General features: G+C 51.1%; 4 protein-coding genes and 3 long non-coding RNA genes across 8 annotated transcripts; 3 read left to right on the top strand and 4 right to left on the bottom strand.

Annotated features, from left to right (window-relative positions):
* Positions 1-2,748: 2,748 nt before the first annotated feature.
* On the top strand, positions 2,749-24,942 carry CR1 (complement C3b/C4b receptor 1 (Knops blood group); the record flags this gene model as incomplete). Its single annotated transcript, XM_084275828.1, has 44 exons — positions 2,749-2,815; positions 3,842-4,024; positions 4,699-4,881; positions 5,045-5,224; positions 5,398-5,580; positions 6,215-6,397; positions 6,561-6,740; positions 6,915-7,097; positions 7,352-7,576; positions 7,873-8,064; positions 8,319-8,418; positions 8,747-8,832; positions 9,707-9,901; positions 10,287-10,469; positions 10,572-10,766; positions 10,932-11,031; positions 11,206-11,291; positions 11,822-12,016; positions 12,256-12,438; positions 12,783-12,962; positions 13,483-13,665; positions 13,813-13,995; positions 14,183-14,365; positions 14,955-15,146; positions 15,294-15,393; positions 16,098-16,189; positions 16,420-16,614; positions 16,994-17,173; positions 17,339-17,521; positions 17,669-17,851; positions 18,038-18,220; positions 18,474-18,656; positions 18,868-19,059; positions 19,311-19,410; positions 19,975-20,060; positions 20,416-20,595; positions 21,020-21,067; positions 21,224-21,406; positions 21,706-21,888; positions 23,491-23,670; positions 23,778-23,807; positions 23,960-24,035; positions 24,299-24,377; positions 24,660-24,942. 43 exons carry the CDS (start codon positions 2,749-2,751, stop codon positions 24,372-24,374), a joined length of 6,636 nt encoding a protein of 2,211 aa, XP_084131954.1. The 3' UTR covers positions 24,375-24,377; positions 24,660-24,942.
* A 627-nt stretch (positions 24,943-25,569) lies between these two features.
* On the top strand, positions 25,570-38,288 carry LOC311201484 (membrane cofactor protein-like; the record flags this gene model as incomplete). 2 transcript variants are annotated; one of them, XM_084275875.1, is made up of 12 exons in its annotated part: positions 25,570-25,747; positions 26,818-27,009; positions 27,238-27,334; positions 28,030-28,115; positions 28,817-29,023; positions 29,792-29,974; positions 30,776-30,964; positions 31,548-31,742; positions 32,042-32,068; positions 32,757-32,826; positions 34,542-34,646; positions 36,442-38,288. In XM_084275875.1, 11 exons carry the CDS (start codon positions 25,570-25,572, stop codon positions 34,630-34,632), a joined length of 1,515 nt encoding a protein of 504 aa, XP_084132001.1. In that variant the 3' UTR covers positions 34,633-34,646; positions 36,442-38,288. The 2 variants fall into 2 exon arrangements, with proteins under 2 accessions (XP_084132001.1, XP_084132002.1); XM_084275876.1 differs by lacking the exon at positions 34,542-34,646.
* A 10,370-nt stretch (positions 38,289-48,658) lies between these two features.
* LOC311201495 lies at positions 48,659-51,328 on the bottom strand. Its single transcript, XR_014617866.1, has 3 exons — positions 50,961-51,328; positions 49,330-49,435; positions 48,659-48,793 (listed from the first exon to the last, which is right to left on the bottom strand). It is a non-coding gene; the product is annotated as an uncharacterized lncRNA (long non-coding RNA).
* Positions 51,329-53,602: 2,274 nt separating this feature from the next.
* LOC311201494 lies at positions 53,603-58,217 on the top strand. Its single transcript, XR_014617865.1, has 3 exons — positions 53,603-54,207; positions 55,375-55,578; positions 57,710-58,217. It is a non-coding gene; the product is annotated as an uncharacterized lncRNA (long non-coding RNA).
* Positions 58,218-61,536: 3,319 nt separating this feature from the next.
* On the bottom strand, positions 61,537-64,425 carry LOC311201674. The gene is made up of 2 exons (XR_014617877.1): positions 64,359-64,425; positions 61,537-63,053 (listed from the first exon to the last, which is right to left on the bottom strand). It is a non-coding gene; the product is annotated as an uncharacterized lncRNA (long non-coding RNA).
* A 7,900-nt stretch (positions 64,426-72,325) lies between these two features.
* Positions 72,326-110,449, bottom strand: CD34 (CD34 molecule; the record flags this gene model as incomplete). Its single annotated transcript, XM_084275827.1, has 9 exons — positions 72,326-74,050; positions 75,655-75,819; positions 76,591-76,631; positions 76,919-77,066; positions 79,422-79,499; positions 79,599-79,882; positions 80,589-80,750; positions 91,407-91,467; positions 110,270-110,449. 9 exons carry the CDS (start codon positions 110,447-110,449, stop codon positions 73,859-73,861), a joined length of 1,311 nt encoding a protein of 436 aa, XP_084131953.1. The 3' UTR covers positions 72,326-73,858.
* A 3,981-nt stretch (positions 110,450-114,430) lies between these two features.
* PLXNA2 (plexin A2) lies at positions 114,431-271,452 on the bottom strand (the record flags this gene model as incomplete). Its single annotated transcript, XM_084275874.1, has 32 exons — positions 271,381-271,452; positions 251,600-252,854; positions 250,752-250,934; positions 205,457-205,591; positions 176,464-176,564; positions 171,709-171,832; positions 170,963-171,116; positions 169,722-169,818; positions 167,578-167,692; positions 159,049-159,249; positions 157,122-157,218; positions 156,632-156,825; positions 150,535-150,686; positions 147,312-147,429; positions 143,766-143,902; positions 141,053-141,220; positions 139,641-139,734; positions 137,564-137,803; positions 137,253-137,396; positions 135,886-136,120; positions 134,303-134,445; positions 132,682-132,950; positions 128,092-128,158; positions 127,315-127,461; positions 126,734-126,893; positions 126,079-126,182; positions 121,289-121,388; positions 119,360-119,550; positions 118,184-118,353; positions 116,048-116,260; positions 115,578-115,728; positions 114,431-114,526 (listed from the first exon to the last, which is right to left on the bottom strand). The coding sequence occupies exons 2-32, from the start codon at positions 252,785-252,787 to the stop codon at positions 114,431-114,433; spliced, it is 5,688 nt and encodes a 1,895-aa protein (XP_084132000.1). The 5' UTR covers positions 252,788-252,854; positions 271,381-271,452.
* Between the last annotated feature and the right edge of the window lie 10,980 nt (positions 271,453-282,432).

The following is a 282,432-nucleotide window of genomic DNA, read 5'->3' as shown; positions in this document are numbered from 1 at the left end:
GTAGGGTAGGCTGGAGAAAATCATGCGCTTTGGGTACCTCCACGTGTTTGGGCTTTCAGCCCTGCTCAGGGTGTGTTGTGCCTGGTACTGCTCAGGACTCTGGGGTGTCTGAAGTGCTGCTGTGGTGAATGTCTTCGGGTGAGTGATGGATGCTTGGAAAACCTAATTTGGCTGTGAAAAGGGTGTGCAAATCAGCTACTGAAAGCACTGAAAATGTTTGTATAAAAGCACGCCTGTAGCTTTTACTTCAAGGCAAGTCTGTGCCGCTGTGCAAACAGCAATCCTTATAGAGGAGGGATTGCACCAGAGAGAAAAAATGTGAATGCCTTATTACACAGAACTGCTACTCTGGCTCTTCCTCGTGGGTACTAAAATGAGTTTTAAAATTCAGCCCAAGGTCTCTGCCCTGTCACACAGAGGCTTTTCCACCGGTGCGTTGCTGAAACATCCTTCCTGCCTCAGCAGTGACTCAACACTTCTCTCGAAGTGCCCAAGCTGAAAGCCCCAGGAGGAATCAGATGGGTGGGTGCTGGGGGGCAGCGGAGCTTATCTGCTGGCAGGTGGTGTCCGGGCCCATGGCAGAACTTGCAGGTGTCTTGGCAGATGTTGCCAAGCATCAGAAAGTGGCAGCGTGTGAACCTCCTATGCTTTCTCAAACGCTGCCAGGCAGCTCCGTGCAGGGAATTGCTGCTTGAATTTGCACTTAAAAAGGCTTTTTCTGGTGGTGCTGTGCCACCCTGGGATGCCTCGGGGATGCTGTGATGCTGGGGGAGGAAAAGCAGGTTCTTGGCCTCTTGCCCCACTCGTGGGGGGGGGAGGGGGGCAGTTTACTCCTCTGTGAGGAACAGGATGTGAACCCCACATGAAGCACTTTGTGTACACCCTGTCTAACCTGACCTCAGTCGTTGTTGTGGTGTGGAGGGCAGGTTTGTGAGGGTGGGTGGAGGCGAGTCAGAGGGGAGCGAGATGAGTCGGGCTTTGTGGTAGCAGAGGACAGCTATGGGGCTGGGACCTCGCTCACCAAAGCTGCAGGCATGAGGCCCCATGCTCTGTTTGGCTGATAGAAAGCCCATGGCGTGGGGCTCACTGTCCTTCCCTGGTTTTACTGGGCCTCACTAACTGATCATTGATAAGCTAGAGGGGTTAGTAGCATCTTGTAAAATGAAGAACATATCTGATGGCTTCGTGGGAATCTTATTTTATTTATAGGGGGAACAAAACACTGCCAGGCTTTAAACTCGTGTTCAGCTACTGCCTGAATCCAGCTGAGGCAGCAGGACTCTCAGCTGCTGGTAAAGCCGCTCTGGGGGGGGTCGTTGGAGACAGAGGCAAACGACCTATCCGTGAGCTTCTCGTGGTGTGCCCTGGGGAACGAGAAGTATGTGAAATATGTCCACCACCTACTTTTTGTTTCTGCATTTTTTGCCAGTGCTTCCCTGTTAACAGGAACGTGCATCTCACTAGCAAAACACAGCCAGCCCTTTCCTCCCACCCCTCGATCTTGTTCCCAATACACCCAGGAGGTTCTCCCTTCCTAGCACAGCTCAGCTGGCACTGTGGCACCGGGACGCTCTTTTTCGGAAGCCAATCTTGCAGAACAAGCACTCACAGGCTGTTCTGACGTGTCTCTTACCACAGGCACGTCAGTGGCCCGATGGGGAAAGAACACGAATGGAAAGCCTGGTAGCTGAGCCTTGTGTTCTGTCCTTTGAACCCCGGCACAGGTATTCCCACTGAATGCAGAGGGGTTTTCCTAAGTGATTTAACACCTGGTTTTAGGGATGAATCCCACCCCTGGCAACCAAATGATAAGAAAATGCTGTGGTGTAGCTTATGGCTGTGGCAAGCTTGCTGCTGCAGCCAGTCTCTCTCAGTTATTGAGCCGTAACTGACTTTAGAACTTGATTGTAATAGGCCAAGTGAAATTCTGCAGTCTGCATGCTGGATGTGTAAACACTGCAAACTCTCTGTCAATAAAAGGGATAAAAAGACTTAGTAACATGTGTCTTGCTGTTTACTTTAGGCTCAGAAAGCATCCTCTGCTGTGGGAGGAGGGAAGCGGAGGTCGCTGTGGCTGCTTCTACATCCAGGTGTTTCTATTCTTCCAGCCAGCAGCGAGGGTTCATGCTGGGGTGGATGAGTCCTAGAGCAGCCAGGGTTGGGGCAGGAGGATTTGGGGCCACATGTGGGACCGAGCTGTGTGCTGGGCCTCTCGGCTGAGCACCCACGGCCCAAAGGGACTGATGTGTCCCCAGCTGCAGCTGGTCCCATGGGTGCCCGAGGGGGGAATGCCCCGTTCTACCCTGCCCTTAGCAGGGCAGGTGACCCACATCCCGTCAGCTGGTTCCTTGGAAGGGCTGTTATTAGCCCCCCCCGGGGACTCGGGGCAGAGCCCAGGCCACTTCCCCTGTGAGGATGCCAAGGGTAGGTCTCAGCTAGTGGTGCATCTCTGCCTGCACCCACCCTTCTATCAGCGGTGCCCGTGGGACATGCAGTGGGTCTCAGGGTTACACGCTCCCCTGCCAAAAACAGCAGCGGAAGCAGCATGAAGGACCTGCAGCCACCCCGGGGGTGGTGGCTGCGCCTGCCCCATTCTGGGGAGCCCACGGGTTCCTGTCCTTGGGCACCGGGAAGCCCCACAGCTGTGCCTCCTTCCACATGGGGGGATGGCAGGGGGAACTGGGGTACCCATATCTTCCTGCAGCCCCTGGGAGCTGCAGTCTGTGCCAGACACCTCTGGTCCGGACCATGGTGCTCGCCTTCACCCTCTGTCTCCTGTGCAGCTCCACTTTGTTCCTGGCCACTGTGGCTCAAGGTAAGGGAGACTGGGGGTCGGTGCCTCGGGGCCATTCCTCTCATGGCCCTCCTCTTCCTCATCGCTGCTCCTCTCCTCACTGACCCTCTTGCTTTTCTCTGTGGGGGTGGAGAGATTCCTGTGCTGGTCCCAGGTGGACCTTGACACACCAGACCCACAGAACCCCCAAGTCGCTCTGCTTGTGACAAAGACTCTCTGGGATGGCACCGGGGCCACCCCGTGCCTGGGAGAAAGGGAATTAACCTCCCATAGTGAGGTTATTTCCAGAGCCTTTCACAACCTGCCCTGCTTCTCATAACAAGAGGCTTGACCTATGTCTCTACTCTGCCAGAGTAAAGCCGCTTATGGACGCGGCGTCTGACGGCAGCGAGCCCAGGGGTCTGTTCCAGTAATAGACTGGGTTTGAGCTCCCTTAAATTGAACCCTGCTGTCCCTGCTGCCTGAGCTGCCCAGAGTGGCTGGGAGGCCAGCTATACTTTTATAAAAAAACCCCAAAATTATCACTAAGTTAATACTTTGTGATTGAAAACGTTAAATTGTGTTTCCTTCTGCTGTACGAACAGTCAGTTTGCCAGCCTGGCAGAGGTTCAGTGTTGTGGCTCACTCCAAGCTGTCATTCTCCTGCAAAACCAAACTCCGAGCTGCACATAGGGCTTGGAGGGATGGAGCTGGGGCCCTTTGCCCCATAACCCAAAGGACGTTTGGAGCCAGAGAGGTTTCTTTGACCTTTTTAGATATTCCCACATCTAGTGCTTATCTTCTTGCCTAGTAAACACAAAGCTGCTTCTCTGCAGTTTTGGGTCTGAATATCTGTCTGCCTGCTCGGCTCTCTGCATGCCTGCATCTCTGTCTGCCTTTCTCTCCCTCTCTCCCAGGGGTTCCATGCAAACAGCCCCCCAGTTTCCCCTGGAAGCACACCAGCAAGTCCCCCCACAGTGCCCTTGTAAGGTCACGGTGACCATCACAGGCAGGGACAGCTCCAGAGCTTTGTAGATAAACAAAGTTTTATTTCTCTCCCTCTTCCAGTTACCCAATGCCCGTTCCCACAGATCCAGCATGGGAAGAGGGTGTCAGCTTCTCGTCGGTTCTACAGGACCGGGGACACCGTAAGCTTCACGTGCAACGTGGGGTACACCTTTCAGGGGTCCCACACAAGCACGTGCCAAGCTAACTTCAGGTGGAAACCACCTCTGCCAGCATGCAAAAAGGGCAAGTGTCCCAGCATGGTGACAGCCAGGGGGGAGGCTCCCCTAAATTCGGTGGGGAAGAAAGGATTAGGATGCATCCGTCCTTGTGTCTCAAACCAAAGCGCTGCCAGCTCTGCTCTCAGAGAGATGGAAACAGCTCCGAAGAAAGGAGCTGGGGTGGGATGCGGGGCCGGCTGCAGCCTCGCTCTGTCTTGAGTTCGGGAGGGCAAGGGGAAAAATTAACCCTGGGGCTGAGGTGGTGTGGGCACGAGGCTGTGCCCTCCCCGGGATTCTCCGAGCTGCAGGCTCTCTCTGCTACCCAAAGGGGAATTTCTGTGACTCTCCTGGTCAGATGTGGGATGTTTTCATCTTCCTCCTGCAGTGGGAAGTAACCACAGCTTCTTGCTGCTCTTGCTGCTTTCATGTTCGTGTGCTTCTTCTGCTGAATCCCCCGACATGCCTGGGAGTTCTCCTCTCAGCACTGTCATTATTAGTAGTTTCCTCCAGCCACAATGTGACTGTCATCGTGGTGCTGCCATACCTCCTGTAACGGAACACTTGAGGTCATCAAAAGGAACAGAGACTGAGCAGAATTTGGGATTTTACCCTGCTGCTGCCAAAACCGTCTTTGTAGCACACAAAACCACCAATGTAACACACAAAACCTACTGAGCAATCCCTCTTCCTCTCCTTCAGAGGTGACGTGCCCTCGGCCACCAAACATCGCCAACGGGCTGCACAACGGGCAGGCCAGGGACAAGTTTCCCCAGGGGGTGACTGTGTCCTACAGCTGCAAGGATGGCTACGCACTGTTTGGGAACATGTCCATCAGCTGCACAGAAACCGGGCTGTGGAGCAGGTCCCTGCCCCGCTGCGAAGGTGGGTGGATGTCTCACTGCAAGGTGTGGGGTGGGCAGAAAGGCTGCTGGATGTAGGGACACTGCAGGCAGGCTTCTGGCAGTCATGAGAAGGGAGGGGGCTGTGTGTGCAGGATCTGGCCCATGCACTGAAGTTTAAATGATGCTGTCCATGTGCCCCGCAGCAATTGGCTGCATGATACCCGAGGTGCAGAATGGGAAGGTCCATGGGCAGCAGAACTCCTACAAAGCAGGAGAGATTCTTCACTTTGACTGCAACGCTGGTTATGCTGCAGAGGATGTCTACGAGACTCAGTGCCAGCCAGGGGGGGCCTGGGACCCACCAGCGCTCATCTGCAAGAGGAGTGAGTATGGGTGTCCGCAGCTTCCAGAGGGCAGCCCTGCCTGGCAGGTGCTCCTTGCAGGCAGGAGCAGCCTGTGCAGGCAGCTTTAATCCATCATCCCAGCATCCCACTGACTCCCTTCCCCTTGCACGCTGTGCTCCATCTGAGCTGGCCTTTCTGTGTCCCTCCTGCAGTCCGGCCGTGTCCCATGCCTCCAGCAGTCCGCAACGCGAATCACAACGGCCAGGACAAAGGTGTTTTTACCATGGGAATGTCTGTAACATACACCTGTGATCCTGGTTACTACCTTGTTGGAAATGCCAATGTGTTTTGTAGAGTGTCAGGGAGCTGGAGCCAGCCTGGTCCTCACTGTGAAGGTGCGTCCAACGTCTGTCCCTCAGGGGGAGAGGCTCTTTGTGGTGTTCTGAGCACAGGGCAGACCCTGACCCTTGTCACTGAGTCCTTCACTGAGGGGTTAATTTCTCCTATAATGAAGTACAGAGTTTTAATTTGCATAAAGAACGAGCTCGTGTCCGTTTGATCTGCAGGTGGGTACTCCTGTCACTGGGGTGTGTGTGCTTCATGTCGTGTGCTGGGTCTGGGTGCTGGTGACTCCACAGTGTATGTCCAGGACTGGCACATCACTTCACAAGGGCCCAAACACAAAGGGGTCTCCAGAGCCAGCACCCTCCTCCCGCTGCTCTGGCAGCAAACCAGCTGCAGCACATCCCTGGAGTGGCAGCCAGTGATGGTGCTGGTGACAAGGCACAGGGCACAACACGGCCTTTGGGGCAAGATGGTTGGATTCTTATGAATCAATTCAGCCTTTTTTGTCCAGAGACAGGGCACCCAGAGGCTGGCTGTCAGAACGGACCCAGCAGCACCTGGGGCGTGAGCCCTTTACCCTCCCTCTTCACCTTTCCCCGGTCTGATGCGCAGGAGGGTTGAGCTGAGCTGTCCCTCAGGCATTGCCTCTCCCAGATGCTCTCATTGGCTTTTCCTCTCCTTCAGAGGTGACGTGTCCTCGGCCACCAAACATCGCCAACGGGCTGCACAACGGGCAGGCCAGGGACAAGTTTTCCCGGGGGGTGACTGTGTCCTACAGCTGCAAGGATGGCTATGCACTGGTCGGGAACACGTCCATCAGCTGCACAGAAACCGGGCTGTGGAGCAGGTCCCTGCCCCGCTGCGAAGGTGGGTGGATGTCTCACTGCAAGGTGTGGGGTGGGCAGAAAGGCTGCTGGATGTAGGGACACTGCAGGCAGGCTTCTGGCAGTCATGAGAAGGGAGGGGGCTGTGTGTGCAGGATCTGGCCCACACACTGAAGTTTAAATGATGCTGTTCATGTGCCCCGCAGCAATTGGCTGCACGGTACCCGAGGTGCAGAATGGGAAGGTCCATGGGCCGCAGAGCTCCTACAAAGCAGGAGAGATTCTTCACTTTTACTGCAACGCTGGTTATGCTGCAGAGGATGTCTACGAGACTCAGTGCCAGCCAGGGGGGGCCTGGGACCCACCAGCGCTCATCTGCAAGAGGAGTGAGTATGGGTGTCTGCAGCTTCCCAGTGGATGCTCCTTGCAGGCAGGAGCAGCCTGTACAGGCAGAGCTGTTCCCACAACGGCTTTAACTCATCATTGCAGCATCCTGCCATGTCCCTTCCCCTTGCACGCTGTGCTCCATCTGAGCTGGCCTTTCTGTGTCCCTCCTGCAGTCCGGCCGTGTCCCATGCCTCCAGCAGTCCACAATGGAAATCACAATGGCCAGGACAAAGCATTTTTTACTGCGGGAATGTCCGTAATGTACACCTGTGATCCCGGCTACTACCTGGTTGGAAAAGCCAATGTGTTTTGTAGAGCATCTGGAAACTGGAGCCAGCCTGGTCCTCGCTGTGAAGGTGTGTCCGTGATCTGTCCCTGGGGGGAGAAGCTCCTAGTGATGCTTTGAGCATAGGGCAGACCTTGACCCTTGCAGCCAGGTTCCTCTGAGAAGATGAATCCCCTATAAAGTGTTGCATGGTACAAGTGAACGTAGGTGGGACCGGGGAGTGGGTGTCACGTAGGTTTTGTTGTTGCACTATTAACAGCTTGTCTGGCTTTTGTTTTGTTCTGACTCCTTTTGCGCATCGCTTTGGCCCATCATCATTTCCAGTGACTGTCTGCATAAACCCACACATAGAGAATGGGTGGCACGTTGGTGGTCAAGACCTTATCTCTGCACCTGGGCAAGCAGTGACATTTGAGTGTGCTAAGGGCTTCAGCCTGCAAGGCAGTGCCAAAGTCTTCTGCCAAGAGGATGGCAGCTGGCTCCCTCCCGTTCCCAGCTGCACCAGGCAGCACCATCAGCAGAATGTCTCAAAGAGGTCTGAACGTCCAGGTAAATCGTGACATAGCTGCCTTTGGCTACGCTGCTATTCTGCGTCCTCAACCCTGTTAGAACAGGTGGTTAAACCCTTTCAGTGGAAGATTTAAGTATGTCCTGGGAAAAAAGAATGTGATTTTCTGAAACCCTTTAGGAAAATACATCATGTTTATTTAAAAATGGCTGCATTAATCCAAATAAATGTTTTCGCAAGGCAAACCAAACACCTTTCCTTGTACCAGTGCCTTTCTGTGCTTGCACCCAGCATGCCTGTCCTGCCTGATCCTCATGTCTCTTTTCTTTCTCAATAGGTGTTTGTGGTGCTCCTACAAGGTTACACTTTGCTGAGCTAAATGAGGAGCATAAAAACGAGATCGATTTTTCTGTTGGGAAGACTGTGCAATACACTTGCCGACCTGGATATGCTAAAGACCCAGGAATGTCACCTACTATTACATGCCTTGAGAGCGGAGTGTGGTCAGAAGCGCTAGAGTTCTGTAAAAGTGAATAGCTCCTTGATTTGGTGTCCGTTGTTCCAGAAGGAATAGGCCCTGGGTTCTGTCCATGCTGAAAAAAACATTAACCTTATTCTGGTGTTCAAATATATGTGACTAGTAAAGCCATGTAATGTAATGCTATTTGAAACCCGGTTTGGGGGTAACTGGAAACGTGGACAGATTACTGGAGTAGTAGCTGCATCTGTCTTGCCGTGGTATAGATAGAGAGAAGCCTAAATTGAGGTTTTCTTGTCCCTCAGCGAAAAAATGCAGCCATCCTGGTGAACCTGTGAATGGGAAGATCCTCTCTCTCACGGATCTCAAGTTTGGGTCGACAGTGGTGTACAGCTGCGAGGAAGGGTAAGTCCTGGATCTGGCTGCCACTCGAGCCAGCAGGGAGAGATGTATTGGGTAAGTCTCCCATTTTCCACCCTATTCTTTCATTCCCAACCAATAGATTAGATAAAGAATCTGCTCTCTGGAGTTCTGGATCTATCTGAACACATAAGGTGCTCCCCATCTTATGTACACATGTAAATACTGTGAAATTGGTAAGGTGGTGCTGAGTGAGGAGGGGACCTTCTGCAGCATCACAGCTCTGCTGTCAGTGGGGCTGATCCCAGCATCCAGGAGGTAACAACTCACATGGAAACGACTGGGAATGAATGTTCAATCCTTTTCTCACCAGGTACAGGTTAATTGGACCATCCAGCCGGCGATGTGAGATTTCTGGTGGACGTGTTGCATGGAGCGGTGAAATTCCCACTTGTCAGCGTAAGTGGGGGTGTAGCTTGGACCTGGCAAATATTTTCCAGCAGAGAATCTTTCCAGCCAAATCTTTCATGGGGAATTTCTCTGCTCTGCGGGCATGAAAACTATCAGGAGTTTTTGATGTCATAAGAAAATATTCTGGGGAAAAGGCATAAGATCTCAAAGCTTAATGGGTCATAAAAAGCAGTGTCTCAGCTGGAGATTTCACAGCAGCACTCAGGTATCTAGTCTCCATTGTAGGAGAGGAAGGAAAAATATTATCTTTAGCTTGAGGGTTGTTGATGTTAGACACGGAGCAACCAGGCAGAGTGGTGTGGGAGGGCCAGAAGCAGAGTCCCAGTGCCCCAAACCTCAGGCTCATTGTCTCACCACAAGCACGGACACGTGATGTGTACCTGAGGAGCTGCTGTGCTGCACCACAACAATCACACCCAGGTGTTTCTCTGCTGATTAGGGGACGGTTTCATATAGATAAGAAACTTTTACTGGTACATTCTGGGATTTTAAAGCATTTTACAGATTCTCTAGGTACATACTAACCTAAGGCGACATACAACTCTCTGCCCGTGTGCCTCTGCACTGTGTGCAGCTGAAAAAGCATCGTTTTACACAGGCAATGCAAACCAAATATTTGCTCTTTTATTTCTTAAGCAGTAGAAAAAACAAAGCATGTAGGTATTTCCTCCATAGAGGTTTGTCTTACTGGTCTGCTTTCTGTCATGGTAATATCTGGCTAGGGAGATGGAATCCAGTCGCACCGGTCACTTCACTGCGGTTACTCCATCTCTAGGATGAGTGTTTATGCCCACAGACTGATGGATTTAAAGTACTTTGGTGCTGCTGTTGAATTTAGAAGCCTTGTTTTGCTCCTCTGCAGGTATCCCTTGTGAGCCGCCCCCAGACATTCCCCATGGGAAGCACACTGGCAGGCTGCTGAATGAGTATCACTTCGGCATCTCTGTAACTTACACCTGCGACCCCGGGTACCCGCTCCATGGAGAGCCCTCCATCCACTGCACCACGCAGGATGGGAAGAACGGTGTGTGGAGCAGCCCCCTCCCATACTGTGGAGGTAGGTTGTGTGCTCACGTGTAAATACTCAGGTGCAATCCTCAACCCTCCCAGCGCCTGTTGCTTCTTATCTGGAAAGACTGGGATACCTCTGGAGAACTGCACTTCTCACCAGAGTGCCTGCCAGGGCAGGGATTGCAGGGGCTGGTTTGAAGAGGGGAGGAAGTTGGAGAACCACCCTGCTGCCTCTGGCACTCCCAGCCTCACCTCTCAGCTTGGATCTCTCCCTCAGTGCTCCACAGGGCTGGATGCTGGCAGTTCCTCATCCATAGGAAAATTACTTTGATCTTTGTGTCTTCAAAGGGACCGCAGCCCCAGGTGGCTTTGCAGCTGCATGGCTCTGTGCTGCCCGAGTGCCTCTTTTGAGACTTGCAATTCTTTTCCAGAGGCAAGATGTGCTGTCCCACAGGTCCGGAATGGGAGAATAGTGTCTCCTCCTAAGACAGCCTACACACACAAGGACACTGTTACCTTTGAATGTGAGCCAGGCTATGTTATACGTGGCCACAGAGTGCTACAATGCCAGCTAGATAACACTTGGGAGCCACCTGTGCCAGCCTGCGAGCAGGGCAAGTGTTCCAGCAGTGCTCCCAACGTTAACCTTCCCCCACTCCCCCAGATATCCTTTTTCTTGACTCCTCTGATAACTGGGCTGGCTTTATCTTTCTCAGTAGCAGGCTGCAATGCACCTACCAGCCTGGCGTTCGCTGAGCTGAAGGAGCCATATGGCAGCCAGACCGTCTTTCCTGTGGGGCAGACAGTGGAATACGTGTGCCGGGCAGGGTACAGCCAGCACCTGGGGATGCCGATGGCCATCACATGTCTTGGGAATCAGACATGGTCTGCAGCACTGGAATTCTGTAAAAGTATGTCCTCATAGTGCTGAGAAATGGGAAGTGTTGAGCTTAGCTGGATTTTCACATTTTTCTGGCTTGCTGGGATTCCTTACGCAGCCCAGTCTCTGCGTTAGCATCCCAGGGTGGGCTGGGAGTCAGCAGCTGTGGGGTGATGATGGCTGACCTCCCTTCCAGGGAAACGATGTGCTAACCCAGAGGATCCGAAGAATGGCAGAGCTGTTGTTCTGACAGACCTCCTCTTTGAGTCCAAAGTGAATTACACGTGTGACAAAGGGTGAGTCTCACAACTGGCTGAATTCAGCTGCCCAGTGGGAGTGAAGCAGATCTTTCAGCTGCATGTGAAGGAACCTAGTTCCCAAGCCAGAAGCCTTGACTGTCACTTACAAGGGCTGTAAAGAAATCTCAAGTCTCTTGATGTCAATTAGTAACTCCTCCTGTGTGACTCCAGGTATAAGTTGGTTGGAGGATCTCAGAGAATGTGCGAGGTCTCTGGCACACACGTCTCGTGGAGTGGAGATGCCCCCATCTGCCAGGGTAAGTAGGCCACAGCAGAGGTCCTTGGAGATGGTTTGCAAAAAAAAGCAGCACATCTTTCAAGACACAGATGTTAGTGCAAAATGTTCCTCATGTGTATGTGTAAATTCTTTAATTTCTTTCTCTTGTTTTGGATGTTTCTGAAAATGTTTCCAAAGTTTTTTTTTTCTTTATTCTGGCCCAAACTGGGAAAACAATTAATATGTTAAATTCCCTGTTACTGGGTTAAGAATTTCCCACTGGTCACATGTAGTAATGGTGTGGTCAGTCTCTCCTGCATGTGTCACCAATAGTAATGGAAAGGGAGGTAAGAATTGTCCCACGCACTTCAGACATGGGCAGCAAGGAAGGTTTTTCCTTCCCACGTGTGGCTCTTCCCATACAAGGTTTGTCTCAGGATAATTTGGGTCATCATACCCCGAGAGCATGACTGCTGAGATGCCTTCCCTCCCTGGGAAGCATGTGTGTCCTGCAGGCCCGGGGCACTGCCACAGGGCTGATGCTAAAAGCCACAATCCATGTGCCCACAGCTATTGTCTGTGATCCACCACCAAACATCCCCCACGGGACACACAGCGGGCGCTTGATGGACACCTTCTCCTACGCGGCCGTGGTCACCTACACCTGCGAGCCCGGCCACCTCCTGTCTGGAGAGCCCTCCATCTTCTGCACCACAGCGGACGGGGAGCACGGCGTGTGGAGCGGGCCGCCGCCGCGGTGCGGAGGTAGGGCTCTGAGGGGTGTGGGTGCCCGTCCCTGCCAGCGACAGAGGGTTGTGAGTGGTGGAAAAAATGATGGTGGCTGCACAGGGTGATGAGACAGCAGCAAACATGACACACATTTATTCAGAGGAGTTACTGGGATTGGTTGTCTTCCCCCTTTGGGTTTTGAAGGATGGATTTTTACAATGTTTTCTTCTTGCCTGTGTCTGTATTTCTTACCTGCCTTTCCTTCTCCTTTGCAGAGGTGAAGTGTCCACCTCCTCCAGGCATTGCCAATGGGCAGCACAGCAGCCAGCCCTTGGACAGCCACCTTCCAGGCTCGGCTGTGCACTATACCTGCAGGGACGGCTACTCCCTCATCGGCAATGCCTCCATCCGATGTACCGCTGAGGGAACGTGGAGCCGGCCCCGGCCCCGATGTGAAGGTGTGTTTGTGTTGCCTTCTTTTACCTTTCCCTGGGTCCTTTCTTCCTTGTAGGCTCTTGGACTAATCACTGCAGATCATACCTCCATTTGGGGCAGTGGCCAAAGGTCCCACAGTCTCCCAGGCCTCTGGATTTCCCTTTCTCTCCCCACCTAACAACTAGGGGAGAGAACAACTTGGAAGCAGTTGAATAATGGTATTTTGTGTAAGAATAACAGTCAATAATGTTGACATGCCCATGACAGTGATGGCAAGGTTCTGCAGCAGGTATTGGCTCTGGTCAGTGTCCCTCTGTGCCCAGGATGAGCTCTACGTCCCAAACATGCCTCTGCTCTTCATTTCCAGCAATCGGCTGCAAAAGACCAGAGATTGAGAATGGAAGAGCGACTGGGCTGGAGACCACGTACAAACTCACAGATGTTGTTGTCTTTGAATGTGACTTTGGTTATGCCTTGAAAGGCTCTCAAGAGTCTCAGTGCCAGTTTGGGGGCAAGTGGGACCCTCCTGTCCCCATCTGTGAAAAGAGTAAGTCTCAGTGTGGCAGTGGGTGGTAGTTGGTTTCTTCTGAACCACTGTGTGGGTGCACCTGGCAGAGGACAACCACCTCGCATTGGAGGTAAAGGGGCTACTCTCCAGGTCTGGAAAGGGAAAACATGCAAGTACCTGTCTCCCATCTTCATAACCCCCATTCAGACCCTTGTTAGGTAGGGCTTTCACCTCCCTAAATGAATCCACAAAGCAGGGAACACCCAGCTGGTGTCTGGTGTTCGCAACCACAGGAATGCCAGAGAAAACTGATAGGGATGCAGATGGAACCTTTAGATAATAAATGCCTAAGTAGCGAGAAATGATCATTCTTGATGGCCACAAGCCTAAAAAACAGGAAGATTTGATGAATGAGTGTGGGAGCATACTTGAAACAGTGACAGCCTTAGCTATTTGGGAATATTCAATGGGGAAGAAAGATGTTCAAAGGCTGCCTTGCCCTAGAGTGGGGGTTTATGGTACCAGCCCTTCACCAGCCATGATTTTCCCCACCTTGTAGTGCTACTGTGTCCTTCTCCTCCAAATATCAAAAATGGCCACTATGAGAGCAAGGATGTGAAAGCGTTCATCCCTGGAACATCAGTGAAGTACTACTGCGACCCGGGGTATGTCCTCACTGGGAAAACAACAGTTTCTTGTCTGATATCTGGAACCTGGAGCATCCCTTACCCATGGTGTGAAGGTGAGCTGCTAACATTGTACCTACAGAGAAAAGGGAGACTATCATGGTCACAGCTTCCCTGAATCTTACATGGACAAAACCCGTGGGAGAACATCCAGCTCTGGCAGCCGCTCCCCCAGCCCCTGCTCTGCTGCTTTTCACTTCCAGTGATGACCTGTATGAGCCCCAGCATCCAGAATGGAGAAGTGGCTGAAGGACAGAGCACTGTGTACCATCCCGGAGACAACGTCACCTTCCAGTGCCAGCCGGGCTATGTGCTGTGGGGCAGCCGTGAAGCCCAGTGCCAGCCCAACGGCCGCTGGGCACCCGCTCTCCCCACCTGTGAGCCAGGTGAGTGTGGGCACAGGGGGGTTTGAAGGAGGATGCTCAGGGCCCTCCTCCTATGGGATGGGCCCCGGGGTCATGCTCTCTGCCTCACTTAAGGTCACTTCAGGAGTGAGGGTCTCTCTCCGAGGTACATGTGCTCCTCCCTTGGGCACCATCACTAAATGCTGCTCTCTGCTCTTGCCCCTGGCAGCGCTGCCGTGCCCTCCACCCCCCGTCATCGCCCACGCCACGCACAGCGCGGAGCTCGGTGCAAACTTCACCAGTGGCATGTCCGTGAGCTACAGCTGCCAGCCCGGCTTCTCCCTCCTCGGAGAGTCCTCTGTCTTGTGCACGGCCTCGGGGAACTGGAGCCTCCCGTACCCACGCTGTGCAGGTGGGGGCGGCAGCCACCACAGCTCCCCATGGCTGGCTGAGTGTCTGTCTGTCTTGTGCTCATCTGAGTGTCTGTCTGTCCTGTGCCCGACTGAGCCTGCAGCAGGGAAACCTGTGTGGAGGTGAGAAATGTACATCCAGTGACACCCACGGGTCTCAGCATGCTTCCAGCACACCCAGTAGCTGTGTTCAATCTGGTGGCAATGGGAATAACCTGGTGGCATTACCAATGCTCGTGGTCCCCCAGAAGGAGAGTCGTGGCTGTTCTCCTTTCTGGCATCACAGAATCCTGCACTCTCCAGCCCAAAGGTGCTGCAGTGCAGGATGTGTGGAGTGTGGGAATGCCAAACTAGGAAAACTGGGTCTTCTGGGGGTTGCTTTCATTTGGGTTTTTTAAAGAGCATATAAATCAGGTGCATGTGTCCTTACATGGCAAGTAAGTGTTAATTTATGTAGATAAATGTCAGAATACGTAGAAGAGATATTAATTGCTTCAGAGGTTTGTGGCGTTGCCCACCAATGCCCCTGTTCCCTTCAGCTGCATTTCACAGCCAGCCTGTATTCCTCATGTTCATTTGGTTTCTCAACAGCTGGCTGTGGGACACCAACAACGTTACTGTTTGCTGAGCTAAACAAGGAATATCAAAAACAGACTGAGTTTCCCGTTGGGAAGACTGTGAAGTACACTTGTCGACCTGGATTCATGAGACATCCTCAAATATCACCAACTATTACGTGTCTTGAGAACCACACGTGGTCCACAGCCCCACAGTTCTGCAAACGTAGGTTTTGCAGACGCTTCCAGTGTGTTTAAGCCTTGTAATTTCTCGCTTTCAGTGCCCTCCTCTGGAGGGTTTGGTCACTATTCATGTCTCTTTTCCTATGGCGTTGAGTTAAATAAGCTTAAAACTGGTTCTTCTTCTGCCCAGGGAGAAAGTGTGATCATCCAGGAGAACCAGAGAATGGCAGAGTTATTGTTATAGAAGATATCTTCTTTGGGTCAACAGTGAATTACACCTGCAATGAAGGGTGAGTCCCATCTGAGCTCCTTTGCCTCCCTTCCATGAAGTCTGCAAGGCTTCTGCTCTTCCTGCAACTCGTAGGCACCACGTGTCTTCCCACAAGAGACCAATGCTTGTGTCTCCGAGCTCAGAGCACCCCTGGGTTGCCTGTGCAAGGTGATGCTGGAGGAGACACTGGAGCTCTGAGGTGCTGGGAGAGAGCAGAAATCATCCATAAGGTCAGGGAACACCTCAGAATCCTCTGGAGGAGGTTAAATCCGTTTCTGTGCTACAGCAATTCCAGCCTTCGTGACAGTCTATTTCTAGTCTAATTTCTGGTCCAAGTGACAACAGAAATCAGGGAAAGGGATTTATTTATAAATTTTAAGTGCCAATGAAAAGGCATAACTGCCTAAGTCTGGCTGTGTGGGGCATATGAGTGCGAAAGGGGGGTTTATTTTGCTAGCTTTGACTTAAACCAGAAGTTGTTAAAGTGGACTTTTCCAGGGGACTGAAGGAAGAAGAGAGGGCACGGCAGCTCCCCGAGCCCCTGGGGATGTTCTGCCTCTGCTGACTGAGGGACCTGGGAGGAGGTCCCCCCATGAGCCAAGGTTCCTTATAGCTTTTAAATGCCAGGGTTGGATGGCAACTAAGGCAATACATGGGTGCTGGAGGAGATGTGACCTCCAAGGACAGTCCTGTAGTGACATGAGTGACTTTGTTTGACCTCAGGTACAGGCTGGTTGGAGCATCCCAGCGGCACTGTGTGCTTTCAAGGTCTGGGACACGAGTGTCATGGAGCAGCGATGTTCCTGTCTGTCAGAGTAAGTACACTGTGGCAGGAGCTGAGCAGAGACTGAGGAGAAACCAAGCACAGCACAAGATTCAGATTGCTGCTTTCCTTGGGAGAGATCTGCCAAGGCAAAGACAAAGAGCATCGCTGCTGGGTCGGGTCCATTCCCACCAGTTCCCTCCCTGGGAAGCGTGTGCATCCTGCAGGCCCTGGGCATTGCCACAGCATTGATGCTAAAAGCCACCATCCGTGTGCCCTCAGGTATCATCTGTGATCCACCACCAAACATCCCCCATGGGACACACAGTGGGGACTTGATGAGCACCTTCTCCTATGCAGACGTGGTCACTTACACCTGCGAGCTCGGCCACCCGCTGTCTGGAGAGCCCTCCATCTTCTGCACCACCGAGGATGGGGAGCACGGCGTGTGGAGCGGGCCGCCGCCGCAGTGCGGAGGTAGGGCTCTGCGGGGGACATGGGCATCTGTCCCCACCAGTGAGGCTGCAGGCAGGGCTCAGCACATACAGGGATGTCCTGTGGAGCTCTTCCCAAGACAGAATGGGTGGGAAGATGCAGGGTCAGGGTGTGTAATTGCTGTACATCCCCCGCTGCAGGAGCATTTTGGCCTCCCCTGGGAGGAGCACATAGAAATAACATGCTAAGGAGTCCAGAGGGCTGAAGCATCAGGATAGACTTTGACAATGAGTCGAGACACCCATCCAAGGCATCCCCATTCTCTTACAGGCTGACAGCTCAGCTGCAGCGATCCTGTACACAACTCACTTCTTCCTTATTCTCACTACTGATGTGAGTGTGGTTTTGTCATCTTCCCCAGTGTCACAGTGCTCGCCCCCCCCAGCCATTGCCAACGGAAGGCACAGTGGCCAGGACATGGTGGTTTTCTCCAGTGGCACATCCGTGAGCTACACTTGCAATCCTGGCTATGTTCTCATTGGAGAAGCACAGCTCGATTGTATTTCTGGAGCCTGGAGCACCCCTGCCCCTCGGTGTGAAGGTGCATTCACCTGCCTTTTTTACTTGTAGATATGCCAGGGATACAAAGGGATTATGGGAGGAAAGGGGAGAAAAGGGAATAGCCACATACTTGTACTCACAAAGACTCAGTTCTCTAGAACTAAATGGGAAATCCTATTCTCAGTGAAGATTTCCTTCCCTCTAGGGCGCATGTGTCCTTCCCTGCCAGTGATTGACCATGGCCAGCATGATGGTGGGGCTGTGAATGTGTTCCTCCCTGGAAAGGCTGTAAATTACAGGTGCAACCCTGGCTACTCCCTCATTGGTGAAGCAACTCTGTACTGTACAGTCAATGGAACCTGGAGCTTCCCTTACCCATGGTGCAAAGGTGAGCTGCTAACATTGTACCTACAGAGAAAAAGGAGACCATCGTGGTCACAGTTTACCTGAACCTTCACCAGACAAAAACCATAGGGGAACACCCCGCTCTGGTAGCTGCTCCCCCAGCCCCTGCTCTGCTGCTTTTCACTTCCAGCAATCACCTGTATGAGCCCCAGCATCCAGAATGGAGAAGTGGCTGAAGGACAGAGCACTGTGTACCATCCCGGAGACAACGTCACCTTCCAGTGCCAGCCGGGCTACGTGCTGTGGGGCAGCCGTGAAGCCCAGTGCCAGCCCAACGGCCGCTGGGCACCCGCTCTCCCCACCTGTGAGCCAGGTGAGTGTGGGCACAGGGGGGCTCGAATGAGGATGCTCAGGGCCCTCCTACTGTGGGAGGGTCCCTGGGCTGTGCTCTCTGCCTCACTTAAGGTCACTTCAGGTGTGAGGGTCTCTCTCCGAGGTACACGTGCTCCTCCCTTGGGCACCATCACTAAATGCTGCTCTCTGCTCTTGCCCCCGGCAGCGCTGCCGTGCCCTCCACCCCCCGTCATCGCCCACGCCACGCACAGCGCGGAGCTCGGGGCAAACTTCACCAGTGGCATGTCCGTGAGCTACAGCTGCCAGCCCGGCTTCTCCCTCCTCGGAGACCCCTCTGTCTTGTGCACGGCCTCGGGGAACTGGAGCCTCCCGTACCCACGCTGTGCAGGTGGGGGCGGCAGCCACCACACCTCCCCATGGCTGGCTGAGTGTCTGTCTGTCCTGTGCTCAGCTAAGCCTGGAGCAGGGAAACCTTGGGGGGGGGGGGGGGGGGGCGGGGAGAGAAATGCACATGCAGTGACAACCACAAGTCTCAGCGTGCTTCCAGCACACCCAGGAGCTTTGATGTCTCTGCCTGCATCCTGCCCCCATGTTACCCTGCCGTTGCCCTTTTCTCATGTTGTTTTGTCCTCCCTCTTTAGTGGTGCAGTGTCCTTCACCTCCCAGTATTGACAGAGGAAATCACAGCAGCCAGGACGTGGAAGTTTTCACGACTGGGATGGTTGTAAATTACAGCTGTGACCCTGGCTACATCCTCCTGGGAGAGGCTTCCATTTACTGCACCGACTCTGGAAACTGGAGCTTCCCTCCTCCTCAGTGTGCAGGTACACAGTGGTTCTGAGATGGGAGCTGTGGAAAGTCTGGGAATTTCTGCCATTAAAAGCCTGTAGGACTCATATTTTCCCTTACTCTGCAAAATTTGGAACCCTTCAGTCCTTCCCCTTTTGCTTGTAAACTATCCATACTCAACAAACACTTTAAACCGATATTCTGTAGTTGATATCCCTGTTTCCCCTGTGTTTCCTTTCCTGCCAGGTGGCTGTGGTGCCCCTCCAAACTTAACCTTTGCCGAGCTGACTGAGAAATACAGAAATCTGATGGAGTTTCCTGTCGGGGACACCGTGCGTTACCGCTGCCAGCTGGGATACACCCGACACCCCGGAATACCCCCAACCCTGACATGCCTACCAAACCACACGTGGTCTGAAGCGCTAGCGTTCTGTGAAAGTGAATAGCTCAATCAGTTTGGTGTTGGTTGTTGAAACTTGTCTAAGCTACGTTTGTGGGTTTCTTATAGCAGTTCTTTATACTATGATTCATACATGGCTTCACTAGTCACATATTTTGGGTAGCTATTGGCCTTTTAAAAATCACATCGTTATTGGTGTCTCCATGTGGACAGATCCTTAAGATACCTTCTTGTAGGGCGTTGCAAAACTCCAACAGAGGAGTTTAAACTCAGCGTTGTTCTTTCCCAGGGAAGCAATGTAAATACCCAGAAACACCACAGAATGGCAGAGTTGTTGTTCTGACAGATCTCCTTTTTGGGTCAACCGTGAGCCACTCGTGTGAAGAAGGGTGAGTCCCACGCTGCCTTTGCTGACTCCGTTTCCTGAGCTCGGTGCCAGGCACCTTACCATAACGACTGAGAGCCCACTCCTCTGCACCAGCCGTTCTCCCACAACAAGCCAGAATTCATAGTGTGGTTCCACTTGCGCCGTAGTCGCCTGCTCAGGAAAGGGAGGACAGTCTCTCATCTTACCCTGCCTGTGCTCAATATATTCCCTTGCAAACTTTGGTTTCAGTCTGCCTCCTCAGATGGCCACCCAGCAGGAGCCAAGAGGGCAAGCATGTGCTGCAAGCAGACTCCAGCAGTTTGGAAATCGCTTGGGTCTGAGCCCTGATTTAGCAGCTGACCAATCCAACCCCAAGTAACTGGGGATCACTGCTGCTCCTCCTGGATCTGGGAAGAAGGAACTCATTGTCCTTCATTCCCACATGTCTAAGGAACAGAAACATCTCTGTGACCAGCCGGAATCAGGAGGCTGTAGAAGGAAACCTCTGGGGTAGCATCAGCGTGGGGGGCAAAGTCCAAACTGTATGACTTGGTATTGACTGACATGTCTCTCTGTGTAACTCCAGGCACCGACTGGTTGGACAGTCTCATAGGCGATGTGAGATTTTTGGAGCAGATGTTGCATGGAGTGGTGTCCTCCCCATTTGTCAGAGTAAGTCGGTGGTGACTAGATCTGGCCCAGAATTGCCAAATTAAGTCCTTAAAATTAAGAAGTAGCATTTCCTTAAAATAATTAGAACCTTGAGGAATAAGACCTTTTAAGCACAGTGCTCCTCTAGGTTTGCTTTGTTTTCCTTGCTTGGGTGGTTTCTTCTAAAATTCTTCCAGATGCTTACTTTTCATTTTTCAGAGTTATGTAGAATGAAGAGCTGTGAGATGCCACAGGGACTGGTCCCTTTCACTGAAACTCCTCTGAGCTGCGGCATGTTAAGGACAGGCTTGATACACACATTGTTTACAACACACATATGGCTCCCTCTTTGAGATATTACATTTCTTTTTTTCAGAGGTGGTGTGTCCAGTCCCACAGATCCAGAACGGGAGAGTATCTGTTCCTAAATACCCCTACACATACAAAGATACCATTATCTTTAAGTGCAAGAAGGGTTTCACCTTGCGAGGCCATCGCACATCCCAGTGCCAAGCTGATAGAACGTGGGATCCACCCATACCAGTCTGTGAGCAGGGTAAGTGGCAGCACTCCGACTTGTTAGCGTCACAGATTCCTCCCTGACTGCTCCTGCCCACTTGCTGAAGCTAAGGATGGTTTATTTTTCCTGTTTGCTCCAACTACTTTAAGGAAAAACCAGAAATTGTTCCTTGTATTTATGCCTCTCTTCTCACATAGGAGATAAGCCAGGTTTGGGGTAATGCTTTAAGTAGGAGCATGGTTTGTGCTTTTCTCACCCTGCTTGCTGCATTCCATAATCCTTGCTCTCTTTGTTTCCTGGGAGTGAGGCATTTGTAGCTTCATGGCAGGACACTGACTATCAGAAAGGAGTGACATTTTTGCTGGAAACATAAAGGCAGGATAATGGAAAATGAAGGTAAATTTGTGCATTGTATTTGCTCAACCAAATGTGTACTTTAAACTCTTAATGGTGTATCTAGATGGAGAGGCAGAGCGCTATCATCACCCTAATGCCACAGCAAAGCCAGGTAGGTCTATAAGAAGAGGCAAGATTTGCCAAACACTAGCTCCTCCTCCCAACCTTTCCTGCTTTTTGCAGTGAAGGGGGTTAATTGCACTTTTTTACTCTCTTGTTACTACTTTTTTGAACAATCTAACATCACCCACTCCCTCTCTTCTTTCAGCAGTGAAGTGTCTGCCTCCTCCGAGCATTGCTAATGGGAAACACAGCAGTAATTTCTCAGACACTTTTGGTGTAGGAGCACTTGTGTACTACCGCTGCAACCGTGGCTTCTCCCTCATTGGGACAGCATCCGTTTATTGTACAGAGTCTGGAGCCTGGAGCCATCCTTCTCCAGTCTGTCAAGGTGTGTTTTTGTTGCAAAGAGCTAAGAAGAAAGGACATTTAACATGATTTGCCCTAGGGAAAGGTTTGTATAAGGACCAAACCCGAGCCCTCTACTATAGAAAGAGAGATAAGAACCAAGATCAAGGCTTTTCCAAAGCGTGATGGAGTTACAGGGTTACAAATTCAGTTGTTGAGCCTAGGTGACGAAGTAAAGAGGGAACAATCAAGGCTGCAAAGGTACAGTGTCTCAGCTGCTCCCTGGCAGTCCATGAGGATCCTCATGTCAACACTGTCATTTGTCTCTCCCTGACTTTCCAGCCATGAAGTGTCTCCATCCTCCGAACATCGCCAACGGGAATCTCAAAGGCAACATTTCTGACACCTTTTCCTATGGAACATCTGTATCCTACAGCTGTAATCCTGGTTATTCACTCATTGGGAATGCTTTCATCAACTGCACAGCATCAGGAACCTGGAGCCAGCCACCTCCTCAGTGCAAAGGTGCATTTGTGCTTGGTTTGCTGACGTTTGGAATTCAGGGTGGCAAACATCTCCCAGAAATGGGATGAGGAGACACAGAGCCATGCTGATATACAAGTTTTACTTTGGGGAAAAATTAAATCTCCAGGGATGGGCCAAATTCTAAGCAGTAAAATTTTCTGCGGGCAACACTGAATTCCTTTTTTGCTTGGGAGCAAACCCCTTCCATGTCACAGCTAGGCAGTGCTGGTCTGGTAACTGCAACTTTATCTGCTCCCAGTTACTCCTTGGAAGAGTATGTTAATGCTGTAACGTAGCAGGATGAGAATCTCATGCCAGTAGCCAGAAGGTACAATAGAGACAAGCCTGGAAAGCAAGTTTAATTCTTGCCTGCTTTCCATCTCTGCTCTCGTTGCTATGAACAAGTTACATAGTAACTTCCCTCCGTTAAAAGCTTTTGACTTTTAGTAGTAGAATAGAAGCTTTGTCCCTTCCTCCTTCCCCTTTTTTGTCTTTCACCCCCCACTTACTACTAACAGGAAATTAAGGCAGTGAGTAGATCAGAATTTTCTCTGAGGAACATGTGACCCTGACTACTCCCTTCTCGGAATATGTCTGTGTGTCTGTGACTTGGCACTTCCTTGTAGCTCACTGTGAAGGTCAGTCACTAGGCAAGCCTGACTAAAGGTAACCTCACGAAGATCACCAACTCCCTAGCATGGGCGTTCTTGCACAGGAAACTGGACCTCATGCTGAATAAATTCACTGCCCACGCAAGGTGCTTCCTTGGCACAGCTGTGCCCACCTCAGTGACTCAAGACTTGAAATGCACTTGGAGGACAATGAAAGGAAATAACGTACCAAGTGCTGATGTAAGTCAGAGGCTCTCTAAAGGAAGCAGCCTAACAGAAAAATTCTCCCTGTCTTTCCACATTCCAGTGGTTTTGAAGTAACCTTAGTAACTATTACGTAAGAAAGTAAAAATATTTTTAAAATCCCAAAACAAACCCATGAAAGATTAATAGTCACACCCCTTTGGTCTCCACTGAAAACTTCCTCTTCCAGAGTTCTTGGGCTTGAACTCTCAGAAGTAATCAGACACTTGAATTGAAGCAACTAATTCACTCCATTGACATCAGTGGTATAAATAGCTTAGATGTCTGGACTAACTAATAAATTAATTATTGTTAAAAATATGGCTGGCGATGTCTTTTAAGCACAAGGGACTTCTACACACTGGAAGTGGGTTGTAGGCAGTTGATTCTAAATGTCCTGCAGAATTTCTCCCTGGTAAACCTTTCTTCTCCAGATGTTTTGGTAGTCCAGTATCAGGAAAAAATCTTTCTCTGGCAGGCTTGTCCCAAGGTACCCCTCTGACACACAACTTTCCACACGCAGCATCAGTGTGGGGTAGCTGATCTGTACAAATATTCACATGTGGGAGTCAGACACCCACCCTCTTCTGCAGCCACAACAAAAGGAATTACCCCGTGGAATAACAATTAATTCCTGGTTATGTTCTGTGTGAATTCAAGAACAATGTCTTGAACAATCCACAGTTGTATTTCTAATGCTTTATGTTCCTTCTCATTAAATCCACTTTTCTTGTTACTTCTCATTCAGAGATCAGATGCATATTTCCAGAAGTTCAAGGTGTTAAGAAAGGCATAAAAGGAAATACTTATCGCTTTGGGACTAACATCACCCTTGAATGTGATGACGGTTACACACTGGAAGGCATCAGTCAGATTCAGTGCCAAGAGGACTTCAGCTGGGACCCTCCTGTACCAGCCTGTAAACTGAGTGAGTGAAATGTGGAGGAAGCAAAGATCAAACAGAAATACACTGTAGGCATGCAAATATCTTTTGTTGGAATAGTTTGCTGATTTTTCTTTGTCTCTACCCCTCAGCATCACGGAAGTCTGGTTCAGTAGGCCTAGGTAAGCAGCTTAGCAACACTTTGTGGCCACAACTTAGTGGCCTCAGTGGCATCATCTCCCTCTGCTTCTGTTCAAGATATGCCATGTTATGTCCTCTGTGCTGATATGCTTTAAAACATACAGTGAGAATTATACATGCTTTTCTCTCTCAGGAGTTGCAGCTGCAGGAGTCCTGCTTCTCCTGGGAGCAAGCATTGTCTGGAAAATTAATTCTAAGCAGAAGGAAGGGTAAGGTGGTCTTCTGGATGTTTATTCACGTCCTTCATTGCTAAGTCCAGGTTTTATATGCTTTATACACTTGAAATATTTGGAAGAAAGTGCCTGGGCCTTGTAATTTTGTATCTTCAGCTCACGCTTCCAAAGGGCACGGCAATGCAGAATTGATGGTGTGGTTGTGTTTGGTTTAGGTCAAGACTTTTCCTAGAGGAAACCAACCAGAGTGCTCTTTTATAAACCAATGCAGTTCCCTGTTTTCTTTTTTTTTCACTTAGCTATTATCGTACATATGAGAACTACCAAAGCGCCCTGAACCAGATCCCTGAACAGAAGTGCTCATGTCTTCCATAGGAGGTATGGGCTTATTTATATATCAGCTTTCTATGCTGAATCAATTGCAGGTAACAATGAATTTTCACTGCTAGCAGCACTCCAGGCATAATCAGCCTTGACTACAAAATGGCACCTATAAACACTAGCTCTTTTTATTTTTTAAGCTGGGATTTAGATAATTCTTCATTTGTAACAATGCATTTCCCAGAAATTTTCCCTCCCTGAGCTACAAGATAATTTCTGGATGTCCGGTGAAAACAGAGAAAGTCTAATTTTAACACCAGCATGTCATCTTTTTCCTAGGCTGGGCCGCCGCGCTGCTGGCAACCAGGCAATGGTCTCGATCCACCACACTGAGGTGGGCCGCAGGTTGCGTGGAAGCGTTGCTCACACCAAAATTCTGCGGCCTAAAATGCCTTTTACTGCAGAATCAGGGCCAGTACTCCAACCAAGGTTTAAGGAAATGCCAACGGGACTTGGGCACAGGGCTGCCAGCTCTCAAAGGTTTCCTTTCTGGGTTTGCAGACACTGTGGTAAGGCCCTGCAGAGCGTTCCCCAGTGTGTGCGGAAGTCACAGTTTAACCCCAGATCCTCTTATCAGCAGCTCCCTGCCTGCCTGCAGCGTCACCAACGCTTCTTTGCAGTGTTCCTCTTTGAGTGCTTCACCTAATAAAAGCTGAACATGGCACAGTAGCAGCTTTAGGTTTCGTCTCTCCTTTTGCAGCCAGCTTTTATCTTTAATTATATTCAATATAAAAAAAACCAAACCCCGAATACTGCTCTGTTTGGCAGCACACACGGGTTGTGTTTTAAAGGGGCAGCAGCCCTGCGCAGGGCTCTTCTGCTGGCACTGGCACACAAGCACCCTTATTTTTCCACACAAGCACCCTTATTTTTCCACACAAGTACCTTTATTTTTCCACACAAACACCTTTATTTTTTTATCAGCCTTTGTTGGCGCTGGAGCTCCCTAATTAAAACGTGCTTCAAAGCTTTTTCCTCTGTGCCCGGAGTCGTGGGCGGCTCTCTGAGGACTCTGCCCTGGCAAACGTCCGGTCTCCTCAGGCCGGAGCGAGGGCAAGCCCCGCCAGCGGCGCTGACGCCATATAAGAACCCCCGCCCGCCTCTGCCCCCTCTCCTTGTTTGAAGAGCGAAAGGGCCTTGCCATGGCAGCCGTCACTGTTATCGTAAGAGGCGGGGCCGTGTAGCGCGCATGCGCTTCAGCCCCGCGCTGCGTCTGCGTTGCCGCCGTAGCGAGGGACAGGGAGCGGGTGCTCCCACTGGGGCCGCCGGGGACATGAGGCAGTCGAGCCGCCCGCCCTCCTGCGGCCCGGGCCCAGGCCTCATCCTGGCGTTCGTGCTGTCGTGGCTTGGTGAAACACGGGCTCAGGGTGAGTAACCGGGGTTCGCTCGCTTCTCCGCGGCGGGGCGGGGGATAGAAGGAGGGCACGCCGAGTTCCCGCGGCCTTCCGGCGCGGAGAACAACAGGGAGGAAGGGAGAGAGTTGGGCCGCCGCTCCCCTGGCTCTGAGGGTGCCGCTGGGCTGCCGGCGGCCTTCCCGAGGCCGCTCGGGAAGGCGGAGGAAATGGCTTTAGGCGGTGGCGGAAGGGGTAGCGCAGCGGCCTGGGTGAGGATTGAGGTGGGGGTGGGGGTGCGAGAAGGGTCGGGTTGTGCTACGGAGCGGGGTGGCGCTGGCTGTGGTGGGTGGGGGTGCTGGCTGTGGTGGGCCTGCCCTGAGCTTGGGGCTGGCTTGTCTTTTAACGTCCTGGCAGATCTGTAAGCAGCGATATAAATAGATTGGGAAGGAAATTAACAGGCATTGTTTGAGCGGTCGCGGTCCGCGTTGCGCGCGAGTCTTGCAAAAGCGGATCTGGCGTTTGCGTCGGGGTTACAAGGTCCTGAATGTGGTTTTCTGGGTCCTCCAGCACGGAGTTTTACCATCTCGAGCAGTAACGGTGCCTCGGAACATCCCTGGGCCCGCGTGTCTCTGTTGGGCGGTGCAGGTGGTTTTAAACTCCCCTCTCTGATCTGCCTGGCCTTGTGCCTCAGGAAGAGGAACCACCTGTGCGAGCAGAGCTGGCTGGCTTGTCCTGCAGCGTGAGGAACAGGCTTTTTCCTGCAGATGGGCACACAGTGGGTTAAACCACCTATTTACCTCCAGGAACAAAGCAAACATACGAGAGCTGTGCACTGGAAGGAGATGCTTTGTCTGGGTGGAAACAGCTAAAGAACTTGAGAAAACAAATGAACTTGTAGTAGTGCAGGGTTGGATGTAATTAAAATATAAATGAAAGAATTGAAACCTAGCTAACTATGCAGAAAGCTCTGGCTTTTAAGAATGGCACCCCTTTCATTCACCAATGAGTCCTTAAAACCTACTGAGCTAGTCTGCTCTCTGTGTCCTTATGCCTCTTGTTGACAAGGTTGTGTATTGCTTTTTTCCTTCCTCTTACTCTGACAGGCACGTGTTTGCCACCGGATAGGCTGCAGTATGCAGAGCTCGAGGACACGTTCAGTGCAACAGGGAGCTTTCCTATTGGAACCCAGGTGACATACATTTGCCGACCAGGGTATACCTTAATCCCTGGGAAACCCAGAGCTCGTACGTGTGAGGAAGACTTGCAGTGGTCACCTGTAGAGCCATTCTGTAGAGGTAACTTATGTGTGAGCTCTTTTGCTTTTTCCCTTGTGGTGTTTAACAGTTATAGTTGATTTTCATGCAAGAACTAGTGTTCTGTATGAATTTCTTTTATAAAGCTTGAAAAATGCTAATGACACTAAGACCCGAAGACTTGGTCACAGACTACAGACTATATAAATAGTCTTCGTATATAACTACAAATATGTAGATTTATATTATTTTCTTTCCTCTTCCTCCTAGAAAGAAAATGTAGGCATCCAGGAGACTTAGAAAACGGATTTGTTAATGTGCCAAGTCTTACATTTGGTTCAACAGTTACTTTTTCTTGTGAAGAAGGGTAAGTGTTTTTGTGAAGTTGATGAATTCTTTTCCACTTCTCTCTGTTTAGACCAGTTTTGAATCAACTCCAAATTTTCTTCCCCGGGTTCCATTCGAGTTCTAACTTGAAACGTCTCCAGAATTCTACCTGGAGCAAAATAAATTACAGCTAAACTTGGTTTGATTCCAGGTTTTACTTGCTGTTTGCATCAACCAAGGGTTAAGCTTCATAGTGAGATTCTGTAGAGTGACAACTACAGTGTTTTCTGATGCCTTCTTTTAATGCTCCTATGGCTGAGGGAGTAAATACACATATTCATCACACGTTGTTATTATACTGAATAATGACCCACCTGTCTGTGTATAGTGAATTAAGTCAAGAACACTAACCTCTCTCAAGGGTTTTTCCTCCTTTTCCTATTAACAGCTTATTTCTTTAGTATTAGTAACTCCAGAGTGTTAATATTCAAAGGTACACGTCTTAAACCAGTGAGACTTCCATCAGTTCCTTCAGTCTCATTGAATTCTCTCTTGTTTTCAAAGTTGAGACTGTTAGCAAAATAAGATTAAGATTCCACTCTCATTATAACAAAAACTTGGTGTGTCATGTCTCTATAATCAAAGAACAGAATTATGTAAATGTTTCTCTCTGTTTGTGGGAAAATGAGAGATTTCTTAAGTTTTACCTCTTTAAAAATTTTTGCCTGTCTGTAGATTCAGATTGCGTGGAACTCGTGAAATTTCCTGTGTAATTAAGGATAAAGGCGTTGACTGGAATAGAGATCTTCCTCTCTGTGAAAGTAAGTAAAATATTACTGTGGTTTAATTTTATATTCAGGTGGTTTTAACTCATTTAGAGACAGCTGTGCTGTGAACCTTCTAGTAATAGACATGGTGGTAATGTCAATGGCAGGACAAGGGGGAATGGATTAAAACTGAAGGAAGGAAGGAAGATTTAGATTAGATATTAGGGGGAAGTTTTTTACAGAGAGAGTGGTAAGGGGCTGGAACAGGCTGCCTAGAGAAAGGGTGGGTGCCCCATCCCTGAGGGTGTTCAAGGCCAGGTTGGATGGGGCCCTGGGCAACCTTGTGTAGCTCCAGGCCTGGAGGTTGGTGTCCCTGCCTGTGGCAGGGGGGTTGGAGCTCTATGGTCCTTGGGGTCCCTTCCAACCCAGACCAGTCTGTGATAGTATGATAATGTAGGACTAATTTTTCTTTTTCTTTTTGGAACTACCCACGATGTGCCTGAAGAGTGACCACTGATAATTAGCAGTTATTTTGGTAATTAGCTCATCTCAGTTAAAGGCAATCTCTTACTGAAATTGTGTCTCTCTGTAATAAATTACCGTCGGTAACTCTCTGTTACAACTGTAGCTTGTCTTAGAAATATTTATCTGTCATATTTTAAATGAAATTACTTGAAAAATCCAGGCTAGCTATTTCTTAGATGAACAAAGTAACAGAAAAATTCTGTCAACTAATTGATGTGATTTATTTCTAGGTATTCCTTGTGAGCCACCCCCGAGCATAGCCAACGGGCACTACACTGAAGCAGATAGCTATGTGTATCAGTCATCAGTAACCTACACGTGTAACAGTGTACCAAAGGGCCAGGATCCTTTCTCACTAATTGGCACACATACTATTTTCTGCCTGTCTGATGCAGACTCAAATGGAGCTTGGAGTGGACCACCTCCACAGTGTAAAGGTTGTTGGGATTTTTAATGTATCGTTTTATCATAGCTTGTGTGACCCCAAAACTTCACTATCTGTCCCTTTTTTGGAAGGGGGAGTGGACTTAGATCCTCTTGTACTGAATTTTGTACAGTTCCACTGGAGATCATAGCGACTGCATTATGGATATTGATTGATTATGGCATAGAATGGGACTAAAATTCAAGTTAAAACTTGAAAAATATATGTATGAGCATGCTGTTGCTAGAAGCAACAAGGACAAAGTGAAGGAACTAAGACAATATTAAGTCTGGATTGCTGAAGACAAGTTGTTTAGAGACCAAGAGTGTGGAAGCTAGATTATGAACAGTAAAAAGGTGAGGAAGAACTCTTTTTCTAAACACAGTTGCTGTGCAAGTGGAGAAATTAATGCAAAGTAAGTACAAAATTGTGCTTTGCAGGCATAGGGAGAAATACCAGGTGCTTGCATGTTGTCATTTGAACCCTAATCAGTAGCATTTTGTTTCCTCAAAGTCTGCCACTGTACAGAAGAGTGTCTTCTGGAAGTGGGAATGTGGTTATATCAACTACTATGGTTTCTTATGAGTGTGTAACGTTACAACTCAGTAGCTTTAACCAAGGATCTTCTCCACTTTCAAGAGAGTAACCTTCTTACTAGACCCCTCCAAAAGAGTTTGAGCAATCAGATGAGGAACCTTATGAGCAGTAGAAGGATGCTGTGGCTGTTGCAAATATACTGGTAACAAATGTTTCAGAGCTGTTTTTCTTTTACCTGTTTCAGTGGTCAAATGTGATAACCCGACAGTTGAAAATGGGAGGAAAAGAGTTGGATTTGGACCTTCCTACAGATATAGGGACTCAGTCGTGTTTGAATGTGATCCAGGCTATATGCTGATCGGATCAGAGATGATCACCTGTGGAGAAAATAGCACCTGGTTTCCTGCAAAACCAACTTGTGAGAAAAGTAAGCCTTTAAATAAGAATCCAGATTCTCTTCTGTCTTGAGAATATTGCAAATCTGTCTTATTGTTATGATCTTAAATTTTAGCTGAGTGACTCCTGAGAGTTTTTGGGTGACAGTGAGTTGGGTTACAGATGTGCATATAGAACTTGTGGTGTGGGCATGCTGTGTTGCTACTGCAGCATAATAGTACTGTGTTTGCTCTAGTGAATTCATGTGTAAACACAGAGAAAAGAGGTGTTTCCGATAGAATTAGGAGTATCCAAAATCATTATGTGTCTGTGTTCTCTCATGCATGATGTATGGTGTGTAGTATGTTGTTAGCTTTGTTCAGGCAATATTAAGTGGGGGCTGGGACATAGCAGTGGTCTTTCAGTAACCTTTCTTCTTCCTCTGTGTGCTGGAGGGAGAGGGAACATTGTTGTAGGCTACAGTGAGGGATGTATTTACACAAATGCTCTACTAATAAGCTCCCAAGAATGAGAACCACTTCTGCAAAGAGTATGTTTGGGTGTTCTGTAATGAATGAGTCTGATGAGGCACCTGGAAATGATTCTAGAGTTTACAAAAATAATTAACAAGCAAATATGAATTGCGTAGCTACCACATCATAAAATCATAAAACCTTAATGAATGCCTAGTGATGTTTCTTTTAGTCTTCTGAAGGTAAGATTTGTACAGAAAACTGTGGTAAATATAAAGTATTCAGATATGCTGATCTCTTTTTCTCATACAAAGCCAGTGTATATTTATGGAGTGAGTTAATGAAATATGAAATGTTTATTATCGCTAAACTTTTTAAAGGTACCGAAGATAATTGTGGTCACCCACATGTCACCCATGGAGTGGTGATTCCAGAGAAATCTGTGTATGACAGAGGAGAATCTGTTGAGATAAAGTGTGATTTGCACTGTGCTTTTCCTGATGGCACTGGTGAGATGACAGTAACTTGTGCAGGACTGAATACATGGACCTCTCTAGAACAATGTGAATGTGAGTAAAACTCGTCATTGGTAAGATAAAGGGCAGAGTGCACGTTACTGCATCAGATGTTGAACTTGCCATTCTCTGAAAGCCAGGGGTCTGTCCTGGGGACACATGGGCTGTGTTAGTGAGTGTCATGGGGTGGAGTTTCAGCAACTGAGGAAGGTTTTTTGGCAGAGTTGGGGTTCTTGTTGAGCCTTTGCTTTGTTTATGGAAATTGGTAAAGCTCAAAGGCCAGTGTTGTGGGAGTTGTTTCCTGAAAGGTGTTCTTTTGATGATGGCAGGCTTGTTCTCATTTTGCACCATGTGATTTTGTTACAACATAAACAGAATTTGTCATAACTGGATGCAGCTGCTTGTCCTAATGAAGCTGAGATGTGCATTTCTATTAATGTCCTAATTGATATCGGCAGAAGTATCTGCAGCCTCTAGGAAGCAGGAAGCCTTTGGATGTAAAATGTCTTAAGGATGGACTGAGCTTCTGATAGTTAGACAAATGTAGGGAATTCTTGTTGGCAGCTTCTTGAATGTTTCATATACCAGCTCTGTTCTTGGACTTTTATCTCCTTTTTTTCCCCGTCCCTCTTTCCAGGTGAGTCTAAACCAACTTCTGGTGTCACTCCACACATAAGTCATGGTCAAGTAGTTGATGGACAAAAACCTTCATATTCTGTCGGGGATTTTATTAGGATTGAATGTCACACAGGCTACAAATTACATGGTGAAGCTCGGATTCAGTATGTGGGAGAAAACCAGTGGAATCCTGGAGTGCCAACGTGCCAGTTAAGTAAGTATGAGCCTCAAGAATTTCCACTTGAATGACAGTACATGTAACAGAAGCTTTTCTTCTTGGGGATATTCTTTTGTGTTCAGGAGAAATCATTTAATGCAAACTTCCTTTTTTTTATTTGGACACAAGAAAAACAGGGTTTGGTAAGATCCACATAAAAATAGGAATATTTGAAATAACGTATGATATAAACTATTGTGCTGGATTTATTTCAAATAACTTTGTGAATATTTTTATAATAATGTCAGATAAGCACATGTGTTCCTCATGTGATACTAATTTACTCTTATTTTTAGGTGATTCTGCCATCGCTGCCATCAGTGGTAAGTATCATACAAAACATGACCAAGATATGATGTGGATTCTGGCTTTTATGTGGATTGGTACTGGTCACCACTGGTCGTCACCTATGACTGCAGTAATATAATGTGATTTTGGAGTCTTGGTTATTTTGAAAATTCTTATCTACTCCTAAATCTGCACAGTTCAAGAAAAGTTCAGGTTACTTAGCACTGATAGATGAATTTAATGTAAAATGTGTATTTTTTTCATGTCTGAGGTATCAAATTTCAAAGGCAGACTTCCACAACTAAGTCACTTTCATAAACTCTTCAGAGTTTGCTGGAAGTGTGAATAAAAAACTGTGCCAGTGATCAGCCTGCCCTTGCATTTGTTACCCACGTTTGTAAGCCTATCTCTTTCTTACAAACTTGTTGTAAAAAACAATGTTAGGATGTTAACATACCTGTTAATACTAAGCCAGGACTTTGCCATCTTAGTTCAGCTCAAGAACAGTGATCACTGTCTTAAAGAGCCTCGAGTAAAACACTGGAGACACATTTGTGAAATAAGCCATGAAAATGTTAAGGTTTGGGGCTTTTTGGAGGGCGGGGGTTGCATAGGACTGGGGGTGAAGACAGTGCTATTTCTGCTAAAAGTTTTGAGGCTTTTTTTGAGAGTGAGAGCTGATCTTTTATCACTCTAAGTGTTTGTTCTTCGTTCTTCTTCAAGGGGTACCGGTAGCTGTAATTCTGGGCATCCTTGGATTCTTCGTCTACAAGAAATACTTTTCACAAAATGGGTGAGTAAGCCTACTTATTATTACTGCACATTCGTAAGTGACTGAGCAAAAGCAGTGCTAACACCCCTGTGTGTTCCTGGAGCTTCATCTGCCCTTTCTTTTTCAAATGCCTGATGTGTGAGCTTATCGCAGCAACTCATGAGAAGCTAAAGTGCCTAACAATATATTTGACTACATTTTGGTATCTGCTAATCTGTGTTCTTAAGCTTGTGTGTAGCATGGCTTTATTTGCCAAGGAAAGTACTTCTCACACCTGCTCTAAAACATGTCAGTTTACCTTTTAAAACCAGTGGCAGTATTGGTTTGCGTGGGCTTGTGTTATTTTATTGCTTGGGTTCCCTCTGGCATTGCTAGGTCTCAGATTTTAAGAGCCAGAGTGGATTATATGAACTTGGAATCCTTGGTGGTGAACCAAGGAGCTGCTGCATTTCTACACGAGGTGTACTAATTTTAGTGGGGGAAACTGGGCAACCAATTTGTGTTTTGGACCAGAAGCACCTTGAATAAAATACTACAGGCTTAGTTACAAGGAAAACATGCAACTAAATCCTTGGCCTAAACTGGTGCTAGCTAGCTTTGTTCCTAGAGTGTTTAATGTGTGAGTCCATGTAATTTTTTATCTTCCTGTGGCAGTGATGATGGAGGTCCCTGTGTTAAAGACTTGCAAAATCAACTGTAAAGTATTAGCTGCCTTAGTAGTAGGGTTCCTCTGTGCTTAATGAGACACATACAGCCTTTTGAACTTTATCTTCAAAACAACTGATTGTTGTGTATGCTTTTTCACAGAGGGGTGGCAGGAGATTTAAATGCCTCTGTGCATTGCTTCTTGCAGTGATGTGTTATTTTATCATCTTGAAAAAAATCCTGTTTTGTTAGAGAAATAGTTTGTAGCATGCAAAGTGCTGAAAATTCAGAGCAGGTGAGGTGGTGCATGTAGAATGTTATGATCAGCATCTTGTCAAAAACGAGTTATCCTTCATCAAAATCTGTTGGAATTTACCTGTGGTGTGTGCAGCAAAGGAGGGGATGGTATAAATAAAGCAAACCAGAGGAAATATTCCCGTGGCTTGCATTTGCAAGGAAGCACACACTACTACTTGAGAGAACCCTTCCAGCAGCAAAGTTTTAGCCCTAGTATCTTCTGTGTAGGCCGTACAGAATTGGTAAAAGGGCCAGACCGGCCCTGTGAGCAGGGTGTCTGTGTAGCTCTGTGCTGCTAAGTGATTTAGTGCTCTGGAGTAATTGTGTTTCATCCATGACTTGGATAATCTGCAGTCTGGATGGTCCACGTAAGAGTACAGGGGAGCTCATAGTATTAGGGCAGCTCTTTCTGTCTTCATCTGTGGAGGGACTTCTCAGGGTGTAGAAAGCATCTAAAAAATTAGAGGATGTTATATATAGTACAACATGGAAAGTCTCCCTGTGCCCAATGCTTTCCTTAAGCTTCCTTGCTGTCAGCATCTATTAAACCTCTTCCTTGTCTGAAAACCCTGCTTTAATCTCCGTTTATTAGGCCTAGATCTTCCTATTTAGTTTTCTGGATTCCTGATGTAGCTGAGCCTTTGTGAACTGTTGTGTTTCCAGTGCCTCATACTTGCTGGGTTGTAGTCTTCAAACTACAGCAAAGATCTTTTCTTGTCCTCTCTCTCTTGTGTGATTAATCTCCCAGTTTTATAGGACATTCAATTAGACCTTTTTCCCCTTCTGCTGTTCAGCTCGTATACAGTTGATGAGAGTTGCAAGGAAACATGTATTTTAAAAACTAATGTACCAGCTGAGATGGAAGAAACTACACAAATGAATTAATTGATCTCTAAAAGGTATACACTTTCCACTTAATTTGGACTTTTGCAATGAAGCTAAAGTGTCTCTTTTTACGGTGCTTTACTTGGAGTTTTAGAAGTGTAGGATCTATCTGGCTGTGAACATCTGTTTCCTTAAGGAAAGACTATAATAAGCATTGATTAATTTGGGGAAAGTAGGGTATGTTTCTTAAGCAGTCATTCATTGTTGGAAATAGTAGCTTCCAGTGGTTCCATGTCACACATCCTAGCTTTGGGTTGTCTCTCCATGTGTACTCAGCAGAATGTTTGCACCTGTTTCAGGGATGGGAAGTGAGTTCCAGTGGTGTTTCACTCTTGTTAGCTAATAGTACAATTCTCTATAACTAGAAAACTTTGGGAGCTGAAAATCACCTTTGCATGGACACTGGAGTTACAAAAGTAGTGTGCATCTGTTCAGAGAAAACCAGAATACAGGTGGCTCAGAATTACAGATTTCTCTGTGTTTTCAGCTTTCTAGAAGAAAAGTAAATAAGGTGCAAACAAGGTTGTCTTTTCAAACTCTTTTTTAAATGAAAAGGTGATTTATTTTTCAAATTCAAAGTTCTGTAGCCTTAAAAAGGGTCAAAATAGAGTTGCTTGTTTGGAACTGATTTTCTCTCTTACATTTCAAACAGTAGTCATGCATTTGACGATTGGCTCTGCCCTGCTGTGGGGTCAAATCAGCTCTTTCAAAACCCTAATTCTTCCAACCTTGTTACAACAGGACCCATTTAAGACTGGGCAGCTTAATTTGACTATTCCTTGTCAGCATTTTGCCATTACTAGAGCTTGCACATCAAATCCTTTTGTAAACTAGTAGCTTCTTTTGTGCGGCCTTTCTCCACTGCACAAGTTCTGAGAAGGTAACAGTTGAAATGTCATAGCTTTCACTCTAATGTAAAGATCTTTTCAAATGCAGTCTTGATCTTACTGTTAGAGGACAAGGGACTTTTCAGTAGTTTTTACAAGTTTGTGATGGGATACGTGAAAACTAAGCTTGGAGATTCTTTCAAAATAATGTGTGAATTAAGGAATATCATTGTTTCTAAGTGAGATGGGATTAGTTTGCCTTATTGTTGGAGAAAAGGAAAAAAAAAAGAGTCAAAAGTTCTTATTTCCATCTTACCTTTTACATCTGACAGTGATAAGAAAAATAATTGTCTGGTGTGTACATACTAGTAACCCTTGAGTTTTACTTATGGTATCTAGAGCTCCTTAGAGACCTAGAGTAATAGTCCAGAAGTTTGGTATGGCTTTTTGTTTGTTGCTTTTGTTGGGGTTTTTTTGCAAAGCAAAACAGGAGTTTTTCAAGAACTTGAAAATATATATATATATATATTTTCAGATGTAGTTAGAATTTTAATCCTCATGTGCTTAAGTGTTGTATATCTACTCTTAGACTACAAAATCAAAACTATCACAACCTAATATTCAGCTTCTGGTTACAAAATACGTACTAAACATCTATGCAGGATATTTCCTGATATAGGCTCTAAATTGTTCTGTTTTCAGTGTTTTGATAATACTGGGGCATGGCCCATCCATCACTTGAAATGATCCCTTTGGATCAAACTCTCTTCTATTCTGGGGTCATTTGTAGCAGTCTAGTGGATGAAAGGAAGCCAAAATCTCCTCAGTCTAGCAGTTGCTTAGTGGGAAGAGGACAAGTAATGATTTAGCTTCATGGCTTTACCTGTTGACTTAATGACAAAAACTAAGGATGTGCTTTCAGAATAAATGTAAAAACTATTTAAATGTAAAAATCTGATTTGACTTGTTTTTTTGTTTGTAGGAAACGTGACAGCACTCCAGGTACTGCCGAATATAAGATGTGTAAAGCATGAATGACCTTTTCAGGAGGGTGGGAGGGACTTAGCAGCTGAAAATAACTATCAGAGATGGAAAACGATTGCACTTGCACTCAGTCTTTATAGATGAGTATCTTGTATTGTGTCTTATACTGCTGAACTGTGGTAGGAGATCATTAGTAGGGTAAAAATGATATATACCTGCTTTTCTTCATGGGCCCCTCACTTTGTTCTGTGTATGTGAAATGGTCTTGAAAGCAAATACCTGTAGCATGCAAGAGTGTCTGTGTTGGTGGGAGTACTGGTCTGTCACTGTCACAGTACCAGCTGCTGCTGCCTGCAGTGCTCCCTCTTTTCTTGCAGAGGACTATCCACTGTTGGTTCTACTCACTGAAATCCAAATGTGCTTCTTGTTCATTTCTCACAGTTGAGGCAGTATAATATTGTCTCTTTGTATCTGAAATGTTGTGTTATTAATTTCCTTAAGAGATTGGTGCCATTTAAGGCTATGTCTTTCTGAAGCAATCGCAGCTTGACCTTATATACGCTACCTCTTTGTTTGCCAAAGTTGGTTTCTGTGTATCTAACTAATTAAAATGTGCCTTTAAATCAGAGTTTTATAGCTTTTTCTATTGTCTTGAAGAAGGAAAAAATTTTAAAAAACATATATTTCTCACTCTTTGATGTAGTCCCAGAAAGACTGTTGACTTCTTGATAGAAGGGCCCTAATTAAAGGGACTGCTGAGGACTTAGTGGTGGTCTCTCCCATCAGCACAGTGTAAGTTCCTTAGGGTGCTTGATTTTTCTGTAGCCTTGATGCCAGTTTCTAAGGTAACTTTTGTGCTTTTCAGCATAGACAGGGCACTGTCTGGATCTAGCTTCCTGGCTTTTTTTTTCCACTTGAAGTCACGTATTCCACATATAGCATTTGAAATCTCTCTACAGACTGTGGTGCTAAATCCAGCTCTGCAATACTGCATTTAGCATCAGATAGCTGTTGAGAAACAGAAGCGTTTCCCTGTCTGACTCTTTTCATGTTAAAGGAAGACCAAAGCAGCTCAGTTGCAGGAGTGAAGGAATGGGTGTGCTGGCAGCAGCAGTAGCTGTGGTCTCTCTTTAGGTAGCTGTTTGTTTCATGAAGTGTTTTATTTAAGACTGACTCCAGGAGCTCCCATCACAGTGTTTGCCATGAATCGAGACTCAGTCATGCATTGATAGCAAGTATGCATTTAAAGTAAGAGCTATTTCTAATTCCTTATTAAAACCAAAAGCCTAATTAGGACAGGTTTTGGTTTTGTGAATCTCTTGAGTTTGCTGTCAACATGCAGGCAGCTTACAAGAGCCAATTCTCCCAGAAAAAACCAAATTGCCTCACTTCGATGGCCGAGGCAGCTTTTAAACTCCTCTTGCTTTGTTACAGGGGTAGGTTGGCACTGCTCTCCATGGCTGTGAACAGGCTATTTGAATAACATTGAACTGTTTCAGGCTTTATAGGGCTTTGTGGGAAAATCCCAGCAGTTGTATTGTCAGAGTTCATAATAGTCTCTGGTTATTAAAAAGGAGTTTGGACTACACAGAATGATTTGCTATTCAATGCCTAGCTGATACCTAGTTTGATAATTGTTTGTAAACACTATGATAATATACTGGGAATTGAGTGTGTTGTTGCTAGTTAGCTTGATTATGTATGGCACCTTCAATGTTTTAAAATATGCTGAAATGCACTTAATACTGAAGTTAAATACCTGTACAAAATGGACTTATTTACAGCCTTTTTTCCAGATGTAAAGTCTAGAGATTACTTGTAATATTCTAAATAAAAATGTTAAATTATTTAGCTGTGTTTATCTTTCCTTCATCCTGTGGCAAGCAGCTGTTTTCCCATTATTCTCAAGGTGATTTTTCATGTACCAAACTTGCATTAGGTGGTGAGTGTTGAGATGGAAGTTTGTGCACAGAATTACTTCATTGTAGTGTAGAGAATGAGTTTTAATTTTGCTGAGCAGTCTCAATAGCCTTTTGGTTTTCTTTTTGGAAGTGCAGCCAATTTCCCAGAACCTCCTTAGTGTGTCTCTTCCTGAAACCCTTGGTAAAAACTGGATGGAAAAGAGGCAGGATTATCATGTGGTTGCTGTCATGTAACACCAAGAGCAAAGCCCAGAGTATACCACATGTAATCCTTAGGGAATACAGCCTAGGCAAGTAAAAAGTGAGTGGTTTTAATTGTATGAGGTTCACTCTCAGAATTTACTCTGAAGCCTTTCAGAGGGTGAGATAGAAAGGTAACTACTGTGTCTTTTTGGATGTTTCCTAAAGTTTGTAGTTGTGATGATCAAAGTCGGTTGGTGAGGACCACAAGGGATGACAATACAAAGACCACACAGCTTTGTGACCTATGAAGTTTTGGGACTGCAGTGAGCATTGATGGGACAGGCAGCTGCTAGGCAACTTGATTTAAATGCTACAAATTAATTTGTCCTAACTGCCACAAATTCTGCACCATCTTTCTAAAGCTCAGTCCCATGTGAATTATCTCACTTCAGAATCTGGAATGGATGAGAGTCACAAACCTGTGAACTTTGTGCTGAGAGGGTGTGTGTAATACAGTGGTGCTGGCTGGCTGCTGGATAAACAAGTGCTGTTCTTGCAGTGGGATAACAGCATTGCTGTGTATAAAGTGTGTGGAGTGCCAGTGGTTGGTAGGCTTTGTGGTGTTTTACACTTGAAATCAGTGTAAATGCTGGCATCTGAGTGTGGGGAGGGAGGGAGGAGGTTGTGTGTGTGAAAATGAAGCTGATTGATTACTGAAATGAAGAGACTTGCAGCAACTGGGTGTTGTCTGGCAGGGAAACGTGTAACCTGTCTACCTGAGACAGAGCCCGATACCAAGTAGCACACAATTTTATTTAAAAGGAAAAAAAATCATCTGAGTAAATAACAGGTTAAGGCAAACACATAGCACATGGAAATAGCTGGTCAGAAGGTTGGGTGGCTGCTGTGCGCTCACACCTGGGCCCTGGCTGGTGTGAGTTGAAGAATCTTAGTTAGGTGTTGGAGCAGATGCTTGTCTTTCTCTTTAAGCACCCCTCCTAGTTGAACGTGCTGCTGACTGTCCTCCTTTAGTGCAGGGTGTTCGGCCTGTAGCTGTGGCTTCAGGTCAGCAGAGCGTAGGGTACCCCATGTGTTTGTGAAGCAAGAGCCTGCTTCTGATGGGGTTGGTTTGTAAGGACTTTGAGGGGCGGGGGAATGAAGTTTTCCATTACTGTTGCTTTTCCCCCTACATCATAACCGATTTCAAATGGTGCTAGACAAAAACTGAGACTCTGAACACCAAGAGAAATCGGTCAGCCTGTGTAAGAGACATTTTCCTGGCTCAGAAGAATCCTCTTGCAGGTGACAGCTACATGTTCTTTAGAGACGACTACTCAGTGGTCTGAGCAAGTGCTTCACCCGCACAGCGAGCATCTTTCTGTGTGTAGGAACGGGTCTGACAATAGTGAGGTCAAGGAAGAGTAGTTTACCTTCAGGTTAGTGCTTTGGAGGGAAGGGTGAGAAGTCTGGTGAAAACGGTACTAGAAGTTCCCAGCAAGAAACTTAAAACAGAATGCTAGAAAAGGGAGCAGGTTCTGTGTGCACCAGTGTGACATCATCATGATTGCTGAAGGCACTTCTGTGTTCAGCTGCTGAGATCAAATTGTTGGAGGGAATTTCTGTGTTTGCAAAGCAAGTCTCTGGGAGCTACGGAATGGTAATTCTGTGGCTTAGAGTCCCCAAGCACAGAGTGGAAATAGATTTACTCCAAGTTAGTAAATTAAACCTTCCTAGTGATTGCATAATAAAGTAAAGGTACTCTGCCTGTCAGGATACACTAAGTACTACGTTGGTTTTCATGCAACTTTCGTATCACTTTACTCTGGACAACTTTAACTCAGTATCCATTGTTTATTAAGTAGCAGTACATTGGAAGGAAGCTGTTCTGTGGCCGCCCTAGCTTGAGAGGGTGTATACAGTGGTTGTATAAGTGTCTAGAATCAGATGATGTTACAAAGTGGATGGCTGGCAAAAAAAAAAAAAAAAACACTGGAAAAAAGTGCTGGTTTAAGGAGTAGAGGCCATTGGTCAAGTTAGCAGCTGCTTGATCTCTTCCCACGCTGTAATTCTTGCTCCTAGAACACTGATTTCAAATGGTGCTAGATACAAAGTGGGAAAATCTAAGCCACCATGTGAAACCAGCTTCCAGAGGAAGACACATCTCGTGCACGGCTGCAGGCTGTGAGAGAAAATCCTTCCATCTCCACCATACCTAGAGAAAAATTAGTTTATTTAATTGTATTAGAAAGCAATACAGTGAACTTCAGGGCAGTTATGTTACTAACACTTTGTTTTGTTTTGGCATTTCCTGAATAGTTGAGGCTGATACAGGAGGAATGAAACAATGTGATGGACAAACCCACTGCTCTGGCAGTGACTGTAATTTCTTTTCATAGCCAGGTGGAATATATTGAAGCTTTTACCAGCGAGTAGTGGAAAAGGTCTGACTTCTCTGGGGTGCAGAGTATGGTACTGGTAGGGGGGAGTTTGGGTTGTATAGGAACGCTTTATTTCATGCCACTGGAGATAGAACTATAAAATTCATTCTGTCCGAGGTAGAGAGGGTTCTGCCTTGCTATTTTTTACTGGTTTCAGCATTATCTGAGAGGGCAGGATGGGTCTGGTCCTTGTTGTGGGTGGGAAAAGAATTGTCATGGCATCATGATGGCCCTTCCTGTGCCTCCTGCATCACACAGCCTGGGGACAGCATGCCCTTAGCCAGGCTGTGCAGGGTTTTGAGAGGAGAGCTTTAAATTCTACAGTGAAAAAACATTGCATGGAGCCACTCTGAGTGTGGGTCAGAGCAAAACCTTTTGAAAAGGGGCATTTGCAAATCTGAGAGGCTCAAGGAAAGTTGCTGAGGGAGTTGGAGTGCATGAAAATGAGTGGTTGACGGTTACTGGAGGTGGAATAGGTCTGAGCTGTGCTGTGGTGCAGCACAGCTGTGGTAGTTAACCCACAGTGACTTGTCTCAGTACAGCAGGAATAGATGGAAGTCTGTGAATGACTATGTACATGCATAATTCAGGCACTGTCAAACCCGGGCCCCCGTGTCTAACCTGTGCTGATGTAAAATGGAATGTAGCACAGCAGAAGTGCAGTTGGGAGTTTCATTGATCCATGACATGGCTTTTTGGCAATTCTTTTCCTTAGTTTTGTAACCAGATCCAAGATCTGCTTTGGTGCCTACATCCTAATGCACACCACTGACAGGAGAGGAAAAGTGTGGAGAAAAGGAGCAAGAAAGTGGGGGTGGAGGAAGAGGAAAGAGCTGTACTAGATTACAGTGTCTAGATATTTACTGTCGTTTCTAAATCCATTAACTGGGGCAACAGGGTGAAAGACAAGTGGAAAGCAGGTTCCCTCCCCAGTGTCAGTCTTGCTGGCACAGTTATGTATGAGGCACCCTGTATTATCAGCGTGAAGATTTACTACTGGAAAAAGCTGGGCTGATAGTTCCTGCTGACAAGGGGTCAGTTGTGGCACAGAAAGTACCGCAGCAGCAGCTTCCAGAAACAGGCTCAGAGCAGGAGTTGCTTTGGTTTTCTCTTGTCTCACTATTAGGTGTGTGCCTGAACAGTGAAAAGAAATCTTTATTAACAAGAATAGTTGGAGGAAATGTAGCTTGTGGGGAGCTTCTCTAAAGGTATGAGATGGCCAGAGTCTGAGCTGGGTCTGAATTGCATGCCTCCCCTCTCAAAGGAGACTGACCCTCCCAGAACCACCACACAGCAGGTGAAGACCAACAGCTCCTTCATTATTTATAGTCTGATAAAAACCAGGTTTCACCTCAGCATAATGAAGATGCTGCTGCCCTTCCTCCAGGCTAGCTGAAGAGTGCCCTATGCCTTAGCAAGCTCCCCATCCGTCCCAGCAGCCAGAAGGGGTCAGTCCTTCCTCCCAAACTGCAGGTACACCGTTTACAAAGGACCCACCTGTGAGAACGTGTGCTCTTCTGTCCAGACCTAACAGCGTGCTTGGGCAGGCTGTGGGGAGAGGTGTGGTGGAGTAAAAGAGCAGCTCAGGGGCTGGGATACACAGAAACCAACCCAGTGCTTGTCTCCAGTGTTTGCTGGGCCTGTGTTAAGCATGTACATACAGACACGTGTGTGTGTGTGTGTGTGGACAAGCGACTACTATCAGCTGTAGTTGGCTTTGCCAAAGTGTTTGATAAATAATAGTGGGGGGAAAAAAGTACAATATTATCATTCAGGGGTTTTCCTGCTTTTTCAGACACGTTTTAGTAACTGAACTGTCCTGTAGCTCCTATCAGAGGAAAATGTCAAGCTTTTCATGGACTTCACACTGCTTTCTACCTTCTGTGTGAGACAAAGGTAAAAAGGGAAGAAATCCCTGCCTCCCCCATGAAAGGGAACTTCCTCCCTAGCCCAAGACCTTTAATCTAGTCTGCAGGAGCAAGGCAAGCCTGGATGGCACAGACCTGATTTTCACAGCCTACAACTTACGAACGAAGGCACTTCTGGGGCTTCCACTGTAAGCAAAGCAGATCTCTGCCTGACCCCGTGTGCATCGTAGCATTTTTCCCCTCCATTTTCAAATCACAGAGTGAAACTCATGGTTCATCAGACTCTGGCCTCCCCTGGAGAAAAGATTCCTGTTTTACATGCAGAAAATGTGAGCTTGATGCATCATCCTCACAGTGCAGGAATGAGTCAGACCAGGGCCAGGTGCGGGACAGAGGGGTGTGACAGTGCAAGTGGTGACCTGTAAGGGGAATTGAAATGAGTGAACTTCTAAGGTTTCAAAAAAAGCGTCCTCAGGCTGGAGGGGGTGTGTGTAACTGCATCTGTTTGTTGTGCAGTTCTGTTACTGTGTGGGGTTGTGTAGGTCAGGTATGGACAAATGTGCCCTAACTTGCAGCCTGAGCCAGGCGTTGGTGTGTGACGCGTTCTGTGTCAGCAGCAGTGCTGACCTAGGCTGAGTAAAGGGAGGATAGATGCTGCCTTGCTTGCTGGAGTCGGTGCTGGGGACTAGGGGATGGCTTAGAGATCCCGTTGCTGTTACATGCAGCAAAACATGTGCTTCCCTGGGAGTTTAAAGCATAGTTGAGATGTTTTTTTTCTTGATTAGGACTAGAACGAAATCTCCAGATTGGGTGTCTGAGTGAACACTGACTATTCCTTTAGTCCTGCTCTTGTAGCCTTTATAGTAAAAGTAAAAAAGCACTCCAGGTCTGCAACCCCTGTGCTATGTGTGTGTGTCCCAAAAAACCCCAAGGCAGGCTAAACAGCAGGCTGTACCATGCTGTGGGTTGAAGCCCATAGAGCCTTTTGTCCCAGGGAGCTAAATTTGAGTAATGGGGCAGTTTGGCCTGCTCACCATCTGAGTCACTGATTTCGATTCCTATTAAGGGTGATCTGTCAGAGCGCTCCCCTCCTCTGGTCTGGCTGTGCTGAACTGTCAAGGCGCTGCCTGTCATTCTAACCCACTTCTTAAAATGGTTCAGGGGTGAGGGGGAAGCCAGCTTTCTGTTTGCTTATTCGCTTAATGTAGGGAGAAGCAGCTTTTCCAGATAATTTAGGGCAGGCCAGGGGATTGGTGGTGTCTGTGATGGCTGAAATCTGCCTTGTGATGAGGTCCCAGAGCTGCATCTGGGCTCTTTCTCTTAGCGTGGTGGCAGTGAAGGCACGGTACTGAGGGGGTAACGCTTGCTGCGTTGGGCCAGTTTGATAAGGCTCATTCCCAGCATGGGTTTGGTGCCAACCAGGATTCTCCTAAACAAGGCTGAGCCACACTCTGGCAGTCAGCACCAGCAAATGGATGTTAGTGCTTCAGGACCCTCATTTTGAGGGTGAGGTAGTTCAGCATTAGCCTTCACCCAGGCACAGCGATGCGATGGGCCATACCACCCTTCAGTTCATGGTTCTGCTGTATTGATCCACGATCACTACAGTGTTTGGGTCTAACAAAGTGGGCTAAAAAATCTGCAGGAGGCTTTAATTTGCCACTTTACAGATATTTTGGTTTTTTAGAAACTTGCAGATAGTTTGTAACAGTCCAACATCACTGAAGTCAGGAGGATTTATTCAGAAAGCCTGTGGGGTGGTTTAAATCTCACAATCTCACAACTTTTTTTTGGGAATGGTTAAGCTTAATCTAACAGTTATTTGCTGTTGCCTGCCCCAGAGCTATTCTGAACCAAAGGGAGTGGTTTTAGCACGGTGACCATTCCAGGAGTGCTAGATACCAGGGTCCCTTGTGCTCATCTGAAATTGCTTTCACTTGCCTGGAGTCAAGGCAGTTTCGTTCCACCTTTGCTTTCTTGAGAGTTCCTAGGCAGAACCACGGCCTGTTTGGAGGGCACAGGAACTACTGAACTGCTGAATCCTACTGAGGATTTCAGATTTCACGAGGAACAATGAGGTGAAACTGGGCAAACCTACGCAGGGGAAGAGAAGCATCACACTTAACATGACCCAGATCATGGAAGAGTGGTAGGAAAGCGCAGCACTGAAAACTCATCCCATTTAGCCATGCACAGCTCTGCTGCACAGCACACTGCCAAACTAGCTACACTTTTAAAAAATAATAATAAATTACCCACCACTAAAACCAGAAAAGTAATTTTCTGTACCTAAGCATCACCTTAGAATATGAAGTATTGATTGCAGGTCTGGAAAGCAGTCACAGGGCGGTTATTGTTGTGATTTGTGTAGTCGGCTCAGGAACATGTATTCCCCCAGCGCTGCTGTTCCCACTAGGTAATGTCAAGGGAAGTTGTGTTTTTATTTGTGGTGTTCAAGAGACAAAAGAATGTCCTGTGCCAGTGAAGAGCATAAGGAAGCAAATACTGCCAGATGTTCGCTGAAGTATAACCTGCCCTTAAACCAGACATGGGGAGACATGCCTTAGGTACCTGCTGTCTCTCACCACGATGGGCTGTAGTACAAGGACCTGGCAAAAAAGCTGGGGAACAGTATTGTCCAAACTCCTGACTGAGTCCCCTGAGCACCTGAGTGGTTTGCTTTGTACCTGATCCCAGGATTTCCATCTCCCCATCTATCACTGAAACGTCACTGTATGTTTGAGACCTGTGGTCAGTGAGAAGCATTTGAGCTGTATATGCAGGCACAAAGCTGGTGGCTGCTGAGGGCCACCATTTCCACTGGATAGAGAGTGTTTGTGTGGGGAGCTGAAGTGATGTGCTTAACTCAGAAATAGCTCTCTTCCTTGGAAAGCTTAAGGTCTGAATCACACTGTGTTGGCTCAGTTTTTAGCAGACAAGCTATCACATATGCCTCCCTGTAGGCGAAGAGTCGTCACTGGCATCAGGATTAGCAGCCAGGTTCTTTCCCTTTGAAAACTAGGGAATAATGGCACTGAAGGCTAAGGCTGGCTCTGAGCTTGGCCAGGGCAGACACTGCCCAGGGCTGGAGGCTTGGGGAGGTAGATTAGCAAGCCAGGTAGGCAGGCTGGTAGGACAGACCTGCTCATGTCCGTGCTTGGCCTATGCTGGCTCCTGTGAGCCTCTGTGCTCGGAGCCAGGTAACACACCCCCAGATTGAACTTTGTTATGGCAAAGGTGGGGGCAAAAGAAGTTATCTTGCTCGGGATCCTCGGGGCATTAACCACCACACGTCTCTATGATACCGAGAAGCCTAGAACCAACCTTAACGTACCCTAAGCCAACTGAAAATGCCAGTGGTGTGGACAAATGGGACCACCAGAGAAAAATGTGGACACCTGGGAGGTGACAAGCTATTGAGCAGAGGTCCCTGAAACCGAAAGCTCATGAGAGAGAGACACCACCAGCCTGACAGACACTGCGGGACTCGGCGCAGCCTGCGGAATCCAGCCGCTCGAGATTACAACAGAAATGCAAATATATGCAGACACTTGGAGATTTTTTTTGCCTCTGGATCCCAGTGTAAGTTGATGCCTTGTCCTTAAATACTTGCAACTCCTGATTCCCTGCAGTCCAGAGGAACTCCTGGGGGAAAAGAGGGTGAGAGAGCTAGCACAACATTTCAGTAGCTAGCTCAAGGAACAGCTGATAGATGGGGAATTTTAAACGCTTCTGAGATGCAGAATTCCTGGCATCTCACTTTGGGACTCGGTGGCTCACTACTGCAGTAGCAGTAGTTTTCAAGCCTCACCTCCGGGGTTTGGGGCTCAAGCACTGCCACAGTTACAAGAAATAGGGAACAGGGCTTTCCTGACCCAACGGGGTGCTGACGGCGAGTTGGGGGAACAACCTTGCAGCAGGCAACTCCCAGTATCTCTCCCTGAGCTGTGCCAGTACCAGTGGCATCGGCATCTTGTGAGATTCCCACAGTGGCCATTTCTACCGCTGCCTTTACCCCCCAAACTTCTGGGTGAGAAAGGGCAGAGTATTCCCTTCTTGTTCCTAACAGGGGCACCTTTGCAGCCTGGGCTCAGGACTGTCTAAATCTATATACAGATACAGAGAGCAGAGGGGTGACTTGTATCTCTTGCCTACAGCCCTGCCTGTTAGCATCAGTGATACAGAAACTTAACTGACTTAAATCTTACCCTTCACCCTGCCCAGCCACACCTGTATCCAGCTGTAAGAGACCACCATGAACAAGTTCTAGAAAAAAATACATGGCAGCAGTGAATTATCTGGCTGGGTCTGGAAGTGATTTGTAAGAGGAGCGAGGGGAGAATCCTTGGCATTTGGATGTTTTAACGAATTTTCCCCAAGAAGAAAAGAAAAACATTTGCTTGTAGATGTTAAGCTTCTCACAGCATCAGTAAAGCTCCTGACACAGAGCCCAACGCTGTATTTGTATGACATGGAAATTAACAGCAGCAGCAGCGCTGCAGGCTCAGAGCCTTCTCTGTGAGCAACAAAATGGCTAGGGGTGCTGTCGTGTTCGTTCGGATTCCTTCGCCGTTTGTGGGTGGCGAGAGGTGGATGCCGATGCCCCTGTCATGTCAGGTATGGTTACTACCTTTACCATCAATATTAAATTAATGTTTCTAACCATATTCAAGCTTGTGCCCTCATCAGCTCAACTCTGTAAAGCACAGACAGGAACCAACAGCAAAATCGGACTGCGTCACAGATGTAACATGACCATCGGCAAAACAAGTGCAGGAGGAGATCATGGCTGTCTCGCCAGTCAGGGAGCCTGCCTTCGGTACCAGAGGGGAACACCATGGTAATGCTTTTAAATCTACATTGTGAGTATTTCCAATCCTTTACTCCCTTTACCGAATTCTGCAGGCCCTGGCCAGGCAGAGCTCCCCAGAAAATCACCTGTGTTTTGCCAACAGACCCAACGCAGTAATGAACGCTGCGTCACAATGCCGCACTCGGGCTGAGCGACACCACGAGCTTTGCAAAGGAGGGAAACCAGAATACAGGGGAATGAATCAGCTTACACAGGGTCACACACACACAGGTGGCAGAGGGAGGAAGAGATCCCAGCTTTCCCAAGTCCGTCCTCTCACGGCAACGCACGGGAGACCAGGACGAAACAGCCATGTACAGCCAACCTACAGCAACACCACCGTCCCTGAGCGCAGGATCACTGCTGTCCGACAGAAATAGCCACGGCCCCTTCCTCGCCTTGTTTCTTGCCAGTCCCACAGATTTACCTGCCGACATTAACCTCAATTCCTGAGTAATGAGATTTACAGCCGAAGTTTAACATTGAAATAACTCCTCTTTTAGCTCCGTCTCCTTCCTGTCCCTGCATTTGGTCACAATTAAACGATCGCGGTGGCTAAAAGGTGGTAGAGAGAGAACTGGAAACAAACACCGCCATCCCTACGCTGCACACCGATACTCCAGAAGTACGTGTATGCCTGAGCAAGCGTACAGGCTGCACCTCCTGCCAAAGGACTGAGAAATGCCATTAAGCAGCACTAGCTTTGGAAATTAATAAGATCCTCTGTCCCACAACTGCGATGGGGAATACTACTCGGGGTTATCCACACAGACAGTGCTCAGTAACAAACGCAGCCCACCCATCTTCCATGCAACCAAGCAGCGTTTCTCAGCCCAGCTCCTGGCTGTCCAGAATTACCTCCATGGCTGCCCAGTACTGTTCCTACGTGTGTGTGTGTGTTTACGCCTGTCCGTCCTGCTGCAGGGACCACCGTCGTCACTGCTATTCCTGTTGTTCCCCTGCTCTGCGGAACTGGCGCTGCAGGAGGTAAGGATGCTCCAAGGGAGCCAGCTACAGCCAGCGAAGGCTCAGTGAGTCAGGAGGGGTTGTGACGACTGCAGTAAGAGTCTGAAATTCCCTATGGAATCTGGCAGAAAAGGAGGGGAGGCAAGAAAGGTGGAGATGGGAAAGCAGAGAAAAAAAAAAAGGTGGGGAGTGGCACCTACTGTCTGTTTTCTTCTCCCCACCCTGCTCCTACCACCGCACTGCTGTGCGAAATGGCATCCTCCCGTCTACAGTACTGCGCAACGGAATGGAGTCGGGGATAAATCCGCACTGCGGACGGCCTTTGTGACCAAACAACCGGCATTCGGTCTGGGTAGGTGTCTGGGTGTAAATACAGGTCTCTCTCTCTCTCTCTCTCTCTCTCTCTTCCCCCCCCTCAGACTGCCGTTCGGAGGACAGGCTACTGCTGAAGCAATGGAGACGGTGGACGCGGTACGTTCGAGCCGGTTCTGAAACCAGCGGTTGTTGCTAAACAACCGGACCTGACGCTCAAGATGTCAGTGAGTGAGTAATATAGATTAAATGCTTGATGCCACCCTATCCTTAAACTTGTTTCAGCCTTGATCTGATGAAAGGCTAGGCAGTAATGTTCCCTGCTGTATGAGAAAGCAAAGTTACCGCTCCACTGCATAATCGGGAGACTTCCTCGGCCAGAAGGACCAAGCTCAAAGCTGGTTGTGTCCTCAGCACTTCCAGGCAGAGCTGCCATCTTCATTGCTGGTCACTTAAAGAAGAGAGGTGAAAAAATAGTATAGTAATGGTTAAGAGACAAAAGCGTTCTCCTCTTCTTCTCCTCATCCGCTGTCTGGAGCTGCTCTGCGCCCTCAGTCTCCCATTCACCCACAGCCATCCCTTCCCAATCCTTCCATCCCTGTTTTCTAACGCTCTACTTTCTTTTGCAGACCTTACAGACCCATCACTTAGGTCCATCTTCAGCTCTCCCTGACTTTCCTGAGCCCGTGGCGAGCTCACACTTAGGCAAACAAAAGCCAAGTTTGGCCGTGAGCCCTTTTCCACTTTAATTATTCCCGGCGACAGAACTTGCCGGCGCGCTCCCCACCCCGAGCACTTCACGGTCCTGCCACTGATGAGAGAGAAGGAGCAAAGCAAGCCAGGAGAGAAGCCCCCAAGCCCCAGTACTTTCCCCTTCCCTGTCGTTTAGCAGCTCTCGACACGTCATCGTCGCAACCGCACGGGTAAAACGAAACCTCCGCGTCACCCGTGTTGGGCACCAAGGGGTGCTGGGTCTGGTGTTAACTGCTGCTGGCCCTGCCTATGGGGACTGGGCAGGCACCGGGTGGACACTGGGTGGGCAGTGGGCAGGAAGCAGGCATCGGGCAGGGAGCGAGCACCAGGCAGGGAGCGGGCAGGGAGCTGCCGGTACTTTGAAGCAAGTGAAATCAACGTTGAGATTTGACACCCAGTCCCCGACCAATCCGGGAAGGCTTTTCACCTGCCATCACCTCCTCCACCAATCGGATGGCTCCTTTGGGCCGAGAGCCCTCCCCGGCCAATGGGGAGCCGGCTCTGCCACTTAGTTAATGATGCAGCAGTACAGGGAAGACTATCACATGTGAGCTGGACGGCTGCCAGCATGGAGACACGGAGAGAGCAAGGTAAACAACTTTCCAACGCCAAAATGATGACATTTAATCCCTAAATGCTAGCTTCCCGTCTCGACTCATCCTTAACCCCTTTCAGCTGGTGTGGAAGCGTCTGGAAGGCGCCGTCTACCTGTCCCCAGTGCTTTTAAAAACTGGCCGACATGCCCTGCAATGATCACTGCGTCACCGGTTGCCACTTTCCGAACTACGCAGTGACAAACCTCCGAGCTCTGAAATGCAGAGCGCCCGTTAACCCCTCCACCCAGCCCTTGCTGACACGCCAGCCTTCCGAGAGACAGGGGGGGGGAAGGAGGGGGAAGGGGGGGGTGTATGGGGGGGGGAGGATAAAAAGCCCAAACAAAACCTGCAAACAGCAGTCTTTGCAAAGTTGTCATCTCTCCCCCGCGCCTGCTACCCTCCTCTGCAGCACAGCAATGCCGGCAGGAGTGACATTAGTACAACCTGTGCCGTCGTTCCATTGAGAAAACAGCTCTGACGCAGAACAGAGCAATCATACCCAGCCAAAATAACAACACCGCCGCTTTGGGATCCGAACTCAGGGACGCCGGGGGGAAAGGGACACCCTGCAAATAATTAAAATACGTAGATGCAGCTCAAGCCCCATCCTGATTAAAGGGTACGTACGTGGGAAAGACGAACCGGACCGAAGAGCTCTGCCCGTGCACCATCTGCGCAGTCCTCAGCCCTCTGCTCGCTGTGTAGCGCCGCAGAATAGAAGGTTCCAGAAATTTCCTTTCCGTTAACCCTTTCGGTGTCTGCCCACTCTCCCTCCCCGCGGGATTAAGTGCGCCGGGTCTCCAGCATCGTCAATGGGCGAAGCCTCCTACGCCAACCGAGCCCGAACGCGATCTTTAACCGACGCAGGATGGTGGCAGGAGCCCAGTCCCTGGTCTTGGGGACACTTCTCGTTCTGGAGCCCTCTCTGCCTCTCTTGCTGCCTCTCTCCCCTCTTGCTGCAGCAGGGCTGTTGCTGGTAGACCTATCGACGGAGCTTGCTCTCTCTCACTCTCTCGCTGAGCTCTGTGACGCAGCTCTAAATTCTCCAGCCTGCTCCCTGTGTTATAAGAGCGGAACTGCAGCTTTCCAGGGAGCCCGTGCCAGCGGTGCCAGGGCCAGGCAAACCGGGGGGGAACGTCGCTCCTGGACTCTGCACCTTTTTTTGGTAGTTATTCTGTTCTTCACCTCCGTTCCTGTGCTTCCTCCGAGGCGCTCAGCCCCGCATCTCCTTCTCTGCTTCTGAGTCATGCTTACTGGGTTTAACTCTTTTAGGCTTGGTAGTCAGCAAACACAAATCTCCAGCGCAGCCGAAACCACAGCCAACTTTGTGGTGGTTTCTGCTTTAAAAAAAATCCCCAAAGCAAATCATCTTGGCTCTAAAAAACAAAACACACGCGCGTTCCAGTCAAGGGTTCGTGCTTTCTGATTAACTGTTTGGGTGACAGGCACCGCTCCTCGACTTCCTAAAATAAGATATTTCAGGCCTACGCCCTGCAGACGCTCAGCAAGCGGCTGCCCCCGAGCACGAGATGGCTTAGAAGGACCTGCTGCCCTCAAGGAACGTGACTGATCCGGCCCTAAACGGCATGAGGCTGCTGTGGGACCCCAGGGTGCCAGCCACGGCCCTTATGCTGAGTAGGCCTCTGCTGTGGGACCCCTAGGTGATGGCCATGGCATTGCACTGAGTAGGCCTCTGCTGTTGGACCCCTGAGTGCTGGCTGTGGCCCTTGTACTGAGTGGGCCTCTGTTGTGGGATGCCTAGGTGCCAGCCATGGCTGTTGTACTAAGTAGGCCCCTGCCACTGGGCAGCTGCACGGTGCGAGAGGGACACTGGTCCTGCTGGAAAGCCACGGGCTCCTCTTAATCTCAGCTGTATTAATAAGTGTTATCACACCGATTCCCGGTGCTGGGAGTGGGCCTGGGAGCTGATAACTGCGTTCAATGTAACAGCCTCTGTCAGAGCAAGGCCACAGGCAGCTCTATTTCAGCACCACGTCTGTTCTGCAGACGGACAGACCCCCCTTGCCTCTGCCCCCCCCCTCCCAGCCCTGCAGTGATCTCGTTGCCCTCAGCCAGCACCAGGCAGGGGAAGCGGCGCTTGTCCCTCAACACCGGGAAACAAGGAAGAGGAGGAGGAAGAGAAGGATCAGTGAGAGATCCAGGAGCCAGGGATCCAAAGGGAGCTAACGGGAAGCCAGCCCAGTGAACGGCACTTCACACACAAGAAAGCGAACCAGCCAGCCAGCATCCCATCAGAAAACCACCGACCTGAGGAAGAGATCCCTTCCACACAGCCACCCCTGCCATCTTAATTCCAGACTCCAGAGCTGGCTGGGAGCTTGGGGTTTTTCACTACAACCCAAGCTGAAGTAACCACTCTTTTTTCCTCTTCGCAGCAGTCTGAAGAGCCTGCGCTATTTTGGGATTTGTCTGTACTACACTGAGAATGACACCTGTTACGCACAGACACCAACGGGAGGGATTGTGAGCTCCCGGTTTCTCAGATACCATTCTACCCCAAATTTTTTAAAGAAAAATAAAAAAAGGTGGGAGAAAAATTAGCTCTGAGGTAGGGGAGCAGCGTCGGCACCACGAGCCAGGAGGTGGGACAGGGATAACCCCCATGAATCCAGCAGGAACCAGCATGAAAAAAATGTGGGAGCTCTGCTGTAGCTGATGCAAGGGGAAACCAAACCTCCACGTGACCAAAAGAAGTAGTGCTGGATCAACTGAAGGCTGCAAGACGTGGTTTCTTAGGCAATCCAGCCCACGGAGCTCTGAGCCTCACATCCAGGCTTTGTGGCCGAAGCTGCCAGCATTAACTACTTCAGTTAACGAAGGTAAAATTGTAAGAGCGCTCCGGCTACTTAAATGAGTCACCCAGCAGCGATGCTCGTTAAAGTAGGCCAGTGTTCTATGTGATGCTAAGCCAGCCGCCTGTGCTGGTTTCAGTTACCCCTGAGTTATCTCAGGAGCTCCACCGCCGTGCAGGGCCGGAGCGGATTTTCCCCACTCCCCATTTTCCCCACTGATGTGGGGCCAACGTACAACCCCCTGGCACCACGCAGACGAGACTGGGAGCATCTCACTGGACCCCCAAGACCCAGTGAAGCTCTGACCAGCATCACGAACGGCGCTGGAGCAAGGTAAAGGCCTCAGAGCCTCAGAAATGGGACTGACAGCCGGTGCTTTTAGCTCCTTGCAGCTTTGTCAGTCCTGTGGTATATTAAGAAAGTCAAATGGAACTTTGATTTATTCTGACTTGTATCTTTTGGTTGCTTTCAGGGGAAAGGCAGCAGGTTATGTTATGGTTTAGTTTCATTTGAGAATCACTGGCCTGGGAATATTTCTACCTTTACCTGACTGTAAGTATTTAGGTATTTACTCGGGCTCCCAGGAAGGCTCAAAGTCGTAGGGCTGGGAGATGCTGAGCCCTACAACTAACCATGATGGAATGGAACCCTTTGGCCTCAGAACAGAATAATGAGACCCAAAAAAATAAAAGAATAAAGGCATCTTCTCACGCTGTTGAGTCAGTTAAATGTTGGGCAGGCTTTGGCATTTGCTGTGAGCTGCAGGAAGGGAAGAGCGGCTGCGATTCCACAGTAGGAATCTGGGATGCTCTGCTGGTTTAAGTGGAGCCCATGTGTGCATTTTGTTTAGGGTGGGGGGTGGTTTTGTTGACTTTTTTCCCCCCCTCCGCTCCAAACTCTGTCTAAAAGCAGGAGGCACGACTCTGGTTTTGTAAGAACTGGCTGCAAGGAGCAAAGCCTCAGGCTGGGAAGCAAGCTTGGTACGTGGAATTAATCCACAGCCATGATGGGAGGCAGCCTGCCCGGTCTCACTGTGCGAATGGTGGTGTGAGTCTCCAAAGGTAAGTCTCCCTTCCAAAGCCCGGGGTGACCACATGCCAGCTACAGCCCTGTCATGGGTGCTCTCAGTGCTCATTGAAAGAGAAAAAAAGTGTTGGTAGCACCAGACAGTGCACTGGGACCCCACAGCTTACACCCCATGGGTTCAGGCTGGTTGGGAAGTTTCTTCAGAAAGAGGGAGGACTGAGCCCCAGACATCATCACTACGTTGGCCATCAGTTAGAGATTTCCATGTCCTAGGGAACCTGCTTTGGCAGGGGGGTTGGACCTGATGGTCGCTCAAGGTCCCTTCCAACCCCTATAATTCTGTAATTGTGTGATTTCCTCAGCATCTGGAAGGGTCAGGGACTGTAGGAACTGTGTGCTTGCCACTGCTTGTAGGCCCAGCTGGCCTATGAGCGTCCTTGGTTCTCGGGCACATCCTCGGTTCTCGGGCATTCCCATGGGGGTTTCTGCTGGCACGCCACGGTGACAACATGCCAAGCCCACCCTCCCAAAAATCCAGTCCTCAGGCAAGTCATTATTGGTGCTGAGGGTGCTAAACCGACCTCGGCCACCCCCCCCAGGAAAGGTCCTTGGTCTTCTTAATGAGGAATGAACCCCTCAGGTACCACCTGCACCTCCAGCTTCCCGCTGGCAAAGTCCTGGCTCGGCTTTTCGGTTTAAATGCCATCGGCCACACCTTCCTCCCACTGCAGGAAGCTGCGACTGTTAAAATCAGGGCATGTTCCTGTTTAACTAAAAGCCTGAGATCAAATAATCTGGAGGCCTTGGCTGTACCAAGCAAATTCCTGCCCGCGATGCGGCGAGTCCGTGCAGCTGTAAATCCCTAACCCCGCGACCTCGGCATCCGTGTAAGTGATGTCTCGACACATCATTGTGTGCAGAATCAGGGGCAACGCTGACAGGGAAATTCAGGAGTTCCTTGTGCCCAGATTTTACTCAAGTTGTGCCTCTTGCTTAATTATACTCTGTCCTATTGCACAGAAGGCCCCCAGTCAATTAGTGAGACTTATCCATCATCTGCAACAGAAGCTGCCGGAACAGCACGGCTTTGAGAGGAGATTGATAGGGAATTATTTCTGGGAGATACTTTCTTTTGGGGTGTTTTTTTTTTTTCCCAAAGGAAATAAGAAATAAGACTTCAAAGTCTTTCCTTCTATTTTCAGGCGTGCGTGGCCAGCAAGTGATACTTCACAGTCCTGCAGTGTGACCCTGGCAGTCCCGGGACGGGCAGATTTCCACAGAACCAGAGACTTCCAGCTCCAAAATTGGATTATTTGTTGCCACCAAGTCTCCTGAAGTCCCTGAAGGAATATCCTACACAGATACTGCACATCAGGTTTTGTTCCGCTGTGTCAGCAGTAGAAAAGGTACAACAAGGTTTGGGGCGAGGTGGGGGTTGGGTGGTCATCCCCAAAGGTTTAGTGTTTTCATGTGGATGCCAGAGCAATGGCCAGCACCTCCAGTTCTGTGCCAGTCCAGCACGATCACGCTTGCTGATCCGTTCACAGGGATCCCAAACAGGAGGAAGAGCAGGAAGGGTTATAGAGAACAATTAAAATCCCTTTTGGAAACAGTTTTAAACTCGATCCTGTGTGCCTGCTTGGGTGGGCACAACTGGCTCTGCACAGAGGTCAGGCTGGGGCTTGTTCCTAGTCCTGTCTGGGTGGTTCGAGGGAATCGGATGGCAGAGCCGGTGCTGAGATCAGAAGACTGCAAATCCAGAGGGGTGGGTCCGTTCCCAAGAGCCATAGGGGATGTGTTGGCATCGGGTAGGCACATTTGCATGCACCGCTTGCATCCTTCGCCCAAACCCAGCCCACGCAGTAACGCAGGCACTGAAATGGAAACCGGCAGGTGAAAACCTGGCCCTCCCTTTGAAACGCTGGAGTCCTGGAATGTACCCTGGGAAGTCTCAGAAAATCACAGCTGGTAGAGCAGGGATCCTTTTCAAAGAGGTGCCGCCTCAAAGCCGAGCGGATGCTCTGTGCCGACGCCGGGTCTGAGCATCCTCAGCCGACAGCTCCGCTCGCTCCGCCGGCTCGCAGCGTTCCTGCTCGGCACCGGGATGGAAACGCTGCCCCGAGGTTGGCGAGGCGGCTCCCGGGGACCCCCAGCCGCTCTGCCCACGGTGGGAGTGGGAGCGGGGGCAGCCGAGCTGCAGGTTTTGCTCCCTTCCAAATCTACGGAGCCAACAGCGCTGAGACAAAAGTAATTATTCCAGCTATTAGCTGCTAAGAATAGAGGCGGCGGGGGTGCGGAGCGCGGCTGAGGTGCACTGACAGCGCAGCCGGAGGTAGCAGGGATTGCAGGGGAAGCACAGAAATAGCCCTTCTCCACGCTCAGCACTTTGAGTCACCGAAACACGCGGGGACGGACACGCACACACACGCAGGTGAGGACAGAGGCAAAGCCACCTGGCCCCTACTTGGAAAGCAGAACATCCCCCTTGGCCCGAATGCGGAATTTCCTGGGAGAAACCAGCATTTTGCTGAGGAACTTGATTTCTCCTGGTTTTTCCCGGTCTTTCCTAAGCAGAGCATCTTCCCTCACGCTTCCCCCCCTGCATCACAGAACACGGCCGCTGCAAGGGACACTTCAAACAGAGCTGGTGCCCCACGCTGCTCCCTGCCCCTGCGGAGGCTCCGGGGCTGTTGCCCCCCCACTTCCCCACCCCCATCCCAGTGCCTGGCTCTCCGGCCACTCTCACACGGGACAGGAATATTTGCAAAAGCAAATATTTGCCAAAAACATCACCTGGGGGGGCAGGGGAGCGGGGCAGCAGGACGGGGGAGTCCAGTGATCTCCAGCCAACTGTGTGTTCCGGGTGTTTTCCTATTAACTGCTTGAAGCTCCCTCTACAAACACATTGTAAAGAGGTTGAACGCGTGATGTTTGCGTGTGGGATCTGTAAATGACCAGCTGGGGGGGTTCATAGATGCCTTTAACTCCTTGGCCTGATGCTCTTTAGTGAACAGCAGCATGGTGGGGATGGTGGGGGCGGGGGATGTCACAGCAAGGCTTTGCCCAGGAGAGCTTGGAGGAGGTGATCATCCTTCCATGCTGTTTGTGCAGCCCAGGGTACAACACATTCCTGATCCATGACTAGGTTTCCAAACCACACAGAGAAATTAATAATAATGATAGTAAAAGTTGTACAACTTTTTTTTTCCTTTCTTTTTTTTTTTTTCAGTACCACAACCTTTGTGTTCCTGCAGTGCTGGATTTCCCAGCTATTGTACATGGGCGAAGGGGGTGGGGGGTAAAAGGGGTTTTTTTTTGTGTCAACACCACCATCCCCAACTGAAACAGAAGCAAACACCCAAACAAATTCAAGGGTTAAGAAAGGAAAAAATAAATTTGTATCAATCCTGGGTGCCACTGGGGGAAGAGTTGGAGCTGGATAGCATTAAACATCCCAGCTGGAGCATGGACAGGGCACCAGACAGCTGGCTAAAAATAGATTAATCCTAATTACAGCCACGCTTCTGCTTTTTCAAGGTTTCCCGTTTCACGTGAGGACACGGAGGCTGTGAATGAAGAGGAGGGGAGAGGGGGCTCGCTGCCTGGTGAGGCAGAAGAGGGGACGGGGGCACATGCTGCCTGTCGTTGCGTAACCCCCGGGAACACGCCGTCCTCCGGCGGGAGTGACGGGAGGAGTGACGGCAGCGATGGCAGCGTCCCACCTCGCCGGCCTTCGGCTGCCTGGCTCCAGGCTTAACTCAGCGCCCGGCCCTGGAAATCTGCTCTCCCAAATTAACAAACCCAGACGAAGCCACTGGAAAACCTTCCCACCGGTTCCCTGATCCGCTTGGCAGCTCCGTGCTGTGCTGGGGCTGCCCGGTGTGGTTGAACCCGGGAGCGGAGCAGCACATCGCATCCTGTCGGAGCAGCCAGAGATCCCTGCTTAAGTTCCTCCAGGACCACACTCACACAGAGCTGTCTTGCTATTATCTCACAGGCAGAATGACAAACTGTTTAGTGTGAAATAAACATATTTTAGCCTCTGCTTTCCAAACTACAGCATTTTATTTCTCCCATAAAGCCAACGAAACTACGGGAAACAACTATTTTGCCACCCTAAAAGATGTAGATTAATTCCTAATTTAAATATTGAACTGGAAGATGTAACAGCTTCAGTTTGTTTTATCAGAAGCCAGGAGATAATGTATGTTATTTTCTTTTTCTCTCCATGGCTGTAGCAGCAATCACTAGGTAATCCAGCCTCCCTGCTCGGGATGCACCTCAGGCTGTGCACATTGCCAGCTGAGCAACAGAAACCCCTGGGAATCCCTGATGCTTATGGCCTGGCCAAGTGGCTCTCACAGGGAAGGAGTGTTGGGAAGAGGGTTCTGCCCAGAAAATGCCCAAAACTGCAATAAAAAAAACGCCCAGAAAATGCCTTAGTGGTTTGGGTGGGGTGGGGGAGTGCTGTTGCTTCAGCAGGTGCCATTTTTACTTACAGCTCCTCAGAAGAGATTGAATTTTACAGTTTTTTTTAGGTTCCTTTTGCCCTCTGCACTGAGATGCAGATCCAGGGCTCGGGGCTGGCTCTGTCTGGTTTTAATTAAATGAGCAAGACTCACTGCAGAGCGGCGGGTACCTCGGGGCTGGTGGGTGCTCACCTGGCCTGACCGAAATCCTCTCGCACGTCCCCGCTTTCCTCTGCGTGGAAGGGAGTCTCGCAGCTCCGCTCTCCCGTATCCCGGCCGTGCTCCTAGCAGGGTTTTTGGCAGAGCCCCGTTGTCAGTGTGCCGGCACCTCCCAGCTCCCCGTGGTTACACCCTGTGTACGAGGGGAAAAAAAAAAAAAAACCCAAAAAAAAAACCCCTCCCATTAAAAGTTTCAGCGACCTTAGTATGACAAAGCAAGATTTTCCGACTAGCAGATGAATAAACAAGGGGGGAAAAAAATGTTTGGCCATCCCTAGGCAGCTCCCTGAGCATTTCTGTGCCTCCAGCCGACCGTGTCTGAAGGCAGACCTCCTCCTTCTCCTCCTCCCTTAGCCCACTGCTTTACAGAGGCACCAACCGAAGGGTGATGCTGCTGCGTGTGCACAGAGATGCTCAGCCCATGCCTCAGAAACACTGATGGCTGTGCGGGCACCGAACGCATGTGTCTGCCAGCCTGGAGTGGCTGATTTTATAAGCAGAGAGATTGGGAAATGTGCTGTGATTCATAGGAATCGCTCCAGTCCCCATGCCCACCCCCCCACCCCCCCCTCCCGCGCAGCACCCACGAGTGCCCGGAGCTGCCAGACACACACAGAGCGAGCGCCGAGCTGCCTGCAGCTCCTCGTTAAGCATCGGGCTGCCAAGACACTCCCTGAGCGTTTCCAACTCCGTGCTGCAAATTATTTGGCCTTATCTGGAAAAAAGAAAAAAAATAAGAGGGGAAAAAAAGAGAAAGAAAAAAAGAAAAAAATTAAAAAGAGAAAAAAAGGAAAAAAAGAGGAAAAAGGAAAAAAGGAAAAGGGAAAAAGAGAAAAAGGAAAAAACAGGAAAAGGAAAAAAAGGAAAAAGGAAAAAGAGGAAAAGGAAAAAAGAGGAAAAAGGAAAAAAGAGGAAAAAGGAAAAGGAAAAAGGAAAAAAGAAAAAGAAAAAAACAGGAAAAGGAAAAAAGGGAAAAGGAAAAAGAGGAAAAGGAAAAAGGAAAAGGGAAAAAGGAAAAAAAGAGGAAAAGAGGAAAAGGAAAAAAAGAGGAAAAGGAAAAAAGAAAAAGGAAAAAACAGGAAAAGGAAAAAAGAGGAAAAGGAAAAAAGAAAAAGGAAAAAGAAAAAAGGAAAAAGGAAAAAAGAGGAAAAGGAAAAAAGAAAAATGAAAAAGGAAAAGGAAAAACAGGAAAAGGAAAAAAGGAAAAAGAGGAAAAGGAAAAAGGAAAAGGGAAAAAGGAAAAAGAGGAAAAAGAGGAAAAGGAAAAAGGAAAAGGGAAAAAGGAAAAAGAGGAAAAAGGAAAAAGAGGAAAAAGGAAAAAATAGAAAAAAGAGAAAAAAAGAAAAAAGGAAAAAAAGATATAAAAGAGGAAAAAAGGAAAAAGGAAAAAATAAGCAAAGAGGAAAAAGGAAAAAATAGGAAAAAGAAAAAAAGAGGAAAAAAGAGAAAAAAGAAGGAAAAGAGGAAAAAAAGAAAAAGAGCAAAAAGCAAAAAGAAAGAAAGAAGAAAAATAAATCCTGAAATGCCTTTTTAAAAACATTTTTATTCCCAAAAATGATCCCTTCCAGAGCTGGGTATCAGTGAGCAGCGCAGCTGAACCGACCCACCCCATCACTGTCCATGGCGCTTGGGGCTCCAGTGCTGGCAGGTGCCAGCTGAGGTTTCTCTCTGCCTCTCTCACCTCAGCCTTGGAACTGGGATTGTAAATCATTCCGGCCGGGCATAAACTGGCTTTGCTTGTGCAGCATGAGCCATGCTGGCCTCTGGGTCTCAGCTGAGCCTTCTAGACGCTTCTAAAAATAAGTAATTATAAGCTATTATCTTTTAAAAACACTTGTAAAATAAGAGGGAGCAGGAAGAGACTCCTTTCCTAGCTCTTTGTCGCCTCAAACTGCCAAGATTTTACATATATTTGGTTTTAAATCATGTCTTTTTGGTCAGTTCTCTCTGTAGCCTTCTGTATAACCAGGGTTTCAAAGGCAGGGCAGGTATTTTGTACCTATGTAGCAATAGTCATTTAAAAAAAAAACCCACTAGTAAGTTCTAAAATCCAAGCTAGCATCAACAAAAATAATTCTCAACAAATATTTTTATGTACATGTTGATTACTCTTCCCAGCCTGGAATTATTTTGCAAACAAATCTCAATTAGAGGGTGAATTCCTTTTATGGTTTTTTGCCTAAGAAGAAAATAGATATTGTCATTTTTTTAAGACGTTTAGGGGTTTGGTTGTGTTTTTTCCCTAAGTTGGCCAATTTTGATTAGTCACATTTAGTCCTACTGTAGGTTTTTTCTCCCTTCCAGAGTGGGAGACCTTTATTTTGAGTGATTCCTTTGTGTAATTCGGCAAGTAGAAAAACAAAACATTCAACACTGCAAAACAAAACAGATGAAAATACTTTGGGCTTTGCTCACGTTCCTGCCAACTATTTTCCTTTTTGGAAATTAAAGAAAAAAAGCAACAACCAAGAAACCCAAACCCCAACCAACACAGAAACCGGCTCCTCCACAGCCCCGACATCCCTTCGCTCCTTTAAAGGGGAACTGGAAAGCTGGGGATTAACTCTCAGCCTGCTGGAAGGGCTGGCACCCGGGACTGGTTTGAAGCCAGATTCTGGTATTATTCCCTCTCCCCGCCAAAAAAACCCCAAACCCAAGGCAATAAATACACTGTGGTGAAGGTACAAACTTTTAATGACTTCTTTTTAAAATACAGATTTCGAACAGCAGACTGGAGATCAGCTTTATTATGAAGAGATCAACAGTTCAACCCCGTTTATTTGCTCATTGACTGCACTGGCCACGAGCATTTGCTCTGTAGATCCATCCTCACACAGGCACTTTTAATTCCTCTTGTCTTTTTTTTCTGTCTTTTCATCTCTTTTTATTTTTTCACCTCAGGCATCATTTGCCCCTTTGTTTTCCTGGGAGGTTTTCACCAAGTCCTGGGGACGATCGTGGTCCAGGGATGCTCAGGAGTGCTGCATCACTGGCTGGTCCATCTTTGCTTTGCCTCCAAAGCTGCAGCCACAGCCTGGATGTGATGTGGTGCCCAACCCTGAGGATTCCTCTTAAATACTCAGTGTCAGAGCTCAGCAAAACCAGAGCTTACCTAAGGCCTTAAAATTTGGGGTGCACCGATAATTAAGACAGGGCTGAGATGGGCTCCTGATCCCAGTTCCATTCCTGAGGCTTCTGGATGCATTGATTCCTCTTCAAAAAGTTTTGGGAAGTTTAACCTATGAGCTGGGGGGGTGGGTGGGACTTGGGGATTTATGGTGCCCAGCAGTCTGGCCTTCCCCATCCCTAGGTGTGCACCAAACGGTGTGGGATGCTGAGCTTCATGCAACACTGGCCCGAGTTAACCCGTAGCCCTATTTTCCATCTGTAACCATGGCAACCCCAGTTATCTTGCAGAGGTGCCTGTCACCCTGTGGTAGTAACACCTTGCGTGTCACAGCCAAAGCTACAGTCCCACCGCTGGCACTGTCCACGTGCACAGCCCCAGATAAATACCCCAGGAGCGAGGCGGTGGGGGCAGGATCACCGGTCCCAGTGCAGCTGTGGCGGAGGCCGAGTGGGAGGTGGGAGAAGGCAGAGGGAGAGCAGGAATGCCGGAGCAGTTCAGGCTCAGTCCTGGCTCTCGGCTCCTTGGCAACGGGAGGAAGGTGGTTCGGGGTGGATGGGGCACAAAGGCACACGCCGGCTCCAGGAGACACGAACATCCCCACTGACAGCGCTGGAGGTGGAGTGTTTCTTCACCCGCTAAAGATGTAACACATATGAGGTCTCTGGCAGGAGAGTCCCTGATGCCCCAGCTCAGCATTTAGTCCTGCACAGCCTCGACACCAAACCCACCACCCCTGGGGATGAAATCTGGGTTATCTAAAGCCAGTCCTGCCTCAGAACGGTGAGGTTAAAATGAGGTTATCCAGGATGAGGGCTGTCTCAGAAGGACGATCCTCTGCCTGCACTAAGCTTTGGGTACAGGTGGAGACTGAAAAGTTTGGTGCTCAAATGTACAGAAATACACAGGCCAGGATGCTGGGAGCTTCCTGAGCATCCAGTGTGTTTGCAAATGTTCTGGAAAATGAGTATGTGGTGAGCTGGCAGCATTTGGAGATGATACAAAACCAGTGAGGCGCATCCATGGCGAAACAGCGAGGAGTAAAGGATCTCGTGGAGTGCAGCGGCTGGGGAAGAAATGAACTGGCTGAATTGGGAATTTGTAGGTTCAAACACACAGGTTTAAAGAAAAAAAAAAAAAAAACCAAACCCCACAAAACCCCAAACCATGACAAATTCAAGTGATGGATGTGGTGCTGCTCAGAAGTTCATATAGAGCCAAGAGTGCAGCCGTCTGTACAGACCTTCCCCCGGTGCTCCTGACCCGGCGTGGTGAAAGGCAGGCTCCTGGTGTGATGGATTTGCCTGGTCCCAGCAGGGCAGGGCTAATTCTCATATTTGCATCATTCCATTTAAGTGACAAACTGTACCGAGCAGGCAGCATGACGGTCTGCAATCACAGGGCACTGTGAAACTGCAGGATGCCAGAGAAACACGCCAGGGACAAGTTTTATACTGGATCTAACCACAGTTCTTACTTATTCCCCAGCCCGATGCAGCCAGCACTGAAAACTGTGCAATTAAAGCATTTTTAAGGAGTGCAAAGCACTACATTATTCCTTCTGTCAGGGCTTTATGGAAACATCTGGCTGACCGCTGTGCCGTGAAAGGGCCACCACATGGAAGTGGACCCAGGTGGGGAAGCAATAGGACTGTAACACCAATGTGAATTCACCCTTTCGAGGCAGGTATTTCTTTTCCAGAACACTAATGTAATTCCTACAGCACTAAAAACAAGGCTTTTCTTCTGTAAATCCATTTCACAGCGACCACAAGATGGGGAGATCCATCATGCTCAGGTAACTGGCATGGGAAGGGAGCTACTCCCCGTGGTTCACGTATCAATGAGCTTCCGTGCTGGAGATTTAGGAATTCAGTGACTGGAGGGAATGGCAGTGATGGAAACCACTAACACCAACGTGCAGCTGCCTTACAACTTCAGACCATCACAAAGAAATCATGTTATCAAGACCACACCAGTTTAAGAAAGTCCTACTGTCTTCTAACAGCATGGGGAGAAAAAAAAGCCACCCAACTTTCCATCCCCATGGGAGTTCCGTCCTCTAAAGCCTTTCAATGTGTTACCCGTCCTGCTAACTCCTCTGATGGAGAGACACAGAGTTTGGCCTCTCAGATATTAATGTCCCAGAATTAACCCTGTGTTTATGGAAGGGCTGGGTCGCTGCCATGGAACACGGGAGAGCGCAGCATTGTACCAAAACAGGCCCTGGGAAACACAGCAGGCAGCCAGCCCCGCAGAAGCAGACTCTGCAGGGATGCTGCCGCTTGCCCGGGAGCTTTCTGCTTGGCTCCTTGTCTCCCTGGCTTTCCTCACCCTCCCTGCCCCACACACCCCTTCATTATGTCCTCACCTGATCCACCTGCTCAGCCAGTACCGTGCTGTTTTGGGATGAGCTCCCATCGGCCGGCCGGGCTCTGCGCAGGCAGCCAGGATGTTCCCAGGTCTCTGGAGCCATTCGCAGGGAGAGGAACCCCAGTACCTGAAAGCAAAGAGCCACCTGGAGCCTTAACCCCAAAACTCCAATCCTCATCCTCGCTGCTCATCAAACAGGGGTGGATGGGGCGGAAAGCAGGGATGCTGCCACTGCCTTTTCCAAACCTGACCTTCCTTTGCACTGTCCAACCCTGAGCACGGCCGATTTGCAGGCTGTGAGCTGGATTTCATGGATTTAAACAATGATCCAAACTGGGGTTTTTTTGCCTTTATTTTTTCTTTTCAGAATAAGGAACGAAACCGGTAAAGACAACAAGAACTCTGTGATCACTCCCCAAACCAGGGGGATGTCTGTGCTGCTTTAGCCTGGCTGCACGAAACACCACGGTGAGCTACAAAAAAGAAAACTTAAATGCAAAATAGAGAAAATAACTTTCTGGAGCTTCCCTACTGCAGCTTATCTTTAAGAAGCCGCCTAGAAAGCCTTTTACCACACTGCTAAACACACCTTTATTTGTTATTTTTTTAAGAAAAGAGCATAAAAGAACTTAATCCAAACTAAATATTTAACCGAATAGCAATTAACTAACAATGATGAATGGTAAACAGTCCTAGTCCCACGCTAAACCGGGACTTTAAAGCCAGTTTATCTAAGCTAAAGCTGCTCAAGGGGAAAGGCAAGTTTATTGAGTAAACTTTGTCTCAGCCACCTCGCTATTAAAACAGTCTACAAACAGAAACTGCATCATATTTTCTGAGAGAGGGGGAAAAAAAAAGGAGGAAGGACCTAACGATCCATCACATGGAAGTTACAGCTCTATACAGAGCTCTTATCACTAAATATAAAAACAGGGGGAACATGGAGCTGTAAACAGCCACTCTCAGCCCCTGTGGCCTGGTGTTAAAACAGCAGTAAGTGTGGGACCCCCTTAAATTCCAGCCCTTGTTCCCATTTGGCCTAGGATGCTTATTCCAGTTTACCCACCGGGAAGGAATCAGCCTGGGCAGAGCTGCCCTGGGTTTTATCCGTGCGGAGCCTTTGCTGGAGCAGAGCAGAGTTGGTGGCTGCTGCTGCTTCTCTTTAGTTTTTTTTCTTTTTAAAATTATCGGTGGTGTTATTGCTGTCGTCATTTCACCCTCATCACTCCGGGGATGCAGAGAGAGGGGGGGCTCAGCCACCCCCTAAAGCCAGGGCGCGCCCTGCTCAGCCCCGGGGATGCTGCCGGAGCCTGGCTCCTCTCTGCCCATCGCTCCGCGCCCCGACCCGGCTGCGGGGAAAAGGGGGTTGTGGGGGTGCCGGCGGGGCTCCCCCTCGTCCCCCCCGTCCTCTCCCCAGCGGGGAGGGCAGGGCGGTAGCGGCAGCCCGGGAGCGGGGGGGGGGGGGGGGGGGATGTGGGCATGGATGCGACCAGGATGTGCGTGGGGCGGTGGACGGGATGTGCAGGGGATGTGCGTGGGATGTAAAACGGGATGTGCACGGCCCCGCTGGCCCCCACCTCCCCTCCCCGGTACCTGCCTGGTGCGCAGCATCCCCGCGGCTCCCGGTCCGGCTCCCGCAGCGGCTGCCGGGACTGCCATTGGCTGGGGAGGGGCGGGGCGGGAGCGGAGGCGGGGGGAGGCGGCGGTTCTCCCCCCCTCCCCTCCAATCCTCCCCCCCTCGAAGCCACCCAGGCCCAGGAGGCGGCCGCCCCCGCCCGGCGCAGCGCCGCGGAGCCAAGGTCACCCCGCGCCGACTACAACTCCCAGGAGGCTGCGAGTGCCCGAGGAGGGGGGGTGCGGACGGGGTGGGGGGCCGGCTGAGGGGCGAGGGAATTGCACCCCGCTCCCCCGAGGTGCTTTTCCTGGCATTTCCCTCCTCCTTCCCGCCGGAGCTGGGATGTCCCGACCCGGGGAACGCTGGAGACAGACACAGGGCTATTTCTGAGGGTTCTTCGGTTCAAAAAAAAAACCCCTAAAAATGAAATAAAAAAAGCATCATGAGGAGAAATGAATATCTAAAGGCTGGTTTTAAAGTGCTGCGTGTTCCTCCCAGGTCTGCAGCTGCCGTGTGTGTCACTGCGCATCTCCGTGGACACCTTCCAGTACCTCCACAGTCGTTACTGGGTATTATTCTCGCTCCCTCTTAGGAAGTAGGGGGATAATCATTCCCCATTTAACGGATGGGAAACTTGGCACAGCACAGATTAAGTGATTTGCTGACAGGCGCCTAAGAAAATTGCACTAGTCAAGCATCCTTTCAATTATGCCATCCTTGTAACTGCATAATTTCCCTGTGTGATTCCAAACACGGCACGTACTCCCCGTACAGGGCTTCATCTCTGCAGGGATCAACCTGCCAGGATGGGTTACACCGGTCAGTGTCATCGGGGTGGGAGTCCGGGGGGGGGGAAAGGATAACAGCTCTGGTCCCACAGACCCCCATCACCATGGGGGGGTGGGGGGGTGCAAAGGCTGCTGGATGGAGGCAGGCAGGAGCACAGGATATGCAGGTATTAACTGGGGGGGGGGATGATGCTCATCTGCATGAGGGGTGCAGCACAGACACCCACTGCAGCCAAATGCTGCTGAGCCTCTGTGACCCAGGCTGAGGCCAGCAGCTCCTTCCGCAGCCCAGTGGAAATTCCCCAGCGGCGCCAGCACCAAGGCCTCCAGCGACCAGCAAACCCTCGCTGGACCCAGCCGGGAGTTTGGGGCGCTGCCATCTCAGTGCAGCGTTCCTACTGCAGCGAAGCTTCCCAGGCTCCAAGGGATGGATAATCTGGAGCAGAGAGGCTGGTGGGAGCCGAGCTGGAGCTGCACCTGCCCCCTTCGCCTCTCCTTGCCCTCTCCTCGCTTGGCTGCGTCATCCCCCTTGCGTGGTGGTTTTTCTTCAGGCTCCCCTGCCCTCATTTGAATGGGCCCTGCCTGCCCAGCCTCCTAATCTGCCACTAAGTGGGACTGCTGATGAACGCTGTGATAAATTTAGAAAGAAATCTTTGTGTGGGTCAGAGGAAAAACACGGCGGCCTGGGGAATCCGAGCTGCAGCGGCGCGGCGCAGAGCACTTTGATTTCCCTCCGCTCGCCTGCCTGCGGCGCAGGGTTTAACACTGACTTTCTCCCTGCTAAAAGCAAGAGGGATCCGGGGGGGGAGGTTTATAGGTGGTCCTCACTCCTCTGCAGTTGATCAGCCAAGGATGCTTTCGTATCAAAAATAATCCGTCTTAACAAATATTAGTGGAGAAGGAGCAGGGAAGCTCATAGCCCGAGAGCAGCTGAGCTGCCCAGCTTGGAGCAGGACCTGACATTTCAGCCCGAGCCTCTTAAAGAGCAAGTTTACCTTCCCTGGGGACTTGTTTATACGCAGAAGTGGGGAAGGCAGTTCTACTTAATTCCGCTTTCGGGCTCCGCCACACCACAGCGACATTGCTCCTCCGCAGTTGCTTTTTGTTCATCTGTTAAATTGGTTTTAAGCAACAACAGCAAAATAATAGCATTAGTGCTGCAAAAAAAAATCCCCCATGAAATCGCAGAGCCGGCACCACTTTCCTTACTGAGTGTCTGAACGCCCCTCCGAACGGGTTTATCATCTGCTGGTAAATTATATTGTACTGATGTGAGCAAAGGAAAAGAATTTTCTGAATGTATTTCCTTTAATAAGCTATTAAGACCTTGTACTACTAATTAAACTATTAATTAGACGTCTTATCGTTCCTAAACACGTTAGCGTGTTGCCAAAGCAGCAGTAAGCCTCTGGGGCAGGAGGAAGATAAGAAAAGAAGGAAGATGCAAACACAAAGATTAAAAAAGAAATGAAGGGGGGGGAGAAATAAAAATCGCTAGTGAAAGTGCCCAAAATAGCAAATAAATAGCCCAGGGTTTGTAGCATAATGTATTGTGTAATTTACAGGAATTAAAAAAATACATACCCTGAGAATGAACTTTCTAGGTAGAGGCCCTTGGGATATCTTCTATCTGTGTCTTACGCAAGACAGGAAGAGCCATAACTCCTTTCAGACCTTTTTTCTGCAGTTAGAGATACTAGAACTAGTCTCCCTCCCCACCAAAAAACCCCCACCCCTTTCCATCAGAAAACCAACAGAAAAACTATTCCAAATCATTGTTTCTTTGTTTGTTTTTCTTCAGAAGTAAAACACGGACCATTTTCAACCTGTCCCCCCGATGCAATTCCCACCCTAACTTCACAGCCACCCTTCCCAAACCAACCCTCTTCCCCAGCATCCCAGGCTTACCTATTCCATCTCCCCTCATGTATTTTTAAGGTCAGAAAAGAAAACCTTCAACCTCCACAACGCTCTGAGCCCTTTGCGTGCTGTGAAGGTGTTTCCTCCATCCCTTGGGGCTCCTTAAGGAATGAAAAGCGGAGGAGAGCCCTTGAACACAGGAACTGCTCTGCATGTCAGCCCAAAGGTCTTCACAGAGCATCATGCTGGAGACCCAAGTCCTGGCTCACTCTAACCAACATTCATCTCTGGCTCCATCACAGGCTTTGCTTATTAAACAGGTTTAAGAGCCCAATTCTTCAGCGTTTGCCTTTGTCAGTTTATCCCAGGGGAGGGATAATCTCATTTACGTTGGTTACTACAAATCAAAACACCAGCAAATTAAATGGATCTGCAAGCTGAGATTAAAGACTTTGAATTAAAACACCTGTGCAGTGCCTGTAATGAGAACTGTTGTAAATACCTGTTGTTTTTCTGGGGGATGGAAGAGCCCTGCACAGCTGCTGCTCCCTTTACCTTGAAGGGAAAGGCAGGCAGGTGATATAGACGGGCATGATGTGATGCTGGGCTCTTTTCTATGGTATAGAAAGGGAGAGAAAAGAAAATGAGCCTGAACATGGCCCTTTACCAGTGCTGGGAGGTGTGTTGCTGGACATTGGATAATAGCTGAGCTTTTGGCCAACCAAATCCAGTGCAAGACAGGATTTCAGTGGGACTGGCTGGGGGAAACCCGGGCTGTGGTCTTAGGGATGTGCCCCAGCTCTGCAGATGTTGCTTCACCAGCTTCTTCCTCACCAGCCACACGAAACAGGATGTTACCAAAGCCTGTGTGTGTGTGTCTGTGTTCCCTTGGATGGCAGAGCCTGCGTGGCCTGGCAGCAGATGGTGCAGCAAACATTGTACCACTCCCACGCCACTTCCCGGGCAGCGAACAGGCAGCTGGGAAACGGAGTGATGGGGGATTCATTTCAGAAATTCCAGTTTAGGTGTTCCCTGTCCCTGGAACAGGGGCTTTGGAGCCCACCACACCCGTTCCTTCCTTCATCCCTTCATTGCGTGGATGCTTCAGCCTCTCGGCCGCATCACCAACACCCCAGGCTTCAGTTTGGGGTTGGGATGGAGCAGACCTCATGTCCAGGTGTTGCTTCTGACTGGGCATCGCTGGTGCCAGCAACCCTCTGGAGCAAAGCAACTGTTTTAGCAAAGCACAGCCAGCAGATAGCAGCATTGTTATATAGAATAACACCCTCGGCTCTTTCTGCTGCCGTTTCAGAGCGAAATGTTGATGAATTTAAGTCTGGGGCCACCACCCCCCTCCATGTCTGTGGTGGGCACTCCAGGCACTGAGCTCTGGCTCAGCTGTACCAATTCCCTGTTGTGTTGGTGTTTCTGGACCCTCCTCACTAAACTGCGTTGAACAAAATTTCACAGGGTGGGGGGGGATTTCACAGTGTGACGAGGCACACGAGGCACCTATCCTTAAACTGGAGCTGTAGCATGCTGCCCAGGAAAATCTGGAGTGTGGAGAGCACCAGGACAAGGCAAAATGCTGCTATCTCCAGAGGGACACGAGCAGGAGTTGGCCACATTGCTGCCTGGGAAGGGCTGATCCAGGTGCTGGGGGCTCCAGGCATTAAGCACCTCCCAGAGCTCAATCAGTGAACACAAACCCCATTAACAACCAGCAAACTGAGCAAGGAGCTACTTTTCTCTGCCCTGGGAGGTGGTTTTTTGCTGTGCAGGGCCTGGGATACTGAAGGGCAGCAGTTTTCTCAGCTGGGAGGTTTGTGCTGTTTTATTATGAAAGGGATGGGAGATCCACCGAGGGACACAGTTAATGAGACTTAATTAAAACTTGTTTGCTCTGATAGATTTGGTTGGTTTCAGCAATCCACAGAGTGAGCCACCTTCAGCTCACTGTTACAGCAGTTCAGATCAGGAGCTGTTCCTTCATTTCTGATCAAGCCTTTGGCTTCAACCTGCTGCAGATTCGGGGGCTGCCTGGGTGGGTGTCAGAGCTCCTGGCTCTGCTCTGGGCTGGGACATGGACAGGTCATTTAATGGCTGTGTCACACATGTTTATATTTATATTATATTTAACACCTTGTACATGTATTTGCCACCGTCCTTCCCCAGAGGATGCTTTCATGCCACTTACCTTCATCAGGGCACTTCACAGCAACAGAAGGGTCCCCACCAGCCAAACAGGACATGAGAGCACGAACCCTTGCATCAACCTTGAACTATCTTTATGGGAAAGCAGGTTGCTGTTGGAAGCTGAGATGGATTTCCCCCCACCCAAAAATTGTCCCAAAAGCAGCTGTGAGCCAGCAGGCAGCACAGGGTGGCAAGAGGAGGAGGCTGCCCGGCGGACGGTGAGGCCGGCAAGGAAGGAATGTGAGAGGTTTGATAGGGAAGGAATAATAACAAGAAGCCTCTCAGCTGAGCCTGCCTGTTTACACAGGGGCAAAAACCTTCCTGAGCTGGAAGCGCAGCCTTTTCCGCTGGCTCGGCCCCGTCCCTGCTCCCCCTCCGCTGCTCCCAGCATTTCCCTCAAGCTGGAGGTTTCAGGGAAAAGCTTTTGTTTTGCCAAAGCAATTGACTGTAACTTTATTGTCTGTGCTTGGCTGTAGGACAGACCCTGAGCTGTGAAAAATGCACCTGACACTTGATTAGATCTCCTATGCCTGATACAGCGAGTGGTGCTGATCAGATAAACAACTGCCAAAAAATAGATATAAATAAATAAATACAAGCCAAGGCCAGCTCCCTGTCCTACCCTGCAGTGCAAATCCGGGCTCCAGAGAGCTTCCCCTGCACTCCACAGCAGCCGTGGCTCTGGGGAGAGGAAGTTATTTTGCCCTCCTGCATCTTCTGCTCCCCTTGCTGCCAGGCTGGGGAGGTCAGAGCTCCCCCAGCTACGACAAAGCCAGCAGTGGTGGCTTCTAGATGTGTTTGGCACCCCCAGGAGGTACCTGGACACAAGCACCAGGAATGGTCAGGCATCCCAAAGAGGAGGGGGCTATATCAGTGAAGATACCCAGTCTCAAACCTGCTGTGTTCAGTGGAGCTCCAGCATCTCCACAAGAATGGACTGCCCTGCTCGCCCAGCCAGTTCATTGAGGCAGGAACAAGGGGTTGCACACTGCACAGAAGGAGGAAGCTTTCGTCTTCATCTACATGCACACAAACACACGTGCACATCCACACAGCCCCCCAATGCCAGGTCAGACCCCAGCCCTACAGATCCCTCCATCCCACTGCAGTCTCATTTCTTTCACCCAGGAACCAGCCAGGCACCCTAAACCTCACAAACCTGACCAGACGAGGTTGAAGAGCACTCTGTGGGTCCCTCACTCTGTGAGTGGGTCTGGTGAAAGGCAGGGAAGCGTGTGTGGAGCAAGCCATGGCCTTTAGTCACAGCTATCCCCTCTCAGCAAGGCGTTGTCCTCTCATCGTCCTGGCACGTGGTGCAGCCAGAGCCACGCATCCCGGTGGGATAAACACTCTGTTCTTCCAAGGACACAATGGAGAAGCTGATTTCTTTTAATACTTTTTTTTTTTTTCTTTCTTTCCCCCATCTGGGACTATTTACAACGAGATCTGATAGAAGCAAATTCACACCAGAACAAAACCTGGAGTATTTTAAATGTGTTTAAATGATTCTTCCCACCACCCCATCCCCCTGCAAACTGCCCCAGACAGTCACAGACGTTGCTGTCATAGAATCACAGAGTTGTTTGGGTTGGAAATGACCATTAAGGTCATCCAGCCCAACCAGCACCACCAATCCCACCACTAAAGCACCTCCTAAATCCCTCCAGGGACAGTGACCCCCCCCTCCATGCTCTGAGCAGCCTGGTCACGGCTTTATTCCTTTATGGTCCAGTGCTGCTCCCTTAAGTACTGTGACCAACAAAAAGCCTTCCCCTTGCAATAAATTCACAAGTGAGGGGTGTAGATCAGCTTTACAGGACATTTTTGTCCTTATTTCAGATGTGGAAGTCTCTGTGGGGATCATGGTACGTCCACCCTTGCTTGGGACTGAGCCCAAACCTGCCCCTGGTCCCTGGCTCATGCCCCTTGAGCAGCCTCAGTGATGTGGCTCGCAGCCCCGCTTACCCTGGGAGCAGGATGAGGTCAGAGCTGGGGTAAGACTTGCTCCTGCTGTTCGGATTTTGGCACTGCCCTTCACCTACCAAAGGGGAAAATGTTTGTTCAACCACCCACTGCGGGCGCAGGGGGAGAAACACCGGTAGCAGAGCCAGGTTTCTGCCCAGCGCTCATCCCATGGGGACCCCTTTGGCATCTTTAATTCCCAAAATCCTACCCTAGGCACCACCCCCACCTGCTGGGAGGGAGGGAGATGGGACTGCCAACAATATCAAACGTTCTTCATCTCCCTCAAGGGATTGATGCTGCCTCTGCCTCATCAAACACCATGTCCAGTCCATGACAGGGAGAGACTGGGCAAGATTTTGACTCTAGAACAGCAACCTGCATAGGGGTAGGATGGAAAAGGAAGCAAGTTTGAGGTCTATTCACATCTCAGCCTTCAATCCCATGCAAAAGTTTTACACTGAGCTTCAGCAAATTCTGCTGGAGTAGGAAATACTAAGGAAGACCTAAAGCACAAGAAGGGGGATTAAATGCCTGATGTTCTTAAAAGAGGAAGACACCCCACACTTAAACATAAAGATGAGATTAAAAAGTAACTCTGCTTTAACCAAAGTGATCTGAAACCTGAGAGGTTTTGGGTTGTTTTGGTCACTGAAATCCCAGTTTAACTCTTTGCATCAGCCTAGGGCGCTGCCACCAAGAAGTTTGGCTGGCTGGAGTCTGGCTCGAGGCTTCTGCAGCTTCGCTCTGCCTCTGCTTAAAAGCTGCTCAGGGCTAAGGGCACTTGCATTTCTCATTACATCCTTCCAACAACAAAAGCAGAGAACAGCTGCGAAAATGTCTTGTGTGGTCACTGGGAGATGGAGGAGGAGGCAGAGGAGCAGGTCTTTGGCAGCTCTGGTGCTTAATGTGCTTTAGGCTGTCTTTTGAAGTTCTTCACAGAAATAATGGTATTAATAATAACAATAATAAAAAAGCAAAGGCTGCAATTCCCTAGCTGTCCATAGGAAACTCTTGGCCTCGCCTGTGCCTCTGCTCCCCTCTTAGTTCGTGCTAAGGATGCTCTTCTCCTCTGGTTCACATCTCGGTGTCAGCAGGGCTGTGCTGCCTGGCTGAGTGGCCGTTTTTGGAGGACACTTGGCCAGTCCCATTCTCCTGGGTCCCGCCGTTGAGGTTTGGCTTCTCCTGCAGCTCAGGTTGCTCGTGGGATGGCATCATCAACATGGTGTTTCCCTGGCTACCGTTTTCCGTGTAATACGGGTCTTCAGCCTAAACAGGTACATAAATAACAAAGGCAGAGTTAGGGAAGGGAAAGGGCTGACAGCAACCAGCTTTGATTGCAGGCAATGGCTTGGCTGCCCGCCTGTGCTTCCTGGACTGGAGGGACAAACAACTGCAGGCATGGGAACCTGCTCTCTCTGGGGAGAAGGGGAACAGAGAGCCTGAATCACACTGCAGCAAGATGAGGCAAGAAAACCAGCCAGGGACTGCATTTTTTTATTGCAAAGCTGCCCTGTGACAGACCCCACCTCTGCTTTCCACTTGGGCCACGCAAGAAGCACTGCTGAACAAAAGCTGGGGAAACTGCCTCTTTCTCCTTCCCCATCCTTCCTTTCAGCAGGATGTCCAGCTCGCAGCAAGGTGCTGTCAGATGTGTAGGGCTGCACCCAGGCAATTGCAAAGACACGCTGCTTGGCCTCACCAGCATTGCTCTGAGGAGCAGATGCTTCTGGAAGAACTAGAGTGACAGCAGAGCTGCCTCAGACCTCCACCACAGTGACTCGCCGTGTGTCTGCCCGTGGCAGGTCTGAGAGCAATGCGATGGGTGCTGGTGGTCCTGGGCTGTGGGTGGCCATTGCCAGCTCCTTGCTTGCTTAGCAGCATCCAGCACAGACACAGGCTGCAGAGCTTCCTGCCTGCTTTGCTGACAGCCTTGCCCGTGGCAGTGAGATGGGTGTGCTGGTCACATCTCACCTAGAAACCGGATCAGCGCTGCCATGCGTTCACACGGGCAGCTCCCATTGCCTTTCCCTTGCTGCCCGCACCCAGGAGATGCTACCTGGAGGCAGCGGGCTCAAGAGCCCGAGCTGTGATGTCCCTGCCACTGACACATGACTTCCCATCTGCATGTGGTGGGAGCATCCTTTCTGGCAGTGACACAACCTGCAGCTTCCCAGGACAGAACAGTTCACATGCCCCGGGGCAGCGATGGGGGTGAGCATGGCCCATCCTTACTTTACAGAGGGCACACATCCCTGAAAGTCACTGGTAGGGAAGAGTCCTCAGTGGTCAGCCTGCCTGGAAGGGGGGAAATGGAAAGAGGAAATTCCTTTCTCTTTCTTTCTTGATATATTTTATTGCCATTGCTTGTTAAGTGAGGGGAGAAGTCGCCTTTATTACAGCACTGGTACAAGACAGACATGTAACTCAAACACAAGGAATGGAAACTTAAAGTGCATCACTGCTAATGACAAATTCATAAGGTTTCAGTGTCTCTGGAGGGGTCTTGCTGGATGAGTTCTTACTGCTGAGCAAAAATAAGGGTTAGGCCTAGAAGTCTGAGCAAGAAAGGGGTGGTTTTCCCCCAGAAGCAATCAGCTAAGAGTTAATTTTAGAAGGTAAAAGGAGGTTTCCCTTCACCCTGTACGGTCTGGCCTCCCTGCTCCTGCCCTTTGCCTCGCCTGGGCTGACCCAGTGCCGGGTCACAACGCCCCAGCCGAGCCGTCCTGTCGACCTGGGGACACACACACAGGCTGAGGGTGCCGAGCCGCAGGGTGCAGGGCAGCCCCCTCCTCTCCCACCCAGGCTCACACACCCCCCTCCCTCCTCCGGGCTCCTCTCTACCTGCTCTTTTGCCATCTATAAGCACTAACCAGCCTCTCGCCCGCCGGGCTCCAGCTCCGCCGCCTCATCAGGAAGTAGCCAGCCAAGCCCAGGAAGGCCAGCAGGAGTCCAGACGTGACCAAGGCGATCAGGGTCTTCTGAGAGAAGTCCTGGTGGTTCCTCACACTCCCCAGTTTGAGGGATTTTATTCCAAACTAGGGAAAAAAAAAAAGAAAAAAACACCATCAGAGAGAAGTGGGAGTCGGACAAACAGGAAACATGTGCATCTGCTGACCATGCCCCAGGCTTCAAACAAAGCTGCTCTTCACCTCCTTCAAACCTCATGCAAACAAAGCCGGGCTTTGCTACCCGAGCCCCTGAGCTCTGCTACCCGAGCCCCTGAGCTCTGCTACTCGAGCCCCTGAGCTCTGCACTTGCCCTGAGAGCTCTGACATCCCCGTGGTTCTGTTTCCATTCTGTGGCCTGGGGAAATCTTCTCCCCTGGACAGGAGTGCTCTGCCCCTGAGATTCAGAGCACACGCCTAAACCACCTCTGCACCCCGCTGTTGGGCTGCTGTTTGTGCAGGCACCCAGAGCTCAGCGTTACACGCCGGTGGCAGCGTCACCAGAGCGCTGAGAGGAGGAATTAATTAATGTTACCGTGGTGCTTTGAAGAAGCAGAGTGCCAACTGCATCCCGAGAGTTACTGTTGGGATCTGGCCCTTTTTAAAGGAAACGCTACCGAATTTTGCAGTTGCTTTTTTGAAGCATTTCCGCCTCAGTGGTCCTGTCAGAGCTCTTACAGTGCCTCGCTGCCTCTCAGGTGGTCAACTCCAACCATCCAACACCCAAAAAATGCCTCTGAGGTGGCAGCAGGTTCAGGTCTCACCCTCCTGCCCCAGCCTCATCTGACCATGTAAAAATCTCCTTTCTCCAGCCTCTCAGGCCACTCATTTTTCCCAGCTGAATTTGCTGAAGGAACTTACCTTCTCCCAGTGAGACTCCAGGAGTATATCCGTAGCAGGATCTGCAAGGTTGAAAACAGGAGAGGCACATCACATCACGCTGCAGGTAAGGCCAACCCCACAGAGCCCGGCCAGCACTGAACACAGCAGGTCCATGAGCTCCTTCGCTGCTTCAGAGGGAACACCATGGCTCCATGGATCCAGCAAGACCCCCAGTCCCCTCCCAAGCTGTAACTGAGGGTTTGTGCCCCACAGCCTCTCCCTGCAAACAGTCCCCTCTCCTGTTGCCCACGTTGAGGTGGTTACCTGGTGGGTATCGATGGCAGCAGAAGGAATTAGCTCAACTGACCTTTCTCCCCCACGAGGATGAGGAGCATGCAGTCACGGTCCACCTCCGACTTGGCGAGTTTAATCTGGCAGGGGGAGGGGACGGGGTGGGTGCTCTCTTCACACACTGCGCTCCATAAGGCCGACCCCTTCTCCTCTAAAAAGTGTTTCTGCAAAAATTGGCAAACAAACAGGCTCTGAACCACCCCAGCCGGCCAATTCCCCATCTCAGCCACGCTGATGGTGGTACTGGTAGTGCTGGGCAGCCCCTCTTTGTGTACTGCTGGCTGATCTGTGCTGCCCAAAGCTGGGCAGAAGCAACCAGAAGCGACAAGCAGTGCTGGGCTGGGTGTCAGCCCCTCACCTCCCACCTCAAAACACCACATCACCTCCCACCACCACTTTGGGCCCCGACACCTGGGAAATGGAGATGCTCGTTTCTTGATTCTTAACAAGATTAAATTAAAGGAAGATATTTTTAGCAACCCTTGCAAGTGGTGTTTAAGCAAAGCTAAATTTAGGATCTGAATTGCATGGCAAGCCCCTCCGATTTTTGGACTCCAAGAGCTGCCTGAAGAGCCCTATTGTTTCAGAGTCCCAGGCAGGGGCTGGGAAAGGAGAGAAATAACAAAGAAGCACTGAGCCTTCCTGTTTAGGAAATGTCTTCAGTGTTTTTGCTAGGTTGCTGATCAAAGGCTAGGTAAAAAAATACAAATTTCTCACATTTTAGAGCTGAACCAACACTTTGGTGGAAGAGGAAAAGGAGTGAGGAGCTGCAGCCTTTCCTTTCTGTGGGCCAATTTCTGTATGGGACAGGACAGGCTTTCTCCTTGGGTCTATTTTCAGCCACAGGCAGGCTTGGAGACAGAGCCCACAGTTGCTAAAAGACATTACCAGCTTCCCTAACATCCTCCCAGCCTCAGACATCACCTCTCGAGACAGAGCCTGGCTCCACTCAAATCCCATATCCCACCCCTACCCTCCACTCACTCCCCACCAAGGTGAAGAAAACCCTCCTGTCCCACAGCATCATGCAGAGCTGGGCAGGTCGGTGCCTTCCTCCCCCTTCTCCTCTTGCCTTAGGATTGCCTCACTGCTGCACTCTGCTCCCTGCATCCTCTTAGCACAGAAAAATGCAGAAACTTGTCCATGGGAGAATAACAAACAAATCACTTTCAGCTGTTTCTATAGAGCTTGGCTTGGGCTGAGAAAGGCCGAGATGGAACAAGAGACCCAAGTGTGTGTTTTCCTTTCTCTGCTGTGGAAAGAACTCATCGGAGTGTCAGAGTTTCCCTTTGCAATTAGCAGTGCTGGGTGCCAGCGTATTGCTCATGTGCTTTGGGAAAGGGAAGCGAGGCACCGGCCCTCCTATCTGCTCTCCTCGCAGACGCTCTTATCTGCTTCCCAGGTTCAGAGGCTGCTCAGCCTGAGTTGGTTCTTCCCCACCAGATGATTACTTGAGGTGGAGGCTTGGGGATGGGAGGAGGGAGGGTGAGAGCTCGCAGAAAAACCACTGTTAGGAGTGGGGCTCATCTCACGTGGAGGGAGGGTTAAGGGTTTGTGTGATTCTGTACGGCTCCTTAGGATGCTCTGCATGTTGTATATTCAGCTGTTTGCATACATGACACATATATAGGGCGTATGAACCCTGTGCCAGGAGGTGCTGTAGCCCACTAGATGGCATCTCCACCATCCCTGGGAACAGCAGCAAGCCTACATGGCACGTTATCCCCCCAAAATCCAGGTAAAAACTCACTCATCCTACGTGGTGGCAATTTGGCTGAAGATAATCATCATGTCACACCCAGGGGCATTGCCAAACCTCCTGCCCCACGAGATCCAGCCCCATCTGCCCTCTGTTGCAGGCTCTATCTCCTGCATGGAAGGTTTTTCACCTCCCACCCATGACTGTGGTGCCTCAGCTGGACCCTCTTCTGATTTCACAGACTCTCTGGTTCTGGCACACGAGGCCAAGAGCAGTTTTGGGGAGCCCGGGATTCCCTCAGGAGCTGGCACAGATGGGGACACTAAGCTGCTACCCGTGCTTCTTCAGACGCCCTGTTTTCTTTCCTAGGGCAGTTGGCAACACAAAAGAAAGGCAGTGGCCTCCCCAGCGGGGAAGAGGAAGAAGAAGAACAAAGGCAACTTCCCGTTCAACGTGGTGGGAGATACTTCAGGAGCTAAACTGACCCCAGAGCTTAATCATTAAAAAAGAGGCTTTGTGCAACCAGGAGGTGGCATTTCCCTGGGACTGCTGTGATGGTCCCTCTGGGATCCTCCTGGGACTGCTGTGACCATTCCCTCCTCCATCAGTCCAGGTGCAGTTCAAACGCTGTGCTATGAGATTAACAGTGTGAGCTCCCACCGCAAACTGACCCCCCCTGGGTACAGCAGGTGACCCCATAGCTGCAAGCCTGAGAGCACTGCAAGAACCTGCCCTCAGCTGTTTGCTTGCAGCCCCCCACCTCTGTATGTCCCACCCCCCTGCCCTTGGAGATCCGTGGCCACCCAGAGCTGCAACTCACGCAAGTGCTGGACTCGTTGAGCTGCAAGCAGATGGCTCCAGTGTCACTCACTTCTTTGACATTGTGGCACGTGATGAGCTGGAAGGGAGAAAACACAGTGGTGGTATTAGTGAACCCTTGGGGGGTGGTTGGGACCTTGTCACCTCCCGGTCCTGAGGCACCCAGCTGCATCCTCACCTTGGGGCTGTCCCTGCCTGTGTGCAGTGGGGTGGTGGTGGCCGTGATGGGGGGCTGCTCCGAGGTGGCAGAAGAGTTCGTCAGAGCCAACACGGACCCCGATGTTTCTGCTGCTGTTCTGGGTCCTGTCGTTGGGCTCTTGGCTGTGGGGACTCCTTGGCTTGTGCGCTCTGGGTCCGAGGGGGTGACCGGCAGCTGTGTGGGGACTTGGCTGGGCGGTGGGCTCGTCTGTATGCTGCTGAGCTCCGGGGAGGCGGGGCTGGTTGCCAGAACCCTGGCTTCAGCTTGGGTTTTGAAGAAATGCAATGAAAAGGATACATGAAAATGCTTAAGTCCTCTCAAATCAATGCGTGGCATTGGGATGACTCAAGTACAATATTGATTTGTCATAGCCAGCGGTACCAGAACGTGTTACTGGCTGGATGAGAAGCGTGCATTAGACTTGCTTCAGCTACCTAATTGTTACATATGCACTTTATAAGCTGTTTACAATGGGCTAATTTCCTGGGCAGATGCTGCTCCACAGCGAGGATGCCATCACCCCACCACCCCTGCATCGCCCTCGCTCCCCCTTGACCCAGAGCCCTCAGAAGGAAGAAAGGCACCACACATCTGTGTGAGGGTCCTACTTCCAAGGCCTTCAGAGCCTTGGCCTTGCATCAGCAGGGCTGGCAGACCTCGTGTGGGTGCTGTTTGCTGAGCAAAGACTGTTGAGATAAAAGATTAATGAGCATTTCGTCCCATCATCTCTTGGCTGTTTGGCAAAGGACAGGTCTAAGCCGCTCGTCCTGAGCCAGCAGAGTCAGGCTGCCAGGGGTGGGGGGAGCGGTTTTTGGACAGGCTGAAAGCTTTTGACCATCAGACTCTTCCCTAAGAGCACAACCCACGCACCGACCCCACAGCTTCTCAGGGCACGCTGTACCTGTGCACTCAATAGATCTGATTATTAATGCAAACACTACTGGGCAGGGGGAGTGAGGGGGCAATTACCAGATGTCTGTGGTGTTGGCTTAGCACTGCTGGGGGCTGTGGGGACTGCAGGGGCTGCAGAGGTTGTGACAGCACTGGTGGCCCCAATGCTGCTGTTGACTTTCGGTTCCGTGGTCGGGGTGATGGGTGTTGTGGTGTCTACGGGGCTCCCAGAAGCTTTACCTGGGGGAAGAAGAAAGCATTAGAGGCTGCTGTTGCCCCCCGTCCCAGCCCAAGTGCCCGCCTGCCCCCAAGGGTCCCTGTGGGCAGGGCAGACAGCGAGTCGCTGCTTTCACAAATTCACTTTCTCCTTGCCCCAGAAGCCCACACGGGAGAAATGCAGAACTAAACATCTCAACACCTTGGCTGGGCAAGTACCACAGCGTGGTGCAGCCCTTGGAGAGGATCCAGGGCCATGCTGGAGCAGGACAGGCTCATCGCTGCCCTCGTCCCGTAGCGAGGGATGCACAAAACTCTGCACAAAGCTGGATTTCATAGTAGTTTGGATTTATAATCCTTGGAGGAAAGACTCAGGCCTTGGAAGAGATCACTTGTGTGCCTCAGGAAAAATAAGTTGGATTCACAGTTGCAGGCACAAGCTCAAAGTAAATAGAAACATTCCCATTGGCTTGGGATCAGCTCTGACTCATGAGCGAAAACATCTTTGGAGGTAAAACAGAATGTTTGGAGAACGGCTTGCTGTTCTAACTTAAAGTTTATATATTGCTTCCTGGTATGGTACAGAGATGACACTTCCAGCTTTTCCTTCTGAAATGGACTACAGGAGCCAGGGAAGATGCATTTCTTCCCATCTCTGAACCTCTTCTGTTCTTAAAGAGCTATTTCCACGTTTTACAAACAGCTCTGGTCTCTGCTCCAGGGCTCGTTGCTGTTTGAGATTCTTATCCAGACACTGAAGAGAAAAATCATACAAAGTACGCTGTTTCATTTGTACTCCTGCCCAGGGGAGCCCGAGCTCCAAGAAGAGTTACTTCATCCTCCCAACAGCCCTTCGAGATGGAGCCACACTGACAGGTCCTGAGCAGCTGCCCAGCACCAGCGTCAGGGCTGGATGCACCCGCTGCTACTCCACATGCAGTTACATACTGGGCATTGCAGGGTTGTCCTGGCTGGAATTTTCTCTGAGCTGAGATGCTTGGACTTTGCTGGGGCAGGTCCAGAGAACCTGGACAGCTCATGAAAAGCAAAGTTCATTCTGGTGACAGCAGGCAGAGCTGCTCAGCTGGTCCTGCAGAAGGTGGGTGGTTGTACCGGGGGGGTTGCTCTATGGGGAGCGCACCCCAGGCTAACCCCATGGGACTGCCTGTGCTGGGGCATCCCATCCCATCCTATCCATCCCATCCCACCCATCCTATCTCACCACATCCGGGCTGCAGCTGCTCTGGGTGTCGGAGCACCAGGGTGGGGGGAGAAGGGGGCCCTGCTGAGGGCTTGGTGCAGGTGTCTGGAGCTGGGATTTAGGTTCTGGCACAGCTTTCATTTAAGGGAGAGGTTTCTTCTCTCCGAGACAGTTCAGTTCCAACTGCTTAAATCACCGAGTTTTTCTGATGACGTTTAACAAATCAAAAGCAGGCGGCACGACTGCCTGCCCAGAACAGTGAGTAGCACAGGGTTAAACCCACACTTGGCATACACCTTTGTTTGCTCTGACATTAGCGGGAAGCTTTACATCTCTAGAACAATGTAGCGCCTGGACTTGACCTCCCCAAGTGCCACAGCCACCCAAGCACCTTCCAACTATTCCAGATGTTTGTAAAGCACCAGAGGTATTTCCAATCAAAGCCTTTTCACCACTGAACATCATAACTTGAAACCTGGATTACTACTCAGCGTAATTTGTGAGGAGCCTTGTCACCCCACATCTCTCTCTCTTCCCTTTGTTGTAGAGCACGGCTGGGGTTTTTTTGAAGCCTGAGGACTCCTGAGATAAATAACGATCCAGATGTGAGCTGGATAATCCACATGTTTCTCAGCTAAAGCAGGTCATTTATTGCACCATCCATTTTTACTGGCTTTGCTAAACTTTGTCAATGTGTTAGTATTAAGAGTTGGAGCCATTCATGAGCTTCAGTGAAATCCTCACTGGTAGCGCTGGCACATGGAGGACCAAAAGCACACAGATAATATGAAAGGAAACCACTCTTAGCACTACCTGTGGCATTCACCTATCTAGCTTTAAAAGTAAACCCCTCTGATCTTCAAAGGTATTTTAATCCCAGGGTTTAGGAAGCATCTCAGCTGCAATCAGAGGTTTTTAAAAAAGCAATGATACAAATATTAAAGGAGTTGGCTTGGTCCAACACTCATCCCACTAAACCAAAGCCATGGAAGGTGAAATTCCGCAGTGGCAAAGGATTGGGAAACAGGAAAAAGGTTTCCATGGTTTGTGCCCTGCTCTGTACCCACAGCAAATGAAACATGGGGGTTCCTCCTCTGCACCTCCATCCCTGCATGGGGGAAGGTGCATCCCCCAGACAGTAATCTCACCTTACGCGGCTACATAAACCTCCCAGTAAAACACTTTTGGTGGTAACTGGGAGCCTACATCAGTGCTCTGAACACAGAAAGCCTCTGCCAGGATCTCTCCAACTCTTCCATGTGTTTAATGAAGCATTTTTCTCTCAGGTTCAGCCAGAGCACCACGAGGGCTGTGGCTGAGCGCTGGTGAAGCACTGTGGTTGAGCCAACACCATGGTACGGCTGGTACCAGCAGCCACAGAAGAGGAGAGTAAGGGGACCAGGGCAGCGGGAGCTGGGCAGCTGTAGCCAGCCCCGGCTCCCCGCAGGAGCATCTCCGAGGGCTCCAGCATTACTCACGCCTTCCCAGTCCCACTGCTCCCAGCCATGTGGCAGGAATTCAAGCGGGTGGAGCCCTCTTCCCTCTGGAAATATCTGATAAAAAATCCCTTCCCTCCCCCTTTTCCTTCTCTCAGGCAGGATGTGGGTGTGGGGCCGCAGTCACGCAGGGTGCAGGGGGCTGTGGGGAGCCCCCCGAGCTGCCGCGCCAAACCCCAGCTGCTGGACCAAGGGTTTGCTTGGGCTTGGGGCCTCCCTAGCAGCTGGGAGCTGCTGGGGAGCCCAGCATCTTCCCCAAGACTGAGTTACAATCTGCAGCCCTCTGAAGGATGTTAAACTCGAAGAGGCTGCGAGTTTTAAAGCTCCTTTGTCCGTCCTTGATTTTTTTAGAGCTTTTCTATGTCTTGTAAAAGGAATGAAGGCAGAAGGCTTTAGAATGCCAAGAAAAGACATCTTTAAAGAAAAAAATCAAGTTTCTCAGAAGTTAATAAAAATCATAAAAAAGGTGAAATATTAAAAAATGTTTGTATTCAGTACAAATAGAATATATGCTCTTTTTTCCACCTAAGGGCTGAGATGGGCACGTTACAGCTCTCCATGCGCTTTAGCAATACCTGATTTTGCCATGGTGAACCACTCGCATCATCACGCTGCATGGGCAGGGGGTTCTCGAGCAGCCCCAGAGCATCCTCCCACCCTGCAGCCCAGGGCTGGGGGGTTAACCCCTCCCACATTCATTGCACCTCAGTGGTTCCCCAAAGGATCAGGCAGAAGCCAGAACTGCTCATTGCACACATGATTCTCCCTGTGAGGCTGGACAAGGCTGCTCCAGAGTCAGGCTGCACAAGCAGCTCCTCTGTACTGGCCTCCATCCTCCCCACACCCTGAAGACCACAGCGTGGCACAGGGTTTGTTCCCTCCTCTGTAAGACACATGGCTTTAGCTGAAGGTGTCCTGGGGGGGGAGGTGGAGTGTCAGGCATCCCACCCATGGCAGCACTGCCAGGAGCCAACGTGAGCACAAAGCCCCAGAACTGAGATTTCCACCTGGAGCCGCACAACTGAACCCTTCACCTAATTCACTGGGGCTCCCCAAAGAGGTGAAGAGCCCCAAGGATGGGCTCCCCTCTGCCCTCCCCATCGGTCACACTGATGAACAGAAAAACCTCCTGTACTTCCCAACAAGCGCTGATAAACCACTGCAACATCCAGCCTGTACTGGGGAAGGGAATGATGTTTTGCAGCACTGAACCCTTGCTCTCCTGGCAGCTTTGTCCTTGTGAAGGCAAAGCTTTCTTCCTCCTCTGCATGGCTTCTGCTTTGTGCTACAAGGAACTTGGGGTCTGCATTTCAGCTCAGCACGTTTCTCTCACACCCTCCCTTCGCTCCTCACTTCAGCCCAACTGGACATCCCTGCATTTTACTTCTCTCCAATAAAACCCAAACCAAACCCAAGGGGGTTTTTTTCTTCCCAAGAAACAAACATAGAGGGGAGGATCAGGCCCTGCGTGGGGTGAGCATTGTGCCCCAGCAGCAGAGGGTAGGTGAAAGAAGCACCAAAAACCAGGTGAGACGAAACACAGCGAATTCTTTCAACAGACCCATCCGCTCGTGTGAACGTGAGCGAGGAAGGATCACATCTGAGGAGACACCCGCCCGTTCCTGGCCCCTGTCCCAGCACGACTATGCAGTGCACAGAGTGCTGCTTCACTCTTTTTTTTAGTCCTTTTTTATTACTTTATGGTTGTTGGGTTAGGGACAAAAATGATAATATTTCCCTAAGATACAGCCCTTTAAAACGTGCTAAGTAGAGGAAAAAAAAAATCTCTGTATTATTATTATTATTCACTTTTTTCATGATGAATATTTGAAGAGCTGGAATAGGAGACTTTAATATTTATAGAGATTCATTTGATTTCCAGAAAAATGTTTAGCTCCTACCACAAAACAAAAGGAAGGCTGATGCAGACTGAGAATCAGCTCAAAGCGTGGCTGCGCTCCCCCAGCTCTGCGTGCTGCCATTTGCATCCCCTGGTGTTACCTGGAATATTAGAGGGAGCTCTTCTATCCCCATTCCTCTCCTTTTCTCTTTGCAGCGCATCCCATGAAGCAGGTTGGCTGGGATGCCCGATGCTGCACCCTTCTGTAGGATGCCACCACACCCCACGTTAGGAGACGTTGCAACCTCTGCTAAACACTCATTAAAATCCATCCCCTCAAGCTGCTACCTCAGAAGTTACACAGAAGTTGCCCCATGCACTAGTTCCACACTCACTGCTCAGTGCTTGTAAGCCTGGTGTTTTCCGCAGTGGATACTCACCCCAGAGCTCCACAATGCAGAACGTGATCCAGAAAAGCTGCCTCCACTTCATGATGTTTAAACTTCCCAAGAACAGCATTCCTGCTTGCAGCTCCCACCAAAACTGGATCTGGCTGTGACAGCTCCTGGGCTTTCAGTCCTGCAGCAGCTCTGAGCTCATGTAGCTTGGTTTTAGTTCAAGCCTTTGAGATCACTCGGTTGCGGGGTGGGTTTCTTCTCTTCAGGGGTTGTGCTTATGGGTTGAAGGCTGCGAGGTGGAGTTTGTCCGGCTTGGTTTCAGTGTTTTATATAGTTCGTGGCAACTTCACTATCACTTAGGTAATTTTCTCCTCCCCACTTTCCTGCCAGTGCTTCAAAACAAACAAAGGAGCAGCCCTCTCCCCAGCAAAGGAGCCCGGAGCCTCGCTGGGCTTAACTCTTTCCTGAGAGCTGCTGGCTTTCCCCTTACAGCACAGGCAAGGATGCAACGTGCTCCAGCTGGAAGGAAGGAATACAGTGCTAAACTTCCTTAAATAAAGTAACCACAATCTGATGTGGAGAAACCCCAAGTCCAGCCATCACCAGTGAGCCCCATGCACGATCCCTGGGCTCCCAGTGCCATGGTAAGGGGTGGGGGGTGGCTCTGAAAACACACTTCAAAACCTGAAATCTCCTCAGCAAATTTAAGCAAGGAACTCAAGGATGCAAAATCATCACTGACCTGAAGAGAAATAACTCCTTTAGCTTCACTAAATTGACTTCAGTCAAACAGAGAGCATGAATGAAACTGTTTAGGGAAGGTCTGGGGGAGAGAAAAACCCACAGGTAAAAACTTCTGCATAAAACCTGGAGCAGAAGAGGGACTCGAGACTAATAAATAACTTCCTGGAGCTCATTTCCATTAATAAAGTGTTATGGAAATGGTAAAACCAGTATAGAAACACTGACTTGAGTTTTATTTCCAGGCTGGACTTCACTGAGTGGAAACGGCTGCCCCTGGCTCTCCGGCGGCTGCACCCGCAGCACGTGTGGGACCAGCTCGGTGAGGGATGCTCTGCAGCAGGCAGCACACAGGGCTCAGTGAGTGCAGCCTGATGGGGCTGTAAGAGACACATCTGGCTCCAAAAGTTCTGCTTTAGGAAAAAAAAAAAAGAAAAAAATTAATTAAAATTAGTTTGATGTGTCTGTGTCTTGATTTTTATGTCCGGGGACATCAAAGACAACAGAATCATCTTGGCAATGATTTTGGCCTTTGGGGATAAAAAAAAGAGATATGATCATTTGGGAAACTAAAATTCTAGTTAAATCCAAATTCTTCCTTTTTCTTTTACAGCTAAATGGTGTGGGCACTAAAGGAGTCGGTGCTAACAGGAAACAAGAAGTGAGGTGGCCAGGAAAAGGGCTATGGAAGGAAGGACAGTCAGCATTCACTCAGTGTAGTCTCTCTATGCAGATGCCCTCATTACAGCATCTACACCATCACTATGGCAAAATTCCAATGCCTTTTGTTTTTAGCACGGGGCAGGAGTTGGACAAGCTGATGATTAAAGGTCCCATCCAACCCAACCCATTCTGTGAGCCTGTGACAGGACAATATCTCTTGGAAGGAAACATCTGCAGCTAAGAAATATGCTCCAACATCTATATAAAGATTTCTATTATGTTCAGTAATCTATTACTGAATGACAGAGCTATACAGCTCTATTAAAGACTGAGATAACACAGTAAAATATGGCCTGTAGCACCGTGTAAAGCCAGAGTGTGGACTCAGCCCGGCTGTCTCCAACAGCGCCCACCAAGGGTTTGCTCCTTCTTCTCCCTCAAACACACATGAGTCAGTATGTAGCACAGGTCTGCATGCATAATCAGTCCAGAAAACGTATTCAAAAGATGAAAAGAGAGAAGAGACAAAGGTCCTATTTAAACAACAGGGTCCTGCCCACCCGGGGGGCTCGGCCCTCCGCCCTGCCTGGTTTCCTGCCATTCTCCTCCAGCACAGCTCCGGGCTCCTGAATGAAAGAAACCAAGAGAATCATCCGGGTTTGGCTGCCGGTTTTATTTCACCTTTCAAAAACAAGCTAAAAATAAATACCCAGGCTAAAAATAGATGATGGCCGGGTCTGCCAGACACTGAGCATGGGAAGCTCACGGGTTTGGTTTCCAGTGGAAGTTGGGCTGCATGTAAGTGAGATTCCCTCTGTCAGAGGTGTAGGGCTTCATTAATACTTATGTCCACTGTGTCACTAGCTGAGTACGACAGATCATAGAATCATAGGGGTTGGAAGGGACCTGGAGAGCTCATGGGGTCCAACCCCCCTGCCAAAGCAGTTCCCCAGCTCATATTGCATAGGGCAGTGTCCAGATGGGGCTGGAATCTCTCCAGAGATGGAGACTCCACACCCCCTGGGCAGCCTGTCCCGGGCCTCCCTCACCCTCACTGGGTAAAATTTCTTCCTTCCCCACATTGGTGTGGAACTTCCTATGCTCTAACTTGCAGTCATTGCCCCTTGTCCTGTCCCCAAGGACCACTGAAAAGGAGCTGGCCATTCCCCCTGCATCCCATACTTAAGATATTTATAAACATTAATAAGGTCTCCCCTTAGTCTTCTTCTCTCCAGGCTGAACAGCCCCAGCTCACTCAGCCTTTCCTCACAGGGGAGATGATCCAGGCCCTTCATCATCTCTGTCCCTCCTCTGGACTCTCTCCAGGAGATCCCTGTCTTTTTTTATACCAGGGAGCCCAGAACTGGACACAACACTCCAGGTGGGGCCTGACCAGGGCAGAGTAGAGGAGGAGATCACACCATATAACTCACCTCAGGATGGTGACTCAGCTAAGGTGGCACAAGGGGTAAATCTAATGCATCCTCAAACAAGGAACTGAAAAAATAAGCCCCAAGGGAGCGCTCCCTGCACTCAGCACTGCCAGGGCCAGGCTTAAACAAGGCTGACCCAGCCTAAGCAGGGGTACTGAGGTCCGCAGAGAGGCTGGGAAGCAGGGGAGGGTGTGTGTACATACCTCCAGGCACATTCAGAGTCTCCAGCTGTAACCAGGCGCTTTGGTTATTTCTGTCTGTTTGTTCAGCCAGCGGAAGGGAACACCTCTGCTCACTCCTGTGACTTTCCATTCAAACCTCTGCTTCAAGTCACCGTGGCACATTTGCAAATAAATACTGCAGAATTATTTCCCCCTCCCCCCCAGACTCATAACACCTTTTTATAGTTAAAAATTTACAGATCAAAATAAGAAACATGCACTTGAGCTGTCCCGAAGCATCTGCGTCGGCCCTGTAAGGTTAACAATGGCTGAGCCAATTTCAACTAAACATTTACAGGATCAAGTGTCCAAATTTCAAACAGCACGGTGATGAAGGCTTGTTCACATAGACTGGGAATCGGTCCAAGTATTTAAGGGTGATTTAATTTAATTGTGAATGATGCAACAGACATATGGCTGGGAAGTTATATGCCAGGAAACATGTTTTCTATAAGTATTTTTGCAGGCAGATGGCATACAATAGTTTTGGTGTAGTCATTTCCCCACCTCTTAAAAGTTGCTATTTTGGACAGATGAAATAATTAGATTCCCACCATCCTCCCAAGACACCAGTGCCGCTGACCCAGAGGATGTGCAGCCACAGAGGACTATTTCTGGACAAAACCCCATCAAATAAATCAAACCTTACGCTCTCCTCTCCATTGCCATTCAAGAGTTTCAAAGTGGCTTAGCAACTTCCCCACTTAAATGGAAAGGGAGCATTCACAGGGCGAGAGCGGAGGCACGTGGAAGGGCTTGGAGCAACGCCACGCCACAGCCAAACCCCAAAAGCCACAAGTCTTGTGTCTCAATGCTCAGCCATAGCAACCAAACCACACTGCTTCCCAGACGGCACAATGCTTTCTGGAAGTTCCAATGCCATCTCCTACATCCACCACCCTCTGACCTCTAAGGAACTGCTGCGGGACGTCCAGCTTTCGGGAGCAGTACCAGCAGCCCTACGCCTCTGCGGAGTGGGACAGCCAGAGCAGAGTCTGAAACTGCAAATAAAACGGTATTTGAGTGAAGCTTGGGGTATTTCTCCCAGTAAAGCCTCTAAGATGCTGCTGGGACGGCACCTCTTTTGTATTAACAGGCAGCACAGGATCAAACCCCAAGCAGAGCTGAGCAAAGGGAACCGCTGTGCTCTGCCAAGGCAGGACGTGAGGTCTCTGCTCCAAGCAGGCGGCTGCTGAGGAAGAGCCTGCTTGTGGCTCACCTAAGAACGGGCCAAAGGCTCAAACAGCTTCCCTAGTATCATCATCCTTATCACGATTTCCTTAAGAACCTGTCATGTATTTGTTTTATTGTGTTTGGTTTTGCACATTATTATATTGATGTTGTAACTCTCAGGGCAGGAAATGTTTCCTTTATTAGCGCGTCGGAAGCTACATCCTGAGACTCCTCTCAAGGCATCCTCTGTGTGAAGGCTGTTCTGGAGAGATTACTGCCTCCATGTCTACATCAGAGCTTCTCCAAAGCCATCTGCATCTCCCACCTCTGGAAGAGCCACTCATCCCTGAAGAAACATCCCCCCTCCGTGCCACAGGCACGCTGCCCTCTGTTACCAAAGGATGCTGGACAAGATCTCTCTTGCCCCTCACCTCCACCTACAACTTCAAATGCAACTCACGAACTGAGTGCACTGAGCCTTCAATAACCACCATTAATGAGACAACACTGGCTTTCTACATCAATATTTATGTACATGTTCACAGGCTTTTTCCCTAAGACTTACTTGAATATAGTTCTCTGAATTAAAGGCCAAAATTCTTTGGGTTTTTTTTTAAACTTGGGCAGTCTTTTGCCTCTTCATAATCCTTATAACAGCATTTAATGAGCTCCTTGCTATTTAGTACTCCTTTGCACAGCTACTGCTTGTTCACTTACAGAGTCATTCCTTAGAGAGACAGCTGAAAAAACCCCAAGAACATCAGCCTTTTGATGTGTAGATCATATGTTTTACTTTTAAAAAGCTTTTGGAAATCTTAAAAAAAAATGTTTGTTGCACCCACAACATAATGTTAATAAAGGTGCTATATTAAAACAAATTGCTTAGTATGATTATCCCCCTAAAAATCAATATCTTGAAATAGTGAAGCATATATGAAGCATGCAGATGACTACAGTCAGGAAAACCATATGGTGGATAGACTGTCGAACAGTTTTATGCCTTAAACTTTTACTTCAAGACTGTTGGTTCAAATCTAATCGAAGCTATGCTCATTTACTACCTTCTGTCTGTTCAGCGCTTTGTAGGATATTACTAGGTCTTTAATCCAGTTTTAAGGGGCAGGCTACAATGTAAATCAAGTTACTTAAGCATTTTTCCATGAAACTGCTCCCCAGATGCATGTTTTCCACAGCCATACCGGAGGTGGAACGAGTCAGAAGGAATTGCCTTGAAAAACAGGGTGAGAATGGGCAAAACCAGAAGCCTGCAAAACCCCTTTTGTTTTTTAACTTGCAAGAGCAGGGACCTAAAGACAAAGGAACTCTGGCCCTTTACGGGCAAAGAGCCAGGGGATGCTCGGCCGGAGCTGCTGGTGTGACCTGGAAACAGTTTGCAGCACAGGCAGGAAACCTGCCCCTGCACAAGTGCTAAATAAAACCCTTTGTTGTCTCTGAAACCAATTCCTCCTGGCTTTGGGAAGGAAAGAACAGGATCCATAGAGATGCTATCTCACCGGACAGCAAGAGCGGAGTCAGAGAGCTCTGCAGCACCCCAGCATTGCACCCCTTCCCTCCCTGAGAAACAGGGCCAGCTCACATCAGAACGAACCAGAAAAGGCAGCAACAGCAGCAAGACCTGGCTGAAGCCTCTTTCAAATGGTGCTCCCATCAGTGCCAGAGAACCAGCTCCCACTAAAGTCACAGTGCTGCCTCAGAAAGAGCAAATTAGCTCATGACACATCTCCGCAGGACGTGGCTGTGTCACCTGTCTGCGCTCAGCACCGTCAAACACACAGGAGTGTGATTTTAGGTGGGTGCTGCTGGTGCACTGAAGGGATGAGATATCATATTTGTACCAAAAACAGCGTGGCCAGTAGGTCTAGGGAGGTAATTGTGCCCCTGTACTCGGCATTGGTGAGGCTGCACCTCGAGTGCTGGGTCCAGTTCTGGGCTCCCCACCATAAAAAGGACATTGAGGTCCTTGAGCAAGTGCAGAGAAGGGCAACCAGGCTGGGGAAGGGGCTGGAGGGCAAATCCTCTGAGGAGCAGCTGAGGGAGCTGGGGGTGTTCAGCCTGGAGAAGAGGAGGCTGAGGGTAGACCCTCTCCCCACCTACAACTGCCTGAAGGGAGATTGTAGAGAGGTGGGCGATGGTCTCTTCAGCCAGGGGACAGGAGATGGGACAAGGGGAAATGGCATGAAGCTGTCCCAGGGCAGGGTTAGATTGGATATTAGAAAAAAATTTTTTACTGAAAGAGTTGTCAGCGCTGGCACAGGCTGCCCAGGGAGGGGCTGAGTCACCATCCCTGGATGTGTTCAAAAAAAAGGGTAGATGAGGTACTTAGGGATCTGGTTTAGCTTAGGATGGGAAGGGTTGGACTTGATGATCTTCAAAGGTCTCTTCCAACCTTGTGATTCTGTGATCCTCAAGATCTGCTGTTTGGGTTTTTTTTTTTTTTTTTCCTGGAAATAAGCAAATTTGAACACACAAAGAGTGAGAAGTAGCTGCAGAAGTTAAGAAAAGAGGAGAGGACAGAGATGAACTGTCATATTCCTGCTGCTATCCATCACCACTTCCGGACTGTATCAGGGTCTCATTAACCTGGCTGGTTTCACTGACTGCTTTTCATCCTTGTACCGTCCAAAGTACTTAACTATAACAAACAGCAGCACCACCAAACACCAATAAAAATCATTAAAGCATAAGTCTCGTAATTTAGTACAAAGATTAGCTTCTCCATCCAGATCTCCAGACCACTGATTGCAATTTATTTCTCCCATTTATGGATGTCATATGAACATGCAAGCTGGATTCATTGCTGGGGCCTTCCATCCATCACCAGGTCGGCAGCGAGTCCGTCTCAGTGATGCACCAAGCAAACAGCACCTGAGATACATGAGGTGCTTAATTTAAATTTTTAATCCAAATAAATGCTCTTCACAATACCAATCACTTTAAATGTGATGAAATTAGGGAATCACAGAATCGTGGGGGTTTGGGGGTCTGTCAGCCAGACCTGGGGTGCTGCAGGAGGGGGATGCAGAGCACTGCTCCCTCCCACAGCACTGAATGATAAAGCATCCCTAAAGCCCAGCAGCGGTAGTAGCTGCTCTCAGTAGGTGCAAGAGGATGTTGGTGAAGCAACACTGACTTTAGGTGGGGGGGGAAAGGTCTACGCTGCCTTTATTTCCAGGAAGAACACCCCCTCCAGCGGTAATTTATGTATAAGCACAGCCTAAAAACTAGGGTGGTACCTCTGAGAGAGAAACCCAAACTGTAATTAGGGACTAAAGGACTGGTTTTACTCTGAGTAAATAGCAGGGTAGCGCCAGGTGTTACTGAAGCATCAGACGAGATGTAAAACTCATCAGCAGCTGCCCTGAGCAGCAGCTTTAAAAGCACCAGGGGAAAAGGACCCGAAAGGGCTCTCATCACCACCCTGGCAATTGCTGATAATAAAGTGCCAGTGTTTTCTACCTGGGAAATGAGGTCCCAGAGGTACTGGTCCTTCTGATTTTCAAAGGAGGGTTTGTTCAAATACATCGACGGGAGCATCTTCAGTCCTTGCCAGCTCCTGCTGCTACTGACCCACTGCACTGGGAGCTGCAACATCCCCCAGCCAGTCAAACTATCCTTTTGTTTTGATTTTAAAGTCGTGTCCTTGTTCTTGGAGGGATAAATAAAATGAAATAGAAATCTAAGAGCCACTTCTTTGGTTGTCTCCTGAAGAGAGGGATGCAATAGCAAAACTATTTCAACTTCAGTGCTAGATGACCTGAAAAAATGACAGGGCTCTGCTAACAGTTACGAGCTCACAGCTAAATTCAGACACCACTTATTTATTGATGTGTTTGTACAATAGGAGTGGCTGGGAAGGCTGCAGGCTCCCAGGTACCTTCTGATGGCACATAATAAGCACAGACAACACAGACCTACAGTGAATAATAGAACAAAAAGCTTCCACTATCACTGCAAATCAAAGCGCATAAGCAATCAGATGCTATCCAGTTAAACCTCCTGGGAAGGGGAGCGAGGGGCATCTTAGGAGTGTAGCTCTTGCCACGGAGGAGGTTGGTATTACAGGACAGTTGCATTAAAATCTAAACACTCAACAGTATTAGCATTTAAAGTTATGGTGCTATTTCACCATATAAATTAGAGTGTATCTCCTATAATGCTATTGATGAGGTCTGACTAAAGAAGCAGCATAAAAAGGGACATCCAAATTGTGGACACAAGCCCACACCTATATTCTCAGTACCATGATGATATGAGGGGGGAAATATTTATTTACATGATAATAAAAGCTGTATTAGAAATTACTTAGATGAATAAAGATCCCACAGAGAGTGAATGGCTGTTTTTCGCTCCCAGAGGTGCAGGAAGGATTCAGGGCCCAGGAGCACCTTGCAGGCACACAGCATCTTCATCCTCCACGTGCTCAGTATGGCACCTCAGCTGCAGTGGGGGGTCTCAGGCAGCCCACATGCCCGGGCATTTCTGGTTTGGAAATACAAGAGATTTCAAATGGGGTCTCCAAAGCTGAGGAGAAAAAAAGGCTTGTTATTTCCAGTCCCTCCATGGGCCCCAGATGGTACTTACCCAGGCGGCTCTTTCCATGTTCATGTATGATCAGTGTTACAGCCCGTCCCCACAACTGCTGGGACCCTACTCTGTGTGGATTACCTGACTCCCAGCAATGGCCTCAGCCCTGAGACACATCCATCCTCCACCCTCCCCCCCCAGCTTTGCCCACTATTATCACAAACTGTGGTTTCTCCAATGACATTTTTCTGTCAGATGTTTCTCTCCTTCGCTCCATGTAACATGTTTCCCCCACCCCCACAGTACCACTCCAGAATTACTGCAACTTAAGGTCCTGCCATGATGCAGAACAGCCTCTGTCAGCTGTTCATGAAGAGCAGACCTCTCCAATACAGGAATATTTCTGGTTGGTGCTTTTAAGCACACCCTTTCTGCAAGGACCTCAAGCAATTATCAACAATGAAGAGCACCTTAATTTTATACAGCCAGAACCCAGGGAATCCAGTGAGGGAGGAGTAAGGGGAGGCCCTGGGGGATGCTGCAGTGGGGTTGAGGGTTGGGGTTGTGTACCTGTACACATGTGGATGCTCAAAAGCAAACAGCAGCTTCGTGAGGAGGTCAGCAGTGGCCAACCTCTGCTGTAACAGGTATTGCCTTACCCCACAATATCCCACGCAGGAGAAGTGCGAAGGGCACAGCTTTCCCTCCTTTGGCTGGAGTGGTTGGAGGACTTAAGGAACTCACCTTAAGCTGAGGGTCAGAAATACTATAAATTGACTGTTTTCTTCTACTTCCAAGAACTTTTCCTCCAACCCTGTGGGACACAGCCCCTCTCAGCAGCATTTGTAATCTTAGGGAGAGCATCGGTGATGAGAAGTGACGCCGCATCATTTAGCTAAAGCGCTCTGGTGACACAGGACACACGATCGATCCGCGGAGGCTGAGGCTCCATTACTTACCAGAAGTGCTTCGGAGAGCAGGGTGGAAGCACAGGCCCCCTCCCGGGACCTCTCCTGGATGCTTTCAGATTAATTGTTACAGGTTTCTTGGTTTGTTTTTATGGAAGAAGGAACATTTGTTTGCTTTCTTTCCCCCCCTGGAGTTTTACCATCATCTTTTCTCATTAGGATGGTGGCGGGAGGTCAATCGAGTCCCCTGCCTGAGCGAGATTCCTCCCTAATGCAGAGGGGAAACTTTCAGAGCTCCAGCAGTCAGGGTACCTTCCCCTGTGTGCTGCTCCGTGTCTCTGAGCAAACTGTGGACCACACAACCACCTCCCTGCTACCGGCTTCTTCAGTAAACACAAAAGCTTTATAATTATCACCGAGGCATCAGAGACAAATTGTGCCCATGCTATTCTCCAGGCTCAGACTCACTGCCTGATGGTCTCCTGGCTGTGCTTCTGGTGGCATTTCATTACCAGGAACAAAGAAAACCTCAGCAGCCAGGACTGCTGTGCTGGGGTTAGTCCTTCCTACGCAAGGGAGCTGCCTCCCCTCCCTTCTGCCCATCCTCCTCACCGCCGTTCTCTCTGGTTTTTGGTTTTCTTAATTATTTTGGAATCTAGAGAATAATCTGTCGTCAAATCCTGCAGAACAAATTGAACGTCAGGTTTTCAAACCATTTTAATAAAGCAGATGGTATCACAAGCCTGTAAATCTCCTCCCAGCTTCAATGCATCTGAACGCTGACAGATTATCCATTAATGGGCAGATTAATCCTGAGCAGCAAAAACAGTGGGAAGGAAAATACATGCTTTTGTCTCCATAACAGGGAAAATGAACACACTGATATGTACAACTCACAGGAGAGGGGCAGCTACATCCATTACGAGCACACGGCACGACTGGCAGAGCCCAGAGGTGCTGGGAGACACACACAGCCCAAGGCAACAGCTTCCTCCAGCTGCCCGGTGCTGGGACCAGTCAAAGAAAAGTAACTTTATGATGGAAGGAACAAGGGATGCCTGTCCCCACATCCTGCTTCCCAAACAGACAAAGTTATCATCAGCATGTCCAATAACCCCCCCATCCCTGCCATGCTGGGACACAGACCCTCTCCCTCCCAAGAGCCATTGTGCTGATGCACATCACAGCCAAATCTTCCTTATCAGCCTGAACAGCACCAGACCCAACACCACTGGCCATCCTACAGCCAGGTCAGGGATTTCTGGTCCTCTGTGCCCAGAGTAGCTCCCCCCCAACACAGCATCCCCTTTTCAACCCCATTCCCTCCTCTCCCCACCGCTGGTTTGCTTGGCAGGTGTGAAATATTAATTGCCTCACATGGGAGCTGGGCTCACTGTCTGTCGCGTTTGACTGAAATACCATTCTCTGCTGCAAATATAATTACTGGGGGTCTGGATTTTAAAAATAGCCTCTCGCCTGTCTGTTAATTAGGAGCCACGCTTTGCTACACAACGAGATATTTTGGTTAATTATAAAAGAGAAAAGGACAAATTTGTCACGTCTTTTGTTTTCGTTCCGCGGCGTCTCCCGGTGACAGCAGCGCCGAGCCGTGATGGACTGCTCAGCCCTCAGCACCAGATGCTCCCTCCCAAAACGGGGAAGGGGGTCAGTGCTGGCTGGGATCTCAGCGCTGGGGGGTGGGTGGGGAGGGTGCGTGCTCCCACCTCACTGGGGAGAAGTTTAAACAAAGGGAAGAAAAATTCATTCTGAACCTTCCCCAGGCAGATGCCCAAGGATGCTCTGGTTGGAGGCACCAAGATATTCTTACAAAACCCACCCAAAGTGCTGACTTGAGGTTTCTGGGCTGCAGCTCCAGTGTCTGACAGACCCTCTCATGTCCATCCCCTCCTTGGGCTGGCACTACCACATCTGTCCCCTATTTTCAAACAGCCAAGAGCTCATCAAACCCTCACACCAGCATTTGCCTTTAAAAGAAGGAAAAAACCCCATTTCACAGGTGCCAGCCCAGAGAGAGGTGAAGGCTGACAAGTATGGAAATGGCAGATGAAAGTGCTAACAAACCTCCCCTTGGCCTCACGTGCTAATTAACGTGTTAATAAACCTCCAGAAGAACAAAGATCAATAGAGCTGTTGCCTTCCCAGGCCCTGCTTGAAAGCGAAGAGCCTCAGGCACAGACCAGGAGAGGGAAGGGCCAAGCTGGCTTCATGACAATGACATTGCCAGTTACAGAAAGCAGCACCTACCCTTGGCTGTAGATGGGAGACACCAGTCTGGTTAAACGAGCTTATTTTAACAGGAGTTCTGGAAATAACCAGGTGACCCCATGGTTTTAGGGATGCTCTGTGCTGTCGGGGCACGAGGAGGATGCGGAGGAGCCGACCAGCAGCAGGAGCTCGCAGCCAGTATCCAGGTTTGTGGATGTGGGATCCGGTGCCTGGTCATTGAGTCAAGGTTTTGGCATGAGGCATCATCCCAACAACCAACTTCAGAGAAAAGTACCAAGTAACCCAGATTAACAGTTCAGTTCAATGCCCAAGAGCCTCTGCAGCTGAAACGCTCAGCAACCTGCGGGTGAAGGACCCTCAGCCAGCTCCTGTCCACACATCCAGGCAGGGGAAATAAGGAACAGAGAGAGAAGGGAAGCAGGAAAGGTAGTGACAGTTTATTTCTTCATCCAATGCTTGAATTGGCTGGCCTGTGTGTAAGGGAAACAGCCTATCCAGCCTGGTGCCACGGATTCCCCCTTCCTTTCACAACTGCAGCTTTAACCCATCTTTTATAAACACAGAACTATGAAGCATTGATAGAATGCTTCATAATTATTTATGTAATTACCCAGCATTTCAAAGAACCCACGATAACAGTTTAAATTGATGTATTAAACAAGCATAATAATTTTTCCAACAATATTGAATGCTGTTCTGTCAAATAATCATTTAATATATATGAAGAAAGCTTTCAGAAATAGCACCATCATTCATGATGCTACCAGATTAATAATAAAAAAAAATAATTCCATACCCTTTTCCTTAAGACAGACAGAACTTGGTATGTGGAAAATTAAATATGTATGTACTGAGCATATATGGAAGTATCATACATCAAAACCAGGAAGAAATGTTGGAAGAGGGATGGGGAAAAATGGCCCTTATTTAGCCTAGAATAAGTGTGCAAGGATTACACTGCTTCAGGAACTTCTCCAGGTACCAAAGCATCCAGAAATAGAAAATGCTCTCTCTATACCACAGGCTAGATGGTGACCCAAATGCCATCCCAAGCCAGGTCCATATTGTCCTCCCTGTAGCAGCTACTGGGGAAAAAAAAATGAACAAAAAACCCCACAAACCAAAACCCCTTCAAAAAAGTTCCAATACAGCACAGGAAAATCCCACTGAACAAATCCATGTTGCCCCCCCACCCTCTGCTGAGACTTCAGTAACACTCAGAAGAGTGGCACAAATTTTATAACCTTATGATGAAGATTAAAAAAAATAAAGCCCAGTAAAGATCCCTGTGAATTATTGAAACTGGAGCTCATTAGAATGGAAGAAGTGAGCCTTCATGTTCAGTAAGTGACACAGGAGCAGAAAAATGGCAGGATAACGATGCTCAGGCAGAACAATTATTCCATTGTGATAGAAAAGCATAAAGTTTATCACTTTGATTACTGCCCTGATTTATTAATTATTTTCTTGTGTGCACCCAGTTTAGTCACCAATAAATCATGAGGGTTTCTGATGCTGAAAGCTGGTGTGCTGGGGCGGGTGCCTGGCTCTCCATCACACCTCTGCATCCTGAGCCCTGCATCCTGTGGCCTTTTCTCCCTGAAGCACTGAATTTGAAGCAGCCCCTATGCCTCTGTATTTCACAATACAGGGCTCTGAGACAAAACCACTGAGCCTGGACAAAAGGCAAGCTGGGGATTTACAAGCGTCCCACCCTTGGACATCTCCAAGCTGAGGGCGGGATGCTGTTGGTAATGATCAAACCCAGCTGCTGGCTGCCTAAGGCAGAGCAGGAAGGGATTTGTTTTTTCCTTGCTTGTAGGAAAACAGACCAGAAAACCCCACAGAAGGCACCACCCTCCTGCCCAGGCCCTAAAGCAATGGCCAGAACCCAAGGAGCAGGAGAGGCTTCACTAGAGAGAGCAGGGAGCTGGATCCCACCCGCCTGCTCCTCCTGCAGCACTGCTGTTTACGTTGGCATTTCTGCTCTCCTTTGGGGATGTTTACGTGACACTCTGCCCATAAAACATGTCAGAGTGATGCACTGTTTAAGAGTGACATAACTTTTATCAAGGGGAAATTTAAAGCTTAAGTGCCTTTAAAAAGCTGGCATCGCTCACCATATGCGCCAGCTCCTTTTGAATATTACACCCATTATATGTAATTCTTTACTTTTCTCCTCATCAATCTCTTCTTTCAGACCTCTGCATCACCAGCTGCCTGTAAGAGGGTCACATTTATTCTGCTGTCTGGGCCTTTTGCAGCCTCTGCTGCCACCACCACGAAGCCAGACGAGGAAAAGGATTCCTGTGCATTCCCCCCGTGTGTTTCCTTCAGGGAATTCAAGCTCTTTCAAACTCAATTCCGAGGCTCCTGTCACTCACTAGAGGAAAGCAGCCATCACCAGGATGGGGATGAGCTGAGCCATCCCTGTGCCCCTGTTCACAGGCTTTTATCCCTCTCATTTAACAAGTCTCACTTGAGCCGCGGCAGCGCTGGGGGCTTGCAGAGCTGGGGCTATAATCCCGTGCTCTGAGGGGGGTCCCATCCTGTCTAGAGCTACATCATCTCTCACAGCACTCCAGTGTTCATACCAGTGGCTGCCCCTTGCAGGCTCCATGCCCAGCTCCCAGTGGAGCAGGGTGCTGGGGTGCAGAGCATCTGGGTGATTGGAAGGTGCCTCGGAGGTAGTTGCAGAGGGCAATGAAGTCCCCTCAGCCTCCTTTTCTCAAGGCTAAACACCCGCAGCTCCCTGAGCCGCTCCTCGCAGGACTCCAGCCCCTTCCCCAGCTTCATCACCCTGCTCCAGCATCTCAACATCCCTCCACAGCGAGGGGCCAAACCCAAACACAGCACTCACGGTGCAGCCCCACCAGAGCTGAGCACGGCAGAACAATCACCTCCCTCCTCCTGCTGCCACCAGCCCTGGGCCACCTGTCATCACTTCACATCCCTCCAGCCCCTCCAAAGCCTGGCCAGCCCCTCACACCTACACCAGTGACCCCGAGCTGTGCATCCCCCCCCCACGAGAAAAGCTGGAAGAGCCACCCCAGCACCCATCCTTGCCTCGGCCAGTTCCCTCGCAGCAGCCTCTCCCAGCAGCCATCCCCTCCATCCTCCGCCGGGTTTATGCCCCCTGCCCCGGGGTGGGGGGGGGAACCACACATCCCCCCAGGCGCTGGGGCCTCGGGGAGCAGAGGGGCCGTGCCCTATAAACCCAGCACCGCGGAAGCTCCGCTACTATCAGCTGCGCGCATTAATTATCCCCGTAATTACACCGCGCGCACAAAACGTACCGTATTAACCACTGTGGAGCGCTAATTGCTCTGCCCGCTGCCCCGGGGGGAGGAGGAATGTGTCCGTCCCCCCCCCTCCGGGCACCCCGGGGGGGTTCACTACCGAATCAGCCGGAGCGGCTCCATCCCCGGCTGGGTGTGGGAGTGTGGGGGCTCGAGGTGGGGCAGCACCCTCCCAAACGTGGCAATTAACCCAGCTGCGGGGTGTTACCAGCTGAGTAATCCCTGTCATTTCCCTGAATGGGGGGCGTTGGGAAGAGCCCTTTGTTTTAATAAGGCTCCTTTGTGCGGTTGGTGGTGGGTGCTGTGGGTTTTGGGGTTGTAATTGCGGTAACAGATGTTGCAAGGGAGAAGTTTCAGCCCTTGGACCTCTTGTCCAGCTCATTACTGCCTCTGTGAGCTGCCACTCGCACCCCAAAGCTGCTGTTTAATGAGCCTCGCTCGGCACCACGAATCCATTAATACTCAAGGACCTCGTCAGGCTCCTGGTAAATGCAGAACCAGCCAGTTAAAGCAAAAATAAGTAGAGAGCAAACCCTCGTGTAATGCTGCACCGCGGGGCAGCCCCAGCAAAGCTGGGCCCTGCCAGCAGGAGAAACGTCTGTTGAAGAAAAGGTGGTTAAAAGATGGGTAGATGAGGTGCTCAGGGATAGGGGTCAGCATAGGACTCCACACCCCCTGGGCAGCCTGTCCCAGGGCTCCCTCACCGGGAAGAAGTTCTTCCACAGATTGGTGTGGAACTCCCTGTGCTCCAACTTGAGGCCATCACCCCTTGTCCTGTCCCCACAGACACTGTGTCCCACCCTTCAGATATTGATAACCATTGATCAGATCCCCTCTCAGGCATCTTGCCTCCAGGCTGAGCAGCCCCAGCTCACTCAACCTTTCCTCACAGGAGAGATGCTCCAGGCCCTTCATCAACTTTGTGGCTCTCCCCTGGACTCTCTGCAGGAGATCCCTGGCTTTTCTATACCAGGGAGCCCAGAACTGGACACAATACTCCAGGTGGGGTCTGACCAGGGCAGAGCAGAGGGGGAGGGTCCCCTTCTTTGATCTGTGGGTCATGCTCCTTTTAATGCCCCCTAGGAGTCCCCTCTGAAGGGTGGGAGCAGTGCCTGCCCTGGAGCAAGGGCAGCAGAGCCAGGGAAGGATTCTCAGTTACTGGGTTCTCCAGTCCCCTCTGCCAAAGGCTGCTTTCATCCCGAGAGCAACGGAAGGCAATTGACGGGGACGTGATCTGTAGCTTTGAGCTGCAGGGTAGGTAATAAGCCAGTTGAAAGCCTCCTTCCCTTCCAGGTCAGTGCTTTGCAGACAGGTCAGGGATCCATCTGTACATTTAACCTGCTTCTGAAGTGAGGAGGACACCCGTGTTTTCAGGGCTCAGCAGACAGCATAACTCCCTCCACTTCAGACCATCCCAGGAACCCCACGCCTGAGGCAGCCAGCGGGTGCTTTTTGCTCCTGACTTACTGTGCAGCTGAGCTGAGTTCACAGAAGGAAACAAGGCTGCAGAGAGGTGACTCGTGCCTGTGTGCCCGTGGTCAGGAGCTGTGCTGGAGGGTGGCAGCTCCAGAGAGCAGGTGGAGGAGGAGGTGGCAGTGAAATGCCTGCGAGCATTGCTGGGTGCAGGGCTACGTGCCAGGGTGGGCTGGTCCACAGCAGCTGTAAGGCAGGTTCCCAGAGGCTCTCCAGGGATCTTCTTGGTATTCCTCACTCACCAGGCCTGAATACATTTCCTGCTGTGGGTTATAAGGATTCACTCTTACACTCCAATTTAATGAGGTGTCTTAGATGTGGATTTAATCGCAGCATTAAGGTAACGGTCACTGCATTCAAACCGGTGAGTGCAACCATCCTTCCTGAGCAGACAGCTCTGCTGCATCCTTATTAATCCAAAAATCATATCCAGATTAATCACTCCACAGATTATTACTCAGCCCATATCCATTACCAACCTGCTAATCCACCAGCCCATGCACAGGGGTATTAGCTTCCCCCTCAGCCAGCTCCTGGCCGCTCCTCTGCAGATGGAGAAGGAGATGCTGCTTTGTTTCAAGGTGCATCCTCGTGAGCCAGCGCCCCGCAGAGCCCCCTGCTTAATGGCTCCGTATCAAAAGGCAGTCTGTGTATTACCTTGTGTGTAAATGAGGCATTTGTTTGAGTCCTGCAATTAGTGCAGTGCTGAGATCACTGTGGGTGCATTTCCTACCACACCAGTATGTACCCAGCAGTGCCCCATCGCTCGGGCTCCGGCAGGAGGGATACCCTGCTCCTGTGCCAGACAGGGAATTACAGCATCTCCAGAAGGTGACTTAACTCAGTCAGGGGGATGTCTTCCAGAATCACCGATCTCTTTTATACCCCTATAGCAGGAGAGGTGAAGCCCACCCGTTAGCACGATGGGGCTGTCGTTTTGCTGCCAGCAGAGCTTATAAAGCATCGGGCCACCCTCCTGCTCCTACCTGAGTAGGCAAAAAGGCCAGACCACTCAGAGAACAATCCTTTGACTCCTCTCCCAGAGTGGATTTGAGCATTCCTGGTGCTTGATCTATTTGTTTGGTGCATCTGTTCTGTGTGACTAGCCTTGAGCCACTTCCCTCCCGGGCAGGGTGCTGGCACTCTGACCTGTGCTTGTCAAAGGCTAAAAATGCTATTTGAGCACATATAAAATATGCATGAGGTCCGTGACCCAGTCTCTAAACTCCTGTACAGCCTGAGGCGATGCCTTTGTGAGGAGCTCAGAGGGACTGCGGGTTCCCGCTGCAAAAAATCAAATGAACGTCAAACGAATGCTTAAAAACTCCTGCAAAAGCAACTCCCCCCTTCCCGCCCCCCCGAGATCATCCCAACACTTCCCTTTGTGCAAGCTGAACACGGCAAAAAAAAAAGGAAAGGGGAAAAAAAAAACCAGGGAAAAAAAGGGACTTTTAAGCATTTCTCTCATCTCCTCAAAGCTCAGCCTAATTGAGAGCTAGCAAAAGAGAAAATGCTTTCTCCTCTCCGGGCAGCCGGCAGCGGCTGGAGCAGAATGACAATGCTGGCCCTGCAGAGAGACCCAGCTCCCAGCATCCCTGTCCCGCATCCCAGCGGCTCCGGATGCAGCTCCCAGCCCCACCCGCTGCACGAAGGGTGCTGGTGTCCGGGGCCAGCCCCGGCACCCAGCGGGGACCCGGCTAATGAAGGTATCAGTCCCCGGTGCTTTTGCAGCGCCTTTCATCTGAGGCTCTCAGAATAGAATTAAATCTCCCCACAGCTGCAGAAGGGATGGGAAGTGGCTCCATTATGTTTTTCACGGGGGAAAGGAGGCAGGCAGGTCACTCGCATGGCAAAGCTGGGAGGGAACCACGGGAGGGGATGATTCTCTCCATTGCAGGAGTAAATGGAGGCTATTTATTGCTTTGAAGCCCCAGGAGGCTGCTGGAGCTCCAGCTTTTGTGGTTTCGGAGCTGGAGGTCCCCCTGCTCTTTGCTTTTAGCCAGTAGCTGGTCATCAGCAGCCCTTCAAAGGTGTGGGGGGTTTGGGGGGAGCTGGAGGGGCTCTGCGAAGCCCCTTCCCCTCCCTGTGGGGCTGCTGCTGCTGCTGGGGACCCAGGGGACAGAGCAGATGCCTGGGCATCACTATGGCACAGCACATCCCTGTATCTCTCGGTGAGATCTGAGCCAAACAAATCTACCTTGGGAAAAGATAACGTTCTGATTATAATGATCACTGTTGGTTTTGTTTTAAAGGGGCTACAAAGCAGAGAAGCCCCAGGTTGTGTTTTACACTGCCAAGGGAGCCCCCTGCTCCCTTCCCAGCCTGCTCTGAAACAAAGATGCTGTGGGGTAAGCTCAGAGCATCTTTGCACACATCATAAGCTCAAAGCACTGAGGAAGGACCCACCCACTGACCCACATGGCCCCAGTTCCAGAGCTCCAAGATTTGCCTGAAGTCAGTCTGGATTGAAAAGGAAGGAAGAAAAAAGAAAGAGAGTTTTACTAGGGAAAGAACAGAATCTATTTATACACCCCCCAAACATCACTCCTGGTGCTCAGGCCACAGACAAGCCTATTTCCAGCAGCAATAAGGGCGAAATGGCAGTCATAAAACTCCAGTAATCAAATGTGAAAAGCACAGCCCAGTTCATTATCACCGGGGCGAGCTGATAGAGACATTTTTAGTTATCAAATATTACCAGGGAGTTGATTTTTACCTGAGTTGTTTAAGCCTGCCCATCCTCCTTCCCTTTTCTTAGACATTTTGCCACGGGGCAGCATGGAACATTTGTAATCAGATTCCCTCACTGAAGTTAATTACGACGCAGCAATAAAGCCTGGGTGCTTTCCATTTCCACAAGTATTACTTTGAATGAAAACCAAGTCCTTTGTTTTGGCATCGATATTTGTAATTTTAACATGAACCCCGGGGTTTACTCTTGATATAAATAGGCACAGACACCTTCACGTTGCATTATGCTGCACATCTATGTTATATTGTCTGGTAATGCTTTCACGTTATTTTATACACACTTGCCTGCACAAATATGTCTATATACTGGAGCAGGTATGAGAGTTCTCTTCTGGAAGCTCTCAGAATTAATTAGCCCCTTGTCACCCTGTTGATGTGAGAACAGTAACAACATCCATCCTCTGCAGGGCCCAGGCTGACCCAGCACCCCAGGGAAGCGTGTCACCGTAGTGGGACTGGTCAGGGGGTCCTGTGTCCCTCCAAAACCATTCTGGATTAGGGAGGAGAGGTTTTAGCATGGTTATTAGTGAGGTGCTCCATTTTAGGCTCCAATCAACACCACCAAGCTAAATTTCCATTACAAAGGTGTGGGTTAGCCACTTCAACCTAACGAGCTGGTGCCTGCTTATTGGAATAAAAGGCAGTAGAGTTTTGTGGTTATTATTGCCAGTTTAAAATTACTGTCTGTAATTACATACAATTAGATGTCACCCTCTAGCTAAACATGCACAGAGGAGAAAAGACGCTGGAATTTAAGCAGGTCAATATTAATGGCTGGATTGTATTTGATAATTGAAAGTGTCACCTCCATTAGCTCACCCTGATAACCAGGCTTGAACAGCCAGCACCAGGATGTCCAAAATCCTTCCCACTATTTGCAGAGTGATTTGGAAGCACCAGGGCAAAGCCCATCTATTCGTGAGGGGAAATAAAAGCTGGCCTGGGGGATGCACAGAGCTACAATGGGGCAGTGGGGGATAAACACAAAGCTGTTTGGGTGCTGGTTCAGAGAGAAAAGGTGCCCCAGGCAGCCTGGTACCCCCCTGGGTACCCCAGCTCAGGGCTGTAAGAGCAGACTTGGAAGGGGACATTAGCTTGGACCCACATCCTTACCTGGATAAGGTCCAAACCTGCTGCTTCCAAAGTGTGTCTGCGTGGCTCCTCACTCCTCTGCTCTGGATATGGAGAACGATGGAGGGCTTGAAGCCATCTGCCTTTGTACAACCTTTATTAAGCATCACTTGACCCTGTCAGTGCTGATAAAGCCCTGTGAAGTGCATGCCAGATAAAATGTAATTTTTAATTGAGTACACTGATGATACTCAATACTCTAACAAGGTGCATCCCTCCCATGTCTCTGCTACAACACAGCAGCCCTGAGCAAGTCAGCACAGAGATGATCATCTCCAGAGACACCCTCCCCCTTGCAAAATACCATACCCCTCTCCTCCAGCCTTCAGGAAAGCTCTGGGAACCTCACTCAATTCAGCTCATCTTTTATTCCCGGTATAAATTTAGACTGGTGAGAAGCAATCACCCCCTCTTTCATTCCCTGACTCCACAAGTCATGTGAAAATTCACTCCACATTGGGTCGACAACCCCTGGTTCAGCACGGGAAGGGTTACAGGACCACCAGTTAAGAGAGCCCCTGGGATCATCCAAGGTCCAGATTTACTGGTTTAAAGGCTGACTTGTTGCCCAACTACCTTGCTAAGGTTCATCTCAAGCTTTGCTCTCAATTTGAAGGATAACAAGCTAAAATGACCTGCCTGAGGAGCAGACTGATGCACTGGCATGATGTGTTTGCATTAGCTTCAAGTAGGAGTAGCTTCCCACCACTAAAACAAGGGGCTGGGTGTCAAACCTCTGTGTAAAAACTACACCTCGGGGCAGCGCTGCGCTCTCCGCTGTGATCCAGTGTGCCATGCCTTCCCCTCCTCGGCTAGATTTATCCTTTCCAGTGCCTAATTTAGAAAGAAAAAGAACCTCAGATCCTTCAGGAAAGGGAAAAAAAAAAAAAGCAGTAAGACCTTTTGTTGTGGATCTCCATGCTTCTTTTCTAATGCTTCCTTAAGGGTCTCCATTTTTCTGTCACTTACCATCATCCAGGGTAATTTTGGGCTGTTAGAGAAAGTTCATTGCTGTAATTGCAACCATATTGGTCATTAAAGTTGACAGACAGCTGCTGAAGTCGTCACTTGCTAATTCCTGCTACTCAGCAGATGCCTCTCAGCGTTCCCTACAACGTTAGCTTGAATTTATGAAATGGCAGCAAATGCATTTTACCTCAAGGACCGATAATTCCGAGGAGGGGAAGACACAAAAAGAACTCACCCAGGCCTTTTATTTGTAAACAGCGATTGCCTGCTCCTTCCCTGCCTCACTGAAGGGCCCAGCATCTCCTGCAGTCCCCGGGGCTGCCGGCGCGTCCTCTCCTGTCCGCGTGCATCTCCTAAGAACCAGCTCAGCCCTTTGGGTTCCTGAGTGAGGAAAACTCAGCCAGTGCTGCAGGAAAACTCCCTGTGCTGCAAAGGCAGAAGTTGTTTTTCAGAGGCAAGAGGCCAGGGGGGGATCTTAGACCCCGTCCAGCCCAGCTGCACTCCCACCATCACTGGGCAGGGGTTACTTCCAGATTTCCAGTTACCTGTTTAGTGCTGGTGTAAATATTTACTCACTGATATCCTCAGCTTATACAATAAATGCCACACACCACATGTTTGAAATACAAGGACCTGCTCAGGAGGGCTTTTTTTAACCAGTAAACTTTATTTATATATAACAACAGTACAAAGTGAGTCCTTGGCTTGCAAAATAGGAGTGTTTCATATTTACAATAGGTACACAATAATATATTAGAATAATAACAAAACCCCCTTTTTCCTTGGAACATTTTTAAATACTTAAACTTTCTTACATTTTTTTTCCCCACAACACTTGTAAAAACAACAACAAAAACAAACAAAAAAACCCAAACCAGACGATCATCTTAAAAAAAAATAATATATAATACAGAACTCCAGTGTGTCAAGTATAACGGGGAGGGGAGGAGCCAGAGAACGATCTGATGGAGTGGGTACAGCTACAAACCAACTCAGCGTTCCTGCCAACACACAAATCCCCTAAAACTGGCACATGATTATTTTAAGGAGGATGGGGGGATAGAATCAGAGCCCGTCCCATGGCTGGTATCTCTACATTCAGTGACATTTTTGGGGACTCCCGAAGTTTTAGTACCTGTGCCCTTCCCTCCCCCTCACTGCTTCCCACCATAACGCCCCCCAAGGTGCCGTTAACACGACTGCTCATCAGTAAGAGAAGGATGTTTTAACCACAGCATCTTCCCAAGCCGTGAAATAACGTGGCAGAATCAGCTCATCACCTCATTCGCTTCCTGACAGCTCCTCTTCCAGGTGCACCCTTCTGCTGCCCAGTCCACGAGACAGAAACATCAGATGTTGCATGAACTCCCAAGCTTGTTTGAAATGGAGGTACTAAAAAATCATGAAGGAAAGGCCATACAGGAGATCTCCCCTTTGATTTGGCAGCCTCAGGAGGCCCAGAGGGTTTAGGATATTGTCCGTGCGATGGGATGGACCCTGCAGGTCTCTTGAGTGTGTTTTTATGTGCTGCAGGAGGGTTTTTTTCCAGTATTATCTGACTTTTACAAAGAAAGGGGAGGAATGGGTAATAGGGGGCAAACAGAGATCCAAAAGAACAAGCACACAGACACTTGCAGCACAGCCAAACACCCGCTCTGGGCTCAGTCAAGGCGTTTGAGCTGCTCCCAGCGCGGTGACAGCAGCCGCATTGGCACAGACACCCAGATGGGACCTGGAGCTGCTTTTCCAGCAAGGAACAGTCAGTCTCTGCCAGCCCACATTGCCCCGCTGCCATCACCCCCCACGCACCTCCCGTTGCCCCCCTCCCTAGCCCAGGCAGGCAGTGAAGCATCGGGGCTGTGGGCTGGTACTGGGGACACGCAGGAGCCAGGAAAGCCTTGCCTGCCCACCCTGCCCCAAACGGGACCACTGCCCAAAGCCAGGGATGCTTTGTGGCAAACAGGCTTTGCACAAAGCCTGACAGGGGGCAAAACTCAGTTTGAAGACCCACATCCTCCTCCCCTTCAAAACCAACCTGACCAACCACCTTGTAAACTGCACGCTGAGGGGTGCTCAGCTCAGCAGATCCCAAAGGGCACCTTCTCCCCAGCGCACACCAGCACCTTCACTCCAATTCCTTCCCCACCAAATGTGCAGTTTATAGGGGGAAAATAAAAAGCATCCTGTCCACGCAGGCGCTGGGCGCCTTCTCAGCTGCCATCAGCACTTTGCCTTTGGCCTCTTAGCTGGTTTTGGTGGCCTTGGGCAGCGGTGGGGGCGCTGGGGGGGTGTTTTCACCAAAGACACATTCACTACACAGACGGGACTGCTCACCTAGCTCTACCGACACGCAACTATATACACAACGTCGCAGCTCCCTGCGTTATTGGCTTGTGGTTTATGGTACAAATGTGATTCTGGAATAGGATGGCTGAAGCTTTGTGGCATCTTAATGCATCTTTGATGTCATTTATCCTTCTCTGAACATTTTTTTTTTTTTCTCTCTCCAGGGCACAGTCACTCGTGAGCTTTCCCTGATGTCCCAGCTTATTCAAGTCACTCTATCTTAGGTTCATTTAGTTTGGCGAGCTGAGTCCCCGTGACAGGTGAGCTCTGACAGCACTGGAAACTGGATGGAGAAGAGCCAGTGAGAGGTGAGGACGTGGCTGGACTGCTGCTGGGAAATGGGCTCGAGGCACAGGCTTGGCCAGGAGCATCACAGGGACCGTGCCGGGAGCTGCTGTGCCCTTTGCCAACCTGCTGCCCTGGGCACAGGGTGATGGCAGTGGGCAGGTCGGAGTTCCTCATCCCTGCCGCCTGCTTGGGACTTCTGGAAATAAGACCTTGCTTGTAGGTCGTGCCCAGGGGAGGAGGGAAGCGCTCCAACCCTTCCTTAAACGACTCCACTGAGGCGCCAAGTTGGCAGCGTGCAGAGATGCAACCCCAGAGCTTTAAGCCCTCTTCCCTTCGTCCTCTGTACGCCTCCCCAAATTGCATCCTACCTTATGATGGATTTTTGGTGAAGTCCAGTTGCAGGTAGGAGGGAGAACGTACGCGGGGATGGGCCGTTAGGATTTTAAGACAGTGTGTTGAAGGCACTGCTGTGATGAAGGTCTCTCCTGCCACCCCGTCCAGCGGCTGCGCACTCGCCATCCCCAGTGTCGCAGCATCGCGACCCTGTGGGAAGGCATCGCTGTCCATCATGGCCACGTCCAGCCCCCTGGACTGGTCCATGCTGGATCCCACGGGGCCTCCAGCATTTTGGTTGTGCTGATCTCCTGCTTCCCTTTAAAGATAAACTCATCCTTTATGGCAAAGCGTGGACCACTTGACGTCCACATCCTTTGGTGGGCTGCAGCGTTGTGGTGCTCCGCAGCGGGGCTCGCGCGGAGGCAAGCTTGCCTGCAAGTTAGACTCTTGTGTATGGGTTTTTAATAAAGGCTTTCAAGGTGGAGAAGCGTTTGATTAGCACCGTGCTCCCCCTCGGAGTGGGTGCTTTGATAGCTCATGAGCAGAAGATTAAATGGAATTATTTAAGCAGCGACACCAAGGCAGAGAGATTCCGGAAAATGACGTCTCCCACTTTGATGTCGAAATACCTGAAACAAAGTGAACTGGAGAATCAAAACAGACACCGGCCTTGCCGGAGGAAGCGGGCAGTGAGAGGGAGGTGAAATCGTTTCATCTAAGGCAGAGTCACTGCCCCCTCCTGACCAAACCTCCAGTCCAGCTTGCTGCATGTGCGAGGAAAATGCTGTTTTGAGATCTGGAGCTTCCCCCTCCTGAAGGAGCAACGGAAAAGCCAGATGCAAACAGGGCAATGGATTACAAGTGCTCTGTCCCAAGGGGATATGTTGCTTCGTTCCATATAATTGCCTGTAAAGATCCATAATTAATGTCAACCACCACCAGTAGATTATTTATAGGCCACCCCCTTCCAGCCAGCACTGTGCTCCCTACGCCATCCTCCTAATGCCTGCTTAGGTGATGGAAGAAGTGATGTTGCTGAGGCTTCCCTCAGAAGCCAGCCAAAGAGGTGACAGCGTACTGGTTGGCAAAGTGCTCCCGCTGCTTCCCGTGTCCTCCTCTGCTCACATCCCTCCCACAGCACAGCAAACTCACTTGGTTGTCCCCTCCTCTCCTTGGCACTCTCCTGTATTCACAGAATACAGACCCATCCTTAGCCAGCTGGGACATGTTGGATTCTTTAACCCTTGCTCGCAAACCAATCCCTCTGGGCTCTGCCATTATTTCCCTTTTCACCCCACACTTCTACCTGCCAGTATAACCCAGTTTATGGGCCCTCCCCCCAGCTCCTGGGGGACCAAGCAGTGCCGGCAGCCCATCGTGCTGTGCTGTATGTACAGCATCTCCAGCATGGAGGCATCCTGCCTGCTGCCTCTCCTGCCCGTGGGGCAGCCAAAATGCATCGCTGCAGCACCCACCACCCTCCTCACTGCCCAGCAGACCCCCTGCCAGAGACCCTAGGGACCGCTGGGCATCTCCACCTCTGTGAGCAATCCCAGGGAAGGGGCAAAGACAAAATGTTTGCTTACAGCCAGGAGGTGGAGAGCAGGGGGAGGTCAGCAGGTTCCACAGCGGCTGCACAAAAGCCTCTTGAACAGATGTGATGATAGAGGACCACGAGGATGCAGGCACACATCCACCTGCACCCAGCAGGTCCTTGCTTTGGGCAGTACTCTTATTTTGTGAACCTGCAGAGATAACTCACTTGGACAAAGACTGAGGAGAGTTTGGACACCTTTTGGGAACCGTCCGAGTGCTTTCTCTGGGTTTCAGGGTGCCGTAAGCATCCAGTGAACGACCTGCGTCCTGCACCAGCCATCATAACTAAAGCACAGGTCTGGCAATGGCTCACCTAAGCTGCGTGCCGGGTCGCTGTGATGGCAGTAACAGAGACCAGTAAAAAAGTGAGAGCTGGGGGATCCGGAGACCTGCCCCATGGGAGCAGGGCAGGCTGGCAGCTGCTGCAGTGAGGGCTCCTTGGCCACACTTCAACCCGGCATCCTGGACACTCGCACTTCTTCTGCCTTTAAAATCAGGTGCACTGCGCTGGGGAAGGATCCCTGGGATGGGAACTCTCCTGATAATGGGCAGTCCAAATCCTGCTCTGCTTCTCACGTCCATCCCTTCCAGCTCTCTCCATGTCCCAGTCAATCCCTGCCCTCCCAGTTACAACGCTCAGGCTGTTGTTAAGTGTCAAGAACTTATTGCACGAGGTTGATGGTTGGTGTTTTCTTCCAGAGTATTAAGCGGGGCCCACAGAAACTCACAGAAGTGGATCACCAGAAGAAGGTGGACTTGGCATGGCTTTTACTGAACGGTAATTAAACCTACAAGTTTCCTGAGTATTTCCCTACATGCTTCTCCCCGTCTGCTCCCCTCAGGGCTGCATCTCAAGACCGGCAGCTCTCCCGGTGCACGGGGAGCCCACGGTGACCCCCCTGGGCTCCTCTGGGCAGGAACGGTAGAGGACAAAGAAGAGGATGGATATGAAAATGGATTTTCCTTTCACACACACTGGCTGCAAACTAAGGTCCCAGTCCAGCCCGGCGCTGCCCGAGCAGACGCCCAGAGCTATTCTGCTGCCAAAGCCAAGCTCATGCAGTCAATAATTGCATTTCCATTAGACCTAATCACCCTGTCCTCCCCACTGCAGCCCGCACAAATATCAATATTTATTACAGAGAGAAATATTTACAGCGTTCCTTCCCCTCCTGGCACTCCACAAAGGGACACACGTACGCTTTGGTGTCTTTTAAAGAAATAACACTGACAAACATTTGCCTGTCACTGACCACAAGAACACACGGCACCGGGGCCAGCAAGGAACCGAGTATCACAACGAGACGCCGAGACAGAGACAAGACAGCAGCGTGAGCCGGCCCCGGGAGTGCTGGTTAAGGTTTTCCCTTGCCTGGAGCAAAGATTTCTTCCCCCCCCTTCCCCAGTGGAAACCCAAGCGCCGTGCCCGACCCCGAATGCTGGCAGAGGAACCCAAGGGGAGCCTGTGCTGATCTCCTCTGCAAGTCAGACAGACAAGCAATAAATATCTCCTCTCGCTACGTCGAGTCTTTTCAAGTATCGCTCACTGTAAACATCGGGGTGTGGGGGGTGTTTGTTGGTTTTGACTGCAAGAAATCAAGAGGTGGCTGCTAGAAACCACCCCAAAACCCAACCAAGGAGGCTTCATCCCAGCTCTGCCCAACAGGGAGGGGGCAGCCGGCTGCTTCTGCTCAAACTGTACCTGCAGAAACCGGCAACGCGCTGACCGGGCAGGACCGTGGCCAAGCCACGGCTCAGGGCATCACCAGATCACCGCGGCGGCACCGGCATCCAGCGAGGCGGAATGGGGGTGGAAAAGGGGAAAGTGTTTAAAATCAGATCTTTCCTCATTCGACAGTAAATGGGATTTAAAAAAAATATATATATATTGACACTATATAAATACATAGATAAAGCTGGATTTCAAGACAGGTCGGATGATCGGATGGTTTTGCAATTCAGGTAAAGTTCCTTCTAGTGCCTATGAGTTACTCAGCCACTGAACTATTTTCCGGCTAAACTGCTATTTTACTTCGTGTAAAAAGGTGTGGTGCAAACTTGTGCTCATGGTTTTCTCCAGGATCCCAACAAGAAGACAATGTCGGTTTGCCAGGCTTCCCAACTGGCGTCAGAGTCCATTCGCAGAACGCCTGAGGAGGCTCTGGAGGATGGGATGTAGAGCTGAACCTTGTTGCCAGGATTATCTCTGTGGCCTCTCTGGGTTTTGTTCTCTCTTTTTTTTTTTCTTTCCCTTTTTCATCTTCTTTTCTTTTTTTTTTTTTTTTTTTAAAAAAAAACCCTTTAAATAAAGTTTTATTTTCTAATATACATCAAACGATTTTCATGCAAAGCAGCGGTCATGGAGACATCCAGACTTTCCAGGTTCCTCCTTTTAACGTACGCTCGAAAAAATGATCCACCTTGATGTGACTTTGATTGAGATGCTTTGTCTGTTCCTCTTCCTGCCTTTCCAGACCGGATCCCACACGATTTTCAACACAGTCAGCCCCTGGGCCAGTCTCTGCTCCCTCTAGAAGAACCTTGATATTTATACGTGTCCAGCGCCCTTCTTGCCTGTTCTCCCTCTTCATTCCCGAGAGTCCATGCAACCCTCTGCCCTTTGCTGCCCGTGAGCACCGCAACCTTTCTTCAGCTCTCAATAGACATGGCACCAATGAGTTGCTCTACTTTGTATGCCAGACGCTGCCTACGTGCCTGTTCATCCTGCTCCAGAGCTCCGATGAGCTGGGACGGCCAAAATCAACAGGGAGAGAAAAAAGAAGAGAGAGAAAGAGAGAGAAGTCAGCATGTGGGAGGGGGTGTAGGGGTGGGTGGGCAGTGAGATATGAGCAACTTGCAACGTGGATGTGGGAAACTTGGATAGCAAATGGCGAAGCGATGCGATGAGCGCTCTGCCACACTGCAGCCATGCTCATCTGCTTGTTGGGCCGCTCGGTGTGTTGCCCACAAAACACCATCGTCCTCCAACTCCTGTACTTTGTGCTGCCACATTTCTCGTCTCATTTAGCATGGGAGTTGTGAGATTTTTAAGCCCTAATCAGCAAACGGCTGCAGCATCGTACGACAAACGCACACAGGCAATTAAATGACAACCCCCCCTTCCTTTTAATGGACATAATTGCAAAATAGGTTGTTCTTGCACTGAAATGAAGGGGTGGAACAGATGGTGAGAACTTGGTTTCAAGTGACGCATTCATTAAAGGAGCTCCTGCTGCCAGGGATTCTTTGCAAACAGGAGCCTGCGTCACTGCAACATGGGGTTTGCACCACGCTGCTCCCTAAGGATCGGGATGTTTCTGAGGAGCTTTGCTAGGTCATGGATTTTCCACTGCATTTAGGAGCGGGCTGGGCTGCACTGGGCATACGCTGAGGCTGAGGAATGCAATAGAATCATGGAATCATAGAATGGTCTGGCTTGGAAGGGACCCCAAGGGTCACAGAGCTCCAACCCCCTGCCACAGGCAGGGCCACCAACCTCCAGTCCTGGAGCTACACAAGTTTGCCCAGGGCCCCAATAGCTCCTATGATAATTTAACTCTTGGACCTCCTGGGAATTACAGCACAGGACCTGGATCAAGTTGAGCATGAACAGAACAGAGCGGGGCAGCAGCGGTGCGAGCTACAGTGGTGCTACACCAAGGAGGAGGGAAGAGACAGGAGCTCCGGGTGCTAGTAAGGGGCATCACTGCCGGACCCACTACACGCAGCTCCTCTCCCACGCTGCATGTGCTGTGGGGTGGCATCGCCTCTCACGCCCGCCCCAGGGGACACCCACCTCTTCGCTGTACTTGCTGACGTAGGAGTAGATCTCGTTGAGCGCGCTGAGCATGTTGAACTCGGCGGAGTGCAGGCGCGACTGCTCGGCGAGGTAGGCGTTCATGTCCTGGTCGCTGATGGCGGGGAGCTTGGCGATGTCTGCGTAATACCTGCAGGAAGGAAGGGGCAGCGGGGGCCATGAGAAACATGGGGGGGCTCAAAAACACCCCTCTTCTCCTCGGGATTTAAACTAAGCTTCGCAGGGAAATGAGCATCGCTTTGCTTTATGGTTACGTCTAGCAAAATGGGATCCTGGTCATTAGGAGCTGAAAAGACAAGCAGTGATGTTCAGCAGTGCTGAGCTGGGCCACCAGCTCGCTCCAAGAGCCACCCAGAGCAAAGCTGCTGGGTGCAAGAGATCCAGCAGGACCAGGGGCACCCAGGCCAGCCCCATACCCACGCTGCTACTGCCCACGCGCTGCCACTTACCTCTCCACCCAGCTCTTGTAGCTGGGGATGTCCTTGGCGTACAGCAGCTTGTTGGAGGGGGAATCCTTGCCCAGGCGATGTTCCGAGGTGGAGCAGGAATCCATGAAGGTCTGAGCCACGACGGAGAGGCAGGCGTCCGTGATGCTGCCTTTGTGGATATCAAACACGAACTGGGGGTTTTTGATTACATTCACCCAGAATCGGAGAGGGAGGCTGTAGGGAAGTCAGGAAACAAGCTGGAATGTTAAGATGAAGGCTAGGAAAGCATGCTTCCTGCAGTTTGTGTTCCCAGGTGGAATGCAAATGGTGGGAAGGAGCTGAACAGGAGCTGGGCCAGGTCCAGCAAAGTGAAAAGTGAGTCCAGTCCTGCCCCGATTGCTTGTGACAGGTCCTGCTCTGCCTGGGAGGGATGCTGCTGCCGCAGAAGCTGCCCCAAGCCCCAACCCTTTGTAGAGAGGTGGAGGAGGTGAGAGCCATGTGGGCAGCAGGCGCTGAGGGCAGGCTGTGGATGCCAGGGCAGAGCTGAGCAGGTCCGGGGGTACCAGGTGAGCAGCTCTGAGAGGAGCCCATTAAACCCAGTTCGTTAGAGAGGGAGTCTGTGGCGCAGGGCTGAGCCCGGGGCAGCAGCGTTGCTGCCCCTGCGCTAATCAGCTGCTGCCCGGCCACTCCACAGCCCATCATGTGCGAGCGGTGCAGCAGGCATCAGAGGCTTTGTCCCCAAATCCCGAGGCCTTTGCAATCAAAGGGGAATTATTATTCCTTTTTTCTTTGGCTGTATAGCAGGATCAAAAAACCAGCTGCTGCTTTCTATTACCTTTCAAGTTGCAGCTCTCTCTGTCTACCCAGCTAGCTGCACTGAAGGCTTCAGCCTTAACTCTTGCTGCACTGCAGGCAAGCAGCTCGGCTGCATCCCCGGCAGCAGAGCTCCCCGAGCCCCTGTTATCCCAGCTCCCTCTTTGACCTGCTCCAGTCACATAAACCTCCTCCATCTCCCCACCAGAATTCCCTTTCTGGGGATGCTGCAGCCAACCAACGTGCTCAGCAAAGCTGGTAGCTGAGGGGCCAAATTTTCACCCTTCTCTGGAGCCACCCCCGTGCCCTGGGGCAGAAGGAAGAACCCGATGGCTCTGGCAGACCCAATTCTGACAGTTGGTGCTTTCTTTTCTTTACTGCTCTAAGAAATCCCGGGTTTTTTTTGTGATTCTGGAGTTTTTATCCTAACAGCTCCTTCGTCTGAGGCTTTCAATAAATTGTTTTTTGCTTCCCACAGCCTTGGTGGGGAACCCAGCTTTTGCAGCCGTGATGATTAGAGGCCTTTTAAACTGCAAGGGGCTCAGGGGAAAATACAAAGTCCTCAGGGAGCAACCATTTCTTGTGCTATTTTTTTCCCCCTCCCTTCCTCGCAGAGGTAAATTTCTAACCCACGGAGCTTTTAATCCTAAAAAACCCCAGAGGCAGAGATGGAGAGCTCTGTGGTCTGGAGAAGGTTGAACCTGGCTGCTGTTCGGGGGGGGCTAGCTCCTTGCCCCTTGCCTCCTCCTCAACCCTCATCACTTCCTTGCCCCTTGCTGCCTCTTCCTGCTGCCCCAGCCTGAAGCACCAGAGAAGGAAGGTGCAGCCCCTTGAGCTCTTCCCTCCCAGCCCGTGCTGGGGGTCCTGCCACAGCGGGGTTGTACAGGCAGGGCTGCACGGGCAGGGTGATGTGGGCACAGAGCCCTGCTCCCCACTACCCGACTGGCTCTGCAAACCTGGTGATTTCCAAAGTCCAGGTGTGTGGATATACAGCCCGAGGCCAGTGCCCAGCTCCCACCCCAGGAGAGGACTCAGAGATAGCTGGACTTGGGGTTTAACACTGTGCAGGGGTTTCAGCTCATGTGTGCACGAGGGGCAGCACAGAGCCAGGATCAACCCCCACTGCTGCATCCGCACGGGGCACTGGGACAGCAGCAGTGCTGGTTGAAGAGCATTTAGCAGGGCTCTGTGGTGCATCTCCCGATGCGGAGCTACGGGATGTGGTTGTTCCCCACCCTCCCAAAGCTCTTCCCCAGCTCTACCTTTCCCCCAGGACACAGATAACTGCTCACCGCTCAGGTCTGCCCCCCTACTTCCACCCTCCTCCTCCTCCTCCCTTCTTACCAATTGCTCTTCCACGTGTGCCTCACATCCGTGTCGTGGATGCCGTGCTTATCTGCCTGCTCATCCAGGAAATCGAACATGTACTTGATGGCGAGCGGGAGCGCGCTGCCGCGGTGCACGGTGCTGAACAGCGTCTCGAACAAGTCGTCCACGAATTTCTGCAGCGTACCCTGATGGGAGCAGCAACCCAGAAGGTGAAGGGAGGCCCGGGCACACGCTCAGCTGAGCGGCGGCGGCGAGGGGAGGGGGGATGCCAGATGGTGTTGCCAGCTCTGCGCAGCCCCTCAAAGTGCTGCCACGGACCCCGCGGGGATAACTAAGGATGGGGTCTTTAGGAACGCTGACTGCACCGCTGGAGGACCCCAGGGAAATGCTCCAGCCTGCAGCTACTGCCCTTACTCTTTATTTCTAACCTGAAACAATTTCTTCTGCTTTCAGAAGCAAATCTGCATTATCTTCAGCGGTGAACACATGGTGAAGAGGCAGGAAAACACTCTCTGGCCAAGGAAATGGGTTAAATATCTGCAGGCACTGCTGCGCCTGTCCAACTATGATGTACTGCCACAGAATCAGAATCACTGGGGTTGGAAGAGACCCTTTAGAGCATTGAGTCCAACCACAACCTAACCCTGCCTGGCCCACCTCTAGATCATGTCCTCAATCACTTCATCCACACGTCTTTTAAACCCGCCCCAGGGATGGTGACGCCACCACGACCCCGGGCAGCCTGTGCCAGTACCCTACAACCCTTTCAGGAAAGGAATTCTTCCTGATATCCAGCCTAAAGCTCCCCTTTGAAACCATTCCCTCTCATCCTATCACCTGTCACCCCAGAGAAGAGACATCTCTGCAACCACCTTGCAGGGAGCTGCAGAGAGCAATGAGGTGCTTTGTCACCCTCCTCTGAACATGCTCCATCATCCTTCTACAGAAAGGACGTTGAGATCCTTCCATGCAGAAGAATGAAGCATTGCAGCAATCAGCGTGCAGCATGAGGAAATCTACGCTGTGTTTGTGTCCCTGCTCCACCAGCACCCTCAAGCCCTGGGTGTGGGAAAGCCAGACAGTCCCTGCTGGGAGCTGAACACCATTAGGAACTGTGCTGGCCCCGCAGAAAGTGCATCAATACAGACCTCCCCGTGCATTTCCCAAGGGAATTTCCCACATGGCAGTTACCTTTGTAGCTAATAGTCTGGTCAGGTAGATCTCAGACACCATCTTACTGCCCCGGTCTCCTTCCTTCTGGTCTCCGTGGTCGTGGTTTTTGACCAAGTGCCAGACCTTGACCCCACTCTCCAGGTCGGGGGTGATCATGGGGGCCCGGGAGCGCAGGCTGTCGGGGCTGCCGGTGTAGCGGAAGGTGGAGTCTGAAGGACAAGAAGAGAAGTCGGTCATGCCCAAAGCAAACCCCTTTTTCATTCCCCCAGCTCTTCTCAGTGATGCCACCAGACTCGCTGATGCCCAATCCTGCATCCCGGCTGTGCCGACCCTGGGGCTGAGTGAGTCCAGCATCCCTGTGCTCCCCACCTCTGCCCGCCCTTCCCCGGCAGCAAAAGGCGAGCTCAGAGGGCAGAAGGCAAAGTTATTTTCCTTAATTGTTTAGAAACAACTGAGGGATAGGAGATACATTTAACTTCCCAGAGAACATGCCTCCCTGGATCCCATCCCTGGCATCTTCAAGCTGAGGCATGGGGCCACGCAGCACAACCAGAGGTCGGTGGGTTTTCCCCTCTCCCTAAATTTCTTTGTTCCCTGGGAACCTTGTGCATCAGCCTCCTCATCCAGAGTAAGGGGATCAATCATGAGTCAGCCGAGGGAAATGCACAAGTCTCCCAGTAAACTAGCTAGATTTTCATCCCTGATTAAGGCTTAGATAAATGAGTACTCCAACTGATATAATTAAGGAGACAGACAGGGGGACAGCTAGGGAAGCATCTAGTAATTCTATTTTTACACGTAGCTCTGTACCGATATATAACGGGGGACGTAAATAAAGTACCTCATTTAAATTCTGTCTGCACAATTAGAAGTATTAATCCTAATGTGAGCAATGATAGCTCACATCAGTAGCTGGCAAAAGCTTTTCCATCTGACACAGATCAACGAGGACCGAGTTGGTGTGACCATGGGTCCTTCCATCACCCGAGACACGGGTGGATCACCCTGTGCAGGGAGAAACCCCTTTTCTCCTGCCTTTTACCTAAAGCTGCTCCTGTGGATGGCTCCTCAGAACCCTTGCTCGACACAAAAAAAACCCCAAAACCATTATTTTGGGAGCTATAAACAAGAGAAGGAGACGGGTTTGTCAGGAGACCTCTCATTTGTAAAACACTCTGGGAAATGGAAGATAATGAAAGATCAGCGCACCAGAGATTTTGCCACTGCTGCCTTTTAGGGAGATGTATTATTACTATTACTGTGGATTTAGTGCTCTAAACGTGCACCTGGCACCTTGCAGGCTCATTTACTGGGGCTGCAGCATCCTCAGGGACCCTCCACAAAGTGCTGAGCCCTGCTATTATGCAAATACCCCATTCCCAGGTGCACGCCGCCCCGCACGCCAGTGAGATTGCTGTTACCCATTTCTGACCCATTAGCTAAGAATTCGGGATCCTCCACTGGGAAAAGAAATAATAGGTGAGGGAGCTGGGCTGTACCCTGGTGCAGCCCTGCTCATGCATGAGGACACAAAGCCGCTTTCCTGCAGGGGATGCTCTGCAGCATCTATCCCCTCAAAGCCAAACCTCTTTCCCAGGGCTTTTCCAAGACCCACATTCCCAAAGGCTGCTTGTGTCCTTCTCCCTGGTCTCTTTGCTGCTGTGCTCATGGATGGAAAAGCCTTTGCCAAAAAAGCCCCGCAGCCAAGGAGGTTTTGCTGTTTGGCACGTGCCCGTGCTTCCATTTTGGCTGATGTGGAGTGGGTCTTTGGGGGAAACTGCTGCTGTTCCCCCCACCTAATTCCCTTCTGGTGCTGCCCTCCTGTAACAAAGGCAGCGACCAGGCTGGTGTCACGCCGAGCTCCATGCTGGCTGTAGATGCATCAGCAGTGATGCCCAGTTGCTACCCATGAGCCATCCTGTCCCAGCCCTTAGCTCTGCTTCTTACCATATCTGCTAATAGAAGTCCGGGATATACTGGCAGAGGCAGGAATATTGTAGGAGGAGGTCTGCTTGGGAACAAGAGCCACAACTGAGCGGTCTGATACCTGGGGAGGCAAAGGAAGAGGAGAAAATCAGCCAGATCCACCATGATCAACAAGGACAGGGAGCAGAAACAGGGAGCTGTCGGCACAGCACAGGGAGTGATCCCACCATCCGAGCCTTGGCTGGGCACCTGGTCCAACTGAGCCCTGTGTGCTGGGTTGGCAGGAGTGATACATCAAAAGGCATGCTGAAGATGTTTTGGGTCGTTCTGATTTAAGGTTACGTTTTATCCAATAAAAATGAGAATCTCAAGAATTGTTGTGATCCAATTAAAGTAACAATGCAGAGGGAATAAAGCAGCTATAATAACGTTATGGACCATAAACCATTCCTATTAAACCATTTTTTATTTTAGCCGTTTTTAAGAACTTTAAAAGTTTGATTTACACGTGAGCAAGTCATAAAGCCATCTTTCAGCATATTAAATTGTCAGTCCCTCTACTGCACCAGAGAAGGAATTAAATGCTTGGAAGTCAAACTATAAATGAACATTAGTGCTAACAAGATTTTGTTATAGCAGATTTTAGTGGCCATGTTTAATTTTATCCTCCCTATAAATCTAGTAGTCACTGCAAGTTTTTTAACTTATTTCCCTTAATTAAGAATCTGCAGGTTCCCAGGGAATGAGCCCAAGTGTCTTTTAATTTTGAACTCGTGGCCTGCGGTGCAGCACGGCAAGGGAGCAGAGTGGAGGCACCGCATCTCGTGGGCAGACAGACCCACTGGGGCCCAGCCAACAAATCATGTTGAGGAAACACACCAAAAAAAGGCTTTTCAAGCTGGAGAAATTGCTTTTAGGGCAAAGTCCTCTGTTATTTTCGCCAGGAGTGCTGCAAGGGACTCAGCCCCATCCCTACACACAGGGCAGCAGCTGGATTTTGCTCGCCCAGCATCTCCGAAGAGATGCAGAAGGGGTGTGGGTACAGTGATGCGAGGTGACCCGCACGCAGCGATCGGTGCTGCCTCCAAGGCTTTGGGCTCCATTCAGATGAAAGGTTTCACGTAAATGCGAGTTATTATTATTGCTAGTAATAGTGGAAATAATAGTCACTTGTGTTTCACAGCACAGTAGTGAGATCTTTGTAAGCAAAACACTTCAAACACCTCTCTTATTTCCTCTTCTGCTCCTGCCTCACTTCATCCAATTTATTAAGTCAATGGAAGAAGCGATCAGTGGTGATATTATTTTCCTGGGCTGTTATTAGCTGCCACTTCAGTTCAATTTCACTCGGGAGCAGCCGGAGCACTGGCAGCCCAGGGTGCTCCCAAGGAGGCAGCAGCTCCCTGGCTGCTGTGCTGGGATCTGCTTCCCCCAGCGCTGTGGTTAACTGGGAGAGGGGTATTAAAAATTCCACGTGCACAACAGAGCACTCTCACTTTCTAAATTTTGGGTCGAATGGCTCTTGTCAGCTAAAAAACACCAGCGTGCAAATTAGCATCAGATGTAACGCGCATTCGTTTCCCATCTCGCTCCGCTGTTGCCACACTCCCATAAAACCCCAGAGACGCCTGAGAAGCTGGCTGGCTGCTTTACAACTTTATAAATATTCTGATTCTTCTACGAGCTGGAAATGTGCTGCACAAAACACCTTCAAGGGAAGAAAAACGAAACCTGGAGCGGGGAGAGCAGCGGTGCAGAAGCCCAGACAATACCACTGCGCTGGCGTGGGGCAGCGAGGATGCTGGCTCCACGGCCATGCCACCCTCAGCTCCTAAGACTCATTTTCCACATAAATCTTCCCTCTCTGCTTCTAATTTTTCATTAAAAATAGTTTTATAGCCTCTCAGCCCTTCCAGACCCATGGTGGCTGACAGGTATTCAAGCTCTGCTGCCTCTGAGTTAACCCTGCATGAGCCGCTGTAAATCATTTGATATTAAATTCAGTGTTTCATTTTTCTTGGGTAAAGCCACACGGGGTGAGACTCTCCCGTGGAGTTTAACAGGCGTGAAACCAAAAGGATACCACACAAATGTAATACAATTCTTTACAACACAGTTTAAAAGCTCCAGAGAATTTAACAAAGAATTACACCTATTTAACCCACACATCTATTTTTATATCCGAAAGAAATGAGCAGCAGGCAGAGAGTTCTCCATGTAATTCTATAAAGGGGTTCAAAAAACATTACAGAAAGATGAATATTTCTCTTTAAATCAAATCTGGTTTTGGCATGCAAAGGCTTCCCATGAAAAATGCATTTTATAGGCTGATGCAGACACACGCTGTAGTTTTGTCACCCTCAACATGTAGAAAACAAATGTAACGGTATCAAAATCCAGCACCCAAGTATGGAGCTGAGAAGCTCTTGGAATTAAATAACTGCCCGCTGTGGAGCATCCCTGCCATGGTGAGGAGGAGGAGGAGGATGGTGCAGTCCCTGGCAGGAGTCCACAGGGAATGGAACTGTGGAGCATACAGACTCCAGGAATGGGGGGCAGGGACAAGGCTGTGGGGACAGGGCAGGTTCTGGTCCTTGCCTCAGTTCTTATTCCCAGGGCACAGACTGTCCCAAAGTCCTCAGAATTCCTGGTGTTACCAGATGGAAACGTGGGCTGTGCATCCCCAACTACTGGGTGCAAATCCAGAGATCACTTTGCCTTCAGATCAAAGACATGACAGCCATGAGCGAAGGGTGGACATGGCTTTACACACCTAGAAATTTAGAAATCATCTTCACTAGTTCTGCAGGAGCTGGAGAAATGGAGATTTCATTTTTATGGCTTGGACCACACCTGCTTTGTGCACAACACTCCTGTTAAAACAGTGAGACAGCAGCGCCTGAAACTCGGATGATTTTCTACCCCCTTCGGAGCTGTGCCTTTGCCCACGTGTTTGTTTTACTGTGCAGTCCTGGAGCATCTGTATTTGTGATACCTAATAAAAACATTTATTACTCAAACAGGAAGAAACCTGGTCAGAATAAGAAAAATAAAATACTCTGTGTGTGTATATAAATATATACATATATATATATAGAGAGGTGTTTGTTTCTGGCAAAAGCCCTGCCTGGACAAGATTTCTGTTGCAGTGCAGAGAACTTGGCATTTTTAATACCTGAAACAGCTCAGCCAGGCCAGAGTGGGGAGAGCCATCTGTGACCACTACCTGTTTGGATGCCTGGCAGCAAGCTTTCACATTGTTCCAGAGCAAACCTGACGTTCAGCTGGCAGGAAGAGCTGCAGCATCTTGAGCGCTGCAAGGATTTTGGTTTATTTTAAGGGTAAACCTCAGGCTGGGATTTTCCCCCTGGGCACTGCAATGAAAGCACTCCCTCCCTTAGCATCCAGCACACCTCAAATGTGGCGTTCACTTGTGACTTCCTTAAGATGACTTTTAAAGATCAAGGCATAATAAAGTCTCACAGCTTCCCTGGGTGTTGGTTAATCCCTTGCAACTGTCAGGTAAAACGAGTTTTTAGGAACAAGGGAATTAATCTGCACAACTCCTAGGCCACTTTACAGTAATCTGTGTTTAAATCCTTCAGGCTGCTGGGGAAAGTTGACCCTGGAGGTGGTTTTTTACATGCACTTTGCATATTGATGCCATTCCCTCTGCCTCGCTCCCTGATTATGCAGCTCCTGTCAATATTGGCTCACGTTCAACTTACACAGCACGAGTCACGCTGATGGGCTCGAGATGGTGTAGCAACAGGGAGAGATGCCAGATTAAATACTAAACACTTGTGTGTAGGTAGTGATGGACAGTAGTAGGTTACAGGTCCCAATTAATGCAGTTATCCTCTGCTGCAGACAGGCTTTGAGCAAAAAAGCCTTTGATTCCCTTTAACCAAACTTCCCTCAGCTCTGCAACTGCCTCTCCTCCCGTCTCCCAGACATGGGAAGAAGCCCTTTCCAACAGATGTGCTCCAGGGCAGCCTGGGCTGGGCCACATGTGCTGCAAAAGCTAAAGGTGTCAACAATTTCTGGGGTCACCTCACCCACCCTGGCCGACGCACAACGGAGCATCTTCACTGACTAACATAGCTTGGTGTGGCTTCAGCAGTAAAGCTCCTGATACTTGGCTTGGAAGACTAGGTCTGGGATTTAGGAGGTTTAATGTCACTTTGTCAAGAAGTATCCCCTGAAATTCACCCTTTCTTGACCTGGCTTCATCCCACACCTCCCCACCACACTCCTTCCCAGCATTTAAAGTATTTGCTCTGATCCCTTTCCTCACTCCTTGCACGATCCCCAAGAGTCAACACGCAGGAAGATGATGAGCATTAGAGAAGAGCTGCCGCTGCAGCCTGGTGCTCTGGACCAGCTCATCAGATCGTGTGGTGTTCACAAAGCTTTGGAGGAAACCAGAGACTCCTCTTCCTTCCCTGCTGCACCCCAGGTTGTCTCACACTCCCACACAAAGACCTGAGCCTTGCATGCCACCCCCCTCCCCGGGCCACACGTCTCCATCAGCAGCAGCTCAGCCCTCTCTCCTCTGCTCCCTCTATCTCACCAGCACGGCTGGCGGTTTTAATTTAGCCAATTTTCAACTCTGCTAGTTTCTTTAAGATCCATGTCAAGGTTGCTTTCCCGTCTAATGCATAAGCACATTGAACCCTTCTGGTTTATCACATAAACGTGACCTCCCTGCCTGTCTTCGTCGATGAGCTACGTGGGAATTGAATCTCTGCTCCCCTTCCCTCCCCTCCCGGCAGCTCTCTGGGAGCTGTCGGCTGGGGCTGCTTTCTTACCTGATAATGCATCAAGGTGTTGAGGCGCTTCCAGTCTCCCTCAATCTTGGTGGTGATGTCTTCATCCTGCAGGACCACGCGGGCTATCCGGCCCTGCCGCCACTCTGCGGGGGAGGCAAAAACCCGGTGGATGCAGAGGTCAGAGAGGGAAAAGGCACTATAGAGCCCAGCCTGCTTCTGGACCAAGTAACTACTGGACAGAGGAGCCTGTAGCAAAGCCCACCCCCCTGGGAGAGGCACCCAAATTCTGCTCCTTAATCTTACAAGTGCAGGGGAGGTCACGCTGACAGCACAGTGTTTTAATTCTGGGTTCTGCGGTGCTCAGCTAAGCAAAGGTGCAGGACGTTCCCCTGTCATCGTCCCCCAACACCCCAGGCTCGAGTAAGATACCTGAGCTTGGGGAGAAGCTTTGCTCAGCAGAGTGAAGGCGGCTACAGGAATTATTTGCTCTGTGGTCAGTGGACAATTAGCTGATGCCACAGAGCTCAAAACCTATCTGGCAGGAGCGGTGGCCATGCTTCCTGAGGGCATAAACACGTGTATCATCATGCAGCCTGTGCTTTAGCTCTTAAGCTCTGCAAAACCCACGGAGAGTCACTGATAGTAATGACCTCTCTCTGATCTGCCCCTTCCTTTGAGGTGGGGAAGCTCCTACCCAAGTCCATGTCAACGGCTCTTGGTCTTTGAGAATACGGGACGTTTTTGTATACTGCATCCAGGATCTTCTCTTTGACTTGAGTGATGGTATCGCAGTTCAGCACCTTCACAGGGATCTCTGGGCTGTTCTCGTTATCGGGGTTCACACAGTTCAGGATCTGGAAGGGGAGGAGAACCACACCATGCTCTAAAGGGCTTCAGACGAGCATCCACGAGGACTGTAACCACATCTGTCACCTCAGCCCCTTCTCAGAGAAACATCCCTATTTGCATCACTGCTGTTACATTTAGTGTATCTGTATCATGGGTATTAACACAGGAGCCATGGATGTCTGTTTTCATTTGCTAAAGGGAGGGTAATGCCCAGGCACAGGGAGATAAAACACCTCCCCCCAAACCCCTCCTTTCAAACCCTGAGCTCGGGTTGTTTGTGCCTGCGAGTTAGGCACATGCCTGACTTGGGCATGGGTTTAGCACTGGCAACACTTGTGCTTCACAGTAGGGTCCTAGTCACCACCCTAAAGGTCAGAAGCGCTCCTGGCCAAGTAAGGAGGATAGAAGTGGCTCAGTGTCACTCACCAGGGTCTTGTATTCAATCTGCTGCCGGATCAGCTTGTCCTCACTGAGGGAGTACCGGGCTTCTCCTGTGATGGCATCAATCGGACCTTTCTCCATCTGCTGCTTGATGGCACAGTAGAGCATGAAGAGCGGCTCTCCAGCACATTCCTGCACGAGGAGACAGACAGCACAACTAACAGGGGGGTGAAGGTGCAGCTCCCCCAGGACTGCTGGCCTGCACACAGGCTTTGCACATGATGCAGTCCCGCTGGCTCAGTCTTCAGGGCTTGTGCAACCCAGGCGCAGCCCCAGCAGGTCCTGGGGAGGGCAGGCAGAAGCCATGAGCTCTGCTGCTCCATGGGTATGTTGTCTTTGGCTGGGGAAATCTACCCAATCCATACGTCTGTAAAATAGGAATTTGAGATCTCGAGCTCATTGTTCTATCCCAGTTCTATGGGGCTTCCAAAACCACAACTAAAGTTGAAAAACATGGAAGCCCAGGCACAGAGACGTGGGAATTTCTCCTAAGCACCAGAGAGCTGCAGCAGAAACTCTGTTACAGAAGAATTACACCAGGCGATGTGAGGGTGAAGAAGGCTGAGCACAGGGGCTCTGGCAGCTTGGCTCAGCCTGTGTAAGAGCATCTCCAAGCAAATTCCCACCTCCCCTGCCTTGCTACTACTACATCTTTTGACTTAAGAGTCAAAGAGTCTTCACACTGAAGAGTTTCAAGCCCAAATGCACCCCAGGGACAGCTGCTGGGTGAGGCAGCAAAGCAGCAGCTCCATCCCTCCTTACCTTGAGGAACTTGTGGAGGAGGAAGGCAAACCAGTTAGTCAGCATCTTCTCAGCCACAGACTCGGTCCTAGGCAAGCCAGGAGGACACATATGTCACACATAAAACCAAACCACGTATAAGAGGCCCCAAATCTCCCCACCGAGCTCTGAACCGGGGCTGTGGCTCTGAAGCAGGCAGGCAGCAGGATGCAGCCAGCGTTGCGTGTCCCCCCTCCCTGCCCCCAGCCCCCCCTTTCCCCACAGCTTGCCCAGCTGACAGCCCATCACAGCCCTGACGGGGCTGGTGACAAGGAGCCTGGTGACACGCCGCTTCTTGCACATGGTGCAAATTACAGCCTGGCTCAGTAAATCGCTGGGATTTGCAGCGTTCTGGCAATCAGGGACAACGAAGTGACAATGGCAGGGAAATTGCAGCTTTCTCCCCCGTCCCACCCAGCGTCCTCTCCCCACATTGTGCCCGAGATTATCTCTAATTTAAATACAATGGCTCCTAATGATAGTTTTTAATGCTGGCTCTGCAGGACCCCGGGAGACTTTCCTTAAAGCACCACAAGCCCTTTTCCAGGGGGCAAGGCCAGGATGGCTGCACGGCTGGCAGGGTGTCTCAGACTCCACATCTGAGCCCCAGAGCAGGCTGGGGGTGGTGGGCAGGAGGGCGGGCAGCAGGCAGGCAGCAGACAAGGCTGCCAGCCCACCCACGGAGAGATGCTCTGCAGCTGTGACCGTGCCCGTGGGCAGCCCTGGCTCTCTGCACCCCCAGCCTGCCCCTCGTGTGATACCGGGATCTGGCTTGAATTTCAGCAAGCAGGGAGGATCCAACGCCTTGCCCTCTGCAGCAGCCTTTCCTCTGGGGACCATCATCCCCTCCCATCACCTTTACCATGAGCATCTGTGTGCATGGCAACACCACGAGCCTGTTTCTACCCCTACCCTGACCTGGAGCAAGTCCCCATCCTGCTCTCACCCATCTTCCATAATTCCCCTCCATCTGCTCTGTGGCTTGAGTTAGGGACTGTCCCTTGGCAGGTATTTATACAGCATCCCACTGATTGAAAACTCTGGCATTTAATGAAAAACACACAAATAGAGGAGCAACAGGGTTTGATCACCAAGTCAAGCAGACCAAGCATCAACGTGAGACACAGATTTCAGCAAACAAAAACCTGACGCCAGTCGGCGAGCGGACCTGGGGTCACGTTATCCATCATCTCTCAGGATCACAACATCTGCCAGGAATTTGTGAAAATGTCTGCAGGTCTCCAAAGAATTTAAGCCTGAATTGATTAACTGCCTAAAAATTCATCCTACAAATTGACACACACACTTGGTTCTCTTGCTGAAAATACTTCAGTCACCCAATTAAGGAGGAGAAGCGTGAGCACGCTGCCACGCCAGCGAGCCGTGGAACATGGAGAGTTGGTCATATCAACTAAGGTATAGGTGGAGAAACTTGGAAAACGATACATTCAGGACTTGAGGGTGAATATTCAATAAACTTATTAAAATTAATTTACATTGAATATATTAATAAAGATGTAATATCTATTTTATAATGTATAAATATATTAAGATAATTAATTTAATAAACTACTTTGTTAATAGAATATTAAATGAAGAATTGGCAAGCCTCCCCATCAGCCCTACCAGGGAAGCAATGCCATAACCTGTCCCCATTGGCTGCTCATGCCCTGGCACTGGCACCTTGTAAATAACTGAAAGGCAGCATCACAGGGAACTTGGGACTGTGTGGCAGGAGGGTATCGGGTGCTCCTGTGTCTATCTGTTCCCTTGTATTTCTTTATCAGAAATTCAGCTGAATGGAAGAACAAAAAGAAATACCTGGGAGCATCTGTTGAATCCCATTTCCCTTGCCTCTGAGCACCGAATCTCACTGTCCTCTCCACACAGACCGATGCTGTGAGGTATCTGCAGTGCCCTCAGTGACAGACAACACTTGAGTTAATCGTCACTGTCCTACACTGGCTGAGGGCAGGGGCTGCCTGTAGCCTTCCCCGCAGCGGGGTGCAGCAGGAGCACCGCAGGCTCCTTCCCAACAAGGCTGCTGCATACACTTTCCCTGGCTGCCTCTGCCTTTGAAATGGGATCAGTGCTGGGTTGCTGGGTAAGCCAAGCCATCCCTTAAACTCAGCTTGTCACCACGGGGCTTGACCTCCCTTTCTCTCTGCTAAGCGGGGAGGGCTTTGCCGCTGGCTGTGGGGCTTTGTGCTGCCCCTCTGCAGGCATCGCTCCGCTGCCATCCCTGCTCTGGCATCTGAAACGCTGGTATAGATCTAAAAATAAAGAATAAGCCCCTGAAGATTAACACAGCGGGGGAGAATCCCCAGACTTAGAGAAAACACTTCTCATATTGACCACAGAACAAGGGCAAAGCACGATCCCGAGATGACTTTCCAAAGGAGCCCGACGCCAGCAGCCAGCGCCTTGGCTGCTCCTCTGGCTTTCTGAGGCACCAGGAATAAAACAAAACTAAACAGACAGAGCTGAGAGAACCCCCAAAAATAAATATGTATTTTATTAATTTTCCCTGCTCTATGTAGGTCTCTGAACCGCTGTGTGCTGCGCTCTGTGCCAGGGACCAGAGCAGCTATTTGATTTAATGTCAGCTCTCTGGCTGTCTCCCGCGAGGGGTAGTCATGGAAGAAAGAGGGGAAAGGGAGGAAGAAAGAGAGCAGGAACTGAGTGCCAATTATCAGCTGCTGCCACCAGAGAGCTCAAGAAATGAAATAAAATAAAAAAATAAACCCAGCATATCGCTCTGTGGCTGATCACTCCATGTGAACCCAGAGCAAGATGTGCAAGTCCAGGCTGTTTTGTGCACCAAGATTCACCCCAGAAGCCTGGGGGACATAGGGACAGGGCTCCAGCCACAGGTTTAAATGGGACCGTAGTGACATGACAAGGGGGAATAGTCTTAAACTAAAAAAGGGAAGATTAGACTTGATGTAAGGGAAGAAATCTTTGCAGTGAGGGTGGTGAAACGCCAGAGCAGGATGCCCACAGAGGTGGTAGATGCACCATCCCTGGGAACGCTGAGGGCTGGGTTTCCCAGGAAATGGCCAAATCCTGCTGCAGGATGCTGCGCTGGCGCTGCCTGTAGCCTGTCTCTTTGCTGGGTGCTGTGAGGAGCAGCGGGCACGGCTCTGATCGCTGGCTCTGTGGTTTCTTGGAGCACTGTGAAAAGTCATTATTGTTGGCTGAGGCAGAAGACGCCTTCCCAGCGACTTGTCAAACCACGGGGGAAATTAAGACGGCTTCCTTCCCCGGGATGAGTTATTGCCTCCGCAAACACAGCCAGATTTAAAGCAATTTCCTGTCAAGTATATTCATTATGGCTGGAGGAATCCCTGAATTTTTCCTAGAGCTTTGAAATCCTCCTCTCCCTTTCATCAGCCCCTGTGAGATGCTGGCAGAGCTGTGGGCTCAGCCATGTTCCTGCCGCTGGCCAACGCCAGGCTCTGCAGCACAGCCCGGACCCAAAGGGACACGGACTGAGGTGGCTCATGACACGGAGAGCACGGGGAGCCTTTTATTTGTGGCTAACACACACTTCTCCCCCTTTTTCTTTCTGCTGTTTCCCAGCAGGATCTTGGGCCAGTCAGATAATCCGTTCCTGTGCTCCTTGCCCCAGCTGTGAAACACAAACGCTGCTGCTCCATCCGGGCAGAGGATGGAGGATAAAGGATGGATGCTGTGAGGATAAAGCCCATAAATACCTGCGAGGCAGCTCAGAGGTGTGGGGTGGAGGGGACAGAAGCACCTGGCTGCCATCAGCTGGGGGACCAAGCCTTGCTGGGCCTTTCCCTGACAGCTCCAGGGCCATCTCACAGCACTGAGAGGTGCTTGCTGTCTGTGGTGCTCTACTCATCAGGATAACACCACAGCTCAGGAGAGATCAGGCCCCTAAGTACTGTACAGACATGTAAGACATCAGTCTCCTGCCCTTAACAGCCTGAAGCGCAGCAAGATGAGTGGAGGAGCTGCATCTCTGCTCCTCCAGATGCTGCTCTTCCCTGCCTGCACTCGCAGGGCACTGCGATGTGATGGAGAGCTCCAGGTTTTGTGCCATTCACCTCCCTGCCATGACCCTGCCCCAGGACAGCCCTGCACAGCACCAGCATCGGGAGCTGGACCACTTGGGCACCTCTGCACACACAGGTGAGAGAAGCAGGAGCTGGGGCAGGGCAGGGCAGGGAGGAGGCAGCTGATGGCAGAGGAGACAGTGTCGGCAGCATCAGCTGCTCTCAGCCTGGTCACAGGATGTGGGGACTATTGGGGCTGGGCAAGGGAAGAGATTTTGAGCGGGAGAGAGACGCATCAGGGGCCACAGGTCTCTTGGATCCAAGCTAAGACCCTGCTCAGCCCTCTGTGGAAACATACGGTTGAGTTAACCCTGTGTCCCAGAGACAGGTGAGGAAATGGATGTGTCATCCTAAGCCACACAGCGTTTTCCTCTCAACACCAACATCCTCATCCCACAGAGCCCCCAGATGCCACCAGCAGCGTGGCTGTGCCAGAGTACCACACTGAGCTGCCCACAGCCCCATCCCCTCCCTGTCCCCCCTGCGTTACCTGCGCAGGAGCAGTTTGGGGTGGTTCTTGTTTTCCAGGTTCTTCTCGATGAGGTCTGAGAGCAGCTGCTTCAGCACGTCGGTGGCATACTCCAGCTTGCCCTGCAGACCCGTCATGATGAGCGACGCCACGTTGCCACGATCGCGCATGGAGAAGCTGCGCTGCAGCTCCAGCGTTCGGATGAAGGTCAGCAGGAAGACTTTGTTGTTGATCAGCTGAGCAAAGAGCTTCAAGGCCTTCTCCACGCTCTGCTGCCCGTTCCCTTGGACCTGTGATGGAGAACATGACCATCAGCCAAGGCTCGGGAGGACAAAGGATCGGAGGGGACCACCACAGGGTCACTCTGCCATCACTATGGGTGGGATGAATGGTTTAACCCTGAGTGTATAAACAAGTATCCCATCGCTCCAGGTCTCAGCATCCCTGAACGTGGGCTCTGGTCAGTCCTGAACAAGCATCCCTCCTTCTGACTCCCCCCAGCATGTCAGCACAGCTCGTTTTAATCACTGCTCCACGCTGTACCCTGCGTGCTGTAAAGCTGCTGCCTGGAGACTAACGGCCCTATAAATGACACACAATTTTGCTTGTTCTGCACAAAAAAGTGACACTCTTGTAAGTAAATTAAATACTAATTTAGACTATTGCTTTATTATGGGACAAGTGTAAAAAATTAATTGAGGCTTTCAGCCAGTTGCAGCTTCAAGTAATTCATTACAAGTGAAAATGATGAACTACATTAAGCAACTCTTTACCAAACATCTTGGAGACTTATGTATTGGTTTTACTAACGTTACATAATTAAGCAACTGTGTAATTGGCAACACATTTATCACTTCTGCAATTCTGTTTTTCATGAGTAAAACAAATAAAAAGCATTCATATTTGTTTGCTGGGGCATCAGCTTACTTGGCAGTTTAAACAGAGAACAGAATGCGTGGGGCTGGAAATCTCAGGGCATGGGAATGGGCTGGAGAGGCTGGTTTGAAGCCTGTGTGAGCTTTACCAACACCACACCAAGTGCTGAGCGCTGGTGGTACTGAGGAGGAAGCTAATTTGGTGCCTTAATCTGGGTAAGCAGGGCCCAGTGCAAGCCCATCGGATGGATCCCTTTAAGGTACCGATTCTTCTAAATCCTCAGTGAAAAAAAATCTTAACTATCTATCCACAGTCCTGGTGGAAAATCCAGCGGGATGGAAGTGCTTGCTCGCAGCCAGGAGGGATGCTGGCCGTGCCTGGGCACTGCGCTTGCCCTCCTGTGGACACGCCAGGGAAGAGCAGCAGCAAGCAGGATGCTCCCGGAGGATGCTCCCAGGCACGCAGCCTTCCCCTGCGCAGCGAGGTGATTAAGGAGGACTTTAAAAGGACACCGATAACTTACCTGGCGCGCTTTGTGGCTGGTCTATAGCAATATAAACCCCCATAAAATAAAAATAAACTGGGGAGAAGAAACCAAGAGGAATCAGTGTGCGATGGAGATAAACCACCGGCTTCTTAGTTAAAATGAACCTGGGGCTCATCCCGCTAACCCCAGTGCCTCTAATAAGACTTGGTGTGGAAGATGGAAAGGTGTTTCAGGGTTTCTTTCACACTGGGAAGGGCTGGAGCAGAGCCTGTGCCTTACCTCCAGCTCCCGCAGCACAGGATGGTCCTCGATGCCAGGGAAAAGGACCCTCATGGCATACGTCCGGTAGTCGAGGTACGGGATCCCAGAGCGATCCAGGTCGCTGGTTAATTCATTGATGTCTGTCTGCAGCTCTGCAAAAGCTGTGGGGGAGAACAGAACAAGGCAGAGAGAGACACGTGAGCTCCGGGAGCTGAGGCTGCGGGGCAGGGGGCTGGCTGCCCGCTCCCCTTGGGGCACAGCAGCGCCCACCCACAGGCCAGCTCAGGAAACCCATTCAGAGGAGACCTCGCCATGTAGCTCAGACCCTCACCCTGGAGCCTGTCTCAGCAGCTGGGAGTGGGAGAGCACACCCTGCACAGAGCAGACACCGAGAACAAAAGCTGCTCGTTAATCTGTATGCAGTTCACAACCGGGTGTACACACCTAAAACACCTTTAAAGGCTGCAGATAGAGACGAGCATCTATTTCCATAACCTGGTGCCGCCCATATTTTCCTTTCTTCTTCCTCCTCTTCTCCTCCTCTATCAACAGTTGCCAAAATAATCAAATCTGATGCACATCAACACCGAGCAGAAGCTGCCTGCTGCCGGTATGGGGAAGGAATTTATTCAGCCTCTTACAACATCACCTCACTGTGTTATGCTGCTGCATGGGTGTCCCTGTGCTCGCTCCCCAGAGTCCAAAATGCTGGCATACCCCAGCTGTACCCCAGCCAGGCTGTCCCTATCCCAGAGCTGTGGTCTCCCCTGAATGGATCTCACTTTCTGCCCTGTGTTTTCAAGGCTATCCTTTTAAAATCAGCTGAACGAATCCAGTGCAACTCTCCATCTATACAGAGGTCACACTATGAAATTTGCGGATTTCTATTTGGTTTTCCTTTGATCCAGCTGGGAGGATGTATGAAACCCCAGCAGCAGCCCTCCCTTTTTGTCCCACCAGCCCACCTCCTCCTCTGCTCCCCTGGGAGAGGCCAGGCTCAGCAATCCCATTGCAAGGGACAAGGTGAGTCTGTGTTGACACCTGCAAGTGGCATGCCTAGCTCCTCCAAATAACGCACAGGATTTCCCAGAAACAAACACCTGAGGAGCTTCTTGTCCCTTAGACCTGCTCCTGCTGCTCTGGGCTCACATCTGGAGGAGGGTTTGGACCAGCTTTCCAGCTGTGGGAGCCCCAGGACACATTCACGCTGTCTGTATGTCTCCAGGGGGTCCGAACTACCTCTGCTCTGATCCTCCTCTGCCTTTTACAAGCCCTTTACTAAAAGGCCATTAGATAAGGGGGCACATTGTGCCGGGCACCCCGGGGCTCGCGCCGGCCTCGCAGTGCGATCCAGGCATGTCGCTTAAGCGGGATCAAGCTCTAATCCTATTCTCTGCACATTAGGCAGCGGAGCCGTGTCTGCTGCTGACACACTTTGTCGCTGCCCTCCCTCCCTCTTTCCCTCCCTCTGTGGGGCAGGCGTGCAAACCTCGCAGGGACATGCACCCTGCTCCAAAATCAGGCGACTGGGGTGCACCGGTGGGGAACCAGAGCATGGAGCCGCAGCACACACAGCATGCCCCATCCCGGGCAGCACTGACCCTCCTTGCACTCCAGGGCTACCCGGGACTCTAGATTGTCCATCTGCATCTGCAGCCTCTTGAGAGTCAGGTCGTTCTCCCGGGACTTGCGCTTGTAGGCGATGAGGACGATGATGACGATGATGAGGAGCAGGCTGCCTCCGGCCGCGATGCTGACGATGGCTGGCAGGGTCAGGAGGCTGTCGGAGATGATGCTCACCGAACCAGGGGAGAAGATGATACCACCAACACGCACCTACAAAGCACGAGGAGGGTAACCAGCAGCTTTGGGTAGGGGTGTCAGCCTGTCCCAAAGCCCCATCCTTCCCATCCAGGACACACACTGTGCCGGCTGTACAGACCCTTAAGGAAGCATCTCTTTCAGCCAAGACTATACAACTCTGTTTGCCTTCATACACAAAGGGTGCAGCTTATGTGAACACCATGAGGCTTCAATTCATGATAAATGTGCCAGCCCTTCGCTATCTGAGCTTTGTTCTTATTATCTGATGGCTCCATTTGACTTTCATTTTATAAGCTTTCAACTCCCTTTGTAAACCATGGGCATTAGCAACCCAGTGATAATTTCACTGACAAGAAACCAGAGCCACTGGGAAGGGACAGGAGAGATGGGGAGAGAGAGCCCCATGCAGAAGCAACAGAGCAAATGCATTAATGGGAGGTTGATGCCAGGACTGGCTTTTCTGGGATGTGCCCTGGCCACGGGTGCAAATGGTCTCAGACAGGTTACACGTCCATGAATCATACTGGAATAATCTCAGCATGTTTTGGATGCTGAACTTAAAGGGAAATGGATCCCAAATACAATCTTAACAGCCTCGTGCTTGGTTTGCAAGGGGATTAAAGGAAGCAGCAATAACCAGAAGCAGAAGAAGACACCAACTGTTTAGCCTGGATGAGATGGTCAATCCAACCAGCCCAGTGTCCAGCTGTCCTGGCTGCTTCTGCTTCAGGAAAAGGCCAAACTTTTCCATCCAGTTTGCAGAGCAGCTCTGGCTACAAGGACCAGTAAAGTCCCTTCCTCCCTTGTAGTTCCTCAGTGGTCTGAAGGGACAGGCAAGCAGCCCCAGACAGGGTGGTACCTGGGGCTGAAGGTACTACCAGAAAGATCTATTCCTTCTAGAAGGTTCTGATAGTAGGCAGTGAGTTTCAGGGAGGGAATAAGAAGTTTCTCTGTGCTAATCCACATCAATATTTTAAGCTTCCAATTAGCCATTGAACTCTCAAATACTGATCCACAGACGAGAAATTGCATTCAGTGTCTGAGCAGAGAGATGGAGGAGGACAAAGGATGGAGGAGGAGGAGGAGGACAAAGTTTGGGAAGGAGGGAAAGAAGGGATGCTGATAAGAGTGTTTGGTCCCTCACCATCACTTTGTGCTGCCCGGTGAGATTCGGTGGCTCACACAGCAGCTGGGTTTCGGAGACGGTGACGGCACAGGGTGTTTCACCGATCAGCACGGTGTAGTTGAGCTTTGCTCCCCCCGGAGCGGGTGGGCACAGGTTTCTGCCCTAGGGACAAGGGGAGAGAAGACTGTACAAAGCCGCAGCCCATTCCTCCAGCTTGCATCTCATCCTCAGCCTGTGCAAAGGGCAAGGACTCCGACTAGTAAAGGGGGTATAAAACCCCTCTCTCTAGGATCACTTTGCCTCTTCCCACTGGCTAAGGGTCTCCTTACCTTCAGGATGATGGGTGACCCCGGCTTCTGCTCCAGCACCCCCGTTGGGCTCAGCAGTTCGAAGGTCGGGTTGGGGTAGTATATGAACTTGGTGTCGTTGTAGACCAGGAGGGACTGCACGTTGTTAAAGACAAACCCAAACTCATCCGGCCGCTCGACGGCGTCCAGGCCGGGCCGGTACTCAGCGGTGAGGGGGGGAGCGAGGCACGCCAGCGCCGTGGCGTTCACCACCTTGCAGACCTGTGGGAAGGTGATGCTTTGAAAGACAGCAGGGAAAAAAACCTTACCCTGACCTGGACAACGTTCTGACTCATTAGACACTCCCTGGGATGTTCAGTGGATTCAAGTTTAGTTGGAAATAGTTAATCCAAAGTTGATGCCTTACGGCTGTAGTCTGGGGGAACGTGCTTCCCCTCCAGCCAGCACAACAGCACTGGTGCAGCCATGGAGAGCGAGCTTCAACCTGAGCTAGAGGCTCACCTAGCAGATCACTCAGCCCTTTTTCTTTCTTTCCCCTTCCCTTTCCTTTCCAGTTGCATCCTCTTTGGCACTGCTAGCTTTGAAACAGACCCAGAGCTGATACCTGGTCCCTCCTCCAAACCAGCGATCAGAGGCAATTCCTGAATGCCAGTGAGGCAGAGGACCCATCACCCGACACTCATGGGCTTCAGGTAAGACAAAGGTCATCTCCCACCAGGCTGAGGACACCCACAGCTCCTCCAGCCCTGGAAGCAGGGAGCTGGCTGATTTATGAGACTCTTGCCTTATAAAGCAGTGAGAGCCCAATCGTTTGGCCTCCCTCCATAACTGGAAGATTTAATTTCACTCAATTTCGTGTCTTCAGAATTATTTTTGTAGCAGCATAACTGCAACTGCTAACAACAAAATTAGATGTCTTTTTAAAAAGAGCTCAGATGAAAAAGGTCTTCAGAGGGGAAGGGAGAAAGGGAATAGGAAAAGACTGCTAAATGATTTGCCATTTCCAAGATAATACAGATTCAGTCAGAAAGATCACTGCATAAGAACAATATTTTTCAGTTTTACTTGGTCAATATAATTCCTGCAGGTCCTGGAGGTACAATTCTTACTCGTAGCACACAGGAACATTGCTTAGTTCCCCTTTAGCTGAGGGTTCATCTCAATTTCTCTCTCTTGGACTGAAAAAATACAGACAGGAGAGAGAGGTGGCATTCCAGATCAGCCATGAGTCCTGCTACCAACTCCATCCTTTGGGAACATCAGGGTGATGACAGAGGGAGGAGGGGAAGGAGGCATAAAAACAACATCCAGCTTCACTGAAATCCCCAGATCCCCACAGCCAGCATCCTTCACACGGCAAGGAGGGTGTGGGGAAGCAGCCCCTTGCCTCACAAGCTGCAAAAGTGGCCTGAAAGCTTCTCACTCAGAAGTGGTTCCCCTCTCTCCTTCCCTCCCCGGGCTGGTACAGGCTTGCTGAGCCCTGAGCTGCAGCAATAGGAGTTTATTTATAGAGAGGCATCCAGGGAGAGACTAGTTAAACATAACAGGCTGGGAGCTGGCAGAGCTCAGTGCCTGGCTCTGGGCTTTTACAGAAAGAGCAAGACTAAAATGCACAGAGCAGCTGGGGACGATGGGGACAGCACTGCTTGGGCTTCCCATCACAAAGGGCCTGTGGAGCTGAGCTGGGAATGGGCAAGGGAGGGATGCTGGGGAGAGGAGAGCTCTTGGGGCTCAGGGGGTCTGATAAAAGGGGGAATTTCAAGAGTGAAACAAGTTGTTCCATCCAAGATAGAACCTGAGGTGATGGAGCTTTGCCTGTTTCTAGATTTGAACACTCTCTGGCAGCTACCACCATTTCCCATTTCTGTGTGTCAGCACCCTTCTCTCCATGGCCCCCATGTCCTGCTGCTAACAGTTTGGGAAAGTCGAGGGAAACACTCCCTCTCAGCACCTTTTACCACAGCAAGTCTCACCCCGCAGAGACCACTGGCACCAGTAAGAGCACATGTGCATCTGGGTGGCTGGGACCTGCCGTGCTGCAGCACAGGGATGCTCCCAGGCACAACCCAGCAGCACCACGCTGACAGCCACTACTTACATTGAAAAACTCCTTGCCATTGTACTTGACACGGATCCTGGGCTCCTGGATCACGTCCAGGTTGGAGCCGGTGATGGTCAGAGGTGTGTATCCACTGCGGAGAACCGGGAGACACAAGATTAATGCACTGGGCAGGAGGGGCTGGGGGTGTGCAGAGAGCCTGTGCTTGACAATAAGGATGCCTGTTGATCTCAGGAAGATGTTTTCTGCAGATACTCCAGGCACTGGGTGACAGTGGGGATTAATACCCACTCCCTGAGTCTCTGGGGAGCAGCGTCTCGCAGGTTCCCTTGGTTCCCTCCTGCACCCTCTCCCACCCAACAGCATCGCAAGGCGGCAGGATGAGAAATGGGACCAAAGGAATCAACTGAGCTGAGACTAAATACGTAAGACAATAAATTAGTCACAGTGTTTAATGATTTACAGAGTCATGTTTTTAGGGAACACGATAAATGGTACATGCACTGAAGGAACTGACGTGCACTCTCATCTGGACTGCAGACGCAGCAAGTTGTCACAGAGAGCTGGGGAGGGATGAAGAGCATCGGGTGCCAGCAGGCCCAGGGAGGACCCAACCCCCCAGGGCTACAGTACCCCCATTCTCCTACAGCCAGTGCCCCTGAGCAAAGGCTTTCACTCTTGGCTTCTCCTTTCATGTGTTAACTGGAGCAGTGCAGCCCCGATTCACCCCAGATTCCCCCCTGCAAAGCAGAGCCCAGCTGCTCCCTTCAGACCACCTCTGTTCATCCTGCACCCCCCAGCAAACCATCCCAGCCCAAGCCAGAGGCAATCTTGAGTTTGGGCTCCAAGCAGACACCTCGCTGATCCTGCTGTGAAGCTCTTACCTCTTTCATGAGCAATTTTAAAAAATAATTGGAATTTGAAATGAAGGGCTGTGTTACAGCCCTTGTGAGCACAACCATTAACGTAACACCGGGGGATGAGCGTGGCCCAGGGTTTTTAGCAGCCACAACGACGTCACAGTGATGTGACAGCGCCAGCCGCCCCATTCCTAGCAGCGAATCTGGGACAAACAGTACATTTTGATTAGCATCAGCTTTTTCTTTTCTTGGTGGTTGCTGGTTTTGTTTTATTCCACAACTACGAGAAGGAGCCTTTAATGAGCAATTGTGCACCACTTCTTCGGCAGATGGAAGCGATCTTGGGGCTCTATTTGTGCTCCCAGGATCTCGGTGCAGACTGCTGCTGCTGTAATTGCCTTGGTAATCACAGCTCCAGCAACGTTTTGGTAAATGCAAATGCTGCAGACACCCAGCACTGACAAATCCAGGATGCTGGGCGGGATGTGCATTTCCAAACAGCCTCTTTTCCCCTCACTGAGCGTATGCTGAGAGACAAGACCCAGACCGGGCGAGCTGGCTCCTGCTCCCGCTGCCTGCGCCTCGTGTTACCTGGCGATGCTCCACTCGGGCTCGATGTGCTGCACCTTCGGGTCATCGATGTACTCGAACTGCAGCGTCCGCTCCAGCTGAGCCCGGTCGACACTGACGGAGACGTGAACAGCCCCCAGGCCGTGGGCTGAAGGTGCTGACACACACACGATCTCATTCATGGATCGCCTGCGTGAGAAAGAAGCCAGGGGAGAGTTAACAGGTTTTCTGGGGCAGAGAAGGACCCTGTGTGTTGGCACGTGGGGCAGCTCACAAAAAGGCTGAGCTGTGAGTCCATCCCAAGCCCTGCGAAGGGGATGAGCTCCCGAGGCAGGCAGGAGGGCTGCACTGGCACGGGCAGGCTCCCTGAAATTACTCTGTGCCAAACCGCAGCCACCCGCATCCCTCTGTGAACCCGCTGCCTTCTGCTGGGCGTGTGAAAACAGATGGCTGCTTTTTAAATGGGATGCATAAGCTCACTCAAAAGCCAAATTCTTCCCCTCCCCACCCCACGGCACACACGGACCCTTGTGAGCAGCATAATGGAGCCCGCGAAGGCCCCGCCTGGGAAGGGCGATGCCACCGTCACCGCTGCCTTCCAGCTTTGTCTCCCCGTCAGAGCAGGGCTGACCTCAGCCTCGGTGCTGGCTGGACGGACACAACAGACCATCTGCTTCCATCACAGCCCCGGAGAAGGTCGAGGCAGCGGGGCTGTCAAAGCACAAAGGCACTGGTGGATGGGTGGATGGAGAAGGGGAATGAGACACAAGCGGTGTCACTCCCACTGCCAGGATAGAGCTGCGAGGAACTGCACTGCTCTGTGGCAAGCCTGGGTGCTGCTCCCAGGAGAAGTGCTGGAGAGACAGTCCCGGGAGGCTGCTCAGGGGCCATCCTGCCTGCCCAAACCTGCCCCTCCACTTGCTGATGAGGCCGTGCTGCTTCCATGGCTCATTTAGCTTTGCTTTCTCACAGGGAGAAGGCAGGCAGGTCTTCAGTGCCTCACGGACAGTTTGGCACTTAAATAAAAAGCTGGCACTCCTGAACATCCAGTGCTCACCATCCTCATCCTCCTCACTCCTGGCACGCCTGTCTACCGCTACCAAGGGACCAGAACCAACCTTCTAAAACCCGACACAAACCTGACTTGGCTGTTTCTAGCGATGCAATTGCACAGTGTGTGTCCCTCCCTGCCCTCCTCATCCCTCCCTCCCTCGTACTCTCCCTCTCCACCTAGGTTTAATTTAACCATGAAGGCATCCTCGTGCACGGGGCGCCTTTCTCCATGCTCCTCGCCGAGTCTCGCAGCGTTCCCGTCCCGTGCCGGCGCAGCTGCTCAGCCCTGCCAGACTCCACTGCGCCTGCTTAGCTCTGGCGTGAGATCCAGAGTGACGCATCGCTGCTGGCAGAGCTGCTCTCAGCTCCCTGTGATCGGTTAATTAGCTTTCTGTGCTATTATTATGTCGTCATGGTGAATCTACCCACTCCTCCGATCAGAGAGGGGAGAACGGGGGAAGCTGTAATTAGAGTGAATCTCATTAGAAGCTGCTTCATCTAATCAGGCTCCCCCACACCCTCGAGTACAATTGAAGTTCATTGCCTCAGAACAGTCCAAGCAAAACAAAGTGCACAGCGTGACCCCACATGAAGGATGGGGCCGTTCATACACTGCCGCTCGCTTTGTTTAAGTTTCTGCTTGCCTGCTGTAATTAGAACATACAGACAATGCCAAACTCTTCCAGGGTTTGCAGGTCGGTATCTGTGGGTTGCCTGAACACAACCCTGTGTTGAGGGGATTACGTTTCAGGGCTGGTTCTGCTCCTGGGCCGGTGTGCTGGCTGCTTCTGGTAATGCCATCACCTGTGTGCACCCAAGGATGCAGTCTGGTGTCTTTGCTTCTGATACAGGAAGAACTGTTGATGGATGGCTACAGTGCCTGACCCCCCAGAGAGCCCATCTGCACCTGAATGCCTTGGTGTGTTCTAGCACCGCTCTAGGACAGACCTAGAACTGCTAAAACCCCAAGGTGCTCCCACGCCTGAACACCCATCGCTCCTGTACCAGAGAACATCTCAGTCTTCCCGATGAGACATTCATCTCCAGGGGTCTTTACATTCCCAAAAGCTTCCTTGGTTCCTCCCAGGAAGCCTGAGTGAGGATCTAAGAGGCAGAATCCCTCTGCACATCACACTGCTTTGCTCAGGTCCTTGCTGCGCCCACGCTCTACACCACGTACTGCCAGCTGCTTCGGGGCACCAACGTCCATCTGGTGAGGGGTACGGATGTGTACAGGATGCACACAGATGTATCCTGCACGTGTCTTTCTTTAACTAAGCCCCAAGAAAACCCATTAAACCCTGCAAATGTCAACTCTCTGTTTACACTGCTGGGTAAAAAGCAAATTTGCCCTAGAAATCCCCAAGGAGATTGATGGCTGTGCCAGTTGCTCAGCAGAAGGTGTCTGCAGATCCCTCCTTTGCTCCACCTTGCAGAAGCCCACCCCTTGCCGGGACCATTTCTAGGAGGGTTGAGGTACCTGCAGCAGTGGTATTCTTACTGCCTCAGTAGCAGTAAGAGAGAAGATGGCTTCATGCAATGAGAGAGGGAACGGGAGCCTTCAGGGATTCCCAGATGAACTTTGGCTGCGTGTTCGGCTACAGCAGGTACAGGGTGGGGTGGTGCTGAGATCCAGGACAGGCACGGCAGGAGCCTGCACTGGCCCAGGCTGGCCCCTTACCCGTAAAATTCGCAGGTCTGGTTTCCCAGGAGCACCGAGACGCGGCTGCCAGCTCCCAGGTAGTGCCCAGAGATGGTCACCATCGTCCCTCCTGACTCCGGACCACGGCTGGGGTTCAGAAAACTCACTGCTGGAGTCTGGAGAAAGAAAAGGACAAGCTCAGTGGAGCTCTCAGAGGAGAGCTCTCGGTGCAAGGGCTGTGCCAGAGAAGCATCATGCTCTGAGCACCTTCCCATCTTTGGTGGGGCAGGGAAATCCTTTTTAGAAAGAAAATGCAAAATGGGGATGTGTCCAGGACATCCAGCAAATCTCCTGTGAAACTCTGGAATCCAGCTCTGAGAGAGAGGCCCCTCGACAAAACCATCTCACAATCAGCCTTCACAATGCTCTTCCACACAGGTGAGCTCTCTGCACCACAGTTTCAACCCTCAAATTACATCCCAAGCCAAGTGAAGTGCCACACTGGAAAGCTGAACCCAAATGTTTAGAGTCTGCCAGTGTGGCAAAGCATCAGAACCCCCCCACCCCCCCCAGCAATGGGAGACACAGCACAGCTCTAACCAAAGGCAGAGCCAGCAGGTCCCACCAGTGACAGCACTGTGGGCAGAGCTGATTTCCCATCCCTGATGGAACGATGCCCTTAGAGGGCAAACTGAGATCCCACTTGATGTTTTCCAGAGATGTTATTGCAGCAGTGCCCCTTCTTTACCCTGCCTTGCACCAGGAGAGCTATTTATGCCTCTTAATAGAATTTGCAGAAAGCAGGTACCTTTTTATTTGTTTTCAATCAGTGGATATTACCAAATTGTTTTCCTAATGCTTTCCCATTACCCTCCCTATGACTCTCATCTACAGAGGCTGGCAGCCTCCCAGCTCCGCTCCCCTGGTACCACCTGCTTGGCACTTGGTGAGTTTGTCCTGTTTTCTCTACTGTTTTCACAATGCAACATGTGTTCTCTGGGTGCCAGAGCATTTGCCAAAGCAGCTTAGACCAAAAAAAAAAAAAAAAGCCTGTTTGACCCTGAACAGCCCAGGGAACACCAGGCATCCATCCTGCTGTGGATAATTAGGGAATGATGTTGCTGGAGGGAAAGATTCATCCTTCCACTGGCCGTGGTCAGCTCACAGCTCTTATCTTCACTGGGGTCAGGAGCTGGGCTCAATGATCCTCATGGGTTCCCTTCCAGCTCAGGATATTCTACAGTTATCCCAGCTAATGGGATATCAGACAACATGAATGGTAACAGTGATGTTTACTACACCAGGCAGGCTTGGGAGCATTTCATACCACCAAGAGCAGAGATTCCAAAAGGCAAGAAACCTCCCAAGGATGCTCAGTGTATGCTGAAAACCTCCTTCAGCCTCTAGCCCAACCCTGAGGGCTGTTCCCAAGGTCAATTTGGAACAAGCAGCAATGCTGTGAACATCAGGCAGTGAGAGCCCACTCCCAGCCACCCTCCTGCCCCATCCCAGTCTGCTCATGGGAGCACAGGGACACAAAGGAGCAGTTCCTTAATGTGCCTGTGAGGTCCAGCAGTTCCCAGGCACACACCAGTAACAGAGCTGCATGCATACTGGAAAGCATGGCCCTCTTCTGCATTCAAAGTGAATTACAAGCACCTCCTGGCTACCTGAATCTGTTTCTGGGGGGAGCATCACCTTGTTTAAGCTCTGCAGCCTTGGAAATTCAAGGTGCTGCCAAAACTAGAAGCTCAGGCTGTAACCCTGAGCAGTCATTCCTGCAACAGGGAAAGGTCCAGAGAAGTGAGGGCCCATCCTAGAGACCTGCAAAAGCTCCCAAGGCTGGGGTGAGGCTGCCATGGGATGAAACCTGAGTGAGAATTTTCCACCTTGTGATTGGGTGATAACTATGACAGATTTACAGACCCAAACCCGCTCCAAGGTTCCACCTCCCCAGATAAAACGGGTGTAATTAAGGTGACAGCATCGCCCCTGCGCCGTGTCAGGCACCAGATGAGCTCACCAAGGCATGAACCCTCTCAGGGTCAGAACAGAGCTCTGCTTTAAGGTACCAATCAATTTTACTACTGACTTTAATGGCACAAACCAGCCCTAATGGAATCTGTGGCGGCACTAAAGAGAAAAATAGAGGCCAACTAACAATAGGGAATGATGTGCTGGAAGTTTGAGACTCCTGAGAAGAAGAAATGATATAATCAGGGTAAGTGCTGAAAATCAGAAGCAACAATGCCAAGGCTGATAACGCTCAAGCAGATGCTCATCAGGTCGCTGTGAGGTACCACTCCAAGATTCATCTCTGCAATTACCTTCTGCTGGCTCCTGGTTAATATTGAAGGCAAAGCAGGAGAGCATCCTCCTTCCATCCATGGGAACCTGCCTCTCAGGAACGGCAAATCCGGGGCCCCGTGATGATGAGGGGGGGTCCTGGCGTCTTCCAGCAAGATGTGCTGATGTTTTGCACCCCCCCTGCTATGTTGTTGGATAAAGGAAATCCCAGGGGAGGGTGCTGCCTGCATTGCTGGGGAGGGTGGCAGGGGTTGGCCTGATTTATCTCTCAATTAGTTTACAAATTGCGAGCAATTGGTAAGTGCTGGCATTTCCCTGCATACAGATCCCTCTGAGCACAAAATCAATGTGGCTGGATGAAGTGCCCTGTTTAGGCAAAACTGGAGATATGAGAATCCCCAGCTGTGGCTTTTAAGTTTATGAATCAAAAGGCTGCTAATTAAACAACAGAAAGAAATGACCCATTCAAGCAAGTGGAAGCCCACCAACCCAAAGAGGAGCTCTCCATTAAGCTAGGAGAGAAAGCTTGCACTGAACCAGCATCCTTGGAGGAGGAAAAACCCCTAATCCCTAAATATTTGGATGCAGAATTGTCCCTCCATCCTAAAGGGTATTGCAGAGGGAAAAAACTACATCTACAGAGATGGAAAATAACCCAGATATGTTCAGTGTTCGCAGGCAGCAGTTGAATTTCTAGCAGGACTTCAGAACCTGAGCTGCAGAAGGATGGAGCTTGGTGCCAGCTCTCCTGTTGTGCGTTTCTGTGTCCACCCAAAAGGTGCCTCTACACGTATACACAGATGTATGGACACAGCTGCAGGTCAGCAAATCAACCCTAGGTTAAGTAAGCACCACAGTCACCAAGTCCCTTCACCACAAACAGGAGAGGTCGAGTGCCAACTCCCATTCCTCAGCAGGCTGTGTGTTGCTGGGATTATATCAAACCACTTTGCAAGGAGCAGGGGAGCCCAGCAATTTTGAGGAGGTCATCTCTGTTTTGGAGGTGCAGAGCGGTGTGAGCCCTGGGTTGAGGTTCCCACCTAAATCCTCTTTACTCCTGACCTGTGCGAGCTCCTAGATCCCGAAAACCAGGCTCACTGCCTGGGCCACCAACAAATCATGCCAAGCTGTGGGGAAAAGCTTGGGAAAAGCTGGCAGATTCAGGCCTGCCTTCTGGTGCAGAACCCCATTCACGTGACACATGCACTCACGGATCATGCCTGTGCCCGTGGGGGACACGTGCTGCCCCGTCCCCCCCCTCCTCCCCGGGACACTCACCACGAACATGTACTGCTGGGCTGACTTGGCTGTGAACTCGGGCTTGCACTCTCCGATGCACAGGAGCACTGGGCCGGAGCTGATCCCTGGAAGCGCCTGCCCCATTTCACAGACGATCCTGGAAGCAGAAATGCCGCAGTGAGGCTTTGGCAGGAGGTGCCAACAGTGCCCCGTGCTGCTCCACGTGTGGCCAACAGTCTTTTTTCCTTCTTCTTTCCCCCCCCCTTCCCTCTTTAACTTTGATATCTGCCTCTTTGGAAGAAGTTAATTACTGAGTCTATTTTTACCCCATGTAGTAATTTAAAGGGAAGGAAAAAAAAAATCAAAATTAGACATAATTATTACAAGCTGTAAACTCCAGAGCAAAGCAGAGCACTAATGGCAATATATTAGCCAGTAGCAAAGTGAGTGCGAAGTCCTTAGAGTAACAGATGAGTTCATTAAGGGAACAGCTCACACTGCAGTCTCCCAGTTAATCAAAAATGGAGAGACCTGCCCGGGGATGATAGAGATGGCCACGGAGAGCAGCCCTCACAGGGGAGCCAGGGCAGCTGGTGCAGAACAGACTGATGCTGGTAAAAGCAGTTGGTGGCATCAAAAGCCATGGAGCTCGTGTCCCTCTCATGGCACAGCTCAGCCCCGTATGGACAGGGAGAGGTGCTGGGGTTAACCGCACTGAGCCAGGCTGGGAGGTGAAGAAACCCTCATCATGCACCCCTTGGGGGTGTAATCCAAAAATCCTGAGTGTAATGCCTACTGGAGACCAGAGCAAGCACATGCTGGTCATGCCAGCAGGACTTTTCTGGGGAGGTCAGCTGGCAGGGCTCTCCAGCTGTGCCAAAAGGGATGGATCCTGCTTGTTCCCACTGCAACGCTGGGAAGACAAATTCAAGAGCATCCTGCCAGGCACGGGGAACCTCAGTACCCTGCCTGAGGGCAAGCGTGTGCAGTAACACCAGCGAGGAGATGCTTGTCTGTGTTCTGCCCTGAGAGCCAGACTGGAGGAAGAGCCAGGGCATCCTTTCCCCAGTGAGGCTGAAGGTGCTTTTGCAGAGCAGCAGGGGAATTGCTCATTCCTCTGCCCATCACGTGCAGATGCACGAAAGGCTCCGATCTGGGAAGGCAGCAGCGTTCCAGCTGCCTTCAGCAGCGTTACAGTCACTACAAATAAGAGAAAATCAAGCAACTAGAGGAGAGAAGAACCCACAGACAGCAGGGCCAGGTGGTGCCGGGAGGCCTAATGAAATACACACACGCTAGTAAGGAGGTGTAATGTGCAGAAGCCCTTCTTGCCACACATCAGAACGGGTTGCCTAGAGAGACGGTGCCTTTGGAGAAAGGGACCTGAAGCATCTCAGCTGTGTGCCTTCCTCTGCCACGTGCTCCTCGCTGCCTTTCCACCAGACATCACCCGGGCACCTCTCTCTCCCCTGCCTGTTCCTTCAGCACGTCTCCTCCTGCAAACCAGCAGCAGGGGCAAGGAGGCAGGGTTGCTGAGCGGTGGGTGAGGTGGGGAGGGGGCTGGCATTTGGGAGCAGCAACCTCTGCTCCTGCCAGCCCATGGGCAAACAAAGCAAGGTGAGGGATTCCTGACACCCCACAGGCAGGAGAGGAGAGCCACAAGAAGCAAGGATGCACCAAGCACTATGTACAGGGGGAAGCACCGACTACTCCAGTGTTTGCCAGTAAAGCAGCAGCTGCCATACAGTCCTGGGCACAGGACAGGGCAGAACCACCCTGGTACCCCCTGACCTGGGTTCCTGATAAAAGCCAAACTCCCAGCAGGTACCTTGTTACAAAATGATGCATTCGGCAGAGCCGTGGGGTGCTGATTGCAGGGCTAAGCGGCCCTTTCACCAACATTAACCTAATTGCTGGCTGATAGATTGCGTGGCTGGAGCATATGGTGAGTCATTACTGTCTTGGAATTCAGTCTGCCCACAGAACCCTTAAGAGGGTCCTTTTATCTGTATTCATCTTTAAAAGGCAGCTCTCATGCTAACGCTTGCTGTTATCTGCCCAGGGTAAATGTTTTAATGATGTTAACAAACTTTGAAAGCTCAAGAGCCGTAATTAGAGTCATGATTATAAAATCAGGGTTTCATACCATCAAAGGAGGATAATTTGACAATCTTCTGTCCTTTATTTGAAAAATAAAATAAACCAAAATGCTGCTCAGCAATCAGATCAGCCCGAATCACCAGCAGTGACAGGAGGAGCGGTGTGGAGCTTGGAGCCACTTCTGCAGTGACACCAGGGATGCTCCATACGCCCAGCGTGCCCTGTGATTGCTGGATATACTGTACACATCCTTGGGAAGGGGAGGTTCATGTCACTTCTGTCTTACGGATGGGGAAATGACACCGAGAAGTACTAGTGACACATCCTTCCACTATGCCAGGGATCAGGCTGGGACCCACCAAATACATTTCATCACCAGAGATGTCTGCTTTTTGGGGCTGGGAGATCCCTGCTGCTGGGGCCACTCATGGCCCTGGGCTTCTCTGCAGCCCCCCTACCCAGGATGCTACCCTAATCCTCATCGGGAAAGACTAAACAACCCAAGGGGAGACATCACATATCACTCCTACCCTGCACAAATGACCTCCTACCCCCATCTGCACCTTGGCTACATCAGAACAACCCTCTCCCTCCTCCCAAACAGCAACAGGAGCATGTGTCACTCCGGGAGGTTTATTCACCCTCCTCTGTTACATGCCTATTTTCTAATTTTTCGTTGACATTTTCCTTAGTGAAACAAATGAAGTGACTCCAGCAGAGGCCCATTCGGATTAAGCGGCTGTCACCGCCTCACCCGCCTAACAAATGGCTGCGCGCAGCCCGCAGCGCCGCCTGAATTTCAAGTGCGCTGGGGAGCGGAGGGGGCAGAGAGACTCCACGTCAACAGCAAGGTGCTCATCAGAAAAGTTGCTTAGCACAGCAGGAATGGTGGTGGGGAAGGATACAGAACACTTAATGAAAGCTTAAAGGGCTGCTTAACCTTCCCCCCGGCTCCCCACAAGCAGAGAGCATCCCGTTCTGGTGTGGGACTGGCACACCCTGGTCCGGGCACCATCCACCTCCAGACCCCTTGGGAAGGGTTGGAGAGGTGGTGCCCGGGGTCTGGGTGTGTTGTGGGTGTCCTGTGCGCTTGCTGGAGGTTGGGTTTGTGCACGGTGGGGACCCGCAGTGGGCACGGGGGGAGATCTGCAAGGACACTCACTGCTCTGCGACGACGTACTGCTCGGGCAGGGGTGTGCACTGCACCCCAGCAACCTGCACCCCGTGGGCGATCTCAGAGAAGTCCAGGCCCAGGTTCACACCACGGATGGTCACCCTCGTCCCTCCTTCCGGGGGGCCAGACACCGTCAGGATCTAGAGGGAAACAAAACAACCACAGGGAAGTTGAGCTGGTGCCCCCACAGCACCCGGATCTGCCCTGGGAATGGGTTTTTGCTTTGCAGGCTGCTCGGGGAGGCTGGTGGAGTCCTGTGGCTCCCACCTGCTCCTCCAGGCCAGTGCCACCTCCTCACAACTCCACTGGATGGCTCGAGGAAGCCCAAGGATGCTGAAAATCCATCTGTGCCGTGGTCCAAGAAAGGACATCAAGGTCCCTAAGCTGGCTGAGAGGCGTGGGCAATGCCATCCCCCAGAAAGCCTTGCAGAAGGGTGAGACTGGCTCCGTTTCTATATATACAGAGGATATTAAGTCACCTTCCAGAAGTAGCCTGCTGCTTTGGAGAACTGCAACTTCTGCCTTGGCTCTTCTCTGAACGTTAATGTCACATTTTATTAGTAAGTTGGCACCTCAAATGACTTACAAATGTTAAAGGGTGAGGTGTGTGCTTTAAAGCTGCCTGTTTATAGCCTGCCTCAGCCATAATCATCTCTGCTTCTATAGACTTTCATTAAGGACAATATCCTCTTCAATTAGGAGTATAAATTACAATAATGTGTAGTCACAGAATTTGGACCCAAGACTGTCCAACAGTTGTCCTGAATCTGCCACCGGTCTGGTGTTGCTCTTGAGTTACTAATCTTCCTCATGCTACAGCTGTTATTAATAAACATAATCCATAATAATGCAATTTAATTAATTTAATGGATAAATCCTGTTTACACTTGTTTGTCCCAGCCCTGCCTTTGGCAAAGGACTCAACACCCTCTCCTTAGTGCTTCCCAATGGATGGTGCTTTTCCTTCTCCTTCTTCAGAGCATGGGTTCCCTGGGTGTCAGGGGGTTAGGAAAGCAGAAGGACCTCTCCTGACCCACTAACCACCCCCCTTCTAACACACCCCAGGATGCCATCAGCCTTCTTGGCCACGAGGGCACATTGTGGGTCATGATCATCCTGCTGTCCCCCAGGACCCTCTCCCCTATGCTGCTCATCACCTCCTTCCCCTGTGCATGCTTTAACTTCTCCCTCCCTCCCCACTCTAACTGCATCACACTCATTTATTCACCACATTGTCACAGAAACATAGAATCATAGACTGGCCTGGGTTGGAAGGGACTCCAAGGATCACAGAGCTACAACCCCCTGCCACAGGCAGGGACACCAACCTCCAGGCCTGGAGCTACACAAGGTTGCCCAGAGCCCCAGCCAACCTGGGCAGCAACCTTGAACAGCTCCAGGGATGGGGCACCCACCCCCTCTCTGGGCAGCCTGTTCCAGCCCCTCACCACTCTCTCTGTAAAAAACTTCCCCCTAGTATCTAATTTAAACCTTCCCTCCTTTAGCTTTAATCCCTTGTCCTGCCATTGTCTGCCCTTTTAAAAAGTTGATTCCTCTCCTCTTTATAAGCTCCCTTCAGGGACTGAAATGCTGCAACGAGGTCCCTGTCGTGCTGCTGCTCTCTGCGTCTCGTGCCATGTAACACACCTTGTACCACTTAGCTCCATGAAGCACCGTGTGCCCATGAAAGACACAGCAAAATCCCCTCATACAGCGTTACAGCGAGTCCTGAAGCCCTGCAATGTTTACATCACTAGTCGGGCATCACCTGCACGCAGCAGTTCCCAGACTTGACAGATACAACTGTCCTTTGCAGCTCCAGCTGATGCTGAAGTGTGTTTGCTGGAGCACTCACAGCGCCGGGCTCATCGTCTCATCACCGGCCAAAGGAAAAAAAAAAATCACAGTTTGCCATTTCCTGACCTCACCAGAACCAGTGCAGCCAACTGGCCCCACCAAACAAAGCCGAGCCCATGCTGCATTCTGAAAACGTCCTGACCTGGAAAATCCCCAATATGGAGCTCCACTCGACCTAGATTTTAGTGGCCGCTAATTGAACAGTTTTGAAGTAACTGTGCCATAAAGCAGCCCCGGGGTTAGAACAGATGCATTCAATTAATTACAGCTGGAGAGATTCAGTGGAAATCGCAGAACGAAGATAAGTCTTAAAGGTCCCGTTGCATCCTGGCGCTGGTGATGCCTCTGGGCATCACCCGGACAGGGCAGCATCCCTGGGTCTCCTTGTTGTGTTGTGGAAGGACCTTGAGCATCCCAGGGTAGGTACCTTGGTCTGCCTTAGCCCAGGGCTGCTGTTGTGCTGGGGAGCTGCTGCAAGGGTGGCTGCAACAACATCCCAGATTTCTGGTCTGGGAGAGACACTATTAGGAAGAAACATTCCCCATTTTCAAGCAATATCCTTTAGTGGAGCAGCTTTCCACCCAGAGGGCTATGGGGTATCACAAAAGAGCCTGCAAAGGGCAGCTAAGGAAATCCAAAGCCATCACCAGGAATTTAAGGTTTACTGTTCAGGGCTCTGCACCTCTGCTGGAACTTCTTTAGGTTGTTTGCAGAACTGAAGCAGCTCGAAAGTCACCAAGATCTAACATGGGGTCTTGGAGGCATGGCCTTGGTTTTGCTGATCCCCCAAATTATTCTGAGCAGGTCACCTCACCTCTCTGCACTGGCCTCTCATACAGCACGTTCCCACTGCTCAGGAAAGGATGAACGCAAGTGCAGGATGCTGTATTACCCACAGCCAGGATTCAAACATGGAGATGAAGTGGTTGGTGATTGGAGCTCCGTTACCCTTACTCTTGCCCTTACACCACGTAAGGGACACAGATGCACCGCTACATTTCTGCTGTTGTTAGCTGAAACCAAGGTGGGGATGCAAGGGATCTCTGAGACTGGGATCCAGGGGATCCCAGGGATGGATGCAGGAGGTTTCCCCCTCAGATCCAACACTTTTCCCTCCCCAGCCTGCAGAAGACACTGCTACAACAACACAGGATAAGTATTCTCAGCCTCAGCTCTTGCTGTCTCTGATATAAAGCAATATTCAGCCTCCAGAAGAAGACTGTGCACAAGACAGGGAGACCTGGGATGGGCTGAGGGTTGGACGGGGCTTTCCTTCTGGGGCTGGAGGCAAACCATGAGCCGAAGCCCTCTCTGCACAATAACCACTTGGCATCTGTCAGGGTGTGCAGAATAAATGGCATAACCCCTGCCCCCCCCTCCCAAAATGTCATCCACCTTCATCCTCTTTGTCTTCTTCCATCCTACTCTAAGCTAGCTGGATCCCAGCTGATGAGCCCAGCAGGGAACCGGCACATAAGCATTGTTATCCCGGCATGATCCCTCCTTGTCTCTGCCTTAGCTGATAGCACATTCAGAACCTAATTGTTATCTCAGCAGAGCAACTCCATTATTCAGCCTGACACTGCCCCCCCTTCGGCTGTTTGTTGCGCTGATGTTATATTAATGAGGCCTGCAAATAAATGAACAGGAGATCAGAGCGCCGCTTGTTCGCAAGAAAACTGATTCTTATTTATTTATTGCTAAGGCCACAGACCGAGGGGAAGTTTCTCACTGCTGAAGGGACACGGGTGGTGACAGCTGGGCCTCTCGCTCAGGAACGGGGCTGCGTGGCTCCTGCTGCTCATTTACTTTTATGACTATTAAAGCGTGATCTCTTCTCACTAGCTGCGCATCCCCAGGGGGCACTGGCGCCTGGGAGCCAGGCCCTTGACCTCCAGCTTGATGGGAAGAGTGAAACTGGCTGAAACTGGCTGTCTGAAGGAAAAGGAGTGGGGAACAGCCCTGATTCAAGGATCTTTAGGTCTGAGTGGTCCAGGCTGCAATGCAAGCCCCTGGTATGAGACCAAGCGCCGCTCCCCATTGAGTGTGTCAGTGTTGGTGCTTGTGGGAAGGGGAGCTCTAAACCTGTGAGAGCTTTTTACCTGTGTGACCTGTCCTAAGGGACCCTGCTTTGGAAGGGGGTTGGACTCGATGAGTTCTAGAAGTCCCTTCCAACCCCTACAGCTCTGTGAGTCTGTGAAACCTGCCAGTCTGTCCCAGCAGGACAGAGGGGTCTCTTCCCAGAAAAATGGCACCTAATGCACTGAAAAAACTCAAATGCCAATAAAAAAGGACCCAACAGCAATGAAGGCTGTAAAGGTCTTTCTGAGACAAATCTCATACACTTTTCAGGAGGGGTTTTGCCATTTTACCTAAGCCTGACTGCTCAAGAACACCATAAAACTCCCCAAGAGCTTTTACCCCGTGCAGCATCCTTCCCACCTGCGGGTCTTGAAGCACATGAAAAAGGCCACTGCTGCTCTCTGCAGTGAGAACCCCAAACCTGACTTCCATGAAAAAGAAAATCAAAAACAACAGGGCTGTGAATTCCCAAGGAGAAGGGTGGAGGTGGAGTTCAAGGAAAAACCCCAAACAGCAGCTCACAGTGCTGCCAGAGCCAGCTGAGGCCACAGGACAACACACCCCCCTGAAACCTGTATTTTCTATCCCAGACCCTCACTGTGGAACAAGCCAACCTGCAGGTGAAAGCCCAGCCATTTCCTACTCGATTTTCTCCCCTCCAAACCCACTCAGGGTAATCTCCTGAGACTCACAACATCCCCTGGCGAGGCATCCCGTGCTTCCTGCTCTGAAGGCTGAGACACAGACCTGGCTATGGAGAAAAGAAATCTGTACCAGCAGAGCTCTGCTCTTTCCTCCTTGGACACAGACCAAAAGGATTGCTTTCAAGTTGGACAGTGATAAAACACTCAGTGGCAGCTCCATGCCCGCAGCCAGATGAGAGAGCCAGCCTGGCAGGGCTTCCATGCAAGTCACTCGCTGGCTGGAGCACAGCAGCTTTTGCCTTCCTTGCTTCACTCAAGGAGGGATGAAGAAATAAATCTAAGACTTACAGCTGTCTGAACGGTGAAGAAAATCTCAGGCAGAGGCTGTTTTGGTTCTTGCAGCATAACCCTGTGCAAGCGAAACAGCACTCGGATGAGGAAACTTTGGGTTCTGACTACTGGCAGGGCAAGGTGAATATCCCAACAAGCCTTTAAGGCTCGTTTTATCTCTCTGTAAAGACAGGGATGACTTGCCAAACACACAAACAAAAACCCAAACCAGGAGAGGACAGACTCCCAACATTTCCTAAGGCTTTCACGTCCCCGCACAGTCAGTGCCAGTACCGCCTCCGCGGCTCAGCAGCTCCTCTCTGTAGCTCCAACACACTGCACAAGAGAAATACCTGCCCTCTGAGGGTGTAACATTGCAAGGCAGAGGGTCTAAGAAATATTGAGGGCCTGGCAACATCCCTGCAGGATGGATGGACACTCCTCAGCAACATCCTCCTCCTGTCAGCCCCAGCCCTGACTCAGCATGACCAGTCTCTACAGTTTCCACCCCTCCTCTGGAAAAAGGAATCCAGTATCTTCCTCCCAGAGGCTCTGAGCATGAGCCAGTTTAGCCAAGCAGAGTGAAAAGGAAACTCCCACCTGTACTGGGGTCCTTATTCAGCTGGCAGAGGTTTGTGTGCTGAGCAGCCCCAGGAGCACCAGTGCCACAGGCGATGTGGATCCAATGGTGTTTTACACCCATGCTCCCCGCAGCATGGACACACGCTCAGGGCAAGGGAGGCTTTCCAGGGGAGCTAACTGAGAAACCCAAATCGCCTTTCCTCCCCACCTGGTACGAGTGTCACTCCTCATAGGAACATTAACAGACCGAGTGCAGTTTTACTGGTTAAAAAAGCTCCTGGGAGACATTTTGCATCCCTCAGTGGTGTGAGCAGAAACATCAGAGGCATCAACTCTAGACTAATTAGCTGCCTAGTTTTAATTAGCAGTCCTGCAACAGTCCATAGTGGTCACCCCACTGCTGGTAGCATGGCTGGTGAGCGCCAGCTGCACGGTGGGGCAGTGGGCAGCAAACCCTGGCACAGCAGTGGAGCATTTTACTCCCTGTTCTTTAGCACTGGGCAGACGACCAGTGGGTTTCCAGATGAGAGGAAGCCAGAGACAAAACCCCTCTGTAAGGAGTAAGCAGAAGGGGCCGGAGATGCTCTTACCTCAGTGATGCGAGGGTTGGAGCACTTCACGTTCCTGCTGGACCAGTCGAGCCAGGGCTGGGCGGAGGACGCGCTGCAGTGTGGGCGCAGCGTGCACTTGGCCTCGCCGCTGCACCAGCCGCACTCGAACTTGGGGTCGGCTTTCAGGCAGAGCCCGCAGCTCTCGCGCTGGGCTGCGCACTTGTAGAGGTGCACTGCGGGGAAGAGGGGGTGAGCACACAGGGTGAGGTCAAGAGCTGCAGTGTTTACACAGATTACAGCTGTTCTTGGACTCATCAGCAAAGGCACACACTGGGTTTTGACCCACCAGACCTGCGCACGTGGGTCTGGTTGTTTAGCGAGCACCACTATCAGAGTGAGCTGCTCTCACCCAAAGCAGGATCCACACCAGCACCACAACGTCTCTGCCCACAGCCATGGCTGCTCACACCCCAGCACCCATCACCACCCTCCATCCTGTGACCTGAAAGCCAGCTCAAGCACACGTTACCTTTCAGATCCTCTGGGTTGTCAATAACAAAGTTCCCATTCCAAACCACAGCAAAGTCCACTGCTAAGTTGCTTATGTCCATCCCATCATAGAGATACTGCAGGGGAAGATAGAGAATGAAATGCTGGTGAGGATGTATCAGACACTCACAGGAAAAGATGATTTCACTTCTTTTTTAAGGAAACCACTATTATTATTATTGTTATTATTATTCTCTGCTCATAAAACACATGCTGATGTCTGCACCACAACCACCACTTCCACACTTCATCTCCACCATCCTGCTTTAACTCCCTGTCCTCACCAGGAGGAGATAATTAAATGAGATCTAGTCCTTGAGAGAGGTAATAGATTAATTATTCCACTCACAGTGGCTGCTCTTGTCACTCAGTCTCTAGCTTATCAATACAGCCCCTCCAGTTAATCAGACTGGAAGGACCGCTGCCTTCAGGCTATCTTCTTATACAGTCACCGTGCACCCTAGTGTGACTGGGAGCTGAAAAGCCACACTGTGCAGCTCTAGTGGGTGGAATAAGGAGCAGGTGGGGAAAACCACAGGTGCAGAGGGGTCCCTTCTCAGTTTTGGCTGCAGCCCAGCCTAGGCTAGCACTGGCCTGAAAGGCTCACTGGCTTCTTGTGGACATCCTGGGGCTGTGGCAGAATCTGGAGGCTTTGGGTGAATTCCCAGTGTATTCTGGAATTCCCATTAGCACAATTAGCACCGATGAGGCTTCATTCTGCTGCTCTCTTTAAAGTCAATCAGGAGCTGCTGGGAAGACTCAAAGGGGTGAGCGAACACTGCCGCCCTCTTTGCAGGGAGGGATCAGAGGTTAAACCCAAGCAGAGTGCTTTGGCTGTCCCCATGCAATGTCTGCACGGTTTTAACCTATGTTTGGATGTATGGATTCACCTTGCCTGGGATTTAGGAAGCTGGTGTAAAACCAGATCCTTGGTTCAAGTGACAGAGCTGGGGGTACAGAATTGCCCTCACATCCTCTACCCACCTCTTCCGATTAACCTAACAGGCATAAAAGCGCTTCTCTGATGTTTATAAATCGCTCTGGATAGGAACATACTGTATGGTATTAGCACATTTATTATCCACCAAGCTGCAAGGGCTTGGGCAGTGATATATAAATACCCAGTGAATTTTTTAAAAATTCAAAACTTCATTAACAATTTAAGACCATCTGTGCTGAATATTTAAGTAGACCCTGTTCTGCTGCCTAAAACAAACCACATGTGCCCTGCTTGCCCACGGACCTCTTCGAAGGCAAGGCAAAGGGAGGCAGGACCACGTTCTTCCCTGCCAAGCAGTGTGCCACAGCAAGACCCAGACACAGGTGGTGGGTGGCTTTGGGAAGCCCATGCTTGCCCCACGTGTTTTGGCATCACCTGTCACCATGACTTCATTCATTCCAGGGTAAAATCCTGACAGGTCCACTGGCAGGGCTGAGCCCCATCCAAGTGCCTGCTCAACACTCAGATCATTTCCCTCTCTCTCGCCCCTGGCAGTTTTCCTCTCCCCCTCCTTCCCCACACCAGCATTACTGTATTCATCCAGCTACCGTGACCTGGAGTTCGACAGCTCCTGATAAGGGGTCTGTGATTCGCCTTATCTCCCCCGTGTGAATTAGCCTGCCTTAACACCTTCGTGCATTCCCTCCTCCTCCTCCCCCCCTTCTCCTCGCTGACCTCCCACAGTCAGACCGGGAACTGCCAGATAAGGGATCTTCTCCAGGCAGGTATAATGAAACACCTCCAATGCCCACAGCACGTTCCCACCAGGAATTCAGGATTAGTTTAACTCCAGGATTTTTCACTCTTGCCCGTGGCTTGGCTTAGCTCACACCCCCCCCCCCCTTCTCAGCTATTCAGAGCATTCTGGGCAGCTTTATGCCACACCACTCCCCTCCCGGTCCCTCACCGAGCTGTTCTGGCACTGGACGCTGGAGCTGTTGAAGCGCAGGGCAGGCACGCGGTGGATCACGCCCTGGATGCTGAGGACACACTCGTACCCACGTTGCCCAGACTGGGGCTGGGGCAGGTTTCTTGCCTTCAGCGTGATGGGTTTCACCTCTCCCACGGGGATCAGAATCTCCTCAGTGCGGAAGAGCTGGGGACAGTCCTGGGGGGCAATAAAAAGGATGGGGAGGTTACAGTGGTGACCGTGTGTCTGCAGGTCTGGCCAGGTCTCAGCCTGCCTGCTCCCACGGCAGAGACTGATGCCCCAGGACATCCTTGGCACACAGGACCAGCCACCTCTCAGTCCCCACATGCAGCTGCAGGTGAAGTGCAGAAATAAAGAAGCCCCCCCCCATTACAGCCCCCCTGCTCTGGCACTGCCACTGATGTTCTCACTGCAGCTGCAGAAGGAGGAATGCCACCATTTGAGGAATAAATTGAAGGCGTCCCCCCTGCTCTGAATTGCTGTGGGTTTTATCTGCTGAGACACAAGCTCTTGCCCTGGCAGCATGTTATCAGTTGCTCCAGCTCCGCCTGAGCCTCGCTGCTCCAGGAGGGTGATGGGATGCTCCCAGCCATGTGCTGCGCTCCCTGGGCCTCCTCCTAATCCCATTTCAGCCCTTACACCCCTCGGCTGCACACCGCTTTGGAGTGAGACTGATCAGCATGGGACGTGCTTCCCTTTTGCTACCAGACACCATTCCTCCCTGCTTTATCTGAGCACAACTGTGGCAGTGTGCCACTAATTTCCAAGGCAACATTAATTTCTGCTCTGACCCCTTACCGTGCTCTGACACCTCTGGCCTTCCTGAAATGCCCAGGCAGCTCGTTGTGATGCTGCTGGCACAGCTCCTCCCTCAGCTGGGGCTGCCTGGGTGACCAAGGCATTAGGACCCGGACTTTCTACCTCTAAAGCAATGCTCTTCTCTGCTCTGTCCTCCTGGGAAGAGGAGGACATCCAAGGACAGAAGGAGTTGGTTGTATTAATTACCCAGAATGGTAGGGATGGGGTTTTCACAGGTGGGATTAAGCACCTTAATCCCGATTCCCCAGGACCTCCTGAAATTCTGTATACCCTGCAAAACTGGCCTTGCCTCTCAGGAGCTGTAGCCAAGGACCAAGCGCGTTCAATAAACCCAGAGCCTCCTCCAGCAAACTGCACTTGTAAGGGTCTTCGGGCTTTAAAAAAGTGTCTGTCCTTGGCTCTGAGGAGGGAGCTCTCCTGGAGGAGGGAGGAGTGAAACAAAACCTAATTTAATTTGTGTCCAACTGCACCTCAGCCTCTACCAGTGGGGAGGATGCTGGGCTGTGCCCAGGAGAGCCACACATCCCTCTGTCCAGTGAACACAGCAACATTAACACCGAGCAACGACATCCACAGATCTCCTACCACTGGTTTCACTGGGGAGACCCTTAGGTGAGGAGGAAGACCCACCCAAAAGATGCCAAAAAAGCTCTGATGTCCCTGTGACCTGAGGCACCGGGTCTCTACCTTCTTCACAGCACCCTGTGGGCTTCTGAACCTTATGCCTCCAACTGTTCTGGACGCAGTCCCTGCAGCACCCTAAGCCTTTTCCATCAGAAACAGCACAACAGCAGAGGCAGTCTATTAAACTTTCCATTGAAAACCCTTGTGAAAACATTTCAAACATCAGTGTGACTCCAATAAAGCAGCAAAGAAAAGAACAAAACCAATATATTCTGAAGACTGAGCACAGCCATTAAAACATTAAGCACAGAGAAATGTGTTTTGTTTCCACTCCTGCCACTATCTGGCAAAAATAACACAATTGTAAATTAATGGTGAGGTTTAATATTGCAGTAGCTCAAGGCTTGCTATGCAGGATGCAAACTAACCCCCCCCCTGCAAACATCACTGTGCAGAGGAGCAGCTCTCCAGCTCCCCACGAGCACACACTAAGTGTCTGAAGGATACTCTGAGATGAAGTGCAAAACAAAGAGCTATCAGTGCCTGGTAACTGCATGACATCCCTCCCATAAGATCTCAACATCCTCAACATTATCTCTTCATAACACGCTGGGAGATGGAGTTTTGCCTCGATTTATACGCAACACGCAGAGACAAAGGCTCTGACCATCAGAAGCATTTACATTCCAGTTAGCTCTAATTTGCTTTGATCTAATGGAAGGAGGTACCTAAGCACCTGTAAGTACCTGACGCTGAACGGTTAATCCTGAGCTAAAGTAGAAGTTTAAGGGAAAAAGGGACTGACACCCCCCTTCCCTCTGCCAAATCCCAGACTGGCATCCCAAACCCCTTGCCACCCTGCCTGGCAATTGAAGTAAATCACAAGGATGGCAATGCAATGAGTGCCAACCTCACCCAGCTCCCACTAGGACTGTGAATCCAGGGAGAAAATCCCCATCTCTCACTAACAGCCATGAAGCACACCAAGCCGTGCTCCCTCTCCAGCTCGCAGCCAGACCGATGGGATGTTGTTTTGCTACTGGCTCAGGCAAGTTGTAAATGAGAAACAGATGCTACCCCGGTTTGGAGAAGCCAGTAGCTTAAACTGCTGCCTCATAAACCCTTTTAGTGGCACTTTTCCTTATATATTTTTTATTTTATTTCTAACAGGGACTTTCACGGATTAACAGCCAAGAGTGATTTTTTAAACTCAACAGCCTGAAAGTGGGCTGTGCTGGGAAGGGAAGAAAATGGAAAGACCTTTTTCTGCAGCAGAGCCCTTTTCTGCAGCAGAGCTGGTTTACAGGCTGGAAGGGAATGCCACTGGGAAGCCTGGCTCTGCAGCTCCCACAGACCCTGGTACTGTGGATCCAACCCCTGGCTCAGCCCCTACACCACCCCACCAGCAAACTCCTCAGGTTGACTGTGTTCTCCATCCAAATCCCAAGCTGACACACATCCCTTCCTCCTCTCTATGCACCGCACACCCATGCCACCTTCTGCTCAAGGTCTGGCTGCAGCTCAGGTTTTGCATTTAACCTCCATGTCGTGCCGAGGAGACAAATGGCTTCACACCAGAGAGGTCCCAGCTCCGCAGCAAGCCCGTGCTGGGGAGGAAAGGCATCCTGGAGCTGCAGAGTCTTTTATCACGTTATGATTGAAAACAACAACAACAAAAAAATCTCCAGCCACATCGCCAGTGGGAGAACCTCAGTGCAGAGTCCTGAAAATAATGAATATGTTATGGACCATTATCCTTCCTGGGCACTGCCACTCGTGAGATGACTCTTAAAGAAAAGCTTCTTCCTTTAGACACATGGGAGAGGACTCACATTTTCAAATCTGCTCTGTGGTGCTGAAAATGCTGGTAGCAAAAACCCTTCTGCCATCATTAGGGATGAGTAGGAGATAATAGAATTTTTAATTTATTATTATTGGGTTTTAATTTCGGTTTTAGTAGGAGAAAGGTGTCACGTTGGGATTCTGGTGAAAAAAAGGCCTGTGAGCCTGTGCTGCTCTGGGAAACGCTGAGAAAGGCAGCCCCTCTGCCTTGGCTGACAGCTACAGTGATCACAGTAATAAGGGGACACACATTTGGGTACGGAGGATCCTAGGAAGATGCCACGCTGCCAACAGCCCAGGGCACTCGTGGGGAGCCGCAGCGCTGCTGGCAGTTGCTGCTGAATTTATCAGATGAGTGAGTGAGGCTGCAGAAGCTGCAGGGGCTTGTGGAGGGCGCAGGGCTTGCTCGGATGCTGCTCGCGTTGCAGTAGTGCTGCTGGAGACCCTCCACTCTCCCTCTGTGCCACTTCCCATCCAGGCTCATGGTTCAGCTTTCAGGTCCTTTGTTGTTTGTTGGAGTTTGTTTCCCAGTTGCTGCTGCAGTGATGTACAGCTGCATCCCTGCACACATCCCTGGGGTGTGCTGGCAGCTCCCTTCGTCCCTTCGCCACCTCTTTGGCCTAAAAGCTACTCCTACCATGAGTTATTTCATGAGAGGTATAGTGCCAGCTCTAGCAATGCCTCTGTCGATGCTCACTCACTTCACAGGAATCTCCTGATGACCTGGGAAGTGGTTGGCAGCACCAGTGCTGCTGGGATTGGTTCTGCGTGGCTGTGGCAAAGGTCCCTTCAAGGTGGTAAATAACAAGATCAACCCTGGTTTGTAGGGCTCAGGTCTAAGCACCAGGAGAAGCTGAGCATCCAGAAAACACAGACTAAAAGGAGAACTGGACCAGTGGAATATACAATTTGTACCATAATCAGTTTACTTTGTTTTTTAATTCATGAGAAGTAAATCCTGCAGAGAGTTAGAAAGGCCATTATTGCCTCCCCTCACTAAACAAACACGCTGCACCCTCTCATTATCCTCCTTGACTTCTGCACACCAGAATAAACACAAATCAGAAGATCTGCTGGAGGAAGACGAGACTCTGCTGGGTGAGCGGCACAGGCTCTCAGAGGATATTCTGCGTATGAGGCACCATCACACACAATTTACAGAGACACCTTACGCTTCTCCAACGCTTTTTTGGCCTCAAAAGACTCCAAAGTCTATAAATGCCTTAAAGACCCTGCGACGTGCCTGTCTCAGGAGCAGAACAGAGCACCCCTGGTTATTGTTTGTGTTTAACAGAGCAGTTTTAGTAGGTCAAATCTTGTTCTTATTTGGAAGAAAGTGCCTAGAAATGGCAGGTGTTTCTTTTAACCATGGGATTTAATCCAAACAGAAGAAAATACAAGGGTTTTGTACTTTTCATCTGAAAAAAAAACCCACCCTCTACAAATGCTGACTTGCTAGGCACATTTTAAAGTTACAAACATAAATGAATGTGGCACGTGAATGTAAACCCCTGGCTCACAGCTGTGCTCCCAATGATACGGATTACGGTCCCCGTCACTCATGGAAACACATTAGTCTTCATTTATGCTACCAGAGAGCAGATCTTAGAAACCAAACATGAAAAGAAAGGCAACTGAAGCGAGCCCTTTCTCACTGGTAAAGTCTTACCCAGAGCCCTTTGGTCCTGAGCTCCGTGCTGTAACCCAGGTCTTCCCCACTAGTTTACGAAGTGCTGTGACATTTACAGCCATGCAAACCATGGACGGCTGGAGAGCCGATCTCTCACCCATAAAGAAGCTGTTTTGTAGCAGAGGTGAGGGCAGGAGTGGTTCCCAGGAGGGAACATCTCCCTCCAGCTCCCTGCACCCTCCTGTCCCCTGCAGCCCTGCGGAGCATTTTCCCACACGGCTCCTTCCCCCTCCAAACACCCAACACATCACAAATCCACATGAAAAAAGTGTTGCCAACAAGCTTGAACCGATCTCAAATTCACAGGAGTTAACCTTGCTGCAAGCAGGCTTTGTGTTACTGCTGGTTCTTATTCAAACAAACCCATCTTCCCAGAAGTGAGGTGACCCACAGAGTCATTTGCTGACTTGGGCGGACTCAGATGCTCCTCTGAGTGATCTCCTGCACATCACAGCTCCCATTCAGGTATTCAACAGCAGGGATTGTAAGGACACATATGAGGAAGGTTTGATTGTGTTTTATTTCCTTCAAGGCGCATCAAGTAGCACTCAGCATCCAAGGGCACGGCCAGGGGCAAAGATCTCGCTCTAAAAGCAATGAGAATTTAAAGGCATCAGACCAGAGCTGAAATCTGGCTTCTGCACTAAACTCCCAGAATCTGAAATGCTCCATCCCCTGATTCAGCACCTCACACGTGGAAATGGCATTATCTGCACGGAGTGGACATCAAAGCAGGACGGGATCCCACATTCTGGGAGACTAATAGGATTTATTTGGTTCTAGCTTGCCACTGGGATGGGGGTTAAGGATATATTTATGCATCTATATTCCTCTTCATCTGCATGATTTACACATTTAGAGGGAGAAGTCGTATAGCCTCACACACACACAAACCCCACCACCTCCACCACGTTAAAATGTTATCACAGGCCTGATCTGAAGCTCTGTAGAGTGAGACAGCCCCCATGGGGCCTCTTCTTGGAGAAGCCCTGCTCTGGTAGGTACCAGCCAGCCCCAGACCTTTGCCTTCCCACTGCTCTTTGGATCGCTCAGTGTTGGAGCAGACACCTTCTGTGGACAAAGGATGCCTCAGGCTACAAAAAGACTAAGAAAAGTCATCTGACAGTGGGCAGAGAGGTAGAAAAAGCTTGTTCTCTGGGTAGTATTTTCATGGAAAGCAGGGGAAGAAGGCAGCATTTAGCTTGGTCAATACAACCAGAAGGCTGCAAGGAGCAAGTGCAGAGCTCTCGAAGAAGGACTTGCTTTCCCCCACCACCTTGCCAAGTGGCTGAGGCTTCGAGCTCTTTTCCCTTCTCAAGACAGACGACTTCTAGGAGCATCAAAAGGAGTTTGTTACTCATTGAATCCCACTGGGGCACAAATTTTGATGGGCCAGGAGTAAAAGGGAATATTCAAGATATTTTCTCTTAAATGAAATATGAAGGCACGAGAAGATTTCCATCCCCGTGTGAACACACGTGCAAATCTTATGTGAGAAGAGGCACATGGGACCCAAAGTAGGGCAGCGTGTGCCTCCATGGCTATCACCAGCTCCAAACACAACGGGCTCTCTGGAAGGGAGCAGAGGTGGTAAGCACAAGCAGTTGGCTAATAATGACACAATGAGAAGGTTGTGATCTGAAGTGGTTTATGAGAGCAAACTCTTTGTGAGGGATTTATCCCGTGTCTTGTGCTAGCTGGGGTAAAGTGCCCGTAACAAAGGCCTTGGCACTGCACTGTGGACACAAGGGGCAATTTATTTGCCTTAAAGAAGCAAACAAATTAGTTTTTTGGGACTGGCTTTGCTCAGTTCTGAGCTCTGGAGAAGTCATGAGGAACAGCGGAGCATCTGTATTGCTATCATCAGCCCTTATCAGCAATCACCAGGAAGGTGTTAGGTATCACACAGCATCTCCTGGTAAGAAACCACCTCTGCAAGATGAAGATGACAGAGGAAGTTCTTTGGAGACACGACAGCCCTGTGATCCCAGCAGGAACTGGTAGAGATACCAACTCCTCCACTCGCTCCCTCTGTGTGATCTCAGGCAAGTCCTGTGCGTTCCCAGGAGAAAAACGGAGATAATGGGATTGTCCTACTTTACCAGGGACTTGTCAAACGCTTCTGAGATCATGGGGTTGAAGACCTATAAAACTGAGAACTACGACTGTAAAGCCTGGGAAGACAGCGGTGCTTTGAGCATCAAGGAGAAAGAGCCCCACATCGCTGGAGAGAAGGGAAAGCAAAGAGTTTTGCTTTCTCTTGTTACGTTGAAAGGAAGTCTCTTGACTTTGAACTGGACTGAGAAAGCTTTTGTTTTGTCCCCAGGGTGGATGCTTCTCCCTGGGCATCCTGTTGCCTGTGCCGCACGGGACAGCTCTTTGGGGCTGGGGGTGAGCCCTCTCCCCGTCCCTTGCAGACAGCACCCGCTCCTGGGTACCATCCAGCCCTTGGCTCCTTGTCGTGGTTTAGCAGATCCCCACTGAAATAGGTTTGGTGGATCCCCACAGAGGTATCTACACATGCAGCCCACTCCCATTTCCTGCCTTGTGTCTATGTGCCTCCTGGCAGCGCTTTACCCAGACCGACCCATGAGTCACGTTTTCAGTTTACTATTGGTTTAGCAGCCACCTGGCCCTTTCAGTCGCTTCTTGATGGCTCAGTGTCTTACTCTGTGACCTGGCTTTTCTCTGCCTCCACTACTTGCTGAGGTGGGGCTGTATCTCTACTTGGTGAACCTGAAGCCAGGGAATCAAACAGGACGCTGGGTGCAGAAACCCCAGGCCAGGGGTTGGTGGTAACCTTAGATGGGGAATTTGTGCTAACAACCTCCTTTCTTCCCTGGATCCCTCCACCTTGGCACACACACAGACCTAGCAGAACAGATCCTCCTTCCAACTGTTAAAAGCCTTTTTTGGACTGGAGCCCCACACCTTTTGTTAACTACGAGAGACGGCTCCAGGTCCACAGTGCTGGATTCTCTTTCCCAAAGCCTGGAGCTGTTCACATCCATAATTCCCATGCTAATCAGTTTACAGTCCAGCTCCTGCCACACGTTTCAGACCTGCCAACACAACTTGCTGAACAAGTTCCACCAAGAGCTCTGCATCTGACTGCTCCCTGCAAATCCCTGCACGTCTGGAATGTGAGGTCACCTGCACGGCCTGTCCTGGGGAACCTGCTTTGGACGGGGGGGCTGGACTCGATCTCTGGAGGTCCCTCCCAACCCCTATAATTCTGTGAGTCTGGAAAGCAGAGCTGCTGAAACACGCTGGCCTTCGAGGAGTCTTCCAGACCCCTCAAGAAAAGCACCACAGCAGCTACAGTTGTCACCAAACCTGAGCGTACCCATGTGTCACAGCGGGACCAGCTTTGGCGTCTTGGTCCTTTGAGCTGCATCCACGCTTCCTGATGCCAGCTGAGAGAGAGGCCCTGATCCATGGAAAGCCATCCTCCCCTCCAAAAGCCTTGATTACTCTAATTGCACCAGAGAAAAGTAAAGAAGAAAAGAGCCAAACCACTGGCCCAGTACCTCAGAGACATTGATCCGTCCCTCCTGAAAGGAGCACGTGGTGGGGTCGTGGGTGCAGAGGTTCCGGTACTTGCACCAGTGGCAGCGGAACGCGCTGTTCACACAAGACAGGCACCTGGGGGGAGAGAGGGGAGTTAGGGAGGAGGTTGTCCTGACAGGAGGTTGATGCCCTAATGGACAGGCCCAGGTGGGATGCTGAGCTCAGCATCCTTTGTGGGAAGATCATTTCTTCAGAGGGATGTTCTGATACAACAAAACTAACACTGAGGTTTGGGAAAACACACGCTTGGCAGACAGTCTGTAAGCAGCCTCACAACTCACTCAGTAATAAAATCCGAGCTGGGATTTATCGCACATCATTGCACTGGCATAAAATAAAGCCCAGCATCGCACAGACACCAGACCTGGGCTTTAGTTTCTACGAAGTGGGAAACAGGGCAAACCTGGCAAAAATCAGATCAGCTGTTTTACAAGTCAGGAATGCTCCCTGTCAACAGCAACAGCCCTGCCTGGCCTTGGAGAGCAAGGAGTCCAGCATGCACTTTTGCCTCATGTTGGAAGACATTAAGTGTTTATGAAATGCTTTTGAGGGAAGGCAGAGCCCTCCCAGGCACGGGGTGGCCCAGCTGCCCGTGAACTGGCTGGGTGGGTTTTACTCCACACAAACTGGCTGCTGGTTCAGTGCACAGTCCATGACAGCTGCTAATACCTGTAGTAAGCATCTTCACCTCCTCAGCCCCCCAAGAGAAAACAGGGGTCCCTGTGACACCATCCTTCACACAAATTCAAAACCAGCAGGATGCAGGAGAAGTGCTGGAAGTGCTTTCAGCTGGAGGAGAGGCTGGTGCAGAACAGCCTGACTGAGGGACCAGGACGAGAGGACAGAGGTGCATACAAGGGGCAGCAGGACAGGAGGCAGGGATTACCGGGATAATGGATACAGACCACCGTGAGGGGCAGTGTGGGGACAGCACAGCTCACAGGGCTCCTTTCACTCGGCTACCTCCACTCTGTGCTATGGCTCAAAGCTGAATTTAAAACCCCTGAATGCCTGCCTAGAAAAACTGCAGGCCAGCCAAGCCCAGCAGCACAGGCAAGTCTCTTCCAAGCACAGCAGGGAAGGCCCCAGGCTTGAAGCTTCAAATCCAGTGCAGAAAAGTTGGGAGTGACCCTGTGCTGGCACTTCTTGACTCCTACCAGCCAGCTCCAGCAATAAATCCCACTCCTGGAGCAGAGCTGGCAGCTGAACCTGCCGCTGCAGATGCCGCCCAGCCCCACAGGGCAGACCTGCCTTTTGCTACCCAACTCCTGGCAGGTCCTGCCCATGTTCCTTTGGTGCTTTGGGGCTTGCTGTGTTCCCAGGGAGGAAGCCATAAACATGTTTGTGAGGCCAGACGGCTGCATGCTGCCTTTTAGCAGCAGTTGTGCCCATGGGGGATACAATTCCAGGATGCTCAGCATCACTGTGCCTTCCCAGCCCTCTGTGGAGCATCCCACCCTGCCTGGGCTGCTGTACTGGGCTCTCAGGGCTGCTCTGCCCGACTCTGGGGACAGGCAGGCTGCAGGGAGCTGCTGCCACCAGCGCTCTCGCTCACCCCATCTAAAATATAGCCACTGTGCTCAGACCCCAGGGCTGGACACACCCAGGTCAGTCCCTGCCATCGCTTCTCCTCTGGCAGCCGTGCTGTCCTGTCACCCCATGGAGCATCACTGGAGCAGCCAGCACCCTGCTCTCCTGCTCAGTGCAGTGGGGAAAGGCTCTGCCTCCTCTGGCTGCCCACAAGCCCACCTCCCCACAAGGCCACCTCTCCTGACCCTCTGCTCTGCCATCACCAGCTGCCTCCGAAGATCCAGGCGAGTTCACAGTTGCGGGATCAGGCAGCTTGGGGGCACCAGCAGGTTGAGGTTTTTTCAGGCTCACTCCGCCTGCATCTCACAAGGCAGAGATGCTTCACACACACCCAGGGGAGCTCAGGGATGTCCAGACCCGGTGGGCTCCCCTTCTACAGCGTGAGTCTGCTGGCTGGACCAAGCAGCATGCGAACCCCCCCAGCTGTGCCCAGAGCCCAGCATCCATTTCCCAGCCCTTTCCTCCTTTCAGCTGGTGTCTTGCCCTGTTTTGGGGACATGGAGGGAGCACTCACAGCTGGTGGGCACTGCAGTTGTAGAACTTGAACTCCGTGCTGACAAACGTCCTCCCCGTCTCCCGCGACTTCAGCTGCAGCACCACGCCGAACCAGTCTGGGGACACAAACCAGAGCCTGTCAGTCCCACCACCACCAGTTAACGAAGGAAGCAACAGCAGACGTGGGGGCAACCGCTCCCCGCCTGCCAGCGTGCTGAGCCATCTGCTTCTGGGGTAGAAGGTGGAAGCCAGGTTGCCTTCATCTCCCTGCTTCCCCAGGCATCGCAGTGGGTCTGCAGCAGTTCCCCAAGCTGGGGGCTGAGCAACCCCCCGATGAACCCTGCCCTCAAGCACCCTGGGGTGCTGGGCTGGCTGTCTCCAGCAATGCTTCCCAACCAAATCAGCTTTGGTGGAAGATACATTGGAGATGCAGGGTCTAAGCGCTGCCTTGGGTCGCGTGGTGTCTTATCCCAGTCCCCAGAGCATCCTGTCTCCAGGATAAAACCTGATTCAGTCTACTCTGAGGATAGACCAGAATAGGAGACAATGCTGGAAGCAGGGGTGTTAGCAAAGCTCTTTAGGAGCCTCAGCACCGGGTTCATTAAGGGCAGATTGCTGTGGGTAAGCCTCTGCCAGCCCCGCTACCACGGCGGCTCCCGGCCCCCAGCATTCTCCGAGTCTTGGGCTCCATATAATGCCTTAGAAACACAAAGACATCAGCAGGGAAGTACAGTTGACACCTGGAAGGAGGCCAAGGAGAAAACGAGTTTTAAGCAAGTAGCATTTTGGTTATGGGAAGAGAAAATATGACAGCAGTGACATTAATGAAGAAACAACCTAAAGATCAGGACCAAAAAATAGAAACTGCCTCCACCTACTCGTGGGTGCTGAGCCAGGCCCAGGGGAGGGTTCCTGCTTTCCAGATCCACTGGTGTGGTGAGGCTGCGAGCCCCTGCCCCACTCATGAGCCACCGCGGGGGGCACAGATGGCTCCGGTCCTCTCCCAGGGAGCGGTCTGGCAGCGTGGGGATGGTGTAAGGACCAGGAAAACATGGGGTGCTGCCTGCTCCCAGCTGGTCTTTCCCAGCATTGGGTACATTTCTTAGGGACGAAGCATATTTAGCTCCCTGGGTTTGTTGGGCTTTGACAGGAGCAGGGATTCCCCCAAAGGGTCTGCTCCATCCAGCAGATCCTCCCAAACCAAGGCTGCACTTTCTGGTGGCACAGATGTCATGTTACTGCCCAGAACTGGTTACTTACCCTGATCCACAGGTATGGAGGGAACGTCTTTCGCTGCTGGTGACACACACAAAACCCGGCTGCCCGAAACCTGCCCTTCCACCTCCGTCAGGTTCCCGAAGAGGCAGGTGACCCCAGCCGTCAGGTCCGGAGCATCACTCACCAGCAAGCTGAGCTGAGGCCAGGGAGGGCAGAGGGGAGACAAAACACAGGCACCAACCCATCAGCAGGCAGAGCTGCCCCAGTTTCCTTCCTATTTCCATTACCTGATGCTTTCTAGTTCAAAACTGCCCCCTCCAATTGCCCGGAGGGGTGAGCAGCCTCCCTGCAGCCCCCATTTCAGCAGGCAGGTGAGGCCAGCCGGCCCTGTCGGGGAGTGGGAAGGGGCTGCAGCAAGGGCAGCTGCCGTGGGGTGCTGGGGGGCTCGGAGAGCAACAGCTGGGATGCTTCAGAGAGCCGGGCCTCAGCAGAGCTCACAGATGAGCTGTTTGGGAAACAAAGCCTTTCCTTTCAACAGCTAATGAAACCGGACCAAGAGAAATGTGAGCTGAGGCCCACGGGGAAGGGGAATTTGTTTCTGCCATCCCCACCCCCTTCTCCTCGGCTGGGATGGCCCCTTCCCTCACCAGTCCCTCCACAAGCCTGACTTCATGGGAAAACAGTTGTGCCGACGGGCAGGGAGAAAGGCTGGAGAATGGACTATGAACCTGAAACCCGCTGGAAATGCCTCTCACCAACAGGTCTATCCCATCCCCACTGGCACTTACCGGGAGGCTGTGCTCGGAGACAGAGATGCTGCTGGGCTGCACGGTGATGCTCATGCACTGGCTGATGCTGCCTGCAAATCGGTACGGCTCCTCCGCTCGCTCGCAGCTGTCCCTCGGGGAGCACCTGCCACACAGGAGCACACATCAGCGAGCACAAAGCACCCGGGGAAGATGTCAAACAGCACAAGGTGCTCCAGCCGAGCAGGGGTGAGTTAAAGAGGAGGGCAGAGCCTCCTCAGGCAGGGGAAGGGGGAAATAGTGGCAGGTCCAGGGGTGATGCTCTGCACCCGGACCAGGTATTAGGCACAGACTCCAGACCAAAGGGCACTGAAAAAATACTCTGTGATCAGAGGAAAGATAAACCACAAGTATCTCAGGAGTAATTCCTGGTCCTGCCTGCACTGGGACACATTCCAGAGCTTCAAAGCCCCATGTTCCAGTGGGAGCTGTGGGTGCAGGGTGAGCCAGGCACCCTGCCGCTGCTCGGCAGGGACCCCACAAGCCATAACTTCATCATCTGCACAGGAATTAACCATGAAGCACTAAAGCTCAGTACCAAGAGGACTCCTCCTTTCTAATTAAAACAAACCCACATAGTTGATTAACCTCCTGGAGCTGAGGAGTGGGACAGGGCTGGGAACGGGACTTCCCGGTACTGCCAGCTGTGCCTTGGCCAGTTTTTACCCCTCTACCTCCAGATGTCCCAGTTCCACCATCAGGAACACCAGTCTCCAAGCACAATGAAGCGACTAGGAGTGCTCCTGGCACACCATGTGCCTCAGGGCAACTGGTGTTCCTGGTTTCCACTGCAGGCATCTTTGGAGCCCAGTGAGATTCAGTCGCTTCCAGCAGGTAGAGGAGTGCCCACAAGGAAACCATGGAAGCATCGTCAGCGTTTCGAGCCAGGTATCAGTGACTGCAGCGTGGCACTGCCATCCCTCGGTGATTTTCTCTTGTATGTCACTTGGGAAAAACCTTTTTCTTCCAAGCCCCATCCCCAGGCACAGATGACACATTGGCCTTTTGGTGTTAAGAGCCTTAATAAGGCATCAGCAAACTCTGCCAGCTTTCACTCACTGCCGATCTTGGACCCGATTTCAAGCGGTGGCGCAAAGGTCAGGGGATGGAGATGCTGTCACCAGCCCCACACGCCACCAGCACGTTCCTGACAGTTACCTGAGCATATATGTTACTCGAATTAACAAGGTGCTGCTGTCAAACTGCTTGTTTCCCTGGTTCCCCGTGGAGGGGCTCGGCCAGCCTTGGACACACACACACACCAGCCGAAACGCCTCCTGCCCACCAGAGCCTGAGGTTCCCCTGTGAGCATCCAGCTCCCACCTGACAGGCACCCGGCAAAGCCAGAGCTCCCCACACTGAAACGGGATGTGCATCCTCCCTGAGAGGCTGTTTGCTTTCGATTAAGAAAAGCAGAGCTGACACTTTTCCTTCCCAGGCCACCCATGTGATGCCCAGCAAACACTCCCCCTGTTCTCTGCACCCTCTCTGGGCTTTTTTCCCTCTTTTTTTGGAGTATAATGGAGGTAAATATGAATGCTGCCAAAGGAAGAGTTATTGAGGTTTAAGTGAATCTGTAAGATAGCTTTAAAGTGAGCTCTTGACTGGAGCCTTTATCTCATTGACTCACTGGAATGGCTCTTTTTTATCATACTATTTATGGCAACAGCCCTAACAGAGATAAATAGGTCCGTAGACAATAATACACTTGCAGAGAGCAGCATATGGAAGTCTTGCAGGTTTCAAATCCCACTGGGCTGAAGAGACTCTTTAACAATCTCTTCGAGGCCTCCTCGTGCTCCCAAAGAGTGATGTTTGCTGGAGGGGAGGAGCAGAAGATCCTTCTCTCCCACTGAGAGGACAAACTCTTACTGGGAGCAACCCCCTGGCCAGGTGACATGGCTCAGCCATTGCACTGCTGCTCCAGGGACCGTGGGTGAGCAGAGGAGCTTTGCAAGAGGATGAGCACCTCTCCTGCTGGTTTCCAGCCCTTGGTCACACGTCCTGTGCCTGGGATTGAGGGCAGGAGGTACTGGTGTGCTTGGGTGCCTGCACTCAGCCCGCAGCCTGCTGCCTCCTGGGGTCAGGTTCATGGCCAGAGCTACCTCCATCAGCCTGCACTGCAGTGTGACCAGCCCCTGCTTCCACAGCTCACCCATTTTCTTCTCACTGGCAGTTCATTCATGAGCTTCACTACTATCACCACCCATAAATTGTAGGTATGAGCCCATGTCTGCCAGCATCCCGCTGTGCAGCTGCCCTGAGCCCTGACTCTGGCCTCCAAGAGACAGTAATACACAACAGCACCCAAGGAAAGCTCTGTGTAACACTGACAATGAAAGCTTCATCCCAGGACAACTCAGGTCCTTTTATTTTCCCTTTACTATTCCTCTCCAGCTGAGGCTGGACACCCTGCCCAATGTCACCTGGAACGGGCAGTGGTCCATCCATCCCCCTCACACCCGTATCTGTTCAGACATCCAGTACATCATTTAAAACCCTGATTACTTTTTTTTCCTGGCTCCCTGACAGCTCAGGACCCATGTGTCCACGCTCTCTGGCAGCCACAGATGTAGATGCCAAGTGCCCATAGAGGAGCTGCCGCTCAGGCTGGCCTGCAGTGGGGAGAAACACCAGGATTCCAACCCCCAACCGAGACTCAGTGCTGCTGTTTACAGTATCCACGCTCGCTCCGGCAGCCAGCCACTCTCTTGCCCTTTCAAGGACAAACACATCTCCTCTCCTGCCCCTCACCCTTTCTACCAGCCCTCAGAAACCGCAGCACGAGCATCACACCCTGACCCACAACCCTTCCACAGAGCAGAGGAGCAGCTGGTCCATCTGGCAGGAGGGACAAGTAAGAAATAGAGGAGAGAGACATGACAAATTAAATACAAACACTCCGGCACTTGGGGCTTCCAAACAAATATGACAGAGGCTTCAAGAACAGCAAGATAAACTCAATTATTTACAGCTTAAGACAAAAGCTAAAAAAAATGATCATTGCTCCAAGCAGGCCAGGAAAGTGCAGATGCTTGAAGGGAGGGTTGAGAAATACCATCAGGGAAGAAACCCTTGCTGGGAATAGGTTAATGCCGAAATGTCACGGCCAAAAGGGCAGAGGAAATGACACCCTTCTCTCCTCTTGACATTGAGGGTTTTCTCTCTGCAAAATGAAGATAACAACCTTTACCTGCTTCCCAGGTGGTTTATGAAGATTCGGTTCATTAGCATTAGGAAAGCACTCTGTGATGCTCAAGCTGCTGCAGAGGAGCAATGCCAAACACCCACAGGCACGTAAGGCAGCCACCCCCTCCAGCTCCACAGCCCAGGCACTGAAAGGCACCGTCCTGGGTGAGTCGGTGCTCTCAGGTCCCTATGGCTGGCTCCTGGGAGTACCTACAGACTGCACCTCAGGCCAGATGCACATCCCCTTCCTCCTTCCTTGTCCCTTCACTATCCAAAGGCTGTGGTGGCTTTTGTCCCAGCCACTGGAAGGGCACACAGGGATGGCTTTCTCAAGGGAAGGGGCAAAGGGATGGGAATCACTTCTTTCTGGTAGAGCTGCTCTGACAGCAAAGACTTTTGGACACAACAGCACATATGGTGGCTTGGCTGCAGGGCTGGACAGGCTTGTCTGAAATGAAAAAAGCTAAAAAAAAAAAAGAAATAAAAAAATTAAAAATGCCCAGGGCACCTGTGTGTCCCCTGTGATGTCATCCTGCTGGGGGGGCTGCTCTGCCCCAGCCCCCTGCCTGTGGGGACCCCACGGGATGCTCAGGGCCTGCAGTGGTTCTCCTGCATCTCCCCAAGCACAGCAACGACTCTACGAACCAGGCAAGCAGCGGGGAGCCAGCCTGCACCCCAAAAAGCCCACAGGTCGGAATCCAGGCCGGATTTGCGGAGGAGCCTGCCGTCCCACGCTCCCTCTCCAGCACCTGCTGCTCAGGCATGTGGCCAAGCTTCGCTCTGGGTCCCTGAACTCTGCCTCCGCCCCATTTCCATGCATTTAACGGGGCTGCTCTGCGAGCTGGCACCCAGCCGGAGGGATTTCTATTCCTCTCCTCCAGCCTCCTCGAGGCTTCCCCCTCCTCCCCCGAGCTGCCTTTGCCTGGTGGTCCCCCTTCCGCCTTAGGAAGTGATGGTGCAGGGGAGAGAAAGGAAGGACACAGACACCTCCTGAATGCAGAGAGTGTTTCCTGGAGCTCCCCTGAACAAAAACAAACCACCCTTGGCCCTTTGTGCCTGTTGATACCCGTGAGGAAGCTGCCAGCTCCCAGCCCTGCGCTGCCGGCTCAGCCCCATCGGGATGCTGGAGCACAAAATCCCTCTTCCCGATGCATTTAACAGGGCTTGGTGCTCTGTGCTGTAACCTCTGTGAATGCAAGGGACTTAAATCTACTATTGCCTTTAAATATTCCTGGTTAACTGGAGCCTGGGCAAGCACCAGTGCATGAAACATGAGGCTTCCATCCCAACTAGTTTATGTTCTGCTTTCCTGGGTGCTCATGGCACCCGCTCTGTGCTGCATGCAGCCTGTCACTCCTAACAAGGGGATCTGTTTTCCTTTACCTCTGGGATTTTCAGTGGCACATCCAAGGCAGGAAGTGCCCAGGGAAGAGGAGAATGGATTTAAGGAACTTCAAAACCCAGTTTGCCTTTTGCAAAGGTCACACGGTGGCTTTGGAAGCCGCTTTCATTGTCACCAGCAGCAGCTCTGACAGAGGCTGGACTTACATGTGGTGGAGCGTGCACCAGCCGCAGTGGGGGTCACCCGAGCTCAGGCACTCCCCGCAGGTCGTGTACTGCTCACAGGACTCCACGGGCACCCGGGACACCTGCAAAGGAAGCAAACACAGGGGCTCAGTAGTCCCCACGCTGGGAAAATGAGACAAGAGCAGCTCCAAGTCCCACTTCGATGATATGAGTTGAGTAACGCAACAGCTATTCCCAAACCCAGGTGAATTTGTTCCAACACCTGCACAGAAATCAGCCAAGAACAGGAAATACTGGGGACCACATCATGACATCACTCCATCCCTTAGGTGCAGCCATGAATCGCAGGCACAGCAGAGCCAGAGCCTGGCCACTCTCTGGTACCAGAGCCCACCTCGAACTCCTTGCCCAGAGATGCTCCCAGGACGGAAGCTGTGTCCTCTCCTCCCTGATTTACAGTTTGCGATCTTACCCTTGTCATGGGGGGGAGCTGCAGGGAGTAACATTCACTGGGATTCTGCAGGTTGACAGCTTAGGCAGCTGACATGGGGACTGCATGAATTGCTCCTCTGCAGCAACCCAGAGCCCTTCCAGCACTAGCATGGACTGGGCCACCTCAGGAGCAGCCCAGGTCTCCCACGGAAGAGATGACAGAGCACAAGGGAGGGGACAAGAGGACACCAACCCATAGCATCGTTGCAACCCCCCCACACACTTATGGCACATGTGAAAGGTCCCCCCGTGATGCTGAGGTACACCACAGTCCCGACCCCTTTATCAGTGCTGAAAACCCCAAAGGCTCCAAAACGACACCAAGCTTTAACCACGGGGTCATCACTTGACCCCAGTGAAGAAATCCCACTCCCACGTTTCCTACTCATCCCTTGCCACCTCCTGTGCCACCACTGCAGCACCATGCTCCTGCTCCAGCCCCAGTCACTGCCAGTCCCTCTTCCCTGTATTAACATTTCTACTACCAAACACCACAAATAATTACTGGTGCCCCCAGCACGGCCACCCAGCAGCACCAGCCGCCCCGCTCCGGCCCCGGGAGCGATGCCTGCAACTGGCTGGAAATGAAACCAACTGTCGGCGTTGCACTCGCTCTGTCCGTCAAAACAGCACCCGGCTCCCAGCAGCTGGGGGGTGTGGGGTGAAAGGAGCAGTGTCTTGCCAAACAACGGCCACTTTCACGCCAAGTGCTGTTGACACAGTGAGAACCCAGTTCCTCTCTAAACACCACACCAATAGGGATGCCGTTCTTCTTGGGTCCTCAGCCCTACTTGACAGCTTTTCCTCAAACAAAAATTGCTCATGGATGTGCGGCACTGAGTTTTGGTGGGGTGTTCCTCCCTCTCCCTACCCCCCCCCCCCATTTCGATGAAGCCCATGGGATGGGCACAAGCTCAGCCTGGGGAGTGCTAAAAGCAAAGCAGCCCTGGGATAGCAAGCAAGAGGCAGAGCCAGGGTGTGTGTTCATTGCTGAAGCTCTTTACAGCCATCACAGCCAGGAGAGAAGAAACGTAGGGTGATGGGATAGCACAGAGGTGTTTGGGAAGGGTTTGGGTTTGATTTTGGGCTGTTAAAGGCACCCAGGGTGCGCTCTCAGGGTCCTGCGCCCCGGGTGACCACAAGTGACACGATTTTACCTGCTTTGCTTCCTCCCTCTCACTTCTCAGACATCAGGGTGGGGTGGGAGCAAGCCCACCAGCCTGGCAGCAGGCACAGACCCCCCCAGGGTGGCAAATCCTGGGCTTGGGAGGCACATGCTGTGCTCCCATGCCCAGCCCACTCCATCACCAGCGACAATCTGAAATCTCCCAGTGCAGACCAGAGATGCTGACATCACCCTGCTCCTGATGGAAGCCTGGGAGCAAACCTATGTTTTTTAAAGCAAACAAGCAGTCCGTGGAGCTACGGTGGCTCCATCAGCTCCCATGGGAGACCCTGGCTGTGAGGGAAGTGACTGGATTTCCCCTAAAACCTGCCCAGTACATGAAGCCGTGCTTTTGGGGTGGCTTTCACCACCCAGGTGGCCAGGGCTGCCCTGGAATCATCAAGCATTGTGGCTCACCCACCTCTTACCCACAGTGTGAAGCATGACAGGATCTGTCCCTGTGATTTATATGCAGCTCAGGGCTTATTTCATGTTTGTGAGGAGCTGAATGCTCTCCCAGCACTCTATAAATAACGGAGGATTTGAATTATATGAATAACAGTTCGTTACAGATGATTTTGTTAGGCGTTTGGGTTCTTTCTCTGCTCAGCAGCTTTGGCTTCTGCACATGGTTAATTCTTTAAAAATGACTCAGAAATTTCGAACAATTCCTAGAGTGACAGGTTGTGATCCCAAAGGGTTGATCCCTTCCTCTGGAATGCCAACAAAACGCAGGGCAGGTGCTGGGGCACCTGGTCTGACCAAGCCCAGCAGCAAGGCAGCAGAGCCCTGATGGGGGTCTCAGGGTCAAGCCCTGCTCTAGATGCACCCTGTGGTCCATGGCTGGAGAAAGGTTGAAGAGTTGTGTGGGAGAATAAACCACCTGCTTTCCCCCAGTCCTTGTGCCCATGGCTTTAAAATTCACCCTTCATAAAAATTCATGCCAGAAAACCTGCGTCACTCCAGTACCCAAGTCAGTGTTTAAATGAAGAAGTTCAAAACAACTATGAACAGCAGGCACTTAAATATTTGCATGCAGGACAAAGGTTGCGGGGGGGAGGGGGTTTTGCAGTATTTGCCCATCTCTCACCATACGGACACATTAATCCACCTTCCCTGCCATCCACAACCCAGATAGCAAAAATATTCCAACCCTCTAAAGAACATGTTTCATTTTAATGGAAAAACAGGAGAAATACTGTTAAGAACAGGCTGTATCCATGTTATTCCATGTATCATGAACAAGAAGAGTGAAAGCTGTATTTCTGTCAGAGACAGTAGAGAAACAGAGCTCAGATGCCCTTTCTCTTCCTGATGGAAGGCTGGAAACACTTTCTTGGCTTTAGATGCCTTTAAACTGTTTTCTGCCACTCTAACTATCATTATGAGACCGAAGTACTTGTGTGTGAGAATGGCTGGCTGGGGAGAAAACAGAGGACAAGGAATACTGGTGTCTGCAGGTGGAAGGAAAACCAACATGAATTGGGATGGGGTCAGTGGGCTCTCAAGTCCAAGAGCTTCAGTCATCAGGAGAGATAAGAGAGGGTGAAGGCAAGAAGATGCTGAATAGGAAGGAAATGGTAAGATAATGAGATGGAAAAGGACTGAAAAGGAAACCAAAAGGGAATATACAAGGGAAGACAACTGAGGGACTGCCGACATCCCCTGGTACAGCAGAGACCATCACTGTCCCTAGCACAGCCGCCTGCATCCCCCAGCCGTCAAGCATCACGGCAGCACACCGACCTTCCCGAGGATGGGAATGGGGCTGGACTTGACGATCTATGGAGGTCCCTTCCCACTCCTAAAATCCTGTGAATCCTGCCTGGGCTCACAGGCAAACCCCTCCATGCGAGTCCCTGCCCTCACCCCAGCGCTGCCCGCGCCAGCACAGCTCCACAGCGAAGGGGGAACGAAGCTTCAGGGCAGTGCAGGAACAGGCACCCCCTCAGTAACCCCAAATCGCAGCCGCCGCTGGGTCCTGGCTGCCCAGCCCCACTGATGGCCACAGCCACCCGTGACACCCCAGCCCTGGCACCAGCACCTCGCAGCTATGTGTGCCCCCATCTGTCACAGCCCCGGTCTATTTGCTCATCCCGGCTGTGCGCAGCAGGATGGTTTGTTTGGAAAGGGCTTCGGTCTGCAGTATTTAGTTTTTAAATGCAAATACTTCCCCTTGTTTACATTAGAGAAGATAGGTCAGAGGAATGCTCCTGGCAAACATCTCAGAAGGTCTATCACCACTTCAGGAGTGTATTCTCCACCCCAGACTAAACCCCGAGAAAGCTGTTGCCTGAAGTGATGAACTCATCGGCAGCGCAGGAGAAGGAGCAGGAGGTCCTGCAGCACCCAGGGAGCAGAGCTCCCAGCTCCAGCCCCCATCCTGGAGCACTAGCAGCCCTCCCAGCAAAGCCTGATCTTTCAAAAGCAGATGCTGGCTTTAGATGCCTTGAGATTTCTGCTCCAGCTACCACAACCACGAGGCAAGAGGTCCCCCAGCCAAGCAGAGGCACACATGAGTTTTCCAAATGCAGCCTCAAATCCTGCTGATCCCCAGCAGCTCCCGGAGCCCCCCCATGATTCGGACCCCCCTGAAGCAGGCAGCACGGCATTTCAGGGGTAAGAGGAGGCGACGGGCACTCCACATCAGCATGGGCACAGTGAAGGCAAAGCGATAAAGCGATTCAGCAGAGCTGAGGAGCATCTGCATGAAGGACCACAGCCAAGAAAACAACACTCCTGGGGAACGTCCTTGCTTCTGAGGGCACAGCCCTCCTCCCTCCAGCGTGACTGCTCCCTCTCTTCCTTCTATCTGTGACAAAGTTCTGCTGCTGAGTTTTTCAGTTCCCTATTCATGAAGCTGCTTCTCAATAATTAAACAATAAAGGCTCATTACTGCTTTCCTTGACTGCCTGACCCAGAGCATCAGCCAAAAAAAAAAAAAAAGGAAAAAAAAGTAATAAAAATCAATACTGACTCTCCAAACCCCATGAACTCAAACCCTGCTAGCCCCCAGAGAAAAGAACTGTGAGAATCCCCTTCCAAATAAATAAATACATAAACAAACAAAGCACAGTTTCTGTAGCTTATGCCTGCTCCCAGCCCTGGCCTCTGACCTCCCTGGCTGGAGCCAGTCCCTGGTGCAGCCCATCACCATGGCACACTGCCTGCACACCCCTCGGGGTGCTGGGTTTCAAACAGAAAATCTATTTGTAATGACTTTGGAGAGCTGTAGGAGAGATGCCAACTAGTTCAATGCCATTAAAGCCACCTATCGCTCAGCGAGCAGGAGCTCACAGTTGATGAACTTTCCAATGAGGGTTTGAGTCTCCCTTTCATTCATGAAAAAACACCACTTTGTGGTGCTGCAGAAGACACGTACAGGGGTGGGAAGGAGCAAGGAGGACTCATCTGTTCCAGACATTTACATGTCAGGGTGATGGAGCTGGGGAAGATAAAGTGAAGCTTTCCTGGAGGCTCATGAAAAGTTTGACAGACTCTTCTTCTAGCTGTTTCTCCTCCCTGTGTCTCCATGTGTGGGTATCTTGTGATACTGTTCCTGCCAAGGAAAAAAACCAGCGTGCAGGGCTGGGCAGCACTTGTTGCTTTGCTAAGCAAGGCCTGTGGGTGCAATTCACCCCACGCTGCATGAAATGTCCTACCTGGAAGGGACTCAACTCGAGCCGAGCCGGGGGAGATCTCAGGGACCGCGGTGCCAGCAGTGAGCAGGATGCGACCACCACATCACATGGGGCAGCAGCAGGGACATGGGGGAGAGGCAAAGGACAAGAGTTTTAACTGAAAAGCGATGAGGAGCACCCGCTGCAGAGCCCCGAAGGCAGGAGCATCTGCTGTCAGGGACTACGCCAGTGACAGATGAAGACACGCACCCAGGCGAGGGGCAGGTGAGGGGGAGTTCTCCGGAGAGGTACAGCAGCTTTCAGAGGACCTGGCTCTCCTCTCCCACGCCGCTCAGCAGAGGAAGGATTATCAGAGCTACCGAAGGGCTGTCAGAACCAAATCAACACCCATAACTTTTGGCAGAAAAGCAGCTAGTGGGAGAGGACACAGAGACAATGTTTCCATGACTACAAAGGGATTATTTAATTACAGCGCTGCAGATGCATGTGGAGAAAGTCCCTTATACTCTGATCCAAGCAACCTTTTCAATGCATTTGGCTTTACTGCTATAAGAACCTCATTAGCATCCCAGGAGGACAAGCTGCTTTTGAGGGCAGGAGAGCAGAAAGCTTTGTTAGCAGCACCCAGCCCCTCCCAGGGCGTACCTGCCTCCTTGGCACCCAGCTAGGCTCCTGAAGGAGGGGATGAAATGAAGGGCACCCTTCTTCTGGGAAGCAAGAAGGAGCGAACAAACAGAAAATTCCCCAGAGTAAGGCTTAATCAGGCTGGAAAACCAGCGAGCCAGTTTCCTCCAGCCAACCCAGCAGGAGCCGCAGGACTCGGGCTCAGAGCAGAACTGTGCTGCAGTACCCAGACTGATGCTTCCCCATGGCTCGGGTTAACCATTGCATCAGTAGGAAACATCCCAGTGAGACTGTGTCCAGCAGAGATCCCACCCCCACTCCCAGGAGCAGCACAATGTCCCGTAAACCTGGGGCAGGAGAAAGGGGCCGCCCACCACCCTTCTCCATCTTCTCAGGCTGTTCAACCCAGCAGCATCTCCTCTGTGCTTGCAGGGAGATGATGCTGCTTGCTCGCTGCAGAGCAGCCTCGTGCAGGAGGGGGCACAGGGAAAGGTTGGCAGTATCTGCTCTCCTGTAGCTGGGAAGTGAGGGGCAGGGGACACACAGCCACCTCCACCAGCCACATTGTCTCCCCTGCTAACTGGAGAATGGGCCTGGTGCACGTACAAGACCAAGAAGCAATGCTTTTATCTCCAGCATAGAAACAAAACCACTGGCTGAAGTATTTACATGGGCTCCCAGGATCTGCAAACCCAGCAACAGATATGGATTGAATAATGAAGTCAAACCCGAGCACAGAGGTGCAGCCTCACACCTATCCCACTGCTCCTGCCCAGTCCTTGGCAGAGCATCCGGCTCACTGGGGACACAGAGTCACTCTGCTCTCCCACAGAAACTCCACTTTTTCAACAAGAAACAAGGGTAACGTGCTAAATGTTTACACACACTAATAACAAGGCATGAGATGCTAAAGGTCTCCACCACAAACCCAAGGTTATGCTGCAACACATCCAGGCATTTCCTCCCCTGGAAAACCACTGTGACTCGGGGGAGCTGCATTTTTAGCCTTGACTGCAAAAAAAGGAGTTTCTGGAAACAGGGCTCATGCAGGCACAGCCCTGCCCCTGAGCAGCTCCATCCAGGTGGGAGATCCTCCATGGAGATCATCCTCGATGCTGCGGGCACTAGCCAGGGTGACACAACCTCCCCCTGCCCAGCCTGTGGGAGGACCCTCCGGATTTTGGGATGAGGGGCTGATGTGCCTGGAGCACATCCCAGCATCCCTGCCTTGGGGACATCGCTGCCACCATCTGAAGTGACTTCTTGAAGCATTGGCATCGCCTGCTGACGAACAAACTGCATGCTGCTTGGCAAGACCACCCTGCCACGGTACCCAGCCAATGAGCACTGTCCTCTGCAGCGCTGATTAATCCAGGCCTCAGGGGAACTAATTAATAAGGATAAAAGGGGAAGAGCTTTCCAAAATTTCTGGGCTCAGGTGGGGATCAATCCGACACAGTAAACTTTCATCTCGCATCGGTTCACGGCCCCTGCGTTCAGTGCTTTGCCTTGCTGCCACAGAACTCACAGCACACTCCCTCCAGTCATTTAAAAGTTTTAACAGAAGCTCAGAAAATTAATTAAGGTGAATAATTAAAAAGTGTGTGCTTCTCCCCCTCTCTATTTTGTGAGGAAGCGGCAAAAATAGAATTCTGAATAATTTTGGAGTTATAACCAATGTAATTAGGTGTTCAACGAACACTTACAATTGGGCTGTGCTTATTAAAATTACTGTTTTAGTCAGAACATTGCCAGAGAGTCATTAACAGCACAATGGTTCGATTCCCCGGGACTCTAATTAGACTTGGACGCCTCACAGCGCAGGGGATGCCCGGCTCCACCGCTGGCTCGGCACTACAGGTGATGCCCAGAAGCACCGTGGGGACACCCCCAAGGCTTCCCAGGCACTTCCCAGCCCCAGAGCACTGGGATCCAGCTGAGAGGAGAGCTAAGACAGGGGTAGAGCACCCAGCATCGGGCAGTGGGAAAAGGTTTCTCCATGATACCAACCGTCCCAGTCAGAGCTCTGTGACTTTGGTCTGTGGTGATCAGACACCATCATGTAACAAGCACCATTCCCGTGGGTACCAGCCGCACTGGTGAGGCTTGTTCCACCTTGGAATCAGAGACTGTGCTGCTCAGAGCCCCAGCACAGACATTTTGGGGGTTAACACTTCCATGTACACCTCCACAGCCCCCACCAGCACCTCGGTGTTCAGGAGCAGGGACTCGATGACCTTAAAGGTCTTTTCCAACCTGGTGATACTGAGCACCCGCGATGCGATGACGACTGCAAGTGGGGGGATAGCTTGGAGGGAATGACAACACCTGTCTGCAAACAGCCCCCAGCACTTACAAATCACAGCCCCACTCTGAGCAGCTTCATACACCGGGTTTGGAAATGATGGAGGCTTCAAAGTAGGTGTCAATGCACATCCTGTGTCAGAGAAGGGAGCTCCATGCTCTGAAACGCAGACACATCCAGATCTGTTATGAAAGACCTAAATCTCGGTGGTGTGTATCACAGGGAAGCGCAGTGCCTGCTGCTTGCGATTGCCTTCAGCCGTCTGTTTTTCCTCTCTCCCCATAAAAACCACACGCTAGACAGCAGAGGCCCCTTCCCCCAAGCTGCTAGCCTAGAACTCATGAATTCAGTTAAGTTGTTAAAAAGGATTGTGGCAGGCTAAGATAAAACAGAGGAGTTTAAAATGACAAACAGACTCCTAAATGGGATTAGAGCCTTAATGAAAACAGTAATGAATGAATGAGGCAACCAAATATTACCCATTAATATTAGACAGATTAGATCCCTAGGCGCTGCATTTAAGAACGACATGAAATTACTTCAATTACTCTGCATTGATAAATAACAAGTCCGTATTTACTGTTAAAACACATTTCCTCCACCCTCCCCCGTGCTTCCTTTGGCTTCTGCTTCCCAAGAGGGAGAACAGACTGTTGAGAGGCTGGAAAAAGGTACTGGCCTGGAAGGATGCTTCCTGAGCTCCCCTCCTTTCCGCAGGAGGATGGGGCCAGGCAGCAGCCACCACATATACGCACTCTGGGGCACCTGCTGCAGAGGACCGGTCCCATTAGTCTCAATTACTGCCATCAAGGCCACTATTTCAGCCCTTGGCTTATGTGCAAGAGCCAAAGCAATCACTGCCTACTCACTTAAAACCTGATGCTCGCAGCATCCTTCCATCTCAAATTCACCCCACCTTCACTTGCTGGTGGATGCAGCTGCTCAGCATCCTCCTTTCCACAGGGAAAAGCCAGATTAACCTGATCAGAGGCCTCTTCTAATGAAGAGATCATAGATGGATAATTCCTGGGTGCTTGGTGGCATTTACATGCTAATGATGAAAAGCACTCTGGTAAAAGTAATGTCAACAAGAGTCCCTGGTCCTCTCATCCCGGCTTCCATCTGTTCCCTGGGTTCAGGAAAGCCCTGGAGAACAGGTTGCTGCTAGGAAAGCTGCAAAAACTTCCTTTCCAGCTCTGCTGCCTTGGCTTGGGAGCCTTCAGCCTGGATGAAGTCTCCTCTATGTGACCAGGGATGCTCCTGGGAAGATGCTGTGCTCAGAGCTGGATGGCCAGCCTAGCTGATCGGATAAATGGAGCACGACTGTCAGCACACCTACACCGGTGTGTGGAATCACTGATGCTCTGCTGCTGTGGGATCTTAAATCTCTTTCTAAAAAAACCCCACCTCACTCAGGTGGGTAAATTCTGAGTAAGGAAAACACAGAGCTGCACATTTCAGAGAGAGGAGCCAGCTGCAGGGTGAATCAGCAGCAGCACAGCAAACCAGAGAACCACAGCCCAAACCCCAGGCCCTCCCTGCGAGCAGCAGATCCAGCAGCTAGTGTTCTCCTAGGGAGAGGGGTGGAATAACCCCCCCTGCAACCGGGATGCACTCCCTTGGGGAAAGGCTACCCAGCAGTTACTCCAGCTGAAATACTGCTGAGCTTGGAGGAGCCATCAAGTGTGGGAATGGGGGGCAGAAGGGCTGGGGGGGTGGGGTTGTGTGTACCATACAGATATAAATTTAACTTCCCAGGAAGGCAACAAAACCCAGTCTTTGCGTTTTCCCAGCCTGAGACACAGGGTAAAGCAGGAAAGTGAAGAGGGAGGAATGCACCAAGCTCTTCCCACAGCTCAGGGGACGGGTGACCTTTCCAACACTATACCTGTATAAATCTTATTTAATGAAATAATAAAAAAAAGAATAAATGGAGGTTAAATCATTCTCTGCAGCAGATTTACACTGAAAACAAAGTCTGTTCAGACAGCGGCTGGTTTACACAACAGGCCTTTAACATTCCTTTCCTAACTACTCGGGTGACTCCTGACCAACTAACCACAGGATGAGTGATAGGAGCCCTGGAAGCCAAAGGCAGCTTGCCAAGACGGAGGCAAAAGAAACAGAGCTCGTCTGGGGTTTACTTTAAACACACAATTAGGGGTTTTTGGTGGGTCACGAGTCATAACACAGTGGTTTTCACCCATCAAACCTTCCCCACAACATTCCCATCCTTTGGGACACGGCTTCATTTCCAGCAGCACCACCAAGTCAGCGCTTTAACCGCCCCACTTCTCCTCCCCTCTGCACACTGCAGAGCAAACAGCGTGGAAGTGCCCCTGGGAAACTGGGTAAACTAACCAAGGGCCTCCCATTATCCGAAATAAGAGCTGGAATGGGTTTTTGTAGCCGGAGAAGGTTGGGCAAAGAGTTCAGCTTTCATCTTTACCTGCTTTTCCTTGGGCTGCTGTTTTGCTGCATGGGAGAAGCAGAATCAAAGAGCAGCTCGGGGGCAATGGCATCGCTTTGACGGAAGGCAGAGGTGATATAAGCTCAGAGCTTATACATAAACTTCAGAATCGCTGCATTAATGCTCCCAGTGCTGCAACGCTAAGTCACTTGTCCCTAGGAGCCATATCAGCTCCTGCTGTAAACAGTTCCTTTGACATCAGCTTCTCACTGTCCGGATACGGCACTCAAAACGGTGGCATTTTGGGCAAATATTGCCACGAAACTATTTCTGCTCCATCAGAGCCTGAGGAACTTCTGCATATATTTCCATAAATACCGCTGGCGCCAGTACAGCAACAGACCCGACAGGCTGCGAGGGGGATCCTTCAGCCTACCTACAGACCGACTCCAGGAACAGCTACGGGGTTGGAAGGGCTTTGACTCAAAGCACAGAATAAACCTGCTTGCATGAGAACTGGTGGCTCTTGGTTTCTAGCTGGAGATGCAAGGAAAGGTCCTTCCAGCTACTGGAACAAACGACTGGTTGCCCAGGGAGGCCAACAGCATATGGCATGGAATAGACTTGCAGAGGATCGGTTCATTAAGGGCCACGGGATGCATTGGGAATGCCAAGCATCTGGGAGGATGCTGCAGAAGGACCAGTGGGTGTGTGACCTGTGTTCTGACTCCTGCCTCTGGCAGGGCACAGGGACCCACAGCAGTGAGGCTTACTGCCACAGGAAAGAGATGAGTCTAGTGACATTTCCAGGCCAAATTTGGTCCCTGGAGTTAGCCCCTTCAGCTGCAAAACACCCTGCCCCACAGGAGGCAAATCCCCACCTGTGCGCAGGGCAGCGGAGCTGGGGGGGACCTTCCCTCCTCCCAGCTGCCTTCCTGCTGGAGCCTGCACTAGAGCAGCTGCTCCAAGGGCATTTCTCTGCAGGGTAGCTGGCAAGGGACAGGGTTAATAGGCCCACTCCATGCGTGACCTCTCTTCCCTCTCTCTGAGAGCTTCTAATTACCAAGCTAAAGAAAGAGGGGCAGCCAGCATCATCCTGCCGCCCGCGCCTGCCCTTGCTGATCCGATCGATTGCAGCCCGCCGGCGAAGGGAAGGGCTTCACCCCCGAGCAGAGGCTGAGGTCTCCAGCAAAGGCAGCTTCTCCCATCCCACCCACCCACAGAGCAAGTTAACGAAGGCCAAAGCCACCCTGGAAAAAAACAGGTCCCTTCTTCCAAAAAGGAGAGCAGAGCTTATGCGTGGGGGACGGATGGACGATGGACACGATGGGGACATGAATAAATAATGCTGCTAATGAAAAGATGCCTGAGCAGCCCGGGCGCGGTGGAAGCAGCAGACCGATGACTCTATTTCTGATGCACCGGCAGCCTGACAATTGGCAAATGAACCTCTGCAGTTATGTGTTTCCCCCTCTCTATTCTTTCCTCATAAAACTGGCAGGAACAGGGGTAGGGAAGAGATGCTGGCGGCAGCTGTGTGCAGTATGAAAAATGAGCAGCATATGTATGGGAGGCAGCTGGAGCCCAGCGCTCGCTGCAGAGCCGGGGACCCCACGGCTCCCTCCAGCTCCCCTGCCACGCTGGTTATTTCCCCTCTTTCCAGTGGGGCCCTGTGCTTAACCCTTGCCTTGCTCCCCTGTGATGGAGTGAATCAGCCAAAGCCACAGCAACCTGATGGTCACCAACACCCTGGTGCCCCCTGAAAGGGCAGCGCATTCCCTGCGTTCCTGGCGCACCCGGGGGGCTTTAGGAGAAGCTGCAGCCCTGCTGGAACAGGCACCGTGTGTACACACAACATAACAGAGCACAGCTGCTCCCAGAAGCAGATGAAACATTATCCTCGGTTTATAGATGAGGGACTAGCGCTGGTGGGAGCAGTGTGATGGGGCACAGCACCAGGGCTGCAGCCGGACTGGGCAGCACTGCGTGTCCGTTCCCAGGCTACCTCCATGACCTGCTGCTGTTCTTCCTCCAGAGCCCCCTGGGCAAGGGGTCCCTGTACTGCAGCAATTTGCCAAAAAACACTTGGGGCACCTTGTGTCGGGGACACTGTCCTGATGCCACCCTCCTCCTGCCCACCACAGAGGCAGAACTAGAGCTTCCTCTGCCATACGGCTTCTCCCCATCCCTGCCCTTACAGCATCCCCCCCCTGCCATGGAGTGCCTGGCCACTTGCCACCCCTGGCACGCACGGGGATGCGGAGGCCGCATTTTGTTTACCCATCCTGCTCAGGAGAAAGCCCAGGGCTGTGCGGGAGGACGTGTCTCGCCACCCACCTTGAAAGGGCTCCCACGTGGCCAACTGGCCGCGGCACAGCAGGGTGGGCAACCCCGCATCTGCCCGCTCCGAACAGACTCGCAGGCTGTGCTCCCCCACAATGCGGGCTTTGTTCCCGGCTCTGGCACGTCCGAGGGTGTCAATGACACTGAAAAGCTTTGACTGGCCCTTTCTGTTTGTTTTCTTGGCACACGCAAGCAGCGTTTCAATAGCCCAACCTCAGCTCTGCCCTGCACCTCGCGTGTGACCGATGTTATTATTCAACACCAGCTTTGCCCAGAGAATGGGCTGAGCAGCCAACGGCAGCTTCCAGCCCCCCAGCCCCTGTGATGCCCGCTCACCTCTCCATCTGCCTTCCTGAGCATCACTCATCCCAGGATGGGTGAGCAGGACCCTGCCGGGAGGGCTGCGGGACTCCTCCCTCAGACACCTGCATCCCACGGGATGCTGCCTTTCCGAAGGGATGCTGAGCTTTCAGGCAGCCTGGGGAGGGTGGATGGATCCAGCACGGCCACCCCAGACCCTGCTCGGCTCTTCTCCATAGCTAGTCACGAAGGCCTGCTGCAGGCTGCAACGCAGGCACACAAGCAGCCCTCCATCCCCTGGTTTGTGAAGCATTTTGGGGCTCTCCACCTTCTTTAAATACTGCAGGAGCTGCGAAGGAAAGCCACAGGCATGACCGGTGTGTGTAATTTCATAGAGCCTTGAAAATCCAAAGCATCTGAATGCCCTAAGCAGCTTTAAAGGTCACAGAGTCACATCATTACTGTTTTCACAGCCTGACCGTGCTCCTACTACTTGTTTGCTCCAGGAACACTGCCATAGTCTCTGCAGCCTTTTAGTAAGTATTATTCTCTAACTACATTACACTGTCCTTGCCAGTCAATTTTCTGCTACTCCATCACTCTCCCATTTGTATATCATTAGGTACAGCTGTCACAAACACAATTTAGGAACCTGACCACCAGTGTGAGAGACAAACCCTCCTAAGTATATCCCAGACTCACTAATTCTGAAAGAAAACGAGCTTTAAGACCTTTCCCCAAGGAAGAAAACCAGTCTCCCATGGCAGTTGTGGCATGCTGGTGATTGCCAAAGAGAACATCTCTGGGGAAAGCACAGCAAAGCTTTAGGGGCTGAATCAGAACGTGGGAAAACAAAGAGCTGCCAAAACATGCCGCTTGCCTGCTCCATGCAGGTGGTGTTTGGTCCCACCACGAGCCAGGCTTGTGCCACCAGGTCCCGCTGCATGTTCCAGGCTGGGCTGGAGGCTGAGACACTGTTTGCACTGACACCTCAAGACAATCCATGAGGATTATCCCAGTTCCCTACTCTGAACAAGGCTTTTTTGCTTTTCCCATAGGGATGAGCATCAAAAAGCATCAGCTGCCCTTTGGGTCTGACCCTGCCCACCTCCCCTTGTTGGTAACCCCAGGCATCTCGCCCCATGCCAAGGCACCAGATGCACTCTCAAGAGGCTGGAGAGAAGCCCTGAAGTACCAGCTTAGACTCACCAAGCAGATTTAGAGAGAGAGGAACATCACCGCTCCTGAGCCTTGATTCCCAGGCTGTAAACAGCCATGGGACCGCTCTGCACCCACGGGCAGCTCAGGAGAGGGGGGAAAGGGCTGGGACCCTTGAGGGATGCACCTCTGCCCACGCCTGGCAAAGGACAGGGCCATGATGACGTGGGTCATGGAGGGAGCATTTCTTCCAGCATCCTTGGAAGCTGTGGGACAAACTTGCTGCTGCTGGTGTAACGCTTTAATTCATTTCAATAGATCTATGCTGAGACTAAGTTTGGCCCTGCATATTTTACTCCCAAGCCTAGTAATTGGGAGTGGAAATAATTTGCTGTTGGCTGCTCTGATGTTGCCATCTTTTGTGCGTATCGAAACGACAAAGACATGGGGCCCTCAAAGTCCGATTGAAGAATAATTGGAAATCCGAAGTGGCACTAAATGTTATTTTCTAAATAAAACATGCTCAATTACAGAACACGAGCCTGCAAAGCATTGGAAAAGATTAGTTAGAGTAGGGGGGTGGAAAAAAAAGCATGCAAACCTTCAGAGACTTCATTATACACAGAGGAGACCCTCTGTTCTTTGGGACAGGCAGGAGATAAAGTGAATGTAAAACAACACCAGCGATTCCAGCAGCTGGTGCTGTCCCAGAAGCATCTCGATGCTGCAGCACTAAAGCGTTTCCATCTTGCCTGGTGCATGGTCAGTCCCTCCCTGAGGGTTTCCTACCTCCATGCTGGTTTGCTTCCACCACCAGCCCCTTTTGTTACACAGCAAACTTCCCAGGTTGTTTCTAAGCACGGAAAGTTCATCACACATAAACCAAGCCCACATGTGCCAAACACTGACCAGGCGTGATGCTGCTTCGGCAATGCCCTTCAAGGCACCGTGGTCCTCAGAAGGATGTCCCTATCACCCAGCACCATCCCCCAGCCCTGAGGACTTGGACAGAGCTTTGCTCTTAGCAGCCAAAGCTGACAGACACTTGAAAGACACAGAGCAAACCCTGAGCAAGGTCTAAACTGCGTAGACATGGCGGGGGGTGGGGTGGGGGAATGGGACGGGACGGACACCTCCCCCCTGTCTGTATGTGTTAGGCAAGGCAGGTGAGGAAAAAATAGATGGAACTAGGAAAGAAACCCAGAGAATGAGAGCAATAAATGTTTCTGCCTTAGTGTTTGCAGCGAGAAGATGGCCCAGCACAAGGATGGGCTGAATATGGGGACAGGAGATCTCTGCAAGTGTCAGCATCTCCACTCACCCCGGTACCTATGGAAGAGGAACACATTCATGCCAACCCCCCTGGACCTAAGGGTCTGCGTTATGAGGTGTCTGCCACGGCTTCGTGTTATTAAAACCAATAAGAGGGCAGATGTGCCCAAAACTTGAACAAACAGCGTAACGGCCATTGAGCAGAGGAGCACAGAGACAACCCTATTTCACACAGTCGGAGCTGGTAAACCCCTGCTCAGAGCAACAGAGTCGCAGCCAAACAAACACGACCCCAGGTGGGATCTACGGCTCTGGCAGGCGCGTCCTCAGCCTACACAAGCAGGAGAAGATGAGATGCATTTATCTCAGGCTCCTCGTTTCAACAGCTTTCCCTAACAGCTCTGGCCCCTTGAATTAATACGTATTGCCAAGCGAGATGCAGAGCGGGCTCGCAGTGGGGGAGCTCTAATTATTTACATGTCTGATCGGCGTTTCCACGGGAGGATTAAAAAAACCAGGTGAGGTTTCTTCACACACCGGGTTTTATTTATTTAATACTATTTTTCCTCCCCCCAAGAGAAGGTAATTGTCACTTGAAATCATTCTGGTGCAGACGCAACAAACTGCTGACCTGCGGCTGATCTCAAGCGAGGAGGACAGCATCTCGACTCCACCAATAAATACACACTCGCAATGGGGGAGAGGGGAAGAGCAGCCTACACATAACTGAAGATGGATTTATTCCAGCCTTTGCTATAAGGCTGAGGGCTGGGAAGCCAAATCCCTCTCTCCCAGGGTTTCATTAGCTGGGAATGGCTTTCTAACGAGATTTACACAATCTAGCCTGGAGCCTACACATTTCGCTCTGCACCCTGAGACAATAACAACGGGGAGCTAAGGAGATGCCTTCTTTTTCTCTGGTCACCCATTATTCAAGACTGTTACACCGCTGCCATCAATGTGATTACAGAGAGCACAGAAATGAAATAAAATCCTGCCCTTCCATAGCATTAAGTCTCCAATTTCAACTGACCCAAGCCAGGAAACCTGTAGTTATGGGGACCACATTTGGTCCATTAGGGAAGGAGGGGAAATTGGTGGCTGGGATCTGAATGACATTCTCACCGCTCTTTCCATCGCTGCTCCCACACAGCGCTGCAGTGCCCCATATCCCTGTGGACATGGGAGAAGGGCATCCGAGGCTATTTTGGGTGCTGGCAGGATGAGCTGTGTTCCCACACCCCACTGCACCCCTAAGGACATCAGCCCTAAGCTGACTCTAGGTGCCTTGATGGATCAAGGTCCTTTGCCAGATGGAGAAGCAGTTTTTTGGAGCAGCACATCCTCTGTTGCAGCACACCCACACCCATACAAAGCCTAACCTGGGCTAGCTGATACCACGCTGCTGCCTTACAGGGATGCTTTTCCCACAGGTTCCTCCAACATCCTGCTCGGATGAGCTGGTAGGGACACAGCTGGGTCCAACAAGGCCATGAGCACCCAAAGCAAAGCCCTAAAACAGAAAAATTCAGCCTGACTTTGACTAACAACTGGAGTTTCACACTCCTCTCTGCAGTCACAGCAATGCTGTTTCTGGCACAGTTTCTCCAATAAACATATTCCAGTGTGGTCAGCTCTTTTTGGATGAAAGGATTTTAAGCAAATTCTTTTTGTGGGCAGGACTGTCAGCTCGCTCACACAAAGGCCCAGACACATGAGGAGGAGTTATTTTTTTAACACCCATCCTCCCCAAATTAAAAAAAAAACCACCCAACTTATCATCATGTTCTTATGGAGATATTAATAGCACCCAAGGCACTGACAGTTGCCTGCCTGTGAGTCACTTCTTAAAGGGATGGGAAAAAGCCTGCAACAATGATGGCTGGTGAAGAGACAATGAAAAAAACCCCTCAGGACCTGTGGTGCTAAGGACCATCCTTACTGCAGCAGGCTGGGTGGGAGATGCTCACATGTGTAGAGCGGATCCCATGCTGCTGGGTGACGTGCACTGACTCTGTTGGACAGCCTTTGCCCAGAACACCCATGGGAGAAGCAGCCAGCAGCAGGGCAGGCAGGATTTACCGAGCTCAAACCAAAACACCGCTTGACTTTGGCCATTTTGGGTTTGATTTCTGCCACAGGAGTGGCTCTGGAGGCCATGGCACTGACCAGGTTCGTTAAGAGCATCATTAATGGAACAAAAAGGCACATCCCTGCCTCTGACAGCCTTCTGGGCCATGATGTCCCCAGGCTAAGGCAGCCTGGAGCCCCCCCACACTTGCATCCATCTCAGCTGCCCAGAGTCCCTCAGCGCTTGGGTCTCCCTTCCGGGCCCCTGCACTACTCACATCTCCTTATTTCTCCACTGTTGGTATGGGATTCCAAGTGGGTCTTTTAATTCAATTATTTGAAAGCATCTCTGATGCCTTGACAACCTAATTTGGTCTCCTCCAGGTCCTTCAGTACCGTGGGGGTAGAGCGGGAGAGCAGCAGGCGCCATCCCGCCCCTGTGATGCAAGTCGCTCCAGCTCTCTCTGCACTCAACTCAATTTCTATTTGAAAGGAAACATGAATACTAATTAAACAGCCATAAGGGCACAGAGCAGATAAATATGTGTTGCAAGAGAAGCTGGAGAGACACGCTCTGAAGTGGAGCCAGGGAGGGGAGGAGGCAATGTGTCATTGTTTTTGGTGGCACAACTTCAGGATAGCGCTTGTCACTTGAAATACTCCTAGAACCAAGTGAACCCTGTGGTGCATGAGCGTGCTGGACTTTCTTTACTGCCTTAACCACCTTCCTCCTCCTCTGTGGTGACATCCCAGCTGCCCTGACTTCAGCAACACACATGCAAAACAACACTGTGCTCCATCCGAAGGCCGGGTAGAGCAGCAGATCCATGCCAGCTTCCAGCAGGCTCCAAAACGCCTGTGCCAACTCCTCTGCAACTGAGCAGCCCTCTGGGCTGTGATCAGCAGGCTGGGAGGATAATGATCATCTGAAGCAGAATCTTTTCCTGCCACCGCTTCGATTAAATAGAAAAGGAGCAGCTGAATTCAGTGCCGCTGCTCTGCGTGTGCTTCGGGAGGACAGAGCTGTGGAGATGCTCTGTGTAACCCTGGCACATCGAGGCAGAAACACAACACCCCCCGCTTGGGCTTTGCAACCAAAACTGGCATCACCATCAAAGAGCATCCCCCTTCGTAACCGGTGCTTGGGGATTTACTGATGAAGGTTCAATACTTTCAAAGTAGGTTTGTGCACTGAAATCACCTGTTTGAGAAGATTTAAGGTTTTTTAAGGTACACTTCTAAGAGTCGGAATGACTAACTGCAGCTAGAATGGGGATGCTCACGTTAGTGAGGACTTTGTAAGCTATTTGTCACTGCAAACCCTGATCAGTGCCTTTTCTTCCTGTATTCACCTCACTGGAACTATGGAGCATGGAACTGAGCAGCGATGGAATGAAGAACAGTCCTTTGTCGTGGGACTAAGGATTCAGGAGGTTTCGGTTCAATCTCTTCCTCTGCCACAGATTTCCTGAGTGACTTAGGAGAGGTCACGCAGCATCTCTATGCTTCAATTCCTCATCTAGAAAGTGATACTGCTGCTCCATCTCACAGGGCTTTGGGGAGGATAAATCTGTTAGTGGATAGCAAAACGCTCACGGGCTGGTGGTGTTTGCTGCAAGGAAGCCAGGGAAAATTAGGTGGCTGCACTAACTGAGCAGGCAGGTAAGTGCAGAGGAGAATGAAAGAGGGGAAACATCAATCTCCCTGCCCAAGGAGCACTTTCTAAGCTTGATTAGGATAAAAATGATTCCTTTTACACTCACATCAGGATGCCACTGCCATTTCCCCTCACGCAGCCCCCTCCGGCGCTGACAAACCCTCTGCTCTTCTTGGTTCAGCCCCCCAGCAAACTTGGCAGGGGAAAGTCCCAAGCAGAGCCCTGGGCATGCCTGGGGCTGGCACGCAGCCCCCCAGCCCCGCGGCGCAGAGGGGAGGCCGGAGTGTTTAGTCTGCTGGGCACATTCCTGCGTGCTGCTAAAATAAATAGAAGATTATTAATGGAGCTGCTTTTCCTCGCCAGCATGGGCCAGGAATGCCAGAGCTATCAAGTGGCTCCCGGGAACGGCGCAGGGATGGGGCTGGAAGGACCCTAAGGATGGAGGAGTTTCTTCCTTAGGCGGCCCTGGCCAGGAGCTGAGCAGGGTTTGGTGCTCGGGAGTTTTCATTGGGGATGCTGAACTTGCCTGCTCTGAAGAAACATCCCATGTTTCCCAGGAACACCCCCCCACACCTTCCTCTACAGCCACAGTCGGGCACGCTCCTGAAAATCTCAGTCTCTTCACTACAGCAAAGTTTTAACCAGGGAAACATTTTGCCAGGGGGGAGGAGGGAAAACAAGAACCAAAACCCACAAGCAGTTGTTTTTCTGCCTTGCAACCAGCCCTAACTTTTATATTTAGTCCCTGCTCGCAGCAGCATCACAGTAGTTCCCCTGGGGCACATCCATCGCTTCCAACCTGTCTGGAATCTGATGGAACTTTTTCCTGAACATTTGTGTGCTGTTCAAACAGTTCAGTGGGAATTTGGTTTGGGAGCTGGGTACCTGTTTGCATTAAAGCCGTGCCAGTGGGACTGGCCTTGGGGTCCCAAGGGCTCAGTGCTTCCACAGGCTCAGGCCAGGACTTCAGACTGTGTTTTTTTAGCCCTGCTCATCTCAAAATTATCAGAGGAATTTGTGTCTGTGTCTGCATTTCCCTCAGCTGATCTGAAATTAAACCCCCCAAAAAATACAAACACAGACAGAACTTGTCAGGACCTCCAGGAGAAAACCAGGAAATGGCAAAGGATGCTCAGCAGCTAACACTCAGATCTCAACTCTCTCAAACCCTTCTGCAGCTTTGAGCCACGCAACCCAGCCTGATGCTGAAGGAAGAGCCAGGAGCCCAGCCTAGAGAGCTGGCTGCTGGAGGAGCTCCCAGCTGCTCCCTGCCACCACAGAAGGTGCCATGCCTGTGTCCCAGGGCTGCAGGGCACAGCTCGCTGTCCTTCCCTGCAGAGTCCTTGGGTCTGGGCTCACAGGGACAGCATAGTGCCTGTGCTTACTCCCTGCAAACTCCATCACAATGAACCCATACTCCATCCCGTATCCCTTTTCCCATTTCACCCTTCGCTGGATCATTTTATGCATCCGTTCCCATTGCTAATACAAACTAATTAAAGCATAAAATAGAATAATTTGTGCAATTTCAGAGCTCCCCTCACCATATTGTGAGTTATGTTTCTTTTTTGTCAGCACCCAGTGCGAACAATTCCCCTCCTCACCGGCTGAACGGCCGCCAAACTCATTTGCTGAGGACACAAACTACTACAGCAGCGTGGGAAGAAGAGGAAAGAGAAAAGTTTGCTAGTTTCTAGTAGAGAGAAAGAGGAATCTGAGGTTGGCTTTCCAATTTCATAGCTGAGCATCGAGTGTGAAACTTCAGGTTTCTCCTCCAAGCACTTTTCTCTCTAGGGAATGCTGTTCTTTCCCCATTGTTACTCCTATTAAGGACAGGAGATGTGTCTGTCTGTCCACCCAAACACACAAACCCTATGGCAAACCCACCACAGCTCAGCCATAAACATTAGCAGCATCCACAGTGATGGTTTGGGAAGCCCAGACCCTTTCAGGATGGAACGGGGGGCTGGCATTGGATTTGGAGGGACGTCAGACATCCCTGCAGCCATCGAGCTGTTGTCAACCATCCCTTTACAAGCACCCAACGCACAGTGAGCTGAGGTGGGGGTGTGTGTGTACGTGCATGTAAGGGAAATTCTGGAAATATTTCAGGACAGTGGTTGCTTCACCAAAACTTAAACAATAGGTCTGTAGGAAGAGGAGGAATTGGAAAAGGAAGCAAATGCCGAAGCAAACACATGGGAACCCTGTGGCTCTGGCTGGCAGGGGAAAAAACAGGCTAATACAAAGAAAAAACAAAGCAAAACAAACAAACCCTGAAAGCAAACCTCACAAGCACTTGAAAGACACAACCAGGAACCAAAATACATCTTGTTTAGGAAAAACAAACCACTGCCCCTGATGCTGAACGTCTCTATTATGGCATTTTTTTTACCCCTTCTTCCAGGAAAGTTTCTTAAAGTATTCATTACCTCAAAGATTTCTGGGTTTAACCCCACACCTTTGACCCCTGGAGTGTTCTGTGTCTGCACATCAATCTCAGGAGGCTGCGGGGCTGCTGGAATGTACTGGAACCAGTCTGGGCACTGACATATCAGCCCCACGGTGGCCAGAGCTCCACACACAGACTGCCAATGGGCCAGGGAAATGAGAGCACATCATGTCCCACCTGGCCAGGCTGGGGGTTTCCTGGCCAACTGATGTTAATTAACACATCCTTCTGGTCAGGTAGAGATTGTTAATGATCTCAGGCAAGGTTTTAGCAGAATTTCTTAATTATTCCTAATTGACTACAGGGAGGAAAGTGGAAAAACACTGTGTCAGCTCATGAATTTCAGGACAGTGCAGCATGAAGTGGTGGTGGAAAGGATGCAAAACTGTCCAGGGAGTGGAGTCCTTCCTCAGGGCTCCTTCTCTCATCCCCTTCACCCTGCTCCCTCCTGGCTCTGGCTTACAGCAGTTTCCTGCCTTTCCAGCAGTGGTCCTAGAGGAACACAGGGTGGGAAACTTTGTTTCTGCACCCCAACATGCTGGAGTGGCAGGGGATCCCAGCCAGGCTGGTGACACTGAGGGTCACAGCAGGAAGTCCCAGCCAGACAAGTCCCACAGGACCCATGGTTGATCTGTGTGGGCACAGGATGACTGGATGGAGTAACTCAGGGGAGGGTGGGGCTCTGGACATCGTTTGTGGGACTCAGTTGAGCCATTTCACCTGCTCCAGTGGTTTAAACTTTGCTAAGATTATGTCCAGCTAACTGGCTGTTCAACTAGCAGATAATGTAGTTAAAAATTTAATCAGTTCATTTTTTCCCTCTTGATGACTCCAGACCCATTTATCCACATCTCCTGCATTTTTTATTGTGTTTTCTCAGTTCTTTTCAGGACACCCTCAGTATTTACAGCCTCGCTACTCCAGAACTGATGGACTTGTTTTTTCCCAGCCCTCACTCCAACTCCAACCTCTTCTAAATCACCCGGGCAGCTCCCACCTGCCTCCCTCTCAATCAGCATCCAGAAAGTTCAGTCCAAAGTGAAGTAGTTTTCACAGGACTTAAACATCTTGGGGTTACAGGACAAGGAGCCGTGCAACAAACTATCCTCAGGGACTCCTGTGGATCTGCAGCTCCCAACATGGGGGCATTTACAAAGCAAGTATTTCACAGAGCAGATCAAGAGACAGCACCTTTACCTAATGCTGTGATGATGTGCAGGGTGGAACAGCAACAGGTCTGAGCAATGCCCAGCAGCAATGCCTGCTCCCCCTGCAGAGCAAGGGAGCAGGAGATGCTGGACCACCCATGAGATGCTCACGGCCAGGTTGATACTGGTCATACTGGCTAATTCTCCCCCAGTACTGACGCACACACAGTAATGTTTGGAGCACCTCTCCATGCAGGATAAGAGATAAGGCTGGGATAAAGCAGCTGTAGGCAGGTAAAGGGCCCCTTCCTCCTCTTCCATCCAAACAACCTTCAGGAGTCCCCCGCTGCCGTGGGCAGCCTGGGGACCATCACTTACAGCAGCAGCTCTGCCTCCCTGCTGCTGTGCCCTTCTCACCACGGCGTGAGGGGAATCTTTAGGGGCCAGCATCAATCTTCACTGCCTCCCACCAAGCGACGGGCAGGAGCACAGCTCCACTCACAGCGCGCTGCGTAGGGGGCTCTGAACTACATCAACCAGGTATAAAAACGTCACATCAGCCACAGGAACTCACTGAGGTGCTGCAGAGCACTCACTGAGAGACAACAAAAAGTCAGCCTGGGACCTCCAAACGCTCCCTGCCTTCCCCAAAACAAGCTCAGGCCAAGGGTTCCCCAGCGACAGGCACCGAGGGGCTCAGCATCGCACACGGCTCAGCAGGGAGATGCTCGTGGAGCATCCGTACCCACCAGAGGAGCAAAGAATTCCTCCCTACATCTCAGGCTACGGAGGTCCAGGGCCCTCTGAGCTCTGCCGTGCTAATTGACGTTATCTGCATTTCACTGGGTGATTATGTGTTATTATTTCTACCACGGGAATAGCGAGTTTCCCAGTCACGGAGCAGGATGCTGCTCTGTTACATACTGTATAAACCAGAACAAAATCATCCCCCTGTGGCAGCATTAACCACCGAAGCAGCTATGGATGAGCTGAGAGCAGCAGTGTTTCTGAGGAAAGGGAATGTGCAGGGATTTTGGAGGATGCTTAGGGAGGATGAATTTTGCATTTGCAGCATCCTGGCCAGGTATCTCATTAGGAAGGTGCCGCTTCACCCATCAGGGAGCAGACCCGCATCGCGTGACCTCAGCACTTCAAACTATTTTACGTGATTAGCACAAACGAGCGATACATCATTAGCTGGAGGAAAAAAAAAAGCCTTGGAAAATAAAGAAGGAAAAAACATGTCTTAGCACAGAGTGTCTGCAGGCAGGGAAGGGGAGGAGGAAGAGTTATTGCTTCAGGGTCTGGCTCCTCTGCACCCACCAGCACCCCATGCCCATCACTGCCTCCTGCACCCACAGCCCACAGGAAGCCTCTGCAGCCAGAGCTTATGGCTCCACATTCAGGAAGGGAAGAGACCTGTTGGGCCACGTTTCTCTTCACCAGCACAGGGATGCTCCTCTCAGCAAGCCCTGCTAGTATTCTGATCACACTGCTTTAAATTTTGTCTTTATAGCCCTTGATTAGGTGGTGAAATCTTTTGGAGATGGCAATCCCTGCCCTGGCACCTGAGACACGTTTGATGGAGCCTCTGCTCACCCCCAGATTAAAAATAACAAAATTCGTTCTTCTCTCAAGAGCTGCAAAAATCTTTGGCCCCAATTCTGCTGGTGCTTATATAATCCCTGTGCTGGAGTATGCCCACCACCTCTCACAGGGTTAGCTCTCGACTGCTGAAGGTGTACGTGGGAGCAAAGGCAAACCTGCTGCTCACAGAGAGCCAGCACTCCAACAGCCTGAACCTGCCTGGAGAGCAGGGATGGAGAGTGAGAAGGGGTCACAGCCCTGGAGTTGTCAAATTGCTCTCACCCTATGCGGTGTATTGAACTGGAACACACTGAGGTTTAGTACATTCAAAAAACCAACTGTCTCCCCAACCCCCAGACAATTAGTGCTTCAGGACTGAGCTGGAGAGCCACGTTTTCTCTGTATAACCAGCACTTCCCCTGCGAGCATCAACCAGAGGCTTTTCTGCACAAGAAGGGGCTGTTGGTCCAGGCTCCCTGTTAATTGGGAAGATTTTTAATCCGGGGGGAGTTTTGTGGCTCCAAGACCCCCAAAGCTGGCTGTGCCCTGCACTGCTGTTAACCCCTTGCCTGCTGCCTGATCGCTGGGGGGTCCCAGACCTGGGTGCATCCTCCTGTCTCACTGCCCCAGTAGAGACCAGTGAAGCATCTGACAAGCCTGTCACAACAGCAACGTTACCACTTGCCCTTCGGTACTTTATTTTCTGGGTTGGGCAGGTTGTTTGGGTTTTTTCCCTGATAGAAACTATTAATTGAATGTATCTACCCATGAAAAACAAGAGGCAGCTCTAGCTGGGCACCAGCTGAAAAGAGCCACGGAGCAAATCCCCATGACAAAGCTGTGCCAGTCCCTCCCAACACCGACCCATGGCTATTTCAGTCGGAGGGCTTGGTGTAACCCTGCCCACACCTGCGGCCCCACTCCCCATTCCCACTGCTGCCCTGGCACCCCACGCAGCCCCACACTGTGCCATGCATCCAACACATCTCTGTCTCAGCAGCATCAGACACTACCCGAGCCTCACTCAGCTTGTGGGCAGAAATGGTGTTTGCTTGCTAAGCGATGCTGAGAAACGAATTTCTGCTTGATATAGTCAGGGTCAGAACCAGTTCTCCTTTGCAATAAGAGCTATTTGAAACCAGGTGCAATGGGAAGAGAGCCTGGAAAAGCTCCTAATAAGCACTCTTAAATCATGAGGCTAAAGAATTCAGAATAAGTGGCTGGAAGCAAAGTTTCTTTATCCGCCTCTCCCCCGGACTAGGCTGTGCAACTGTTGCTTCTGTGCTTTGTGGGAGTGAAATCAAATGTCAAATATTCTGCTTTGGAAGGAGTTGGCAGTGAAACATGAAAGGCTGAGGGAGAGCTCAAAAGGACTGTGGATAAATTGGAGCGAGGCACAGACGGGGCTGGGACAGGAGCCAGGGGAGCGGGGAAGGGCTGTGCCTACAGCCGCAACTCCAGACTTCGGGATGAAGCGACTCCTTCCCGATTGCGTTTCAGCATAAAGCTGGTCCTAGCTGCTGCGAGCACAGAAGGAAGATGGGCTTCATACCAACATGTTACAGCTACTCTTCACTGGGAAGCATCCCCACTTCTCAGTTTACTCAGCATAACCAGTCCCACGCAGAGCATCGCGGCTCATCGCTGGGCTGGTCCTAACACCACAGTGGTGAGAGCCTGGGACCGGCTCCCCACCTCTATCGGGCAGTACAGGTTCCTTAGCTGAATTCCACCAAAAAAAACCCCACCACCCCAATATTTTTTTATTTAAATATATGTTTTGAAATAGGCACAGATCCTATTTCCTTCTCAGCAGATATTTAGAATCACAGGCTGCAGACAGCCCTCCCCCGGTACGTTAGCATGCACCCGATCAGCGCAGAGAACAGCTGCACTCTCTCTCTGTGTCATTTTACCGTGGCAGAATTTCATTTTGTTCCAGATTTCAAGACTTCAGAAGACATTTTTACTGTATATTCTCAGCAATTCCGAGGGCGCTTCCCACCGTTTGCAGCCTCAGCCCTCTGAAGCTGGTGGACCTTTCTCCTTCCCTCGGTGCTGACCCCTTTTCAATCATCAAGTTCCTCTATTTAGCGCTCGGGAGAAGAAATCTATTCTCCCCTCTGCTCTGCTGAACTATCACATCGCCAGGATTAGGGCAGTGGGGGTCACAGGAGCGGACAAAATCCATATGGAACAGCATGCTGGGACTTCTGCACCCAAAGCACGCATCTCTCCAAGGTCGTTCCAGCAAGGAAGGAGGGACCATGCCCCCCCCCACTCCCAGAGTCTCTCCCCCCACCAAGGAAAATGCTTTGCCAGAGCCAGGGCTGGAAATGCAGCCAACGTTCCAGGAATATTCTATTCTTTGCTAATTCTCTTAGCATCTTTTTGTTTCACAATTAAGCAAATTAGCACTTTGATGAATATTAAGGCGCTCTTGCCTCATAAGAGATGACTTGAAGGCATTCCCACTGGATTTGCCTCCTAAGGAGAACAGTTCCCCAACTGTTTGAGAGACATACTGGGCCATTTCCTCCCTGGCAGGAGGAGCACACGGTTCCCGGGGAAAATGACCCCAACATCAACATTTTTGCAAACGTTGAAATCAAATTATTTTTATATAGATCCTCATTAATACCATCTAATCCCAGTCCAGGCTGGAATGGGATCCTAAATCAGTGGATTTTTCTACCATGGAGCTGCTATCACAAACACATCACGCCTTCTTTACCCACAGGGACTCACTCAGTTAAGTCTTTTAGCCAGAAGACGACTCTGCACTCTTCCAAAGAATTTATTCCCTGGCTTTAAAGAACTTCATAACCAAGCAAATAATTTTTTGCTTTGTTTTGCCACAGGTTCACAAACCAGCTCTGGGAGAAGCTGTGAGCTCCCCAGTGCAAGGTGAGTTGTTACACTCACTGCTCACACTCGATCTACCTCCGTGAGCATCTCTTCAAGCCCTTCACACTGATACACCTCCCTGTAGCATCTCACTTGGAGCAGGTGGGAAGGAGGACAGATATTTGTTTACCAGCAGATGCAGAAAGCTGTTAGTGACCAGAGGGTTAACTCAACACAGAGCAATTTAATAGCATCCAGACATCCTCAAATGCAGCCCTTCTCCTGTCTCCATCACCCACAAGGCACCAGCTCTATTAATCTGAATTACACAGTCGTGAGTAACAGCCAATAAAATGCTCAACAGAGTCAGTGAACCCAGAAGTCTGGCTTAATGGTGGGGACTTCGTGTGTTTTCTTGTCTCAGAGAAGAACAGAAGGTCCCAGATTATTTACATCGTGCTGGCTCCCCGCAGCAGCAGACTCCCGGCGACCACGGGCTGTAAATTCCCATCATAATCATTTCGGGTTTGCTTTCTACAGTCTGGTTGCTCCTTACATAGCAGGAGTTTATCCTGCTCAGAAACAGGGCCACGTGGGCAGTAAAACAGCGGTGTGCCACAGAGACACTGGCATGAGCTGGGAGGTGGTGATCCAGTCCTGGGATCTCCCTCCGGGATGCTGGGTGACATGAGCAGGTCCTGAGCAAGGTGATGCTCTCACTTCCGAGCACTGCCTTGGTTTGCCCGTCTCCAGGGAAAGGTCTGTGTGATGAAACTGTCACCAAAGAAATCACCTCCCAAAGAAATGGGCACGAGAAGCTGTCCCCAGCCTGCAGACCTGAGCTGCTCAGGGCTGACGCCTGTTAACTGGGCTGCCCTGGTCGAAGCACTGTGAACGTGTGGATGTGTTCACACCACCAAGCTACCCAACCACTCAGGAATGTTCCTTGTAACACCAGAGTATAACACAGGGGAAAGAACTACTCCTGCTTTTACAGTGAGAAGTGACAGTGGTAAAGATTACACCGATCTGCTACTGATTACATGGAGATGCTGAGCCACGGGCAGGGCTGGCATGGCAATGGATGGCACAGCGGTAACGTTGCTCACACAGCACCCACCTGCACCATGCTCAGCCCCGCCTCTGCACACTATCACCACATCAAACACACCAGCAAATGGATAAGTAAATAAATAAAGCCATCCTAAAGGATGCTGTGATGGACACTGAGACAAAGCTACACAAAACCACAGCCTGCCAGCCTCACTGCTGGCTTAGGACACCATTTGCTAAGCAGGGATGATTCAGTGCCCAGAACCACCTTTCCTCCCCAGTTCAGCTCAGTTTCCAATACCTGCAGACAAGAGTTATGTGGGCACAAGCCCCTACCCTGTCCACCGATTTCAGTCTCTGGTCAGAGGCAGATAAAGCCAAGCTGTTGCCAGTGCTCCTACCCGTACCAATCTCAGCTCCATGGCCTCCAACACCACACTCCTCACAGAAGAAAACAACAACCACAGAGGTACAAAAGCAGATGCCTTACCTGTCGCTCTGACATGATGTACAGGTACTTCTGATCGATGGAGAAGGCCATGTCTCGAAGGACTGGGCTCCCGTCCTTGAAGACTGTCACCATTTCATACTGAATTCCACCATGGGGAGGACCATCTGCTCGGATCTGGAAGGAGCACAAAGAGATTACAGGTGGTTTCATAGCAGCCAAACTCAGGTTTTGTTTCAGGGGGTGGAGGTGGGAGGAGGGGGAAAAGGAATCTAATTCAAAACCTCAGCTCGTGACCTGGAAACAGAGCACGGAGCTGGCAAGCAACATGTGAGCACAGGAGTTGAAGCAAAGGCTCCTTCTCCACTGAAGTTGATGCCATTTCCCCAGAGCATGAGAAATAACGAGAAAGCCTTGGAATGCCAAAGGGACCTCACAGACTGTCAGCATGCTCTGACTGACCACAGGCATCCAAGAGTAACAAAGACTGTGAATTTTTTAGTTTCTCTCCAAAATAAACCCGAAAGAAAACCACATGACCCCACTGACACCACAACAAGGTCAAGTTATAACAGAGATTTTTTGTTTCTTTTATTCTCCAGATGCACAAGGAACTAGGCTGCTGTGGAATCACAGCATCATGGAATCATAGGGGTTGGAAAGGACTGCCAGAGATCATTGGGTCCAACCGCCCTGCCAAAGCAGGTTCCCTAAGACAGGTTGCACAGGTAAGGAAGTCTCCTCCGATACGATCTCAGAATAAAACTTGGGAGATGCTGCTGCCATCCCATTACTTCTAAACATGCAGGGCAAGGCAAACCCAGCCCAGGCTGCTGAGCGAGCGCAGAGCTAACACGGCAGCCATATGGCCTGTTTGGTTTGAGGGGCTCCCAGCATCCCTGTGCCTGACCAAAGGACAACTCCCCACTCCTGCAGGAAAACCTGCCTGAGCTGCGACAAGCCCCATCCCTGCCAGGAGCGGCTGCTGTAGAGGATATGCCATCTCTTCCAAAAGTTAATAATTTATGGCCTTGGGGGCTGTGCAGGGGGAAGGGAGGAGGATAAACAAACAATTTACATTGTCTTTCCTACCAGGATTTGCATATTTGAATAGCCATTTGATTGCAACACGGTGTCTACAGAGCAGCAAACGCTGGCAACCGTCAGGCAGGGAGACGAGAGCAGCCAGGCGAGCCAAGGGCTCGGTGGAACCGCCGCCGGCCCCGCGGGTCACAGCGACAGCGATGCCGTTAGACGGGGGCCAGGAACGCACGCGGGGTGTCGCGCAGCACGTGCACGCTGCCCTGCGAGGAGCGGGCTGCTCAGGGACTGCCCGTCCCTGGAAAAACCTCTTATCACACAGATGCCATCTGCTGCCGAGCTGCCTTGGCGCATCCCGTTTTGCTGCTCAATTACTCCCTGCCTGGCTGCGGCGCGAAGAACCGGCTTTGGACAAGCCTAAACCTTCAAAGAGGCAGGATGGAGCAGCAGAGGGGGACGTTTATTTGTGCCGGTTCATGTCCCAGGAGGTAAGAGAGCGGGTTGTTAAGCATCTTAAGGGTTATCTGAGAAACGTGCCACCCAGCTGGAAACACAAGGATATCTTCACACCCTGCACCCTCCTGCCGATAAATCCTCTTCTTGGAAAGAGCCCTGATGCCTCCCTGCCATGTAGAGGCACATTGGGTACACAAACGGGTTTATTTTCTGGATTTCTCTCTTTTCTCCTTACTTTCTGAGCTTTCAGGGAGATGAAAGATCTCCAAGTGCAAGCACGAGCACTCTGGTTTGCCACCCGCAGCAGGGTTACACCAATAGCCCACGCCTGGCTCAGACACCCTCAACTTTCAGGAAGGAAAAACCAAACTAAGGTCAAATCCTGCAGTGCAAATCAGGATACTTCACTGCCTTCATCAAATACCAAGAACCAGAGGCAGGTGAAGACCAGTATGAGACCAGTACCATATTGGGTGTTGCAACCCAGGCGACTCGTGCTGCCTGCAGAGCCACTGCTGCCTCCAGCACAGCCTGTGCCATGGGCAGAGGGACAAGGCTGCAGAATCACCCAAGGAGCAAATGGCAGGGACTCTGTGCTGTCAGGGACATGCAGCCACTTCCATGCAAACACCTGATTAATGGCCAAACAGGAGCGGAAATGCCGGACATGACGGATCAGCAGCCTTTGTGAAAAACAACTGTTTTCCAGAGTTCCCTTGGGGCACCACCAGCTCGTTAAATTGAGCTTCTTCCTAGTAATGAGCTCAGACAGGGCTAATAAAGAGAGATACCACTGGACAAGCCTCGTGCAAGGCAATTCCAACTGGGAATTGCAGCTCTGGGCTGGAGACAGCACCATGTGCGTGATGGCTCCTCCAGCCTGGACCTTGGAGCTGTGCCTGGCATGGGTGCCTTGGGACACGGCTGGAGCCCTGCACAGGGTGCTGGGTGCTGCCTGCATCCTCCTGCCCCCCTGCAAAAGGAGCATCCCAGGGGTCTCTCACCGTGCCTGTCAAGGTGAGATGGGTCCCTGCTACTGGGAGACCGCAGGATGAGATCTGACCCTGCTGCTCTCCTCTCCCACCCCACATGCTGCAGTGTGTGTTACACCTACAGCCCCATGCCCACAGCCTGAGACACCCACCAGCACCCGGATGCTCTACTACATCTCTTCCTAAGGGTTTCCATGACAACAAATGATGATGTCAGATGAGAAGAACGATGATTCCTGTGAATGCGGAAGAAGAACAGCATCATCTCCACAGCAGGAAGCTCCTTGTTGGCATTTGGACAATGTCAACAAACCGCCGCTGACCCATCACCAAAACAACAGCCTGATACCAACACTACAAGCCTGGGTGCATCCCCGAGGCACGGCGGTGCAGGGGAGCAATGGAGCAGGACAGGGCTGGGCTGCTGGCAGCTGTGTTTCTTGACATCCCTGTAACTGTCAGCTTTTCCTCCCTTGTGACATGCTGATGGGGCACAGGAAGGGTTTAGGAGGACGACACGAAGGTGCCGATTGGAATGGGTGGGGGTGCAGTGAAACAGGCAGCGTGTGGGTACAGGGAGAAGCACATCGGTGCAATGGAAACCACAAGTGTCCGGGACTGGAGACATGTTCAGCCACCTGAGCTGCAGCACAGACTGGCAGGACAGATCACAGGCTGGCACACACTTGGGCGTGAATCAGAGCTGTTTGGGACAGACACATCACTTTCCACACTTGCTTTTGACAGATACCTACAAATATAGCTTGAAAAGTGCCTAATGACAGAATCCACAAACCCAGGGCCAGCAGAACAGCCCCCAGGAGGAGTCTGAGAGCTGCTTGGTGCCAGGAGCTGCAGCCTGAAGGCACTGCCAGGATTCCAGTGGTTAATACCCCCCACGTTACAGACTGCAGGCGTGAGCTCCTGATCAGCACAACACCATATCGTGTCACGTATGTGTTGCAGTGTGGCACCCGTGGTGATAAACCTATGAACCATTCAAGGATCCGACCCGACACGAAGCTCCAGCACACCTATTGTACTCAAGTTCCTGTTGGGTGTTTTTTCCCAGCCTAAGCCAGAGCTAAGATACATCCGGATTCCCTTCCAGTTCCTCCCAGCAGGTTCCTGTTAGAAGACATCAAATCTCTTAGTAGGAACTTTCCATGATTAAACTACCTGTCTGCTTTCATTAGGAGTGTTTCAGGAGGCTGACTCATGGTGAAACCCTGCTGCCAGGAAAAAAAACCCAAACCAAAAACCAGCTGACTAAGTCCACGCATGAAGGGACCGGCTCCTGATCCTGGATCCTAGATGCACGGCCACCCATTAACTCCTCAAGAGCTGCAGCTTCTCCCCACACATGCAGGTGCTGGATGGGAGATGGGTCTCCAAGAACCTTGCTGCTGGCTGCCCCACTCTGCATGAAACAGCCTGTGGAGGCACGGGATGCGCTCCTGAAATGATGCTCTTGGTCAGGAGGTGCAAGGCACTGGCTGGACACACTTATCCTTGTACAGAACAAAGCAAAAAGCCCAGTCAAGCCTGGAGCTTCAGGACTGCTCCTTTCATGCTAGGATTTCTAGCCCTTGAGGGGGAATGCTATCAAATAGCATCGCATCTGTGGAAAATGGACGTTGTGAGTAGAACTGTATCAGCTCTGGGAATGCGCACTGGAGCGTTACTGCATCTACTGCCCGAAATAGAAACCAAAGGCAACAAGCAGCAGCCTTCATTGCCAAGGTGCATCTTTGCAGAATTGCCTTTTTTTTCTTTGCTATTTATGTCCACACATCTCAGCTCCCGGGTATCTCCTATTAAAGCTTCCCACAAAGCTCCAGGATGGATTTCTTATTTCAGTGCTGGAAATTTAGCAGAAAGGCTGTTACTGGCAGCAGGTTTCTGACTCTGGGCTGAAGCACAATACAGCTTAAATAGCCTTTCCCTGCCTCCTCCTGGTCGAGGTTCTGGGGGGTCTTTCCCATCTGGACTTGGTACTGAAAGAAGTTTCCACAAGCAAGAGATTCAGCAATGCAAAAGCTTCCCAAAGACAGGATGAGATGAATAAATATCAGTCCAGATTTCCTGTGCGTGCCTCCACCAAGTTGCCTTTGCAGAAAGGGTTTAGTTTTGCTAATCCAATTTAATTAAACCAGGCTACTCTGCATTCACACCAGACTAAAAAGGAGGTGAGAAGCACATGATGACCTGTCGCTTTTCCTGTCCCCCCACAAACATCCTTCCTCCTGTGTCATTTTACAGCGTTACCAACGCTGGTGCCTGTGTTCTGTTACACTGCCTGCCTCACACCCAGGGAGAAAAAAGCACAGCCATCTCTAGGAGGGGAGAATCTGGAACAGAGATTGCAAATTTCTATCCAAGTAGTTTCCAAGGTCCCTTCAAACCCTGTATGAAATTCTCTGGGGAGTAAAGGACCCCTCAGAGTCCCTCCAGGCACTACTAACATCACCCGACTCCTGCTGCTGGGGAGCTAGGTCAGAGCAGGTCATTGATAACCCCCAGGGGTCTCTGAGGATGGTGAAGCCAGTCCCCAGCAGGTCTGGGATCTGAATCTGCTCCGGCCCCTACCTGAAGCGCTGGATAGCATCCTTCCCCATCTGCACCCCTGGGAGGAGAAACCCAGCCCCTATGACCTGGCACTCCACACACACACCTTCTGCAGGCAGGAACACTGGGAGTGGGATTTAGCTCACCACTCTCCATGTGGGAAGTCTCCCCCTTGAAATTAAAGTGAAATAGTAATCCCATTAAGCATCTTTCCTTTAAATCACAGATATGTCCGTGAGGAAGTTAATGACAACCCTTACATGCACATTCAATTCAAATCAGCATATCCAATTAACTTCATTACCTGGAGGCTCCCTCATATCCCAGTCTCCTTTGCTCCTGTCACATCTTCTATATGCATTTTTTCCCCCAAATTAGGACAGCACACATCTGTCACGGGTGGGCAGCACCTTTATCTTTACCCCAAGGATGGGATGGGGCAGCCCCGATCGATGGGCTCCTGCCAGAAAGTCGTGATGCTGCCGGGCTCAGCGGCTTGTAGGAAAACAGCTCAAGACCAAACGATCTGGTCTCTGAGGGAGGAGAAAATCCATCCTTTCCAGAATTACACTGTCTGACTAAACATTAAATACACTCACTAATCCCCACCGGGGATGCCCTTACAAAACTCTACAGCGGCAGCTGGGGAGGAAAATCAGTCTGGTGGAGAGCTCAGCGCAGCGAGCACAGGGGTGCTGGGGCTGCCTTGCATCCCAGAGGGGTTTTTCCTCCAGCACTGCCTACTGGTACCATGACCATTCCCTGAATACCCACAGGCACACACCTTTCTTTTACCAGGAGCTGCTGCAGCCATCAGAGTGAGGGGCAGCAGGTCTGGCCCCCACCCTGTTGAAGGGGAGGAACTGGTGGGACCAGCATCAAGGTGCCCAGTGGCATCATGTCAGCATCTCCTGCTGCCCCCTGACACTGCTTGAAGACTCAGAGGCTGGAACAATAAGTCAGCGGCACTTTGGTGCAAGCACCCAATCCCCCCCCACCCTCCAGCGAGGGCTGCACTGGTGATGCTGCTTTGCAAAGCCCTGGTGCTCCCATCCACAGCTCCTTTAGAACTTCAGAGAGAAAGGAAAGCCCCATCCAAGCAAACCCAGCCTCTCATCCCAACTTCTTTCTGCTGCTGGTGCAATACAAAGCATCCAGGCAGAGCAAAGCCAAGACCACCTTTCTCTGCTCATGTTCCCCAAGTCCTAGTCCCCTTTTTGGAGATATTCCCCTCCTCCATCCCCTCCCTGCACTCAGGGAAGCTCCAGGTGTGAGGATACAGACCTCCTCCACCCTGTCCTGCCTGGACCTCAGCTTTCCCAGTGGATGAAATTGCAGGTACCACCCGCTCAGACGATGCCTCACATCCAGGATCTGCAGACACCTCCTGCTTGTGCAGCTGCACACTGGAGCTGATGCCTTCAAACAGGGATGGGGCAGGGGGAAGTGAGCACCTTGCCATGGGTCTGGGAGCTGGAGGTAACACGGGGTCAGCAGCAGTACAGCCAGGCACTGTGCAGGGGGAGCAGGGTGGGTTTGAGCCTGAGTTTACTCCCATAAGGCTTCGTGACCCGAATTATTTATAGATCTGAGGTCTCTGTGAATTCAATACGTCAAAAATGTCTGTGTGTGTGTGTCTCTCACACCCACATGTGTTTCCAGTCTCTTCTGCTTGGGAAACATTAGCAAAGTGTTCAAAGCCACAACCTGGGAATCTGCAGCTCCCCAGAGGAAGAGCAAATCAGAGGAACCACTGGGCTAATTGGGAAGAGCACAGAGAAAACCCCAGGGTCCCAGGCGGCTCCACAGGGAAGGGGGGGTCTTGCAGTCTGCAGCACCGACACCCACTTATGCTGCTAAGCACAAAAACACCGACCCAGCCAACAAACAAACCCAAATTAACTGTCACTCCTCTCATCCCCAGCACTGAAGGTGGAGAGCTGTTCCCAGGAGTGAGGTTTTCCTCCCACCACGGTGGGACAGGAAGGCTCTGAGCCTGCCCAGAATCAGCATGTGCCACTAGAACGGGGACCTGAACGCTTCCAGTCTTACCATTTCAAAGAGTCTGGACCCATCTGCAGGGAAAGCAAGGCTTTATAAAACAAAACAAAGAGAGAAAACCGTCCTTCCCTCTGTGCTAAAGCTCAAGCCACAGCCAACAGGCTCGTACCACAGACCCCAGCTGTTCAGCATCCCCAGCAAGGAGGCTGGGACTCAGATCTGCACAAGGCAAGAGCAACAGAATCCTTCCCCTTCACAGCTGGAAAGGGGAGCAGGGCAGAGGCATCCCTGGCCACCTCTCTGCTGGCTTCTGGAGAGGAACAAATCCGATTGCTGGGTTGAAGCTGAGGCTCAGACATCCTAATGGGTACCAGCATAACACCTTAAAACATGATTGTCACTGAAGCTGTTCCCTTCTCCCCCTTTCCTAAGCCTTTATTTCCTTCTTCCATCCTTCTGCTCCCTCCATCCTTCCAGAGAGCTGATTCTCCAAGATAAAGCAGGGAGGATGGTACAGAGGCACCATGCAGAGCCTAATCAGCAGCCCCCATGTCTTTAATTTATTACTGCATGAGAGGCTCGTTTAGAACAAAGCTGCCAGTTCAGAAGATCATTCCTTTAAAAGACTTTTTATTTGAAAAGCTGTCAGCTCACACCTTGTCACAGCCCTACTTGCAGCAGCAGAACTTTAATAACATGCCACCTCATGCAAATGAGCTGCTAATTAATTAAGTAGTATTCTTCCGGGGATGGATTCATTAGAATCAAATTTGGGCTGGCTGGCTGGGTCGCACTGCTTTGGATGGTGTGCTGCCTTCTCCTTGAGTCTGGGCACTTGGGTGGGATTCCCACCAGGAGGGAAGCTCTTTGGGAAGGGTCAGTGTGCCGAGCTGCATCACGACCCAACCACCCTCACAGCAGGGACCAGACTTAGTGAGAAACGGGACTGGGATGGAAAAACATAAATGAAATGATTGAGTGAAGAGCCCAACAGTCTGGCTTCTCTCCTCCTCGAGAAATCCAGCACAGAAGAGGCCCCAGTTCAAAAGCAGGAGGTAGAGACTATTAACTTGGAGGGCTTCAGGGATCAGGCTGCCAGGCAGGGAGCACTGCAAAGGCACGCTGCTCTTTTTCTGGAGCACTTGTTGCAAAGGGAGGATTGCTGGGGCTTCAGGGCTATCAGCCTTGCACCTTCCACCAGCATCAAAGCACAACCCATTAAAGGTGGAAACACTGGAGAGCATCCTGTGGGTTGACTCCCTGGGAGGAGGACAGCTCAGGGCACGTCTGCAGCTTGGTATGAAACCCACTCACTTCTGATTTGTCCCCTAATAAAGAGCCCCGATGCACAGTGACTTCCCTTTGCTTTTGTTCAGCATAAGCACCCTGCCCCCTTTACATCCCTGTGTTATTTTTAAAGGGAGGGATGGCTCAGTGCTTCTCTGGGAAATGGGAATCATTCTGGTAGCAGCTCTTTGCTGCTCACAGGCTTTGCATTCTGGCACTGAGCAAGGAAATCAAAGAGACTAAGTGCTGGCCTCCAAGAGAAGGGAACAAGGGAGGTGTTGCTGAATCACAAGGCACTGCACCATGCTCCTTCAGCCTCTGCCATTCTTCCCTGGACTTCCCCCTGCTTCTGCTTTGTGCCACTCTAATCCAGCCCTTAGAGCTGGGAAGGAAATGAAAGCAGAGATGACCTAAGAGGAGGAAGGCTCCAGAACAGGCAGAGGGGTTGGGTTATCTTTTTGCTAAAGCATCTTCCTCTACAGGGTGCTGGCAGCCTTTGGCAGGGATGCACAGCCAGGTTATAACTGTGTGCAACGGGAGGACAGTCCTTGTGAGGCCCCAGCTGGAGTCCTGTGTCCAGAGCTGGGCCCCCCAGTACAAGAAAGATGTGGCCGGAGCAGCTCCCCTATGAAGAGAGGCTGGGGGAGCTGGGCTTGTTCAGCCTGGAGAAGAGAAGGCTGTGGGGGGACCTCATTGCAGCCTTCCAGTCCCTGAAGGGAGCAGAGAAGCAGGAGGGGAATCAGCTCTTGGAAAGGGCAGACAAGGGGGAATGAAGCTGGAGGAGGGAAGGGTTAGATTGGATTAGGGGGAAGCTTTTTACAGAGAGAGTGGTGAGAGGCTCGAATGGGCTGCCCAGAGAGGGGGTGGGTGCCCCGTCCCTGGGGGTGTTCAAGGCCAGGTTGGATGGGGCCCTGGGCAACCTTGAATAGATCATGTTTGGAGGTTGGTGGCCCTGCCTGTGGAGCTCTGTGATCCTTGGGGTCTCTTCCAACCCAGCCTACTCTATGATTTTATGATAGGCTGATCCCATTCCGCCCTTCAGGCCCTGGGTAGCACAAGTACAAATCACAAACATTATCATCATCCCCTGGCTGTTTCTCCTCTTTGCCCTGAGCCTGTAGCTGGGCTCAGCATTAGCAGGTGCCCAAAGGGATAGACGAGCAAGGACAGGAGAGAGGCATTTGCTGCCTGCTGGACACAATTAGCGACGGAGTGAGCTGTGGGCAGCATTTTGGGGAGCGAGCGATAACCACAGCGAAGGAAAACAGGACCGGGTGCTAAACCTCTCCAAGCCTTCTGCATCCAACAGAAAACACAAGCCCAGAGCTGGTATTAAGGGCAACAGAGGTCCCAGGTACGTGTGTGGAATTGCCTGTCACATACCATTTGCAGCTCTTCCCCTAAGTGCCCAGAACAGCGCCGTGCCTGTGCCATCCATCCACACCTCACCTGCGCCCTTCCAGCCGAGCAACCCCGCACAGCTCAGTACCAAGCTCTCCCCACGCCATCACCCTCCGACAGCAGTACATTTCACAGCTGAAGGGATTGGTCTTGCTTAGTTTAGTTTGCTGACCTTGAGCAGCCATGTAAAATGGAACGAAAAGCCACTTAAGACAAGATTGTCTAACGCAGAGTCTGCTCCAAACGAGCGGCAGCGAGTCGCGCCTCTCCCCAAGGAGGGAGAAAGCTAAGCGACCGTCAAAAATCGCCACGTGAACAACCTTGCTTTGCCAAAGTCAGGGCTTCCAGCTGATCAGGTGGGAACCAGAAAGTTCCTCAGGAAATATTATTCTCTTTCCTTTGCAAAAAAACCCCATCATGTAAGTAATACGATTCAAATGAGTCCGATTTCCTGCCCGTCACCTCCTGGGAACGCAGCAACGTGAGCCAAACTGCAAGCCACCAAAGGCCAAAACCCAGAAGGAAATGAAAGAATCTGAATTTTGGGGTTATTTTTTTTTTCAGTTTAACAAACTCAGGAAGAAATCCCGCCCCATAGTTTTGCAGTGCTTTAGGTCGGACAGGAGTGATCAGGCGAAGTAGGAGGCTGGGCGATGGCTTGACTCATGCACGTGGAACCAGATCTAACATTGCCCAGGCAGAGGAGGGGAGCAAAGGACAGAGCACACAGCTTAGCTTAACTCCCAGGAAACATGGCTCTCCCACATCACCGGCTGCTCTGTCCCAGGCGGTGGCCAGCTGGGGGGAGCACCATACACCCCCGGTTACAGCCGCCCCAGATGCCTGGCAGACAGGCAGAGGTGCAGATGTGGAAGGATCTTTCCTAGGTAAGAGATGGGCCAAAGCACGAAGGAGCCCAAAGCTCTTGCCAGCTGACAGCTGACCACCCACCCCGCTTGTGTACAGGCTGGATTTTACTAAAGCAACAACAAGGTCATGTAAGGACAGGCAGAGCCACAGCCAAACTGGCACTGCCCCACAGCTCCGGGGATGGCTCTGCAGGCAGCCACACCGACAGCTCCCATCCCTCCCCTTCCCTGTACAACTCGGCTCATCAATGTTTAACTACCTACCAGGGAAATCCTGCTCTGCACTCAGGTCCTGCTCATCACCGGACACACAGGAGCTGGACCAAGTGTGGTGTCACGGAGCAAGGGGAGGCACAGAACCAAGAGGCACAATGAACTGCCAGGCTGGCGCTCTGTCCAAGGACATTTGCTTATACAGGGCCCTGGCCTGGAAGTATCAAAACCTAGAGATAGGACTCAGATGAGTATGAATCCACGTGTGTACGTGGTGTAAAACCAAGGGGTGTACAATGCACAGCGCTCCCCGACGCAGCTCGGCACGGCCAAGCAGCCCACACCAGGCCTCGTGCTGAAAGGTTGTGCCTCTAGTTCCCTCTGCAAGGCGAGGTGGGAGTGGGTGAAACTCCATTCTTCTTCCCCCAGGCCCCTGCTTTTGTTCACACACACCAGCCAGCACAGCTAATCCCTCGTCGTGCCCACGGCCCAAAATCAACATCGCGAGATAGGCTCCGGCTGGGGTCGGCGGCTGGGAGAGACAAAGCCACACCACATTACTGCTTTCGCCTCCATAATTGACCTGTAGATAAACACATGGCTTCCGCCTTAATCCCCTGCAGCCTCATGAACATCAGCCGCGCTAAATTTTTCATGTAATTAAGAGAAAAACCCTAATCCAGTGTAATTAGCTCCCTGATTGCCAACGTCAGGCAGAAAAGCACTGTTTGAACAGCAATTCAGGTCTAGCTGGTTAGGCAAATACTGTGTGTGTGGTTCGGTAATTTAACACTGAAACAACCCCCCCCTCCGCTGTCCTTACAGGCTCGCTTTCCTAAACAGTACTAAGTGGTTTCATGACTGCAGTAGGCCTGATATCCCTGAAACTGCTGTTCCACCACGCTCTGGTTACATCCCCGAAGGGCTGGTCCTGAAACAAGCCAACCAGTTCCCCAAGAATCACGCCAGTCGCTGATTTTGGAGTGGTCCCCCCCAACCCTTCTGCATCCTTAAGTGATTGCCACCAAGTTATTAAGACCCCACGCTGCCTAAAGTCAGGATCTGCTGGTCACAATGAAGACCCTGATGGAGAAACAGTCTCCATCCAGCACAGCACTGCCACCAGAACCTGCTGGAGCTGGAGGTGATAGCAATGCTTGCAAGGAGTTTTACGGTGTAGATCAAAATTCATTGTGGCTACCAAGCCTTTGGGGCCCACAGTGGTATTTTTCTTTTCCATTCATATACATGAAGGCAAAATTTTAAAAGTAAAATGTTGGAAATTTGGGAACTGAAGCAGATGGGAGAGGAATAGAGAACGTGGATGTACGTGCCAACGGGGAGGCAGGAAACCAAGAAAGCATGGCTGGAAGATACCTTTGTTTAACCATTTAATCCACCCCCCAGCAAAAAGGAAGGATCTGAACTACTCAAACCATGCAGCAATATTTGTTGCCTTTTTCAAACTCCCCTGTGAACGAAATTACAGACTACTCCAGTTCTGAGTTGGTTATCTCTTTCATCTCCAGACTTAATATCAGGCAGTCTCCTGAAATCACAGACTCACAGAATGATGGGGGTTGGAAGGAACCTCCAAAGATCATCTAATCCAACCCCTCTACCAGAACAGGATCACCCTAGAGCGTTTGAAAGTGATGCTGCTCCACGTAGTATTTGTCAGGGTTTCTCGCCAGAGGGTTTTAATCCTCACCCCATGGTACTTTACAAAGACTTTGTCATTTTGGTTGGCTCTTCTTAGGGAAAAAAAAAGGCTTTAGCCTCTGTTTTGCTAGTTTGGGGTAAGGTTGCAGAGGCCAAATTTCAGCACCTGGGAGATGACAAAACAACCAACCCATTTTCTGCAAGGAGCAGGCTGAAAACCATCGCTCAGCTCCAGCCTTGCAGCCGGGATCCTTACAGAACGCTTGTTTACGCGCTCTGGCAGGCGAGAGCCAGCCGGGTACGTGTCTGCAGCTCTGCATCTTCACCCTGACAGAGGCCATGGGCTGATGAAAGGCAAGGGGGCTGCGCCCAGCTTTGCCCATGTTTGGGCTCCAGGCTCTGGTTATGCCCCACCCCAGCACCACTCCTTCTCTCCCCTCCTGATGCTCTGTAAACAAACCAGCAGTGAGCAGAGCAAGCAGCTCTCTGTGTCAAAGCCAGAGAGATTTCTTTATACCAAAATGAGCGAAAATTTATCAACTCAAAGCTCCTTTTAAAGAGAAGCCCCTGAGGAGAGAAGCCTGGAAGCCAATCCCTCTCTCCCCCGCCCTTCAAACACCCGTTATTTCCAAGGAAAGGGCTGTAGATGAACTGTCAGCTGCAAACAGCCTCCTGGTTGGATGGCATCACATTGATACTGATTTAAGTGAGCAGCAAGGATATGGCACAGTTTGGTGTTTTGCCATTGTTCCCTTTACACAGGAAGAGCACTTGAGGCCAAGCAAAGGACCCTCCACCGAAATGCCTCCCCAAGGACCTCCAGCCAGCGAGCCCATCCCTCCCCTGCATTTCAGACAGCAACACTGGAAATAACTCATCTCCCTTCTGTCCCAACATGGCTCAGGAGTTGGGAACCCGCAGGCACCCCTGGAGCGGTGCTGCCCACCACCCAACACTGTGATGTGCTCATCCCTTCCCTTCCTCACCACATCAGACATGTGCACAGGGACACTTTTGGTAACACACACAGCTGGCACACCACGCTCACACACTGTGGTTGCAGCAATCCGGGCACATCACGTTTCTCTGTCTCTCAGTAGTTACTCCAAGCTTTTAGGCAGCTTTGGAGAAATTCATCCTGGTCAACCCCCCTCCTCCACCCCTGTATCAAAAGCCGGTGACACATGAGTCTGTGCATTGACTGGTCTGTGGTCCCTTGGCCTTGGGTCCAATAAATTCTCCTCTCTAACAGCCACCCCTTCCCAAAACAAGGCATCTTAAGGGTCCATGGAGAGTGTTGGGCTGATGAGAAGAGCTGTATGAAGCTCGTCTAAGGGCTGGCTGGTTTCTTTCCTCACTTTCCCCACTGAGCATCCAGCAACATACAACTGGGAACACAGTCCCAGGTCAGCCCAGCAGGAAACTGGGACCAAGATACCAACTGGGTATATGCAACAGCCACCCTAGCATCTTCTGCTATGGGCTCGTAGGCGATAAAGCCACATCAAAGCTACATCCCAGCGAGCTGGGTATTTTCCCAGCCACTGTTTAGCCAGACGGTGGTGGAAGCGTCTCCAGACAGACTCAGAAGTCTGGGGAGTCTCTGCTTCCATGTTAATGAGCACTGGCAGATCTGCAGCTACTCAGCAAGACGTGCCAGGGGATAGTGAAGGGGGTGGAAAGAGGTGCTGGAAGAAAAGGGAGCTGCTCAACTTCACCCACAGCCAGCTCTGAAGTCACCTGAAGGACAGCACGGGGCGCTGAGGCTACCAGCTTCCACCTTCCCACCCCCAGAAGCTGAAGTTTCTAACAAGGTAAGTTACTTGGATTGCTCTGCCTAAATCAGACCAGGCATCAAACATTTCTAAAGCTTTTAGAGTAAGAGCTATAAACTGAGCCAAAAACCCCAAGAGACAGAACTGATACAGAGAGCTACCTTCCAGGACAGATTTTCCCAGAGACAGAGCGCTGGCAACCGCAGCAGCCTCTTCTCAAGGATCGCAGGATGCTGCCACTGTTTATTATCAGAGGAGCTGAGCTACTTCTTGCTTTTCTCTTCCTATTGCACCAGGATTAACAGAGTACCCTCTCCATATCCATACATCTGCATAATGTAATCTGCTAACGAGTTCAGGCCTCGTATTTTGTCAGTGTCATGATTTATTGGTTGTGTCATGGTTCGTGCTCAGCAGCAAAAAAAATCCTGCAATAGCCTAAACCCACAAGACTCAAATTTTGCTGGTGTTGGAGTCCTACAGCCTGGGTCTTTCAACCCTCCAGGTGTTTCTCTGTCTGTCCCTGAGTCTGTGGGAAGCCTGGCTGGGAGCTGGGTCCTGTCCTCTGCATCTGGAGCTCTGCGATTTGTGGCTTCACCGAACGGTTGAGCCAACCTCCTTGTTCTGCTCCGGAGGGGCTTTATGCCTTGAAAATTTATTCCAAAGCAGCTTCAAAACCTCCAGTTTCTGTTATTAATAGGACTTCTTTCATCAGAGCTCACTTATCTTTTTGCTTTCTATTTCTCTCTACCCTTTTATTGTTTCCCTGAACACATCTATGGGAATGCTACCGAAACCCAGACCAGGCGACCACAGCATCTCCCCACTCTCTCCTTACCAGCATAGATTTATTTCCATCAAAGTTTCCTTCATGAATCAAGTGAGGTTTTTTTTTTCTCCTCCTTTTAATTCCATCTGTATTTAATCCCAGACAAACACAAACAATCTCAGCTCCCTAAGGCCATCACCTTCTAAATCAGTTACAGCCAACTCCAATTAGCAGGCAAGCAACACAAGCAGCTTCATACGCTCCCGTGTCTTTGGGAACGAGCCAGCCCAGAAGGTCTTTTTCCCTAGACTGTCCCCTTTTTCCTTCTGAAGAACCTGTGCTGCCATTAGACTCACGGGCTCTACAAGACAACACATGCTCACCTCTGCTTTTGCCGTCACGGAAGAGCTGCGAAGGATGCTCAGCGGCCTCATTAGCCCTGTTTTGTGGGTCTGTGCTCCCACACCAGGAGGCTACCTGCATGTTTAAGATTTATAAGAGGATCCCAAAGCCTCTACAAGTGCTAAGTGAGTACTTTGTTGGTCACTTTAGCTTCCCTCTTAACCAGCACTTGAAACAGCTTCTTTCTAGCCTCTCTAAGCCAGGCTGCTGGAGAAGCAGCAGTGCCAGCTTCTGCCAGGGCTGTGCAGGCAGCAACCTCTCCATTCCCAGGCCATGAGAACATCTCCCAGATATACCCCAGAGAAGAGACCACCAGTCCTAAGTGGAGCTCACCACATTTGATAGAGGAAGCTCAGCAGCTCATGGGGTTATTTGGCTTAACCTGATGGGAATTCACTGTCTTTAAATGGCTTCTAACTTATTTTCATGAGAAATATCTGATCTCACAGGCTGGCAGGATTTTGCCAGACTCGGCCAGGCTCCAGTGGCAGGGGGACACTTGCTCTTTAGGGCTCAGGCTTGGTGGTGCTCCCTGCTCAGGGACAGCTCTGCCTGGATGCTCACCAGGTGTCTGGGGGATGCTGTGGGCAGCGGCAGAGCTCAGCCCCAGACCTCTGTCTGAAGGGACACCTGCACCAAGCGTGCTGACTGGGCACTTTAGCTCAGCAGACAGCTCTCCCTCCATTAACAAGCTATTTCAGGCAATGGTTTCAAATGAAAATCTGTATTTTATTAATTATGCGCCTGCTTTGCTGCTGAACCCTTTAATGTGCTTCCCAGCTGTGTCAACGTACAGCCATCGAGGAAGCCGTTAAATCTGAATGCCTCGAGCATGTAGCATTTCTGCTGGGGCATCAGGGTTAGCCCAGAGGTGTGAGACCCCAGCCAACGCTGCCATCTCCCCTCACCGGCGCAAACACCTCCCATCTCACCTGGCAGGAGCAAAGCAAGGGGCATGGTGGGACTGGAGCAGAGGATGCGCCCTGACAAACCCATCGGGATGGTAAACGATGGCAAAGCAAAGTCCATCTGGTGGCACTGCCGGGTTTCTCCATCTTTCAGGCTGGCTGGCAAGAAATGCAAGGAGCCAGCTCCAGCACTGCTGGGCTTCAGCTTAGCACGCTGCCAGCAGCTGTCAGAGAGGGAAGATGAGGATGGGAGCAAGAATCATTTGCATTGCTGCAAACTCTTCCTCCAGCCTTGTTTGCTGGCCTCAGCGTCTGGGCTAGCTCAGCGCAGACAAGCCCATTGTGTTTCTCCACTCCCCTCCTGTTGCACATACACACACCTCTGCAGCAGCAGGGAGAAGGATTTCCCCAGCTCGTGCCTAACATCCCACGTAGGGATGTTAGAGGGAGCCGGGTCTGCAGGCAGGTGGATTTATTCACCTGCCTTGACTGGCAGAACTGATGGGGTTTGACGGACACGCAGGGATGCGCAGATGCATTAATGACCAGTTTAGCATGGAAACCAGCAAAGCAGCGCACCTCCCTGACACTGTTAGGAATTTACTTAAAGAAAGTTCCTTTTATGGCTATGGAGAATGTATTAGGGCAGCAACCTCAAGAAAAATCACTGCAGGTGCCATCCCTACCAAATGTCCACAGTGTAAAATAAAACAATACAAAAAACTTCCCCCCAGAAAGCACAACACAGATAATTCTACACACCAGATGCTTTGCTGCTGAGATGACTTCATCTCTCAGGTGAAAACTAAAGAGGTCACCAGCACTGGGAAGCAGAAAGGGCTGAAATGCATCATCCATGCCCAGCGCAGCCCTGCACACCCCAACAACGTGGAGCCTGCACCGGCAAGCTGGGTATTCATGCAACTTGCCTTCCCCCACCAAACGAGCTGCTGAAGCCATGTTATTATAGAGCATCCTTGAGACAGAGCAGCATTAATGGGCTCTACTGTCTGCAAACTGCTCTCGCCTAGATACCCGCAAAGCTGAGCAAGAGAGGCACAAGGCTAAGAAAACGCTCCCTCTCAAGCAAAACAGACTTGCACTTGGATTGCACAGAAATTAAAGCAACAAAAGGTCTCTGAAGCCAATCGCAATATAACTGAGAAACAGGCTCGTCACTTTGTACATCCATCTGGCAAGGACATACTTTCCGTTTCAGCAAGTGCGAGAATTGGGTGGACAGCAAAGGGAGATGTGCAAACAGCAAAGGAACAAGAAGAATGAGAACCTGCGGGACAACACTGCTACCCTGTTATGAATACTGTACGCCTATTCATATGAAAATCCATACGGCTGCTACTGTTGCATGCACCCTTCTTACACAGCATGAAATTAAAATTCCTCTTCAGTATCATATTGCCAGCACTACAGAGCAACTTTAGAGTAAGCTAGCAGACAATTTATCCTTTGGCTTCCTCAGACAGGCTTGCGCTGGGATTGAAAGGCAGTGGGGTGAGGGAGACGAGTCTATTGCCCACGGTGAAAAATTCTGCTTCCAAAACAAATCCCAGAGAAATATTGCTGGCCTAGAGTCTGACTGTTGGTGCTAATTTCACAGTGCAGTTTCACATGCGTAATTCCCCCCAGGTCCCCCTGCCACTTTCCTTCTTATCTTCCCAGAACAAACTCAACATGCAGGCTAATTTCAAGGAGTGTTTCACCCAGAGTCCAGCCAAATGTCAGCGGATCTGCTGGAAATGCAAATTGAGACAATCATGCAAAAGAGGAGGGCTCAGAGACTGTGCGTAAGGGCAGGAGGAGGCAAATGAAAGCTGACAGAAAGAGGCAGCAAGGAACACATCTCCCATCTCTAGTTGTTGATCAGTTGCACAATCATTTCCAAAGCCACACCGATCCTGTTGATTTTTACCACTAAACCATCCGGGTGCCTCTGAAAACCACGTGGCTCCCAAGTGAGCATCTTGCACCATCCGCATCTGCTTCGCGGGGCTGCAAATGCCAAAGGAAGATGGGAAGCAGCAAAGATCTGGTGTGGGACTGGTGCAAGCAGAACTGGGGAGACTGGGAGTTTCCCAGTTGCAAAGAAGCACAGAGCTGCCAAAAGCGATTGTAAGTTTCACAGAAAGCATATTATTTTGTGTTGAGAAAGTTGGGATAACCGCAGCTCCCAGTGATCACCTGGGGAGGGATGAGCTGAGGAAAAGCTACAGGAGATGGGAACTCGATTGGCTCAAACACGGCCACGCATCTTTTTCAGATCCAAGTAAATTCATGAGAAGGTTCGCTCATTATGCATGCAAAGAGAGAGCAAGAGGAGAGAATCTATACTGTGCGTCGTAACATGATATAGAATTAATCCCCCCAGGTTACAAAATTCCTCATAAATCGCAAATGGGATGGTACCTACTGTATTATATTTTATCACACTTTCTGTCAACACATCCCTCGCAGGGAGCCTCTTCCACGATGCTATCGCAAGCAGAGCGTTATTTGGGGTGGGGGGGGTCGAAGGAAACAGCAGCAAGCTATCGGCGTGCTCCTGCTCGGTGCAAAAGCTAACGCGGCGCCTGACGTAGCACGGCTCTTCCTTAAAGAGTGCCGTCTCCTGCCATGTAGTTTTATTAACAGCAATGCTAATACGAGCTGGCTACCCTGCTCCAGCGCGCCCTGAGTCCCCGAGGACTTCATAAACCCCTTTACAAGAGCATCCGACCAGGAGAACTTGGCCAGCAAAGTGCAGCCGCCTCCCAGGTGGTTACAGGGCAGCACGCATGTTACATGCTCTGACTCGCAAAGCAGTTCCACCACCCTGCAGAGCAACCCAAGGGCAGAGCTGAGCTCCGTCACAGCACTCTGGGATGTGGAAGTTGGGTTCCTCCATCCTCTCCATCACCAGCCTTTGCTGACACTGGCTGGCCTCTCCGCGCAGCTGGCTGAGTGCTTCCGCTCCGATAGGCTCCACACTTTTGTAAGGCACCCCAGTGTTTTTGGCAGCTGCTGAACTGGAAGGAAAAGGGTCTGATTATCTCCTCCACCACCTCAGTGGTGACCCAGACCAGTGACCCCTTTCCTGTCACTCTACATTTGCTCTGGATGTTTTACACAAGGAAGGGGCAAAGCCTTCACACAATTGATCCAGGCTGCATCCACAGGCTCCGTCTTCTGGACACGGCATGGCAGGCAGATGCTTTGTTTATCCCGTGGTTTCGGCTCCATCTCTTGCTCAGGGGCTCATGATCCACGTGCCCGTGTGAGAGGAGCGATATGGGAGGTGATGCTGAGGTGGGCATCAGCAGGGTTGGTGGAGCAGGACCTACTGACAGCCCAGGCCCAGCATAACCGTGGCAGTTTCCATCCAGAAAAAAGGCTTCTTTGCTTCCACTGCCTGCTTAGAAGCCAGCCAGAGAACACAGCCTCCATCTTGCTTTCATTATCCACAATGCTGCCATCCTCAGAAATCATGGAGTGCACCCCGAGTTTCTGAGCTACAGAGCAGCACTGCAAACCAGCCAGCTGAGACAGGGAACATCCCTGTGGGAAGAGACGAGCAGAGCAGTGAGACCACCTCCTCCAGCCACAGCAAGCACCCGAAGCCTTTGATGCCTGCACAAGATTATCTCCAGCTTTGCAGTTTCATTATGGGCAATGAGATGCAGCCTTTGTCTACAGACTCATCTTGACCCATGGACAGCAGCTTTGTCACTTTAACATGAGTGTCCCTGAGTTAGAGCCATCGATCAAGGTAACAGCCTATCAATCACCCAGCACTAACCTGCTCCGACAAGTCACTCGGGAGGAGGATGCTTCCCCTACACCACACCACAAGCCTTAATTATTTACATCTCTGTGACTTTTCCAATTACTACTTCTGCCACCGTGCAGGGGGACATGGAGTACGTGGAGGAGAAGCAGGGACAAGGCGGATGGCTTCAGTCCCATCCAGACTGCTGCTCTGACAGCAGTTTGGCAACCTCAGTGATTTGGGGGTGGGTTCACATTTAAGCCCTTTCTGATGTTTCAGCATCACAGACAGAAGGATGGAGAAGCAGGATGAAGAGATGGAGAAGGAGAAGGATAGAGGTCTCATCAGGGAGGGAAGGGGGCCATGACAGCCTTTCCTCTGCAACAGGAGAGAACCTGGGGGCTACGACCTTCTAACCCAGCCCCATCAATCTCCTTTGCATGCCCATGGGCCCATCACTGTCCCCCCCTTTTCCAGTTGCAAAGCAGTCATCACGTTTCCCCTCCTTTCCATAGCAGTAGGTGCTCTTTGGGGCTGTGGACAGGGAACAGCCAGCACAGCAGCAGTGGAGGGATTTGCTCTGTATTACTGCAGTATAAATAAATAACACACAGGTCCCTGCTGGCATCAGAGCAAAAAGCTGGAGTAGAAGGCAGCAAGAGGAGGCGTGAAAGAGGAGCTTGCACAAGTGCTCTTTCTGCTCCAGTAAAACTGTAGGTCCTTGTGCTGAAATCTATTTTAAATCCAAAGGAGCAGTGGTCAAGCCCTGATCTCCCTTCCAAGAAGCTGTAGAGCAGCTGGGGGGATGCAGAGAGGAGCCTGCACCTTTACAGCCGGGGAGGCCAAGAAAAGCAAACTGGACAGGAAAGGGAAAGGAGCCAGAGAGCGGTGCAGCTCCCAGATTACTGCCCAGGTGCTGTTTCAGCAGGTCATCTGAGCTCTGCTCACTTTTCCCAGCCCGGATAGATATCACCTCTCTATCCTGTTGTTGATACTGCTGGGAAACCATTTAGGGGGCCCAGGATACAGGAGGCTGGAAGCAGAGCTGCACAGGCAGGGTCGTGTGCTGGAGACCCAGGGCTGTTGTGGCTAAAGCCTGCCCCATCCCAGCTGTGGGGTGCCACTGTGAAGGGACACCGAGCCATGCCTGCAGCAGCACAGCCTCAGGACTCAGCCCCATGTTTCATGTGGCACCTGCCTCTGCTGCAAACCTGCACCACGCTCATGGCAGCAACACCAACACCAAGTCTCAAACAGATCAGCTCGGGCATCAGCACTGATGGCAGAGCTCCCAGCAAAGGGATATGAGGCAGTGGGGTGGACAGGGCCACCCTCAGAAAGCTCTGGGCAGGGGGCCAGGGACAAGCAAGGGACTGGCCAGGATGCTGCCGGACATCAGTGGTGGCACAGGGTCCCCACAAGCATCAGGGCTGGGACCCACTGGCCGACTCACACTGCTGACAAAGAGAGGATCCGACACCTCTTTAATAAATCCATCAAAGTATTTTTAAATTAACTCCACACACCTTGTATCACTGTGCTCCCACTCCCGGGAGCGGCTGTAACAGACCTGGCGCTCAGTATATAATTAAATATCAGCACATGTATCCTGTGCTCAGCACAGTTTCTCTATTTGCTTGTGTTAATTGGGATGTGAGGTAAAGCGTCTCACAGCACAATCCTACGTGCTTCCAGCCTTATTTCCCTTGAAGACTTAGACAGTCAAATCCCATCTGTCCACGCTCCACCTTCCTCTCCAACTCCTTTTCCCCCCCAAAATTAAAGATGCTGCCTGGCATTTCATTTCACCCCCGTCCTCCTGCTCAAGCCAGCTCCCCTCGGATGGAACGCTGCCTTCGCCAACACCCCCGGACCACACATGCCCTTCTCTTGGGCGCATCCCTTCGACACCCATGTCTCTCCCTCACCCACTCGGAGCCATCTCCTTGCCTGCCAGCGTGGAGCACAGGGAGCCACGCACGCCCATGCACACACGTACTTGGTATGATAGCTGCAATTTCAAGCAATTTCCCTGCCAGTCTCTCCGCAATCTCACGTAATCTTCCCCCAAAGGGGATCAGAGATCCCAGGGTGTCTTTGCTTGGCCATGAAGAATGCAAATCACATCCCCTGATGGTTCTGAATAATGCAGGGGAGAGCAGCCAGCGAGGCCCGGGAAGGTGGGGTGTCTGCTCGCCGCTTGTTAGCTCACACTTGTGGTTACTCCAGCTCTGTGTTAGATCAGGGATGCACAAAGAGCTTCAGTGGTGGCTGGGCAAGGGAAAGGATTTGTTTAGACCATCCAGACTGCCAGCTTCCTGCAGGTCTTGTGTTTAAAGCTGCTGGGGACCTGTCAAAAGGTGCCCTGTGGGGTTCTGTATTGAACCGGTCTTGTGGATGATGGCTCTTTGTACTCCCTGGGCCAGCACAGCAAAATGGGGCTTGGCAGGCCAGATCTGGGGTTCAGCTGGCCACTGAGGCTCCGAGGGGATGCACCAGGGATGGCAACACAGAGTAAGGGCTCCCTAGGCTGTATCTCACCTGGCGGGTGCCCCCTTGCTCTAACCAACATCAGCCCCAGGGACGTCAGGCCAACTCTCCTCTCCCACATCCCATTTATCCACACACGCCACAGCCCACAGCTTAACGTGCAGCTCTTGGGGACAGAGGTACAGAAAAGGTAAAGCACGAGCTGCTTTTCTCCTGGCTCTACCAAGCACCAGCCAGAACCCAGCACAGCAAGTCCACACATTAAAAACTATCTCCTCCTTGTACCACAAACTGCAGCTATTTAACAGCCCAGTTGGCAGTTTCACACGAGCATCACAGCTCAAACACTTCTCAGCCCTTCGCTTCAGGTGGAGTTGAAATTCCCGGCTCTGGTGGAGGCACCTGAAAGCTCCTAAGGCCACGGTCCTCACCCCGGACCCTTGGACCTGCCAGGTAGGACATGGAGCTGAACCGACTGCTGAACTTCTTGTTTCAAGCCTTGTCTCTAATGAGCAGCACACTAAGCCTCTGGCACCAGGCAACACCGCCAGGAAAAGCAAGCAAAGGAAAAGGCAAAGAGGCAAAGGAAATAATAAGGAGGGAGCGATCGCTGGTATGTTTTACTCTATTATTACAACAGAAAGGCCCTGGAGATCAAACAAAACTTCTGCAAAATCTTTTCTTTCCTTCCTTTTAGGAACTGCACCCGAGCTGACAGAACACTCCAGATTAACCAGGGACCTGCTCATCCCAAGGTGCTGCTGTAATCCAAACCACAATTCCCCGATAAGCTGTTACCACATGTGTGAACTGACGTGTCCCAGATGCTCGGGCTGCCAGAACAACCTACAAACCGGTTTCTCCCGGGACCCGTGGCCAATTCCCAGCACTGTCAATCTCCCTCTCATGGATAAAGCCAGCAGAAACAGCGTAGCCAGGTAAGAACATGACAGCCCTGGGGTAACCATCACGTACTGGAGGGAGTATGCAATATCTGTCTGCCCAGGCACGTGGGACACACGTGTGTCTGCAGAGCCCTCAGCATGTGCATCCCCACACGTGGGTGGAGGTGATGGGGAGGAGACTGATGTGAGCACAGGAGCCGCAAGCTTCAGGAACCTGAGCTGTTTCCCCTAATTAAACCAGCAGGCTCTTCTCTCCTGAAATCTACTCCTTATATTTGGACCAGCACACCTTTAAAGTGCACATGTTCACTCTCAGTGAAACCCCTCCTTTGCCATCACAGTGCTCAGATAAAAAAAAGCCCCCCCTTTCCTTGAAAGCTCATTCCCAAGAGGCATTTCCATCAGCTCCCAGCCCCCGGAGCGGGGCAGCCCCCACCGGCACAGACCATCCACCAGCACCCTGCGCCACTGCTGGCTGCAGCAGAGGGGAACTGAGTGGCACAGGCATGACACTGCTCCGGGCTCAGACCCAGCACACACCACACATGAGTGAGGAACACAAGGGGAAGGGTTTGCTGGCAGTGACACGCCATAAGGAGCCTTTCGGGCAACAACGCACAGATCTACCTGGGGGAGATAAAGCACAGGGAGCCAAGAGGTAGACTGATATTTAATCAAAATAGATCCAAATCAGCAGAAGGGCTTGTTTTCTGGGACTGATGGGAAGTAGAGCTTGTTGCTTGTGAAGAAGTTAAGAGTCAGCAGGTCCCTCTGCTCTCCCTACGGCACACAGCCAGGACACGGGACCGTGCCACCGTCCAGGCTGTCCCATGCCAGCAGGTAAACTATCCTCAGCCCATCAGGGCTGGACTCAAACCAGGCTTAACCAGCAAAAGCATCCCCTTATCTTCTCTCCCTACCCACAGCTCCCTGCAGCGAAAGCTTTTTCAGCACCTCTTTTCATTCCCTTAAAGAAACAAGCTGCAGCCTTTGCTTCCTACGTGAGCCTCAAGAAAATACAAAACTAACTTTAAACAAAGGCTGATACGTCTTGAAACGATTATTGCCCATCTAGGGGGAGAGGGAGGGTTGGCAGGAGATTATTTTTAGAGATTAGCTCTGGAGTGACTGACAAACTGATATGCACCAGCATTATTTTTTTTTAATCTGAAACAGGTTTGGGAGAGAATTTAAAAAAAAAAAGAGAAAAGGAAAACACGCAGCCACCCACCGACAAGAGCTCCTCAGAGGCAGGAAAGCTGCAGCCAGCAATACTAATGTGCTTCTCAGTTACCAGCCACCCTCTCCCTTCAAAGGAGACACACATCGCCTTCAGCGTGGGAATGCGCCCTGCCTCCCCTGTCCCTCCCCAGGGCACAGACTCCTGCGCACCCACCGGAGAAGCTGCACCGTGCCACAGCAGGGATGCTCGTGGGGGGATCGGTCATGGGTTCGTGCTTGAGTCTTGCAGTGAGACCCAGCAGCTCAGCCCCATCCTGTGAGGGGTGCCCAGGACCACTGAGAGGGTGGGATGTGGGGTCTGGGGAACCCAAACAGCAGCAATTCTGTCCCAAATCCACTGCCACACCATGCCTACCCTTAGCACTAAGCACAGAACCAACCAAAACAACCCTGTGCTGAGGCTGTGCATCACCCCTCACACCCATCATCCAAACTGGGCACCCTGCACAGACTGACCATACAGATGCTGTTCAGGAAGAAGTCATGGTCCAAGCCTGGGCTCCCACCCTATGCCTCATCCCCATCACTCAGGTTGTTTCCCAGTCTTAAGACACACTCAGCAAGGCTTGGGTAATGGGATTACGGGACAGCAGCACTGCAGGGATGTCCCCAAAGGGCTCATGTCACCCCTACACCGGAGGCTGCATCGCAGCTCTATCACAAGCCAGTGAGTCCCTCTAAACAGTGCCACAGTGATGTCAGAGGAGACTAGTCTTATGTTGAGCTCCCACATCTAAGAAAAACACATCTAAGAGCCCATCCTGCCTGGGTGGGAGTGCTGGGGAGGGGGGAAGGAGGGCACCTTCACAACGGGGCCACTCCATCAAAGTCAAAATGCTTTCAGTTATCATCAGGACTTACAAATATTTTCTCCCTTTCTGTCCCTGCTGCCCGTGGTGGGCAGGGGTAGTGGGGGGATGCTGGGGGACCCCAGTGTGGTTCCACCCCACAGCAACCACTCAGCCAGGAGAACCACAGCCCAATGATTTCATGAGCTCCATCCCCAGCCAGAGACCGAATTATGCCAATAAAAACACTAACAGATGAACAGGCACACACCAGCTGCATCAGAAGCTTGGGGTGAAGGCGGGGGGAATTAAATTAATCCCTTCATTATCAACCCGACCCCTGGAAAAATCTGAAGGAATGGCTGTGGAGGTTCACAGCGGAGCACTAAAGCCAGAAGATCAGCTAACACGGCATCTGCCAGCCCAGACGGGCTCGGCTCTAATCTCCACCACTCCAGCTGGGACCGTGGCCGCTCCGGGCTGCCGGGAGCCCGGCGATCCCACCGGCACGAGCCTGTGCCACACCACGCCAGCACCCGCTCCGAGGGGAGAGCCAGAGGAGGACAGGGAAGAAGCACATGAGAAAGTAGAGCTAGCAGCCCAGTGGCAAGTGTTTCCTGCAAAAGGACTTTGGAAATGACTTTCTTCGCCTCCCAGATACAGAACAGCCCCAAAGCCACCAGTAGCAGGGCACGGTGCAGGACGGGCACCTTCCTCGTGGTCCTGGGGTGGCTTTTGCTTGCTCGTTTCCTACCCCTCAAGTTGGAAACCTGGTGGATGTTCTTTGGCTGCCCTGGTACCCACGTCTTTAACAGAGAGCTGTGTGCTATATGTTGATGCCTTATGCTATGCTAACACCCTGAGCCTGGGTACAGATTGAAATATTAGGTGAGCTTTGGATAATCAGAGACAGGAGGCAGATGCACCCCAAGGGGAAGGGCAAAGGTATCTGATGGGGAAGGGGAAGGGAGGTGAGGATGAGCCTGTTGGGAATTTTAGGGAGGAAACATCAGCCATCAAACACAACTCCAGTGGAAATCCTAAAACCTTCCTGCGTTACCGTATCTCTTATAGCCATGCTCATTGCTGTCCTCACAGTGGATCCCCATAGACAGGGCTGCCCAAATCCACCTCCCATTCCCCAGATACTGACCCCTACTACTGCAGCCCCAGGCTGGGGAAGATCTGATGTGCCCATGCTCTGAACCTGTCCAAACCTTCACCCTGAACCTTCCAGGTCTGGTGCACTGCTCTGCCTGCCCCATCCCGGTGCTCCAAGAGCAGCTGCCCCAGCTCATCCTTCAACAGATTTTTAACAAAGATCTCAAGAGATTGAAACCAACCCCAAAACCACCCTAAAGACCCCTGAGCAGCCACAGCACACAGGACCAGCAGGGCTTTCTCACACTGAGATAAGAGCACAGGCAAGGACAGGCATCATCTCCGGCCTCACAGGGAACAGGCAGTGCTCTTGAGGCCAGATGCCACATGGTGGAATAAAACCAAGCACGCAGTGTGAAGGGATTTCTGCTCCCACAACCCCATCCCCTCTGCTGGACTGCCTGCCAAGCATCCTCCTGGCCCCACTGCTGCAGAGCGGCGGCTGCCAGCAGATGCCAAGGTAAAGTTTAGGGAAGGGAGAGAAAGAGAAAGAAGAAAAGAAGCTTCTCCCCTTCCTGAGATGAATATCTTAAATGTATTTTGTGATGAAGAATAAGAACTAGGGAGCTAAAGGCAGAGAACACCAGCCCCAGATCATCTCTGCACTCCCCCCCAGCAGCGTGGTCACAGAAGAGGCATCACACCTATGGGGGGGATTAAGGCAGCGGGCTCAGCGCCATTCCCATTCCCAGTACTGAGAGGCAGCTGAAAGCAGATTTATCTGCTGGATAACAAAGGCAAAAGATTCTCAAAAGGGACAAGTTCCAAGCCAAATTGCCAGGCTTCTCCCCTTCTTGCTTAATCCCCCTCAAAACTGTCAGTATTATACACAGGGAGGGGGGGAAGGGGGGAGCACAGGGGGGATCTTCACCCAAAAGGCAAAGGAGCAGGAGCTGCTGCAGCACGGTGTGCCAGCCAAGCGCCGCAGAGGTGTCTGAGGCACAAAGAGGAGATTAAGGCTGAAAGGCTACGGCACAGAGCCAGGCTGGACTGCTGGAAGGGACAGGGGAGAGCACATGGGAAGTATTTTGGATGCCTGACAAGGAGACGCAGAGACCATCTGGGTGAGGGGAGGAAGGGCTGGGTGCCAAGGCCAGCCATGGGAAGGACCAGCCTGGCCAGGGGAAGGCAGGTCTGCCCCACTGCGTGTGTGGGACCTGCTCCCACCCTCCTCCTCCTCTTCAAGGATGTGAAGCAACAGGTCGGAGCTCAGAGACAAGCAGACAGCGATGCGTTGGCTCAGTGATGTGGACCTGGCTGGCTGCACAGCCTTTCTTCCACCCACCCAGGATTTTGCTCCTGTCTGATACATTCCCATAAACCCAGGACCAGTTAAAGCACATCCACCACTCTGGCAGCCCCAGAGGGGAAAGTCCCACCTGGTGAGGTGACCAATGCAGCTTGTGAGCAGCCACACACCTCACTCTGTCCTCCCAGACCAGGGCTGGGACCCACCACTCAAGGTCTGGGCTCCTTTTGACAGTCCCTGAAACCACCACCTGATCTGCCTTCCTGCTTGCTCTAAAGGCACCTTTCAGGAGGCACCTGCTATCAAAGGAGGGTAATGTGAGAAAAGCAGCATTATTCTCCTACAGCTTTATTCTTCCCTGACTCTTTCATCCTGGGCACACAGCACAGGGAGCATCCGCCCTCCGCTGATACACTGCGACCTCCAGCAACCCACCTCACCCCCCATAAGCTCAAGCTCCTCGTCCCTCACCGGGGACAGCAAGGCTTCACCTCTTCTGAAACAGCCTGGGATGCACTGGTAGGACGAGCTGCACAAGCCCAGAGCACAGATAACAGGTAGGGCCTGATGACAGGGTCCAGCTGGCCTTTCACTCACCTCCTCAGGGCCACCAGAGCACGGTGACAGCAGGTTTTTGGGATATGAATGCCTGCCCAGGTTGGGAATGGGACCAGGACCCAGTGACTCATTTTTCACAGGGCACTGAGCAACCATTAGACGTTAACGACTTTTGGCAACTACTGACCTGGGTCAGATTTAAACCAATGACCCAAAAGGGAGAGGTTTTGCTTTCCCCATCAGCAGCCCCTGGGAGCCATCCTCCTCTGCACTGCCTCTGAAAAGAGGAGCTCAGAAAGGAAAGCCAAGGAGGTCCTCAGCTCTGGGTAACCCTATCAACATGCACCGCAGATAGAGGCGGCTTTTTCCCCGGGAGGAATCAAAGCCTCATTGATACGTGAATTATGAATGAAACCTTAAGCTTTTAAACTTTTAACCTGCACATTTCTAAGAAAGTCTTAATTTAGCCAGAGACACGGCAGGGAAGAACAATGGCTCACTGGAAGGTACTGGATTTTTCTGGGCTTTTAAAACACACCCTTGTTTAAGATAAATATTTCATTTACCACACCATTCCCAAGGGAAAAAAAAAAAGGAAGTCCTGCTCCACACCGACCAAAGACAGGCACTGAAATCTGCATTGCAAAGGAGGAGGCTGACTGACACCGGTTGTGTTCCCCCCATCCAATCCCAGCTCCGGCCACTTCCTCAGCAGCACGTGAAGCTTCTGCTTCATGCTCCTTCTCCCCCCAACAATTCCAATGCCAAGGCATGCCATGAAAAGCTTCAGTGATGGACAAGCCCCTGAACATCTCCTGCTGCCCAGTGATGCCAGGGTGGATAGGGCACCCTGGAGCCTGGCTGCCAGCCACCCACCCACCCCTCCAACACCCTGCAACACCCCTCAAGCGTGGTTTAGGCTGAGCCTTGCCCTGTCCTGCTCACCACAGCAGCTGGGACAGGCTGTGGGACTGGCTTTATCCAGCTCCTGGTTGTACATTTATCCCCAGCCAAAGGCACGGGGAGCCGGAGCTGGGAGAAAGCTCTGGGGAAGGCAGCGAAGCAATAACAGTGATTCAGTGCGACAGGGGTCAGGCCACCTCACACCAAAGAAAATCAGGGTGGGTCAGATCAGTGGAAGTAACACTCATTAGAAGAATAAACTATATAATGAAGGTGGGGGAGGGCTTTGCTCAGGTCCAGTGGGGCACTGTTAGACCTTAAACCATCGATTCAAATCCTTTTCAGCTCCCGCTCCGCTGGAATTCACCCAAAAAATCGCCTTGCTGACCAGCACTGAATGAGATTTTGTTTATTTTCTAGACAACTGCGGGCACATTGCTTCCATCAGCAACAGAGCTGGCACAGATCTGGGCTGTGAGCAAAGCCAGGAACAAAATGAGCCAGAGGCTCAAGTCTTCTGCTGCCCTCCAAGTGGGCCTTCTCCAGGACAAGGGTGCAGAGGAGCTGAGCAAGACCCAAACCTGGCCCATGTACAGATAAAGGAAACAGCTGTACGTGGCATCACATCCCTCCATCGGTACCTGTAGCTCTCGGCACTGTTACCTGGGCACAGGTAAATCAATACATTGCTATGTGAATGAAGCCTTTCATCCTTCATCACCAGGCTGGTCCCTGCCCACAGCATCCCTGAAGTTGTAGGCAGCCAGATCTTCAAAACACACCAAATTCCTTCTGGTTGCCCAACACCTGCTGGCTACCGGGGGCATTTCAGCCCTCGAATGAAAGGCAACTTTGAAAACAGAGACCCAGTTATGACATTCTGCAACCAAATGATCTATCAGACCCCACAAGCCCAGTGAGTCCGTGGATGGGGACTCGAATAAGCAAATTCTGCTGATGTGCTTCAAGAAGTTACAATCCCCGGCTCCGAGCCCAGAGGCATTAGCAGCAGGGACATATATCTGTTTCAACAGCCCAGGACAAAGCCTGTTAACATCAATTTAAATCACTGGTGGAGGTTTGAAGCAAAGCAGACAACTAGGTGACACTGTCTTAAATCACCACACGAGGGTCCTCCAGAGCGCTGAGGTCCAAGATTGGGATGGAGCAGCAGTGAGGAGAAAAAAACCCAGCTAAAAAAAAAACAAAGGAGGGAGAGAAGATGATGTGGTGGGAGAGCCTTAGGTTCATCCCTGGGACACGTTCTTTGGGCATGTGTCCTGGGGATGGATGGATGCACAGCTCTCCCACCACATCTCCTCTTGGCGAAGGAGCCAGGCAAAACAAGGGGAGGGGATGCAAAGCTGCCCTGGGGTCTGCAGGGATTAGACTTGGCTGCATCATGAGCCAGTGAAACTCCTCAGGTTTGGAGAAAGGAAGGGAAAAAAAAATAATAATCAGCCTCAAGTTATAAATAAAAGAGATGAAAGTTAAAAGTGAAACCAAACAAAGCCCCAGGTGGCCTCTGCCTGGGGCACTTCTGCTAATTTTAGTTTCTCTGCTCTTCCCTGAGCCAGTTGGTGGATGAACACAGGGTTTTCGAGCATTTACTTCACTGCAACTGCATAAAATGTTACACACTGGGATGGGCCAAGCTGGGCATCGGTGTGAAAGGGGAAGGTGAGGCAGAGCCTCTCCGGAGCCACCCCCATGGGTCTGACCCCCTGGGGTGGTTGAAGGGCCAGGTGCTGGCCACACTGTTGCCATGCCCAGGTCAACACATCCACAGCCTGTTGGATCCATCCAGCAGCACAGACACACACCCACCCACAGCCCCCTTCAAGCACCGAGCACGCACCAGGGCATCGGCCCTCACACCTCCCGCTCGCTCCTCTCCTGGGCTGCCCTTGCACCGAGCCCCCTCCCACTGCTCCCACAGCCCACCAGCATCCTCTCCCATCACACCCCTTCCGCTCCCCACCGAAAACACCGCGGCTCCGCTCGGCACCGTGAGGGGTGGCCGGGGAGAGCTGATTTTTGCAGCCGCCACATTTATTCCACAGAGAGGAAAAAGGCAGCAGCCTCACAGAAGCATCCTATACAGCAGAATGTATTTAAATACCTAATGAAGGAATAAATCTGCGAGAGGGAGACATTTACTGCATATTTATTCACACAGAGCCTTTGTGCAGGCGGGGGCAGCGGGGGGGGTGCCGGGGCTGCGCACTGCACCTGCGCTCCTGGCCGACAGCCGCTCTGCCGGGGTAATGAATATGGCAGGATCCTATTAAATGAGACTCTACCTGTCAGGGAGGATATTGAGCGCTCCCAGCCTCCACATCCATTCTGGGGGACTCGGCTCGGCTACGACAAGATGCAGCACCTTATCAACAAGGGCCCTCCCGGGGGTCTGGGAGAGCAAACACCACGCTGGGGATGGGGTAGGGGACAGAGATGGATTAGGCCACTTTGCAGCACCAGCCTGCCTCTGCATAAAACAGCAGAGTGGGTTTTTTTTAATTTATTTTATTTTTAATCCCCCCCCCCAGGCCATGTGTCTGAGGGTAAAAGTCACGAGCCACAGCTCATTGGGGAGCACAGGCAGGGCTGAAAGCCAAGGGCTGTGCCAGCATCCCAAACTGAAGGGTGCGGGCAAAGGTCCCAGAGGGATGATTAAGTCCAACTTGTGCCCTCCATCCCTGGCAATGTGCTTCCTTCAGCCAGGACATGTCCTTGGCTGCTTTACCGTGGGTGAAAAACCACACTCTGCTCTTGCTGGGAAGGGGTGAGAGCAGCCCACTGCCGCAGCTCAGCAGGAGGAGCAGCATGAGGCGGTGCAGAAGTGAGCTCCAAGCTGTACCAAGCTGATCTATCCAGGTTTGGATGCAGAACCCCTTCCCCAGCCCATCGAGGCTGGGCTGTACCCCATGGCCCTGGCACTCGCTACCTGAGAACATGCGGAGCGGGAGCTGCCACCAACCCACTCATGGGAAACCATGAGCATCACGTGCAGTTCTCCCTGCCTTGTGTGGCCAGAGCTATGGCCCTGCACCAACCACAATGATTCTGCCACTTCCCTGCAGAGCTGGGCTGCTTGGCAGGCTGGTAAGAGTGAGAGCAGGGTGGTGATGAGGAAACATGAGAGCTCAGCCATTCCCTTGCACTTTACATCTCAGAAAACCAAAGGCAGCAGCGAGTAGTCAAGACAGATACCGTGTGATGGAGCAGCAGCACCCACTCCCCTCCCAGCAGCTCTGCGGTCCCATGCTCACACCCAGCACCCCACAGCATCCTGACCCCTCCAGCCATCACTCAGCTTTCAGTTTTACATCCCCCACCTCCCAAATACAGCCAAACTCATCTTGCCCTTTGCCTGCCCTCCCTCCCCCCATGATACGAGAGGTCAGGTTTGAAATTCAGGGGTCAGGAGGAAGAAATGTAGCAGGGTCAGGGGTGAGAGAAGCAGAGAAGGGAGGGTTTTCACCTCTCCAACCATTAGCTTCCATGAATCATCAGCCAGGGAGCTCCTGCCAGGCGTAGAGATGCTGAGTTTGACCTGAGCCATGGGGTGGGGGCTCAGGGGGGTGCAGAGGAGGAGCCTTCCTCCCCCAGCCCTGGCCAGAGCAGCACTGCAGCCCCTGCTCTCCCACAGGCTTCTCTCTTTTTTGGGGGGAGGTGTTATCCCAAGCTTATCATCAAGATGCCACCAAAAACCTACCTAAAATGCCAACCCCCTGAAGCAAAGCTCCAGCAGAAACAGAGGAAATTCAAGATGTGCTTAACACATCTGGAGTTTACATTCCCCACGTGCAGAGCCCAGCCAGGCACCCGCAGAAAGCAAAGGTCCCCCGGGCCCCTCGCCAGGTGCCTGCTGAGGGGAGGGAGTCTGGCTCTTAGCAAGCAGGGTCTGGGGCAAATAAATATATCATCCCATGTCGCTTATGTCATCACTTATCCCCTAAACACTGCCTTTTGGGGGTTGTTTTTTCCCTTCAATCTACATTATCACGTACACTCGCTCTCTGCCAGCCATCTCCATTAGTTCTCCTTTCCCAAACTGCTGCTCCCAATGCCAGTCACTCTGGGAAAGCTCAAGGGGCTTCCTCCCTGCTCAGGGGTTTTACACTGGCCTCTTTCTGCTGGAAAGGTAAAATGACAGCAACTATGCACAGGAAGAAACCAAGGCACTGAGCATCCCAACTTCCAGCACGGCTTAAAGACAGGAAGGGATGCAGAGGGAGCTGTAGCATCCCGCTCTGGAGCACGGGGGATGCGGCGGCTGCTCTACTTGGAGATCAACCATCACTGCATGTGCATCCCTGAGCCAGGGCGGATGCAGTCGTGCCCAGGGGAGAGGGCAGCCCCATTTCAAGGGAAGGTAGAGATCTGTGGCTGAGGAAGCACAGCTGCAATTGGGGAATGTGCTGTGAGAGCAAAAAAACGCTGTTTTCATGTAAATGTCCCTAATAATAAAAGAGGGAATGAAGAAAGCAACACGTACAAACAAGAAATAGTGCATTTGTGCTGGAGAAGCAGAAATGAGTCTAAAAAGAGAGCTTTATCAACATTTTCCAGAAGGCATCGGCTGTTCTTTAATGCTCCTCGAGGAATAACACATTGATCCTGCTGAACCTGGGCTGCCTGGTGCCTCTGATCACAGGTTTCTTAACAACCCCAGTCTCGATGCAGCACACTTAAAAAACATTAAAGTTGTTTGTTTTCTCAGGCAAATATTGAGCTACTGTTCTGACACTCCATCACTGGTATTTTGTGCTGGTTGCCCTGTATCTGCACCCAGTTGCAGACACCGTTCCTGCCCCATTTCCATGGCAATCTGGGCTCTGAAGCTGCTACTATCAGCCTAACCCTGTACACAGAGGCTTTGAGTCCCCCCTCAGCTACCAGCATTGACCACTTCGCTTTTCCTAGTTACAGGGACACCTGTAATGATTTAAACCTCATGGATTTTCTAATGGTCTGTGCTCCCATCTTGCACCGAGGAGTAAATCCAGTCCAAACTGCTGAAAATAAGTCCAGAGTTAAGTGGTACTCCTAAACACCTTCCTGGAGGGAGAAAAGGGGGTCAGGAGCATCTTCCTTCCCCACACTGCAGCTTCCCACATGCAGATTTTAACAAGCACCAGGGATGTATGACGCCTGTTGTACCTCCATTAAACATCCCACTCATTCAATGGGACAAGTGCTGGAAACACGGGGCAGCTCTTAGGGCAGCTGGGCTGGAGCACACCAAGGGAATTTCCACTTTGGCTTTTAATTAAGTGCAAGCTGCAGGACACATCTGTAGCAGAAAACACACCACTGCAAGAAACTCTCCAGTTCAGAGGAGCAGCACCATGAGCTGAACACCGGTGGTGCTGGGGATGCTGCAGCACAGCGTCTGTCTCACCATCAGCTCCATGCCTGCACCCTGGCAGGGCAGCACCCCATTAAAGCTGGCAGCCTCGTTAAAACCCAAATATTAGCTGTGCCCTACACATGGGACGTTCTTTGTTCTGAAACACGTGACACAAAACACATCTCTCAGGTGATTGCTGACAGCAAAGCTCAGCATTTATCTCGTTCTCTTCGCACTCTGGATCGCAAAGTCATTTCCAGCCAAGCCCCTGGCAAGTCACAAAGTGATGTTAGCCCCTTTCCCAGTGGAAAAGCCACAGGCAGAAAGCAGCCTGGCCCTGCCCTTCAAACTTCCCAGGCTCCCTTCCACCGTACCTATCCCTCAGCCCGTGCCTTCCGGATTGTGCCAGTTATTTCTGTCTCAATAACAAGCCCAAGTTCCGAGCGTGAGCGGCTCTGCACAACGCAAGCATGAAAGGAAACCAGAGGGAGTCAGCCTGCTGTCCTCTGGCTTCAAAGCTCCGCAGAATGATTTAGCCCCGATGTACTCAAGAGGTGCAATTGGTCTGGGAGTCAAAAGAAAGGAGGAGGTGGGAGGAGGGGACTCTGGTTTTATTCCAACTCCACCATTCACTAATTTAAGCGTATCAGACCAGGATAGTCCCTTCGCTTCTGTGCTCGCTCGCGGTACAAAGTCTCTCAGAGTGAGAAGCTTTAAGAGCACCAGGCAAAAAGCATCAAAGAGCCTGGGAACTGAAAGCAGGCAAAAGGATGCTCTGTTTTCCCGCTAATAAGCCACTGGCTGCAGGATGACTAGCAAAAGCAAACATCGCATTACTCAGCCAAATGTTAACTCGAAGCTGCGAGGCTGGTGGCTGCGAACACTCCCAGCCGCTGGGGAAGGTAAGTGCTCCCAGCTGGAGACACGGTGATGTTTATTTGAAAGACCTTGTTTTACCCCCACGTCTCTTCCTCCCCCTTTTTTCTTTACTCTGAGCTGCTCAAGGGACCAGACTCTCTTTTCCCACTAACAGGGATCTCAGGATTGGCATCCTCTCCAAGCAGCAAATGCAAATGACTCTTTAAGTTAGTGGCAATGACCAACTTAACAGGCCCCGGAGCTTTTTAATGAGCTGATGAGGGGGAGGAAGAGGCCGAGGCAAGATGAACAATTACCACCTACAGTCATGGCAGTGCTTTGTGCTGCCTGCCTCGGTGCCTGCCTCGCACGAGTGTGGCAGGATGCTGGGGCTGGTTTGCCCACGGCCTGCAGGCAGGTTTATGAGATTAAAGCCCAGCACACAATAAATAATTTAGCAGCTTACCACAAAAAAAAAAAAAAACCACCACCAAACCAAAAAAAACCCCAGCACACTGTATAATAGCCGAGCTGTATGATATGTACATTCATTTTAAATGCACATCACTTTCATCTACATGTACCCGTTTGATGCAGAGACATGTACCTGAGTGAGGAGGAACAGCCAGGAGAGGTGACAGGTCCCCGGCTGAGGAGCAGGCAGGGATGACAGGACAAGCACTGCTGAAGCCACCTACTCATTATTCCAGGCTTGCCATGCCACTGGCTGGGCCCTCCTGTCCCCACACACACAGAGGTTGGAGGAACCTTAAACCCTTGCGCAGCCCATTATTCCTCCACCACCCTCCCTTGGTTGCAGTCCCAGTATGGGCTGGTGGTGGCTGGGGGCAGCTGACCTCAGCTCGGCACTGACCAGCAGCACAGCACAGAGCCTGGGCAAAGCCCACAGGGCCAGTGGCCACGCACCAGGCAGCCCCAGCGCCGCCAGCCATTGCCCCATCTGCCAGTGGGATCGCATGGCAGTTATGGCACAGCAGCACCTCAAGGCTGGCACAGGGCTGGGGAGAGGGGTGTCATTTTATAGCCAGGGAAACCTGCCTGTAAGGGAGACTGACAGACAGGGATCACTGCCACATCCCCTCAGTCCCAGGCCAGACCTCACTGCGAGCAGACTCCCTCTCCCTTTCAGCATCCTCCGGGCTCAGTGAGCCCCAGGTGGGATGCGGCCACATACGGGACTGGGAATCACACTGTGCAAATTCATGTTACAGAGCAGGGAACTGCAAGCTTGAGCGACATATTCAATGCCCCAACTCAATGAAACTCGTGGCTAACATGAGCAGAACAATGCAGGCATCCCTACCCTGACTGCACCAGCCCGTCTCTCCCCCGCAGGCACTAGACACAGCTCCCTCCTGCTCGATTCGCATCATCAGGGATTTCTTCGGGCATGCCTAACGGATGGGGATAACCTTCCAACCTACAGTTAAGGTGACAATGGGGGGAAACCCCACCCCCCCTCAGCTAAAACCTAAACACATGGCAAGACTGAATGCACCAGACCCTCAGTGTGATGGAGTGGGGGGGACTGGGAGGAGAGCCAAGAGTTCCTGCCGTCGCTGGTAATGAGCAGCAGCCACATTTAGGCTTAATATTTTGCTGCTCCTTTTGTCCAAGCCGCAAGCAGGAAAACCTACAGCCCCCACACAGACCCCGGTGAACTCCTCAGGTGCAAAAATCCCCCTGGGCTCCGCACTCTCCAGTCCCAGGAGCTCCCTACTAGGGGCAGGGGGGTGGGTATCTCCCCCCTTTATCGCGCAGGCTGGGCTGCCTGCAAAGAGCTCCCCGAAGGCCTGAGAAATGTAGGCATCTGCCTGTCCATGCATCTCAGCAGAAATGAAAAGAGGGTAATAAAACGCATGGGGAGGTGGGGAGACCATGCATCATAACAGGCGTAATGGACTAATGCTAATATAGAGACTGGCCGCATCCAATCCACGCCCGCCTGGCACATCCATAAATACCAGGCAGACGTTCCAGTGATGGATTTGCCTTCACCATCCATGCAGTATTTTACAGCCCTGCTCACACTGTCATCGCCCTGGCCAGCAGCAAAAAGCAACCCACAACAACAATGGGCTGTAAACTTGGACCGTGGGACTGAGGAGACGTTAAAGGCAGCAGTCAGATGCACAATGAAAGCGTAACCCCGAGTCCCATCGCAAGCCGTGGCAGTGCTGCTTTAGCTTGGTGTTTCAGCCCCCACATCCACAGGTTTTGGGGTTTGTTCCCCCCAAATCCCAACCTTTTAGTAGCAACAGCAGCAGTGTGAGGGCCATGCCAGCACACAGGACTCTTCCTGTGGGTTCCTCCATCTCTCCCAGCATGTTTGTGTTTTCCAGGTTTGTTTTTCTGCCTGGAGGAAGCATTTAGAGAAGCGACATAGCACAGCCCTCTCTCAGTATTTCTTGCCACCCAGGGATCTAAGATCTTACAAATGGACCAAAATCCATGTTATTTTGACCTCTGAGGATTTTAAAAGCCTGCAGAAAAAACCCCTACACATAGTAAAGAAAGCATGAACATCTCAACTCATAAATAGAAAGGCAGGAGTCTAGCACAGACCCCCTCTGAAAAAAACCACCCCAACATCATCTACAACACAGCAACTACTTCAGATTTACACCCAGAGGAAAGCAGGGGACAGCCAGAAAAACCAACACAAATTCACAGAAGGGTTTGGTATTCCCTGATATTTTTCACCCAGGTTACTTCAAGAAGAAACACACTATTGAAGGAGATGAAAATGCAGCTTCTCGCGTGAAACGGAGGAGGAATAACTTCTGCCTGGCTTCATCCTCATAAAAAGGAGATAATACCTCTCTGTGTAAAAGGTGTGGGGAATAATTATCTTCTAAATATGTTAAAGATAAGAAAAATGTACGTGCACAAGGGGGAAAAGCAGCTTTTTTGGTAGCTCTCTCCCAGGAGTTACTTTGGTAACTAGTCCCAGAGCACACAGACTGATGCACCTCAAACCTCCAGCCTCCCACGTGCTGCTCCAAGCTTTGTTCCTGCCCATGTAAAACCCAAGAGCACCAGGAAAGGTGAGACCTGAGACAGGTTGTGTTTCCACACACATGCAGCCCTTCCCAGCTCTGCTTTGTTTGGAAATGAATAAAATGCTACTGTTTCACCCCAAAATTTCAAGCTGATTTTTTCCCACGGTGCTTGAACCTGGGGAAGAACCGGAGCCATCATCATCATCATCTCACCAGCCCAGAGAGAGACTAAAGCAGACTCGGAGCCCACCTGGCTCCATTCCACATAGGCAGCATTCCCTGAACACCTGCCCTCAGCTTCCAGCAGCTACAAAAATACATCTCTACTTTCTTTATTTCCCCTTCTTATTTTACTCACTCTGCCAGGCAACAGAGAACAGACCTAGAGAGGTAGTGCTGGGAGAAGAGGCCAATCTGCTGCTTTAAAGAGGTGGTAGGGACACGCCTCAACTGCTCAAAACCAGAGTCTGGAGGGATTTGGGAGCTGGGCCCCTTCTCCAGCACCAGTCTTCTCCGGCTTTGATCACTTTTCCTATTCCCTTGCCCAAATTGCAATTAATAAGGCTCCAACCACTGAGGATAACAAATATAAGAGCCCATCAGGCATTCTGGGGTCACAAGATGAGAGTACCCGTTTTACACTGATGGAAGCAAAGAGAAATTACTGTCTGAGGCTGGAAAATCCTTAGTTAGGGAAGGAAAAGCATCCCAGCTTCTCCCACCACAGTGGAGCAACTCAGCACTGAATAAACGCCCCCTTATTTCACATCCTGGGGCAAGAAACAGACACTTGCTTCTCAGACCTTTCAATTAAACAGTTTCTTCAGTCAAGCAAGAATCATCTGCCATAGCTCACACCTCTGTCAGGACGCAGAGGTCTGCGCTCCGAGGGTGATGGATTGATCATGGAGTCAGCAAAGCACCCGACCTCACAGCCTATAGCTAAAACCAGGCTTCTCCCTCAACAGGCATCTGCAAGTGGATGGATTTTGTCTGTTCAGTAGCAGCCTGGTGTCCTCTTGGCTCCTCTACACGCTGATGCAACCGACTTCAGGGGGAAAAGCGCTACGGAATGTGCACGGGGGCAATAATTAAGGTGAAATTAAAAGGATGAGATAAGCATCCACAGAATGAAGTCAGATAAGGACAGGTTGAGGCATATTATCTCATTGTGAAAGACCTATTTTTAATCCCACTAATGGAACAAATTAAATCAGCCAAACCGAATAAAACTATCACATACCAAGCTGTAACAACACACTCAAAGTTCCCCTTTGCTCAGACTGTGCAATCAGAGTGGCTGTCAGCCCCTTGCAAGAGTGGGGGTCTGTCTGTGTCAAAGACAAAGACAGACAGGGTGCACCCCGTGGTCCTGCGTTCCAGGGGTGAGCAGGACTGTGCTCCCACTCGTCAAAGCTACTCACAGCACCATGTATTCCTCTGTCCCACTTCTGCAGACAGACCCCAAGCAGCTCTCCCCAGGTGACCTTGCATGCCAGAAAGGACTCAGTCATGGACAGTGGCAGCTGCTATCAGGACAGGGTGTTATGGGAGTTTGGAGTGATGACTGATGCCCATTTATCCAAGGGAGTGGGCTGTAAACTGAGATACCCACATATCCTTCACCTTAGGGCATCTGCAATAACCTAACCTGCCCATAGCATGAAGTTGGCACTGAAATCAGCAGATACAGGAGCACTTTTCAGAAGCAGCTCCTGGGTGCAGAACCCAACCTGGACCGTTCTAATACAGCCAGCACCAAGACACATGCCCCACAGCTCTGAGCATCTTCAAGCACATAGATCAAAGCCTTGTCACCGCTGGTACAACTCAGCACTGGGTGAAAACCAGCCATGGTGTCACCATTACTGCTTCTTGGGGAGCCACCCCACGTGCGCATCCAGGAGCAGACCCAGCTCATGTCAAGGTAGGCACAGCACAACCGGGCTGCAGGGTCCCACAGCCAGAGCTGGCTTTTTCCTACAACAGCCATAACCAGCGTGATGGTACAATAACACCTAGACGGTGCACTGTCACACATAGAAGAGACATTTATTTATTCTTGATCACAAACAATGTCCTCCACGGACAAGCTGAATGAAGGGCACTTCACTGATTTATTAGATCTAATAAGAAACACACCTCTTGGGATGAAATACAAGATTGATTTTTAGTGGGGAGCCACGCTGCTATCCCAGCCGCCGCGCTCGGCGTGATGAGATGAAACCGATGCGCAGGGATGGAGCCAGCAGAGACAGCGTTGGGTGGGAGAAATAAAGTAGAAGGGCTCTCACAAGAAGGGGAGCTGAAATGGAAACAAGGCTTGCAACAGCTCCCTTCACAAGGAGGATTACTTCTTCCTTCCTGCAATCCTTCCCTCTCCCACTACGTCTCTTAGGAGAAGAGCTGCAAACTACTAGGACGTTTAAGGGCAACTCCAGTACGGTTCTTGGGAAACCTCTGAGTCAGACCCTTCCCTGCATCTGCCTTTCAGAGGAGCCCCTCTAAATATAGCAAGGATAATTTTCACATCAGTCTCAGCATCTACCAGGCAAACCGCATTAGCCGAGTTCCGTGGATGCCGTTTTCCATCAGGAAAAAGACAACTAGCACAGCAGTGCTTAGCTTGAGGCCCTATTAATAGCAGTCCTAATTATATGGCTGCAAATTTAATTCCTAGCAATGATTAGTGTCAAAATCAAAGGCATCACACATCAATATTGATGGAATTCTATGAAACCCATAAACAGAACAAGCAAGTCGACACATCTCCCCCCAGCAGTTAGTTGCTGTTAACTGTTGCATTAACGTCTCTTCTAATTTTGCTCCATGAAAATTATCTTATTACAGGAATCCACAGTTCTGAATGATTTCACCTCTAAAATGATCCTCTTCCCTCTTGCTCCCCCAGCTGCAATGCTGAGGCGGTTCCAGAGGAGAGCTGGACCACCAAGCTGCAGGAAGACTTGCATCCCATGGCTCACAGCATCATCAGCACATTTGCTCGGCACCCACTTGGAGAAAACCACTGGAGGAACAGTGGTTCTGAGACCTGCTGGGGAGCAGGTGGGGGCATTGCAGGGGTGCAGCCATTTTGCACGGTACAGACACCAAATGCACCAAGAGCACCTGCCCAAAGCATGCCCCACGTGCTACTGGGAGAATCCCTCCTCCAGCACTGGGTTTTACTGGGTAATAGAACCATCGATTCGTCCTTCTCCCATCAGTAGCAACTGAGGACACAGGAGACACGCATCACCGGTCGCATGAGGAGCATCTGGGCCAGTCTGGGTACCACAGCAGGTACAAGCACACCCTCACCCCCAAATTCTAACCCTGACCCCAGGAAACACTCTGGTTCCCTGTGGGAAAGATGCCAAGTTCATGATCAATCTGGTATCACTGACTTTTTTGTCAGCAGCTCTGGTACCACCCCCCCTCCAGTGTGGTGCAGCTATGCTGGGCTGTGCTGGCTCTGCGGGCGCCCTGCCCAGGCTGCCCCCACCAGTTGGACCCATGGGACTCCAAAATCTGCAAAGCAAGCGGCGAGCTGAGCCTGGGAAAGCTGCCAGCATCACCACGGGGCTCTGCGCTGCTCCCGAGCGCACAGAAAGCTTCTCCTTTACAGTTCAGCCAGCGCTGGCTGCTGAAAAGAGCTGAGAGACTTCAAATGTACCCAGGACACAGGGAAAGGGGCAGAGCTAGACAGCACAGGGCTGGGATGTCTGGGCAGGCAGGGGCTTGGGACCCTTCAGCATTCAGCTTGTTTGGAGGAGGGAGGCTGAAGCAGCAGCAGCTGCTCTCCTAGGGAATGTCACAGGAGGCAGCTCGGTGAAAGGCTGGTGGGAGGAAGGACACCGGTGGGATAACGCAGCATCTCCAGTAATGAACTCTCACTGGGCCAGCACAGGCACATCTGAAAGGTTTCAGAGCTGGCTCCCTGACTTCTTTCCCCCAGCTACACAGAAGCATTTTCTTGGAAACCCCAGACTGAGCCACCAGCTTGTTCCCAAAGTAAATCAATGGCTGTGGGAGAGGTGTGATGCAGCTTTCGGGCATCGATCCTGTAGGTAGATAGGCAAGCAGGGGGTGAGGCAGGGGAGACAAGGCGCCTATCTGCACATCTCTGGCACTGGCAGAAGTGCAGATGTTTTTACCATCCTCGTTTCACACATACAGAACCATTTTACAGCCCTGAGCATCCTGAGCGCTCGCTGCCTCAGAGACACACCTGGCCCTGGAACACACACAAAAAACCTGAGACAACCTGTTATCTCCCCCCCCCCACAATGTCTCCTCTGCAGCCAGAGTCCCAAGGACCCTGCAGTTTAACATGAAGCCACTGCCTACACTTCACGTGGCCTCTCTTAGGCCACGTAAAAGATGATCCCACATGTCAAATGAGAAAAGATTCGCTGGAGGTGTGGACAGGATTGCAAGATAAAGAACAACATTCCTGGCCTCATGTAGAAGGACAGCAATCACTCAGCTAATGATAACAGGAGGCATGGGTCTCATCAGCTGCAGACAGCTCTGATACACGTTAAATAAGGGTGTTTGGTGTGACTGTAATGGCCTGGAACTGGCTGGAGAGAGGAGACAATTTTCTCAGTGCCCGGTCACCAGTGGCTTGAACACAGGTACGTTGGGAAGGATTCCTGCAGCTCTCCTGCCCCATCTCCCCATCCCACCCAGCCACCTGCCTCCAGCCAGGCACAAAGAGGTGAATCACAGAGTTGGAGGGGACCCTCAAGAGATCAGCAAGTACAATCCCAGATGAACTTTGCATCAAAGAGGTTGGGGTTCAGCACAAGAAATTAAACTGCTCTGGACAGACTGCTTCAGTAATCCTCCCTGACTCATGGGGGACAGTAAATCCCTAGTGCAGGCACAGGCTGTTTGCTTGAACTGCACCTCCCCAGCAGCCCCCCCAAAACCACTGTGAACAGCAAGGGCCAGGCTGCATGGCTGGCATTACACTTGGCATCTGCAATATGCTGAGGGTGCCTCTTCCATCCATTTAGCTAGAAAAATCCCAGCACGCCCCGTGGGGTGGGCAGGGGGAAGAGGGGGGCTTACTAGCCCCATCTCCCCCGTGTTCAAAATCTCCCCACTGCAACTCAAGAGGCACCAGGGAAGCACCTAATTTACTACTACTCAGCACTTGTAAAGTGCTGAATGAATATTAATGAACTGATATAATTAAAGTGATGCAGACATTCAACTGTAGTATCTGCCTGTCCTTGTATCTTCCTGGATAGATGAGGAAGAAATTCCCTGCTGCTTACAGACACACACACAAAAATTAACAGCCTGCTGTTGATTACATTTGTTAACTCTTTCCCTAGCAGGCAGAAGCAGGGTCTGTGTTTAGCAGGTTCACCTAATGCCTTCATTTATACTGGAGGTTAATTTCAAGGATCTCAGCTTTCCAGAGTAGTCTCTAAGGTTGGTTTTGCTGGGGCTGGACCAGATTTACAAACACACTGATGAGCTGGCAGCTTCCAGTTGCTGCTCCACTCCCACACCCCAAGGCCACTTCCACACTCATTTTAAACATGGGACCAGTGAGGGCCACAAAACAGACTGTCTATGCCTGACCAGCCTTTACACCCTGCTTACCAACAAGCTGTGCAGGACTCAGAGGTGGGAAATTGCTTCAAAACCCTAAAACCCACTGGAGATCCCCACCCCTGTGCTGGGGGAGGAAAGCAGCAGGAGCATCTCTTAGCCCTGGGCAACCAGCCCCAGCGTTTGTGATGCAGAGGGTGAGGAATGTTATCCTCCAGGACTGATCAATCATCCAGCTGTCAGAGGGAAGAGCAGGAGGTAAGAGGCAGAGAGAAGCAGTAGGACTTTGCCCTGAGGCTTGGTTTCCAAAAGCAGCCAAGTTAACCCATTCCTGTCTCTCCATGACCAAACATCTGCCACCATCAGCAGTTTCTCCATCACAGAAACCTAGCTCACCGGCAGCAGGAGGACTGCTGAGACACCACTCAGAACTGCTGCCTGCGAGACTCCCACCAGCGTGTCAAAAAGGAGGAAAGATCCAAGACCGTGGGCACAGCTTGCTGGGGCTCACTTCAACTCAGAAATTGCAAATCAGCTCCTCTCTTGTCTCTAATCAGACCGGCCCAATATTGTCCTGATAATTTCTGCATCGGCCCCACAAACACTCCACAGTCCCCTGAGTGATAAAATGCCAGAAAGTCCAAACAACAGGGTAATACACAGTGCAGGCAGTGCATGCACGAGCTGGCATGGTGCAAGACCAGTGCTGCCCTGCTGCTGAAGGATACCCCTGTGGCTAGAAGCACAGCAAGATGCCCTCAGCCCATGCAAGGGGATGCTCTGGAGATGTCACGCTGCAGAGCGATGGGAGCCACGCAGCTTGCTTTGATCCGTTCCTCAGGACCAGGCTGCAGCAGTTTCCACTGCACCTCTCCCAAGGCTCAACACTCCTCTGCTTCAACAGAAACCACAGCAACACCTCTCTGTACAACCAGCACTGACAGATGAACTTTGCCTCACCAAACCAAGGCTCCCTATAACCCAAACACTGAGATTTTTGCTCCTGATCAGCTCCCGGTTTCATGCTGGGAAATATGAGACACAACAGCAGCAGCTATGCACATCAGGGATTCCTGAGACGCGAGAAACAGATCCCAACTCCTCAAAGGCATGGAAATAAGCTTACCTTCTTGAGCTTGCCTGTCTTAGTCCCCACGAACACCACGCTGTAGCCATTGTAGACATAGGAAGCGACTGAAGTCATCCGGTCCCGGCTGGAGGTGAAGAGCGTCACCCCATCCACCGGCGTGGAGCCTCCCAGGGGCTGGTTGATGTCGAGCCCACAGAAGTTGTCATCAATGGGGACTGGCTGGAAAGACAAAGTTTGGGGCAGCTGTGAGCGAAATGCAGAGCAGGGGGTGGGGGGTGGCAGCCCCACACTCCCAGGATCACGTGGAAGGGGGTTGCCAAGTCCAGGTTTCTCATGGGTTTAGCCATGCAGGAACTCCCTCCTCCACCCATTCCACATCCTCTCAACCCGACTGAATGGTCTAAACCAGAAAGGTGCTCAGCACCCTCACGTCAGCTAAAGCTTCTCTTGAAGCCCACACCAGCACTGCTGCTGAGGGCTGGCAGTGGTGCCAGCACTGCCATGCACAGGGCAGGACAAGTGCTGGTCAGTGACCAGCCAGAGGACAGACAGACACGGCTGGTCCCATGCTGTGAGAGGAGAGGACACTACCATTGACCCCATGGGAGCAGCCCCCTCCCTCTGGCACAAACAGCCCAGCTCTAGGGCAGAGTTAAACCTTCCCCATGTGAATATGGGGCTGGGTGGCAAGCACCAGCCTGGCTGCCCTGGGAAGAGGGTGACTGGAAGGATGTGGAACGCTCCCTGGCAACATAAAACATTTAAGTGACAAGCAGAAGATGTGCTCCTGCTCCCTGCACAGTATGCTAGAGCACTAGATCTGCTGGGACTGCGTGAGTGAACTCCTACACAGCACTGGGGGTGGGGTGCCAGAGCATCCTTACCGCTTTAGTGCACTGGACGTCCTTCCCCAGCAGCCAGTTGAGCTCCAGGTTGCCCTCCCCCTGGTAGCAGGACTGCAGGCGGTCCTTGATCTGAGCATTGACAGTACGAATGGGGAAGACGCAGAGCGCAGAGTCGTCAGGTGGCTGATGGTACTGCTTCTGTCCCTTGGAGAAAATGGCAAAGAGGACATCCTCCTGGGCCGTGATATTGAGGGACCTGGCCAGCACATCTCCTGGCTTGGAGAGGTAGGCTGCTTGCAGGAGGCGGTACTCCGTGTCCCCCTTGACGCAGCCAAAGGGCAGAGAGACGTAGGAGTGGAATTTGGGGTCGTCTTTGCAGAGACGGACGATGCGGGATGTGTAGAACAGGTCGCTGGCAGAGTTGATGGAGACACCCTCCGGGGTCTCCGGCTGCACAGTCAGAAAGTAGACAAAGTTCCCACTGGCAAAGCCATAGATGTAGAAGATGTCAAAGTGCGAAACAAGGGCCAGGGTATCTGAAGGGATTTTGATGAGGGACGAGACAAAGTCACTGTGGAGCTCGTAGTCCAACATCGCCGACGACTCCGGGTCCCGGGGGAGTTTGCGGCTGGAGAGGGTGGGGAAATAATCCTGCTTCCCATCCACCGCTGTGCCAATGAAGAGCTTCCCATCCTCACCCTCCGAGCGCACGATCACACCGTACATCGTGCCCGTCTTGTTGACGCTGGAGAGGTAGTGCTCCTTCTTGTGCGAGGGCTCCACCAAGATGAAGAGGTCATCCAGGCGCAGCAGCTTGCAGACCCCCTGGTAGAGGCTGCCACAAGCCAGCAGCCGGTTCTCAGAGTAGTCAATGATCAGCAGCTTGTTGACGTTATTGGTGAGGGTGAGGATCTCGCTGCACGGCTGGACAATGAGGGGTGGGTAGCAGGATTTGTTGTCCTCCTCAGGACCAGTTTTATGAGCCACCAGAATGGTCAGGTTACCCGAAAGCTTGTAAACCCTGTTGATAGCTCCAACGTAGACTGCTCCGGTGCCTTGGTGGACGGTCAGGTGGTTGAACGTCCAGTCCCGGTTCTCAGAGTGGAAAGTGCTGAACAAGGCATTGCTGGACACACTTCGGGAGAGAGATGCCAGGAAGAGACAGAGCAAAGCCACCGACCAGCCATCGGAGTCTGGTACCCGAGGCCAGTTCCTCCTCTGATCCATCCTGGGAAAGGCAAACTCCGTGTTCCCTGCGCGTGTCCTGTGCCCCAGCAACGTCCCTCACATGGTTCTGGGGAAAGAAAAGAAACACACAGAGCAAAGGATTAGATCCAGTGTGCCCTGCAGATAAAACTCAAAGGAGACTTTCTAATTACACAGTCCTTGAGATAAAGTGAGGACGTCTCTAAGCCCAACAAGAATTAAGCAGGTCTCCTAACTTATTCCTAAACAGTTCAGGCTTGATGTTTTGCCTCTTGGTTCAGCCTCTGTGTGTTAATTGGTTACGTGGTTTAGCTGTCTATAATGTAGTCTGCTTAGCCATGGGAGGGGATAATCAGCTTCAGCCCAAGACAAAGCCCGCAGCTCACACACCCAACCATCAATCTGCAATCTTGGCTAAAAGGATGTCTCCTGCAGGGTATGTTGTTGGAAGCAACAGAGGAAATAAGAGGTGTTTTCTACCTTCAAATCCTCTGTGATTTAATTTGGAAACCTGAGGAAGGAGTCTCACGCAGGCAAGTTCATTGAGCATGTACACACCAAAGCTGCCAGCATCTCTACTGCTCCCCAGAGCCAGAAGTGCCTCTGCAGGGGATTGTCAGGCAGAAACTGCTCACTGCCTTCACACCCATGGTTGGTTCAGGAACCACATACTGCCAGCATCACCCAATACAGGGGAGAAACGACCCATCTGGGACCCCCAGACAAGTTTCTGCTCTAACAAAACTTCCAGACAATGATTAAAAACTACACAAGGCTTCTGGCTTGGGCACTGGGTGCAGAAGACCCAATGCCAAACAGACTGTCCACAGAGCCTTGGACAGCCTCCTTGGACTGATGTGGTTTCACCTGTATGGACAAGGCAAAGTAAGGCTTGAGCTGGAGATCTCTGGCCAAAATCTGTGTGGAAAACAAGGCATGAAAGAGCAGCACCACTTCAGGCTCCCACAAAGCAGCTGGAAGCAATGCCAGCCCAGCACAGACCCAGCTCAGCAGAGTCACAGGGCTAGCAGAACAATACCAAGGCAAGGACAGTGTTACAGCCCCAAGAACATCCCAGCACTGGGGCTCTGCACCTCCCTGGTCACCACAGACATGCCTGGAGATCACTGGATAGAGCCTCATCCCTGTTATCATTTCCAGACCAGACCATGAATTGCACTCCTGGCTTGGCCTCAGCCTTGCTCACCACCACAGATGTGTCTGACCAGCTGTGCTCAGAAAACCATCACAAAGTTCTCTTTTATCCTAAATTATGCATCCCTGACGTACTCCAGGCTGGACGATCAAAGGAACCCTTCCTGCCTGCCCTAGGGAGAGGTGATCACCACCTCACAGCACTGCTGGGTCACACTGGCACTGGAAAGAGGTTGGGGACAAGCCACTGTGCCACCTGCCCTCTCTGCTCTGAAGTCCCATCACCTTCCAGCACAGCCCCAAGGGTACACACACACACACACACACCCTGGGGATAAAGTCACACTCCTCACAGACCACACTCTGCTCCCTGCCCTGTGCACCAATGTGGGGGGCTGTTCCAGAGCACGATCCATCCCCAACTCCACATCAGCTCCCTGTTACCCCAGGTACCCAGCCACAGGAGCAACGTGTGTGAGACACTGATTACACCATTGCTCAGTGATACAGATCCCAAACATCACCCTGCAGAGGAGTTGGGGATGGCCAAGTACAGCTGGGGAGTTAAACACCAGGGAAACAGGAGAGGGGCTGATTTTAACTCCAATCCTTCCTGCTATTTGACCATTCATTTTTCCATTTTTTTGTGGAAGCAAGTTTAAAATATGGCCTTAAAAGCAAGCTGAAGCTATTAGTAACGCAAGGTGAAAGAGAGAGTAAATTCAGGGACACAATATAAACCCAAGCAGCTGAAAGGCCTCAATTAGGCTGAAAGGAGTTATCTGGTATTTAAATAATTATTAGATTGAAGGAATAATCACAGGTCTGAGCCGATTTTTTTCCCCCACTGTCATCCTAATGGAGACTATAATATTATTATTCAAATGCCCATGATTCTCATTGAGGGGGGAAGAAAAAAGGGCTCATTTAATCTCCATGCGACAGGGCTTCAGGAGGCCGATTAGTCATTTCTCTTAATTCAGCTGTCACTCACTCACGGGCACCACAGTTTGTCATTAGTGGTGGTTTATGCACATAAAAAACCTGCAAAAAAAGGGGAAAATTAAAGCCAAACCCAAAAGAGAATCTCCCCTGGAAAATGAGGGATCAAAGGACCAATTTTGATGTCACCATCGCAGCAGCTGCGTTTGCTCCGCGGTGCCGGTATCGTCGCTCTTGGGGTTGGGCTGGTCTTGTGAGCAGTAATTTATACACAGCCCCCCTGCCCCCCCCCCAGCACTGCTCTGTGCTCACCCATCACCCCATCTCCTCTGCTCCTGCATGCCTAGGACACTCCATCCCCTCCACAGGGCACAGCACCTACAGCCCTGGCTCCTCTGGGATGCAGCAAACATATGCACTGGGTACCCACAGCATCCTCACTCCATCATCCCTGCCCCAGCTCCTTGGATCCAAGGCCACATGCTTTTCCCTGGCTCTCCCTGCATCCCTCCCACCCTGGAGGTCCCTGAGCACCCCACAAAGGGGGAAGCAAAGCAAGCAATAAAACCCTACCATGGGCTTTCTCCTAAGGCCACAGGGGTTTGGAGAACTGGGAGAATGAAGCCTATTGAGAAATAACAGAGCTGGTGGGGAGGGGCCTCTGTGCCCACGATTGCTTTCTAAGCTGGAGGTGGATTCTGCCCTTTCTGCTTTTTATAGCCAAGTAAGATTCATCGCTGCGAGGCCGGGAGCAGGGTGATGGGCTGGCTCACTCTGCTGACCTCCTCTGCAGGTCACCAGGCTGTCAGAAATCCCCTGGAATTATCTAAAGGGTCACCCAAGGGCAAGCTACACTCTATCAACTAAAAACCACGAGCAAGCCATTTGGAACAGCCTCACCCTTGAACCAGCCTGACCCTTTCTTTTTGCATTGGCCCCGTATTGTATCTGCAGGTTGGAATGAGGGAACAAAGCCCAAAGTTTGGCCATTTCTTCATGGCAAGTGAGAGCTCATGTGCTGGGTCTGCATCCTCCCTGGAGTCCCTCAGGAATTTTTTCTAGGAAACATTTCCAACCATTAAAGCTGCCATCGGGATTTATCCCCTTGGAAGAAGTGATGTTCATTTGTCAGCTATGGAGGAAGATCTGACAATAATTAGGTGGTTGTTTTGGTTTAATTAGACAAAAGCTCTAAGTCAAACTGATCCTGAAACATCTCTGACCCCTGGGACCTTTCCAGCCCAGATCAGAGGTCTGGGTCTCAAGTCCTGCCTCCTCAGCCAAGCCGCAGCAGCCAGATGAGCCCCACATTGCTGGACCCCCCTCAAGTCCTTTCCCTGCTCTCAACAGCATCTTCACCTCTTCTCTCCAGCACATTTGAACCCTGTGCAGAGGATTTCCTCACCACACGCTGCCGTGGTGGGGTCAGGGAAGGCTGAGGGGCAGCAACTGGCGGGTTTAAACCCAGGTACCACACAGCAGCCAGCTCAGTCCTTTGCTTCAGCTTGACACCAGCTGAAGTTACTCCAGCTGTGCAACACAAAGCACTGGGGAGGGCTCCCAGTGCCTTTTTTTGTGGTGGTTTTTTATGTTTGGTGGTGGATTTCTGAGAATATTTTGGCTAAAACGACAGTAAGAGCAAGTGGTAAATCACCAGCGAGGTGCTGGCCTCAGGCTTCTGCAGAGGGTACCAAACCACAGGAATAACAAAGCCTTTCTTAAAGCATAACCCACAACACTGAACCCTGTGGCTATCAGGCTGAACCCCCCTGTTTTGCCTCACCCCCCTGGCTCTGCTGCCCCCCGGCAGCACCTGGCCCGGCTCCGCAGCTGGGAGCTGCATCCCCACTTCCCCAGAGCTGCTTATTCACGGGGATGGTATTTGACAGGTTCTCCAGCCTTCTGAGAAAGAGTTAAGAGGGCAAAATACAGTATTGTGGTTATTGCTTCCTCCAGCCCTGGGACAAGGAAGAGGAGGGGAAGAACGAAGCCCAGCCATGGAAAGGCATTTCCCTGATAACAAACACCACTGCACCAATTATGCACAAAATTTGTTCATATTGTCCAGACTGGGGACATTGTTTATACAGGGCATACTGGATAAGTCACCTCTCCCACATGTGTGGGTACACACACCCCAACAGGTCTGGGGTAAAGAGGAACAGAAAAGCCCAGGGAGAGACCCGCCTTTGCCACCGCGTTTTGGAGAGCATGGCACACAGCACCCTGCCCTGTAGTCAGACAGTACTCCTAGCTTTGTTCCAGACTTGAATAGATCTGGGCAAGTCCTTTTCCTCTTTGCCTCAGTTATTCCACCTATGAAATGGGTATAGCACCCTCAGATATGGGGCACTCAGACATTCAATCGATGGTAGGCTCAAGAGGGAGGTACCAGGCATAAGCTGCTGTTGTTAAGTGGGCATCAGGGACCAGTTTAGCACTTCTTGCTGCATCTCATTTCATAAACATCTTGAGCAGAGCCTGCTCCACAGAGCAGGGTTTCTCTCCCCCTGACAGTGGTGACAAGCAAACACAGGCTCAGTTACTCCTGACCTCCCCAAGGATGCTGAAACATCCCGGAGACACATCAAGGAGGCGTTTCTTTAACACTGACAAAACCATCAACCGTCTCCAAGGGAGCACTGGCTCCTCTGGCAAATCTATAGCAGGACCACAGCTGTGCCTCACACCCAGCTGTGCACTGCAGCTGGAGACATTTAACTCCCCAACCCCAAAAGACATCCAGAAAAAAATTCATCAGCAGCCCAGGACATGGAGGGGGAAGAAATGAGACACCTTCTTCTCTCCCTACACTGATACTTGACACCTGCTATCTGAGCAGCCCCAGCTGGCAGCTATCGAGCTCCAAATACACCGCTGTGAAATAGCTTATAAATTACCTCACATCCCCAGAGGTGCTGGGAAAAGGGGACTTTATTCACCAGGCAGTCCCTGAGGACAGACCCAAGGCTGGTGACAACACCACGCACCGGAGCAGAACAGATTCTTATTTTCCTGGTTGTGCTGAAGTCTGACACAAAGGGGAAGTTTAACACTTGTTAAGTTTCATGGCTGGTTTATTCAAGTTTTGGGATGTCTCAGTTTCATCCAAACCTGTGAGAAGTGGTCACTGGCTTCGGATAAGGCAGAATGGTAAATGTTTGTGGCCAGAAAGTTGTGATTCACTCATCCAGCCTCCTGCTGCAAGGACCAGCTCTAGGCATCCTTCAAGAGATGTCTCAGGAGGTCCCTAAAGACGGTTTAGAGACAGAGTCCACAACCCCTCAGACAATCCAAGGCAGTATGTCACTTAAAGAGTGCTTTTTTTGGAGTTTCTTACCCCAGCTCCAACAGACCGAGTTTTACCCACTCTCTTCCCTGGTGTACCTGAACATCATTTCACTGTTCACAGGCTCCTTTCCCAACCAAACAGGATTTAATGGGTGATGACCTTCAGTGCAAGCAGATTAAACAGCTAAACGATGTGCCCGAGGCTAGCCAAAAGGTCCCAGTGGCAAAGCCAGGAGCTTTATCTCCCCAGCCCCAGCCCAGCACACTCCCCAAGTGACATCCAGCTGCCGTCTGCTACGAGAGAGCATCACAGCGCAGCACGAGGGAAGATCACAGAGCGGCCACCAAACCGGAGGAGAAAAATAAGCAGCAGCTTCTCCTGGCCTCACTCCAAGTGCACCACAGGCAAGCGAAGAACCCCAGCTTCAAATTAAATGGGTCCCCAGCCACTCCATTAAACAGAAATCCTGAAACAGAAATCCTTTGGCTGTGCCAGCCCTGTACGGCGCGTGGTGTTCGTTATCCCCAACACTCCCTACGGCAGCCAGATGTATTTACACAGTAGCCACAGCGCTGTTACCTAAGTAAACCAGGAAATTGTACATTTGTTAAAATTAGGTTCTGAGATGCTGAATCCCCAACTGTGCAGCTATAGATTTCACTCAGCCAGCAGCACTGAAATTATTAAGAACACGCCACTGCCTGTGCACACATTCAGGCACATTTCCCCGCTGGGGAGGCGTGTACTGGCTACGATGCTCCACGCCACTCCAGAACGGGATTTATCTTTCCAGATTAGGAGTGATAACCACCCCCCTTCCAGCCAAGCTTGTACAGCCAAAGGCCATCATGCTGGTCCCCATCGCTGCCCCTTCCCCCATCGCACCAGGAGGGTAGGGGTGGTACCAAACCAGGCAGGAGCCATTGGGATACAAAGGCACCAAGGGAGAGACTCATCCCTTGGGCTCATTGCTTTGCTCCAGATCTCAGCTGCCCGTCACAACACTGGCACTCCCACCACAGAAGTGGAAGAAATGATTACCCAGGTACTGCCACGGGATCACAGGGATTTGGAAAGGCAGAACGCAAGTGAAAAAGCCCTTAAATTAACAACCAAACTGAAGCAGACAGGTTGATGCAGGAGAGAGCCACACCGCACTGAAGAACCCTTCAGGGACCATTAACCAGCCCTCGTCAGGCCTGTCTTAGTGGAAGAATGCGCTATGAACTGCAATCAACACCAGCTTTATCAGCGCCTTCACCTCTTGAAGGCTCTTCACACAGGGCTGCCTGCCCTTTAAAGCACATCACCAGGGCACTCGAGGCAGATTTTGGAAGCGTTTCGAGGTGCCTGAACCCTGGGAAACATAAAGCATCTCCAAACCCTGCCCAGTCTGCTTCACCAAGCATGACCAGCAGTGACCATCGCACAGCTGCAGGGACAGCAGCTGGTTGCTGGCAGGATCCCAGAGGGTCTTGAGCTTCAGTGCCCGGCACAGTCCCAGATCTGAGAGCCAGGTGCCCCCAGCCTCGTGCTCGGAGCTCTAGTCAAGGAGACACCAAAGCTTGGAGCCATCTCAGCTCCATTCCACCATCAACTGAGCATCCTCTCCTCTCCCGCAGCATTTGGGCATCAACAGCTACCCGAGAAAGTGGCTTCTCATCTGCTCCACGCTCCTCTGCCCTGCTTTTCAATTTCAGAGCTCTGGCAGATCAACTGATTAATTCAAGCCTGTTTAATAACCCTTCTGTTTAGATGAAACAAGCTGTCTTGTTTTCTTTATTTTTAACACCAACTCTTGTTCCTTTGCTAAGGATCTTGCTGTCATTTTAAAATTTCTCTCTGCAGCCAAGCTGACAATAGGATGGAGAAAGCATCTGCTCGTGTCCACATCTGACATCAGCCAGCAGTTACTGTGTGAGGCTACAGATGGACTGGACACCTCGATGAGGAAAAGGTCCTAAAGCCCTCAGTTTCTCTTGCAACATCTCTCCACTCCCTACATGGCTCAGATCATGGTGCAAACGCGGGGACCACGGGGCAGCTCCAGGCAGCGCTGGGAAGAGGACAGCAGACATGGGAAGGCAGAGCTCCCCAACTCATCTCCCAGCTCATCCAGAGGGACCATCACCGCGCTTCTCCACACTGGTGTGGGTGGGAAACTGCTGTGGAAAACCCAAGAGCCCATACACTGCAAGTGATGACCCACACTGATCCCTGCACAGCAATCATTTGGCAACGGTGAGGCAGGCATGGAGCCCAGCAGCTGCTCCCACCACCACACAGCCTTGCAGCAGTGCTGACAGCCTTCCCCCTCCTCCACTCACCATCACCTGCTCTCCCGTGGTGTCCTCACACCACAGGGTTTGGAGGCATCAGCCGGTTCAGCGTGGTCACAGCCTGGCAGAGCCTCCTCCTTCCCCACCCGCTGCAACCCCCAAGTGCTGTGCACAAAGAGGAACAGACACGCGGGGACCCGGCTCCCGATGGGAATGAGTTGGAGCCTCTCAGCTGTCTCCTGCCTCTCTGAATTTCAAAGCTGCACTTGTCTGTAGAGCAACTGAGTCATTTCCTTCCTATATCCAGCCTATCGGGCTGGATCCAGCAGCGCCCGGAAAACAATAAATCCTTCAAGGACTTGTAAGGCCATATTTCACAGGAATGCAGCCAGCCTGCCTGCAGAGCTCCCTGCACACCCTTTAATCCAGGACTCCTCTGTGGAAGTGGTCTCACCATGGTCCCAGAGCATCTGAGTACAGCAGCGGTCCCCATCCTTCCACTCACATCTCCTCCAGCAGCACAGGGGCCCAGCAGAAGGATGAGCATGGACCAGCACCCGCAGCCTGTGCGGATCAACACCACCTCATCACCCCTGAGCAGATAGATCACCGAGGCTCTGATGGGTTAAGAACCAGTAAGGAAGTTTTCTTGAACCCATAACGAAGCTTTCTTGACTCCATACAACAAATGCAGGATCTAAGAGGGAGAGACACTGGAGCTGAATCTGGTGCAGGACTCCCCAGTGCTCTGGCAGACCAAAAGAAGGCTGCAGCCAGGGAGGAGTTCGCTCTACAAAATACAGCAAAGTGACACACACATGAGAACTGGCACAGGTTTTGTCTCCTCTACAACCACAAATAGGTTCTTCCAGATCCACAAAACATTTCTACCTGGTCCCACAGTCCTGGTGAGCTCAAGATAAAAACCTCAATGACTGTGAGCCATCTGTGGCTGGAAGGTACAGAACTTCCACTGCAACAGCACTGAGATGCTTGATCTCAGAGTTTCCACTGAGGAAAACCAGTGCCTTCTCCAGCATCCCTCCAGCGCTGCCTCCGTTGCCTTTTCAGATGCCAGAAGCGAAGCCCTAAGACTCACATTAAGATTCACAACACCGTTACCCAAATGATCCCGTGTATGTGAGAAAAACTGAACGACAAGGAAATTAATCCCATATCCTCTTCAGCAACAAGATGGCTAAAGCAGATAATCCGGCAAAGTGTCATGTTTATAATGGAAACTCGCAGAGAACGCAACAGCGATTGTCAGGGATGAACAAATGAGTCAATATTTTACATTTTCTCATGTTAAGGTCTGCACTGTTTGTGAGGGGGCAGGGGGAATGCTCTTTAAAAGCCCAGGACTAGAAGGAAATTAAGTCAAAATCATTTGGCTTTCAATAGGTCTTTGAGCTCATGGTAAAGGGCAGTGTGGGGGCTGGCAGGGGAGGTGAGCTGCCCAAAGCCCTGCGCAGGCAGGACGCCCACCCAGGGAGACCCTGGCTTTCCTTAAAAGTAAATTAGATCTCGTGTTAATAGGATTGGGATACAGCCCATTTCAAACAAGTCTGTAAGGAAGTGAAGGTTAAAAAAAACCCCAACAACCCAAACATCCCACTGAATTCCCCCTCGGAAGCGAAGAACCCCACGTGCAACGTCAGTCCCATCCCACCCAACTTGTCCCTCCCCAGCTCAAGCCTTCCAGTGATCCAGTACCCTGGGCAGGGCTTAGTTTCTTTCATAAAAAAAAAAAACACAACACCAAAACAAGTTATACAACATCCTTGGAAGCCTTTAAAAGAGCCCCTGCTTCTGTTTCCTCCTGAGGATTTGTTCTAGCACCTCTCAGCTCAGCCCAGGACAAGCTGCAGCCGCCTCCAAGTCAGAACACTGATTTGGTGGAACCAATGGAAGGGATTTGCCCCCATCACACAGTTTATGCCTTGAAAAGCTGAGTTACACAAGCACTTGTACAGCACCTTATTATATCCCAGTGGACAAGCAACAGGGCTCCTGCCTCTTTCTTCCAGCCAACTCCAGAGTGCTTGTCCACGCTCCTGGGTTGCTATGAGATTTTAAAGGCAGCCTAAACCTGTGGCCACTGAACGGGTCTTAAACACAATTCCTGCTCCATAAGGCTCCTCAGCTGCCCATGGAGCCAAACACACCACAGTCCACTGATCAGAGAAGGGCTGAGCATCACCACCGTGATTAACTCCTTATGAGCCACAGAGAAACCACTGCAACTGGGAGAGAAGGAGCCCACAGCAGACCTTTGGCTGCTGCACCATCTCCCAGCCAGCCAGATTGCTTTCTGCTGGTGTTTGTCATCTGGCCCTTCCAGCTTCTGCAACACAACGGATGATCCTTTGCAATCTTAAACTGATCTGTAAATACAGAGGGGTAGGCACCAAAGGCTGGAAGTTTTAGAAGGCTTAGGGCAAACACAGAAGCATCTCTTATTCCAAAGAAGACTCTGAGGAGCTCTTGCTCCCACTGAGCTTACTCCAGATTTTGGGAAGACCTTTTTCTCCTTGCAAAGACATAAACAGCATCTTTGGAAATACAAAACTGGCTCAGAAAATACCCAAGAAAAGCCATTCCACTCCTAGCTCCTGCCCTTGGTGAGCAGGCTGGTCTGTACAGCTGCCCTACAGCTCCTGGGGTCAGCAGCTGAACGAAGGAAGTTCTCACTTGTGCCCTCAGCATCAACACTTCATGAAACAAGAACAGCAGAGCAAATACCCAGGGGCTGCAGTCCCTCCCCATGTTCCACAGATGATTCCCAGACCCACCAGGGCTCCCTGGGGCCAAGCAGATACCTGCTACAACCACCCAGACACCCCTCAGCAAAGCCCTGGACAACCGTGGTGCTAAGAGTACACCGAGCTGCAGTCAGCTGTCCCTGACCTCACAGCATCACCGCTAACAGCTTCGCAGGAGTCACCCTCTGAGCTGGGGGTTTGCTGCCAGCACCTCACTGTGCTCCTGTTCCCCAACGATGCCTGGGAAGACAGGAGCTCCCATGTTTTAGCTTCAACACAGACTTAAAACCTGTGAGACAGCAAATCTTCAGCATACAAATAATTCAGCCAGTTCAGAAGCCTCCAGGCATGTTCCCCTTTCCTCCCCACCCTGCCTCTTCACACTTCCATCACAAATGAAAAGGAAATTCACCAGCTTTTTTTTTTTTGTTTGTTTAAATAACATTACAGGCTGTGACATAAACCAGCAAGGGCAGGAAACATGATCAGGAGGGCAGGGCTCCATCCTCTGCTCCTGTCACTGCGACTTTTTGGGGACTTGGCAAATGAATGAGCAGAGGAGACAGCCCCTGTGGTTTATGGAGTTGAACTGTAACATCCCTGTTAAGCAGCCAACTTACCATTTCTCTGCCCTGACATCAATAAATCTACAGCAGCCACCGGGAACAAAGCTCTTCACATGAAGCAGCTACACGTGAATCCCTCGGATTTGGCTACCTGGGCAAGGAACCAGCCTGCCCAGTCTGCCAGGGTCACTGATGTTCTCCAAGAAGTGGGAAACCACCCGTTTCAGGATTTGGGAGGGTGTAACCCTGCCAGTGCCACATGTATGCCCGTTGTGCCACCAGCCTTCCCAAGAGGCAATTCCCAGAACCTCAGCTGCCCATTCCTGGCAGTGGGGAAACAGACACTGAGCTGTAAACAAAAAAACCATCTTGACAAGACAAACTCTGAGAGCCCAGCAGTCAGGAAGCAAAGAAAAAGAGCCCAGAGCCTCCGTTAAGAAGTATCATAATTAATCTCAAACTCACTTTTCGGAAGTTCATTCCCAGGTTAACAGACTAAGGCAGCGTTAAGCCTGAGCAGCGAGGAAAATCCCAGCACGTTCCAGATCCCTGCCCTTCTCTCACTGGATGCCCAGCTTCCTTCACCACCTCCAGCGTGCCACACGCGAGGGACCGCTCCAAGCTCTGTCTTACCGATGACATGAAACCGCTACGGAAGAAAAACTGCCCATAAATCTCTCTGGGAGGCATTTGCTCCCAGGCTCCCTGAGCCTGGAAGTCACCCGAGGAACTTGTTCCACGCTGACTCAGGGTCTAACGACGGCTCCTGGACCGGCCGCGGTGGATCCGCTTCCTTCCCAGCGCGCGTCATGGGCGGCAGAGTGAGCAAGCAACAGCCCAGAGCTGCCCCAGAGGTTTCCTGTTTTCCCCAGCACCGTGCAGCTTCCCAAGACACTGCACAGGGAAGTGAGGCTCCAGAGCCTGACACAGATCTGCTGCAGGAATTAAAACTGCTGTTTTTCCAATGCTGTGAAGAGTTCAGCCAGGAGCTGAACGCAAAATAAGCTGTTTCCCTTAACCTTCCCTGCCATCGCCTCTGCAAGGACTGACACTCCCCCATCCCACCATCCCTTTGCTGGGAAAGTGGAGCAAGATTTGCCTGAGCATCCCAAGGACTTCCTCCCCACCTCAGCACTCTCATCACCAAGCCCCACACCCCAATGAAAGCCATGGTGTGCAGAAGCTGCCAGTCCAGCCCTGGGGAGCCCTCCCACCCCCTCCAAGTCACCCCAGAGAGGCAGAGGTCCGTGCTCAGCTCTGCCTGCACCCACCCCTCTGAACAGCCTCCTGCTCACACAGGGTCTCGCTGTTGTAGTTGTTTCACAGAGGCTTCTGCTAGAGCAGAACCACCATAAATCAGCACCTCCCCTCGCTCCCACCACCATCAGTAGTCATGGCTGGGCTGTGAGCCCAGTTTCAGTGTTATGTGGCACCAGCACCCACCCGGAGAGCCCGTGATGCTCTGGGGAGCAGCTCCCAGCCAAGCCCAAGCAAAGGCTGATCTAACACCCACTTACCACGCTCGGGAAGAGGCTCAGCCTCAGCAACAGCCAGGAAGGACACTGCCCTTCCCGTCCAGCTCCCAGCAGCAAGGCACCAAGCCCGGGCTCCAGCACAGAGCCCCTGCCACGCTCCAAGCACGGCACTGAGCCCCCTCCTCAGCAGCGCAGCCCTGGGTCAGTGGCAGCTCAGTTAATGAGCCCCGAGAAAGGAGCAGCGGCAGCGGGAGGAGGCGAGGTGAGAGGTCAGCGTAATATTTACTCAGACGTCACCTTTCACTTTTATGAAGCGGTGCCGGAGCAGGAAAAGGGCTGTGAGGGATGTTCCTGCCTGAGAAGCCACCCTCACACCAAGCACAACACGCAGCCGGCTCCAGGCTGGCTCCAGAGAGTCCTCCACAGGACCCTCAGACCCCCACCAAAATTACAAGAGGCTGGGGACAGGCTCTGGGCTCTTCCCACAGTCACTGCCATCCATCCCATCAGAAGGGCAGAGGGAATGGCCAAGGTGGGCAGGACCTCCAGAGAGCTTCTCCAGGTTCCCTGAGCTTCAGGAGATGCCCAGTTGCACAGAAGCCCCTCACTCAACAGGGCTGTCCCTCCACACCATGATTGTAAGGAACCCAGAGGAGCTGGCACACCGTGCAGGGAGCTAGAAACACCTCCACTGGGGAACAGAATTCCCCAGGAGAACTGTGCCTTGGAAGGACTGTCTCCTCTGCCAAGTGAGGAGATGGCACCAAGCATGGGCAGGGTGGTCTGGGGCAGGGCTGGTGCCACGCAGGCAGGAGCAGCACTCCCTGCTGCCCTGGCTCGCAGGGCTCCCCCAGGCTCACTATCCCTCTGCCTTTTGAGAGCATCTGGACTATGTTTTTATAACGTGACTCTGATGCCTTTCTATCTCCTGCTCTGAACAGAATTTTAGCCCAGGCAAAGCAGGATTACACTTTCATAACACGATATGTTTATCTCGCTCTTCACCACCCACCCCCACCCCCATCATCACCTCCCAGGTCCATTTCACCCAAACAGAAGCTGCGATTACAGTGAGAAATGTGAGATGGGCTCTATCTGATAGCAAAGGGAAGGGCACCTCTTTCCCAGCACCCTGAGCCTAGCAGCACACACCCCCCACCGAAGCAGACAGCACCCTGGTAGCCCATGCCAGGCTGACAGCATCACTCGGGCAGCTGAATTGCATGGATGGACCGTAACTCAAACTCCACATCCAGCAGCAGGGAACACACAGCAGGTCAGACCCATCACTGACGTATGATGCACTCAGGTGTCTGCTAAACTTGCGGTTTCTTGGTCAAACCCTGTCAGAGAAGCCTCAGCCTCACCCCTTAATACCCTCCCCTCCAGCTCCCAGTGCTTGGGCTCGGACCACAGCGGGCAGAGGAGCCACAAGTCATGCGGGGGAGCCAAGCTTTCCTGGGAGAGGAGTGGGAAGAGGCAGCCACAGCCACTCAGCCTCAGGTGGGAATGTCTGAAAAGAACCAAAACCCTCCCGCTCCCCCCAGCAAAGCACCGGTCAGACCCACAGCACCCATAACTCGGGGTCCCATCCCAGGGCCGGGGCTCCCATCCCAGACAGAGACTGTATTTCAGCATAGCTTTGCCAGCCTCTGACTGAGTTTATGATCATTTTCCAGTGGGCTCCGCCAGCCCGATCCAGAGGATCCCCTCTAGTGGGATGAGAAGGAATTTCAAGCCCACATCCCACTCCCATCCCCTCCCCGGCTCTCTCTGCACCAGCCGCCGGCTGGCTCTGCTGCCCCGGCTGGGCAGTGGGCTGCAAGGGGACCCGGCTCGAGAAATGCTCACGCCGCTCCCCCACGCTCCCCAAACCTTTTTCAGAGGATTTGGGGTGAAGTCAAACCCAGGCTGGGAAGGCAGATGCTGGGGAGGCGGCACAGACGGGAAGGACGGGAGCCGGGGGGAAGCAAACAGCAGACATGAAGGATAAATCCCCCTCACAGTAGCGAAGGGGGATGGCTTCCATCAGCAAAACATCTACCTCGGACAACAGCGTTGCCAAAAGGACCACGTCCCTCACCAGCAATGCCAAGTGCTCGCTGCAGAAACGGGGCTGGAGGCATCCCAGCCACCCCACAACCGGGTGGGCGCAGCAGCAGGCGGGGAGCCCGGCTGGAGGCATCGCCGGGTGCTCCCACAGCCCATCTCCCTCGCCAGCACTAAAACCACCCAGCAAACGTGTGTATTCTCACTGCAGAGAAAGACTCTGAACGCGAGCCCCCGGCAGCCGCCTCTGCAGCCTCAGGACAGCACGCTGCCCTCAATTCAGCTTTTGTTCCCGCTTGGCTTTTCATCCCGGAGGCTCCCTCAGCACCGCTCCCTCTGGGGGACAAAGAGCTCGTGGCCTCCTCAGACCAGAGCTCCTTCCAAGTCTGGGCCCTCTCCCTGCACCATGCCCCAGTAAGGGATGGTGGGCACCCAGTTAGTGGAGCTAAGGGTGGGATGCTCTTGGTGAAGACACATCTGATCCAGCCAGCAGCACTTGTGGCTCACCCCCTGGAAGAACTTGTGGTACCTTTTCCCCCTTGGACCACCACCCCCCCCCCCCCCCCCCCGCCCTACCCTTTGCTGCTGCAGCGTGGCCTCCTAGCCAAGCTGGTTAAGAGATTAACACTCTAAAAACCACATTTACTCTAATTAGCCATGAAATCTTTGTAACTAAGTGAAAAAATGTTTCCCTTGAGGGATTTCTGTCCATTCATCACTGTTTGAATTGCCAGGGAGAGAGAGAGGGGGGGAAAAAAAGGGAGAAAAGAGGGGGAAGAGAGAAAACCCCCTCAGATCTAATGAATTAATAGCAGAATGCCCAGAGGGAGCAGCGGGCTCCTACAAAACACGGGCACCTCAAAGGGGGCTTTTCACAGGCTCGCCGAGGGGACGCTTCGGAATTATTTGGAGTTAACAGACTGTAACACAATGCTCTGCTCCCCTACGAGCTGGGCAGCTTGGCCAGCTCCCTTTCCATGGGGATGGACAGACAGACAGACACTGCGCCCGGCTGCGTGCGGACAGCTGGGTGCCCCTGCCCTGCAGACAGCTGGGAAGGGGGGTGTCAGAGGATGGGACACAGGGCTCTGCTAGCACAGCCAGCACCCCCCAGTTACTGTTTGACCAGGGAAAACATTTTGGGAAGAGTTGGGGAGGGGAGATATGAGAATCTTGCCACAAGTTAGGCCCATAAATATTTCATATCGCTGGAATAAGAACGATTATATTCCTGCCAGCACTTTTCTTGTGTATTTTAAATGTGTCACCGCCTTCTACTTTCTCCCCCGTTTGTGTTTCTTGTAACAGGCCCATGAAATAAAGATTAGCTGAATAATCAGGAGTGTTTAGAGAAGTGAAGGGGCCTGTCTCAGGAGCACTGCCTGCTCAGGTTCATCTTTTTTTTTTTTTTCCTTCTTTTCCCCTTTTTAAGGATGCCAAACACAGATGGGGGAGCATGGTTTTCACACGCCGTAGGAGACGGGCTGGAGCAGGAGCGAAGCGCATCGCCCGAGCGCGCAGGGACGAGGCGAGCGGAGAGCACACGCTTCCCCGTCAAAAATGACAGCCTCAGCGCCACGCAGAACAGGGGAGGGGGGCAAGCACTCCCTCCCCCCCCCCATTACATATTTATTGTTCAAACTGCAGAGGGGCCAATTAAAACAGCTTGATCACCGCCACGTTCAGACAGACGCGCAGGGAAGCAGGTGCGCGCTTCCCCGTTGCGGCGGAGCAGGGTCCGCTCTTCGGAGAGCGGCTCAAAGCACCTCAGTGGAACAAAGGTACGTCCAAGATGCAGCCCAGCTCCCTCTGGAAAGCATCATGCTGACACCAAGGAGCAAGCACAGCCTCCCTGCCACACGCCCCGTGCAGTTTCTGCCCATTAGCTTTTGCTTTCTCCCCTAGTTCAGCTCCTCGTACGAACTGCCTGCGGCACAGAAACAGTCAGCATCATCTCCATCTCTCCTAGCTTCTGGGCAGCTATTCCAAGACACACTCCTGACTCCCATGTAATAGCTGCAACAGGAGCTCCCAAAGTAAGTTCTGGAAGGTCTTACAGCGGTAGCTAAATTAGGGATCTTGGGAAGGTACCACAAATCACATTTCCCTGAGACACCACAGGGTCTGCTCAGCAAACTGCTCCAAATGTCATTTCCATTTAGCTGCTTTGCAAGCCAATTTGTCACATACTAATGCAATTTGCTGGAGAGAGTTAAAGAGCACGGGGCAGTAGCAGCCACCTCTTCTCCCAGCTCCTGCAGCCAGCCTGGATCTGCACCTTCCCTCCAGTACCCAGCTGCAGCTCCCTTCTACTCAGAGGCAGGGGAAGCTCGGGGTTAACACAGAGAGCAAGACCCAGAATGGTTAAGAGCACAGGGAAAGCTCTTCCTATCACATCGGTGGGCTGTGTGCAGATCTTACAGCATCTGTTACCTGTTTCCACAGCACAAGCTTGCTATAAGCCGGGGGGAAACTCCACGATTAATTACATCAAGCAACACCATAAAGAGAATGAAGAGTAAATTGGGTTACTTTATCTTCTTGCAACAAGCACCGTGGAGATGGTTAGAAAAGTTGAGGAAGATGACTGGTTTGCCACACAAGCCATTTCACAACGTTCAGGTTACTCATCGCTTGCACCAAGTTTCTCAAATCAAAGCTGCTTTATCTGGTTCCTTGTGCCACCCCAAAATACCCCATTTAAGCTTTGAGGGTCCTCAAGGTGACAACAAATGGCAAAAGGACAGCAATAAAGGGAAAAAAACCCACTGCATTTTAAAGGATCTAACACCTCTGTGTTAAAGGAAAAAGGCTAAACATCTGTTCTGAAGATGGCACAGATTTCTTCTGAGGCATCTGTCTTTCAGCTGTAAAGTAGGTCATTCGATCTAACTTTTAGACACCGTATCAATGAAGCCATCCAGAGGAGGAGAGACAAGACCATCTCCCCAAGCCAGCTCAGAGCCATTAAACACATTCAAGCCACCAGCGAAGCATCAAGTGCTCAGCAAATAACAGGGAAACCCTGTCAGCAGTAGGTTTTTACATCATGATCCTCAGAGAACTCCACATTCCCTCACCTCCAAGCCAGTACCTTGAACTGTAGGTCACAGACACACAGGTTTTTTCCCCTCTACCACTTACTATTCACCTCACTTAATATTAACCTATTGACTTTCTGATACCCCTTAGAACACAGATTAATTGAACATCATTCACTTCACCTCCAGGAACGTGAAAGTATTGGCCACTGCTTGAATGAAGACAAAGCCTGTAATGCCTGACCGTGCCAGGTTAAACGGAGGTCACGCCAAGAGGAGACAGCGTGGCATCCCCTCCAGCGCTGCTCAGAGCAGCCTCCGCCGTGACCAACACGCCATCGCAGCAGCTACAGGGCTGGAGAAGACTTGGACCATCACAGGGAAGTTCGGATTTCCCTGAAGGGAGCACAAGTGCATCTGCCTTCCCTTCCACCGCCGCCTTTCCAAAAGGACCTTGTCAGGATTTAGGAAAGTTTTAATGGGGATTTCTTTCCCCCCCCAAGATTCAGGGGTGTTTTCAAAAAAAATAAATCCCCCCCTTGCCAGAAGTAACTTTCCCATCACGGAGTTTGTTCCGCTGCACCGACCGCTCCAGCCCGTGACCGAGCGGCAGCAGCCGCCGAGAACACACAGACACGTCTCACGCCTGTGTGCGCGTAACCCAGCCCGGGCAGGGAGAGGAGCAGAGCTCGGGGGCTCGGAGGGATTACCTCACGCCGCTCCGCAAGCAGCATCCCTCCGGATGCCGCTGCCGGGCACCGCCGCTTCCCCGGGCACGGGCGGGTACCGGCGGCGCCGCCGCGGCGGTCGGTGGGGCCGGTGCCGCCGAGCACCGCCCCGCGGTCTGCAGCCCTCGGTGCCACCCGCTTTAGGAGACCGCGGGGAAGGGTGCCGCGGTCGGCACCGGGAGACGAGTCCAAACCGCCTCCCCGCACCTTCCCGGCCGCGCCGCGGCAGCGGGGATGCCCGAGGGAGCCCCAGCCGCGGGGATGCCGCGCTCCGCCGGGGACGCCCGCGGATAGAAGCCCCTCGCCAGCCTCGGCCACTCACCAGACCTCCCAGCAACGGTGCCTCCCGCCTCCTCGGGGTGCCGGCTCCCCGGCTCACGGCGGGGTAATCCACACGGTCCCCGACACCATGGAAATCCAGGGCCGGGCGCCCGCTACTCCTCCGCCTTCCCGCAGCCCCTCAGCCTCCCGCGGCTCGGCTCAGCTCCGCCGGCCTCTCATGCCTCCGCAGCCCCTGCCCGTGCGCGGCAGCGAGCCCTGGCTCTCCCTCCGCCCTCCCCCGAGCCGCCCCGGCATCCGCCCGCCGCCGAGCCCGGGCGCGCTCCCCGCTCCCCGCCGAGCCCGGGCGCGCTCCCCGCTCCCCGCCGAGCCCGGGCGCGCTCCCCGCCCGCCGCCGCCCGCCCCCGCGCCGCCCCCGCTCCCCGCGATTAACCCTTTCCCAGCCGGGGAGCGGGGCTCAGCCCGCCCGCTCGCGCAAATAGCGGTGCGGGGAAGCGCGTCCGTCCCCGTCCGTCCCGTCCCCCCCCCCTCTTCACCTGCGGATCCGTGGTCCTCGCCGAGCTGAGCGGAGCGAAATGCCCAAGGAAGCGGCACCGCGCTGAAACAAAGACCAAAAGAGAAACAGGGAGCAGGGCTGCCTCACTTAAAACGACTTAACATCCCTAAGCAGCTGCACCTGGGCCGGGGTTAAGTGGCCACGGAGTTCCAGACATCCCCACCTGTGCACTCAGCTGTCCCCCATTACCTGGGTGATAGCCTCCCATCAGCTCAGGGTGGGGGCTGATGGTTTTTGCCCCAGCTCTGACCTCTTGTACACTCCCTCCCCCAGTTCTGGTGGGGAGAGTCATACCTTGGCTCTCTGTTCCTCAACTTCCCCATCTATGAAATAATCATTTCCAGCTGCACATGTGCTGTAGAGCCCCTGAGGATGCTGACCTTTTCACCTCCTGGCCTGCCAAAAGCTGGCAGAGACCCACCACAGCAGCCATGGCCAGCCAGCTAGGACTGGGTGCCCTACAAGCCCCTAGACTGGGAACCCTTGGGATCCTTCCTTGGGATCAAGGGGCTCATCACAGAGCCCACTGCCTGGCCTCTCCTGTTGGCTCAGCACAAATGTTTGGAAAGCTGTAGGGTACCCAAAGTGAGGGGCAACCACCCCTGAACCACACTGGCCATCTGCATTGACCTACAAGGGCTTGGGAACCCCTGCAAACAGGGAGGAAAGGTGGCCCCAGGACAGCGTGGCCACGCTGCTCCATGGTCCAGCTAAGCCTGCCCCAGCAGAGCAGCATGAGGGTAATTTTGAGGAGGGCATGGATAACATGATGGATTGCTGCCTTCCATTTCTTGTCATCAAGGATACTTTTAAAAAATTATATATATTACATATTGGAAAATTTGCAAGAGAAAATTACTGCCATCATCCTGGGCCTCTTCCACAATGAACCCAAGAGACTAAACCAACCCAATTTACTTTTGGAAAGCAGCACACAGGGTAGTTGCCCTCCAGCCCCTCTCACGTCCACTGTTAGCACGGCTACAGAAGCAGCCTCACTGTATCCTTCCCTGGTTCATCCCATGGAGGGACACACACACCTGATGCAGGTTAGCAGGACCCTGCAAGAGTGATGGGGGTAAGAGAAAATTGCCATTAGTTTTGCTGTTTGCCCCATGTACAGAGTTCATCAACCTCTTGTGCTGGGGTCTGGCAGGGAATGCCTTTCCACCCCACTGTGCAGCTCTGGATCCTGTGCTTTTCCCCACCCCGGGAGGGCTGTAAACCAGAGTCTGCACTCTCTCTCTCCATGGAGAAAATGACAGGTTAGCTTGCCTGGGCTTCTCCCCATCCTCACCACATCTGCCATCCTTCAGAAAAGGATTTCCCTTCCCAAAGTGCCTCTACAGCTGAGCGGGGCATGGACATACCTCCCTACACATCACAGTGACAGCCCCGCTCCCATGCAAAGGGTCCCCTTGGCGCTACTGGAAGCCCTAGAGCAGGGGCTTCTGACATCCTGGGAAGATACAGAGGTTGCAGCTCAGGAGAGGAATCAGAAGACACTCAGTGGATGGCAGCATTGGCTCCTTAGCAAGCTTTTCTCTTTCACTAGTCTGTCCCTAATACATTTACTGTGTTGTGCATCCACAGCAAACGGCACTAAATCCCATTACAAACCCCATCCTTGGTTAAACGTCCATCCCACTAATACAATTTCTCCTTTGCAGAAAGCCATACAAGGCAGGACAGAGTGCCTCAACAGCCACTGCTCCCCTCCTTCCAGGACCGTCTGCATCCCGTCTTCTGTTTATTACTTATTGATGGTCAATTATGTTCCTGTACGGAGAGTCCATCGCAAGCTAATTACAGGATGGCTGAGCTGGGGAGCAGCCCCGAGACTGGCAGAGTGGCTCGTGCACTGGGCATGTGAGCGAGGGGCTGTTCCAGCACGCAGTGAGTGAAAAGACCCAGCAAACAGCTGGAGATTCACCTGCTCAGGCGATGGACGGGCTGCTGGGCTGTCGTGGGCTTTAAACATCAGCGAGCTCAGTGCTGGAAGGACTGCTGGAGAAATCCTCCTGTGGGTATTTGCCTTTTCCTGAGGAAAGGTGAGAGGTGTGAGGCTTGGAATCGAAGTCTGGAAGAAAGGACCTGCCTCAAATTCCATCAAATACACGTGGTGACAAATGTAGAGAGAGGCACACACCTAAACGCACAGTCCTGTGTCCACAAAACCCCGCAGAACCTCAGCACATGTGTTTATTTACATGTTCTTGCAGTTTCAGTGCATGAGACTGAACTCAAGAGCCTGGAGTGCCAACACAAGTCCACGTCTGGCCCCCCTTGCCGTATGCATCTGAGCTCCTGGCTCTGTGGGGGCAGAAAGGGCTCCCAGACCCTGTGATACAGCGGTGTGGGATCCACCCGGGCAGCAGGGATGCTGCCAGGCACACTGGGTCACCGACACACATACCCAAGAAACCCTGGGCAGTGCCAATGTGGGCTCAGAGCCCCTCAGCCCGTCTCCCAGGGCTCTGAGCTGTGCTGTGGAACAAACTGGGTGCTCAACAAGTGCTGCCTGAGCTGGGAAGATCAGCTATAAAGCCATCAGTAAACTCCTGGCACACAACTTCCCGTCCTCCTTTCCTGCAGCACAGGGAGCAGCGCTGAGCACCGTCTCCATGGGGCAGGATGCGGGCTGCAGATGACAAAGCAGTCTTGAAGCAGCTGGTGAAGCAAGGCACCGGTGAGAGATCGGTCTCTGCTTCCAGCCCGTGTATTCACAATCTCTCTCTGTCCTCATCTTTGATAAACTCCCTTGCTTCAGACCACAGGGGTCATGAATCTGTCTGAGCCTTTCAACCCTTCCAGCGCCCAGCTCGTGGTGTTCTCTACAGTCCTGGGTAAGGAGGCTTTCTGCATCGCCTCTGGCGCTTCTCCTCTGGCTGCCCACGGATGTGGCTGGACCCAAAGTCAGTATTTGCTCTGCATCTGCCATTCCCAGGATTCTGGGAATCCTTGGCCATCCCAGGATTCTGGGAATGGCAAATAAAATGGATTCTGCTCTTCCCTGACTTCCAAAGCAGGAAAAATACCATATATATATTTATAAATAATAAAGCAACACATGTAATAAATAAAAACAAATATAATAAATAAATATCTTTAAAAAAGAGAAATATAAATATTTTTCTTCTTCTTCCCTTCCCCGTGTCCGTTTCCACCAAGCAGCTGAGTTGTGGAGAGCACAGCCCAGGCCCCGGATCCACAGCCAGCACTTGGAGGAGCAGCGATGCTGTGCGAGGGGAAGAGCACCATCTATAGGCACCAGCTATAGGGACGGGGCGCCCGGCTGCTCGCCGGCGGAGCAGCAGTCGATAGCGCAGATGCCAGGGGCTGACAGCTCCTAGTTACCTTGCATCATATCCATCCATGCAATATTCAGCAGAGCTAATAATTATTCAGCGCTAATCACTACAATAGAAGAATCATAGGCAGTTATTTAGAAATGATTGTTTCCACTCAGTTATTACCTATGACAGTGAAAGGAAATATCACATACTCAAACCCACATGTATATGGGAAGCTGAGTGAAAGATCAATGGGAATTTAACTGGCTCTTTACGCTATTCTTCCTCTTTAGAAGAACCTTGTCAAGCAATTTTTTTCTTTTTCTCCCCCTTTCTCTGCTGCTCATAATGCCTTCTAGGAAAATGAAAAGGATTTTTCTTTTCCTAACCCACCTTATCCTTTCCCCTCCTCAGATTTTCTCATGAACGTGAGCTCCAGTTCCTGCCTCTGCATCCCCAGGTTTGAACTGAGCTGAAATTAACTCACAAAGGGGTTTGGGTTTTGTTTTTTTTTTTATTCCTTTCTAAAACAAACTCTGTTTTCATTAAGTGCAAGGGCAGGAGAACAGAAAGTCTCTGGATCCTGAGTTACTGAGTGTCTTGTTACTGTCAAAAACACAATTGCCAACAGTGTCTGTGCTGAGGTTGTGTCAGAAATTTAAGGTGCAGACAATGTGCCACTTTCAATCGGCTTCCCACAGCCAGGAATCGCCTCAGCTGGAATGAAGGGGATCACACTGGGAAGCACACAGAACTAACCCTGCCAAGATACTCATGTTTAGTGATTTAATGAACCACAACATGAAAACATGGGTGATACTGGCCCATACACAGAGGGTAACTGGGATCACCTTCTCCTTGTCCTTCCTTTGGCTCTGTAGTGTCATCCCCCAGGCTCTGCACACCGTGCAGCTCCCATCCCCTGGTCCAGACACACATCCTGCCATGTCCTTGAGCTGCAGGCTGCTGGGGCTGCGCATCCTCCTCCACATGCAGAGGAGAGGTTTTCCATCTCAGTCAGGTGCTAAGCAAAACAGTCCAAAAACAGGTCATCAAAAGAGGTTGTCAGCTCCTTGTGGCACTCAGGTCCAGCTCTGAGAGGATTGTTCTCCAAAGCATCGTCAAAGTGGTCCGTGAGCCCATCACCATCCCTAGAGCTGGGTGGATGTATCAGCACTAAGTGTGTGCCCAGGAATGGGGAGCAGAGTCCTTCACTGCAGAGGAGCCGTGGGACCAGGCATCCATCCACCACTTCTGGAAATGTTACCCATCCCAGTTGCCGCCCCACCACCCCAGTTGTGCATCCCTGGCCCCCAGATCAGCGCTTCCAGCTGCCAAAGCCATGCTGGGGGGCCAGGAGCTGCTTTGTGGGGGCTGTGCAGGGCCAGGCTGCACCTCCACCTCCACCCCCAGACCGTGGCTGTGCGGGCTGAGCGATTACAGCCCATTGAGTCAATTATCGACCCCCTAACGAAGGAGTCTCCGCACAGCCTTTGACATGAAACAGAAGACCAGCGCTACTCCAGCCTGTCATGCTGAGAATTTACAGCTTAATGATTTCCTAAGGGCCAAATCCTGTCGACATGAGCGTGCCTGCTTCGCCATCGATCGCAGAGGCAGGTTCTCCAGCCAGGAAGGGATGTTTCCATGCTCATGGGGTCACTTCTGAGCTGCACACCGGCACCAACCCTGCCTGGCTGCCTTCCCCAGCTGAAGCAGCTGCAGCAAGAGAGACCGTGGGTTTTCCTGTCATTGGTTTGTCTACATTATTAATTATTTACTAATAACACACTTACAAACAAGCCCACTGTGCTTGAGGCGGCCTCCAAAGAGATCCAGGCTGTGTTTGCTCTAGTAACAGGGGGAAAAGTCTTCATGGCTCTGAAACCCACACAGGCCACAGCACATTATCCACTGTTATTCCAAGGTGTTGGTGAGCAGCACAGTCCCATCTCCCACCACCTCCATCCCAGGCTGTAGCTGGAGAGCCCTCTGGGCAGGTTTCTACATCCCCTGCACCCATGTCTGGTGTTTAAGGGATGGGTATCCAAGGAAGGGGGTTATCAACAGCGAGCTGTAACTGTGCCTTTCCAAAATCTCAGCATCCAAGTTACCCCTGGACCTGCTGAGGTCTGTCCACAGGGTTTCCATTTCCTCAGTACCCCAAAAGGGGGTCTTTGTGGGGGGAGCAGCATCTACACATCACGGTTCCTCTCGCTGTGAAGCCTGAAAGGTGGTCGCTGTGATTAACAAGCTGTTTTAGCAATAAATCTCCCCAGCACGCTCGTTGCAGCATGTTCATTGGAAATCTTTAGTTCCTTCATCATAAAGAAATGAGTATTTCAGGCTCCCTGTCCTAATGAACATAAAATATGGAGCACATTGTCAAACACGCCGTGGCTCTGCCTTTTATTCCACAGTAATCTTTTTAATTTTCCTGTAGGCAGCGTGTATTCCTGACAATGCAGAGCTAAATTAAATGGAAAACTGAATTATTTTAAACCCTAATTTTGCCTCTGTTTTCCCTCTTGTCTGAGGAGATTGAGATTTTTTTTTTCCCCCTGCATAATGGGTGGGAGGGGGGGTGGAGTTACAGATCCTTTGATTCCTGGGTCTGTGAGTGTTAATCTGCTGCTGTGAATTCTGCAAAGGATTTTCTAAGTGACCAAGGAACGTGGAGCCTGAAGTCTGCTTATGGTTTCATGCTCTTTTTGGTATTTCTTAGGAGGTTTTTTTCTGCAAACAGCGGGTAGGGAGATGTTTGCAGTCACAGGGAATCTCACAAGTTTCTATAAACTCCTTTCCCTTCAGGGGGCTCAGCCCAAGTCAGGGAAAAGCCAACCAGGTGCAGGTTGATTTTAAACATTCCTGTTACCACATCATCACACCATCATGAAGAACACAGACTGCCAAAGGAAAAATCAAACACACAAAAAGAAGACTCCAAGAGCACCGACCTTCAAGTTTACCTGCTAATCTAGCAGGACACTTTGCTGTCTAATCTGCTTCTCCAGAAAGTCCTTCTACCTCTCCAGGTGTCCATGTGTGTTTGTGCATCGTGTGTGTGGAAAGCTTGGTCTCCTCATCCAGGGCCATGAGCTTCTGGAGACCAGGCTGGCCAAGCACCGAGTGGGAGCTGGGGCTCCTCTCTCCTCCCCATCACATCTCCTCCACAGAGAAGTCTGCCCTGAGTCAGAAAAGATGCATCATACAGAATGACTTATTTCATGTGTGCAAGTGATAATTGCAGAGAGGTATCCGGTTTAATTGATGCATTGGATGGTGTATGATAAGTGTATCCAGGGAGTTTTCACATCATGGGCAGATGTATAGAGAGGGACCTCCTCTGGTTCTTTTCTTTGCCTCAATACCCAGCAAGGGGCCCAGGAATATTGGGGGATTAATGTCACAACAGAGGGAAAAAGTCTTCTATTCAATCTATTTAAACATTTTATTTCACTGCTGCACCAATTAAACATTCCCTGTCTGAAGAGACCAGGATTAAAGCAGCAGAAATGCTGGAAAAAAATAATAATCTCTTTGGAGATCTGTCTATGGACGGATCTTTTCTCTGAAATGATCAAGGAAAGTATATGAAATTGAAAAAAAAAAAAGAAAAGCCCTCTTAGAAGTAAACTTTAGGGCTCTGTGAATAATTTCTCCCTTGCTCGCCTGCGCTCCCTTTCATGAGCTCCTTTTACCTTCCCTCTCACAGCCCATTTGCATCGCCTTAATTAACAGGAGCTGGCTGTCCTGGCAGCTCTGCAGACAGTGCAGGGGGCTGGATGGGGGGATTCAGGCGCTGAGCCCCTGTGCTCAGCTCTGGGAGATGTGGATGAACCCACACTCTGCTCCAGCGTGGACCCTCCCAGCTCACGCTGGGACCAAACCTACAAGCCAAGGAAGTGCTCACACCAAGACCAGGAGAGAACATGGGGATTCCTTCAGCTGGAGTCTGGAGAGCCCTCCCGGGGGTCTCTGCCTCAACAGGCTGGTCTGGCCTTAAGCAGTTTCCTTCTCACTGCAGAATGACCCAAAGCACCACTTTTTCCTCCCAAAAGGCCGCTCAAGGCGGTGGCCTCAGCACCTCCCCAAAGGCAGCGCACCCTTGCTGACCGGGACATCAGGGTGCATGGGGGACACACAAAAGAATAAAACACCCATCCACACACCCCCCTCCCCACCCTTACCCCATGAGTGACACCGGGAGCAGCACTGGGATGTGGGATGCCCATCACTTACTGAGCCAAAGCAGCTCTCAGACTGAGGAGCAGACAGATTCAAACAACGGACACCGAGTGTATTATCCTTCCCAACTCCATGGCTGTGCCAAGAAACACTTCCAGCTACACTCTCTTTATTTGGATAAGTGGAAGGTTTAAAAGAGAAACTTTTTCCTTGGCAAATCTGCATTGGCAGCAGAATCAGACCAGTTAAATATATCCAGCCCAGACAAAAGGAAAAGCCTGTTCCTAATTACCAATGCTTGTACTTCTCTATTCCGTGATTTCTGGTGTTGCCTCTGCCAGAGATTTAACTCAGGGAGAGGGGAAAAGGGGCAGGGGAAAACCAAATATGCAGCTTTGCCAACATCTGAATGACATCTCCAAATTCCTTGGCACCGCTGCCTCCGCAGCATCCCCAGGCTCCACCTCCCAAGGCATTGTCAGGGCTTGAATCTGTTGGCTCCCCAAACAAGCCTCAGAGCCTGGTTACCCGCAATTCCCATGGAGACAGAGCCCTCACCTTGCATTTGGCCACCCAGGTGCTGGTCCAGAGGCCCTCGCCGGTGGCACCAGCAGGTTTTCCATGACAGGGATGTGGAGAAGAACAGGGCTCTGCAGAACTCCTCAGTCTAGATGTAATTTGAACTAAAAATAAGAAGACACTTGGTTATTTCATCATTCATTTCCTCTGTGGCATTGGGCACCACGTGTGAGAGCTGCTGGGTACCCACTGAGCAGGGATGGTATGGCATTTACTTTGGCTTGAAGAGGCTTCAGAAGAATCACCCCAAGATGCTGTGGTGAACGTTTCATGGAAGAATCCCAGCAGGATCTATAGCCTGCATAGGTGAGCACTGGGCTGTGCTTCATTACAAGCTATTTTGTAGTGAAAAGCAGAAGAGACCCCAACACTGTCCCTTGAAACCCCAAAGAAACCCAAGTCATTAACAAACCTAAACACAAATAACAAAACAGAGCCAGAAAACCTCAATGTCCTTAACACCCAAGAACAAAAGAAACAGGAACCATTTGTTACCTAATAAAGGAGCTGGAAAAGAAAGTCTTTGACGGTAAGGGAGGACGATTTGCTCTCATGGGCCAGTGAACATCCAAATATATACAAGCTGTTCGCAGCAGACTGATTGCAGCTAGGCCATAATGCTATTGTACATGCTCTAAAAAAAAAGAAAGAGAGAAAAAAAAAGAGGGAAAAGCACCCCCACAAAGAGGTACTTCAGAAATAGATCACGGTCTATTCATTAAACCAGATTATTTTAGTGAAATCTGTTTTCCCCACTCTTTATTGCCATGTTTTCTTTTATGTTAATTTTGTGTCTGTTTAAAGTTGAATTCCTTGATCTGCAACATCTTCAGCTTTTTTTTTTCCCTTTCCCTTCCCCTCTTCTCCTCTTACCAGGGAAATGAATTCAAATCATTTGCATTTATTGCAGGGAACATACAGCCTCATCTGTAGCCTTTAGTCTGACTGAATTGCTTTTCTGCTTCACAAGGCACACGGTGGAGGCTGGAGCATGCCCCTCGCCACTGCTACAGCCAGGAATAATCTAGTTGGCACTTCCATGTTTCTGTAATATTTATCACATTGATCATATATAAAATAAATAAGCAAAATTATATTATTGAAAGCAATGATCTGATGAACCTATGGACCGAATCAATCACTTGGCAGAGACTTTAAAAAAAGCAGCAGCTTGCTCTCAACCATTTCCAAAGTCAATTTTCCTTACAAATAGGTTTCTCATCAACCTAAGTACCCCAGAGAGAACGTGTCCTTCCACCAGACCTCCTTTGAAACTAGGTGTATTATAGATGGATGCTATGCCAAATCCAACTTCTTTATAAGTATATATTTCCATTTCTTTAATTAACTTCAAAATCTTCTTTTTACAATACTGCATTTTTCATGGATTTAGTGTAAAGAGCCCCAAAACACTCTGAGGGGATCATGACACATGAAACAGAGCTGGCTTCAGATGAGGAATATCTGTTTAAATGAAGCTGTAAAAACTTATGGGTATAAACACAGAGCATTTGCACCACTGATATTACATTATCATCTCCTGTGCCACAGGAACAATATTCTTCCTGCAGTCCTGCATGGCAAACGGATAACTGCTGGAGCTGGGGGAAGGGAATCAGAGACCCATATTTCAGGCACTGTGAAAACTGACCTCAGCAAATACATCATTAAAGCATTACGCTTGCTCCAAGCCATTCTCCACAGCCCTAAAGCCCCAAGGGCTGCATTTCCCCACCACCTTCCACAGCCCTACAGTCTCCTCCTTGGAGAAACTGGCTCTGGAGTGAAGAAGATCAAAGTCACCAGGAGAGATTTAACTGGGCAGCAGGGAAACCTCGGCACAGGGGTGGATTCCCAAAGAGAAAACACACTAAAGCAGGAGCTTACTTAAGCACAGGAATTCCATAACCTCCCACGGATGATACACTGCTTGGTAAATACAGTCAGAGCTGAGGGCATCGTGCTGAGGGTCTAAGGGGCAGGGCCAAGGTGGGCAACGATTGCTCCAGAGCATTGCTGCTCCCGGGACCCACCGGCCGGCGAGGGGGCAACGCACGGGCTGCGGCTGAGCCTTTCCCACTTCTCGTAGCAGCTTGATCAGCAGCAGCAGATGCTGCTGCAGTCAGATGGAAACAACACAAGGAACTTTCCACATGGCGTCTAGTCAAAGGGAAAAAAAAGTAAAAAGAAGGAGGATCTGCTAGAGGCTGGCTGGGGATACGGGGGATCTCACTGTGGGGAGCAGGATGGGGATACAGGGGGATCTCACTGTGGGGAGCAGGATGGGGATACAGGGGGGATCTCAGGAGAGTGGGCTGGGGATACAGAGGGATCTCAGGGGAGCAGGTTGGGGATATGGGGGGATCTCACCATGGGTAGCAGGCACAGCAATTTTCAGGTCAAGTTTCACTGCTGTGATGCCACCTACACCATGGCCCCCAAGCACTTTAGGTCTGGTATGAGGTCCCAGCCAAGAGCT

The sequence above is a fragment of the Gallinula chloropus genome (genome assembly GCF_964237585.1).
Source record: "Gallinula chloropus genome assembly, chromosome: 27".
NCBI classification, from domain to species: Eukaryota; Metazoa; Chordata; class Aves; order Gruiformes; family Rallidae; genus Gallinula; species Gallinula chloropus.
This window is presented reverse-complemented; position numbering and strand designations above follow the sequence as displayed.